Source organism: Hydractinia symbiolongicarpus, chromosome 10 (genome assembly GCF_029227915.1).
Source record: "Hydractinia symbiolongicarpus strain clone_291-10 chromosome 10, HSymV2.1, whole genome shotgun sequence".
Lineage (NCBI taxonomy): Eukaryota > Metazoa > Cnidaria > Hydrozoa > Anthoathecata > Hydractiniidae > Hydractinia > Hydractinia symbiolongicarpus.
Genome location: NC_079884.1, coordinates 19,840,629 through 20,128,986, shown reverse-complemented (window position 1 = coordinate 20,128,986; position 288,358 = coordinate 19,840,629). Strand labels below are relative to the sequence as shown.

Here is a 288,358-nt window from a genome sequence, read left to right as displayed (position 1 = left end):
TATAGCTAGCCAAAATCGGAAAATTGGTTTGTTTAAGATTTAGAATTGGCTATAAAACGTGGTGATGTATTCATCTTAACATGTAAAAACATACAGAAAAGAAATATTTTTATGGATACAAGTAATTAAAAGAAAAAAAGATGTCGATTTACGGATCTGACACCATCACTTCGTGAGCTTTTTTTCGGGTTCTGCCATGATTCAGAAATTTAGCTTCAAGCAATAAGCAATTCTTGTTTGATAGACCAAGTAATGTTGACATTAACTCTCTGTGTTTCTGACGTAGTGAGTTTTCATAGGGTTCTAAGATAAACACTGATGCTTTACCGCAACCAAACCATACTGAACATGCCGGATAAGAACGAAGCTTTGGTATCAGTAAGGTCGTAAAAAAGGGCGCCATTAGAAGCAAATGTTTTTGTGAAAATAGCGCGCTATTTATTGTGGCACGGCTTTGTGCGTTCTGTTTTAAACACTGTCATGGTCAACATCGGAAAATCCTTTGTTTTGAGCGCGAATGGCTTTACTCACACGAATAAATGTGATTAATTCTTGTTTTATTAAAATCTGCAGGCTTTGTGCTCATTGGTTAATTGTAATTCAGTGTTTTCTATAAGGCAGATTGGAAATTTAGAGATTTGCCCTGACATTTGTTTTGCTTCCAAGCTTTCGTTTGAAAGAAACCGAATTTGATACCCCCGAAGAAATTGTAGTTAAACAACCCTTCCTGGTAGAAATTTTGTCTAGTGGAGATACTATCCTCGTCCCAAAGGCTTCTTAGGATTTTCTTAATAAGAATAACAACCCTAAGGGACAAGGTTGGTGGAAACACGGCTTTATTCGAAAATTGTCGCGCATTTGCGTAAAAAGGTTCGTTAAAGCGCAAAATTTAGCACAGAAATTACGATTAATAATTTATGCGCAAAAAAATAAATTATTACGAATGTGGTAGTTTTCATGGTTTAATATAGATTTTTTGTTAGGGATGAAGCCATGTTTAAAATTGAGAAAATGTGTAGGAACGTCAGCTGTATCAAGTTACAACTTAAAATTTATTTAAAATATATAAATGAACATGTTGCAAGTTAACTGCAAGAATAAGCACACCATGCCGATGTTAGGGCTGTGTCTTCCTGCCGTCCACATTGTTGACGAGAGTTGATCTCAGCTAATTTTTAAGAACGACGAGAAATAGTTTATGATAATTTTCAATTCAAGTGTACATTTTGAAGATCCTGATCATTTTCTTTTGAGCAGATAAACATCTATATTTTTGTTCTCTTTAAATCTATAAATTCTGTTGTCTGTCTGTGAAAGTATCAATTCCGCAAGTTATGTAATAACCGAAATTCCTCTTTTAATCGAAGCACCATTATATTGCTACTTTGGCAGCCTTTCCACAAACATGGCGATGTTAGTTCAAAGTGACGCATTAAGGTTACTGTAAAGGAAACAATTTTTTTTTTAGGTTTTTTGCAAAAATTCATGACATACAGAAAAAAAAAATTCTCTTTCCAATGACATATTTTATATTCTATGAAAATATTTGGAACATCCCTTTTTTCTGGAAAAAGCCTTTTTAGAGGTGTTATATCCTTCACACCTTTGAAAAAATATGTGCAAAATGAGTTGAGCATATTTTTTGTAAACATTATGCATAATATGGAACTCCCGTATAAAAATATGCATAATAATATTTTTTAGATAGTTTACTTTCACTATCGAATTAAAAAAAATCAAAGTTAAGGAATATGCATATGAGCTGTCTCCTGTAAACCTGACTTTTGTCTATTAATAATTCTGAGCGCGTTCACGCATATTCAGCATAAAGAAAAAGTTCGCACTTCTATCATCTTTCTGCATACTCAGTTCACACATTTTTATAACACCTACGAAAATCTTTAAAAACAAATATCTCGTTAGTAAATTTTCGCCTACATGCCTTTCGTTTGTGGTCTCTTTTTCCGAAAGCTTCCCATTGGGTCATTGAAATTTTCGGTAATGAAAAGGTGAATAAATTATGCACAAAAGGTTCCCGGATTTTTTTGTATAAATTACTGATTAGCGAATTATGACGACAGAAAGAAAAAAATATGCATTTTTTTGAATGGTTATATATAGTTACAAATAATTTCATAACAACGTTATTAGAAAAAAAAACCCGGGAACCTTTTTGAAGTTAATTCGTGCTGAATATAATAGTGCGAAAACGAGAAGTCTGCGACCACGCGTTCGGAAAAAAAAGCGTACGGTGAAAAAAAATCGGTGTGTGTTTATTTCATTATATTTTCTTTTTGGAAAATTACCATCTCACGAAAATAACATCATCAAAAAAGTCTTTCATCAAGCATTCAGAAACAAAAAAACATAAAAAAAAACATAACAGTATTGATAAATTATAAGGGTTTTTCTGAGACTACTTATCAAGTGAGTTTTTTCCTTTACAGTAACCTTAAGCCACGACATTTATATGTCTTCTTTTAGCTCTTTCTACATATTTTAGGCTGACATGAATACTTACCAAGTTAATAGCAACGCTAAAATCTTCAATATATGTCCTTTGTACCCGTTTGTTAGTCAGCCAAATAAATGTTATGAGAATGTTAGTATATTAAACCAATCACGTTTAAGCCTAGTTTTTAAGGCTTACGGGATTCCTGCGTCCCAAACACAATTTATTGTAGCCACTTAATTTCACGAGTAAATTGCAAAAAACACTTTTCAATATATGTTGTTAAGTTACCAGATAACAAACCCAAATTCTTGTTGATTTTCGTCCGCCATTACAGCAGCGCAAAGGGTCTGTACTGGTCGTGAATTACGGCAACCATTACTACGAGAGCTTAGCATTATCCGATAGCTTTGATGGCAGTTACAAGTCAATAAATTATTCAGACTTGGATTCCAACGGCATAAAATACGAAGGGAAGTTATCACAATATAATATCCACATTAGTGAAAATAATGCGAATGATAACTAATATCAATTTAGAAGCCCATTGCAATCGAACTAGTGAACAATGAAAAAAAACACTTAGGTGAATTGTGCGTATTACCAGAAATAGGTGAGTAATTTTGGGTGACATCATAACTGACGCTACATGATGTGAGTGTTTATATTAACGTTGCTTAATTACTGTCAGGATCAACAAGAGAAAGTTTTGTATCTGATGTCAGCAGTATTGTTATTGAAGTATCAAACGATACTGATTATCAGCCTGGGGATGAAGATGTGGACGATGAGGAATGGGATAGTGACAAATACAATACATATGATTAACATATTAACAGAAAACAGTGTTTTTTAGAATACGGAGACCAATTGCTCTTACTACTTCAACATTGTATGAAATTGGTGCGCGCGTTTTAAAATTGCGAGCAAGGAATACGTTCATTTTGGGGCCCTATAATAGCTTCAAGCTACTTGAAAAGAAGTAGGTCTAAAAATGTGATTGTCTATAGAAGTAATTTGAAACAATTTATACTCTAAGCCTTTCCTAAGAGCACATTGCAACAACCAATTTCAGCTGTCAGTTTCAAACAGTTAAGTGACAGTGGGACAAATATTCTGCTCTTTTGCTCTGTTACCGTTAAAAAACATGCCAAACACACTATATTCATTTGCTGTAAATGTCTAATTATATTGGGCCGTAATTGGTGATATAAATTTCTTTTTTTCAATTTTTGGCCTTATTATAAGGTTCATTTTAAAGCAATATAATAGAATTACTACAAATGCGTAGTCAACGTAGTTAACAATTTTCATGCGATTGCAACAAAAAAATTGTTTTTTTGCAATCGCATGAAAATGTTTCACTGTGTCCCCACCTCATTCAGCAACATTTTTCGCTCAAAATTTTTGTTGCTGCAACAAAATTTTCATGCTGCAAATGAGGATCAGGAAAAATTCCTCGTGTCCCCCGCACTTTAAGGAGAATTTTTGCAACATTTTTTATTTTAACCAATCAAGTTCGTTAAAAACTCAAGACAAATCAAAACAAAAGTTTTTCAATCACAACAAATTAGACAAGACTAGACTTCAAACTAAACTACATAAGACTTCAACATGGCGGAAGACCAAGCGAAGAAAAACCATTCGGAAGAAGAAAAAAGTGAACTTATTAAATTTTATAACAAAAATAAGTCACTGTGGTCTTCCGAAGTCAATTTTCGGAATGAAGAAGAGAAATCGAAGGTCAAGGAACAACTAACAAAAGTTCTTGATGGAAAATATACCGAAGCTTTCCTTGATAAGAACTTTCATGCTTTCCGTACTGCTTTCATACGTTTTTCGGAGGTCAAACCTTTCTGAGGGTATGGTTTCATCATAAAAGTAGAGAAAGGAAAATTATCGTCACCTGTACATAGATATGGTACTTTTCTAAGACGACCAAGAAGTGCTGATGGTTCTGGCAAATTAAGTGCACCAAACTGTATTGGTCCCAAAGGGACTTGGGGACCAATTTTTGCCATCTGAATTTCTGCCATTCATCCCTACATCAGCAAAAAGGAATTCGTATTCTGGTCCAATTATTCCCATGAAAATGCTACTATCACTCCCTTTGTAATTTCTATAATGCGAGCCAGAGTTTTTTGGTTGCTGTATAGCAATGTGTTTTTCGTCGACACCACCTAATCCATTTGGAAAATTCCATCGATGATAAAACTTTTTTGCAATTTCCATCCATTCTTTTGTTGCTTCCGGTGTTTTAAAGTTATTTTTTCCCAAAGCTTCAGCGATAGCACTACACACCTCCTAAACTATATAAGATATTGCTTTCTTACTGATCCGGAACGTCCATCCTTACATATCCTTTGAATCCTTCTAGATCTTCTTCCTTTAATTCTTTGAACAAGGTGTGATAGGCTCCATCGACCTTCCTACGTTGTAACCATGTCCTTGTCCAAATAAATCCTTTGAATTTTTTTTCTTTGTTTCTTCTTCATCAAGAAGAAGTGCAATAGAAGCAATTATTATACTTCGATCAACTGCGACGGCCATATCACTGTCACACATGCTTTGGTTTCATTTTCAAAGATTTTGTTTCATGTGCTGGAACTCATGCGACGCAAAAATAACTTTGCGATCGCAACAATTATTTTTGTTCAAGTACTTGATTTTTTTCCTCGTGTTGCGTGGGATTTGTTTTCTTCATTTCGGAAGTGGGCGTCTGAGGACCAGAGTGGTTCGTGTTCTTTATAAAAATTGATAAAGTTTGATAGAGTTTTGCTTTGGTTTCACGTTTTGACTTTCCGCCATCTTGCTTGTATGTTATTAAATGTTTTGCTTTGTCTGATTTGTATGAACGAATTTGATTGGTTAAACAAAAATGTTGCAAAAGTTTTACTCAAGATGCGGGGAAACGACAGGTTTTTACTTTCGAATTATGTCTCTACTTTTTAAATGTAAAAATTTTGTTGCTGAAACAAACAAACAAACAAAAAATTCAAATCGATTTGAATTTTTTTGTCTCAACAACAAAAACTTTCAGAAAGAAATGCTGCAAATTCTAGTAATTTGCCAAGGGGACACACGGAAACATTTTCATGTGTTTGCAACAAATCGTATTTTTGTTTCAATCGCATGAAAATTTGTTTCCGTGTCCCCGAAGCTTTATGTGGGAATTATTCACCATAATTCATATATACTACCCGTTAACCAGTGAAAAAGTCGAATTCCCACTATGTCGTGCATTCTTTTTAGTACGAATTAATGAATTATCCTGCGATAAGTTCTTAGGCAAAGCTGCGGTGCAATATCTTCCAACACATAGACAGATTGCAGTTATAATAATAAAGACTAGCTAAGTCTCCTGATGTTGAATGCCAGGTTGAGTGTCCAAGTACAGGTGCACCGTGCCGCACTCCTGAGAGGAACGCTTATTATCAGTTTGCTTTATTATCATTTAAAGAATTCTTTTGCAGCAGCGGTTTAGATAACACGTGATGCTACCTGTTGTAACCCCATTTTGTTTAATAATTTCCCGTGAAATTTCAAAATTAAACCTAGGAGAATAAAAAAACAAAATACAATTTTCTATTGTTAAAAATGCAACAGAAACATATGCGTATGACTCAGTCACTCGGTTCTTTTGCGTAAAATCTGATGTAATGTAACTTTATGGCAACCAAAAAATAATTCACCACCTGGTGAAGTATCCAAATTACAAGCACTTTGTTCCGCTATTTGAACTGTAAACAAACGTAATAACGCTTGGATATGAGTTTTGCAAAAAAGTCTATTAAATACGTATGATACAGCATAAGATAAAATATGATGTCTTTTCATTTTTATTTGAACGAATTTAAGACAACAACTTAATTATTGGTTTTTTATTAGGGTAGTTTTTGCCAAAACACTGACCACATATTTTAAATTTGCATAAACTATATTGACGGAGCGCAACAACAACATTGCTTGAGATTATTTTGTTTTTTACTGTGTTGTTTTCCTGTCATCTTTTTTTTATTACCATAGATAATATTTATATTTTTTATGGAGGAGGTTAAATTGTGTTTCTTGATAACTGCCCAGGCTATATATACGGAAAATACGTTTTTCCAAACCTAGCTACAATCTTGTTCATAATATGTTGACCCAAGACGGCTAATTTCATAATTTGCCGCCACAAGTAATTGCGTGGGATATTTTTATATTATATTTACGCATTTTGAACGTGTTTACTTGTCGATGTTCAGAGTTGCCTTAAGATTATTTGGAAAGTTCAATTTCTTAAAATGTGCTAATTGTTGCTGCCGTCAGCATGGTCATTTTTTACTAATTTCGGGGCTTTCGTGAACCCTGACGTGGATCATTTCGGTGTGCCAGGCTTACGTGTGTGCAAATGCATTGACTTTTTGACACTTGTCCATATCTTGGAGGAAAGAATACGGAAGGAGAAACAACTTCATTTCTGTACGCTTTAAATGTATTGAATTTTCTATTGTTTTTAATTTCAAAAGAATCAGTGCGTGAGGTGCTCAACCGAGTCTTTTTTGCAAAAAAATGATCAAATTCCATATTCTCCTTTAATAGGGGCTAACTTTTTCTATTGAAATCTGACTGTAACACGCTGCAGGCATATTTGTATGGAAAGTGTGCCTAATATAAGTCGGTAAACATTGCTGTTAAAAACTTCAACAATACGTTTGGAAATAAGCGTTTAACCATGATATTAACCTATTTTTGCAGGCTTGAGTATACCACTTTGATCATGAAAAACATTATAGATAGATATGCACCGGACGAGTGCCGACAAAATGTGTGCTGGATTAATGCTTATTCTAACTAAAGAAATAACTTCTCATAACAGAACGTCGTTTTAAAACGAGATATAAACTTTTTCTTTTTGTTTACAAAAGTGTCGAGCATGTGCTTCTTCGCTGATTATGTTAACATAAGAACAAAAGAAATTTTACCGATTTATGTCTTCTTGTTTTGATAATATTATTAAATTCATCATCAAATTATCTAATTGTTTTTATAACCAAATAGTTGCGAATTGATATTCACGAATAATTTAGTCACACAACAGCCAAAATTTCAAATTAAGTTTCTATACAGACACCTGCTAGAACCTCACGCAGTGTTTCAATAGAATTAAAAGAGTTATTTCTCCTTCCGTATTCTTTCCTCCAAGTCCATGTTAAGAACACTGAATACAGCCTTTCTTAATATTGTTATTTATACATTAGGAATAGAACAGCTGCATTAAAAATCGAACGTTAATTAACCCTTGAAGCACAAAAAATTGTTTTCTGTTGTTTAAAACTAACTCAGTTTTCAAGATCTCTAATACCCTATTCACACCTAACAAAACTGGTTTAAGTTATATAAACTGGTTTATTCTCATTAAAACTCGGGTTTTTACACATTTGCCACTATCAAGAATAAAATTTAGTATGCTCAGTATTCTGACTTGAAGCATTTTTGAAAAGAGTACAAAACATTCTCTGGTCAGAACCATGAATAAAGTTTGTCAAGAATCTATCTGGTAGCTAGGTTAGCTACATCATAATAATGTTTCTTGAAAATTTATTTAACTTAAAGTTTGCAAGCGGACCACAACAATAATCGTCTTTTCACTTTTAAAACTTCTCCTTCAGCTTAATAACAAAGTCTCTTCAACTATACAGCCTCATGTTTACTTTGCATTTTGGAATCCCCTTTTCAATATGAATGTGTAGCTAGCTACTGCTACTGATGTGCATAATCACTATAATAGTTCGACCGCGTATAATACACCAAAAAAGTTTTGTTCTGAATGAAAACTTAATTGGAATATGAGTTCAGCTGCATTTAAGGTCGGTTCTCACTGGTGGTTTAACAACGTTTATGAGCACATATTCAGCATTTTATGTAGACGTTCTCACTGTAACTTGAAGAAGTTACAAACTTAAGCTACTCTGTTGGAAAAATGGACGAAGAAGACGTGGATTACTTATTAGTAGCAGTTTTGTTGAGAAGAAGGAGACGAAGACGTTATGTAGAAAATAGAACGAAGAGGTTTTGGGCTCGTGAAATATATCAGAAACGAAGTACACATGGCTTATTTCATTCCCTGGTTCAAGAATTACGGTTGGCAGACCGCGAGTATTATTTCAGGTTAGATGCTCTGTCATATATTTTGACTTACAAATAATTCATAATAAATTCTTAATAAATTTTTGTTCATGTCCTTTTTACTGTAGGTATTTTCGCATGTCACCAGAAAGATTGGAGCATCTTCTAAGTTTAGTTGGACCCTTGATAAAAAAGCAGGACATTCAGATGCGGAAGTCAATCAGTGCACAAGAGCGTCTTGTTCTGACATTACGATTTTTAGCTTCAGGAGAATCCCAACAATCGCTCAGCTTTTCATTCCGCATGGGGAAATGCACAGTCAGTAATATAATTTCAGAAACGTGCTCTACAATATATAAAAGCTTGAAAGATGAATACATACGCACACCAAAATCTGAGAACGACTGGTGGAAAATTTCAGCTGAATTTGAAAATACATGGAATCATTGTATTGGATCCTTAGATGGCAAACACATCCGAATTGAATGTCCACGAATGAGTGGAACCTTATACTATAATTATAAAGGTTTCTTTAGTATAGTATTGTTGGCTATTTATATTGTTCGTAGAACATCAAGAGTTACAAACAACTGAGTATGATTTTTTCACTCATAACGTTGTATTTTTATAACTGATAAAAAATCTGTCCGTCGTTTGTCGGTGTCAAGTCTTGTCTATGTTGCATGTTAGCTGCCTGTGCATGTCCATGCATGGGAGTTAACGATACAGGCCATATGCTGTCATTTTGTATTTGAAGACTATATCTTATATCTCATCTTGTGCCATGCACCTAGTTTGAGGCGGCAATGCTGCAGGTTCTTTTGCAATTTGTTTTCCAAACAGCTCCTCGATCGATTCTTCGCGGCGATTTTCTATTCTGGAATTAATTTTCTTCAATAAAGAAGGTTCTTTATCAGCAGATACAGAGGTGTTGTGGGATATCACTCTTTTTTTCTTAAGCAAAGGATTTGAAACACGACCAGGAAAAACGTTGCTGGCAAGAGACTCGGTTTCATTGTCAGCACTGTCATCAACTTCAACAGAATTCTGTTGGGGACTCCCAGTATCCTCTGCCAAAACAGGTTCCTCTAGTGACACTATGTTGGTTTTTTCGTCTCGCGGATTCTGACAAAATTGTCTAACCATTTTAAAAACATAAACGGTTGGAAATCTTTTTCCGTTTTTTTCAACAGCCTCTCGCGAAGTTCCTCAATGTTGTGATTTTTTTCAAATCAATTTTCGTTTTTAGGCAACGTTTCTTCAGATTACTGAAGGCAGACTTGCCACGATCAACTAAATATAATATGTAATAATATGAATACATGTTTTGTGAAATCAAAACACAAAAAATATCAGAAAATTTCACCATCTTCTAAAAAATTCAATTGCCCAACAACGTCATTCCTAGCGTTAATAATAACATCACGTTCCTTATACTCCTTGCATGCCTTGTTATATGAACAAGGGTAGTTCAGGGGCGGATCTAGCGTACGTCAGAACCGGCAAGCGACTGACATTTTTTCAAACCTTAAAAATGTAGATAAGTGAAAATTAAAACAAAACGCCGGTCAACCAGCAACCGATATTACGGCATTGTGTTCGGCGCCGGGCCTGACGTGTAGCGTTTTATCGAATTTACGTGGTCTGTGTACTAGGTTGTGGATGGCGTATTTGTCTTCTGCCTTTCGACGTTTCTGCCGATGTAAGTCAAAACGTGACTGGAATTCGTATATTTTTTGTTGATTTGATGGGTCAAAACGGTTGATTTGGCTGTTTTGATTGGTTGTTGGGTTTTGACTGACATTCCTAATTTCAAGGTCAGCCAAAAGCACTATTACTTCTGCGCGAGTATCAAATTGTGTAAGCATAGAAAAACGGATACCGGTTTTGTTATCTTGCGGACCCGTCAGTGGCCAAGAACTCTCCCACCCCGGATTAAGGTTATATGTTCGCCCTTGATTTTATTCTTTTTGTTCAAACATGGCTGCCGAGAGCATGTTTGAGCTGGTCCCTTGTCATCTTGTCAGCTAATATTTTATAAGAAGATTTGCTAAATTAAACTAAACTCAAATGTAAACAAACTTCAGTCACTCTTCATCACACATCACAGTGCTTGCAGCCTTTGATTTGTCATAAAAAATAAAAGTTTAAAGTTGGCAGCTATAGCTTTGACAAAGCTCTTGAACAAGACTTATGTTTTTATTTAGCTCTGAAAGTACTGGAAATTGCTTGTACGCTTCCATCCTGCTTGTTGGTGACAATTCGTTGGTTGAGGTTCTCAGAATTTTAACGTCATTGGAGCTGTTTCTGTGTTCTGAATATTACAGTAGGCACCCTGTTTTGTTGTCGTTATTTGAAGAACGCAAAGGTAAGATATTTAAATCTGTTGATAGCGTTTTGCGAATGGTAGCATCTTTCAAAACTCTTGATGCTTCAGGTTCTTCGTGCTCTAATAAGTTGGTAAAAAATGAAGACATTGGTAACTGTAAAAATCAAAAGTGGTGTAGCTTACTTTGCATATTTGCTTTGTCGTCAGTGTCATTGGCCAACATTAATACATATTTTCCGGATTGTGGTGACTCAAGGGATAAAATTTTGTTTAATTGTATAATCAGTCCAATAAATCCCACTCCTTTTCTTTAAGGACATTGAAATTTCTATTTTGTTTACAAATTTTTAATGTTGACTTAAGTATCACCTTTAAGCCTAATCATTTTTTCCCCATAATTTTTCTGCCTAACGGTACAAAGCGAAAGGTACCGCACATCACAAATAGTACCCGGTTTATTGGAGCGCTAGCTGACTGTACTTGTCTGGCACACTAAATAATATATAATGTTATTGAATGTTGCCTAGGCAAGCTGATGAGCCCTGATATTGGGCGAAACAGTCTGATAATACATAATTCCTACCGTTGTTTTTAATATCCTCTAACTTTATACAACAAATACATTTTTTCCAAAATTAACGCAAAAGAGTGGTTTTACACGTTAACGAGTAAGAGGAGATTGGACTTTAATTTAGCCTGTTAACGCTTTAGAATGCCGTAAAAAGCAAAAACTTCCCGAGCTTCGCCCCTACCCCATTTGGGGGGCTTACAGCGCCCCCTAAAGCCCCCAGCTGTTTTGGTGTGCAGCGGTTTGCTACGCAAAATTTGTGACTTACATAAAAAAATTCTATATTCGCCCCTGTAGTTCCTGATTACTTCAGCCAGCATGTTGTCTTCTTCTAGAGATAAACAACGCTGTTTGTTTGCTGCCATTTTGAAAACAAAGTTTGAAATGTTCTATTTTCTCTTTTTCAGCATGATAATTATCGGAAGTCTTTGAAGTAACCGTTTATCATTTTAAAACGCTGGATTTATAAGCGTTTATCGATGTTTTAATTAAGATTAACAGGTACCAAAGTGATTCTCATAAGGGTTTAAATTTGAGTGCTTAAATATTAACGGTCATAAACGCTGTTAAACCACCAGTGAGAATCGACCTTTAATACTTTAATTCCCGTGCTGCACGAGCACGCCAGCGATCCGCCATTTTTGTTTATGTTTAAACATGGTTTTCGATAAAACACGAATAATACAACTTCGACAGGTTGTTTTATTAACTAGGTTAAACTGGCTTCATTAAAACAGGTTTTACTGTGGTATGAACCGGTATATATTAGACATGGCTTTGTGAATGAGGTATGTAATGTCGTAAAGACATCGCCGATGGAGAGGACTTGGACAGAAGAAGAGGAACGATTTTGATTACAAAAGAGTTATGATAGTGAATAGAGAGGAGGAGATAAACAGAGATATATTGTAAACACGTGTTCTTATTTAACCTATTTTCCCGATATTAAACTGGCGACAAGGAGAAGGGAATAACAGACGAAGATTAAATTCGACAAGATTAAATTCGACAAGATTTAATTCTTATTATTTGTAAAGTTATTTTAAAATTTTATCCAGTTGCGATGGCTGTTCGAAATGTTAATCTGCCATCCTTTCCAAAGTTTTCCACAGAAGATGTGTCCACACTGGCACTGGAAGAAGTATAAACAAAGATTTGAACTTTTGTATCACGCTATTGGTGTCACACATGAGTGTCAAAAACTAGCTATGTTGACCTACGTTGGCGATATCACATATAAAATTTATAAAAATGTTAAGCCTGAACGCGAAGGTGTAACATATCCGAATGTCATCGCGGCGTTAGAAAAACACTTCAAATCACAAGTAAATAAAAGCTACGAAACATATTTATTTCGCAATAGGATACAGCAAGGAGATGAAACGATACATCAGTATTTTATACGATTAAAAGAACAAACAGTAAAATGTGACTTTCACGATAAAAATTTGGAAATCAAAAGACAGGTTGAACTTTTTACTACTAACATCAAGTTACGTTTATATAGCTTCAGAAATCCTGATAAAACCTTGGAAGAAATACTGGTGACAGGAAATACTTTAGAAAGCGGTGTGAGTAGTAAACCCTGCTTAGCGTATTTTGATGAAAACAAAGAGACATTTATGTTTACAGACGCTAGCCACTATGGTATATCCGCCGTATTGTTGCAGAAAAGCAAGGGTAAAGATGATGTTAAGGTTATATAATATTCATCCAAATCCCTCACAGAAACTGAAATGAAATATGCGCAAATCGAAAGAGAATGTTTAAGCATAGTTTACGGATGCGAAAAAAATCGCTTGTACTTAATCGGTAGAGAGTTCATCCTATATTCAACGACCATAAAGCATTAGTCAATCTCTTAAGTAACCCAAAATCCACGATACATCTGCGAATCGAGCGACTAACATTTCAACTTCAAGGTTACAGCTTCACGATAAAACATGTAAAAAGTGCAGAAAACATATCAGAATACGCTAGCAGACAACCTCACACCCTTCAGCGACGACAAAAAGAGCAACAGTATAGAAGAATATGTAAACTTTACAGCCACATATGCATATTATTATTATTATTATTATGAATGTTTATACAGGATGGATATAATTCAGTTTTTAAAAAACTGCTCTTAATATATGTCCTGTGAAAAATAAAATAATAAAACATTATTATATAACAGTTAAAAAACATGAGTTAAAAATACTAGCTTTACAATAAGGCATAAAATAATTTATTACAGGTTAAAATAGCTTTTAGTTTTTCTTACGAAACTTGGTAATGTATCCGATTTTCGAATTTCGATTGGCAAGTCATTATAAATCTTTGATCCCATAAATTTAAAACCAGATCTATTTACTTCAAGTCTCACTCTAGGTATTGTCAGTAAGTAATTGTTGTTTCGGGTGTTTCTACTGTGCGATCTTATCTCGAAGAAATCTTCAAAATTGCTACACACCGCTTTTTCCAAGCATTTTCTGACGAGCATGACAGCATGTTTCTTTATTTCATTCATAATTGGTACTTGACGTTTCTCTGTCACCTTCGCAATTCTTCTATCAAGCGATTGAAGCTTATTTTGCTGGCCGTTGGTAAGATTCAGGTTTGTAGTGCAGCAGTAAAGAAGCGTTGGCAGCAGCATTCTGATATTTTGGTGATGGCATTTTTCGTTAAGTTGGATTTCAATGAGAGTAGTAAACGAAGCTTGGCAGACATTTTCTTGTAAAGACTTATAAAGTGATGGTTCATAGACAAAGTCTGGTCGAGAACAGTCCCAAGATATCGATATTTGGTGGTTGCGTTAATTAGCTTTCCGTTGATTTCCAAGTTCAAGGTTGATCCGTTTTTATTCAAATTTTTGAGAGTGCCGAATATCATCAATTCGGTTTTTCCAGCCTTCAGATTTAATACAAGTTCGTTTTCAATGAAGTACCTGTCTACGTTTTTCAATTCAGCGTTGAAAGCGATCTCAAGTTGCTGGCTTGTTTTTCGTCCAATGTATAACACGGTATCGTCCGCAAAGTTTAGTACTCTAGAATGTTTTAAACAATTTTCGAAATCATTGAAGTAGATTAAAAAGAGACAGGGTCAAGAATGGACCCCTGTGGTACACCACAAACAATGGGGTTGGGCTTAGACCATTGACCATTTACTTCACAAATCTGGGCGCGGTTAAACAAGTAGTCTGCGAACCAGTTTAGTGACAAACCTTTGACTCCATAACTTCTTAGTTTTGACAGGAGAATGGAGTGGCTTAAAGTATCGAAAGCCTTCAACAGGTCAACGTAAAGCACACCTGTTAAATTCCCTTTGTCCATCTCCTTCCTGATTTCCTCTGGCAGATAGAGTGTGGCTAATTCGGTAGATTGTTTCTTCCTGTATACGTATTGGTTGGGTGTTAAAATTTCATTTTCTTCAAGATAGTTCACAAGTTGAACATAAACAGCTCTCTCCATTATTTTAGATATGACCGGTAGGATGGAGATCGGTCGATAGTTTGACATTTCGTCCATTTTCCCACCCTTGTGGAGTGGGATGACTTTCGCCAACTTCCATTCAGTTGGTATGGTGGCTGTTTTTAGCGACAAGTTGATGATGAACGATAAGGGACTTGATAACGCTGTGGCTCCGTCTTTCAAAAGTCCTGATGGTATTTGGTCATAACCTGTAGCTTTCTTGCGCTGCAACTTCTTCAGCTGACTTTCAACAAATACATTTGAAACGTAAGTGAACGCAAAAACAGAATTCGTATTTTCATTCACTTGACTTGGCTTACTCCATATAAATTCCTTCATTGGCAGTGCAAGAGATTTAAGTTTATTTGCACATGTGGAAAAATATGTCAGTCAATGTGTACAAATGCTTCCAATTTTGTTTATTTAAATTCTTTTAAAAAATCATCATGGTTGTAGTTGGTATAATTACGACAAGTAATTACTTTTGGTGAAAGTTTTTGACCAGTGTGTCTTCGAACGCAAGCGACGCAATCGTGATCGCCAATACTCAAGGGTATAACTTTTGTGGAACGAATTAGCGAGTGATTGTTTGTATAAATCAAATCTATAAGGGTGCTTGATTTTCTTGTTGTTCTCGTAACCGCTGTTACCAACTGTTTAAATCCCTGGACAGCCATTAGCTCTTTAAATTCTGAATGATCATTTTTATTTTTATAGTTAACATTAAAGTCGCCCATAATGATAACTTCTAGCGATAGGTCGTTAACGGTCTCAAGCGTGTATTGAAAATATTCTTTCCACTTCTTGTGTAAGTGAAGTGAATTGTCCGGGGGTCGGTACATACAGCAAATTAGATAATGTTTCGCTTTTTCCGGGCATATTTCGATCCAAATGTTTTCTAAAAATTCTTCTCGTCGTTTCCAGTTTATATTCTCCGATACGTATATAGCAACACCTCCTCCTAGGCCAGTTTTTCGTCTCTTTTCTACAAACTGGAACCCCGGAATACAAAACAAGTTATCGCTTTCGTGTACAATATGTGTCTCTGAGAGAGATAAAATTGAGTTTTTCGTTTGACGATATTAAAACAAAAACTTCACAAGATAAAATATGTCAACATCTAGCCAATATTATAGAAAAGAACAACTGGCACCTACTAGACAAACCGACTAACTACCCTGATTTAAGTAGCAAAGAACTAGACGAACCGAAGCATTACTGCAAGTTCAAAAACGAACTCGCCGTATCGAACAACAAAGACATTGTCTTAAAACAAAGACGCATTATCTTACCAAAATGCTACCATAACATTGCTGTTACATTAGCTCATCAAGTACACCAAGGTGTTCAGAAAACAAAAGAGTTACTCAGATCGAAAGTTTATTTTCAAGAAATAGAGGATATGGTTGAAAAGAAAATTTAAAATTGCATTCCATACCAAGCTGTGACACCAACAAGAACAGATGCGCCTATCAGAATAATGGATATACCAGAACAAGTTTGGGAAACTTTGAACTTTGATTTTCTTGGACCATTTCCCACAGGATTTGTCGTGATCGACCAAAGATCTAAGTTTCCAGAGGTGGAATTTCTCAAGAGTACCAAAGCTGAAACACTGAGACCTTGTTCAGCACATACGGTAATCCACGCAACGTTATCTCCGATAATGGCCCACCATTCAGCTCGCCAAAAATCAAATCTTACTTCAAACAAAGGGGAATAACACACAGACGCATCACTCCACTATGGCCACAGGCAAACGCAGAAGCAGAACGATTTATGCAACTGCTTAATAAAATCGTGAGGACAGATAAGCTTGAACACGAGGATTGGAGGGAAGAAGTTTATAGATTCTCATTTGCTTACCGCTCCACACCTCATAGTACTGTTGTGCCCAATCTTGGAACGCGCCCCGTCTTAAGACTGGCCAGGCCAATCTTCCGACAGTGACAAATGGGTGGCCAGTCTTAAGACTGGACTGCCCAATCTATGGACGTACATGCCCAATCTTAGAACAATTGTGCCTCTTAATAGAAACTTTAAATTGAAACTTTTCTTGAAAAATCAAAAGGCCAAAAATTTATATATACCATGTATTTTATGTATAAAAAATTGAAACTACTTAACCATATTAGCATAGTCTATAAGGTTTTTCTTCTATAGACTATGATATTAGCTAGCTGGCTACAGCTCGCTATCTGGCTGAACATCTCATTCAATGGAATTAACAGCTAGCTAACTAATAATATGGTTGAATACGATTTTTCTAATTCTTCATAAATATAAACATTTTTTTAAAAAATTTAGCTACTACTGTACAAGCTGTATATAAATGCTAAATGTATAACACATGCTCTACCAGCTACCTAGCTAGCTAGCTACGATTTTCACTCTACTGTGTCCAAAAACTGACCGGGTCAATTCAACAGTACCGAAAATATGATGTTTTAATGTGCCTGAGAATGTTTGTTGGGACTTGGAAAAAACAGAGCTCGTGTGGTACATCCCTTCTTTAAAATCTAAAAGGCGCCAAAGATGGGCCTAACGTGGTCTTTTGCCTAATCTTGTGACGCCCTGCCCAGTCTTAAGACTGGCCGGCCAGTCTTAAGACTGGGCAATTGTATGTCCAAAGATTGGGCAGCGTCCTAAGATTAACCAGAACAGTACCACCATAGTTGCCCCTTCAGAACTTATGTTCAATTGAAAAAATAGTTATTCAATACCATCAATAGACCACAAACTAATATACGAAAACCAGGAACAAATAGCTACTGACAATGACAAAGCTGCCAAAACAAGAAACAAACAGTACGCAGATGAACGTCGACATACGAAAGAACAATCGTTATGTGAAAGAGACCGTGTCATTGTCAAGCAACCGGAGTACAATAAGCTTTCCACTCCTTGTGGAATAAAACCCTACAGAGGTACGAAAATAAAGGACACCATGGTCACCACTCAATCGGAAATTGACTCATCCAAAATCACAAAAAATATTTCTCATTTAAAGTATCCTGGCAACTGCACCTACTTATATCATCATCAAGGATGAGAACGGCATCGCCATAAAGCCTCAACGTCCAGTATCGCAACCCGTAAACAAACCTCCATTCAGAAACCTCACACCGCCCAACCAAAATCGCCAAGCTTATCCCACCAGATCAAGAAGACCAGTTAACCAGGAGGAAATACTGAACACTATCCATGTGTAAATATTACGACATTACGGTAAAAAAAGGTAGTTCAGCAGTCGAAACCCCTGACATTTTATATGAACGTTGTCTGCTGATGTTTTGTTACACTTAGATACGGACTACGTGCATATCGTCTAGCGAAGGGGAAGATGTAGTGTCATAAAGACATCGGCGATGGAGAGGACTTGGGCAGAAGAAGAGAGGCGATTTTGATTACAAGAGAGTTATGATAGTGAATAGAGAGGAGGAGATAAACATTGATATATTGTAAACACGTGTTCTTATTTAACCTATTTTCCCGATATTAAAGGGTATGATTGAGACTGTTGTTAAAATGCATAGAAATATATGCCATTGCATCAATATACTTTGGATCACGTTTATTTTACAGCAAATTATGTAGCTACGATCCTGGACAAAATTTTGTAAAAAAAAGCAGCTTTCTTCGCTGTTAAACAAATATTGGCGATAGCGTTAATCCTATTCGGTCCATGGAGAGGAGGCGAATTCCGCCCCCCCCCCCCTTGACGGTTTTTTTTAATAACTCCTTATTTCTATATTATATGGCTATGAAACTTACTGAGTTCCAATATTTATCTATTAGACACCTGCATGCCAAATTTTTTGGTCACATACCTTTTCAGAGGCTTTGATATTGGCTATTACTCGAAACTACCCCTAAAAATCTCTATGAAATCCTTATAATGGGGAAAATTTAATAACTTCTGTTAGGATTATCCTTAGAACTTGAAACTTACAACACAACTTTGTTTTATTAAGAACAGTCATTTTGCAAAATTTGGACACGTAATTAATCCGATTTCCCGATTTTGTCGATTTTACCCGAAAATCGGAAAAAACCGGATTTTCGAGCAATTTTTGGCAATTTTTTATGCGATACACGTAAAAAACGGAAAATATGTTAAATAACTTTTATTTATCTTTCAGAAACTTTAAACAGAATGCAAAAATTCGCTCTGGAACAAAAGTAATTAAACTTTAAGCAGATAGTGGCATTTTTAACAAATTTGAAGCTTCTGATGACGTCACGGAAAATGTGCTGACGCAAGCAAAAATTAATTGCTGCCATTTTGTTCCTTTTATGACGTACTATAAGCGTGCCAAGTTTGGTTCAATTTGAACGACCCTATCAAAGGTTATTGAGGCCCCCGTTCATAATATGTTCGAAAAAACCCGGACCGAATAGGGTTAAACAGTCAATAGTGCGCAAAATCCGCTTACTACGAAGTTGCTACTTTTACACATGCGTAAGCAAGGTTAACTCCCTTTACAATTTGTGGGTTTAATTTTCCAGCATGCCTGCATCACGGTATATTTCATGTCGTTGCCACAAATTCCAGACTATTCGATAAGGATGACCATCCTGACGTCAGCAAAACATTTTCAGATTATTTGACAAGTTTAAAATGCGTGAATCTAATACAGAAACAACCTACATAATTACTTATGGTGACAAAGTTTAAAATTTACGTTTAATGTACACGTATAATTGACCAAGATTTTGGCTGCCAAACTAAATTTAATATAAATTTTTAAGTTGAACAAAAATTGCTAGTTGGTTATTCATTTATTTATTAAATATGTGCAGTTGGTCAAACCAAAGTCGGTAAAAGTATATCCAATTTGCGTTTTTGGGCAAAAATATTTCATGTCATTTTAACACGAAATCAGCTAATGTGACAAACAAAGTAAAAAGTACGAACATAGAGATTAATAACGTCAATATTAAAAATAATGTTTTCATTTTTAAGTTGGGTCACTGACCCCTGTCGGAAAAATCGTTTACAATTTCACACGTCAATAAAATATTTTTATATAAAAATAATATAAATATAATATAAAAAATAACTAAATTTATCTATTCTTCATTGCTAGTTTTCGATATTGCGGTGGAGGGGTGAAAAATTTCGGTGTATCACTAAAACTTCCTGGCGTGATACACCAACAAAGGTGTTGACGTCAGCAGCTTTTCATAAAAACGACAGTTTATTGACAAATTACTTGAAAAGTCTTAAGTCGTTAGATTGGAAGTCTATATATGAAAACAATGTTCACAAAAATATCATCAGACATCTTTGAATTATTCTCATCACATTTCTACCGCACTGCACTGTTCTTTAAAGCTTACCCCCCGCGAAAGCACAAGTTGGTTCATATGAATGGGCGAGTTGTCTATGATTTTTTTTTTTGTGTGAAAAGATTTCGATGAATCTTTAAGATGTTTAAGTTTTAAAATTATGCTAATTAATTGATAACACCATGTATTTGATATAAATGAGATGCTTTTTGAAGGGTTTATTGAGCCTGGTGATTATATGTTTTCACGTTTCCAGTTTGATACTTTGAAAATATTTACATGAATATAAATACTTAGTTACCCTGATTATTATTTATTATACCAGCAAAATTTCCTCAGCATTTAACCTATGATGTCATAAATCTGCATAATTAGCTTAACTTTTGAGACCTATGTCTGGCAAACCAATAAAGATTTCCATAGAAATCTACTTGTTTGTATCGGGAAGTAAGCTCTAATAGTTTTACCTCATTCTCACCAAAATATTTCCTCTTTCAGGCCACTACTGAGTTCTGCTTTAATTTGATAGTTTTATAAAACTTTTATTTTTTGGGTTTTTTTTTCATTAAAGCGAATTTTCACTAACGCATGTGCAACCACCAAAACAAAGACAGGATTTGTTACAGTGTGATTGGCTGTTAAGCTGTTCGTTCAGCAGCGAAAAAACTTTAAACAGTTTAAACTTTCTGTTTCCGCTGAGTGTACAAATTAATTCTGAATCAAACAGAATTCTAAACTTTTGATTTAAAAATCGGATACACATATATCTAAAATATATATTAATAAATAATTTTTACGGATCACCGAATTCAACTTCAGAAAAGGTGACTCGATTAATACTTTTTCTTTTAAGTCTGACTATTAGTATAACTACAGCAACAAGTAAGCCGGTACCGAGTATAGAGACCCCAGTAATATGGAACAGCACACCGTTAAGTGAATACTTCTTCATAATTTCATAGTGGATTTCGTTCCGCTTTGATGACCAGGCATGATTAGTATTGACACTCGTCATACCAGAGCTCTTTGTCCAAGAAACAAAGGATTCAGTCCTAACTTTTACTTTCGCTCGCTGCCTCGATGATTCAGTTGCTAAAGTAGGAATCGTATGAGTATTTTTTTTAGAAAATGATTTTTTTGTCGAAGGGACCCACGGTATCCAGTCGACCGTCCTTCCCTTAAAAGCTATTTCGTTTTTGTGATTCTCGTCAAATTTAGCTTCCCTTTGAAATGAGTTTACAAAGGCGGTCTTACAATTTGTACAGTTAGCTGATGAACCTATAATATAATAAAATAAATAAATCAAACTAAATTACTCGGACGATGCTTAACCATATCTTTATTTAGGATTCAGAGTGCAAAAAAGTCCTAACTTTAGTTTCCATTCTATGTTTATTCGTGCATAACAACATGTGCATATCATGTGGGACCTCGAGCCGACCTGTAACTACAACTCAGGTGGACAATAAGCAGTTGGGGAATGCTGATTCCAACTAGAAGTAGCCAAAAGTGATACTATCCCAAATTTATTTGCACTACCATAACTGACTAAATAAGTACCTTGGCAGCTTATCAAAAATTTTATTTTAAAGATAGTGACTATTTCATCAAGGGCGCTTAATAATGCCATGACTTAATTGTAAGTTACTAGTCGTTAGCCCGTGGAAAATCAACGGATTCGCCCGTCCTTTTTATACCCCATCGCGTGCTTCTCGCTATTGCGCAGCTAAGCTACCATTTCGCGTGACAGACAGACGTATACGGGTATTATAATATAGACTAGTCGTTGCCCGTGGAAAAATCCACGGGTTCGCCCGTCCTTTATATTTACCCGCCGCAGCAAAGTGGATAAAAATATATCGCATTTGATATTCGTGTTTCCGTAACATCATTTTGTAACTCAGCGGGGGGTCCGCGCAGAGACAGACAGACGGAATACGGCTATTATTATAGAGATTTTGGTAAGCATTAATACCTTTTTTTTTCTTTTTTCGAAAATTATTTTATCGGTCTTTTTAGTTTAGGAGGATACTATCACAAGCCGCCTTGTTGTCAAAAAAAAAAACAGTATCAATTTTGTGTTGTCAAAATTTCGTTTGTTATTGAACATCGCCAGCTGTGCACTTCAAGTTGTGTATTTAAAGAAAGAAAATATTATTTCTATGACCTACACCTTAGAAAATTATGTCAATGTTTCTGTTGATGTTTTTGATTCTATTTTTGGTAATATATGTGACGTCAGTTTATCACATTTTAAACCCAGTTCAAAATTGTCGTGATTAATTATAATGAACATACAAAAGAAGGTTCATTAAAAGAATTTTCAGTACAAGAGCAAATTCCCGAGCACTGCAATATAATTCGACCACCAAATATTGTTTTTAAAGCACCTTCAAGGTGTAGTGTATGACCTTGTAATCCCCGTCGCACTTTGTAATCAGATTACTCTTTGTAATCCTATTGCACTTGGTAAGCCAATCTTGTTACACTTTGTAATCTAATCGTAATTTGTAATCCGTTTTGTCGCACTTTTTGTAATCCAAAGGCTATTAAAATTTAAAATCCTCCCGAGTCATGCTTTGTAATACCACCTTGTCACGCTTCGCAATCCCTTAAAAATGTTTAACTTTTAACTTATACTTAATTTTTATAATAGATTTGATCACCAGATACACTTGCTTCTATTCCTTCGATATGCTTGTATCTTCGTGTTTTTAAATTTACAAGAACGTTATCAAGTTTATAAAATGAACTTGCAGGGTAGTAACGTATTTTTCTGCAGATAAAACTTCGGCTTATTATACGAAATGAATAAGCTACGAACAAGTCGAACGTTGTTGAGCCGCTGAGTTTTTATAAATCGAAACCACACTGGCACATGTATGATTTCTTCATGCAACGTGTTTTTTTATATGTTCTTGTATGAAAATTTACGTAAATATTGCGACTACTACAGTACACGTTTTATAATCATCTAGTAGATAAAGCTCGTGGGGATATCCAGTAGGGCAGAAGCGCAGATCCAGAAAAAATTGCAAAATTTAGTTTATTCTATGACTGTAATGTGTATAGGTGGATACGCTGATCGAAATAATGTATAGGATCATATGTTTTCGACAGACACCTAAGAAGACATAAGGGGTTGGAAACGAGGTGGTGACGTCAATGTTTTTTCGCCGCGTGGGTAACTACGGACCACCTAGGGCAAATATGGGTCATTTTCGCCAACATGGGTCCCCAAATCCGTTTCGGAATAGACGGGTTGATGACGTCATCATAAAACCTTCAAACTCTACAACGGTTTGTCAAAAGTACATGATCCTATACATTTTCTTGATCAGCGTTTTAATATCTATACAATGAAGGCAACAGGTAAACAAATTTCTGAAAAAACATTTAAGATTTTGACGTACCATTGCTGACGTCAGCAGTTTAAGCTCTACACAGTAGAGGCAAATAGAAAACAAGATTCTAATTATTTTTTGTTGCTGGGTTGCTGACGTCATCAAAATTCAAATGACGCTTTACTTTTTTGCATTTTTATCCTGTCTAAGTGGATTTTTTCACGGGCTTTATCGACTAGTCTATATAATAATACGCCAGTTCTGTGTCTCTGTAACAGGCAAAGTGGATGTGTTCATTTTTTTTTGATGTTGCCGATAAATGCATGTCTAATATGTTACATTTTATGACGTTACGGCGCGACGTCAATAACACTACTTTAACGTCAATCTATATAATAATACGCCAGTTCCGTGTCTCTGTGACAGGCAAAGTTGATATCGCCATTTTCCTTTGATGTTGCCGAAATTCTCTTTGAAGTCGCCGAAAAAATTATGTCTTCTTTGTCGTGATAGCTGCGAGTTTTATGTGGTTTGTTAAATGAAGTTCTAGCACAAAGTAACGGAAATTGTGTTTGCAAAAAAGATGGCTGTTCTTTTTAAGCAATTTCTACTCTTTCCTTCAAAATAAATCTTTACAAAAGCATTTAAAAAGGGACATGGTATATAAATGAAGTATAGAAAGGTTTCTGTAAGGTTTGTTTATGTTTTTTTCAGTTTTGATGATATTATTGATGCGAGACATGTTTGTTAGCTAGCATCATAAAACCAACCACACCAACAACAACCTAATAGCTAGCTAGCTTGGACTTTATAAATATGTAGCCATGTTCTTTATACCTAGCTGAGTCTCCAGTTTATATTCAACTGACCAGCTATTAGCCGCTGTAGCTAGCTTATGTTTGCTTCAGTTTTATGTTGCTTTTTACATGTAGCTAAGCTAGCTACCGTAGTGTTATCTTAGGGGTCTTTGCTAAGAATGTGACTGTAACTTATTTCATTTGACATTTTAAGCTTAAATTAACAAGCCACTACAACTTTTAAAAAAGTATTACATAATATTTAAGAAGAGTTTAAGGACTGTTTTTAAGCAAATAATGTATTTTTCACATTTTGTGTATGCAAATAATGTATTTTTCACATTTTGTGTAACTAAACTTATATACATCGGTTACATGGAATATGACGAAACGATTTTTATTTAACATGTAGTAGTTCTTGTACCTTAAGTGTAGTGATTTTTGTTGTTCTAGATGTTCTGACTAAAATGTTTTTGTTTATGACATTTTGTCTTATTAAGAAAAGTTTCAACTTTTTTGAGGGAGTACAACACCGAAAAAACTTGTGTTTTTTTTTATATTTTGTATAAATTCTTATAAAAAATCTATATAATAATACGCCAGTTCCGTGTCTCTGTGACAGGCAAAGTTGATGTGTTCATTTTCCTATGATGTTACCGAAAATTCCTTTGAAGTAACCGAAAAATGCATGTCTAATATGTTAAATTTTCTGACGTTACGGCGCGACGTCAATAACACTACTTTAACGTCAATATCCTATATTAAGTTAAGGAGGCCTTTACAGTGCACTTAAAACTTTGAGGCCAAATAACTTGGAAACAAGGTGGTGACGTCAATGATTTTTCACCGCGTGGGTAACTAGGGACCACCTGGGACCAATTTGGGTAGTTTTCTAAACCTGGTTCCCCGAATCCGTTTCGGAATAGACGGGTTGATGACGTAATCAAAAACCTTTAAATCTTAATATCTTTGCAACCGTTTGTCAAAGATACATGATCCTATACATTTTCTTAATCGGCGTTTTAAGATCTATACGATGAAGGCAACAGGTATACAAATTTCTTAAAAAAAAAATTTGAGTTTTAACGGGCCAATGCTGTCGTCGGCAAACTTTTTAAACCCTTATTTCTCCTTGGGTGTTCCTTAAAAAATATATGATCCTATACATTATTTTGATCAGCGTTTCAAACTCTACACATTACAGTCAACGAATAAACTAAACTTCTCCAAATATAATTTTTTGTATCTGCACTGCTGACGTCAGCAAAAAATCTAAAACAACCTATTTTACCATTGTCCCTCGACCTAAGTGGTTTTCTCCACTGGCCTTATCGACTAGTCTATATAATAATACGCCAGTTCCGTGTCTCTGTGACAGGCAAAGTGGATGTCTTCATTTTCCTTTGATATTGCCGAAAAATGCATGTCTAATATGGTAAATATTCAGACATTACGGCGCGACGTCAATAACACTACTTTAACGTCAATATCCTATATTAAATTAATGAAGCCATTACAGTGCACCTAAAACTTTGAGGCTAAATAACTTGGAAACGAGTTGGTGACGTCAATGATTTTTCACCGCGTAGGTAACTAGGGACCACCTTGGACCAATTTGGGTAAGTTTCCCAAACCTGGGTCCCCGAATCCGTTTTGGGAATGGACGGGTTGATGACGTCATCAAAAAGTCTTTAAACCCTAATATCTCTGCAACCGTTTGTCAAAGATATATGATCCTATACATTTTCTTGATCATCGTTTCAAGGTCCATACGATGAAGGTAACAGGGATATAAATTTCTGAAAAAATATTTTTGCGTTTTAACGGGCCATTGCTGACGTCAGCAAAATTTTAAAACCCTTTTATGTCTTTTGTTGTTCGTAGAAAAGTTATGATCCTATATTATTTTGATCAGCGTTTCAACCTCTACACGTTACAGGCAACGAATAAACTAAATTTCGCCAATTTTCTTTTTTTTTTTTGGATTTGCAATGCTGACGACAGCAAACCAACATTTTCAATGTCCTATTGCCTAAGTGGATTTCTCCACGGGTCTTTATCGACTAGTATCTTATATTAAGTTAAGGAAGCTCTTACAGTGCACTTAAAATTTTAAGGCCAGATAACTGGGAAACGAGGTGGTGACGTCAATGATTTTTCACCACGTGGGTAACAAGGAACAACCTAAGACCAATTTAAGTAATTTTCCAAAACCCGGGTCCCCAAATCCGTTTCAGAATGGACGGGTTGATGACGTCATCAAAAAACCTTTAAACCCTAATATCTCCGCAACCGTTTATCAAAAGTACATGATCCTATACATTTTCTTGATCAGCCTTCCAAGATCTATACGATGAAGGCAACAGGTATACAACTTCGAAAAAAAAATTCGGTTTTGACAGGCCATTGCTGACGTCAGCAAAATCTTTAAACCCTTTTACCTTATTAACCGCTCACCAAAAGAATATGATCATATACATTTTCTTGATCAGCAGTTGAAGCTCTGCACAATAGAGGCAACGTGAAAACAAGGTTCTAATTTTTTTTGTGGATGAGTTGCTGACGTCATCATAATTCAAATCACGCTTCTTTTTTCATTTTTATCCTGCCTCAGTGGATTTTTCCACAAGTTTTATCAACTAGTTATATAAATATAAAATAAAATTGTAATGACTTCACTAATGTTAATATACTTTCCTTTGACGTCAATATTATTTAAACATCGAAGTTTGGTAAATTACACAACCATTTTATGTTTTATAGACTTTATCAAAGAAAATTGTGCAGAATATAATCCACTTTGTAAAAGTCACACACAGTCAGACAGACAGAAGCATTGTATTATTATATAGGTAAATTAACGTAGTTATGGATAAAGAGCCAGTCATTAGGTTGGGTTTACCATATATATTTATAAAAAGTGGATAAATTTAATTTTTGTATACGCTAAAAGATGGTTCTACGTAAAGAAAACCTTATGTAAAATGTTTTTATTATATACGTGTTTTATATTATTATTTTCGCTACGGTAATGTTACAGCTTGAAGCAATTAATAGCTATGTCGCCTGTTGGAATTTATTTTCACATGTGGAGTGTAAACTTGAAAGGACATGATGGCAGTTACTGAAATCTCTTTTTTCTTATTTAAAGGATAACTAACGGTTGATAACAAGTTCTGGTTAAAATGTTCATTATAGTGTGAATATGATCTGAGTATTTTTTTTTATAATAATTAAGAGATAATTAAGGTCAAAGTAGACCTACGGTCGCCGCCAAGTGTCGACGAAGCCTTTCTGTTCGGTAAATTACTAACTTATGTGACGTAATTCCGTGTGGATGTAAACAAAGACATTCTGAATGAACGAAGAGAGGGAATGCTAAACTGTACTTCCTGTGATTGTCTAGGAGTAATTTTATCCATCATGTTTTGAAATAAATATCTTTTACACAATATAATAATGTTTAACTGTAATAAATTTGGACATAGTTTATCACTTGAAAAATATAAGTATTACGTGTGTTGGAATTTATCATGAAATTTTTCTTGTGTTATTTTTGTATTAGAACATATTGAAAGACGACAGGTGCTTTAGTTTTCCAGTTTCGAAAAAAACAGCTCAAATTATTATCTGCAATAAAGTGTAGTCTAAATAATTTGCAAAACAAGAACAGTCTCAAGGTTTTATTTATTCTTTACCTGCTTTCGCACGTCAAATTCTTTGAAAATTTATTATTTTTATTAGTCTTTTTTTTAATAGAATTTAGCATGCCTTCTTTATCGCTCGAACTTTGCGATAAATTTAAATCGCTCTGGGAACACGAAGAAGTTACTGAATCTTCATCCATTATCTTACAAATCATGTTGAGTTATGTACACCGTGTGACGTCACAAATCAACAAAATATCTACGAACCAAGTTGGCTTTTTGTTCGATAATGGCGGTGACCGTTGATGTCATTATCCATTTTGTTGTCCAATTTTTGTGTGGACAAAATTTGGACACAAAAAATGAAAAAATGTAATTTTTTTAATGCGATGTTGTTTTCGTGATATGTAAGAATGTTTTAATTATACCAAACATATATAATGTAGGTTTTTTCGTTATTTCTCCTTCAACGCGTTTCAAGCAATTTTGCTGCCTCGCCAATAAGGGAGTATTCTATCTCAGAAAATGGAGGATCATAAAGTATGAAAAATTGGGTTACAAAATTGCGATTGGATTACAAGTAGCGACAACATTGGATTACAAAGTGCGACGGAATTACACAATGCGACAGAATTACAAATTGATACACAAGGCAATTATATGCTGTAAATATTTAAAGTTTAGGAACGATCATATAATTGATTGTATAAAAAAACAAAGAGGCCAACAAGGGGTGTTCATATGCAGTACAAACCTGACTAATAAAAAGTTCGACTTTTTTACTCTCAAAATACCCGATGCTGCATTACAGGGTTAGCTATCTAAAATTCTGACAAAAAAAAACCAAATTTAAAAAACATCAAAATTAATTTCAAGATATGCAATGTATAGTTTAATAAAAGATTGTAGAAATAAAACTTATTATCATTATATGGTTTGTTAGAAGTGCGCAGAGGTCGTACTCATCGGAGATGGGGAATTTTCACACATTTTATCCTCACCGTAATGTAATTAAATTCGAACGTTTGGAGAATTTCGGACAAACAGATCCAAAAGTTCTCCTGCCCGAGAATTTTGATCTATAATTCCCCAATTGCGAACCAACAATGAAACTTTTTAAAAGGCAATATTTTAAAGCTCCACTTTAAAACAAGTTCATTTTATATGTATTTTATAATTAAATATTACAAAGGGAATATCAAACTAGGTAAAATATTACGTAAAACAATGACCGTTAACATTTTTAGTATAGACGCTAAAATAACATCATACCTTTGATAGATTCGAACTTCAAAACAATAATGGCAAGCATTGTAAGTATATTTATTATGTCATAATTCATTCTTGTCTTTTTTTCCCTAAAGAAAAAGATAAATAAATAACATACTATTTTATTAAACAGACGTGATTTTCTACGTTCGAACAGCTTCTATACGTTTAGAATATCTACCAATGTAAACCTATCGTGCGACCAACTTTGTCATCGAATCTAGCATAATATAATTTTCTTTTTGTTGCATTGTTTACAATTCACAAGAATCTTTTTGTCTGATTATCCGCTGAACTTTTAAATTTCTTATTTGTCAGAGCATAGCTTACAAAATGTCACGCTCAGTTACCGCTTGACATCAGCATGCTATTGTCTGCTGTTTTTGTTCTTAGTACACGCTATTGTTCTCAGCTTCTTCACAGACAACAATGCAAAATTCAATTCCAAAAAGCTTAGCATAATTAAAACTAGTGGGAGAAATAATCGCATGCACATAATTGAACAGTAAAACAACAGATGAGCTTAAATAAACTAAAGAAAACACATTGAAGTAAAAATCAATAAAGCTGGATTCAAAACTTAACTCATTCAAGTAATCGTTTTTTTTTGATGAACACAGAGGGCTGTCTCTGTTGACTTTTCGTAGCCATCAGAATTTATTATTATTCAAGTGTATATCTCAATATGATTTATCAAGTTCCTTTAGGCGTGGTACTTTTGTTATTACTATGACACATGGAGATGTTTTATTGTAAGATGTCAACAGATCTTTATCTTCCTTGACCTTGAAGATGTAAAAATATTTTGCCATGACTTCGTGCACGTTTTTTATTACATAAAGAGAGATTTTCGAAACACATTTCCTTGAAATGCTTTTGTGAGAAACATCTGTGTATCTGTATACATGATCTATCACTACATTGGAATATGTTTAAGGCAGACAATATGTGCAAGAAAGTATCAGCACCAAACATGTGCGATAAATTTTTCTGTAATGTTTAACCTAGACGCAAGCAATCCGTTTCTAGTGTTAGCGTGGGTGAATGGGTGAGGTGGAACTGAGTAACTTTCTCATTTAAATATCAACCAGCAAATGGTCATTAATTTTCTTTCTGTTTTTCAATGTGTTTTTTTTTTTTGGTCACTAAGTGCCAAGGAATTTTAACTAGTATAAAAAACATCGCACGCAACAAAATGTTGTTGCAGTAAATTATGTTGCTCGTGAACCCGTGAACATTCTTCTATCTCCACTTTGCCACAAACTTATTGCAAAAATTCTGCAGAAGAATCAAAATTCGATTTGTATCAAAATCTATTCTATCTATGTCTGCATCATTTTACTTTTTTGAACATGCTTTGTTAAAAAGCATGAACAAACATGATTTAAAACAAGCTTAGCGTTGAAGCATGGCAATCAAGAAGTCAGCTTATTCGCGTTCTTCTCACAGAAAGTGCTAAAAACGCACAGGGCGCCACTGATAATCAAATTCAACTAATTTTTCGCTATAGCGCAAAAGGCTCACGAGCTCTTTTTGTTGGCACATGCACACTTAGACAACATTTCTAATTTTATAGCAAGAAAATAAAAATGATGGAATTATTTATTGAAATGTTTCATTTTTGTTCCTATTTAAGTCAATTGACTGTTTCGATTTAACAAATGAACTTAAACGGATAATAATTGATAACAAGAAAGAAAATACACAGCAATATTTTTTTTCTAAACAATTGTTATTGTTGTTTCTTATCTGAAACTCAATTCTAAACGGACTGACAATTAAAATTTTTGCTGACTATTACTTATTTTCGCCTAACCTAAACTCCTATTAAAGAGCCTATCCAAAGGAAATGAGAACGTATCCAATTATTTGTTTTATTGAAAAAAATACATTCTGAATAGGGAGTGAAATAATGCTAGTATAAAAATAAACACTTTGGTTTAACGTTGACAACATTACTTCTAAGTTTTACCTCAATTTATTAAAGCTTTTTCTGTAGAAATAAGAAATTGATTTGGTATTAGCAGCTAACATACATTCTGTTACCTCGAAAACAAGAACATCAATCAAATTCATGTGTCACGCAAGTAATGGCCACTTTGTATTTGCGTCCATCACGATTTTTTTAAAGCAGCTTCATTGCATGTATTAATTCCAAACAAGTTTTATGTCAATACTAAAAAAGCAGCAACACAGATAAAAACTGCATTCTTTCTTCCATTCAACACTTTCTCACTGGGTTAAAAAAAGGTTATAATCATAAAAATATTGCCACATAGCAATCACAATATTACTTTTTGACGCAGACAATTTGACATTTTAACAAAAGATAATGACAATAACTGGGTGTCAATTTACATTACTTGTTTTCTTTTAGCAACTATTATTCACTATGAGTCAAGTTTGCGGTTTAAGAACATCGCATTCTTTTGCTTGTTTGTGTTCACCATAGCTACATCACATTTGATTTATTCTACATCGGCGCGTCACTTAATCATGCATCCATAGTCTTCCGAGTAAACCCGGGGTCCCTTTACTTTTGATTGTAATTTTCAACATCCTGGTTTTGTGTAACTGCTTTAAATTTTAATGGCGGCTCTCTGATCACAAAAACAAATCTCTTCAATCCGTAAGGTTAGAGAAGAAAACCGTGTACACGTTTTTATACAAAAACCTTTTAAGCCAATCTCTCACATACTTAACTATAATTCGACTTTGATGGTATAAATAGGTAATATAAATAAAGAGTCTTTCAACTCTTAGCATAGGCTTAAGTTCTTGTAATTTACGATTTTCTTGATATTTCCTTCTGAGCCTTTGTACGCCCATACGTTAATAACACCTAAATTCTATCTGCGCGTGAGAAAAAAGTCGATTTTATCCACCAAATAGCAAATGCAACATGTACGATGGAAGAATTTCCGTATTGTCTCTATAATAGAACCCGTTATCTGTATGTCCAAAAGGGTTGTAAGCAGCTTTTTTTCGTAAAATTCAAGCAGATATTGATTTTTCGGGCTTTGCTTTGTGTGCATGCAGTTTAATTTCGGGGTCATTACAGGTCTACTTTTAACCTTTATCTCCCCTAATTACTTTGTATCTATAGGAATATTTATTTTCTGTATGTTTTTACATGTTAAGATGAATACATCATCATGATATCTAGCCATGTATAAATCTTAAACAAAATTAAGTTTAGGTTTTTGGCTACAAATCAAGATTTTAAGAGAGCATTCGAAAGCGACTAGTTCGCGAGCTAGCTAGCATAATTCCTTGCTATTCTTACAAGACTTTTATTCAGTTTAGTATAACAGCTTTTATCTTAGCCAACATTATGTATTTTAATTCGGGGTTGTGACTATTTACACCTCTGAAGGCAAAATAAAATTGCTGAGTGATTGTTATAGCTGGAAAAGGTATCGACAGGCTTTTTTCCAAGGTTTTTTTTAAATTTATTTATTGAAGTTGCGGTAAAGTTTTTTGTGAAAGTATATTAAAGAAAAGGCGAACAAAGAACTTTTTTGTGGCAGCCACAAAATAAATTTTAAGCGAGGAAGCAAAAATTAAGGAACTTCTAAATCCTAAAATCTAATAAAATAACTACTAAATAACTACTATTTACAAAGTTTTCATGGCTGCCGAATATCTATATTCCTTACAAGCAACATTTGTACAGAGTATGGCTGTTGTTGCAAGAAGAAGCAATTTTAAGATGTACTTACCAATAAACATAAAAAATAAGATCTTAACTGAAGATCACCCAAAATATTTTTGCACACAACCGTAGCGTCAGCATTTTATAACCTTCGTTAGTATTTCTTGGAACTTTATAAACATCTGTCATGGTCAATAACAACATTTTTTTCGTAATTTGGTTCGCTTTTTCACAACATACTTCCAGCTTCCAACGATGAAGTTTGTTGTGATGAGATGGCTCCAAATTCGATAAATACACAGACCGGAAACTTTCAACAACAAATCGAACGTACAACGGTTTCAGCTCTATTTACAAATCTTTTTCTTTATATTTACTCATTAGTTCAGCAATAAAAATAAAAATATTTTGGGTTTGTGACACAGTTTACGTTTTTTAATAAGCGCTCCATCGGGCATTTAACGCCGGCCACACAGTTGCCTAACCACGGCTAGTCTCTTTTATCAATAGCCGTATTTTGCTGTCTGTCCCCGAGAAAAGCGACGTGCAACGGCACACCAAATAACGTGTAACTTAAAGACAGGTGACCCTGTGGATATTTCCACGGCTTAACGACTAATCTCTATAATAATAGCCGTATTCTATTTGTCTTTGCGTAACATGCTACCACAAGTAGCAAGCGCACGGGAAATCTCCGCGGCTCTGCTGCTTTATTTCGGATTCCGGCAAACCCCATTTTTTACCGTCTTTGTTTAACCCCTCCCGCGTAATAGACCAATCACGACGCTCGATTTTCACTACTAACCAATCCAAGTTCTTCATTGCCTTAACATGCTGACGGAGGAAACGTGCTACAATTGGGCCAAGCTTACGAAGGCCATTTTGGTTTGATATTTTTCTCTTCTAAATGCTTTGTATAATCTATAGGAATATTTATTATCTGTATGTCGTTACATGTTAAGATGAATACATCATAATGTTTTCTAGCCATGTATAAATCTTAAAAACCTGTTTTAAGATATTGGATTACTGCAAACGTAGATTTCAAGGCAGCATTCTGCTTAAGCTAGTTAGCTATAGTAAGCCTTATTTATTCCTATTCCGTAAATTCATATGTTATTTTTATTTGTTTTTGGGGTTGTGGTTGTCTAGCTAGATCTTTACCTATCTGTGACTAAAAAGTAAAAGTAGTCAAATATATATAGTTTGGCAAGAACGATTGTTAATATTTTATATGCTAAATGCGGTTAGAAAGTTATATCTTTTATGACTTATTTCGCAAAGTAGTATGGTACATGGGGGTACGGAGCCGCTAAAGAGCAGAACATCATCTACACTAGTTTGTACAAAATGTGGTGTAGTTAGTGATATTCCTGTTTATATACCTTCATTCAGTGTTTTTGAACGTTGTACGTCGGAAGAAGTGCATATGCAAGAGAGATTGAAATTTTGCTGTGATTTTGAAACAGTTCCTATGTATACAAGATCAAGACGTACTCGATGACAGATAAAAACTTTATGGGACCAGATTATAATACAGACAATTTAGTATACAATTAACTTATACCACTCAGTATCCCCATACTAGAATCCATATTAAAAAGGACAAGTTGATGTCTCATAAAAATAGCATATTTTACATTTATTTTACATTAATGAATTTTTTCCACATCACAAGCACAATCTATATCATCCTTATCATCAGTATCATCCAAATAATCATCCATATGATACCGCTCCACAGAGCGCGGCCACAGTAACTAATTTAACTAGTCCATATATATTAATAGTACGGAATTTTACAAGTTATCTAGGAAAAGTTAGACACAATGGCCGAGAGTGTGAACATAAACAAGACAGACTTAGCTGGAAGAACGAGACAAGCAAGAATTGGCGAAATAGAAGCAACTGTTTTAAACAGGTCGCACAGATAAAGTTTAGAGCAGCACAATTTCTCAGTTGTTACATTGTGTAAAAACGTTAAAGGATCGGGTAGGAGAATTAGGGAAAGAGCTTAAAGAGATGCAAGTACAACCTCAATGGAGTCCAAAAGGATCAAAGCGCATGTTTAGATGTAGCAAGTGTAAAGATTAGGATATAGAGTAATTCTCCAAACATTGCTTCAAATGTTGATGAAACAACTATCCTGCGCGTAATTGTGTGAAGAAGGCGAAAGAAAAGGGGGTGGGGGCAATAGGTCCGGGATTACCTTCTGCTTTTAATCCAAAGTCAATTAGAAAGGCGTTACACCTACAGCAAAAAATGGTAAGAAAAGTGGAAAAGATGCTTAACTGTGAAATATGTGAAAGTTTGGCCTTTTACAACACAGACTGTAAAAGAAAAGTATCAATTACTATGTTGTCATCACAGTCATCCAGAATAAGAGGAGAGGAAAAGGTGTGCAAGCCTAGCATATCCAGTATTTCACTAGATGTTGGGCAACAGGCGAAGGTATATAGTTTGGTTGGTGAGCGTTGTGTAGTATCGTGTTAAAACTTTACTGGATACTGGTGCCAAGTCTCAACAATAAGTAAGGATTGGTATGTAAAAATTTTCTCTGAACTCTTGGATGCACAAGATACATTGCAGGTTCACTGGGGAAAATCATGACATTCGATATGTTGGATGGTGCAGCATTGATATGCAGTTAGGTGTGTCTGAGTTATTAATAAAGGTTCCGTTTGTGAAACTTCAAGTATACTAAGTGAGCCTATTCTTGGGTATAATGTCGTAATGCTAATAGTGAGTGAAAAAAACCCAAGATGTTTAGTAAATGATTTGAGAAATGCACTAGAAACAGTAACCAAGTGTTGAAGAAATTTGTCAATACGTTAAATGAGTCAGATAAAGTTAATTTCAATGTGAAAGGGTCAGAGGTAAGGACGTAACACTACCAGCTGGCAGGATGGCAATTGTGCCATGTAGAGCCTGTTTTAGTAATCTGCCCATAAGACAACGGTTTCTGTTTGAAAGAGCAAAATTTCCATCAAGACTACCCAAAGGTGTACAAGTAGTGAAATCGGTTGTTACGCTTAAACCTGGAACAAACAACTACTCTTATGTGAGCATTATCATCAATACTGGTCATAAAGTAGCTTTAACGAAAAACACTGAGTTACGCAGATTGGAGTAGATAAACTCAATAAACCCATTGAAACTAAAAAGGAAGGAAATATCAAGGACAGAGGAGCAAAAAAAAGTAAAACAAAGTTGCAGCTATGTACAACCTTCAGTAACGAAAAGCCAGAATGATGATATAGCCCAGGATAAATTGCGTGAGTATCAAAAAATTTAAATCAAAAAGTTAATGACTCTCTGGATTTGTCAAGCTTAGAGAAACCCAGAAAAGAAAAGCCACGGCAGATGTTCCAAGAGGAAGATCTGACGTTTTCTACAGCAGATGACAAACATAGGTGATGTAAAAGAATCTGAAATGAGAATAAATTTTAAAAACACAACTCCTGTACAACAAAACTACAACTCGATACCAAGATCACTCTACCAAGAACTCAAGTGTCATGTTGAAGACATGTTAAGCGATGAGCGGATGTCTGGTCTCAATCTGATTATTCATCGCTAGTAGTAGTAGTCTGAAATAAAGATGGGTCCTTGCGCTTGTGTGTAGACTACCGGAAGCTAAATTAGAACACCATTCCTGATAAACACCTCTTACCTAGGATCCAGAACATACTACACTTAGATGGAAATAAGTATTTCAGCTAGCTGGATCAAAGTAGAGCATACCACTAGTTATTATCTGCATCAAGATAGTCGACGGTTATTAGTATTTATCACCCCTGTGGCCTTTATGAGTCGCTACCACAATAATTTATTAATTTTTCTGGTTCATTTGACGAGCACCTTGAGCGTATGGGACTTTTGTTGAAAATGTTAAGAAAACATGGGGTAAAGATTAAAGCAGCGAAATATCAGCTCTTAAAGAGAAAATTTTTTCTACCCTGGGAGACTTGCTTCTGCTGAGAAATAGAATTAGATCCAAAAAATATGGAAGCTGTCTAAAACCTGGCAAGAACTTCCCCAAAGAATATCACAGAATGACGTCGATTGTTGATTATGGTTGGCTCCAAATTTCAAGAAAATTTTCAGTAGCTTCTTGCGTCTTTATTCTCGGGTGAATAGTCTTATTTAAAACTCCTGATCTTCTGGGGTTTAAGTGAAGAATCGCGGCTAGTAAAATTGACATTAAATCTGCTATTTTAAAAGTTGCACAGCTCAGATTTCTAAAAGATATCTTTTTGTCTTGTAAATAATTTGTATGTTTTACTATACTTCTATATGCTAATAAAAATACTATCACATCCATGTAAATCTTAGTAAAATCATTTTAATTATTTTGGTTATTACCTCCTAACGTAGTCAGTGCCAGTTGATAGCAATAGACAGACAGCTAACTATTTTGTGCTTTTCTCCCAAGTTATCTATTTAGTTTCGTATGATTTTGTGCTAGCCATCGCTATTACGTCTTGTGTTATCTTTTACCAAGCTGAAGCTAGCCACAAAGTAGTAAGGAAAGCATATATAGATCTTATAATGATGTTGCAAATTTTAGCTATGATACTCTTCTCCTTAACAAAGTGTCTTTTCATACATCGTATTTTATTGTGTTAGCTTCAAAGCAACATAGTAAAATATTTTATCGTAATGGTATAAACGGGTTCCGATGTTTACGTTTTGACGGGATTTCCACGCTTGTGTATACAATCTGAAAAATCAGCAGATAATAAAATGCAGACTACCTTATTAAATGAAGTTAACGAGTCAAGAAATTAACGCGAATTAAATTAACGCGGTCCAATAAAATTATTTTAAAAAACACATTTAATTAACGCGGTTGAGCAAGGTTGTTTTAAAAAATGCAATTAATTAACGCGAATTTGAGAATATGTGATATCACACGAAGTAAAAATTACGGCAACAGTCGAATCCACAGTAGTGAAGCGGCCCTCTCTATTTGAAGGCGGTTTGGAAATCGAAATAAAAAATTTCGTTATTTGTAAAGATAATGTTAAAAATATAAAGAAAAAGTGCATTCACTTAATTTTCCACTTGGGTCAGAGTAAGAAGATGATACAAAAGCTTTTTTTCTTCCGTTTTTTATTTGTATCTTTTGTTTGCCTGGCATATTTTACTTGAAATTTTTAGTAGCTGAGTTTCTATCTATATAAATTTGATTTAGCAAGAGAAAATTAAAATTGCGCCCTCAACAGGTAGCCAGCTACGCCCATATTTCTAAGGTCCCTTATGCAAAAATTAAACATGAAATATTTTTTTTCAAATATTAAGCGCTTTTCACAATATTTGATCAATATACTAGATTTATATTTTATTGTGTGGTGCTTACGCCTTTATTGCGCCCTCACGTATTATTTTGCGCCATGTGGGCATAATTTACGCCCATATTTTGCGGTAAATCACTTTTCATCGGTTTGGCACACCATTTTTGACTTAATTAACATTTTTAGCACATAATGCACCCTATTACATAAGTGTTGGCCTAAACCGAAGACTAAAAACCCAACATTCTAGGCTAAGAAGAAAAAAATTGTGCAATTTGATCTTTTAGAGCATTTTTGCATCTTATATACTCAAAAAAATTAAAAACCAGCAATTTTTAAAATTTTGCTGACGTCAGTAATTTATCACGTGACCAAAACTAAAAATTTTACCACCATTTTAATTATTTTATGTCAGTTAACATGTGTGCCAAAATTTTTCAAAATAAGCCAGTAGATCAGCAAATATTGGGGTAGGGCATTCTTGCCACCCCCTCCCCCCCCCCCCCCCCCTGAATAAAGTATTTACGATGCAAGCTCAAATAATTGGCATGGTGAAGACTGTAGCCTGTTTATTATTTTATTTGATCTGAAGTTACATGGTTGTTTTTGTTTAAATTGCATTTCTGAAAAGACTTCTCATTGGATGTGTATCTTGATGGTCAATGTGGCTTATTGTATTGACCGCTTGACTAGTCATTGTTTAACATTAGCTTTTTCAACCTTTATAGGGAAACAGATTAAGTAAAATAAAATATGTCGTCTGACAATTTTTCCTATAACAGACCTCTGTAAGAGTTTTACTGGATGCATTTCACACTGGTTGTGCGAAATGGTTTAACTGGACTATGTGGTCAGCCTAAATTGCAATGCTAACCTTTTGTTGCTTTAATGAATTTCTTATCTTCCATGCTTGAAAGTGTTTTCCTCATGCTGTATATACTTTATTGACATAAATTAGCTCATATGCAGGGACTTTGTTTTATTAAAACATGCCAAAGTTATACCGAAACCCAGCTTCGTTATAACTTTGGTTTCACAGCTTTATAGCTGTACAGTTATCTTGTTTTCAATTATTTTTACGTGTAAATCATGTCGTGTGCAACGAACACACGTGTGCGAAAACAATGGATTTGATTTAAAACAATAGGAAAACAAATTCGTTAAAACTCATTAAAAAATTAAAAGTTGAACATGTTTAATTTACACATACACATAGTCATTTTTCAATGTTAATGCAGTGGATTTCTCGTTCAACGTCAAAAAGGAAAAAAGAACTAAAATAAAAACAGACAAAAAACATGTTAAACAATATGTATCTCTGTAATTCGTTATCATATTACACTGATTTGTGATATCAATGCAAGTCATTATTGTGATTCTCATCCGCTGAAAAGTTATTAACCCTTGCCAAAAGCTTATAATTTATTATTTTCACCAAGTGGCAAACCCTTACCTACTTAACACTGAGCCGATGAACTTGTTTTGGCTAGTTATTTTTTTAAATTTAAAACCTACTACAAGCTAAAGCGCTATTCAAATTCTAAAGCTTTAGAATGGAGAAAATACTATTTTAAAAGCTATGTAAGTTAGCTCTTTAGGAATGTGTGTGTGGGGAACATATGCCCCACCCCTTCCGATATCGCTAGTGATACGACCTTAACTGTGAAAACACACATACAGAGAATATAGATTTAAAAAAAGGAAAAAGTATGTGAAAATCAAAATAAATTCGTGTCTTCCTGATCTAAGACTCAACAAGGAAGTGTTAGTCTATAAGGGTAGCCTGTATATAATTTTGTAACCCAACGTCTAAATCATCTTTCTAATCATCACAATTGCAGCATATACCAAAACCTCAATAATAGACAAAATCGATCCACCCAATATTAATCCCATAAAGCCTCCTGATTCGCACAATATTTGCTTGAAGTCGTAAAGTTGTAATTCGTCATGAATTTCGTATAAAGAAGGATCGCTTAGTTTAAAGCGAACGATGATTTCATTTTTACCAGCCATGTCTGCGCGAAATGGTTGAAACGTTGAGACTGAAGTGCGAAACGTCTTTTGTTCACAAGGTAGGGGACAATATTCAAAATATGTTTTTTGATGATCATCTCTTAAACAACTTTCCACTTCCATGTATGTATTGTTAGATCTGTATGTCTTATTCACGTGGTCAGGAATATACCAGTAGCAGAAATCATAAGTATCGCCACATTTTTTGAATCCTTCTACGCATTTCTTTGACGACAAACACCCAGTTTGGGAATACCCTTTTGGAAATATGTCACCTAATTTTTCTCTAGTGCAATTTGAGGGAAATGGGGGTCCCAAACGATTAACGATAATCTTCTCCAATGTTATTTCATAGTTGTTGTTGCTTGTAACCGATATTGCGTTTTGCTGTACAGGTCCAAATACATTATCATCGTGAACAATGATTTCCATCTCTCCAAAGTAGGAAAAAGCAGGGACATGGTCCAATGATACTTTAATTTCAAAGACTCCATTATCAGTATATGATTTCCCATCGTTATTCCAAGTAACACAATTGTGTGAAACAGTGGTGAACTCCTCGATATTTTCAACGGTACATGAGTGGCGGCCCGATTCGCATGTAAATTTAAAATACCCATTCATGAAAGAAGAACTGAGGCCAACTGCTTCAGCTTCGTCTTCTCTCTCCGGAGGGAAGTTGCGATAACACGGCTGAGCATTTTTGTCAATGTATTGACCTTTATGATTTTTTATCACAATATTGCAATACAGATAAGTTGGTGTTCTTTTATGACAGAATGTAATTGCAGGAAAGTAATTTTTATTTGTTGCAGTATGTCGAATGTTTATGTAGGAATCTCTTCTGTTGTATTTTCTTATCAGATCATAGAAGACGAATCCTATGATACAACAACCAGTGATAAGTATGATGAGCCACAGCATTGATTCGATTTTAGAACCAGTAAAAATTCTGGTAAATCCATGTAACGTAACACTTTGAAGATATTCATCTGCTTTCTTGTCCAGAGACTTTTTGTTGATTGTAGCTCTTCTCTTCAATGGAGTCTCTACAAATTAAAGATATGTTAATAGAGCTTTTTTGAAAACGAGGCCACTCGGTTACCTTATAAGGTCAATTCAACTGTAAAATTCCACATATGGAGCAGTTTTTACCTACCTAGAAGTACCGGTGATAGGTAGGTAAGTAGAGTCGTTCGTTCGTTCGTTCGTTCGTTCGTTCGTTCGTTCGTTCGTTCGTTCGTTCGTTCGTTCGTTCGTTCGTTCGTTCGTTCGTTCGTTCGTTCGTTCGTTCGTTCGTTCGTTCGTTCGTTCGTTCGTTCGTTCGTTCGTTCGTTCGTTCGTTCGTTCGTTCGTTCGTTCGTTCGTTCGTTCGTTCGTTCGTTCGTTCGTTCGTTCGTTCGTTCGTTCGTTCGTTCGTTCGTTCGTTCGTTCGTTCGTTCGTTCGTTCGTTCGTTCGTTCGTTCGTTCGTTCGTTCGTTCGAAGGAATAAGGGGAATTCTTTGTGTCCTTTCCTTAGTGCTCTAGGGCCGAAATACAATTTGGTCTCCTATCAGGAATAGCAAAAATAATTAATATCAAATTAAACGTCGAGTTTAAAAGAGAAAAAAGTTTTCTGAAAGGTTCTCACACATAGTACATTTACCAGTTTTTAATTTGCTAATTTGCAGACTTTTTCAACGCTTTGTGTTATCACAATTTCTTCCTCAGTTTTTGCTTCGACAATGTCGACCTCGATGTTCTCACATGCAACATTATCCATTACAGTACACCGTAATTATTTTAGCACTTAGAATGTCAAGCATTCAGAATATCAGATTTCAAATCCCCTGTTTTTTTAGAATAATAAATCAATCTTTAATTCTCGCAATTTGCAGGGTTTTTTCTAATTCTATTTAATTATTTCTTTGTAAAATGAATGCATTTTGTTTTGCCATATTTCTTACCATTGTCTTTCGTTTAATGTTTGTAAATAAGAAAAAGTAAAAAAATGTATTTTTAAAAATACATTTGTTCATTGTTAATTTCACATACTATACATATAAAAGTACTCTTATTAATAAAAGAAACAGAAAGGTCCAATTTTTATTTCCTTAAATAATAAATCAATTGCCTAGTTTCCGTTTTGCGGAAATACTAATTGAAATGCTAATAAGAAAGCCTGTATTTGCATATTTTTTATGATTTTTATAATATTATTATTCTGTCACCTGTTGTTAAATAAACGAACACTGCCTCCACACAGAAGTATTATGATCATATTATGATTTAAAAGAAAAAATTCTTTTGTGTCAATTTTATCCTTATTGTTTAAGGTTTCATGTAGCAATTGTTAACCGACTTTTTTAATTGATTCAAAAAAAACTACGTGATTTTTTATCGTTAAAAACATTCTATGGCAACGTTCCACGTTATTTCAAGGCCTCCTTAAAAAATTATTATCAACGCCTACGCATATCGCGAAACCTAATTCTCGCAAAAAAGCATTGAAATGATCATCCGCAATAGATTATTTCGCTAAAGTTCTTCCTATAGAGTTTTCTCTCCTAAAAATAGTAACATTGACTTTTAGTATTTTTTTTTTAATGTTCCTTTCTGGCGGTAAAATAAGTTATGATCTGGAAATTTTTATACATATCATTAAAATCAAAAGTTTGTTTTGACAGGAAAATAAAGTCAAAACACGAGTAGCTGCAGAGAAGATACTGTTATTCTTGCTTTACGAATGTAATTAATACCTCTAAACTAATACCTTCAAAGTGAGTACTCTTACCTCGACTAGCTTTATATGCAATAATCTTATATATTTCTATGCAAAATTTAAAAGAACCTATCTGACTAGCTAGCTAAGTTTATTTAATTAGATTGAACCCAATTTAATCGCAAGTTAAAGTGCTTACGTTAAAGACATGTAGGGAACTTTTGTAACATTTTTAGATATATGGATGTCCTCAATGCTCATAAACATATCCATACCTATTAACTTGATTTTTGTGTAAATCTCCAAGGAAAAAAAAATATACCGTTTTTTAAAAAAAAAACTGTTGGCAGGCTAGCTTCTCGTTACATCAGACTGGACACCCATGTTTGTATAGTTAAAATTCACTTGTTTAAAGAAGAGGCGAACTGCGCTGCTGCGCGACTGTTGAATAAAAGTTCATGTCTGTCTGTCTGTCTGTCTGTCTGTCTGTCTGTCTGTCTGTCTGTCTGTCTGTCTGTCTGTCTGTCTGTCTGTCTGTCTGTCTGTCTGTCTGTCTGTCTGTCTGTCTGTCTGTCTGTCTGTCTGTCTGTCTGTCTGTCTGTCTGTCTGTCTGTCTGTCTGTCTGTCTGTCTGTCTGTCTGTCTGTCTGTCTGTCTGTCTGTCTGTCTGTCTGTCTGTCTGTCTGTCTGTCTGTCTGTCTGTCTGTCTGTCTGTCTGTCTGTCTGTCTGTCTGTCTGTCTGTCTGTCTGTCTGTCTGTCTGTCTGTCTGTCTGTCTGTCTGTCTGTCTGTCTGTCTGTCTGTCTGTCTGTCTGTCTGTCTGTCTGTCTGTCTGTCTGTCTGTCTGTCTGTCTGTCTGTCTGTCTGTCTGTCTGTCTGTCTGTCTGTCTGTCTGTCTGTCTGTCTGTCTGTCTGTCTGTCTGTCTGTCTGTCTGTCTGTCTGTCTGTCTGTCTGTCTGTCTGTCTGTCTGTCTGTCTGTCTGTCTGTCTGTCTGTCTGTCTGTCTGTCTGTCTGTCTGTCTGTCTGTCTGTCTGTCTGTCTGTCTGTCTGTCTGTCTGTCTGTCTGTCTGTCTGTCTGTCTGTCTGTCTGTCTGTCTGTCTGTCTGTCTGTCTGTCTGTCTGTCTGTCTGTCTGTCTGTCTGTCTGTCTGTCTGTCTGTCTGTCTGTCTGTCTGTCTGTCTGTCTGTCTGTCTGTCTGTCTGTCTGTCTGTCTGTCTGTCTGTCTGTCTGTCTGTCTGTCTGTCTGTCTGTCTGTCTGTCTGTCTGTCTGTCTGTCTGTCTGTCTGTCTGTCTGTCTGTCTGTCTGTCTGTCTGTCTGTCTGTCTGTCTGTCTGTCTGTCTGTCTGTCTGTCTGTCTGTCTGTCTGTCTGTCTGTCTGTCTGTCTGTCTGTCTGTCTGTCTGTCTGTCTGTCTGTCTGTCTGTCTGTCTGTCTGTCTGTCTGTCTGTCTGTCTGTCTGTCTGTCTGTCTGTCTGTCTGTCTGTCTGTCTGTCTGTCTGTCTGTCTGTCTGTCTGTCTGTCTGTCTGTCTGTCTGTCTGTCTGTCTGTCTGTCTGTCTGTCTGTCTGTCTGTCTGTCTGTCTGTCTGTCTGTCTGTCTGTCTGTCTGTCTGTCTGTCTGTCTGTCTGTCTGTCTGTCTGTCTGTCTGTCTGTCTGTCTGTCTGTCTGTCTGTCTGTCTGTCTGTCTGTCTGTCTGTCTGTCTGTCTGTCTGTCTGTCTGTCTGTCTGTCTGTCTGTCTGTCTGTCTGTCTGTCTGTCTGTCTGTCTGTCTGTCTGTCTGTCTGTCTGTCTGTCTGTCTGTCTGTCTGTCTGTCTGTCTGTCTGTCTGTCTGTCTGTCTGTCTGTCTGTCTGTCTGTCTGTCTGTCTGTCTGTCTGTCTGTCTGTCTGTCTGTCTGTCTGTCTGTCTGTCTGTCTGTCTGTCTGTCTGTCTGTCTGTCTGTCTGTCTGTCTGTCTGTCTGTCTGTCTGTCTGTCTGTCTGTCTGTCTGTCTGTCTGTCAGTCAGTCAGTCAGTCAGTCAGTCAGTCAGTCAGTCAGTCAGTCAGTCAGTCAGTCAGTCAGTCAGTCAGTCAGTCAGTCAGTCAGTCAGTCAGTCAGTCAGTCAGTCAGTCAGTCAGTCAGTCAGTCAGTCACAAAATAATTTTCTTGTTAGCCTCACCTTTAAGATTTCTGCATGACTAAAGAACGTTATGAAACATTAATCTTTAAACACAAAATATAGGCATCCCAAAGTATCTCAGTAACCACCAAGTAACTTTTCTTGACGTTTTTAAAAACCCCTCCCGAAAACTCTTTAATAGCGTCAGCAATTAAGGAAATTTCTAGTTAAGGGGAAATTTTTTTGCACTGCATCAAATAAAATGTGCTATATTTTTTATAATGGACAGACGAAAAAATTAATATGTATTCTTTAAACATTTATTTTTCCTTGAAATATTTTCATCAGCTTTGCCCTTAATTTTTTTGCTATCTACCCTAATTCTCCGTGGTGATATATTTTACGAGTATATCCATTTCATACCCTGCAGCTGTAATCGTAACTTACAACTCAGGGGCGGATACAGGAACTTAAACAAGTTAGTCCATTTTTTTACAAAGTCAATAAGAAAAGGGCGGTAAAAGAACGCAAGACGTATAAGGGCATTTTTTACTTAGCGCCAATGTGAGGAAAGCCAAGCAGGAACAGGTATATTAGCCAGTTTTATACTGAGATTTAAGCCGGTTTACTTAAAATGACATGCTTTATAAAGTGACCGGTTTGCACACCGTATTGAGGTCAAAATTTCTGCACGCTTTGAAATAAATCTGGAATATTTTAACCCTCTATACAGAAGCCATTTTTTTAAGAACTACAAATTTTTGGGCATATGAGAAAAGTGGGACTCGATACCCTATGTGATACCCGATACCTGCGACCCAATACCCTAATACCGATACCCGAGACCCGATACCCTGATTTTTTTATTTATTAATTTCTTTTTGGCGATGTTTTATTTTAATGAAAATCCTGATTTTTTATCATTATTTTCTTGTTTTTTCAACTTAACATATCAGAGATAATTTGTTGGTTTATTCGAAGCAATGCGTACGTTTATCAATGGATTTGGCGATACATATGTGAGAAATGCGCTAAAAACGAAGAACAACCATTCACAGTTGGAATGAACAAGAAAAAAAACATTATAACTTGTTGTGAAATTTGCTTTCAGTTTAAAAGTTTCGAAATATGTGTGCATACTGTCTGCATTGCATGCAAGTTGAATGTGCTCAACCTTTTTTGAAGCAATGCGAAAAAAAAGAGACCTAGTATCAGAAACTGAGTAGACTTTTCTAAAGAGAAAAACGCGGGCAGCATCACCTGTGCCAACAGATAATGATTATGTCTTTGTCACATAAACTATTGACTACTGACAATCTATATTTATTTTAGAACACACGACAGTTACAACGTACGACACATATAACACAACTCCTCATCACCTTTAATGCTAACCTTTTGTATAGGTTGGGGGCTTGGTGATAAGGCTATTATAACCTTCTTCTCGCTCTTGCCATTTTTTACCTCTCTAGCTAATATTTTTAGCATATGCAATCCTATCTTTAGATTATACGATATAATAGCTTAAGATTTGTATTTTATTCTTACGGAAAACTGTAAATTCTTCAACGGCACAAGAATGTATCAACTTGCTATAGTTGTGGAGGAAATTTTGGACAATATACAAAATTTAAAGGAGTTATTTTGACCCCACAACGAAAAAACAAACATACTGTAATGAATTTAAAAAAGTCTACTATCACTTCAATCATTCATGTTTGAGCAGACAAAATAATTTTTTTAATGCTAGGTTTCATTGTAGTTCCTGGTGATATAAAACCATTGTTAAGTCCAACAGCATATTCGCATATTACGTGCTGCAACAAATATTTCCGTATAACGAATAAATATAGATATCAAAATGTGTCTTTGTTATCGTTCATATTAAATGAAAAATAATAATAATAATAATTATAATAAAAAAATCAGGGTCTCGGGTCTCGGGTCTCGGTATCAGGGCATTAGGTCTCGGGTATCGGATATCACATAGAGTATGGGGTCTCACCTTTCTCATATGCCAAATTTTTGTATACTGCATGGCTTACTTTACGCTGGAGAGCATATTTCAATAGATTTTTAGTGACCAGCCGAATAAGAGTACCGTTTTATGAAAGCGTGTGTGTGTCAAAAAAGCAGAATAAAATTTATACAAGACAACATAAAATTATATTTTATAAAATAGTAAAGGAAGTAAAAATTAACTTGACATTGGTTCGGTACTCCGAGTTTCGTGTTATACACTCATCAGCCAAATTATACAAGTGAAAAAAGTAAACAAGAAAATTCGTATCAATTTATTTGACAAGATAAATTCCTAAGAGACATCATTAAATGCGTGGTGTTATAAACATGTGAATAGATAATTGGCTAAGTAATTATCAGTCCTTAGATTTATAATTAGCCAAAAGAAACTTATTTGTGTGACGACATTTAGCAATGAGTTCACTGCGTTTGTTTAAAAGCTCACTTTTGTCTTTGTAAAAGAGGATTTCAAATTTTTCTTGAAGACAAAGAGGACAATTTCGTGAATTGTTAGTGTAGCTTTGTACTTGCTTGATGGTCGACCATTTGAGCGTCGGGGTGACATTGCTTTTCTCTTTCAAGTCCCAAACGTATGATGAGAGTGACGTGCTGTTCTTGTACTTTTTGTTGCTAAAAGACTGTTTGTGGCCATTGAATCTTGTCTTAAACGATTTCTCAGTCAGACCAATGTAGACTTTCTTTTGGTGAGCGGGTGCTGTAACTTCGCATTTGTATATGACAGACGTCACTTGGCAGTTTCCTTCCAATGGACATTCGCGTTTTCTTCTGCAATTGCAGCTTGCTGTAACTGGTGTGACGGATTTCGAGACTTTCGAATTATGCGATTTGATGATGGTGGCCATGTTTTCCATGCAGCTGTAGCTGACCTCTACGTTGTTTTTGTTGAACAGCTTCTTCAGGTGTCCGGAATGGAAGTGTTTGTTGATAAGAGATAAGAACTTCCTCGCTACGTTTGTTGATACATTTTTATTGTACGGGGGGTTAAACCATATTACATTTCTCGTACGTTTCATCTTCCTTCTTCGGGTTTTCTTTTTTATAAACGTCAGATTGATGTTCTTATATCCGCTTTTTTTTGGACCAAGAAATTGACCAGTGACTGTTTTGACGTGACTATGGGTAGTTATGATGGCGCAGAAATATGTGAACTTGTGGGACTCTTTATATTGAATAAGCTTTCATCTCTAATTAACAAATCAGACGCAGGCTTGTATAGGGATGATGGTTTAATGGTTCTACGCAATATGAAAGGGCGCAGTGTTGATAAGATGAGAAAAGACATCATAAAACTGTTCAAATCGATAGGATTCCAGATAGATATAGTCACAGGGCTCTATTCTGTAGACTTTCTTGACGTAACCTTCAACTTGAAACACGGCACATACCAACCTTACAAAAAACCAAACGACACCATGCAGTACATACACACTTCTTCAAATCATCCACAACAGATACTAAAGCAGTTGCCAATTGCAATAGCTGATCGTTTATCTAAAAACTCTTCAAATGAAGCAATTTTCGAGAAAGCGAAAGTCGACTACGAAGATTCATTGAAAAAAAGCGGATATAAGAACATCAATCTGACGTTTATAAAAAAGAAAACCCGAAGAAGGAAGATGAAACGTACGAGAAATGTAATATGGTTTAACCCCCCGTACAATAAAAATGTATCAACAAACGTAGCGAGGAAGTTCTTATCTCTTATCAACAAACACTTCCATTCCGGACACCTGAAGAAGCTGTTCAACAAAAACAACGTAAAGGTCAGCTACAGCTGCATGGAAAACATGGCCACCATCATCAAATCGCATAATTCGAAAGTCTCGAAATCCGTCACACCAGTTACAGCAAGCTGCAATTGCAGAAGAAAACGCGAATGTCCATTGGAAGGAAACTGCCAAGTGACGTCTGTCATATACAAATGCGAAGTTACAGCACCCGCTCACCAAAAGAAAGTCTACATTGGTCTGACTGAGAAATCGTTTAAGACAAGATTCAATGGCCACAAACAGTCTTTTAGCAACAAAAAGTACAAGAACAGCACGTCACTTTCATCATACGTTTGGGACTTGAAAGAGAAAAGCAATGTCACCCCGACGCTCAAATGGTCGACCATCAAGCAAGTACAAAGCTACACTAACAATTCACGAAATTGTCCTCTTTGTCTTCAAGAAAAATTTGAAATCCTCTTTTACAAAGACAAAAGTGAGCTTTTAAACAAACGCAGTGAACTCATTGCTAAATGTCGTCACACAAATAAGTTTCTTTTGGCTAATTATAAATCTAAGGACTGATAATTACTTAGCCAATTATCTATTCACATGTTTATAACACCACGCATTTAATGATGTCTCTTAGGAATTTATCTTGTCAAATAAATTGATACGAATTTTCTTGTTTACTTTTTTCACTTGTATAATTTGGCTGATGAGTGTATAACACGAAACTCGGAGTACCGAACCAATGTCAAGTTAATTTTTACTTCCTTTACTAATAAGCTCTAAACTTGTATGTTTATTGAGCACTGTTATTGGCTAACTGCACGACAGTTTTGTATTTTATAAAATATAACTTACATTTTTTATGTGAATAAGCCATTTTCCGTTTTTATATAACTAACAAAAATTTTATAGCTTAGTGACTTTTTATCTTACGAAAGTTTTTCTACACAATTTATCTGCATTCTAACTAGCTAAAAACACATTAGAAACATTACAAAATCTACTTCTACCTAAACTCCACCCATCTATAAACAAAGTTCACCAGAAAATAGTATTTTTCGAGGTCTGGTAAAGTAAACCATTCTTTTAAAGCTAAAATGGTTGATTTAAAAGGAGCAGCTTATTCCACTTCACATCTGCTTTTAATTCGAAAATTCGTAGTGCCAGGCACAACAACTTTTTTTCATACAACTTGACGTTTTTCTTTCTCGAGCTGACAAAAAAACTTTGACGAACACCACACATGCTACGGCTTCAAAGTTTCATATTCAGTTCAGCATTGAAATCTCTTCACAAGTCGGTCGCAATAAATTTAGCAGGGGGTAGTTGTATAATTTATTGTCAAATTCTTCTTTCTTTGCTGTTTTATGACCTTGATAACAAATCTTCAAAAGTAAATATGTTGTTTATTATTTTATTTTTGTTGCGAAAAACTATTGTGCGACGAAGTAAAGCATCATTTGTTTTTGTTTTTACCGGTTTTGTAACGGTATTTCAACGGTATTTCAAGGCACTATCCCTTAATGAATAATCTCGCCTTATTCGAATAATTTATGTTAAAATTACGGGGGTGGCTTATGCTTTTTACGGTCACATGTTACCATTATTTATATTTTTCACCCCCTAATACAATAAGTAAGTCGAAGTACAGCGAGATTAAATTAGGGACTATACGCTACAGTGTTTACAGTGAATTAAAGCAAATAACTGAATTTTGTGCCCCCTAATAAAACGACATGCGAAGGTACTTGCAAGATAATTAAGCAGCTTATTACGTATTACGCCATATCGTTGATGAATATGCGCTCAACTATATAATATATACTTGTGTGTATTATGTGTAGAAATTCTATAGAAATTCAACCCAGAGCATATTACGAAAGCCACCTTGAAAGATTTTTGTGCTTAAGCGAAATACCTTTTTTAAAATTGCAACAACAAGGCTTTTGACGAAAAATAAGTACGTCCACCCGACTAGCTTGACACACCCTAATGCGCCACTACTTATCGACGAATTTGAAGATTTATCCACAAATGTATTTTGATAGATGGCTATGCCGTACGTGTCACGTCCATTATATGATTAAGCTTCTTTTTTAACCTTAATGAGGGTACCAACAAAAAATAAAACTGTGAAAAACAAACTGAAAAGGTTTTTGCGTTGTTCATATGAGTTGCGTTAGTTAAGTTGGTATTAGGTTAGGTAATAACAACGGCTAATGCAATACATGACAAAGAACATCAAATGATTGGAATTATATAGCATCATCTCAAAATGAATGTCAAATAAGGTTAGTAGTTCGCCTAAAGTTTGATTAGTTTTTGTACGAAGGCATTGTTGGCTAATAATTTCTACGTAAGACGTAAGATCTAACCTATGCTGCAAGGGGTTTACTGTTTTTTCGCTCTGAAAACGAATCGGAATGTAATAGTGGCTAGGGATAATCGCGACATAATATAAACTATACATCGTGAATGTATAGTAACATGGCCTACTAACTCAAGGCAGATATTAATTCAAGAAATAAGACTGAATTCTCTGATTTGATTTTTTTTTACCCCTGTGTGTTACAAGCGGCAAGTTAGACTTTCCGTTCTTTTTGCGACGTTCTTTGCTCGTAACTCAGTGAAGAATGGGTAAAGCATTGTTGCTTTTGACTTAAATATAAGGAAAATTATCAGGGTTACAATTTTCTATCCTGAGAAGAGATTGAAGATGTCTTTAATACTTGTACACAAAAAACTGAAAAATTATACAGCCTGGTACACGGCGGTATAGTACCAGTAGCAATTTAAAGGGATACCTTGGACGAGGTTATGTGCAGTGATGTGCAGCCGACATGAGGTTATGTGCAGTGATACACAGCCGACATGAGGTTATGTGCAGTGATATACAGCCGACGTGAAGTTATGTACAGTGATATACAGCCGACATGAGGTTATGTGCAGTGATATACAGCCGACATGATAAAGTTCCAGCAACAACTTTGTTTACTACAAATCTTTAAAGACAAGGTTGTTGGCAGCCAATTACAGTTGACAATTAATGGCAGCACCTATTCCGTTCCAAAGAAGAATCCTGGAGATGAGGTTATATATATGGTATAGTGGCAAAGGCAACCTCGTTTGTAAAAAATATTATGGATAGGAAGTTGGTGGCCGATATACATAAAGGACAAATGGTTCTAGGTGTTTAGGTAAAAGTATTGATGTACCTATAGCAAACATTTTTACATGGTTAAAAGACTATCCGAATGTCTGCTTGTAAGTAACAGCAGCTGTTTTGTCATCAGGAAATATTTAAGGCTTTGCAACAGTTTTCTTGTGTTAATTTAAAAAAAAAAGAATAATGTAAACCAGACTTTACATTTTTGTAAAAAGCTTTCAAAAAGGATAAAGAAGTGGCAAGAAATCTAGATAGAGAGAATTAGGAAATTTATCTGTTAATGAGTTTTTCGAGAGTATAAAACATATTTAAATGAGATTAAAAAAAATACAACGAGTATTTCTTTACTGTGATTTCTGTTAGTAATTACCTTCTAAGCAAGCTATTGTGTTTGAATCTATAAAGTTTAACAAACATGGGACATCATTAACACAACATTATAAGGTGAAGAGATATAAAACACATAAATTAGCCGTTTAACTAAATTACATAAATTGAAGTTGATGTAACAGATTTGTTTACAATCTGTTTAATGGTTAAAAGCTTAAAATAGGCGCATTTACTTTGACTGTGTGATCAATTGAATATAAATATGACAGAAAATTGTTAGCACAAGGTACAGCCAGGATATTTTAAGGAATTGTGGATCCAGTAAGATGAAAACATTAAAAAGAAGGCTATCCACAGGAGACGTTCGAAAAGAAGATGAAAAGAAAACGCCTGCGGAGAAGAAACAAGAATTTGACGGGATGAGATCTAGAGCAAAGTCGATGGATAGCGTAGGAAAGCATCGCTGGTCTATAAAGAGTCCAAAACTGCGAAAGAAGAAAAAAGGTATATTTGAAATCTCCGACGCTGAGCTTGTTTTCTCAACTTATGTTGGAACGCAAGAAAGTTTAAATACGTTGCAGCGTAAACAAAAGGATCAACTAAAAGATATACTCGAAAAACGAGACGACGAAAGTGATTTACAGAACTGTGAATGGGACGACAAAGAAAATACTTTACCAAACATGAAAAACACAAGGAACCAAGAGGTTATTGAAGACAATATGTCCAAACCTATTCAGCAGCATAATGTTAATACAGAGGATATGAGCGCACTGGCAGAGTTATTGCTCAACATTGAAGGTAATAATTAGAATTTTTGAATGCTTGTAAGGTGGATACATTGCCCACACAACAGATAAATGAATAAGTTCAGTTACTTCAAGTAAGTTTTTTTAACATGGAACTCATATTTACACTGTTGTCAAAAGTCTTTCAAAGCTGTTCTTTGATGTAAGAAAACTAATTTAATTACGCTTTATAACTCCAACGGCGAGATTTATTTTGCGTTTGGTATAGTTTATTAGTTTTCATAGCAACGGCCTAAATGTTATGCAGTAATAGAGGGGATTGTTTGTAGGTATGTTAGGAATCCATTATCTTGAATATGGAAATCAATATCAGTTTATATCAATCAGTTCTCTTTAACTTTTATTTTCAACGGGATTACCTCGCATAATAGACGACAAAACTATTGTGCATCACGAACTCGCACAGTCAGTGTAAAGGTGTTTATATAACTCGCTTATTCAAAAACTAGTGTGAACACAATAAGTCAATTTCAATTAATTGCTGGCTTGACTTTTATATTCATTTTCAATTCAATTTTAAATTTATCTTCAATTGACTTTAGATTTGACTTTTCTTTGTTTTGTGAATTTCTTTATTCATTTATTCGTTACTGTTGTTTATCCAGGATATCCTATTAGGTTTCTATTGGTACAGGGTGGGTCTTCTGAAGGGAGTCCTAGTATATAAGTTTAAGCCACGGGAGCCGTACAAGTACAGCAACCGATCAACAAGAACCCGCTTATCCACTTATGATAATCTTTGATTAATATACTTTTAGGTTTATGCAAAGCGTATTTGTCAATTTTTTCTATTTTTAATTTTATGTCATGTTTACCACTTTATTGAAAACCTTATATAGGGCGAAACATTTCTATGGAGTAAAACGAGAAGGCCTTTCAAAACTAGTCTTTTCTATAGCTCATACCAGTCTGAAAGTAAAAAATAATATTTCTCGTACTTTTGTTGTAGCCATCTAAATTTTATTAAAAAAAGGACTTAAAATTTTTCGTTTGACACAAAATTGTCGAGTTTAACAAATTTTACAACTAGAATTCAATTTATCCGTACCTTTTTTATCTGTTATAAAAAATTGTAATAAGAGTGGTATAACAGAAAAAAATATGGATTATTGTCTGAAAATGTCTCTGTAACTAATTGTTTAAAAAAAAACGTTTTGTGAATATTAAAAAGCTTACTGCCACCTAAATCTCAATTTTGCTTGGTGGCCTTCTTAATGTTTGGTCTCTGTCATGACTTGGCAGATGTCTTGTACAGTACAATTAAAAAAACATTAATAAGTGAAAATTTTATTCGATTTCTGCAAATTACCCAAGAAATATCTAGTAAAAGCTTTGTCTTGAAAGACAATTATTATGTGTTTAGTCAAAGAGGTTGATGTTGCTGAGTTTGTAGCCATGTTAATTAGGTTCATTTTTATGCCAATTCAGTCAGGCTGGAATATGTAGGAAATTAAATGTCATCTTAAATTACAGCACATTACTAATTAAAGAATTGTGTCAGAAATTCTTTCTCTTATTAGATGGAAACAACCTCGCGAGGGAAAACACAATAACATTGAAATTCCCATCACCCCCCTCATCTAATTCATCACCTAAAATAAAAACGCCCACAACAACACCACAGGGAATACAAACTCCCAATGAAATCCCACAATGGCAACAAGACGCCATGGGGCAAAATGTCGCATCCGATGTCCGCCTGAACGTGGTTATAAATGGTGGAAACAGAAAAAGTGGAATCTCGGATAAAGAGTTATTCAAAAAGTTAGAAGCTGTACAGAATGAATCTTTGAACCAAGACTCGTGCAACCACGACGAAGCAGCGAAAATAACTGAGACTGAGGAGGCCACTATTCAAGTCGTAGCAGATGTGCACATGCAATATAGCGTTGGCATGGAAGGCGATGAAGGAGGGAACAATGGAGTAAAAGGACACGAAGGAACGATCAATGAGATGGCGGGAGATGAAGCTGCGACCAAAGTGGAAATGCTTTCCACTGCAAGCTTTGAGAAAGATAAAGAAAATATCTTCTCGATATCCCAACCTGAGACAAGTGTTGCGTCTACAAATAGAAATTCTCTCGCAAATGTTGCCAATAGCAACTCTTTTGAAAACATTATAATTAACAAAAAACACAGATTAGCGCCTGTTGACCTTTCTATTGTCGATGTGCAAGGACTGAATCCAGAAATGAAATTTTCTGACGAAGTCTTGGGTTCAGAAAAGTTAGTTCGGTTAGGCAGAAAAGATGTAGAGGAAAATGACAGCAATGCTACTACGACACAAGACATCTTTTTATCAGCGTCTCAAAACAGATATTTGCAGAACGATAACAAAAAGATTGACATAATATTCGATCAAAATGTTGATAACATTATTCAAGTAAAAAATAGTAAGAACATTAAGGGTCAACGTGATTCACAGACTAACATTGTTATTCATGAAAACTTTTCCGAGTGCATCGCAGAATGTGTGAACAATGCTCCAGAGGCTCGTCTGAATCTATTGGAAGAAAATGACGTCGACCTGCCTACACAGATAAATAGTTTACAACATAATTACAATAATATAATACAAAAGACGAAAGAGATAGATGACAACAATAATATTGGCGATATGAACTTTGACATAAAAATGGTGAATGATAACAACTGCGCCAATGACGATGCACCAACCGCTATTCGTGATGGGCAGACCGTGTTGGACTGTGATGTAAAAAAACGCAAATTTGATGACGTCATCTTGGCGAAGCAATTCGGCAATAACAAGATAACAGAGGATCACCTACTCGAAAGGGGAGTGCAAAAAGCATATGTAAATGAAAGCTGCGATAACGAAGATGATTTTGAAAACATAAGTACGCCAGTTAAAAAAGAAAGAAAGGATTCTATCTTACTGGAGATGGATAATTTTACATCAAAACATATGGCACCAGAAGCTATGGCAAGCGAATTAAAACAATATATCGTGAAAGTTGAAAATAAGAAGGCTATAAAGGACGTGCGTATTGAAAATTCGAAAACAATATCACTCACCATAAAAAGCAGTAATACTGAATCATCAGAAAATGATAATACTGAGGATGATTATATCTTCGAGTCACCTGTGTTGAAGATAGTACCGGCTGAAGCTAAAAGAACATGCTTGACAGTCTCACCTTCTCCTTACAACGAAATTCTTAGGCCTTGTTACACTTTAGATGTTATTAATACTGATAAATCACCAGCAAGTCAGAAAAATAATGACACAAGTAAAAAAGGATTATGTTCCGCTGATATCAAAACGGGAAACAATCCTGATGAAGATCAAGAATACGATATAATTCAAAAATCAATTCAGCATGATGATGTAGACGTCAATTTGAATAAAATTAATGATGGTGTCATTTTACCGGAAAAGATCTCTGCTACGCAGTCACATCAAATCGAAAGCTGGCGCATTATAAAAGACTGCGAGACTACTGAGACAAGTAAAGACATGAACCAGCAGTATCAAGTAACTACAAAAACAGCAGAGAACAATTTTCCAAAAAGTAAAGTAAGTTCTAGAGATGTTGAATCTTCACAATCTTCTCGTATTATTGTTCTCATGAAAACAGTACAAGAAGACCTTCATGCAGAAGATCAAGTAGTGCTGGTCGAAAGTGTACCAGAAATTGAATATGGACATTGCCTTCTGCAATATGAGGCAGAGGTGCCAGTTGAAGATCGCAAACTTAACCCTGGTGTAGAAGATTCTACTTCTTACTCTTCCCTTGTCATACTTGATGTTGAAGAAGACTTGATAGAAGATAAAGCTTTTACAGACATAGCTCAAAAAATTAAAAATAATCCTACAGTTGAGGAGAAAATCGTAGTTGAAGATAAAATAATCTTAAAAAACCCACCAAGAATACCTGTGGGGGAGAACATGACACGTCAAATAACTATAAAGGAAAATTTAAGAGGAGATTGCGAAGGATTTTCTTTACAAATTGAAAATGGTGAAAGTGATGAAGAAAAGATAGATGAAACGGAAGGTGATTCTAACAAGTGCCAACAGGACTTTAAAATTTATGTCCACACTAATGAAGTTGAGCCAATTGAGACTTCTATAAATAGTAACATGACAAGCGTACATGATTCTGAAAAACTGGGTAATTTTTTTTCACAGATGGTTGAAGAGCAGAGTCATTCTATTGACGAAGAGGAAACTACTGAGATTTTCTATAAAGATAAAATGGTAACAAAGAAAGAAGTAATTGAAAACATTATTAGTCAAACCGAGGATGTGAATGAAGCAGTAAACGATTTCATTGAACCATTGCATGAAAATTCCTCTAACAAATTACATAATCCCTCGTTAATGCGAGTTAAGTCAGGAGTGAAAGCACCCCGGGAGAAAAAACGGATTAGTGTGACAGTTCTCCTAGAACAACTAGATCAAATGTCCCAACATTCCGATGAAGGTTTAGCACGATTGACTCTTTATGCAATCAGTCTCTCATCCGATATTATACAAGAAGCTTTTCTTGCAATACAACATGGAAGATTTATGTCAGAAATCCAATCAGTTGTTGCAACAACAGTCGAACAAAACATGAAAGAAAAAAATAGCCCCGAGATCGTGAAAATAATCAAGCAAGAAGTTGCAAAGGAACCTGAAGTAAGCGAGGGAAGGATTGAAAGTAGGGACGAGATTTTGTTTGAGACTGAACCGTCCGTCGATATTGGTTCAGGAATTGAAGTCAAAGATACAACTACTGAGCTGATTAGTACAAATGTGTACAAAACAAGTTACGCTAAAGACAAAGTTCTTACGAGTGCACATCTAATAAATAGAAGAGATGATATGAGATATGATAATCTAATAGCTGAGGACGATAAAATTGACGATGAAAAAGTAATTGAACATGAAGAGAGCATAAACCATGCAAGCAACCAAGATTACTCTAGTGCATGTCACGAGATTAACAAGACAATCGACAAAGAAATTTCTAAAAGAGATGAACTTATTAGAAAATTAATCTTGAAAATTGCTAAAGCAAAATCATATCCATCATTTAAAGAGAAAAAGGATTTAACTGAGAAGGAATTACGAAAGTCGCATCGAGATGAAGGTATAAACAAGGAAGAAACATCGAAAAAGCCGTGCCAAGATGAAAGCGTAAACGAAAAAGAACAAGAAGAAGAACAAGAAGAAGAAGAAGAAGAAGAAGAAGAAAAAGAAGAAGAAGAAAAAGAAGAGGGAGAGGAAGATGATGAAAAATATGCTAACCCTCAATCACGAAGAATATCAGAAATCGCATTTGTCATCATGAAGCAGTACCGGTCAATGGAAGTTGTTAGCGAAGATGAAAATACCATTGAGCAAGATGATCAAGAGGAAGAAAGTAGTAAGTTCACTCAAGCAAAACAAATCGGACTACGGGATACACGAAAAGAAGGTGAAATGTTAGAGAACACCAACGAGAAAAGCCTGAAAAAACAACAGCAATTACCGCATCAAAGACAACATGAAACTCCAGATACTGAAGCACCTGGAAGAGAGGATACAATCTGTTGCAAGCCATATCCTCGACCAATGAAGTTACAGATTGCAAAAGTAGAAACAAGGCCTATACCAGCACCAAGAATAAAATTCATACCTAGGAGCCCTTTAGAAAAGCCAGTACCAAAGCCACGACGTTCGTTGCAAAAATATAACAAGATCATAGGTGACTGTAGTTTGACACATATAATTGATGATGAGGAAGTTCATCAAGTTGCTTTACCAGTAGTGAAATCAGAATTTCATTTTGATTGGATGTTAGATGAAACGGAAGAGCTTCCACTCATTATGGACGAAAAGCCACTGACCAATACGAAAGGGCTCAAAAAACTTTTGAAAAATCAGAACGTAGTAATTCAAAACGGGGTCATGACAATCTTGGATGACACTAAAAGTGACGATATTACAACTTCTGATTTTAAAAATAAGGAAAGCAACACGTATACGAGCAATAAAGATATCGTTCCTGAAAATATCAAAACAATTAAAAGTAATTTTGACATTTCGATATCTGATGAACTAGACACAGGTAATACAAAGGACCATCACTCCAGTGAAGTTGTTTCTAATGAACAAGCAGAACTTATAGCAGACAACGACATTCCTGGAAAAGCAGTTTTAAATGACCAATCCAGTGTCAGTAAAATTATTGATATTAATTTTGAATTGTCTTCGCTTGAAAAAGGCAATCTGACCTCGACTGTAGCGCAAGATGCACATTCATGTAAAAGAGATTCTGAAAACAAGAATTTCATTGGAGAAGATACAAAGCCGAAATTGATAAAACGACCAAGACTCAGTGTGGAGTCGAATCCTGATGATCTAAGTGAGAAAATAAGAAGATCTATTCACGAGGAAAGTAACGTTCAACGAATTTCACTTGTTGAAGTGGAGGATGGAGAAATACCATTATGGATGGAAACAAAAGACGAAAAAGAAAGTATGTCCAGGTTGAAGGAAGCCCATTTCGTTAAGAATTTAGAGAAAACTTCTGATTGTTCTCAACAAAGTCAAACTCAATTCTTGGAAGAAATTGTGAATACAAGCTCAGTTAAATTTGACCTTTCTGCTGATGACATGATAAATATTGCAACATTATCTGAGCGGGCAAGTCGAAATTTAACAGAATTGAAAGCAACGAGACGTGACAATTGGCAATGTACTAACAAAGAAGCAGATAAGATAATACAGCTAAAAACTTTAGATGAGAAAGCCGACAACAGAACTGTGTCAAATATTACGGACGACACCCAGACGGCAGAAACGACGCTAAGTAACGACGACTACGCCGATCAATTAAAAATGTTTACATATATAAATGCACAAATTGAGAAAGTAGAATCGACACATGAAGAATATTCTTCCCCAATTGGTTTCGGATCACAAGCCGAAGCTGTCATTGAAAATAAAAATAATAAGCGGGATAATACAAAAGAAAATGATGTATACTCGTCCTCTAAATATGTTAAATCAAGAATTGTAAAAGGTAAAATACAAAAGTCAGAGGATAACGTGGTTTGTCAAGACATTAAGTTACAAGAAGAAAATACGGAGAAACCAGATTCACCTAATCATGAAGCAGAAACAGAGGTTGGGCTTGGTATTCGTGAGAAAACTGAGGACATAAGAAGAAATGACGCCAAATATAATAAAATTTCATCTGTTGACCATGTAAAGGAAAATGATTCTTATGCAGCTATAGACGTAGGTTGTCTTAGAAAAGATATGGAGAGTACAGATTTCGTCGAAGAAAATCCACTTGAACAAACATTATCATCAGTTGTAGACATTCGAAGTGAAATACAGCAGTCAAATTGTAAAGCTGGTGACGGAGACAAAAAGCCAAAAAGTTACCTGTTCATTATCAGTGATAAAATTCACAAAACAAATATATCTACCTCAAGCCGAGTTAAAGAAGATTATAACAGTCCGGCAGAGCGTACAAAGTCTCCTTCAACCGGTAGCAATTCACCCGTTATGAGAGTATACAGTCAAACGTCGCTGGATACTCCTTCAAGAGTTTTAAGTCCCGTTTCTATTTCTATACCTGTAGACAAGGTAAATTCCGATGAGAGCGGGAAATGCACTTTAAATGTTGCGTCGAAACCTTCCGCAGTTTTAGTCACTGCGCTTGGTTCAACAAGAAGACGAACTAATGTCTTTGTAAGAAAGGAAAGTCTCCCTGAAGTAACATCAGACTCGGAAGAAAGCATTGTAACTCCTCATACGACACATGCTGATGAAAGCCTTCCAGCAGACAACCTGAAAATGGTTAACCTCTCTTTAAGTCAAGATGGAGATCTTGGAAGTGCCAACTTACTAACTCTATCTTCCTCATTTGATCAACCAACAAGCGTATCGTCTATGACACGAATTGCCAGCCCTCAGCTAATACAACCGCTGCAAACAACAACTGATTTTTCCAAAAGCTTACAAGAAAAAGAATATGAAAAAAAGAGTGGTTCTGTTATTTTAGAAATCAAAGGTGATCAACTCGTTGAGAAAGGAGATGCTCAGAGATACGAAGACCAAACTGTAACCAGAACAATACCAATTAAACTCAGCTCGATACAGTTGAAGAAACCACAAATGATTACTTTTGAATTGCGTTCGGCTGGTGTCATTCCAAATAATAAAATGTAAAACAAACATAGTAAACCGCGGGACAATGCGAAAAAGAATTCGAAAAAGTATCATATTCGAATCAAGACGTATCGTCATGAGCGGCTTTGCTTTTGCAAAAAATTACATCAAAAAAACATTTAATTTAGCATTCAATTTATTAATATTTACATAACTTTACTTTTAGCTGTTTTCGAAAGAGGCAATGAAAATTAATCCATGAATGTAACAATTTCAACTTTTACGATTCGGCACTTACCATTGTTTTTGCAAGTTTAAGATGGCTGCAAGTCATACAACAAAAAACATATAATCAGCAAAAGCAAGGTCAAACAAAGTTCTTAGAAAACAAGCCACATATGGTCACATTTTACACAATTTATATTTTGACTTAATAATGCGTCAAAAAGGAAATAAAGTAATCATATAAGTTTCCATGTAAATATATTATTTGAGATCATGTTTAATACGACCTACAATCGTGGACAAAAATATTGAGACTAAGGCAGTTTTTTACTCATTATCCAAATATTGAAAAAACAGTGAAATAGTCGATACTCTGCTGCCGGCAGGCTGCAAAGTCGCTACTTTTGCACACAAGTATGCCAGGCAGAAAGCGTTGAAAAGTTGCTAGTCACATTCTTTAGCACGCCCGCACACCGAAATAAGTTCTAAGTCCACTCGGAACATTGACAATTTAAAGATGTGTGAATCTAATATAGAATGAGCCTACGCAATTACTTGTGGTGGCGAACTTCGAAATTCGTCGTCTTGTCCCAACATATTGTGACCACGATTGTAGACACGCTTTTTTCGTTATCATTTTCTTTGCCATCTTAAGAGATTTCGAAAGGAAAAAACTGCTTAAGAATTATCGTCACTTATTTATTTTAATCAGCACGCTCGTGTAAATTTAATTAAGTTGTTATGCGTTATTCGAACAAAATTTAGAGTGGAGGACATATTGGAAAATTGGACAGAACTTAAAACAACGCCAAACTTTATCAAAGAATTGAGCCGCAAAACCAACACTAAAATTTTGTCCGTAAAACGCAAATAGTGTTTTTACATACGAAAATACTTTAATGTTATACTTTTCATAGAACTATAAAAGATTAGAAATAAATTTCTTTTTTTGTTACGTCCTAACTTTATGTGTTGTTTTGTTTGAAATGTTGTGTTACCGTATTTCCTCCAATAAGCGCCGCCCTCTATTAAGCGCCGCCCTCTAATAAGCGCCGCACCTAAAATTCGAATTTCGAAATAAGCGCCGCCCTCTAATAAGCGCCGCACCCTCAAATGCGGCGCTTATTAGAAAATCAAGAGAAAATGAGATTTCAATGCTTTTATTCGAACTCTATAGTCTTCTTATTGCAATATTCATTTACATTAAGTTCTAAATAGCTAAATTTACATTTCAGCGAAGTCATTGCATTGTTTGTTTACCTTTTGAAAAAATGGAATGCGGGAAGCTATTGTAATGCTTGATTTTGGTACGAAAAATGAAGTCGTTCTAGTGTATAATAAACAAAATATTTCTAGCGAGCGAGGTGTGTGTGTGTGCAAAATAACATGGCTCCAACCGAGAATTCACACAAAGGAGAAAAAATCAAATCCTATTCCTTGGATCTGAAGAAGGAAGTCGTGGAATATGCAATCAATTATTCAAATCGCCAAGCAGGAAGGCGATACAATGTTGACGAGAGGAGAGTTCGTGAATGGAGAGCAAAAATGGAAGACATCAAAGCCAGGGTTGCTGATAAAGGTGGACTGAAAAGAAGAAGACTTGATGGTGGGGGAAGAAAGCTCACGAACGACGACTTAGAAGAAGAAGTACTCATCTGGATAATGGATCGTAGATCAGCAATGCTTAGAGTTTCTCGAAAATTAATAATGAAGAAAGCAAAGATTATCCATGACAAAAGCACCGATGACCCTGCTGTAAAAGAGAGCTTTGTAGCCAGTCGTGGATGGTTGGAAAAATTTATGAAAAGAAACGGACTTTCTTTAAGGAGAAGAACAACTACCGCTCAAAAGAATCCTAGTTGTATGGTCGACAAACTTGTCATGTATGTTTTACAGTGCCGACGATTACAAAGAAAATTTAAATACTCCGCTGGTTCAATCATTGCGATGGATGAAACTGCAATTTGGTCTGACATGCTCTCAGGGACAACTGTAGAAAGCAAAGGAAAGAAAGACATTCCTTTAAAGACCACTGGCCATGAGAAAGTCAGAGTTTCTGTGTGCCTTACAGCAAAGGCTGATGGAACACGGCTCAAACCATTCATCGTTTTTGGGGGTGCAAAGCGGGAATGTAATGCTCTAAACGAAGAATACAAATCTAAATGTATTATCGCTTCATCTTCAAATGCTTGGATGAATGAGGAATTGACATTAGAATACATTAAAACAGTTATTGGTAAATTTTCTTTTCAAAAGCGATTGTTAGCTTGGGATTCCTTTGAATGCCACATGATGCAAACAATCAAGCAACGTTTGAAAAGTTTCAATGTTGATTCAGTTATCGTCCCCGGTGGTTGTACTCCGTATATTCAAGCCCCCGATGTTTCGTGGAATAAGCCATTCAAAGCTCATGTTACCGAAGCTTACGATACATGGCTTAGTGAAGGGATCCACGAATATACAAAAGCAGGTAATATGAAGCCACCTCCGCGAAGGAAAGTAATCGAGTGGATCTTAGAAGGTTGGAAAAAGCTGTCAAGTGAGCTCATCGTGAAATCTTTTAAAACATGCGGTTTAAGCCTTCCAGTCGATGGTAGTGAAGATGACAAGATCCACTGTTTTAAAAAGGAGGGAGCTTGTCCTGATGGGGCATCACGGCTAAGAGAATCCCTGAATATCTTGCAAGAGGAAGAGAGTCAAATAAATCCTTTTGAGAACATAACAGATTCGGATGTTGAGGATGCATGCGGGCCGTTTCATTTGATTGACTCTGATCAAGAAAGCGACGAAGAAATTGATGTTTGAAATTATCTTTGTTATATTTGATAGAAAGAGAACAGGAAAAGACACGATAATTCACCCGTTATTTCTTTCTCGTACGTTACTTACCCCTCTATAGAACCCCAAATCTATCAAAAAAAACTTTTACTAAGGATAGCATTCAACCAACGGATTGAATTTGAAGAATAGGCAAAAACTTCAGAAACTTGAAATCTGAAATTTCGAAATAAGCGCCGCCCTCTATTAAGCGCCGCCCTCTAATAAGCGCCGCACCTAAAATCACAAAAATTAAATAAGCGCCGCGGCGCTTATTAGAGGAAATACGGTATTCTTCAAATTCAATCCGTTGAATCCCTGAATATCTTGCAAGAGGAAGAGAGTCAAATAAATCCTTTTGAGAACATAACAGATTCGGATGTTGAGGATGCATGCGGGCCGTTTCATTTGATTGACTCTGATCAAGAAAGCGACGAAGAAATTGATGTTTGAAATTATCTTTGTTATATTTGATAGAAAGAGAACAGGAAAAGACACGATAATTCACCCGTTATTTCTTTCTCGTACGTTACTTACCCCTCTATAGAACCCCAAATCTATCAAAAAAACTTTTACTAAGGATAGCATTCAACCAACGGATTGAATTTGAAGAATAGGCAAAAACTTCAGAAACTTGAAATCTGAAATTTCGAAATAAGCGCCGCCCTCTATTAAGCGCCGCCCTCTAATAAGCGCCGCACCTAAAATCACAAAAATTAAATAAGCGCCGCGGCGCTTATTAGAGGAAATACGGTAATTGTATTCGTAGGGAAACGTAGCACTATTTTTAACAACATAATTTAAAGTTGAATGTTTCGAAACTTGTTTAGACCTTGCTCTATTTCAATCATGAAAACAGATTTTAATTTTCTTGCACCTTATATTTATCAAAATTAATAAGCTATCAGAAACAGTTTATCGGCATCTCCGAAAAAGGCTAAATTCAGGAACTCAGGAATTACGTAAATAGTGAAAGAGATTTTCGACTTCCTTTCGGCAAACCGGTCTAAATATATATCAAAACGTCACAATTGTTACTGAAGTTATGGGACTTTTCACTGAAATGAAAAGTACGAAATGCCTTTGTTTCTTAGGCCATCCCTTTGCCCACGCAACATCCCTTTCTCTACATAAGATGCTCTGAAAGCCATTAAATGCCCGTGGGGAAAAGGGTATGACAAAGGCAACATCATCTTGCTACAAAACACTGCACAAATATTTGCTAGCACATTGCAGGAAAATTTGGACAAAAAGATCTGGATGACATCATTCAGTTTAAAATGACGTGTTCATATATTTTTTAATTTAAAGTAATTCAAGAAGGAAAAGAGTTGCAGTTTTAGATTTGTAAAATTTTTTGGTAAAAGCATAATAGGCTAAAATGACTTTGAAACTGTTAATAAGGAAATTTGAAGAAAATATTCAAAATCTGCAGATATTTGATTATACTGCGCCCTTTAATAAAGCAGTGGCGCTTATGTAAAAATATTTCTTAGTCTTTCACAACAATATGGATCTTTTGATTAACAACACAACAAGAGTTTTCATTTGATTGGTTAATATTTCCCCCTAATATTTTTCTCTTTAACGGCACAAAGTTTCGCGGATAAATTTACGATTTTTTTTCGCCAATTGTTTAACCCCTTTATCTTTAATCCTTTTGCACCCTTAAATCTGACAAACTTAAAACCTCGTCCACAGGGCATTTTGCCTTTTCAATTAATCGGAAAACGACTGCTCCGTGATGACGGCTCAGAGGTCAAGACACACTTGGGACGAGGATGACACAAAGGTGGACGGTCTCGTGAGCTATCTTTTAGACAAAGATGCATAGAAATAAATAAGAAATTTTTGTAGTAAACATTTTTATTAAAAATCAGAACAGAAGTATAAATGAATCAATCAATCAATATTTATTTATGTATTTATTTATAAATTAATCAGTAAAAAATATTAACCGCGGAGACGAAAAAACCTGTCACCACTGATAAAACTTCTTCAAAAATTCAATCAAATAATAAACTGAGTTTTAATTTTTTACAGTGCGCATGCGTCATTTATCAAAAGCACTTATATTCGATCATGGACAGACGAGTATGTATTAGATGAATTTTCAAAACTATATTTATAAGCGCAACCAATAAAATACTAGAATTTATGACACATCCGATCAGAACCAAATAAAGAAAAACAAACTGCGGAGGAAAAAAAGTCCTGGTATGCTACTTTTATTTAGCAGTTGTGTAGTTACAATTTCCCTTTTTGTTCCAAAAATCACTTCAAAAATTACATAAGAAATTTAAATGAAAATCAACGCAAGACTGTTTTCTATGCGTTACAAAAATGCGATTGTAAAAAGAACTAAATCAAATATTTTCGACGAATGGAAACCATCTTGATATTGCAAGAAAAGAAACGTAGCAATTGAATAAATAATAGAGTAAACTGCCTGACAAACCATATTTAAGTATACATGTTCCAAAATCAAACTTGAAATATGTAAACTTGACTCGTGTTTTTGTGTAATGTATTTTAAACGAAGCACTGGCCTAATCCATCGACGAAACCGAGATGTATAAACATATTCTGATGATTTTTTAAGTAATTAAAGCTATATATTTTATATTTTTTATATATATTTATATAGAAATATATCTAAATATAATTTTTCTTTAGTAGCTACAAACACACTATGATAAACGTGAAAATCTTTGAAAATATATCTCTCTAAAAATTGCCCTACATAGAAAGCTTTCATAAATTTATTTGAAAATATATATAATATACATAATTAAAAAAATATTTACAAGGAAGTAGTTTTCAGCGATGTCGTCGTCAGCTGCGTCCTAATGTCGTCAAATGTGTAAATGTGTTCAGACGCGTCATCGTCATGGTTACCTGTCGGTTCCTTCTCATCTTCATTGCTGTCGCGTCTTCGGGTGCTGTTAACATGAGTTGACTCACCAAGTAGAAAATTTTTTACACTAGACGAGGATTCATCATTCGATCTGAACTTTCCTCTGCTAATTAACGCATAATGAATTTTGTTGCAGTATTTACGAAACTTTTTTGTGGAACCTATTGAAATGAGAATACAAAATATACCTCAAACACTGACTCATGACAAAACTAGTTCTTTTTCGATACCTGAAATAAAATCTATCAAAATTATAACGAAGTGAAACTTCTACTTGAAAGGTTAGGGAAAAATAGGACATTATGAAAGCTCAACCCGAAGAATTAAAACCCTTGTTGAGTATCTTCGACAATGTTTAAAACTGAAACATTCACAACTTGAAAATAAACTCTCGGTGAACGGTCAAACAGAAATAAACTCTCGATAAACGGGAAAACAGAAATAAACTCTCGATAAACGGGAAAACAGAAATAAACTCTAGGTGAACAGGTAAACAGAAAAAAACTCTCGGTAAACGGTTACACAGAAATACACCCTCGATGAACAGGTAAACAGAAATAAACTTAACGGTCAAACAGAAATAAAATCTCGGTGAACGGTTAAACAAAAATTATCTATCGGTGAACGGTTACACAGAAATAAACTCTCGGTAAATGGTCAAACAAAAATAGACTTTCGGTGAAAAGATAAACAGAAAAAAACTCTCGGTGAACGGTCAAACGGAAATAAACTCTCTGTGGACGGTCAAACAGAAATAAACTCTTGGTGAACGGTTATAGTATCGTCTGTAGCACAAACCTGATATGTAGCTGATGGTTATTTTCAACGTTGGCATTGATTGTTCATCATTATCAGTTTCTCTCATTTCTTTAATGTTCACCTCCATCGTGGTTACCGCTTGTTGTGGTGAAGGCCGAAGAAACTTTTTGCCTGAAAGTAAACAAACCTGAACGAATATATCATCTGACATTACTAATAGTATTATAAAATTACCGTTTTATAACACTGCGCGTAGAGCACTTTTACAATTTAGTCCTTATCACTCAAGATACATAAATACAGAACAAAGGCCTGAAAACTTTATTCGCAGGAACACTAGTGTTTGCTCAATATTACAGTCTAATTATTTGGGAGTTCGAATCCTTTTTATGAGCTACTGTCAGGTCATATGGACAACACTGCATGAATAGACCTATAATAACACAAAAATCTGTAAGTACCTTTGTTCTTACGGTATTCTAACTTATACTTTGTATTTGTTAGTGGAATGTGCATCACTTTCGGCATCTAAATAATAGACAAAAAAATTAATACTAGGTTTACACTTGAGCACTTATTCAAAGAAAGTATCTGGGTTTGAACTAAAAGGAAGTTTTCAAACGGAATTTTTTATTCGTTTTTATTGTGTACACTGTGAATTATGGCCTTCGTATTATACCAAAGTTATTTAGATATACGCGTGTTTGTCAGTTTAAATAAAAAATTCATACAAATTCAATCAACACCCCATTTTCCATATCCATTTTGTCGTAAATCAAAACGAGGCCGTATTTTTTAAAACGAGGCAAGTATTGAGCATTTTATTTGGGATGCACGGAAATAAGAAAAGATTGCGAACGCCAACTTGTTAACAATATTCTTTAACCTAGTCGATAAGGCCCGTGGAGAAATCCACTTAGGCAGAAGGACAATGGGAAAATGGGTTCTTTTAGATGTTTTTCTGACGTCAGCAGTGCATATACAAAAAAATGTTCTTAAAATCTTACATAAAATGTCAAATATCAAATCGCATTAAATCCTCCACACAAATCTTACACAAAATAAAAAAGAACAGCTTGCAAGGTGTAAAATCTAGTTGATAAAAAGTTACAACAACGACACTCAAACATCGACACTCACAACACTAAACTCACAAAACCGACAGTAAGAAGACCGACAGTCACAACACCAACAGTCACAACACGGATAATAACAATGTCAGAAATAACGCATCTCAAATATGTATATACATCTTATAAGTGATTATGTTGAAAACCCTCAGTATTTTATTCTGAAGTGTCAAAAAGGAGGCCTCCAAGAGTTAGCACAAATCAACAAAAATAACTTTTTTACACAGTTTAAATATTGTTTTTCCCTTACGCTTATACAAAAATATGAAAAAGCCATAGTTTGGAAAACATCAAATTTAAATCTAGAAAAATCAGTCATTTCAGTTGCATACCATCCTCTCCCACAAAAATTTACACAAAATGTAAAAATCAACCAGTTAAGAACACAAAAATTTTCTCTTTTAGTTCCGTACTGCCCTTTACCAACAATTTTAACCATAAATGTCAAAAAATCAATGAGCAAAGGATAAACTTGAATCAACAAAGATTATGTGTAGAGCTTGAAACACTAATCAAAATAATGTATAGAATCAAGTACAACACTTACAATAATACAGTAACAAAGTCAGAAATAAGACATCTCAAATATTTACTTCGTTGAAAACCTTTAATATTTCAATCAGAAGTGTCAAAAAACTTCAAATTTATATCTGGAAAATCATTTATTCGATTACAAACTATCCTGTTTCCCAAAAATATATATGCACAAATTGTAAAAATTAACAGGTTAAGAACACAAAAAAATTTTCCTTAGTATGATGATCTGTAGTTACCTTTACCAACCATTTTAAACGTGAATGTCAAAAATAAATAAGGAGTAAATTTGAATCAACAAAGATATTAATTTTGGAAAACAAAGTGCATATACGGTCCCTCCTCACAAAAGTTAACACAAAATGTAAAACAGATCGGTTTTTGAGGAGCACATCCAAATCAACAAAAATCAGTTCATTTAGCATGTTCTATATTGCTATTGTCCATAAATCTTCTACAAAGAGATTATGAAACACATCAAATTATAGAAAAATCAGGCATTTCATAAAATATAAAGAACAAAAAAGTTTTTTCATCATCACCAAACACAGTTATATATTACCACAATTATAAAAATCTTAATAAAAACGTGAAACCATGGAATTTTCTTCCAGCAAAAATGACATCACATACAGTTTAATTCTCCCCAACAAAAGTTTATAATACGAACTATGAAAAAGCCATTAGCTTACACAACAGCCTTCAGTGGAGGCCAATTCTACAAAATTTGTGCTTTCAGTATATTTGCATGTGGTCTTTTTTCCACAAAAAAAAGAAAATTTTAAAAAACAGCAGTTTGCAACACAAACAAAAACACGAACAACCTTCCTGAACCGAACGACCATCCTCTCATAAATTAAAATAAAGTCAAAAACCCATGTAAATTTCCAATCAAATGTCTACACCCCCCTGTAAAAATAACCTGGCATTTTACATGTAGGCTGACGAAAGTTAAACAGGATGTCAGAAAAAAAACAATAAAAAAAAATAAACACGCACGCTTTAAATTCTGGAAAAAAAAAATTCCACTTGTCATATTGCACGTGGTCCCTTTGTAAAGTTTACAGGAAATGCAAAAAGAAATATAAAATACATCTGCAAAAGTTCAAGTCTTTAAAGATTTTGTATCGTGCTCATAAAAGAAAAGAAGTTAAGAAAACTAAGGTAGCTAGCTATAGATAATTAAAAAAAAGGAATAACAATATAAGTCATAGGTTAGAGCTTGCCATGGGATGAGAGGAGCAGGCATTGGAGGCCAACATTAGCTCTAGCTAACAGTAGCTAAGACCCCCAGTTAAATATACTTAACCTGGGAACACTTAGCTAAAACTAAAGCTAGCTATTTATGCTTAGTAAAACACATATAAAGAGAAACAATAGTAATGTAAAAATAATAACATAACGGTGAGCAGTAAGTTCAACAAACCAAAGTTTTCCGTTTGTTAGTCAGCTAACAGCTTTATGTAGCATTTTGAATTTTAGGACAAACACATTAGTTACGCACCAGGGAATACATTAATTATGCAACAAAAACATAAACAAATATGGCGGCTAGGTTTGTTTTTAAAAAAGCGCTAAAATATAAAACTTCAAGAATTTGAGGCTTTTCTTGGAAAATGCGAGTCTGTGCTCCAGTGACATAAAAACTAAACGTCTAAAAACATCAAATTTCTTACTATTATTGATTTTAAATCCCCTTCAAACTCTAGCCTTTATTTTCTATTTCTAACTTTACTACTTTACTTCTAGCTCTAGCTACCACTTCTTACTTCACTTCTTGGACTTTTCTTTCTCTGAATTACTTTTTGCACTTTTTTCAAGACGAAGGGACCGTTCTTTTTTTGTTGTCGTTTTCGGTGTCGAGGGACACCATTTTTGTACAGAAAGCCGTTAAATTTATTTCAGCAAATCAAGTTGATCTATTTTGATCACGTGATGTAAACAAAGTAAACCTGCTAGCAAAATGGATATAACTTTTTCGGAGACTTGAAAGGAAATTTCGGCTACATCAAAGGAAAATGAACACATCCACTTTGCCTGTCACAGACAGACGGACACACTTAGCGTATTATTATAAGAGATTCACTGATGTCCTTCTTTTAGGTTGTATGTGTTTTTTGCTGACGAGGACATAAATTTCTGGTACACTATAAATCAATACTTAAACGAGGCCCTGTGGGAGCTTATTTCTCACAAATGTTTTTTTGTTGTTGCGAATTGGAGCTTTTTGAAAGGGAGGGCCACCTCCTTCCCTTCTTCCAGCTTACTGGAAGGAGGGAAGCTTAATCGAGTATTCATGTACTTATCCTTTAACGTACATAGATATATACGGTGTTTATTAAACATCAGTATAACTGATTACAATTATTTTTGAAAACCTTTGGCTAACTATAAAAACTGTAAGAGAATATACTAACTAGGAATAATCAAGAGTCAATAATATAATCCTCCACCAGTCAACAGTTGAGACTGACCAAGGTTGACAAAGTTGAATTCTCTAGTATGAGAGAACTGTTAACTGACTAAATACATTTTAAATATTTTTCCCCCGCAATTCCCTCACTGAACTTTATAGCAGGCTAGTTACTGATACATATGACTATGCCAGCTTAACTATTGAAGCACTTGTGATTGGTTTTTAGACATTGTTCAACCTTACCAATATCAAAAAATTTAAAGTACAAAACTGCAAAAATCTGGAAATGTGCACATCTCCAGCGAGCCACAAAAAATAATAAGTTTGGAGGTTTGAATCTACCCTTGGTATTAGATGTGTCTACCATATTAGCTCAAAATAACTTGTTTCAACACTAAAGCAATTTTAAAAGACCATATCGTAAAACACTATCAACTTAACTGTCCATAAATAATTCCAAATTCAACTTGAACAAGAGATACTGCTTCACTTCACTTCAAACAGGAGATACTGCTTCACTGCAAGCGCCTATTGGGTTACAAAATGCTAAACACTTGCCTGATTTTTAAAAAAATACGGCCTCGTTTTCATTTACGGGAAATAGACATGAAAATAGGTATGTTATAACGGATTTAGACTAATCCGGGACAAAAAATTCGGGAACTTCTCCGTTTTCATCTTTTATGATTTGCATGCAGAATCCGTATAAATTTGCATGCAGAATCCGTATAAATTTGCAAAATCAAGTGTAAAGACAATTCGTGTAAATCTTTAAAGTTGACTAATGAATCCGGATAAATTTGTTCAAGTGCAAACCCAGTATAAACCTTCCATTTGAATGAGAGACAATTTAAGTCAGAAAACTTGACGTGTGATTTACAAATTAAAAGTTGAATGTTCTTACCGTCAAGACTGAGTGGATCAAATCGGCTTTTAGACTGGAGAAGGTTCGATCATGAAGTTCAATGTTAAAAGGCTGAATATTAAATAAGCATCATGTTCTTTTGAACAGGTTTTCAAAACATAACATTAACATTACGAGCTCCTAAAAAATTAGGCGGCGAGAAATTGCCATTGCCATTCACGGATTAACTAGTCATTAATCCGTGGAAAATTAAGAGCTCTGCGGGGGATCCGGAGTGAAGCTGCGAGCAGTCACTTTAAACACACATATGGCTATTATTAAATAGACTAGCCGGGTCCAAAGTAACTGCAATTCCGCGTTAGGTTGAGGACTTATAAAAGCCGTAAACTGTGCCATACATCCGAAAAAGCGCCTTACCACAGGTTTACAGCATTTGGTAAATCGATTGCAGCGAACACATTGTTTCAAGTGTAATATATTTCTCAAAAAATAACTTCCTCGCAATTGTAGTCACAAGTACACACAGTTTAACAACCTGTTGTTACCACGTCATAGCAAAAACAGTCGGAATATGTTCCCATGAAGTTCAAAAATTAATCTTGAGATCTGGATAAGCGCTTAGTACAGGTAGTAGGCCAGAGGTAGCTAACAGCAGCCACAACCTTAGGTGCAGCTGATTAAAAATCAGATTGGTGAAGACAACGCAAAAATAAATTATGTTGGCTGAGATGAAAAGCTCTCATATCAAACTGATAAAAACCCTTAGGAATAGGAATGGATAAGGCTAGCTAGCTTGCTGCGTTTAAGATGCTCCCTCAACATTTACGTTTGTAGTCAAAATCCTAAAATTAGTTTGTTGAAGATTTATATATGGCTAGAAAACGTGACAATATATTTATCTTAACTTGTAAAAACATATAAAAACCAAACAAAACAAATACAAAGCTTTTAGAAGACAAAAAGGTCGAAAAAGTATTTACAAAAAAGGCTACAACTTTGTTAGACCGTCCATGCTGACATCGTTGGATCGTCACGTTGTACTCTCAAACGGAACGAATTACAAAGCGTGTGGGGGGGGGGGGGGGGTCAAAAATCGAACCCTCGCTTTTTTAATGACTGTGACGCAACATCAAAGAAGCCACTGCAGCTCTAGTCTACCATATCGCAAACAAACAGACAGAGTAAGGGTATTAGTTTTACCTCGTGTGCGTTATCAACGTGAAAAAGTGAGCCAGGGAACCAAGACCTTTTAACGCTATGACTAAAAAAAGAAATTAAAAGCATTACCGAAAGCAGAAAATAAATAAATAAATAAATAAATATTAAAGCTAATTAGTTGTTTATTAATTATTAGTTCATTCGGTCACTTACTCTGATGATGCTGGAGAAGGTGCTTTATCTTCAAGTGATTGTGTCTCTATAGAAGAAAATGGAAAAGGGTTCAGCATGCTTGTTTTTAGTTGGGACTCTCAATCAACCAAATAATTGGTTCCATTTATCCACTGTCTCAATTAACAGTATGACTTTGACAAGAGGTTAAAATGTTCCACTAATCGAAAGTTTTTAGATAAATTCAGATACATATCGTGAGTGAGATTAGTAACAAACGAAGATAGATTTTCATATCTTTAACCATATGTGTTCTATTTTTCTATTAACAACACCTTTAACCATGCGCGTTTTTATTTTTCTTTCAATGCAACGTATATAAATTCTAACTGTTCTCCTATTTCATCTCGCGAATCATTTTATTGAAATCCCACTCCGGCAAATTTTGGGTTGGTGGGACCGAAAAAAAAGTCGATCGGGTTGAGCAAAAGTCCCACTTTTAACGCAGGTATACTGTACATCAAGATGTTGTGAAATAATAAAAGTATATAATTACTTGCGAGCTTTAGACACAATTCAAACATCTTTAAATATCAGAAGTAATAAATTTGTTGCTTCGAATGTCTGCATTAAAAGATGATCAAAACTTACCCCCGTTTTTATTGAATATACTTTTTGTAATAGTATAAAACCTGTCTCTCCAGGGACTGCCAGGAGGAGTGATCACAACGGAGGAAGGACGCACAGCAGGACTTCTAAAAAGAATAATCCTACTTCATAACAGAGCACAAGAAAGCAATGACCAACATTGATGACAATCTTACTTTGCTGTCTCCAAGTTACTTCCCAATGTTGTGGCAGCACGTGGTCTCCGTGGCATTGTGTTCGATAATGCATTGTTCTCATACAAATTCTGAGTTCTAAATGAATTTCATAACGTATATAGAAATATGCAAAGAGACTATATTTTGAAAAATCCTATTTAGCTATCCTAAAATAGCTATTTCTTACATTAATTGTAAAGACAAACGTCAAGTTATGCTACAAACACTATTTCGTAAAAGTTTATTTTATTTTATAACTGTATTATTACAGAGATAACTACGATCTACAAGCTGAAGGAGATTTTATTAATCCTTAGGGATAAACCAGCTTTGAATAGAAATATCGCATCTATTCCATTATTCTTATTTGTTGATTAATATCGTACGATAATTGTGTTGTACTATCGTAATGTATATAAAATAAAATCTTTTACGAAATGGTGTTTGTAGCAGGAGTTGATAATGGCCGTATACGGCCGAAACGTCGTTAAATATATTCAAATGAGGAACGATGTTTTTTTTTTACATTTAATTATATCCACACACCAACATCTACAACATTAATTTCTTACATTATTTCCAAAATAATAGCATAGTTTGATCAAAACAAATCATTTAATGAGAACAAACACATACTACAATTAACCCCCAACTCCACAGCCAATGCTAGAGCCAAGAAGTGGTTGGAGTTGAAGATTGTAGCCGTTAATCAGTGAAAACAAACAACCAAATAGTCACAGAGATGGTAAAAGCTTGTCTCAAAGCAGCGCAGCAACCAGCAATACACTTACGCTTTGCGTATAGCCATGGGTGAATCGACGCGTTTTTTCGGTGCATCTACAAAAACAAGTTACAAAAGGTTGATCAGGTTAGAATGGCATAGACTCAAACGCTTTATATATGAAATAATCTACAAAAAATTCATAATTAATGTCTTTATATTGGGCTAATGTTTGAGGCACATGATTTTAGTTTTGAATTTAATGCAACACCCACTAAAAATGATGTTGAATTTTGTCGCATGGTTTTGAAGAACATTTTTACTTAACCTGTATTTGTTTATTGAAAAATGAAGTGCAGGTAGCCATGTGAATGAGTGCAGGAGGTAGTGATTACGCTTTTTTATGCTCACAAAAAAGAATGGAGAAAGGACAATTATACTAAAACCTGATTAAAAAACTAATAATTGCAAACTATAAAGAAGAATTCGACGTGAGCAGAAAAAAGTTAAATCTTCACAAACTAGGTTATTCGTGGATTATGCTGCGAGGACAGTCAAATTTTTTCTAATTATTCTATATTACGGTTTTCTTCATACAGTTAATCATTTGGGAAAGAGAAGTGAAGAAAACAAGAACTAGTGTGAACAAACAAATATGCTTCTCATAAATACTTTTGATTGTGATTTGCAAAATCAATCAAGTAGAATCAAACTAAAATAGCAGCCTTGTTGTTTTTAAAGCATTGTTTTAAAAAGGAAATAATGTGCTAGCATGGAGTTTAGACAATAGATACTTGAAAGCACTTATAAAAAAATGGATTGAGCAATACATAAAGTAACAATATTATATGTACAAAAAGCAAAGATTTATTCTTGTTAATAAAATAAATGTTTACAATTGAACGATTCAATTTTTATTCTGTTGTAAATTTTATGCTTTCTAAATTAAAAATATATATATTATAAGTTTCCCACTTCAAAGATAACGTGAAAACGCTCTATGATTTTATTTCAAGTTTGTAAGGGACGTATATTAAACCATTATTCGAAATTAGTCAAACGGATAAGATTTGGAGTCGAGAGAGAAAATAAAGAAATTAGTTGATTATAAATCAATGCATTTTTCAATGAAACTTTTCTTAACAGAAAATTACTATGAATTCTGTTAAAGGATAAAGTTCAAGTTATTTGAAAAAAAAATCCTCTGTGAAGCAAATTATTAAAAGAAAAAGCTCGAAAATAAGTAACTATCCTACCTGAACGTAATTCCATTAAAATAATTATCGTTCACAGAAGTATGATATATTAAAAGCAGAATAATAATTTGAGTCCAAATCAATAAAGCGATTCTCCAATGCAACCGTAACTTTCTGCAACAAGCCAAAGTCACATTCGCCGCAGTATTTAACAAAATAAAAAACAAACTCTTGCCTGGATTGTGAACGAATAAGAGGGAGCTTTCGTCATCTTCTCGAGCCGGTTTCCGTAATTTTCGATTCAACAACAAAAAATAAACAACTTTTTCCGTGTTTTTGTCACTAAAAAAGAATAACAACTTTCTAACGAAGCTACATATTATGCTATACTTAACAAACTGTTTTTACTTTACTATTGCTTATTGGTAGTTACTTTTTAGTTGAGAATGTAATATCATGCTTCGATTTTTTCATTACAATGTCACATCAGAAATTCAAATGCAACTTAATAAATTAACAAGTTTTAGATAGAAAGGATGATAAGAAACACCTACTCGGTTTTTAGTAACTTCTTTATCAAATTTGATTGATCTTTGAAACAACCCAATGACGTCATACTATTAATGACGTCAACATCAAGTTCATCTTCATATTGCAAATGCTTTATCTAAAGAAAAATAACTGCAAAAGACGAATTTACATCACAAAAACCTTAACTTTTGAGAGTTTGTCGTCCTAGACTGGTTATAATTAAGTCCTAGTAAACGTGGTGAAAAACAGGCAGAATAAGAATGACCCACTGGGTACATAAACAAACAACTAATTAAGAATATAAATAAACTTACAGAAACAACAGGACAAAGAGGAGGTTCTGGTGGCATATTTTCCGAATCTCTAAAACAAAAATCATTTACGTTGGATGATTGTCTTATTATTGCAGTGTAACTTAAACACGAGGTAGATAAAAAACATTAACAAATCTCACTTTGAAAAAAATGAATGTCTCTTTACATCAGTCAACTAAAAAAAAGTCCATAAATAACGACTAAAAAACGTCATCAAAAACATTCAGGTTGCTTATCTACTCTACTTCTTTTGTAGTATAACAAATAAATACTCTATGTGTTCGAGAGATGTTAACACGACAAAATCAGCCAAACGTAAGTATGAAAATCAATTGCATTCCTGGCTTCTATCATAATTTTCTGTATTTTATATCCTATTTTTCCTTTCTTATTTTTAAAATGAAAATGTAAATAACGGATAGTGAGTGAACATGATGTACACAACTTACAGAAAAACGCTGTTGTGGATCGACTCGAATCATTCTGTGTAACAGATCAACACAATCCTTGGGAACAAATGCTGGAATAACAAAACGTCCACTCTTTACCTGCAAAAAAATAGTTACTAAGTTGATTATTTAAAAATCAAGGTTGATTTCTATCCAAAAACCATATTCACTATCCAAAAACCATATTCACTATCCAAAAACCATAATTCAAGATATAGGAAGCAGTCAACTCCAAAAGTTGTAGTCATCTGCAATAATTCTTGAAAGACTCGAAGAAAAGGCGTTTTTTTTTACATGTTCAATTATTGAGAATATAAAAATGCTGAAAATCATACTTTTTCTAATAAGATTCTTAAATTGTCATCGTCAAATGGAAGACAGCCCTAAAACAGACAATTGAATTAATAATACTAATATCAGCATAGCAACAAAATCTTTTGTTGTATATATTTTTAGGGGTACTAAAATATTGAAATAACACAAAAGAAGTATTTTTACTGGCGACGAATTAATTCATCGACGCATTACTGACTTGGCTACAACTTAAAGCTGAATTTTGAAACTGCAACAAGTTTGAATTTAATGGTATTAATACACACATTGAAATCATTAGATGCACACCCTGGTGGTACATTGAAACATTTCAAAGAATATGTTGAGGAGATGTCACTAGTTTTCGAATTAGTCTTTTGAAAAGGAGATGGAACTGCGTATAATCCTACTGATACAGAGAAAAAAGCCCTTCTACTCTTGAAAGAAGGGAAAGATATGACAAACGTTTTCCAACATGTTGGAAAAGTACTTGAAACTGATTTGTACGATGATGCTGTGTCGAAAATGTCAACGGCACTTTCAGCTACAGGACTCAAAGAAGAAACAACAAAAGATTATTTTGACTGGAAGAACTGAGCCAAAGCAAAAAATATCAAGATCGGGGATAAAGTAGATCAAGCAAATTTTACAACTCAACCACCATTTGATTCAAAACCATAGATGGAAACAGAATCACTGCAACTCACGGAGATGGTACCGAGAGAACTCGAGATGCTAAAAAATTCAAAAAAGTTCATCTCCGACCAGCTACTGTAGAACTGTCTCAGCCAACAATTCTTGCCAAATATAACTGACATGATATTGAAGGCTTATTCGACATCGATAATGAGACAAATGTGCATCTACAACAACTACTAGATTAGGCTGAGCAACCGTCAAGAAGGCCTTAGAGATACCACAGATACGGCGTATGCGAGAACAACAAAAAGCAGCAGCATAAACCTTGAATAAAACTAACAATTGAACGCCGCACCCCTAGTATCACAGAATACCAGTGGATCTGGGAGAGACCATAACACCCACACCAAACTTGTATACATATTTTTGTATAACACACACAGGCTAAAAATAGAAAAGAAAGAAAGTAGTAACAAACTGTTTTGTTGTATATATTTTTAGGCGTAACATATTGAACTAACACAAAAGAAGTATTTTTATTAGCATCAAATAGGTTCTGTTAAAAGTTTTGCAGCATATAGCCACTAACATAAGCCGAAATCACAAAGTGGATCAAGTATACGACACTCTCAATAACTATCTAGACGCAATTTTTAATCAGAGAAATACATGGTCTTTGTCTAGCTGTCAAGAGAATCAGGCAATAAAGCAATTACTGTCTGTTCAATCTGATACTGGAGTACTATGTGGAATATGATCTTACCACTACTAGCGCATACAAAATTACACCACAGCTCCAAGCATCAGCTTTACGTCCATCATATCGGATACCCTATGTCAAAAAAATAGTAAACAAAACTAAAAACCAGCCAATAATAAAATTAACAAAGGATTCTTATTTGGTTAAAATTCTGATGCTTTATGAAAAAAAAAACGCAAGGACAATTGATATCTGCAAAAGAAAAGAAATCAAATTTTAAAATCTCCCAGAAAGCATCCACTGTGAAAATAAATAAAAAATAAATAAATGATTTTTTGTTCATGTTTCTTCTGAAGGCTTCATTCACTTACTTCACAATCCTCCTGACCGGTGACAAAATAGTTAACAATGGATGTAAATTAATTTTGTAATCAGTCCTTTAGTAACATTTTTGAAAATCACCCTTACCCTTACAACTTCTGGACATGCGTAGTGTGGCGAGCTGAAAAGAAATTAATTGCAGTTTCGAAGAGAGTAAAAATAGAGTTAGCAATATCAGATATCATAGAGAGATGGATTAGGTAAGTATAAAGTATAAAGTCTTTTGGTATGCTTATAGGCTAATTTCTGCTTAAGTGCATTATTCAGGGAAGCTTTTTTTCAAATTGGAAAAAGTTAGAATATCTTTTTCACTTGTTAAACTTAAAAGAAAAGAAAAGTTATTTAATTCTCTTGAATTTTGCACTACTTAAATATTCATAAGGTGGATACGCAAATGAACATTAGGGATATTAAGAGTAATAAACATGTTGAATATTACAACAGACTTAGTTTGCAGTACGGTTATAAGTACTAGTTATCGCACAGTGTCAAAAAAAATATAGGAATTATTTTTTTGTGTTTTTTAGGTTTTCGTTTACACATTCCACGAGCCTTTAGACCAGTGAAATATACGGGAACTAAAAAACAAAAAAAATTTTTTTTGAGAACAAGTGCGATAACTAGTTTATTATATAAACCAAGCATAAATCACTGTAATTTGAATTACTCGCCAAATGATTGTTCAATTTTAATCACGGTTTATAAGATTCAACAGCGAAAAAGGGGGGAGGGTGGAATAACTTTCCATAGGCTTGTTGAAATTGAATCAAACTTGGCACAGTTATAGTACGTCACAAATGGAACAAAATGGCGGCAATAAATTTTTGCTTGCATTAGAACATTTTCTGTGACGTCATCAAAAGCTTGAATTTGTTTAAAATTCAATTACTTTAGTTTTAGAACAAATTTTTACGTTCTCTTCGCAGTTTCTGAAAGCTACATAAAAGTTATTTAACACATTTTCCCAGTTTTTACATAGATCGCATGAAAAAATGCCAAAAATTGCCCGAAAATATGGTTTTTGGGTTAAATCGAATTAATCACCTGTCCAAAATATGAAAAATGATTATTCTGGACAAAACAAAGTTGTGTTGTAAGTTTCAAGCTCTAAGGATAATCCTAACAAAAGTATTATATTTTATAAGGGTTTCATAGACATTTTTAGGGGTAGTTTCGAGTAATAGCCAATATCAAAGCCTCTGAAAGGCATGGGACCTAAAAATTTGGCGTGCAGGTGTCTAATAGATAAATATTGAAACTCAGTAAGTATCATAGGTCCAAATAGGGTTAAACAATCGAATTAAACACAAAACTCCTTCAATGCGCTATACATATAACCTCACTAACCTAAAGTCACAGTCAAACTTAAAATTTGTACAGTGGAGAGCACACGTCTCCTTAATGACCATGTTGAAACAGACGGATAATTGAACTGTGAATATTTATGATTGATTGTTAGTTTGTTTTGTAAAAATAATCCTTCATGAGGAGAAAATTTTGGAATAAATTAAAGGCAAGTTCTGGTTTTTCAAGAAAGCAATAACTTTACTAAGTAAGTTTTTAACAAATCAGGAAAAAATATCAGCTTTTTGCATGCTATTTCAGCCAATCAGAGAAAAAATATCAGCTAAAATCACTGTCAAATTAAAAATAAGTAAAAATTGCACTCGTTTCTCGGTAGAAAACAAAAATATAGCACATATTTTGTGTAGATTAGCCAATCACAGTGCCAGAAAAACTCTAGCCATAATATAACCTTATCTATCCACTTAGACTTATTATAAAAAACAGACTCACCCACAACTTGTTTCAAGGAAGTCATTTTCAACCTAACAATAAAAACCAAAAAAATGATTTATCCTAACTTCCCTATTCTTTTTCTCTGTATGGAAATGTCGTACAGTTTGTTTTTAGTCTGAGATCATTTTCTTTTAAAAACATGTAACATGCAACAAGCCTTACTTGAACTGATGCCATACCGAAATCTGCTATTTTTATATTTTTCTTTTCATCGAGCAATAGGTTCTCGGGCTTTAAGTCTCTGTGACTAAAAAATAAATAAAAAGTATCTCCAACATACAAATACACAGGAACTCTGTCAAGAGCTGAATTAAATAGGTTTCAAATTATGCAGTGGTGCCTCGAGAAATAATATGAAGTAGTTGGTAGTTAGTGGATAAATTCACGGTTTCATCTGTTCCTTTTTATACATTGCATTTCATGTGTTCATGGCACGGCTATAAAATCATGTAGAAACAATACTGGTATTAATAAAACAAAAAAAAATCCTGGGTCGTTCCTGAATGATTTTATCATCTGGGTCCTTTCTGTATGATTTTATGTCCTGCTTCCTTTTGAATGATTTAATGTTTATCTGCAGTAGACTCTCGATATAACGAACCCCCAAGGGGAATGGAAAAAAGTTCATTATATCGAGGGTTCGTTATATCGAGGGTTCGTTATATCGAGAGATCAGAAAAATGGAAATACTTCCCCAGTTTTCCCAAAACTGCTTAAAGTTTTGTCCATTAGAAGAACTTTTCAAATAAAACATTTTTGTGTTTGTTTACATAAAATCATTTGGTTGTTTGTTGCGTAGACACGCATTTCAAGAAAAAATTGCCTATTATTGTGACAGTCAAAATTTCACTTAAGACAAATATAAAAGGACATCATGTTTATAAATACATATGATCGCCATAATTGGGTAAAAACTTACAAGTCCAATGCAAGCCTCAAATTCCAGTGGACATATGATATACTGTTTGTGTCAAAACAGAAGATGATAAATTATTGGACATTTGAAAAGGGGAAGATCAGGACGTTTTGCAAAGACTATATTTTACTTTTTACAACGTCATGCGGATTTAAACTTGGAGATGGAGAGGGTTTGCAAGTACCCTGCATTTTGTATTTTGTTGGAGAGAAAAAATCTGTAGATATTTTAAAAGTACAATTCAAGCAAATGAATGAAACATAATTTGTGGGTTTTTAATTTTTCTTTTTGAGTTCTTTAGTATATAGGTAACTAAAGATTGTTTACAAAGCTATCTAACCTGCTAAGAACAAACCAACACTCAGAACATTTTTAACAGTAAGACTTCACAAAAATCAAGACCAATTCACAAATTTCGAAATTACTGTCAATAAGATTTAAATTTAAGAACAAAGAGACTTGGATTTTGTAACTTGTTACTATAGCGTACTGTAACGTTTTCCTAAGAACAAAACAAGAACATTTCTGCTTAAAATTATACAAAAAAGTTAAGAACAGCCAGCCTCAGGTTGCATTTTACTGGTTCTTCTAAAATAAGCGTGTAGTTCAAACATTTTATTTCGTAAAAAAGTCTGTAATCAGAGATTGTTGTTTTTTCTTTAACAACCAATTTCATACATCTTTTAAACCTCACTGGTTTTTTCTCTTGGAAAAGACAGCATTGTTGAAGGGTTTCGATAGCTCGACGGACTTCTTCTTTGTTTGGTGGTTCGATGATTCACTGGTTCTGATCAATTTCTTCAATGTCGTTTTCTTTGTCATTCTCACTTTTAATTGATCGAACCCGGTCAATGACTTCTTGGTCAGTTTTGGAATTGATTTTAGAAGTTTGGAAATCTTCATCTGCGTCAACATCATTTTTTTACAGGAATATTTGAGTAGGTGTGCGATGATTCGCACGTGTAAATCAAGTAACGCATGTGCAAAGAATGTTACGCCTGCAATACGGGCTCCGAGGTTATTTTTGTTGTGCATTTATTTTGCGGTAGAAAAGTGAGGGACGTTTTAAATCGTGAACCCCAAACACGATGATCGAGCGTCTACTGGTATAGCGACTCTCTCAATCTTAACTTCCTTTTCTACATGTCCGAAATAGTATGCATGACTATACTGTCATTTTTATATTTATTGTTTATTTTTCAGGTCATCACAAGCAAATAATATTTATTACTTAATATATATTACTTAATATAATACTTTGTTTTCAAATTAAAAAAAATCTTTATCCACGTGGCTTAAATAAAACTTCAAAATTCATTTAGAAAGTTCAGCTACACTTTAACAAAATTTTTACAGAAAAAATTTATACCGCCCGTGGGTTTCGTTTTTACAGGCATAAAGAAAAAATCCATTAAATTTGGACCTGCTATGGTTTCCAATTATTTTGTCAAATGAAGAAACTATCTACAATTAAATTCATGATAAAATGTCTATTCCGCATGTAAGTGCAGTTTTGCAGACTTGCTTCATCCGTGCTTCGTCGGCGTTCACCTCCGCATTAGTTAATAACCGCATGGCTGGATTTCTTGTGTAAGACCTGGTTACCAATGACGAGGGGGGCAGGCGAAAGAGATTTATGTCTACGTAGTTCTTTTAACTAACTCAGGAGTCGGTGAATTAGCTAGGATGGTCAGGTTGGCTATGAATAGGCTTGTTCGTGGATTAAAAGAACCAGGACTATTTAATAATTTCTGAAGCCAAAAAGTGTTCACCAAGACGAAAATCTATCGGACGTTTTGTCTGACGACTCTCCAAAAATTATTTCGAGGGCTGCCATTGCACGCTACAAAATGGATTTTATAGGTTGATTTTGAAAACTCAATATTTATTTTTCAGGCGTGCGATTAATCACACGCCTGAAACGATTTAGGCGTGTGCCAAGGCGTGCGCGTGCGATTGCACACCTCTCCTGAAAAAGACTGCAACATAAGTGCTGACTGTGAAGTCAATTGAAGATTCATCGTCATCTTCAAAGCTGTTTCGGAAATCCTTCGTCTGAGCAGCAAGTAGTTTGAATGGGTCATCTTCATCTGATTGGCTGTGAATTTTAAATTCACATAATATGCTCCTTGACTTATGCCAGCTTTCTTGAAACAGTTAACCAGCGTTTCTGGTGTAACACACTTCCAAGCTGCAACGATTAAAGTCAATGCTTCTAGAATGTTGACCTTTTCGGGTGAAATTCCCTCGTCAACACTCGTTATAAATTGCTTTTAATGAGTGAGTGACGATAATAAGCTTTCAAACTTCTGATCACACCCACTCAATAACTCGGGATCTGCAACTTGGTTTGCAATCAAATTTGGTGGATAAGCTTGTATAAGCCATATATGTTTACTCACAAAATTTGATTGCAAACCGACATGCAGATCCCAAGTTATAAGTTCCTCAGCAAAAAATTAAGAGGCCTGGGACAAGCAAACAGGTGTCATTTGGGCAAAAAAATTGTTAATCAATTAACCTTTATAATATCTATGCATTGATAAAGTTTGAATGCACACCCCTTAACAGGCCTAAAATTACTGATGAAAGAAAATGTCTAAATTTGCTATTAATGAAATATGACATCATAATTCATGCAGCATAATTAAATCTGAAATTCTTTAAATGTGAATATTTTGAGAACGAAAAGAGCTTTTTAAAAAAATTAAAAAGACTTGTTAGCTAACTTTTTACTCTCTATAATATAAGTCCAACATCAATTTATACCTCGGGTTCCCTTTAAGGCAAAATCCAAGGGGAACGAACTTTGGTTCTTTAAATCGAGGTGTTCGTTATATCGAGGGTTTGTTATATCGAGAGTCTACTGTATGACTTAAAACCTCAAAATACTATCTTTGTGAAACTGAAGATAAAGATTTTTGTTGAAAGAACTGTTGGTTTGATCAATATTTCTTTCAAAAGGCAAAGTAATAATTTATAAAGCTGAGATTAGCTTCACATACAACAAAAACCTATCTTGGGATGAAATTGATCAGGTAACAAAAATTCTGTGTAACAAATTCTGAAAGGCCTGTCTGAATTGTAATGTATTTTATTGTAAAATTAGATTTGCATCACCGCCATCTGAAAATGGACAAGCATTTTATATGACGAATAAACATTCACAACAAATTCTTCTACTATTAACAGTTGATTTTGCACACTAAATGTTGCTGTGTTGTGTTCCAAACCACATAGGTAAAAGTAAACAGCACAAACTTGTAAGCAAAAACTAATAAAAATCAAGCCTAATTAAGCATATAACTTTCTATAAAGAACACACCAGGAGCTGTGCTTTAATCCTGAAATAAAATGTATTGTACTGTAATTTTTACTGTTGGACTCTGTAGCTCCTTTTTTCACTTGGTAGAAAATGAAATACTTACCATATAAGATGCTCGTGACAATAATGAACTGCTGATACTATCTGTCGAAAAAATGTTTTGGCCTATGGCAAAATTAGGTTAAAAAATAAAATGGAAAACAGTGGAAAACTACATAAAAATATACATAGATCATCACAACAGAATGGTTTTTAGTGCAACTAATGGATGCATATTCTGCAAGTTTGTAAGATTCTAGAACACAAGAGTAAAGAATTGTAATATCCAATATAAGTCTTAAATTCCAATTATAAGCTCACAAAATTCCTTATGTTACATTTTTCATGTTTATAGTGTTTTTATATTTTGCAACTGAACTTTAAATCTCTTTCTTTGTTTCATCCTTCCTCTATTAAACTATTTTACATAGGGTTCTATGCTTAAGAAATAAACATTTTGAGGAAATTTCAAATGGTTTATTGTTTTGCATTTAAAACTAACTGCACTTCACATTCTTGCTTAGTGTACTAGGACCCTAATAGATGATAATAGATGTATAATATTTAAATATTTTAGTACCTCAATTACGGACAGTCGTCCTCTTCCTACTAAGTATTCAAACAGCTCTCCACCACCCACAAACTCAAGCACTAAAAATCTGAAATTTTTCAAAAATTTAACCACCTTTGTTTAAAACACACAAAAAATCAGCAGTAAGCTAATCTAGAAATAAAAGTATAAAGTAAAAACTAACTGCTAATAAAAAATCTAGTTAATAAAAAAATAAAAAAATATGCTTACAAGTTTTTTTTACTCTCATAAACATCATATAATTGCAAAACATTATGATGCTCAATAAGCTTCATTATTGTTATTTCTCGCTCAACCTAAGCATAAAAATTACAGTGTGACAGTGAAACAATTTAATTCAATACTCCACTTTCTACAATCTCAGTTGTGTATAAAAGTTGGAAACATGTATCTTAAACAATTTTTTAATTTTAGTTTTTGTCATTTTTAAAGTGAGAATTATACCAATGTAAATTTAGTTTTAGTTTTCTTTTTTGAAGTGAGAATTATACCAGTGTAAATATATTCCACCTGCTCAGGCTTACATGGTTAATAGATCAGAGCTAATTAAAACAACTATAACAATGCTGCAACCTTGATGGTTAAACCATCGTTATAATTCGTTTTTTTTAGGTTTTTAGGTTTTAGATCTAACAAAACCTATTTAATTGATATAATACGTTCTTCTGAATTCTTTCTTCTAAGAATAATCTGTGGTGTGGCTACAGATTTCAAATCATTTGATACAGTATGGTTTATCAGCATTGTGAAGGAGGATAATCAACTAAGAGGCTTGTTAATGATTATGGGACCTTACATCTCACCAAAACAAATTAAAGTGAAAATAAGGCAAAGTGAATGACCATGTGCAGTTATATCGTATGGTCAGCATAAAACATAACTGCAAAATTGTATTTCACTTTGGGCGAAGTGGAACGCCATGCAACACAACAACAATTTATTTCAGCTTTAGATTTAGCATGACTTTGGATAAAGTAAAACTTTCATGTAAACGCTTCATGAGCATCATCATTATGGATGGACATGAGAAAAGTACCTTTGCTAGTACACTTGGCTGTATTTTACATTTGTCCACAATTTTGATGGCAACTTTCTTTCCAGTTGTGCTGTGTATACCCATTTTTACAATTCCTAAACAAAAAATTGTAGTATATCAGCAAAATTGTATATAAGATCATACCAACATGTCAAAACTGAAAAAGTAAATATTTTGATGAATTCCCAAGCCATTTCGTAAGTTTTTTAAAAAAATTAAATTTTCCAGTAAGAACGAAATTCCTTCATTCCTGTACACCACACAGAGGCTATTGTCTTGGCATGGAGAACATACAAAAATCAAGTTCCATCAAAGTTCACTGCTGGTAACTTAAACTCATGCAAGATAAATTGTGAGTGAAGTCATTAATTAAACTATAACAAACGATATTTCATGTATTAAATTAGCATTTTATTTTAATGGAAAAATAGGTGGTTTTAGATTTTTTGCTGACGTCAGCAGTGCAATTAAAATTTTTTTCGGCGAAATTTAGTTCGTTCGTTGCCTGTACTGTGCATAGCTTAAAACGCTGATCAAGAAAATGCATATGATCATGTGCTTTTGATGAGCGGTTAATGAGATATAAGGGTTTCAAAATTTTGCTGATGTCAGCAAAGACCCGCGAAAACACACAAAATTATTTTTTGGAAATTTGTATACCTGTTGCCTTCAACGTATAGGTCTTTGAACGCTGATCAAGAAAATGTATAGGATATTGTACTTTTGATAAACGGTTGCAGAGATATTAGGGTACGTCATCAACCCGTCTATTCTGAAACGGATTTGGAGACCCAGATTTGGGAAAATTACCCAAATTGGTCCTAGGTGGTCCCTAGTTACCCAGTGAAAAATCATTGACGTCACCACCTCATTTCCAAGTTATTTGGCCTCAAAGTTTTAAGTGCACTGTAATGGCTTCATTAATTTAATATGGGGTTGACGTTAAAGTAGTGTTATTGACGGCGTGCCGTAACGTCATAAAATTTAACATTTAAGACATAATTTTTTTGGCGACTTCAAAGGAAATTTCGGCGACATCAAAGGAAAATGACGATATCCACTATGACCGTCACATACACTCCGTATTATTATATAAGATACAGGTGAAATTTAAGACTTCACATTATGTAGATTTGTAACAGCCCTTAAACTTAATAAATTAACCTAAACACATAATTGTAAAATAAAACCCCATCAGCAATTGTAATAATTTTAAGGGCTCATTTTTGCAATGGCTGAATGATCCCCGGAGAACTATCCATGGGTTAATAACTAGTTTTGTGATATCTTCCATGTTGACAACAAGCGAAAATATTTAAAAGTATATATGTGAAATCCTGGACTAAAAATATAAATACTGAGTGTCTGAACAAGTGATTGTCTCAGCTCATAACATCAATATTGTTTTCATTTTACTCTGTACTTTTCTATTATATTTTGCAGAATGAAACTAGATATGGAATAATGTATAGGCTGTATAATGCACATTAAGTGAAACTTAATTAGATAATTAAAATTGTTGTTTTGTTTTCTGATTCCTATGTAAATCATGTGTGAAAACATGTCCAGTATTTGATGACGGTTGCAAAACATGTCCAGTATTTGATAAGGGTTGCAAATTTCTTGATTCCTGAACATCTTTAATATTTAAAATTTCCTAATGTGTAATTACATTTTTTGTTCGCACACCCTTACTAATAATAATGTCAGTTGAAAGTATTTAAAAATGATCTACAATAACACAACACATGTCAACCTCTGTTATGTTGATATAATCCTCAGGCTCTTATGTAAACACTACCCCTTTTTATTCCCATAACCATGTCATTAACAATTTACAGAATTCTTTTATTATCTTTACATAATATAAAAAGGATTCACATTTTCTATTGTAGTCCTGGTGTGGTAGTTACAAAGCAAACAAACTTTGGACAAGAAAATTATGGAAATCCATAGCAGTTTAAAGAGCAGAAACATTCACATTTCTCTCAACAACTTAAATTGTGATATATATTGATAGTTTTAATCTTTGAGCAGTTGAATATGTTTCCATAAAAAAAAACTGAAAATAAAATACTCTTTTCAAAACTAAGAAGGAGATCATATATGTAATTTATTTTTGTGATTTGAATACTAGTACCAAAATTGTAAAAAGCTTAAATAATTATGTATTTGTATGAAACTATCTAGCAATACTTCATTTGAAAATTATGTAGATGGGTCAGCTAACATATATGAACATATGTGAGCCTATCTATACATGAGAACAACTTTGACTTGCGACTTAAACAAATGAAATTGGAGAGATTAATTTTATCCACAATGTTATATTTCTTATCATCTTTTTTAAAAATAAAATTTTAAAACAGAACTAAAAAAAATTTAATCAAAAAACCTGATCAAAGGGACATTGTAAAATTTGAATAATAGCAACCATGACTTTTTTCCTAGCAACAAGAAAACTGGCTGTTGGTGCCACTATTTGTGAAAGTGTTTTTGATATTATATAACAGTTAATGCATAAGTGACTTACCAGTTTGTCCCTTTCCAAGAACATTTTGAAGTAGATAGGGGCCAACACCACGTACATCTGCCATCTTGAATTCAAAATTATCATTTAGAGTGATTTTTGTATACCAAAATCCTTGTAAAGCTGTTCTGGTATGATACTATTCATAATGACCTATATGCGTATTAGATAAAAATAGCACAAAGCACATTTTTTTGGAGGGTTTATACTAAAGATTTGAATTATATATAAGTTTTTTTTTCTTTTATAAAACTTTAAACTCAGCTGATCAAACTTATTGCAATCATGTTCTATATATACTTGCATTCAATGGCAATGGATAATACAGAACATGTGGCATGGTTCTAAGAAGAACTGCTATTCCACTCCAAAAGTTAATTGTTTTCAAGTTAAAAAACAGTGTAAACCCTATTAGGTCCAGGGGGGGGGGCAGTTCATGCATTATATATATAAGCTGTTAGCCCATGGAAAAATCCAGAGGTTCGCCTGTTTTCTTCAGAGGGCATTGCGTGCGTCTTGCTATACTTGCGCAGCTAAGCTGCCATTTTGCGTGACAAACAGACGTATACAGGTATTAAAATATAGATGTAAAAACCAGAAAATATGTTAAGTATATTATATATATATTTACTAACTATCGAAAACTTCAAACAAAATTTGAAAATTCACTTCATAACTAGAATAATTAAATTTTAAGCAAAAAGTTGTAATGTGAAGAAATTTCAATGTCGTGATGATGCCACAGAAAAAGTGCAGACATAAGCACAAAATTTATTGCTGCCACATGTTGTGTTGTAATTGTAGAGTGTAGCTTCAAACTAAAAAAGCTGCAACATTTATAACAAGCATACTATTCATCAAAATTCAATGAAATGAAATCATAATGCACAAAAAACTTAGTGAGATAATAAAATTATAACTTCCAAAACTTGTGTCACAAGTCGATAAGGCCCGTGGAAACATCCACTGAGGCAGGATAAAAATTTTGATGACGTCAGCAACCTATCCATTAAAAATTTAGAATTTTGTTTTCACGTTGCATCTATTGTGTACAGATTAAAGCGCTGATCAAGAAAATGTATATGATCATGTGCTTTTGATATGAGCGGTTAATGAGATGTAAGGAAGGGTTTAAAAATTTTGCTGACGTCAGCAATGGCCCCATCAAGACCAAAAATTTATAATACAATAAGTTTTATAATACATTGCGCGAGAATGTATTGTTGATTTAATTACTTAAAAAGATTCCAGCGCGTTTAATTTAAGAAACATACGAGAATCATTGTTCACAACTATTAAATGTTGCTTTTTGTTTATAAACTTTTAAAATGGGATCTTAAAAAACATTTCTATCACCACTCTTTGATTTTAAACTTTTAAAATGTGATCTAAAAAAACATTTCTATTGCCGCTTTTCGTTTTTAAACTTTTAAAATGCGATTTAAAAAAGCATTTCTATTGCCGCTTTTCGATTTTAAACTTTTAAAATGCGATTTAAAAAAACATATCTATCGCCGCTATTCGTTTTTAAACTTTTAAAATGCGATTTAAAAAAACATTTCTATCGCCGCTTTTCATTTATAAACTTTTAAAATGCGATTTAAAAAAACGCTAAATAATAATAATTAAAAATTTCAAAAGAGTTCGCGCAAAATAGATTGCTAAAATTGATCTTGCAACATATTTTGAGTAAACATTCAACCGCATGGGGTCATTGTTATTAGCGAGGCAATTATTTTCTTAAAAAAACAAAAGCTCTCGCAATGTTATTGTTCTGTGTAACTATTAAGGTAGCGGTATGGTAAATAATTACTTTTTTTTACATTTTTTTTTTTTTAAGGAACATTTTACTATTAAAACTGCTCTTTCCAATGAACTAATTTTTATTCCAAAATGTTTCCTCAAAATTGAAGGATTTAGCGTTAAAAAATATTCCACTCCATATGTCTTTGTTCTGGCGATCAAATATTTCTGTGCACGAAGTGAGTTATGACTCACGTTTACTAAAAATAATGTGACTTCAGCATTGAGAACTTTCTGTTTACGCTATATTTATGCATAAGGTGTGAGACATAAGCGAGACAAAAATACAAATCAGGGGCTTTTCAGTCAAACTGTTCAACAAGAGGGCGTGGCTCGAAACAAAAAAAGAAATAATTGCGTTTATGTATTTTATATTTTTCATGTTTGAAAAGTAACCTATTTTTTATATATATTTTTTTTATATTTCATACTGTTATTAGGGGAAGTTCTAAAGAATCGCAGAATTCTGTCATTGAAACTTTGTATGCGTTCTAAAAGAAAAATAGAAATTCTTTTATATAAAACAGTGATACTTCAATTTCATAGTTTTAGCTTCATTTTACTAACCTCTCTAAATTCGCCTACTATATCTCCTGGACAGAGGGATCGAAGATAGGATAGTATCGAGGGTGGAAATGAATACTCGGGATTTTCCGGCCCTACTTCTTTTCTCTGAAATGAACAATAACATTATTATTATAATCTTTTTAAAGATGATAATAAAAATGTAATCAAATCATTTTTTTTACCAAGAGGTTTCTAGCCCAATAGCAATAAAAAGAAAATCGAATTTTTCTTGGTGTTTTCGATCTTTTCTTTCTAATTTTTACGGCATCTTTTAGTGCAGAAATGAACAGGCTGCCATCGTATCTAGATAAAATAAAAATTGAATTATTTGAAAGAATGTAAACAAGGTGGAAGCTTGTTTATTGAACAAATCAAAACTGCTTACCCTGCATCTCTCATGTTTTTTCCAACTTCTTCTTCCAACGAAAAAACATTGCCTGGGTTTCCCTCGCTGTTTTTTTTCTGCAGTGTTTTATTTGCTTTTGGCATTTTTATATTCTTATTGTAACAAATATTTTCACAAAACAAAAATGAAAGTTGAACAGAATCGTATTCTCGATTATTACATTTCCTGTTTTTGAACATTTATATTCATATTTTACCCTCAAACCCCCTGACGTGAGAAAAAATATCATCATATTAGAAACAAATGCTTTGAGAATTATTAATTTTGCTTTATTATGACGGGGGCATTCTTATGCAAAAAAAATGTTGAATAAGAGTTCCGCAAGTTCACTTTAAATAACTAATGAATAATTAAATATTCTCTTTTCAATTTCTTGTAAACAATCACAGGTCGAAAGAAAAAACTTCGTTAACGAATATCTCTGAATAATTTTTTCGTAAAATTTTCGGTTGCGTACTCTTCTTAAAAGGGATCTGTCTCAAAAATACATTAGATGACGTCATGAAACTTTCGTTTTCGGCTTCACGAGTGTTTGATCTCTACTCGCGTGTCTCATTTTAATTTTTGGTCAGCGGATTTGGATGCAAAAGTGATTGAAAGAAAAAGGAAAAAAAATTGAGTGTTATTTTTATGATCTTATAGATGTTTTACGGCATATTTTTAAAACGATTAAAGTTAAGAAAAAAATGAGACACGCGATTTAAATTCAGACTATGCTGAACATGTGGACATATTTTTTTTTCTGAAAACTTGTATACTTTTGAGACAAATCCCTTCACAGTTGGCCACACCCACTTTTTAAGACTTTCGACTATATTTTTTTTCTGTTACAACATTTTAATTTTTTTTTTCATAATATTGTAGAACAAACTTTTGTTAACAAGTACATATATACTTTTATAATGTTTTTTTAAAAGGAAAGTTGGAAAAAAATGCTTTATACAGAAGAGGTGTAATTTACCATACCGCTACCTTAATGTGAGGTTGCGTCCGCGGTAGATTACATTCAGACTGTACTGTATATCTTAAAACGCTGATGAAGAATCAACTCGTCCATTCCGAAACGGATTAGGGGGCCCAGGTTTGGGACACTTACCCAAATTCGTCCCTGGTAGTCCCTAGTTACCCACGCATATATATATATTTTCTGGGTACAGTATACATATTATAGAACAGTAGTAGAACAGTACAATTTATAGAACAGTAGAAGAACAACAGTAGTAGCATACAGTACAAGGCTATATACATTATACAATTTTCAGAAGTGGAGGTGATCTCTATTGGCGAAAGTGGAAACTTGGACCGAGCGGGATTTGAACCAGCGACCATTGGGTTAGCGCCCCCTGCTCTGCCAACTGAGCTATTGGTCCGATAGTGAGACCAATTTGCAATTGCCTTTTCTCTCACTACAGGATCGAGCACAGTTGGTGGTTCAAGCCCACCAGCACAAGCCTTCCCTTCCGCCAATCACGGCCACCTACCAAGCCGCGTGTTTCGGTAACATTACCATTTACCTATGTGCCAGCAGTATATTTTGGTCAGCAGTCTTGCTAGTATTTAAGCTGCAGTTGCCTCATGGTTTTCCTTTTCAGTTCTAGCAGTTTTTCTTCCTCCTCCCTCCCTGCTGCTATTATATATACCTTTATGTTTTCACATATTTTACATTGTGAGCTATGCTATGTATATATATATTTTTTTCACGCTTATTAATATTATATAGAGATGTGTTATTATCTTGGCTTTGTTGTTGCTTATATTATATATGTGTTCTACTTTCATTTCATGCTTGTATATATTTTCAGGTATTACTATATATAAATGTTTTGTAACTTTTGTCCTATCTAGCTACAGCAATAGAACTGTACTCTACAACGATGAGTTTTTATGTGTGAGTTTAAATGCATAATAATTTCTTCAAAAAGTGATATATTCATATTGCCTTATTAAATACACTTTTTTACTAGCAAGTAAGCCTTAAAGGGATGGGAGATTAGGAAATAAAAGGTTTAGATATATAATGAAGAAAAGAACTACAACAACCTAGACCAACCTACCAAACAACCCAGGGTTTTGTGACTTATTACAAAATGTGTTTTTGGAGGGTGAAGAAGAATCAACAAGACCTGGATAAAGGGTTTTGGGGAGTCCGAACACTCCGCACCCCCTTGGCTTTAACCCCATTGTACGCTTGAGCCGTAGCGCTCAGCTCTGAGCATGCGCTATTATTGCGTTATATTCTTTGGTCATTGAAAAAGTAGAAACATTTTCTACTTTTTTTCAACTGGGGGTGAACAATTATGTCATTGGATATTTCAAGCCAATGGAAATGTTTTGCATCTACTCAGCAAGTACGATATTTTCATACGCAGCAAAGTCCTTTTTTACAAGTTTACAGACTCTTTACGACAGAATTCTTTTAATAATCAACAACGGCAAAAAGAACAGGAATCGAAGAGGAAAAAGAAGCAGCGCAACCCCAACTATTCACTGAGCAGTCATCATTCCCAGTTCATGATCATGTAGACTGTGTTCACACATTGCGGGTAGATGTCGTACCGAAATGATTTTTGTTGCGGGTAGGCCTCGCGTTCACGATATGTGAAACTGGATGATTCCGCTCCTCTGTTTTTCAAAAAACATGTTCACACCAACCTCGTCTCCAGGGCATCTCGTATCTTTTCTAACATCGGACGGCGATAGCCGTCCCGAGACAAAAAAGAGACAACGGGCACTGGGAACGAAGTTGATGTTTACACCTCGTTCCGGAACAAAACGATTCCAAAATGAAACCTATCCGCAATGTGTGAACATAGTCGTATAGTCGTAGAAGTGAGGCCAGGTTACGTAACTAAGCGGGAAAAAACATCTTACTGCTTTTGTTTTGAAGTTCCCTGGAAAAAACAAAACGAAAATAAACACAAAAACTCACCTAGCTAGCTCTCGCAGTGGGATTGAATGAACGTGCTCGACAACCAAAGATTTTTAAGCCAAGATGTTTTTAAAGCATTGAGTGCAGGGCGCTCTTTAAAAAATGTTTAGAATGCATTTCACTTATTTTCTAAAAAATTAAAGACCTGACAGAGATCCTATTTTCTGAAAAAAAATATAGCCGCCACAAACCATGAAAACAGTTGGCAAAACTTTGCAGAGTTTGTGGAGAATTTTTAACCAAAAATGCCTTTACTTTTAAAGTAAAGACATTGCAAAACAGAATACACTTAAAAATATTGAAAATAGAAATACAACAACACAGTTAAAACCTAAAAATTGGTCTCCCGATAAAGATGTTTGCTCTGTATGTGAAAATGTTCAAGGTACGAAAAAAGAAGACAGACAACCATAAAGAAAGAAGAAGAAATCAGCCAAGTATTTTTAAGTCCTTAACTAAAACTTGAAACTCTCCACTGCTTTCTCTTTGCGTATAAATTTTTCTTACCCAAATTTTTTTTTTATTTTATTTTATTTTTTTTTTTTTTTTACTTTCTCTCCACTTTTCGTTTTTTCCATAAATACAGCAGAGTTAAAACAGAAGTTGTTTACTCATGGGTTTTTTTATTTAGTCTTTCAATCGCTTGTCAAAATTTGAGCAAATGGAGATTGAGCGCACACTAATTTGTGCTGCGCGCTTTGCAATTGCGCGCTTAAAATCGCTACAAAGAGATTCGGCTTTACAGTACGTTATGAAAAAAAGAAGCACAATGGCAACAATAATTTTTTTTCTTTTTCAGCACTTTTTCTTTGGCGAAATCGGAAGCTTGAAATTTCTCCAAAATACCCCATCTGTTAAAAATTCAATTACTTTAGTTCTAGAGCAAATTTTCACATTCTGTTTAAGGTTTTTGATAGTTAAATCTAAGATATTTAACATATTTTCCGTTTTTTACATAGTTCTCATAAAAAAATGCCAAAAATTCCCCGAAAACCCTATTTTTGGTTTAAAATTAAAAAAATCGGAAAATCGGATTAATTACGTGTTCAAAATTTACAGAATAAAGTCGTGATGAACTTCAAAGTATAATATCCTCTCCTATTCCGTCCAAAAAATAATCTAGTAACAAATCTTACTGAATTATTATTTTCCTGTTTAGGAAGAAAAACAAAAAATAAGACATCCTTGTACCTTAATGACAGTTCATCATAAGGCAAAGTACCCTGAGAGTTATACTAGCAGCCCTAAGGTCGAGGTTACCCACAGTACAAAACAACATTTTTTCTTAAAGTAGTCTGCCCTATGATTGACTTAAAAAATTTTGCAGTGGAAAAGAAATGAATGCTAAAATTTTTAATGTGATAACGTTGCTCTTATAGCAGAGACAGTAGCCCTGAATTTTTTTCTGTTTACATGCGGACTTGCATCTACCAAGTCATTTTCTTTCAACTGCCTTTCCAAGCTCGAAATTTCGTTGGCGATTTCATCGTATGCTTTGTTGGCTTTTTTTATTTTTTCGCTTTCTTCACTATCGCAAAACTTCTTCAATTTTTGTTTCATTTCTGTAATGGCTTCATCATATTTTTTTATTTTTGCCTTTTCCATTGCTATTAGCTGGTTTGATGTTTCCAATTTCTTTTGTTCCTCTTCCAAACCTTTTAGCAAATTTGACTTTACTTCGTTTTTCTCATTTAATTTAAATTCTGCTTCCTTTTTATTTGTTTCCGCTTTCTGCAGACTTAACCTCTTTTTTTCCAGGGCTAGCTCAAACTTTTTGCGTTGCAGGAGCCTTTCTTGTTCCACGTACCTAGCCTCTTGTTCCCTCAAAACCTTTTTAGCGTCTACGATATTATTGCCGATCATTAACACCTTGATTTCTTTTCCGACATCCTTTTCATTTTTTTTTAATCACGTCTGCTACTTCGTCAAAGCCATTTCTTTTTGCATACCCAAATGCTGTTTCAAAACTATTCATTGACTGAATTGACTTATCAACGCCCATGAGAACCAAAAGATTGGCGGCTTCTGACTTATTCTGATGAGCAGCCCAATGAAGAGCAGTCTCTCCGTATGTGTTACGAGCATTTATATCAGCTCCTTCTTGAAGCAATGCCCGGATTGTGTTCACGCTGTTATAAAAAGCAGCGTGGTGGAGAGGCGTGTTTCCTCCTGATTGCTTATGATTAACTTTGGAGCCAAACTTACAAAGGATAAGTATGTTTTCATACTTATCGTTCATGCATGCATAATGCAAGGGTATATGCTTAGTTTTATCCAAAACGTTAACATCGATTCCTTTTTGAACAAGATATGTAACAATTTCCACAGTACCTTCTCTTGCTGCTAGATGCAACCAAGATTTCTCGTTATGACTTTCATAACTCAGCAAGTTCGGGTAGTCTTCAAAAATTAACTTAAGTTTCTTCAAGTCGTTGTCTTTGATTGCAACTTCTATGTTATGCGCAATATTAGCTTGCTGCGTTTGTGTAATGAGATTCGTTTTGCGTCTTTGGCTCATCTTTCCGGCGAAAGTTTGCTTCAAACAGTTAATGCAGATTTCACTAATATTTCTTGATCGTGCGAGAGATTATCCTTCTCCTTCCACTGTTAAACCAGTCTTCTCAGTTTATTGTCCCGAAATTTACTTTTTCATTGGTTAATGTAAAATGCTTCCTACAAAGTCGCATGTCATAGTTAATTGGAGGATCCATTTTCATTGAATAAAGCCATAATTTTTTATTGATGAACTGAAATTTTACTGTTTTTTGCTGAATAATTTTTTTTGCTGAATAATTTAAAAAAGTTCTAAGAACACAAATTTTGTTACAATGTAACATGAATAATTCACAAGGGTCACGTACCATACACGAGCGGCTAGAAATTTGTTTAGGGTACTTAAATCTCGAAGTTCTCTTTCCTCTCCTTATTAATGTTGCGCCAATTGAAAATCGTATCTAAATAATTTGTCGTTAAAACGCCCTCTTTACTGTTGCTATGTAGTAAAACACAGCAAATTAGGTGAAACAGGATAGGTTTTAAAAGGGAAGCATGAAAACGATGTTATTATTTCGTATTTTTTAAAATTTTTATCTTTAAAAGATTTTATCTAATTTTTTTTAATTAAATCGATGTAGCAGGCACGTACTATATTTCCATTGGAGAGGTTTTTTAATATTTCTTGGCCGTTCACCGGTATTATGGATAATCAAAAAATCAAAATCGTCTGAGAACGAGGTTGAACAATAATACAGTTTTCACGTCCACCATGGACGTGAAAACTGTATTATTGATACTTATTATTATCGAAAATGTTCACCCAAGATAAACTCTTCAGTTCTTATTGGTACTGCAATCAACTCGGCCAGGGTTTTGAACCCAAAACTTTACGCACTGGAAGCGAAAACATGTTACACACAAGCTAGTCACATATAATCACACAGATTTAGTATATGTCGCAAATTAAAATACACTTGTTAACACCTGCAGTATTAAAACTTTACTTTTTTTGTCCGGACCCAAGCTCGAACCCAGCACCTTTTACCGTGGCGTCGAAAAGGCGCTGGCACAGGCTGGTCACGTGGGCATCAAATGAACCAGATTCTGGTTCATTTTTAATTTATGCAAATTCTGCATATTTATGATTTTGGCGATGGGCTGGAAAGATGTGGTACGTGTTTTCAAGCGGCTGAATAATGTTTTTGAAAAGTATGAAAAGTTGCCCTCGTTTATTTTAAAACCAAAACAAGTTCAATGTTTCGAGTATTTAGGAGAAGGACACCACGCTATAGCTGTTTTGCCTACAGGGTTTGGTAAATCGTTAATTTATCAACTTTTACCCGACTTTGTTCCAGAACGAAAGGCAGAGGCGATATTGTACTTGTTGTATCTCTTTTAACATCAATTATTCAAGATTAGCTAGTATATTTAACTAAAGTAGGCATTGAATGTGGTTTCTTACAACTCGATGACCAAGCTAATAGTCAGAAGTACGAACCCTTGTTTGAAGAAGATTTGAATGATGCATCAAATTCTATTTTCAAAATTTCAAAAAGCATTGTTGCAGGCAAATGTAAAATTTTATTTGCACATCCAGAGTCCCTGTTATCAGATCAGGGAAGGAAAATATTAAGATCAAAAATTGAGGAAAATGTTGTGGCTTGTGTGATAGGCAAGGCGCATTGTGTGGAATTATGGCAAGTATAGCTAGCTAGCTAGCTAGCTAGCTTTCTTTGTAAACATAACGTATCAAAAATCTAGCTACATACATAGCTATTATATATAAAAATAATATGCCTTAAATATAGCAACTAAATATATATAAACAAACTAATATATATTATATATCCATTTGAAAAAGTTTCACAAACAAAATATGTGTTTATGTATAGCTATAATAATTGAATAATATAAATTTATCACATAATACAGTTAAGCTAAAAAATTGATGAATTACTGTATGTTATACCTAGGGGTGGAGAATTTCGTACAGAATTTCAATACTTATCAGTTTTCCAAGCATTCTTCCCTCACAGTATCATGTTAGCTTTGACTGCAACTGCTTTACCCACAAAATTACGTAATTTTAAAAAAGCTTTGAAAATAGAAAATTGCACAGTGGTTATGTTCTGCCCAGATTGCGAAAACGGCCTGTTTACAACCGGGACAGCCAGATTATGTACGCATGGTCCGAATATGTTTTTTTTTGCACTGGTTATGTCTTGATGACCGGATTATGAACGCTGATATAATGGCTGGCCAGGCAGGCTGTGATTGGCATTTTCTTCGAACTTTTGTGAATTAAACATTCTCTGGAAGATAGAACACCCCTAAAAACTAGACATGGCGAAAGAAATAAGTCTCGACTCGACTTCTTAGTATAAAGTACTCTTATAGAAAATACATTTCAACATAATATACATACTTTGAACCAACTAAATTTCACGGAACCTAAATTATTCTTTCTGCGGGAATTAAGTTTGGAGAAAAGTTATTAAACTTGCGAATCCCCAAATTTAGTATTTGCCACGAAATTTCGTTTTATTTGAGAACAACAACAACTTTGCCACCAGGGCTATTTGCTTGTCAGCAGTGATGACGAATGATATAAAAGCGGTCGGCCCGATTATATTTGTTCTATAAGTCTCGAATAATATTTGACTGTCATACATAAGCCGACCGTACTTAATCAGGTCAATGTTCATTATCCGGGCAGAACAGTTACTGCAAATCCAAATCGTAAAAGCATTTTCTTAAAAAACGAAATAAGAATGAGTAATTGCAAAGGTTTAGCAGGATTTGAGGATATATTACTACCTATCGCAACAGAGTTAAAGCACAAAAAACAAAACTACCCCTATGACAATTATTTATTTAAATTTAATAAATTTGCAATAAAAATATAGAATATAAAGCATAATAATTTTATTAAACAACTATTTAACAATTTCTATAACTAACCAAAGGATGTTTATTTGAGAGGAATTTAACCATGGTGTGAAGTTTTTTTGTATTTATTGTTTTTAATTGATTTTTAAAGTTTGTACGACTTATGTTATTTAATCAATAAATGTATTTTTTACCTGTTTGCTGCAGGCACCTTCAATAACAAGTACTGTATTTATTCTTTGCATTAAGGACAATTCATGCCATCTGTGCTGCATTGAAATTGAGTAAATAAAACACAATTTTATCTGTAGATCATGCTCAATATGTTTTCTGCCTGCTACAGCTGTCAAAACGACAATTTCTCAATATCCTAACTTAACATCTACTGACTGATTGAGACCAATCCACGAGCAATACTTTATGCTTTGATTTATTCCTTCTGCTCTACTTAGTCTCAATTTTTGTTCATTTGCTCGATTGTTTTTATTTCTTAAGCCCGTCGATTAATAAATATATTTAATATATGTATATATATTTTTTTTTTTTTTTTTTTTTTTTTTTTTTTATTATATATTTTGGTGTATAATTTTCATTTTCATATGTTCTGGTCTTATTCTCCGTCAGAATCTATTATATCGATGTCTTTCAATTCTTCGCCACTTTGAACTCTGCTAATCTTGTCTACAGTTTTACAGTGTCTTTTTTTATAGAATAACTTATTTCTTTATTTAAATATTATTATTATTTTAATAGGACGAATAGCCATTGTAAAATATGGAAGTGCCTGAAAGACAGTTAATAAAAAAAAAAAAAAATATGTCTATTAAAAATGGATTATATTGTGTGACTTCTGACCATAAATTACCATCTTTAAAAAACATCATTTCGTTACAACTCTTCAAACAAGTCAAACAAGACAGAGCCACCACTTTTCTTGCACAAGTTTTTGCATGCGGTGCTTATTTCATCTGTAACAAGTTGCTTAATGGCATCAATTAATTTAGGGCAATTATTTTTTATGGTAGTAATGATAATATCAATTCTCCTTGTTTGTAATGCAGTAATAATTTTATTTTCTTGATCTTCAGTAATGAAGTCGCTTTGAGGTTGTTTTGTTTTGCCAAGTTCTTTAGGAAGTATTTTTGTGTTTGCCTTTATGTCTGTTTCATTTGTTATGTTCAGTAAAGGCGTAAATTGTAGAGATTTTTTTGACTGGAAACAGTTTTTTTGGGCAGGATAATTTTCATTCTTAATGTTGATTTTTTTTGGTTTTGACTGCTGGTTTGGTGAAAAAGCTGCACATCTTTTTACAAGCAAATAGTCCTAGGGACGAGGTTGCTTTGTGGCCAAAAAAATTCAGTCCAAGTTCAGTCCAAATTAGCGCCAAGAGGACATAGTTCAAATACCTAAATTCTTAAACCAAAAACACGGAGGACGGAAAGAAGCAATTATGTAGATAAATCCTTTTTGTAATCTTTTCTATAAATAATTTTTTGCAACGTGTATGCCTTTCGCACTTGCTAAAAAACGAATGCGTTTATAAAAGATTTAAGATTTTTAATATGCACCTCCACTCTTATTGTAAAGAGAAACCCTGGATATCAACTATAACCAAAAAGTCAGAAAATTAATGCTAATCAATAATCACAATAGAAGAACATGTTGTAAATAAACATATAGAAAGATATGAAACTAAATGTTGAATCTAATGGGTATATTTTGTCGCGGAATAAAACACATTTTTTAATGAAACATTGTACTGTCTTTATCTCCCATGCATTGTAGTGTATTCTTTTTGCTATTCTCGGAGTTTTAAACGTTTCATAGAACACTATAATGAATTTTTCAAATAAATGGCAGAAGAAAACTGATAGAAGTATTCTCTATCCTGAATGACGATAGCTACTTTTAAAAATCCTGGAAGCAATTAGTATGAGAACATTAGATACCACACCAAAAGCTGTTACAAAACATACATATTAAAATCAGAAAGATTTGCAAATCGAAAGCAACAAGTGAGTTCAGTGAAACGAAGAGGACGTCGAGATTAGAACGAAAAACATGTAATTTTTTCAGTTGTTACATTTTCTAGGCACTGGCATATTATAAATACGTAAAAAGAAAAATGTGTACTTTCTAATACAGTAAAGTAAAATATGCGCTATGTTAACTTTTTCAGGTATTCATCTTGTAAACAAAGCAATGTACCATTTAAGTGTTTACCTGACTCTTCAATGAAGTTTGAAGAGCTGTTTCAAAATTTACAGAACTACCATCATTTATGTTCACGCCAAGATACCAAGCAATCTGATAAAATTCGCGAGACATGGGATATTTGCAAAAAGTTTGTCAAAGAATATATGACATTTAAATTCTGAAAAAAAATATGGCATTTACATTCTGGAGCATCTTCGGTGCTTCCAGATTTGACCATATCATTTAGAGAGGGAGATTGGTTCTTGTGTATGGCAGCAATTCGAAAAGCATTTCCAATATTTTTTAAGATTGATCAAACGATTTTTTTACGTAGGACTCCACTCTACTTCGATTATTGCATCAAACTGGAAAAAACATTCCCATTACTGTACTAAAATTTTATGGAGGAAAATTTTAATGTACAGCACACTATAGAAAAGTGCAGTGCCGATCGACCAAGCCCTAGAGAAAGAATGTAACAAGGTATTCAAGAGTGGCGATTAGGATTTACTAAACAGAAAGCAACTGTGACGTAGTGAAATTTGATCAAACACGAAAAGACAGTTCTTCAAGAACCTCAAAGTTATGTGGATTAACACAATACACGTTGTTTTTTTATAAAAAAGTTTTTTTAAAAAATTAAGCCTCGAAAACCTCAAAATCTTAAGATCCAATTCTTCGATATTTTTTTATATCCAAATTTTAGAGACCTTGATATTTACATTTACAGTTACAAAATCACCATAATTTTAAAACACAACAAAATCAAGTTTCTTTTTTTTCACTCAAATATACATCCTAACTTTTTCTTCAATAAAAATAAAAATGTCTTAAATAAATCGTAGTTACAGTTGCCGCTTGATATGTGGAACCCCGGATAAGTGGAACTTTTACTAAGTGGAACCATTTCCACGGGTCCCTTGGATTTGCCTTATCAAATTCTCTTAATTTCTTTGGATAAGTGGAACCCCGGATAAGTAACCATTTTTTTTAGTCTATGTGCCAAATTACACCCTCGTAACTAAAACTTTTGTACGATGATTAAACAAATTCCGGAATTCCTACGTTCGAACGTGTTTTTACATTCGAATCAATGATTTTTTGAAACTAATACGTGCGTGGTGACAACATAAAACAAACAAACAAAATAAAGAAAGAAAGAAAAATTAAGAAAAAATTTAAGCTTATATTCTGGCATTTTGCTAAGAAAATCGAGGCTCAGGTAAAAGATGGTTGTCTTGTAAAAAAAACAAAAAAAACAACGTGTATAATGAATATTTTTGTAACGTTATCAGTAGTACTGTTATTACTGAATCAATCATTCAACATCGCCGCGACTGCATTGATATAGGATGAGCAGATTATATTGAGTTCGTTAAAGAATGAAAAAACAAAAAAAAGTCGGCTCACAAAAGAAACACCGTCCTTCCTAAAGCAAACAAGCCTTAATGGAGAAAATGTTAGATCCGAAGAAGGAATCTGTTACTGAAATACAATGACTATGCCAGATTGCGGAATTATAATCTTCGACAACTTTTAAGTTACGAAGTAACCACATAAGAGTGAACTGTCTCAACTACTTAAAACGAAACTTGAAAATAAAAGCCCTTTAAAGTTGGTGGAGAAGATATCGCTCCCGTGTTTTTAGTTAACTTTATAGCATATGCTCGTAAAGTACCAATCAAGAAAGAGAAATTGTCTTTCTTTGGTGATTTTGTGAGGCTTCTCTTCCGATATTTATTCAAAGATGATGAAAAGGTTTATATTGTTTTAACATATATACGCAGTAAAACACAAAGTCAAGCCGGCGAAGTAGTAGGAAGAGAACAGAAGCTATTGATTTATTCATACTACATGAAAACTAACCTTTGCCTGTATGCATGAATAGCTTTTGGCCATCACCATTGAACAAGGAGCGACTGCAGCAATTCTTTATATCTTGAGTTGTAAATTCATACAATGGAATCAAAGTTTTGTACCTTACTTAGAAAGTGCTTGCCAGGAGATCTTACGGGTTGCGTCAAAATTGAATCAGGATCATCAACTACAGTTTCATCACTGAAATGTGACCATGAAGAGGCTGACGATCAAATAATGTACCATATTAATGATGGCATTAAATATGATTACTATAAGAAAATTATTATCGCTCAGCTGACACAGATGTATTTGTTTGTGCTTTATTCCATTTTACACAGTGGTTTTACTTTGATCTTCACGATCTTCACGATCTTTGGATGTTATCTGGTCAAGAAGAATGTAGTAGAGCAGTACCAATCCATGATGTAGCAAAAGCATGAGGTTTTGAAATCATAGACATAATTCCGGCTATACATTCACTCACTAATTGCAATGGAAGCAGCTGGAAAATTTTTAGATTTGTTATGCCATTTCGTTAAAGCACTTGACATGCTGGCACATGCTGAACAATGCTTTGTCTCTTGTTGTGCTCCAAAGTCGTAGTGCAAAATTTTTTGACGATTTACGTTATAAAAATTACCACAAAAAGAGGTCACCAACCTCAAAAACATTTCCTAACCATATTAAACGTTCTTATATTCAGTGCGCGAATACAGGTACATTTTAGATGATGACCGTTTGACACCTCTATTTAGGACAAAAGCTTTTCCTGGCGATTTCCCTTTGCCTTGTGCATGTTTAAAATGTGCAAGAGAGAATGTCTGGATCGCGTGATGTGTTTGTTGCAAATGTGGAACTATTAACAGTGTTTAATTTGACGTTTCGATTAGCTATATTAATTGCTGATAGAGGCGCAATATTCATCTAACTTCTTAAAAAAAATTGTTCTTCCTTGGCTTATGCACTAACTTTGGAGCATTTTTTTTTTAAATTCTAAAACTTGGTGAATGTGCAGTAGCTTTGAGTTCAGTTCAGCATCGAGTTTCAATCCTTGTTTTGTTTGTAATTTTGTATTTACTACATTCCAATTTTGGCTTTGTGATTATTGATCAAATTTAAATTTCTGGCAAATTGATATATGATACGACATTTTTTACAAAATATGCTCAGTCAGCACTTTTTGCATAATGGCGGCCAACCTGACCACCTCTAGACGATGTCATCTACACGACATCAAAGAAAATAGTAGACAATTTTTTTATCAATAACAACGACTCGAATCCAGTGTGATCCTGAAGACCGCCGCCGCCGCGACGAATCTGTAAACCAAATATCACACTACTCCGTACGTGTGATTTAATAATTTTAGCAGGACTTTAATTTGAATGACATACAACACTGGTATTAAGAATGATCTTCTAAGCATCTTTTTTACGTTTTACGTATTTAATAAGAGCACAAGTAATAGAGTTACAAATTCGTAAGTTGGGAAGTTACTTTATTTCAAAATATGCAATATATATGTTTGAAAAATATTTGGATACTGTAAAATCTTTACGAAAGTTTCAGTAACTAGGCCAATTTTAAAGATTCTCATAAAAAACGACATATATACATAATACTCATATGCATAAGTTAACATGACATGTTCATTAGTTTGCAGTCTGTAACAGAACGTTCTTTAACATGAAATTCTTGTTGCGATCTGTATTGTTTTAAGCAAAAATCTTTTCCATCAGTACAACTTATTTTGATTGAATTTTTTTCACCTTCTTAGTTCCTCTTATATAACACAACTTTGTGGATTATACCAGATATATATCCATTGTTTACAGTTTTTTCTGGGTTCTTTACTTGATGGTGATTTATTTTGTCAGAAGAATAATCATCATAGGTACCAGGCTGACATCAAAATATCTTATCCTAAAACAACTTATGTACGTTGTATTGCTCAACAAGAGAATAAGGAATATTATTCAACAAACTCGAACTATTCTTAGATTAGGTATTGCTTCATTCCTTTGTTTTTAGCAATTTTTGCAATAGCAATTAAAAGCAGCATGGGAAAGTAAAAGATCTCCTGTTCTTAAATGTTTTAAAATGAGCGGTGGGGTCGTTGTATATAAAATCCACAAACATCGATTTCTTAGAGAAAAGAAAGTATTTTGAACTTGTTGTTGTCTACCTGCCTAACAGGAGCACATGTCCGAGTGCTTATGACTGAAACCATTCAAATATTACCTTTTTTGATTTTGATGTTTAGGGCAGGGAAAGGGGATCTACATATCTATTAACATTTAGCATACACTTTTGCGTTCATGAAAGAGCTGTTCCTTAGTTATCTTACAAGAAATTTTTCTCTCTCACATAGACACAAAGATACACAGTTGCATAAAACGCTACACGAAGCCTGTGACCTTCAGTTAATAAACAAAAAAAATTAATACACATGCAGCTAGCTAGCAATACTCTATACCAAACTTAACATACACATCAAAACATCTTTTGACCGCAAAGACAGTGTTTACATAAATTGCCTCAGTTATCTCGTTTAGCATTGGGCTTAAACAAACAATCCATTTGATCGAGGTTAAGTTAAAACCTTTTGTTTTTTGATAAGAAAGAGATTTAAATCACACGTTTTGAGCCTGTGAAGAAAAAAAGAACCTGTGGTGGTTTATCACTTTCAAGAATGGTTCTAGACACAAAAGTGCCTAAAATCCAACAGCAGCAAAGACTAAATTATTTCCAGTATTACGTATTACTTACTTCAAAGCAATGAATTTATTGATTTCCGCCGACTGCTACGGGAGGCAGAATCTTTAAAATCGCCTCAACAAATAAAATAATAAATAATAAATAAAATAAAAAATAGCATCAGCAGAGAAGCACCTCTGCACAACGTCAAGATTGTTTGCCCGACTATTGCATGTTATATCATCAATTGCTATAGATTTCATGCGGGGCTTTTCATCATTGGAGGTAAAGAAATAAGATCCGAGGACGGTACTACGCAGGGTGATCCTCTAAGATTGGCAATATACGCAATTGGTCTGACACCCCTACTGAATCTGATGGCTGATGGGATATTTGAGACTATTGTTGCTGCTTTCGCTGATGATGTTAGTGCAGTTGGAAAATGTAGAAACTTGAAAGTTCGGTGGGATAGATTGAAGCAAATAATTGGACCATTATTCGGTTGCAATCCACAACCTCACAAATTCTGGCTAATTGTAAAACCAGAACACAAACAACTGGCGAAAACGACTTTTGAGGGCACGAATATCCAAATATGTACTGACGAAAGTGAGAGCTTCAGAAAGGAGTACTGTGAAAAAATGGTAACGAACTGGGTGAAGGAGATATCTGGACTTTTAGATATTGCGCTATCACAGCCACAAGCTGCTTATGCCTGTTATACAAGTGGTTATCAACACAAATTTTCATTCTTCCCCAGAACAATACCTGGGATTGAGAAGTATCTGAATCCACTTGAAGAAATCATACGACATCGATTGCTACCTGTTATTACTGGCGGACACATTGTGAACGATGCTGAACGCACACTCATGTCTTTGCCTCCTCGACTTGGTGGTTTTGGAATTATCAATCCATTGAACGAGCGCCCACAGAGCTACGAAACTCAGAAAGCATAACTGCTTCTTTGAAGAACGTAATTCTTCGTAAAAATATTGTTGATGAAGAAAAAGTATCATTGATTGGTAGTGAAAAACAACCGGCCACAACAGAATCTAGGTTGAAAAATGTACAATCACGTATGACAGCTGCATGTTTAAACGAGTCAAATATGGAAAGTGAAGTATCAAATTGACTTACAACTTTACCAATTATAGAGCTGAACTACTATCTAAAAAAGGGAGAGTTTTTTTGACGCACTACGTTTGTGATCCGATTGGACAATCCCGAAACTTCCATCAGAATGCATGTGTGAAAGCAAATTTTGCTGTTACGGTGAAAGAATCCATTTAAGCCGTGAAAGAATCCATCAAAATGGTATTTTATCACATGAAGCACGATTAGACGTCAACGCAGTCGGTTTTTGGACCCCTGGTCAACGCGTATGTTCAGATGTACCGCGTTTTTGACCTCAACGCTCTGAGATACAAGGGTCTTTCTCTTGACAAATGCTTCAAGAAAAACGAAGAAGAGAAGAAGAGGGGATACAACGAAAGATTTATGCAAGTAGAAAATGGAACATTAACTCCCCTTGTTTTTGCAACAAACGGTAATATGGGAAGAGAATGTAAACGATTTTATCAGAGACTGTCTGAAATGATTTCAGAAAAACGAAACATCAGTGTCGCAGAAGCCACGATGTTTATTAGAACTTAAATTTCCTTTAGTCTCTGCGATCGACACTACTTTGCCTGAGAGGTTGCCGATCCTTCGCTCGGAACCACCAGCTGACAGATATGGAACTCGGAAATGTTGTGTCACTCATTCGATCCTGAATAATCAAGCTTTGTTAATTATTAAGTGAAACTATGTTGAACTGTTAAATCGTTAATAATTATTTTATTTTGGTGTTGTTTTAAGTTTATTTATTTATTTGTGGCAAATATATGTAATGTTTCCATTATAAAAAAAAAAAAGAAAAAAAAAGAAAAAGAAAAAAAAAATCTTTAAAATCGCCTTGAGGGATACAGAGAGAGACCGTGCAGCTAGGCTGAACATACAGGGACATTGGTCATTGTTATTTTTTGATTTTCTTTGTTATAAAGCCAATGGAAAAGCTTTGTTTCTTCTTCAACTACTACGACCTTCTAGTAGACGCTTTGGACTATGACCAAAAGCACTTTGAATTCTAGTTGAACTGAATCGTCCTTTGGTTGTTCTGCCCGGATTGCGAAAACGGCCTGTTTATAAACAGGACGGCCGGATTATGTACGCGTGGCCTGATTATGTTTTTTTTTTGCCCTGATTATATTGTGGTGACCGGATTATCAACAGGATATAATGGCTGGCCAGAGGCTGAGATTGGCATTTTCTTTGAACTTTCGTGAATGAAACATTGGCGAATTATTGTCACATGCCATTTTTCTCTGCAAGATAACACACCTTTGAAAACTCGGCAGAGCGACGTAATTTTTCTCTGCATGATAAAACATCATTCAAAACTGTGATGTTGTGGACTCTTCGATGGAGAGTTATTTGTAAATAGAATATGTTACGGAACCTATTTTGTTAGAATATATGTGATAGAAAACAAAACAGACGTGTTTACAAAAACTAACTAGATTTTGCGGATGGGTGGGTTCATTTTTATTTTTCGCAGGAATTGAATTCTGGGGATGACCTAAATTATTCGTTTTGCGGGAATTAAGTTTGGTGAAAAGTTATTAAACTTGCGAATCCTAAAATTTAGTTTCCACGAAATTTCGTTTCATTTGAGAACATTAACAACCTTGCCACCCGGGTATTTACTTATCACGAATGATATAAAAGCCAGTCGGCCCCGATTATGTTCGTTCTATAATAAGTGAGGAATAGTATAAAAATGTTGTACATAAGCCGGCCGCCCCGATTATGTTCGTTCTATAAGTCACAAATAATATTAGACTGTTGTACATAATTCTGCCTGCCCCGATTATGTTTCTTTTATAAGTGCTTAATAATAGTTTTTAACTGTCGTACATAATAAGCCGGCCTATCCTGATTATGTTGCCCTGATTATGTATTTTCTGCCCTGTTTTAACCGGGGCAAGCTGCCGTACATAATCAGGGCAGCCTTTATTATCCGGGCAAAACAGTGTTTGGCTGTGGGAAATTTTTTTAGGCTTGTTCGTGGGAATTTCAGAGTAGTTTATATTATAGTATACTTAATATGATGTTATCTGTTCAAAATCGTGTAGTTTGACCACCGAGAAGTATTAGGCAAGAATTCCTGTTTTTTGATTAGCTGGTGTATTTTAGTTGATCTTCTGCATATGTCTTTGTATTGTCTAGTCACCATAAGCTATAGAACAGTTAGAGCTACCAGAAAAGCAAGGTTTTTAGTTGGGTTAATAGTTAGCCAACTGGACGTGCGTACCCCTTTTTAATTAGTTTATCTGAAAGCTTAGGCACTTTGTCAAACCTGCCTGGTAAATTCCCTAACCCACCAGAAGCATTCACAAAATATTTTTCCAGGCTTCAGTTGGATACGTTTAGCATTTCTAATTCACGTCCACACTCTGCAATTGGCCGATGGGGAACGCCGAGGTGTTAACAAAAATTCTTCATTCACGTCGGCATGTATTCGCTGACATGGTTTTTATTGCAGTTACATATGACTTTAGATTACAACAGTTTTGTTCTCATTTTCTCATAAATTTCTCTCTAAATTTAACTGGTATTTATGTATGGCAGCATACGATCACAAACAAAATATAAATTGCCGACGTGAAACACAAGTTTGCCAACTTAGAGCAGGCATTTAGTCGTTCATGTTGGCAATTTTTTGCTGACAGGAAATAAATTGAATTAGAAACGCTGACATTTGACTTTAAATAATTAGGGTTTATTTGGGTACACGCTTTTTATGATGTTTCCAAAAATTAAGAACGTATTAAGAACGTACTCAACCTGAATACCTTCATAAGAATAAAATAATGAATCTTTAATTACAAGCTCGTGAGCTTGTATTAAAACGCAAATGTGTCCTACAAGAATGGAAATTTTTGCCTCTCTGAGCACCGACACGGGAGTAGTCGTGTGTTCCAATCTCATCTTGGTAACTATTTTTACTTTTTTTTTCTTTTTACTAACTCGTAACTAACTATGTCCGAAATAATCAATTGCAACGTCACAGATTTAAATTTCGTACCTAAACTCTCTAAGTACTTGGAAGTCATCTAAATGACGTTTCAGGCCAAATTTGGTATTTGTTTTCGACAAAACTTGGCACAGTTAACAAAAAAAGTATGCTTAACATAATAGTGACACCATAATTTTGATTTTTGTCACTTAACGTCATTTTAGGCCAAATTGGTCCAAAAATTAAAACTATTTTAGACAAAACTTGGCAAAGTTAACAAAAAAAGTATGCCGAACATGGTGACATTAAAATTTTGATTTTTTGTCACCTAAATGTCATTTTAGGCGAAAATTGGTTCGAAAATTAAAATACTTTATTTTCGACAAAATTTGGCACAGTTAACAAAAAAGTATGCTGAATATGATAGTGACATCAAAATTTTGATTTTTGTCACCTAAATGGAGTTTAAGCTCATAAACGTTTCAATCGCGCGACTTTCAACCATGAGTGATAGGCTGTATTTTTTGTTGAAATTGTAAAATTGGGTTGCATTGTGGATGTTTCATAGTTGTGCATTTTCAATAGAGAGATAGTTTATGCAGCGCCTGCATATTGTTTATTTTTTAAAAAGATAAGATTAGTGTTCACAAGCTTTATTTAACTAACTGGTAAAGTAAAGGTGTTTCTACCAAAGTTTTCAAAAGTGAATATAGGCAGAATTAAGGTCTCCCCAAATGCCTGGAAAGTAGTTTGCGAAAAATAAAATTCCCACAACAATACGTAAGAGAAAAACGAAGACGCTCCACCATATATAAATAATTACGAGAACGAAATTCTTTTTGTAGCGAAAAGATTTTCTCGTTCTCGCTTTCTTCTTTCTGTCAGTCGGTTTACCCCAGACTGACCCAACGAAAATTGAAATTTCGAGGAATTTTCCGTTCAAGAAGATCTCACAAATCAATTTCGAAAAATAACTGCGTAGTCCACAAGAAATGTTATTGCCCATCTGAATAGCAAAATATGTCGTGTCTAACTTCGTAACAGAAATCACAATTTAATAGACAGCTTTTTGTAAACTTTATTCGCGAGGTTGTTTACGTATATCATACGTCTTGTTGCATATATAATACAATTAAAGAACACTTGAGGCTGAAAAGAGTAAAAAAAAAGAACATCCAGCCTATTAAGATGAAAGTTGGTTCACTTGGAAGAAAGTATTTTTTTTATCTTTCTGGTAACATTTCACTGATGTTGTATTTGAAGGAGTATAACTAAATGAAATCGAATATTTTCATAAGTACTCATAATTTTGTATTAGTCTTTCGTACATGTGAAATATGTTGTAAACATCATGATAAATAAAATCGTAATCATGATATATACTTTACCTTTCTCGTATATACGTTTTCTGTCCTGATGGTTTTAAATTGGATGAAAAATAAATGAGGGATAAATATGTTGTGTTTAAACAAACTTACCATGAGAAAAATTCAATTTTTTTTGAAAACACTAATTTTCCACTTTCATGGGAAAGTTTCGGTACTTCTCCGACACGAGAAATACCGAACCGAATTGTCGAAATTAATTTGGAGATTAAAAGACGACGGAACAGACTTTGAAATCTCATGGAGTATTGAAAAAGGCGCAATGCCGTATAGGACAGGAGCACGCACGTGTGACTTGTGCCTAACAGAAAAAATAGCAATTGTAAGAGCTGAACCGAAGGAACTGTTAAATAAAAGAACAGAACTTATCAACAAATGTCGCCATCGCAACAAAATTTACTTTGAAATGGTTGAAATGAACTGTAACGAACAATGTATTTATTTGTATTTATTTGTTTTATTACGTTTTATCACGTAATTAAAAGGTTTATACTTTAGTTAGTACCAACTTGTATAATTTGTATCATTTGCCTGAAGATTGCTAAGAAGCATGAAACTTTAAGTAGCAAAATTAATGTAGTTTTTTTCTTGAAAACAAAACATAAAAATAATATAACTGCTCTGTTATACATAGACCACTCTGTTTGTAATTGTGTTAAAAATTACTTCGTGTTTATAAAAGCTCCTGTTTTTGTTGAGCACTCTGAACACTTTGCACACCACTGTTTACAAGATTTTACACTATTGTTTTATGGTCATGGAAAGGAGAAATCTTGGTTACTCGCCAAAGAATATCCCGATACCACCGAAGTATACATACTTAAAATATTTAATGGACAAAGTAGAAAGCCTTATCAAACGAATACGATGGAAGGCATACTTCTTTGATAAAAATAACGAAAACGACGAAGAGCACGGACATGTATCTTTTGGTTTCAAAACGACTGCAACTCCACCTGTTAACCCGAACCTTGCAAGTTTCGAAAGCGACCTTTACGATCTCATCCGAAAAATCGAATTCCGCAATGTTGACAATCCGTTCTTAAACAAAATGAAAACAGACGTTAAGAACATCCAAAATTCCGAAAATATATTTGCTTTCGCCGACAAAACTAACAACCTATACGAACTTCCGAAAAATGATTACACCAAACTCGTTACAGAAAACATCACAAAATCGTATGAAAAATGTAGCACTTCTTTGAAAACCAACATCAATAAAGAGGCCAAAACAATCGCACAATCGCTGGATTTGGACGCCAAAATGCAATGCTACTCAGAAAAACAGGCCTACATTACAATCAAAGACCACAAACTCCAATGACGTTCTTGTCCTCAAACTATTGACTCTAAACATTTGACTTGTTATGGTCAGAAAAATTTAGGCCCTCTAAAGATCTCTGAATTCTCTCCAACATTACTAAAGTAGCCCATCCTTCCATCTGTTATTTTTGCAGATGGTGTAAATTATTCTATAATATTTATAAGCGCTGTAGTTTGTTCTAGCTGCAAAAACTCAGCAAAACAGTTTACAAATTCACCCAACTAAAACACCATCTTTGATCCACGCGTCACGCATGCATTACTTTTCTCTGCATGCTTATTTTTCGGCGAATTTCAGTCTGTTGTACCAGGGCCTTGTACGCGTTTCATCTTCATATCAAAAAACGCTTTTGCTATGTTTTCTTATTAAGATTTCAGATTACATCCGAGATCTTATTAAAACGGGCAGTCTTTTTCTTCTTCTTCGACCGATTTTTTAACCGATTGCCGTAACGTCACAGCTTTTGAAGACCAATCTGACCCCACGACTTTGCGCTACGCCGGCTTTGTGCGTATGTTGATAATCGTAAAGAATGAAGACTGCGCTACGAATTTGATCACAAATATTGTTGTAAACTGTTATTTTATTATTATTTGATAAGCTATGCTAGATACTCCTTTAAATTTTCGTTTCCAGATGTTTTTAACCAGGCGGATTTTGTTCAACTAAACGGAGCTCTAAGGGTTAAGGCACGGGTCGTTCCTTTCGAGGGACCGAGTTCAAGCAAAGCGAAGAGAAATATTTGGTTGGGTTAGTATAATTATTTAACTGCCTGAATTTCAGTTCTATGAACGTTTAAGATATTCTCTTTATTGTGTCTGTGTTTTCACATATTAAGATGATAAATATCATTACGTATTCTAGCCATGTGTAAATCTTAAAGAAATCAATTTTGAGATTTTAGCTAGCTACAAACGTAGCTAGATTTCAAGTCGGCGTCCTGCTTGAGCTGTACCTAGCCTTATATATTCCTATTCTTTTAAAGCTTGGTATATTATTATTTATTTTTATGTTGAGGTTGTGACTAGCTAGCTCTTTAGCTACCTGGGTGAAGAGTAAAAGTAGCCAAATGCAGTTTGGCTTGCTAGCTAGCTACAACAAAATTTTTAATCAATATTTCTTACAAATGCAGTTTAGCTAGCAACACCTTTTATTACTGTTATAAAAACTTACTCAACAATATAAAATTGCTGAAGGATTTTTTTAGCTAGAAATAGCTAGAGGGCGTAATGACAGGCTGTTGCCTGTTTATTAATTAAACCGAAGCTGCAATAATTTTTTTTTGGATAAGGGTATTGCAACATGTGCAATACCGTTTACCTTGTACTAAGCGCACAGCCCGTTCTTAGCACAGGAAATATCCTGTTGTTAAATTTCCGCGCCCGAAGGAGTAGGAAATTCTTTAAAACCGTCGTTTTTTTCTTTCGAAGCATTTTTTGAGAAAAAAACGACCCTGGGATTTCATGTTCCTCTGAGAGGAGGATAGTATTGGTATAACTGGCTAACTAACTAACCCTATTCCAAATGGTCAATTGCAACGTCACAGATTTAAACTTTGTACCCAAGCTCCCTAAGTACTTGGAAGACATCTAAATGACGTTTCAGGCCAAAATTAGTATTTGTTTTCGACAAAATTTGGCACAGTTAACAAAAGAAGTATGCTGAACATAATAGTGACATCCAACCTCGTCCCCAGGGCATCTTGTATCTTTTCTGACCCCGGGACGGCGATACGAACATGTTCGTATCGCCGTCCCGGGGTCAGAAAAGATACAAGATGCCCTGGGGACGAGGTTGAGTGACATCATAATTTTGATTCTTCTCACCTAAATGTCATTTTAGGTCAAAAATGGTGCAAAAATTAAAACTACTTTATTTTCGACAAAACTTGACACAGTTAACAAATAAAGTATGCTGAACATGATGGTGACATCAAAATTTTGATTTCTTGTTACCTAAATGTCGTTTTAGGCCAAAATTGGTCCAAAAATTAAAACTACTTTAATTTTGACAAAAATTGGCACAGTTAATAAAGAAGTATGCTGAAAATGATGGTCACATCAAAATTTTGATTTTTTATCAACTAAATGCCGTTTAAGACCATAAACGTTTCAATCGCTTTAACCATAAATGATAGGCTGTATTTTTTGTTAGCAATTTCTTTTTAAATGTGAGTTAATTATGACACGTTTCGTTTTGTTTGCGTTCGCTGTAAGATATAATGTCACTTGTGTGCTTTATCTTCAGAGCTTCATGCACCAAACCTCTTCGAAAGTTTGGCATTATAACACAACGAACTAGCAGGTTGTCATCAAATATTTTGGTAGCGAGCGGAAATTCTTAGAGCCCCCAGGGCTTCTTGTTTTGTTTAAATTGAAGCTGTGATAAGTTTTTTCAAGGGGTTTGGTGCCCATATGGATATGCAACACAGTTTACCTGTATTAGCCAAGTGTTAACAGTGTGTATCCTGTGTTATTATGTAAACCGAAGTTACATCAAATGTTTTTTTATAAAGGGTATTGCGCCTAAACGCATTGATGACACAGTTTACCTGTACTAAGCGCTCAGTCCAATGTTAATGATGGTTGTTTCCTGTGTTTCTGTTTAACCGAAGTTACAATAAAGTTTTTTTAAAAAAAGGGTATATATTATACCTATGCGACATTGTTTGCCTGTACTAATCACTCATCCCGGAGTAATATTTATGTTTGAACTTTTAGCGGGAACGTTCTCTGATATAATATAGGTTGGCAGACGGAAACACAATGTACTGCGCCTTACTCAATTTATGACATACTATACTAAAGCGCTCCACCTAAATGTGTGGCACAGTTTACACTTCTTATTAATCCCTCTTCCAGGTATCAACGCAGGGTAACACAGTTACTTGTGGCTTAACCCGGCGTTTCAACACCGGGTCCCCGGCTAGTCTAAATATCAATACCACGGAGTTGCATTTTGGATTTAGTCTCTTTTGTTAATTCTAAACGGATGAACGTAGTCATAACCTTTTTGTTCTTTTTGCCTACTTCCATTGTTTTTTTGTTTTTAAACTTGTAGGATCCAACTTTATGGTCAAATCTTAGTTATCTTAGTCGTATAATATTTAATAAATTGATATGCCAAAACGTCTTTGTTTCTTTTGTATGAATTTTAAGTATTGTTTTACAGTATTAATTTTCACAGGTTAACTTTTTACAAGCATCTGATTCTATGTCTGATCGGCTAGCGTTTTTTTACTGCTTTGGGCATCTTAAACTTATGACCCTTGCTTTGCCCACTAACTTTGTCCCAACTTTTGTCTATTTTTAAGAAACAATTATACAATGTCACAGTCAGTTAAAACATGTCAAAAATGTGCCTTTCAACATCAGCAACTGCTGCATTTTCTGCAGTTCAACAGAACTTGCTGGGTCTGCAGTACTGTCAACAGAATTTTCTGGGTTGCTTACAACATTTTCGGTCAACTTTTTTTTCTATTATTAAAAAATTACACACGACGAACAAGAAAGGGCAAGGGCTTTTCATTAAAATGAACACAATGATTAATGAGCTATTGTTTAAAATAAAGATTTAAACATATTTTTTCAATTTCTAATCCTAACCGCTTTTTTTCTTTCAACATTTACCCTGCTGCTGCTATAACAATACCCGCAACAGAATATTTATGTGTTTTTCTTTGGTATTCAATGTGAAAAGAGTTTTTTAAAAAAACTTATACATTTTATCTTAACGTGTAGAAAGGTATATTACCTGCAACGAAACTTATAAGTTTTTTTCATACAACTAAATGATCCGTTTAAACTTACCGTGTATTTTAGCCTTCATAAATGCTTCACAATGATTGGATAGCAACCTAGTGCTCAAAAAATTGAGCGAGAAAGAAGAATAACGCCTAAATACTGAAACACTTAATGAACTTGTTCAATTTTACATAAAAGGATTCATAGAATTTCCAAAATTTTTTAGACCAATTTCACATCGAGTTAAAGATTTTTTTTTTACTATATGTTAAATATTTTATTTTTTTGTTAATATATAGACATTCTTTTTTCTAAGAACATTGAGTTGAAAAAAGCGTAGCAATGTTTTTAACGTTTTTGTAATGCAGCCTATAAATGTTCTTTGGATGTTCTTAATTTACCGTAAATGACGAATAAGCGCCCGGGCAGGAAAGCTTATTTAATTTCAGCCATTAGAGGGGCCGCTTAATTAAGCAGGCGTGCTTATCCAACAAGGGACGGTTATTCTGTAATTTACGGTATTACCGTAATTCGGTGATAATTGCTACAGAGTGTAGCACTAGAATTGTTATATTATATTATATTTTTATTTAAAGAAAAATCGTAGTTAAGCTTCACAAAGACTTATGTTCTTACATACTTTATCTTGGGTGGGCTAAAAAGGCGTTTTCAACGTAACAAATGTCGTCCACTTGTTCGGTGGTTAAGAAAAATTCACACTGAAAACGAAGTTTCCTGCGGAGCGGCGCTTCACCGCCTGATACTTGCGTTTTTTCTCCACATTGATTTTCGCCACATGATTTCAGAATATCTATATCCATACAAATGTTCTAAGCACCTTTGACGTCGAGACCCTCGTTAATATGGGTATTTCAGTGATCATGACGCAGTCAGGGTTAAACTTTCTCTAACATAGATGTTTACAAAACCTTCTAGAAGGGCTACTTCAAATCAATTTTGTCCTCAAACGAAAGATATTTAGGCTGGGCTTACTTTATTGTTTTTGTTTGGTTTTTAAGCTTGTTAAACTCTTAGCTTAGAGATAACATGCATCGCGTCTTTTTTCTGAGGATAGTGTGACACTATATGACATAATTTACTACCATACTTATTATCTCTGCCGATGGCGGAAATCTTCAAACCATAGGGCTTCCTGTTGTCTCTTGCAGAGGCATGATGAAGGTTTGGTTTAACACAACATGGCACACGTGGAAAAAAACTTCCCTCCAGCATTTCCAATCCTTTCAATGTCTGAAAGGGTTGCCAAATTCAAATTTCATTTAACATATCTAGCATACAATTGCTTTGATTTATTCTAGCCATTTGAAGTGCTCCCTGCAATTGGACCTGACCCAGGTAAACCATGTTGAAAAAGAAACATCCACTTGTCGTCAATGTAAATATACCCGTGGTCGATTTAGGCGTTTTAACTTAAAAACCCACGGACGTTTGAAAACCCGCGGACGTTTTAGGCATTTTCTCTCCATCTGCGACTTTCATTCATTCGGAACTTTAAAACCCGCGGAGGTTTTAGGCGAATCGACATTTTGCCGTGTGGTTCGCTTAAAATATCAATGAAAAAATAGGTAAAACACCGCATTGTCATAAAGTGAAAACCGGGGGATGACAAAACCAATAGATTACTCTATTTATGGAATTTTTTTTGCCCTGGCCACAAGATTAGGTCTAGACAAATGCCTAGACTGCCTAACCCTATATCCACCCCTCAACCCACCAATTCCGTTAAATTTTCTCTCCATTAGATTTCTTCACGAATGTTGAATAAGAGTTGTGGAATCCGATTAATCCGTTTTATTTCTATAAAACGTAGAAAAGCCACGGTCACGAAAAAAAATGAATTCAAGAAATACATATCAAAATAAAAATAATTTCACTATTCATCCTTATCCACAATATTTCTTTTCCGAATAAATCGTTTTTTTTCTTTCTTGCGGGGAACAAATATTTTCGTTGAAACGTCATTAATTGTGCTTTCCACCTCATCTAAAACTTCATCTTTTTCTTCCGTCTGAAAGTCCAAAGTTATAGAGTTACATGATGATTCTGTAACAATAGACGACAGGTGCACCTGTGCTTTAACTTTCGCCGGTTTACGACCAAATTCAAAAGTGTTCATTACGCGTGCTTTGCCACCATGGACAGAGCCGAACAAAGCAGTCTTTGATAAAATATCCACGTGTTCTGTTTTTACCGGTCGATTAAACGTTACTCTATCGTTATTATCCTGTTTGACTTCTGAGACACAGTCTAGTTTTTTTCGTTGTTTTAAATCGTCGATAAATTCCAGTGCTATCTTTTTATTTATTTGGTCAGCTGAAAGACCTTTTGATAGAGATCGTGAGCCATCGTCCATCAGACTTGTAATAAAAACATGTTATATTATATAAGGCTCATAAAACTCATAAAACAAAACTTTAAAACTCTTCCATAAGATATAAAATTCCTTTTTCCTTCATCAATTCTACCCAACTTTGTCTGATCAAAGTATACTAGTAAAAAAAAGAGGTTTTGTAGGAAACACATTTCGACACACCAGACGTAAAAAAGCAACTTATGACTTCAGAAAACAATTAAACATCTTAAAATTTATGACTTTTTATTTACCAGATCGTATTTAATTATTCGCTGACTAAATTTGCTAAAGCTCCCTGACTTCAACTAGTCAGTGGAACGCCTTCTTCATTACAAATGACAAATGAATGAACAAATACTCATTTTAAAACGTTTGCGACGAATTAAAAATGTAAAGCAAAAATTAGAAAGGAGGGCAGAATGCAAATTCTCAGTTTTTAACTAATAAGTTTAGATTACCTATATTTTCTCCAGTTTTTGGGATTTAAAACATGGTCTGGAACTTGCCTGGGTAGTCTTCGCTTACTGCGTTGATATTTTTGTTGATTAACCCTTTCTCTCCCATCTTCTCTCTTCTCTTGTTGAAGCTCTTTCACTTGCTCACAATGCTTTTTTTCAAGGGAGTCCAAGCAACCAAATATTGAATCAGCTCTATTTTTAAATTGCTCATTAGAAGTAGCATTTTGAAGTTTATAGGGAGCGTCTTCTGACATGTTTATAATTTTCTAAATGTTAAGTGCAAGAACAAATAATTATAAAAAAAAAATAATACATACATCACCACCACACCATCATCATCATCGGCTTAACGTTCGTTTTTCATGCTAGACTCTTTCTGCATTTCAAGATGATGTTACAAATCCACCTAACTATTTTCATATCATTTCTCTCTAAACTTGAATCCCTAGCAAAATTCTAAGAAAAGATTTTTAACAAACTTTCAATGAATAATCATTTTATTAACTATTCTTTGCTGACTAAGCTTCTTTGCCGAAATGGCATTCCCTTTAAAATGCGTCAAAATAAGAGGATGCAAAAACGATGGAAATTTTTAGTGTACGTAAGGTATTTTCACACTAATCATCTAGCTAGAACTACCTGGATGAAAAATTTCTAATAATAGAAAATCACAAAACCTATATATAATTACTGTATTTTCCGTCCAACCAATGCTAGCATGGAAAACGGACGTTAAGCCGAGAATGATGATGATGATGTATTGTTTCCACTTGATCCGTGCAGATCTGACGTGCAGATCTTAAAAAGACTTGTTAACCAACTTTTTAAGCTCTATAATATAAGTTCAACATTATTTTATACCTTGGGTTTCCTTTAAGTTAACTAAGGTTATTTAAAGATTGCGAGAAAACTGGAGATTACTCAAGATTTACGAGAAACAAAAACGTGTTTTAGACTTTAGCACGTAGGATGTACGGAATACTGCCCAACTATGTTAATTTTTTTGAGAATTATCAATTACTTATCAATTACATATGCCCAGACCCTAACAGCCAACCTCATGGCTTAGTAGTAAGCACGTGCAGCACAAAAACAGTAACAAGCAATGAAAGTACTGCCTGTACTGCTTGTAAGTTGTTATGTCTTCCTTTTTCACTGTTAATATTTATTTAAATTTTACCTAATTCTTGCTTAATACGTGAGTTTTTTTACTTGAAAAGTTTTACACAAAATCGCAACACACAGATAAGCAACCTCATTCCCAGTGGCTTTTCCTTTTTTGACATCAAGGCTGTTTTTGACATTGTTATGCCCCACTTTGTAATAATTTCCCCACTTTGTAATATCTGCTCTACTTTTTAATTATCTTGCACCACTTTGTAATACCTGCCCCACTTTGTTATAACTTTTGCCCCACTTTGTAATTCATCGTTGGCCCACTTTGTAATTTTCGGAGCTGCTCCACTTTGTAATAATGTCTTGCCGCACTTTGTAATTTTCGATTTTTCGCATGCTGACCAATATGCAATTTTTATGACGTCATCTTTTTTGATGTTATCGGTGTTCGGGATGCTCTGTCTTGTTATTTGCAATGAAACGCGTGTCACACGTTAGTAGAATGATTACTTTTAATTTTTTTATAAACAAGCGTTGTAACATTACATGCACTGACTTTCTTTTTGTGAAAAATGTACTAGCTAAAGTGCGTTTATACCATAACATAACAGAAATATATTACAAACAGTAGGTAATGTGTTTTTTGAATAACATAACATAACATAAGAAATAAACTTGTAGCAATCTTAACATATAACATGCAGACTAATCAGTTCGAGGATTTCGACGTGGCCTGTTTTACAGCAAGCAACGTGACAAAATGCTTAGTGGTAATCACCTCGGATAATTATACCAAAAGTTAAGTTGAATGAACTCAAAATTGAATTTTAAAATATGGAAAATAAGACTATTTACTATATTCTTTTTACTTTATAGGTAAGACGCAGTGACTGATAAGATTTTATTAAACATATAAAAGGGTTTCGATACTTTCTTACCTAAAGTAACAGTTTCGTTCCCTCCTTCGCTACCTTCATCTGCCTCATTTTCCTCTTCCCTGTTTGTTAATGCTTCATTAACCTCTTCTCTCCTTTCAAATGTTTCATTATCCTCTTCGCTACCTTCAACTTTCTCTTTTTCATTTTCACCCAAGACAACATAGTGTTCTCCACATTCTTCGGCAAAATGTCCTGATGTTATTCTATTAAAAAGGCAAAAGTCTGTTGGTGTTATGGCAACTTGAGCTTCAGGTTGAGATAAGCGTTATTTCGATTTTATATAGCTCAGAGGCAGTTTTTAACGTTAGCTCATCACCATATGTCCCATTGAAAACATTCTGTTTAAATATTCGCTAAACGGCATCTCAACTTACACGTCGAGTGGCTACCCTTCATTATCATAGGTATTTTCTTCTAAAAACCTCGTAATTTCGGGTCTAACTGTTTGGGCAGATCTGAAAATTCCATATTGAGACAGCGCATGTGCTATAGCACTAAATTGGCAATTTCCATCACCAAGGGGGTCGTATGAAACGGAATACCCTTGATCTTGAAAAACATCAAATCGATCTTGCTTTGCAAGTGGTACTAACAAATTCTTTTGATATAATCTTCGTTGTTCCTTATGAAGTTGCTTCAGACTTTTTCCATTTTTCTTCCGTTTATGACATTTCTTGAAATCAGTCAGTCTTTGGTGATTTAAATTCCACAAAATACCTATTTTTGTCCACTATTTTTCCCACCTTCAACACTTTTCCATGCAGAACTAATCAATGCTTTTTTACTTTTTCATTTTTCTCCATGTCTGACCAATACTTCATCGCCGATTTACACTCTGAACACTTATTTCTTTTACGAAAGTAAGCTACAGTTCTATCAGCAATTCTCTTGTTGATTGCTTTCACCTTATCACTCGTTTTAGAATTTAATTTAAAGTGGGTGGTGACACAATTCGAATAACTTGTTTGGCCTGACCCTCAACAGGAATTCTACAATTAACTAATTCATTTGACTTCCGTCCATAATATACCTCGAATGCTGACTTCCATCTAAGTTCCCCTCGCTTGTTGTTATATAAGCATTTCCCATATTTTGAAAGGTTTTCTACCCAGTTTACACCAACACGTCCTTGAGTTATAAGATCGTATGATATCTTTTTTCCTAAAGTTCTATACGATCTTTATACTTTTCCTTGTGATTGAGGGTGGTAAGGTCTGCTTAATCATTTTTATTTTTTTCCTCTGACAATATTTTGAACTGATCCATAAAACTCTTTACCCCGGTCACCTTGTAAAATACTAGGGGTCCCATGTAAATTGTAAATTTTCTCAAACTCCATTCTAACCTTGCATGTTTTGAAGTCAGTTGTACTAACCAGTGAAAGCGAGAAAGACATCGAGTAAGGACAGTACATAACAATACGCTTTTATTTGATATTCAACTTGCATATTTCCCATGTCGACCAGATCGATTTGATGGATATGATGAACATGGAAAGCAAACAATACTTTCTTTAAATTGTCTCATTATTTAGCGTAATTAACACAAGTCAACTGTCGATAACAAAAAGGTGATACAAAAATACAAAATAACGTCATTTCACAAATCAATTTAACTACTTTGATCGCAAATAAACTAGAGGTCGAGGTTTTCTTCCCCATGTCTTTACATTTAATTTAAAATAATCACATTATGAGTAGAACCTACCTCATTTGCAGTGACCGGTTTAGAAAATGCTTTGTTGTTCAATTTCGCAGTGAATTTTTTAAACTCGGCATCATTTGACGTTATACTGATAATTTTTCTGCCACTGATTCCCGCATATCCGTCCACAGTTCTGTTCCTTAGTTTTTTTACATCCAGCAGATTTACTTTTTTTGAATGTTTTTACTACCACTTTATTTAATTCACTTTTTTATAAAACTTGCTTACCTTGAACAAAATTAATGCATTCAAATCTATTTTTAAATCGTTTTTTAATCTCCAGTATTTGATGTACGCGCTTCTGTGAGTGGCAGTCCTGTCTTTCCCTGGAATTTTTTTATTGTCCAATGTTCATTATCAAATCCGCTATTATCTCATAGCTACTCGTCTTCTCGCATTGGATGAATGTAACTTAACAATACCAGTCTTAATTTCCATAACAAAATCAAAATAAGATATTTGCGAAACATGTCCGGTCCAAAAACTATTCCCAAAATCAAAATCCATTAAAGTGAGTATATGCCGATGTCCCAAATCTTATCCTAGTCTCGTCCAAAAAACCAAGTGTATTTAATGAAAGTAATAAATTATCTTTTATGCTAATGTGCTATAAACCTCTCTATAACCTGCTACAACCCAACTAACTTTATCAAAACTCACAACAGTTTGATGATTATCATTCAGAAGTATAACAGGGTTTTGACACCTTGATAATAATAGTGACGCGTGTTGCTGCAGAACTCATGGGAGAATACTAGCTGGTGATGATAAAATTTTCAAAAATACAAATGCGAATAAATTACAAAGTGGGGCAGCTCCGAAATTACAAAGTGGGGCAAAGGTTATTACAAAGTGGGGCAGGTTTTACAAAGTGGGGCCACCTCTCAATCAATCTCAAGATAACTACAAACTAAAGATATAATTATCACAGCAATATATTATTTTAAGATAACTTGAGTTACTTATAATCAAGACATTAATGTGACTATTCACGCAAAGGTTACCTCCTGCGAAAAATGAAGTTAATCACATATGAAAGAGCTTGAAAGATTGTCTAGGCATTTGAATATTTTTTTTAAAATTCTTGATTGGTTCTTTAGAATTTGGACTAAGAAGATTCACTAATTATGCATGATGTCACCAGTATGCTCTGCAAGGGAGTTAATTTAACAGTTTTGACAAGCTATATAGAGTTAAAAATGTTTTCTGGCTGTTCACTATGACGTGTTTTGAACATTTTACATAATTATAATATTTAGTTACCATAATTATGCTTACTGCATACTCATGACGTCATAATCCGCATAATTATGGCAACTTTTAAGACAAATATCTCAAGAACAGATAAAGATTTTTTTTAAAAATAAAAAGATTTCTAGAGAACTTTCAAAGATCTTTTATATGAGCTTAACTTGATTTTTCGCGAGAGAGATAACCTTTAAGATAACTGTATTAATGTGACTTTGGAGTGGCATACAAAGTGACATACACAGTAGCCTAGTTAAGTAAGCTTTTTTCGAGAATATCAAATGTCATTTTCACTCATACAAAGGCGTTGATAGTTGGGCCGTCCAATCGTCTAACGTTGTGATCCAACAACAGGTCAGCCTAAATTTTCCTCTTCAAGCTATATATATATATATGGGTACTTTTTTTCTTGCTCAATACTGATCATGGAAGAAAAGTTTTCCCCATCATAGACTTTTTGTTCTCCGATTTTCTTGGAGGGGCCATGAACGTTAGGCTGGCCAGGCTATGATGATATTTAGGCCGACATTAAAGAAAAATGGGTCATAACATCTATATGGGAGCACCCTGTTTACAAACAGGACAGTCAAGCGTTGAAAGTGTAGCCTGACCAGCCTGACTTTTTCTCTCCTGGCTATAAAGGTATATATGTATTTTTTTTACTGCTTCAATAGTAATCATGAAAGAAAAGTTCTGCCTACTCGCTTATTGCTCTTGTTGTTTTCTTGGAGGGTTCCCGAATATCATCAGGCTATGATAGTTAGGCCGACATTGAAGAATGATGGGACAGAACATATATATAGCTAGCTGAACCTGTGGAAAATCAATTGGGGGGTCTATATAAGACTCTCCTTAATTTGAACACTTTTGCTGGCACTGTGAAAATTTTATAATAAACTCTCAAAAATCACTCTCTATATATTACTCAAACCTCCATAACTTGAACACCTCATTAATTTGAACAATTATTTTTGTCCTGTGAGCATTTTTTTCTAACTCAAACTTTATAAAATGTATATAACTAGCTATCTGGAGCTTTAGCTATCGAAAGCAGCAATCTAAAAAATGATGTAATTCAAATGATATAAATTATTTAAATGTCAATCAGAAAAACTTGTGGACAGGTTAAGTAAAGCTAGCCGTACCTAACAGCCGCACCTTAGCCGTACCTTAGCCGTACTTAAGAAAATTCTTAATTAGCAGCTCTGTGTAAGACCACTTGCTTCTAAGCTTAAAATTAGTAGTTAATGTATATCAAAGTTAAATTGTCTAACTTTTATTTCGTCTTTTAGGTAAATATCTATGCCGATAAAAATGATGCAAAATGGAGCACTCCATCGTCGAGCCCCAGTAACCCCCAGGGAATCCTCAATGATGAAATACCGATAATAATATATCTTACATGTATTATAATTTTTATAAAATGATTTTAATACAAATACAAAAGAGATTTTTAAAATTGAATGTATGAAAAACATTAGTAAAGTAAGATTGAACATTATTACGCTGGGGACAATATTAGAGCTAGCGCTAAAAGTGACTACAGCTGGCTAAATTTAAATACGGTTGCCAAAATAAGGTACGGCTAGATAATATTAAGGTACGGCTGGGTCTTATCATATAAGAAACAATTTCAAATGCTAAAAACGTTCAATAAAAACGAAATTATGTTAGGTACGGCTAGCCAAAATAAGGTACGGCTGGACCATATTAAGGTACGGCTGGGTCCTATCATATAAGAAACAACTTCAAATACTACAAATGTTCAATAAAAACGAAATTATGTTAGGTCCGGCTAGCCAAAATAAGGTACGGCTGGACCATATTAAGGTACGGCTGGGTCCTATCATATAAGAAACATCTTCAAATGCTACAAATGTTCCATAAAAACGAAATTAAGTTAGGTACGGCTAGCTAAAATAAGGTACGGCTGGACCATATTAAGGTAAGGCTGGATTTTATTATATAAGAAACAACTTCAAATGCTAAAAAAAAATTAATATAAACGAAAAACAATAAGTACGTAGAAGAAGTAGAGTTTACTGGAAAGTAAAGTGCGGGCGAGGTTAAGAAAAAAATTGTATGCAATATGCTCTACTAGGTTGGCTCCACATTGTTTTCTGCACAAGAAAATAAAAAAATGCTACTTTGAAAGTAATGCGGTAAATCTTCTGTCTAACTGAGGTATAGACAGTGAATGTCTGAATAAGGAGTAGAATTAACATTTTCGCCAGTTGAAGGACACGCGCGTTTTTATTCGTTGGATGTTATAGTTAATGGAAGAGATGTAAACTTTTTATATAAAACAAAAGAACTTTTAAAAAATTTTAATATTCGTTGTTGTTTATGAGTGCACGTTATTTTAATGACGGAAAACGATAAGAAAAAGGAAGAACCTAATAAAGCCGCGAAACAATGTGTGAGTAAAGGTTTTTGATTTTTAATTTTGATTGTGTTAACTGTGTCCCGATTTAATTCAGCATATACACTTTTTATAAAAACAATTTTTTATAAGAACAATAAGGTTAAAAATTATTGACAAATAAGAACGAAATAACAACTATACTCAAGGGCAAAATTTTACTGATTTTTCTAAAAACAACAACAAACATAAAGAAATATTTCTTGACAGAATTAAAATGAGAATGCGCTAACACATTAACAAATAAGATGAAAAATAATAACCAAGAGAATCCAAGTCTAGGTGGTTTTTACAAAAATAACTGTCACTTCATTCCTCACACACTCTTTTTTTCTATTACAAGAGCAAAATATACACTACTATTTTCTATTTTCAACACCTAAAAAATATTTTATGCTCAGATGAAGTACACTTCTTGGCATACTAGTTTAAAGATGCAAAATCACGCCTGGTATTTTCGGTATGTTGTCAAATGGTTCATTCATTTTACCACCCAGACCGATAGCAAAGAAATATTGTCGCGACTAGCACTCTCCCTCTCATCAGAAGTCGACAATATCGAAGTAATATGGAGAGAATGTCATTAGCAGCGTCAAGGAAGGAAGCCCTGGCCAAGTTCTTACCCAGTATTTTTTTGAATTGTTTGGCAATTGGGTTAAGAGTCACACTGACTGACTTTAAACAGAACTGGCCTGTATCTATCCCAGCTACCTCTAAATCACTCTTTACGACCTTTGATTTTATCGACATCTTTCTTTTACAGTTGTTAGCGTTTCGATATATTGCATCAAGATCGGATAGATCTGTTACAGATTTGGTCCTAGAAATGGAAACGTTAGAGAATGTAAGCAATCAATCTGACACTGATATTTATTAAAATATAATTATATATTATCGTGTTCGTATTTGTTAAAACATTTTGTTTCTTAGGTAATATTTTTTATATTTTCAGCTATACAATTTATTTTACTTTAAATAGATGTGCAGCCGTACTTTAATTTTGATCAATGGTAGCCGTACCTAACCTAATTTCGTTTTTATGGAACATTTGTAGCATTTGAAGATGTTTCTTATACGATAGGACTCAGCCGTACCTTAATATTTTCCAGCCGTGCCTTATTTTAGCTAGCCGTACCTAACTTAATTTCGTTTTTATTGTACATATTTTAGCATTTGAAGATGTTTCTTATACGATAGGACCTAGCCGTACCTTAATATTTTCCAGCCGTACCTTATTTTAGCTAGCCGTACCTAACCTAATTTCGTTTTTATGGAACATTTGTAGCATTTGAAGATGTTTCTTATACGATAGGACCCAGCCGTACCTTAATATTTTCCAGCCGTACCTTATTTTAGCTAGCCGTACCTAACCTAATTTCGTTTTTATGGAACAATTTTAGCATTTGAAGATGTTTCTTATACGATAGGACCTAGCCGTACCTTAATATGGTCCAGCCGTACCTTATTTTAGCTAGCCGTACTTAACTTAATTTCGTTTTTATGGAACAATTTTAGCATTTGAAGATGTTTCTTATACGATAGGACCTAGCCGTACCTTAATATGGTCCAGCCGTACCTTATTTTAGCTAGCCGTACTTAACTTAATTTCGTTTTATTGTACATATTTTAGCCTTTAAAGTTGTTTCTTATATGATAGGACCCAATCGTAAAATATATGTTGTCTTATAATTTTCATATTTTTCCTCTCTTTTCCTTACCTATCCCCTTTATTTTACTTTACTTGATAAGTCGCATTGAAGTTCACCGCTTGTACTAACCACCTTTTTATTGCCAGCCGTACTTAATTTGTCGATTTGGGAATCACCTTCCCGCGATCTCCCCCGTTTGGTTTCTATAAGAGCAAGATGTTTCGTTAACATTTTTCGTATTTTGCGGGTTCATTGGCGATGGAGAAACAGAAATTCAGTGACACAACAAATTTACCACTACGATTAGCTTAGTTTTTTCCATTAAAATACATTACCTCACCTTAAAAAGAAAAGTGTAGTTACGTACGGCTAAACTTGAACACCTCATTAATTTGAACAATTATTTTTGTCCTGTGAGCATTTTTTTCTAACTCAAACTTTATAAAATGTATATAACTAGCTATCTGGAGCTTTAGCTATCGAAAGCAGCAATCTAAAAAATGATGTAATTCAAATGATATAAATTATTTAAATGTCAATCAGAAAAACTTGTGGACATTATAGTAAATGATACACAAATATATAATGTGTTTTGAATTATTCAATTTATTAATGTTACACACAAAATTTAGTAACTGTAAAATAATTTCAAATGCACTTTTAAATAATCCAACCTTTTACAACTTGAACGATTTTTAATTCCAAGTGCAAATTTGAGTTATACAGAGTCTACACTGGTGTAACTAGCTAGTTAATAAAATATTTAACTAGTTGAAGTGGCTAATATAGCCCAGGAAATTTTACAAAACTTATTTTAATTTGAATCATAACTTCTGGGAGTGAAAGTTGCCACTAGAACTGTAGTCCATCAACATAACAACACGCATGATTATGAAGACCCACTACTTGCCTACCATTTATCGCAGAGCAGTTGAGCTTCGAGGGTAAAGCGGAAGACAACGAACATCGTAAACATATTGCAGTTATATGGAGTGTGGGAACATTAGTTTGATTGCAAAAAAAGGATTATTGCATACAGATTGTGAGATACCGAGAGTATGTTATGCAGAATTCGCTATGGGGAGTATGCAAAATTTGATATAAGGAGTATGCCATACGGAGTATTCTATACGGAGTATGGCATACGTACTGTGACATGCTTCATATACGAAGTATGCTATACGGAGTGTGACATGCTTACTATACTGAGTGTGCCATGCTAAGTATGCGGAGTGTGACATTTGGTAGGAACAGAATTCGATGTATTGTTAATGAGTTAAGGTTTACAATGGCTGGTAAAAGTACACAGTTTTAAAGTTACATAATAAAAAGTCATTGATTGTATGGTTAGTTTTATTGCATACAGAAACATACAAAACAAAGTTATAAAGCTTAGAATGAATATAATGGAAGCCATAAAAATAAACTTCATACAAAACGCAAATAGTAAACCACATCATACAGTTGGACCGTCGGTAACTCGAACACCGGTTAACTCGAACTTTTATTAGCTGGAACTGTAATTGGTATTTTAGACTTTTTTCTTCCTATACAAATTATTTGCTTGTTTTAGGCACGATTTTCTAAACTGGAATAGCTCAGAGTAAATTTTTAATAAAAATGCTTAGTTTAGACTTCGATGCTCATGCTGCATTCGCTAATGTCTAGCCAAACCAGTCTCAGCATTATACTCTCAAGCTGTCTGCGCCGCTCGCGACTTTGAGATATTTAAATATTTCCGTCTATACGGAGTAAACATGTCGCTATACGAAGTTATACTCCGTATACGCATGCCTATACGGAGCAGTACCCCGTATAGCTGCACACTCCGAATGGAAGATATACACCTTTTCACAGTTGAGTAAAATAACATACCCTTATTTTATCCAACTCGAGTTATCTGTACAACTAGTTGCACCGTACTCTCATCTTAAAACCAAATTAGAAGACAAAACTTCCATATTAAAACTGAAAACGAACTTTTCTTTTTACGTGTTTGTTGTTGTTTTCTTCAGTTTCTGCGCAGTAGATTTTTCTCATAGCCGCGTTTCTGATACTGATCTCTCCTTTCAAATGTTTCATTATCCTCTTCGCTACCTTCAACTTTCTATTTTTCATTTTCACACCCAAGACAACATAGTGTTCTCCACATTCTTCGACAAAATGTCCTGATACTTGTCGATAAAGCCCTTGGAAAAATCCACTAAGGCGGGATAAAAATGAAAAATTTGAATTTTGATGACGTCAGCAACCGTTCCTTAAAAAAAAATTAGAATCTCGTTTTCACGTTGCCCGCATTATGCAAAGCTTAAACTACTACTGATCAAGAAAATGTATATGATCATGTGCTTTTGATGGTTAGTTAATGAGATAAAACATTTATTTTAAGAAGTTTGTATACCTGTTGCCTTCATCGCATAGATCTTGAAGCGCTGATCAAGAAAATGTATAGGATTATGTTCTTTTGACAAATGGTTGCAGAGATATTAGGGTTTCAAGTTTTTTGATGACGTCATCAACCTGTCCATTCCGAAACGGATTTGGGGACCCAGGTTGGGGAAAATTACCCAAATTGGTCCTAGGTGGTCCCTAGTTACCAACGCGGTGAAAAATCATTGACGTCACCACCTTGTTTCCAAGTTATTTGGCCTCAAAGTTTAAGGTGCACTGTAATGGCTTCATTAATTTAATATAGGATATTGACGTTAAAGTGGTTTTATTTTCGTCGCGCTGTGTAACGTCAGAAAATTTAACATGTGAGACATGCATTCTTCGGCAACATGAAAGGAAAATGAAGACATCTACTTTGCCTGTTACAAACAGAAAGACAGTCTCTGTATTATTATAGAGACTAGTCGAGAAAGGCCCGTAAAGAAATCCACTTAGGCAAAAGAACAATGAAAAAATATGTTTTTTTTTAGATTTTTGCTCACGTCAGCAGTGCGTGTCCAAAAAAATTGGCGAAATTTAGTTTATGCGTTTCCTGTGTATGTAATATGCAAACATTAAAAAACTGATAGGAAAAATGTATATTATCATGTGCTATTGACAAACGGTTAAGAAGATATAAAGGTTTAAAAATTTTGTTGACGTCAGCAAAGACCTGCGAAAAGATAAAAATTATTTTTTTAGAAATTTGTATACCGGTTGCGTTTATCGTATAAATCTTAAAATGCTGATCAAGAAAATGTATAGGATCATGTTCTTTTGACAAATGGTTGCAGAGATATTAGGGTTTCAAGGTTTTTTGACGACGTCATCAACCCGTCCATTCCGAAACGGATCCCGGCATCCAGGTTTGGGAGATTTACCCAAATTGGTCCTAGCTGGTCCCTAGTTACCAACGCAGTGAAAAATCTTTGATGTCACCATCTCGTTTCCAAGATATTTGACCTTAAAGTTTTAGGTGCACGGTATTGGCTTCATTGATTTAATATAGAATATTGACGTTAAAGTAGTGTTATTGACGTTGCGCCATAACTTCAGAAAATTTAACATATTAGACATAGGATTGACTATCCCCATTTTACAATTACAAAACCGAACGAAATACACCAGTTTGATCTCTTGTACATGCCACATGACAAGCCGTATGGCAACACATACAAGTAAGCTCTAACGGGCATCGATGTCGCCTCAAGATATAAGGTGGCACAACTTTTAAAAACGAAAAAGGCCAGCGAGGTTGCAGACATGATTAAGGATATTTATAAGGCGGGTTCCCTGCACTATCCCGAAACTTTCCAGTGCGATAATGGGTCAGAATTTAAATAAGACGTCGCAAAACTTTTGGAAGATAAAGGGGTGGAGATTAAACGAGCTACCATCAAGTTTCATCATACCTTCGCGGAAAGACTTTTCAAGCCCCAGGATGCACAAGAGTTGGTCACTGAGAAGCCCCAGGATGCACAAGAGTTGGTCACTGAGAAGACTAGTAGTACATGGGTTAAATACACCATAGTGAAGAATTTAAATAACATCAAGATTGCCATGATCGGTATGCAACCGTCAAGGACTATGAAGTGGGATGATGTACCACTTGTGAAAAGCGAAGAATATGCGGAGGAAAAACCACTCCCAGATGGTGGGTTGTATTTATGTTTGTTGCAACCTGGAGAAGAACAAGGTGATCAGAAAAGACATGCAACTGATGCTTTTTGGAGCAAAAATATGTTTAGGCTATATCGCATTATAGCAGAATCAAATAGTCGGGTCCTGTATTATTAGAAAGACGGGCCCGACCGTAGTTTCGTCGCGGAAGAATTAATGTTAATCCCTATGATGTCGAAGTACCTCCAAAGCATGTGAAAGAATTGTAGATTTTTAATTATTTTTATGACCCACAAAGAGTCACAAAATTATCTTATTACATTATGTCGATGCCAAACAGCCCTTCGAAAAATTCCCTATCTTTATCGTCAGGCAGTGTGAAGTGGTTCTTGTAAAAATTGTTGGTACCAAGGATATTTTTTTGAAGTGACACCAGACTTGAACAGCCGTAGGATCGTCATAATCTGGCTCCCTTACGATACGCCCAACGGGGTCGCAAATGGGGAAATGTCGTCTTTGTTTTTTGTGTTCGCAAATACTACCACCTTCACACTCTTTGCATGTTGATCTTACCATATTATGCTCGCATGTACTTGAATCTCCACAAGATTTGTATCTATGTCTATATGTACGTTCTTTTGATGCCTTGTTAGTATCTAAACAAGATAAAAAGTGATTACATTTTGAGCATCTAATATCTTCCATGTTGTTTTGTGTTTGCCTATATGACAAACACAAATTTCGCTGGACACTAATATTCAACACTATGAAACCTACCATTTAACAGGCTCAACTGCGCGTCACTGAGCAAATAGATATAACAGCGAATATTTCTAGTTCCATCCGCTTTCTTAGTTTTATGCAGAGTTATACCATCACTCAAGCGTGTCTCCCGGAACCGTGCAGAGTATGATCAGGAGATGATCGAAAATCAACGAACAGTGCATATCTCTCAGTCATGAACTGACCTATAGTAAAATCAGAATCATGATTGCCGAAAAGATTCACAATTTGTTTAAAATGGGCTTTTGGAAGCATCGCGTGTGAATACAACTCATTGGGTTCACCCTCGACAGTGATTGATATTATTTCAATATTGGGGTTGTAGAAGACTTCGTTAGCGCCGGAGTATGGCTTAACTTTTGATGGGCATGGGTAACTTTTGAGGATTATCGATTTGTAAATTATAACTAGTATCCTCTTTTTTCATGATAATGACCATGCTGCGCACTGCTCTTTTAAAAGGGAGAACAAATTGACTATACCGTGATGCCATAGCGCCTGCAAAGCCCTCGTTATTTACTTTATCATATTCCAGTGCAATAGTAGTGATTTTAGATTTTAGCTGTAGTAGACCCTGACGCTGCTGTATCCCCATTCTTAATGAAATCCCCATACGGTGCAAAATGGAGAACGAATTGTAATCTGTCGTGTAGGGCAGGTTGATAGAAGGGGAGGTCTCTGACTAGTTCAAACATTTTTCTGAGGGGTATACAAAATATATTACCATAAGCTGCGTCGATCGCTTTTTCTTCAATATTACCTGCATGATCAGTAGCTTTTACCTTCAACGCGCGGATCGTACCATCACTTGGATGATCCCTTCCTGGATTAGGGTGTTTTCACGTTCAAATTTTGATAGCCAGAGATCGTGATAGACAGCGAACACTTTGTAATCGTTAATGCTTTAAATTTCATGACCATTGAGTACAATTATCAGGTTCTATACCAGACTTTTGCCGATATTGTTCACGATAGTACGTTGTGTATTGGTGCCAGTTAGTTCCAGATCAAATAATAGTCGAAGACTTTCGGGGAATATCACATCGTTTTGTCCCATATTAGCAATATCCACATAGAGGTCCTCGTTTTGATTGATTGTCGATGGAATATGACTCACCCTCACATTTTGTTGTTTGCCTTTCATGGCAAACATTGCTTTGGTTTCAGCGTATGGATCGAGTGTTTTCCGAATATATTACTCATTACTAGTTTATTATTAGATGATTTTTTGTTAAAATAAAATGCCTGTTAATCCAATATATGAAGATGATGGCGGTTTTACACGTGAGGGCGATATTGATTATGATGATGATAGATTTAGCAGGCCTGAGGACCTTCCTGCTCAGCCTGGCGCCAGTACAACGCCAGCACCGGAAGAATGACAGATGCAGGGGGAGGGCACCAAGCTAAGTCAGAGAGAACAGCTTAGAAGGTCTAAGATCGACGATCCTTACAAACATCTTGAGGAGACACTAGGGCAGCCAATTGTAAGACATTATAATGATTTTGTGGTAGGAGGGAATCAACTTCTTTAGGATGGTATAGAGATTACAAAAAAGAACAGCGGGTTGCGATCTTCTTGGACGATAATAACGAAGTTAGGCGCAAATCGTCTGCGAGCCATGGGGTTCACAAAAATATTAAGGAAACATTAATGAAAATCGCTGGGGACGACACATCACTCGCCGGAAAACTTAAAAGTTTATTCAAGGAGCAAGGGATTACTATAGCGAGTATAGTTTGTGTTGTTGGCTTGCTCATATCCACCATTGTGCTTGCAGTGACAGGAGGTGGAGGAGCAGCAGGTGCTGCAGCGGCAGGAAGCGCTGGAGGTGCTAGGCTTTATACAAAAACAGCTGCACAGACTTGGAAAATTTTTAAAATACTTATCAGGGAAAGCAGGTGCGGCTCTTCTTGGAATCATTGACACAATTGTATCCTTCTTATTCAGAGTGGCCGCAAAGGAAGTTGAGTTTGTGGCCAAGCATTGCTGCCGCTGTTGCTCGTTGTAGGCTACATGGGTAGTAGTAGGAAAGGGAAAAAATCGTAAAATATTGGTCTAATTTGTTGATCAATCCCACTAGACTACATTCTTACTTACCTAAGCCAAATGTAAAGAAAAATAACACCTATTCTGGTGTTATTATCAGTTGTTATTATTTGGCATAATCTCCATCAACTTGGGGCCACCATGAACCGTTGATTATTGAAGAACCTATTGCTTTAAGTTTATACAGACCATGGGGATCTGCACCGTATTCGCGACATGCCTGTGCAAATCCAGATGTTGAATAAGGATTTTTGTACTGACTAAACCCATCGTCAAAGGGCATGGGCACTTTCATTCTGCCCAATATACGGCGCATATGATAGCATACATGAAATCTAAAGATCGAGTTGACAAGGGGCACAGATCCTGTCATATGTTTAGCAGATATGCCTAGTGCTGTAGCTGCACAATGAGCTGCAAAATTAACCTGAATGTTCCTGTAATCCAATGCTTGCCCATCCCAGCCAACCCGAACGGGATCATTAAGATAAGTCGTTGGAATTCGCATGGGATATTTACTAAACTCGGGGAATACTACAGGAATTTGAGATTCTGTCAAAACATATAGATCCTTATGTTCCAAATTCGTGATACACAGAGGCCATTCCCCCTGTTTGATTTGTATTATGCTTTAGGGTTGTACGAGTAAATATTCATCGTTTCTTCTAAAATAAAACATGAAACAATTGTACATCACTGATATCAGAAACCCTACAATTTTTGATGATTACCTGGATCAGTACACGAGGATCGCTTTAAAATCCATCCGTATTCGAGGCGGCTGGCTTATTCTTTGGAATGATAATGATTTCACGATAAGGAAGACAGTGTCCAATGATAACGTTGCTCGGATCATGACCGTAAAAGGTTTGTACAAAATAGAGGATATTGCGAGTATAAAGTTGTCTTTACAATAATTGCCACACCAACATCTACTAAGAGTCAGGACATCTAGTTGCTTTTTATGCAGAAACTTCTAACCAACAAAAAATACATAAATCAACACTACATTATTACAAAACACACTTGAGTTGAACTTATTCTAATCTAGAAGCAAACGCAAAAAAGAGAACCGTCTTCGTTTCGTGTTGACGAGGTTTGTTTCGCAGTTCCGGAACTTTCTTTAAACAGCCTCGTATCCATAACTAAAACCTCATTGTACTATTATTGGGACGCTGCCAGTTCTTGGGACTTGGGTTCGCTATTGTGACTATGGATTGTTAGGCGTCAATGTTATTACTACGGGCGTTGGAATTGGGGCACCTCTGTGCATTGCTATGGGAGGTATTGCATTGGCTATGGGAATTGGTCAGGCTGGCCTGAGGAATGCTTCAAAAAAATTAGGTGTCAAATCACAGAAACATGAGAGTATTAGATTACTAGCCGAAACAAAATTGAATTCCGTCGTTGGTTTTTTATCAAAGGCAATTGAAAACGGGGTTATTAGTGACTATGAATTCAGTTAATGATGCAAGAAAAACAGCGATATATGGTGTATAGTCTGGTATAAGTTTTATAGGAAATATATTCCTACAAAACCACATGCTGCGTGTATAATCGATCTCACTACCAATCACAACACCAGTATCAGCATTAATCCGTTGATTTCCATCATGTACTAAACGTCGCGATTTTTTTGCGAGATCTTGCAAATATTTTTCAAGATTTTTTTCATATGCAATTTCAGCACAAGATTTACAATAAGGACCGTCAGTTTGCGTTGAAATATCCTTGAACCTCTTTATATTTGCATTCTTCCAAATAAGTTTGAATGTAATAGTTGTATCCGTGTTTCTAATACTTCCTATTTTAATAATGGCCGTATACTGACACGATATCTCGAGGATCCTTTTTTATGAAAATTATATTTAATTTTATCCTCCCATTCCTTCAATTTCGGATTACTATATCGTTCTTTCTTCACACCTGGATAGGTGAAATAAGCCCGCTTTGCCATTCAACCTTTTTCGAAACTTTTTTCGTATTTTTCCAACCATTCAGGAATAGTATACAACAACACATGATACACCAAGATCGAATGACATGGTGAACGCTGAATTTTGATTATAGTGAGAGACACCCTGAGAAAAGGTGTTGTTGGAGTTTTTATTAGTAACGGGGATATGTTGCCGTTTTGATCATGATAACCAATCATAAACCCTTCATCTTTACCTTTGTTTGCCGGAATAGACTCACTCACCACTAGATTGTGAAGGTTCACATCTTCGACATTTAGGGGTGTGATATTACTGTGAAATTCTTTTGATTTAATAATTTGATCTCCAAATTTAAACATGGTCATTTATTTATAAAATAAAAATTTGATTAATACATTTTTTTTTGGTCAAGCACTTACAAAAACCACCGTTATACAATGGATATTCATGATAACAATGCCAACATAATATTTTACCTTGCACCATAAATTTTCTCCCACATTTGCATCTATCATAGGCATCAAGCACACATTCACAATCATCGCACTGTTCTTTTATCGTTTACGATACATAAAATCCTGCTCTATTCTAAATCACGAACCCGATCCTTAAAATCTTCAATTGATCGTTCATTCTCATTCTCCTTCGACGCTTCTTACACTAGTGCCATAGCCATAAGTGGTAGAGAGATACCAACACCGGCCATAAATATCATGACTACTGCATTTTCGAGCATTTCGAATTTTGATTTACGGTTGATACACATTTATTTATTCAATTTTTTTCTGGAATCGATCCGGAACATACTCAAGCATATGAGGATCCCTTTCAACTGCTTTATTACACATTGCCTGTGTTTTGTAATCATCTGGAACATATTCCAGTGCACCCGGATAAATCGCAGTCGACCTATTGTGCAGCCTCTTTGTCTTGAGCCGATCCGGAACATAATGGAGCATATGGTAATACCCCGGTTGCTTTATTACACATTTCTCGCGTCTTGAATCGATCGGAAACGTACCTGAGCGCAGAGGGATATAACTCAACTGCTTTATTACACATTTTCTGGGTCTTGAACCGACATTTGATCTGCCTGAATAAACCATGATCCGCTTTAACTCTTGAGTTTTATAAGCTTCTTGGACATGGTGGAACAGACTGGGATCCTCCTTAATTACCTCATTACACATTTCTTGGGTCTTGAACAGCCTTGGGACATGTGCGATCATATAGAAGTCATTTTCAACAACAACATTACACATGTCCTTCGTCCGGGATCCTCTTCAATGGCTCTTGTCCACATGTCTTGGCTCATGAGATGATCTGGAACACATGCGATATTAAAGGGATATTCTTCAACGGCTCTGGTGTACATGTCCTGCGTCTTGAAATGCTCCAGAATATACTCGAGTAGATCCGGTTCCTCTTCAACGGCTCTCGTGCACATGTCCTGAATCATGAGATGCTCTGGAACATACTCGATCAACTCGAGGTCGTATTCAACTGCCCTGCTACACATTTTCTGAGTCATGAGATGCTCCGGAACATCCTCGATCAATCAAGGATACTCTTCAACTGCCTCGTTGCACATTTCCTGTGTTTTTAGATCCTCTGGAACATCCTTGAACATCCAGAGATACTCTTCAACTACCTTGCTGCACATTTCCTGGGTCTTGAATCAGTCGAACGCCTCTGGATCTGCCTCAATTGCTTCATTACACAGTTCCTGTGTCTTGAAGCGATCCGAAACATGTTTGAGTTGAAGAGGATGTGTCTCGATTAATTGTGCAAGTATATTTCTGAACCAACTACCCATGTTTATTGTCTTTTGTTAAAATTCTGGATTAGGATCCTCAAACAAACGGACAAAAAAAGCTCTACCGAAAACTTTCTTTAAGTTTTTTGTCGATTTACGAACAAAACCTGGCCTTGCAGTAAACGGTACTTAGCTAGTCAATGCACATAAAAAAGTTTTAAAACGTTAGTTCAGGGAAAAAAATATGCTAAGAACTTCACGTATGAACGCATAAGAGCTGGCTCCGCGAAACAGATTCACCGTAACAGATTTGAGTTTGATTACTTTGTTGTATTTTCATTAGACAACCCTAACAACATTAAACTACCCTGCGTCTTTTGACTTTTGAAAGTTATCGATCAATACAGTAAAAATGGCATTCTATTATTTTGTTTGCTAAACTAGTTAAATTACAAAAAAAAATTATTTTATCAGCAAGCATATTTAAAGTTCTTTACAATATTTGTTAAAGAATATTTCTATACTAAAACTATCCCCCATCGTTTTAAAGGTACTGGTTGAGTAATCTAAAATTTGGAAGTTTTTTGGAAAAATTCGTTAGCTAGCTATACAAAAGATAAATTAAAAGAGAATTGGTTCTTTACCTAACAAAGTTAAAATAATATCGTTACAAACCTAAGTTCATTTCTTCTTTTTCTCTTTTTAAAGCACCACCACCAAGGAGCCATCATAAAACACGCAAAGAAAGATAAACTTTATTAATATCCTTTTATTTCCCTCTGCTAACATAACAAAACTACAGCAGTAGTTTATATTGTTTGCGTTTTCTTCCTCTTCCCTTATTTTTGAACGTCGCGATCAATTTCTAATTTTGATTTGCACATTTTGCGCCGAAAAATTATTTCATACCAGTACGCAAAAAATATCCTCTTTGAAATACGAAACCCCACTAGTGGTATGTCCTTAAGAAACGCTTGATGTTCCTTATTAAAACTTAAAAGTATATGAATTTTATGCAATATCCTACTTAAGCATCGAAAGGCGGGATGGTAAGTTATATTAGGCGTGATTTTGTTGTTTTTATCCGCTTTCTCCGCCCAAAAGTTCAACCCTACTTATTTTTCTAGCATCTAGAACCTTATTTCTTACCATTTTTTCGCCATAGCCACGTTTCATGAGTCAGAATTCAAGTTCATTACATCTTCTGTCAAATGACGATGTTTCAGAACAAATTCTGTTAAGACGTAATGCTTGGCTATAAGGAATAGAAGTTTTACAATGTGCTGGATGACATGATGAAAAATCGAGATATTGGTGGGTGTCAGTTGATTTTACAAAAAGGTCCGTCACAAGTTTATTTCCCTTCCTTCTAACCTCCACGTCAAGAAAATTAACCTTATCTCTGGAATATTCAGCAGTAAACTTAATGGTGGGATGTGCCTCATTAGTGTACTTGAGGAAATCCTTCAAAGTGTCCTCTCCATATTCCCATATTAAAAATATGTCATCTATATACCTCCACCAGACCATGGGTTTCAATGGAGAAGATTCTAGAAGCCTTTCCTCAAGCAACGACATAAAAAGTATAGCATATGGAGGAGCCGTTTTGATACCTATAGCAGTTCCCTGCTTCTGTTTAAATGTTTCCGCATTATGTTCAAAACGTTGTTTTCCAAAACATTCTGAGTCAATTCTAACAAGCTTTCAGTGGAAACTGTCTTATTTTTCTTAGCCTCTAAGGCACCTCTAAGGGCTTCCAGACCATCCTTATGGGGAATGTTAGGGTATAAACCTACGACGTCAACAGTACATAACAAAGCATCCTTAGGTAGACTATCTATACCAGAGAGCTTTCTTAAAAAATCATTGGTGTCTTTGATAAAAGACTTGACCTGTCTTGCCAAAGGTTGTAAGTGAAAATCAAGAAATGATGAAATATTCTCGGTATAAAATGTAGAGTTAGAAATAACCGGTTTACCTTGAACGCTATACAGACGCTTATGTATTTTAGGCAAAAGATAAAAGCGACCAAGTTTAGGATTCTTAGTTAAGAAATAATCAAGTGTCTCCTTAGGAATATCACCTCAGCGTTCGATCTTGTGAAGACAAGATTTTATAACCTTTATCAAAGGGCTTACTACGTCTCCCTGTAACCGTTCACATGTCATTACCCAACTGTGACTCACCTGCTTTTAAGTAATCTTCCCTATCCCAGATAACAATCCCTGAACCTTTATCAGCCTCTTTGATAATAATTGAAGTGTCATTCCTAAGGGACTTTATAGCGTTCCTTTCCTCTCTTAAATTATGATGTCTTACTCTAGAATCAAGTTGAAATATTTCCTCTTCCAGCCTACTTAAATACATTTCTGTAGCAACATTCTTACCTTTGGGATTGAAATCTGGCTTCTTTCTAAACGGATTAGCTTGGAACAGTTTGTTATCTTTTCGAAAAAACCAAGCTAATCGTAATCTCCTGCCAAACGCTTCCAAGTCATTTTTGATTGAAGCTTGGTCAAAATTAAAAGGAGTAGAAACAAACTTCAATCTCTTAGATAGTAAACTAATTTCCGTCTTACTCAATAATCTTTTAGACAAGTTCAAAATATTATCACTCACATAAATCCCTTTTAACCGACCATCCTTTTCTTCCGCTACTACAGACTCACAAATTGTAGATTCTTCTTGAATAATTTGCTGTTCTTCTTCTTGAGGGAAACTTTTATCCAGATTATTTACATGAACAAGCGAAACCAAACAAATTAAGTTGTCCATATCCAGTGAGAGTTCTCTTCCATACTGACTGTGTAGTATATGTAAAGCTAGCTAACTATAGCTAAAAAATCTGTCTCAAAGAATTTTTCTATGCTAGCTATTTTGCTGATTTTATGCCAGCAAAAATAGCTAATTTTATGCTAGCAACATTGATAGTTTTATGCCAGCCGTGATTTACGTGTATGGCCTTTATCAGGCCGTAGAAGGTCATATAACAGCCTTTAGAGGCCTCTACGCGTAGTTGACGGTGTTATAAGGCCATGGCACAATGGAAAACGACTTGGGACGTCGTAGTCAAATAAAAGTGGAAGGACTAGACCAATAGTAACCTGCGCAGACACATGGAACCACGTGATTTACGTGTTAAGCCTTTACTAGGCGGCAAAAGGCCATATTTCAGTCCTTATAGACCTATACGCGTAGTTGACAGTGTTATTAGGCCATGGCGTAATGAAGTACGACTTGGGACGTGGTAGTCCATTGAGACTGAAAGGACTAAACCAATGGTAACCTGTGCAGACACGTGGAAACATGTGATTTAGGTGTAAGGCCTTTATTAGGCAGCAAAAGGTCATATTAGTCTTTAGCAGCCTGTACGCGTAGTTGATGATGGTATAAGGCCATGATTTGGACATCGTAGTCCATTGAAAGTGGAAGGAGATTTCTCTTTGTCTTACAAAAAAAATCAAAATATTCGAGTTCGACAGAGATTAAAATTACGAAAATAAAAACATTCGAAAGCGTTAATGGTATATTTACACTTAAAAATTCGGATTATAGAGAGAATTTAGCCGAAGGGACCTGAAAATTAGTTCGGATTGTAGAGGTTTTCGCATTACAGAGATTCGGATAGTGAAAAGTAAATTATGAGAGTCTCCTAAGAAAAATTGACGGTGACTTTTAATTTGTTGGGATTAAAGAAAGAATCGGATAATAGAGATTCGGCTTAGAAAGAGTCAACTGTATATTATTTCCGCGTCATACAGACCAGTCAAGTTTGGCTTTTCTTCCTCATCATCCGATTGTTCAACAAACGCTAATATATCTTTTATGACTTCATCTGAACTGAACACTATTTTTCTTTTAAGTGAAACATTATTTTATCTATATATACGCAGCTAAAATGACACAAATGGAAATGTGTTTACCTAAAATGTGCACACTCGGGTAAAACATTTTCAAATATCCGGGAATTGCATATTACACAGGTGAAGAAGAAAAACATAAAGTATTTTGGTATGTATATACACATCTAATATGCTTACTAATATGCTAACTTACAGTCATTACTATTCAAACTAATAGGACGATTCCTCCTATTAGTTTGAATAGTAATGATGCTTTTTTATTTGTCACCAATCGGCAGACTTTAAACACCGTAAAAAATTTTTTTTAAAAAAAAAATATTAGTCGCCATCGTTCGAAAAGGCACCACAGTGATAAAAACATATCGCCATGGTTAATTTTCTAAATTTCATCAAATTTCAGACCGAACGGGTAAATTTCAACATTCATGGTTCAGCATTTTTTAAATGCAGGTGGGTGGATTTTACCCGCCCCTGCATCAATAGGGTTAGCGATGAAATTAACTTTCTAATCAAATTACAAGTAACCAACAACCTAGGGGTTTATATTGTCCCTCCATATGAAAGGGGCGGCAGCATGGTTAGAGCGTCTGACCGTACAACGGCCATTCACAGGGGAAAGGACTGTGTGGACTATGATTGATGCATGTTGTATTTTCGGCATATCCGCTCTTCGGCCCTCCAAATCGCAGGACCACCACTGCACCTACCTCGATCAATGGCTAATGTGTAGTAGCTTTAACCACATAAGCAATATGGGTTATCGTGTGCAAACAAATTCAGCGATTTTTTTTACCGGAAAATTTGGCTGTTGTGTTCATTGGCGTCAGCCAATGAAGAATTTTTTAGTACTTTCTAGGTACTTGGATTGGTCGTTGACATTAGGCTTTTCAATCTTCTATACTCCTTTATATCAGTCGTTTTTTTACTACTTTTCATTACAAAAAAATTTTAAAAAAGATTTTTATAGATAGCTATAGCTAGCTAGCTAGCTATGTCGATTGTTTTTCTTTCCTTCTTTTTTTATTATGCTACATAATTTACTAGAAACAATTAGGCCTACTTGTACCTACTTCCAGGCCCATTTCCGATACACATGACAATATGAATGTGAACATCCTCACTGTAAGGAATGCGGGTACCAGTAAGCCGCAAACAACCCCGCCCGCACCAGTACTATTTCAAAATTGCTTATTTAAACTGTTAGAAGCAAAATCTTTCAAAATTTACACAAGTTTTCCCTGACCGGTTCTTAGACATCACTATATTTCAACAAACTTTTGACAAAGTTTGTTTGCCTTAAAACTGCTAGCTATTATGATTTCTGTTACAGTGGTAGGAACAATGGAATAGCAGCTCTTGTTAATGAACAAAGAAACTTTGATATAAATTCTACACATTTTTTTAATCACTTTCAATGTTTAGACTGAGTTGTGATTTTCCTGAATTTATAACTGAGGATCTAAAACCTACCCGAACTGGTAGTAATGGTATATATTATACTTAATATTTCAAATTTATTATTGTTTTTTTTAACTCTGTTTCTTTAATCAGTTTAATCAGTGTCTAAGAAGTAGGCTCTCACAAAATAATTATGTTAAGTGTGGCGATTAAGCAGTCAGCCTTTTACTTCGAGACATAGTTTAGTAGAATTGCCAGCATAAAATCAATACATCAGGGAAAAACAATAAGGTAAAACAATTCACTAATCTCAATAGGTTAAGTTTGTCTAAGCATCTTAATGATCATTTCAAATATATACGGATTAATACAGGCCGTTCCTTGAGACAAGTGCCATCACGCGCACTTGCTCTCACACTCTAAAAAAATTTACGAGTGCTTTTTATTGCACTCATGATTTTTTTAACCTAAAATATTTTATTATTCTTATTATTCCGCCAAAAAAAATATTTACAATATTAAAATATTTACAATATTTACAATTATTTTATTCAATATTTACAATATTTTTTTTGCGGCAACAACGTAAAAATTATCACGTTATTATGATATAAAGACAATCATATATCAATATATGATTGTCTATATATCATAGCGATGTACCGAACATTCTTTTCCAATGTTTATATAATTTTATCCATTTATATCCCACCAATCACAGTGTGCATGATAAATTTCTATTTTTTTTATATTTTCAGTGGCCACCTGTTGCTTAAAAATAGCAAAGATAGAAAAAGAAAATTATCATCTATATATACCTTTAATTTTAACATTATTTAATATTTTTAACAGGAATTAATAATTAAGTCCTGGGCACTAGGTTGTGAAATACATGTCAATTAAACCTAAAAATGATACCTGTGCTCTATTACCAGAAGCAAATCATTTCAATGTGCTTAATGTGATTGCAAAGATATAAATAGATTACATTCAACACAAAAGAACAATGATCTCCAGAATTGTGTTTCAGAGGAAGCTCGTAATATTAGCAAGCAATGGAAAGTTAAGCAATTTCACAACATTTTTTTAAATAGCAGGAAAAAATTTTGCTTACGAGTGTGATTTTACGCACACCATAGCACTTGTAATTTTTTAGCTGGTGTTTTTTGTAGCTCTAGCATAGTTCTATTCAAGAAATGGCCTGATTAATACGATCATGATCATTTTGAATGATATCATCAAATTGTTTACAGATTGTTTCATGAAACGAACTACTGTGTCTTGTTTTCTTCTCCATATTAATTAATGTAGGTACAAATTATATCGGGAGGGCAAGCCGAGTAAGGGCGAGTCAAGAAATAACTTTTAAAACCAGCAATTTTTTTTAAATTTTAGTGGATAAACTTTCGCGAATCGACAATTTCGAAAGTTTGTACTGAATAAACTTTCGCGAATGGCTATTTTTGAAAATTTCGAGAGACAAAGTTTTGTGAGACAAAGTTTCGCGAAAAAGGCCAAAAAACACGAAATTCGCGAAAGTTTCTCTTGCGAAACTTTCTCCGAACAAATCATGTCTTTTTACTATCTTTGGTTGTTATTGACCTTAAATATCTTCAATATTTAACAGGTTGGTCTATTTTGTTTAGTTTATAGAACTAGTTTCTCTGAATAAAGTGCACAAATATATTTCACCCACCAGTTATAATCTAACAATAAAGAAATAAACAACATAATGATTAACACTAACACGCTCCTCCCTTTCTCTTTTTGTCTGTACAATGTCCATTATATATGTTAGAAATGTCTAAAAAGAAGGTACACTATATCTGTACACAATTAAATTTTATAATTCTCGATTTGGAAATGTCACAGAATAAGGTCTGACAACTTATATGTTTTGTTAGGCAATTAGCCAGTTGTATCCATACCACTGTATCAATTTCTTTACAAATCAGCATTTACATTATTGCAGCAATATCAATACAGTCTAGTTGTTATAGTCAGTCAGTATAATGGTTTTGTTGAAAATATAAGTGAATGTAGAGATTTATTACCAGTTTTGGCACTTATTGAGATTTCCTTAACATCATTTCTGAGCAATTCTGCAAGTAACCCAGATAGGTATAATGCAAAACATCGAAACCGACATCAGTTCGCTTGACCAATTAAACTCTGTAAACTGGCAACTTCAGTAGAATTAAGTTTCTCAAACTTGTTTGCTTGTCGCTTTGGAGATAAGAGATTGAGTCAATCAAATCATTTTAAGAGACTTCTGTATTACCATCCAATGTTGTATATTTAAACCAACATATTTGAAGTAACTTTCTTCAATTCTCCCAATTCGAAATACATCTTATCCCACAAAAAACCTTTTTATTGCAGAATGTTGTTCCAGAGTGAATGAAATTGTCGACATGGATAACGAAAAGCTCTTCTAGGATTTCTCATGTTTCCAGTAGAAAATGTAGCTGGATCAAACTATAACTGTACACACCCAGGCTTTCCAAGCTCTTTTTCACAGTAAAAAGCAGTGTTGTGCTGCACCATTCAATCATCACAACTCATATCCCTGAAGCTTTTAAATCTTTCTATTTAAATTGTAATTTTTCTCCTTAATAATAAAATATAGTCTTGTAAATTCTGTGCACCAACAAAAAGGTTTCTTACTTCTTACTTACCAGGAATAATACTTCCTGTTGCATCTCTCGAAATGTCTATAAATGTCTATCTTCACCTATCTGCTAGTAGTGAATATTTTTCTTTGGCATGCTAGTGACATTTATATGGTTCTTGTATATATCAATCAGCCCATGAAATTAGAATTTTTTTACATCGGCAGTAAAACTTCCGACGTGACATGCATTTTAACTGATTTGCGTCGGCAATTTTTTTTAGTAAAATTTTTTAGCTGCAAATAAATTTCGTCATTCACGTTTTATTAGAGGTAGTCCTCTTATAATTTTGATACATTGATCTCCTAAGACAGTGAAAACGGGAATTGGCATAACTTCCGGATGTTGAACTAACTGGCTTTTTTTGTTTTGAGATAAATTCATTAGGTTGTAATCGCAGAAGTGACATGCTTCAAAAATGCTTGTCACCGGCACAGTTTAACATGAAACAAAACGGTACAGGAGACTCAATTGTTAGAGTCGTCGCAGAAAATCTTTTCTCACAAAACCGAGGGCAGGGGTGACTTATTGCCTGCTGTGTTGTTTGTGAGAAAGAACTTCTGGACTTCTTTTTAATACGATATAAAATTTTTTCGATTATTATTACTAAACATATTTGATTTCTCTTTCCCCTTTTAAAAGGGTTTTTTAAACTTTATTCAACTTTTTTTTTTCTTTGGCATTACATTACGAGAACATTTGTCCGAATGCTGTATTAAGGTACACAACACCTAACCTCTCCCATGTTCTGGTTATATTTAACTTGCATGGGTGCGCACTCTTCTCGCAGTATTCTCTATGACGATGAAGGTCGGACTGACTTGTGGCATGGTTCCAAATGGTCTTCCGTCTTTCGTTCGAGTCTCAGTGTAACACACCAGCCGAGCATAAGAGTGTCAGCATGAAGGAAAGGGCCGCGATTTTAATGTTCTCTATACCTTACGTTCTTCATAATAACATCAACCATTTTTAATTTTGGCATTCATAAGCTTTTTTATTTTGGTGACGCTTTAGTTCAGCCTAATGGCCTAACTTACTGAAAATCGAATTTAATTATTTTGTAGTCGCATTGAGTGAAAGAAGCTCGAACAAAACTAAAATTATTTTTATTTAAAAATTTCACAACAAAAATTACGTCGGCAATTTTTTTGTCGACGCAACAGCGGTATCTTCGTATTTTACGTCGGCAATTACGTCGGCAGTGCCAAATGCTGACGCTAATTTTAAGGGCTGTCAATATCATTGACTGAATAACCGAGTGTAGCTCTCTTTGCTACAGGCACTTACTAAAACATGTGTTATTCTTCTTTTCCAGTTTCCACTTGTGTACTGCCAGGTAGACAGTACAACATTGTCATCCAAGGTGAAACACAGACTTATGAGGCATGCACTATATGCTGATTATTATGGAACAAACCTTAGCTCTTAGAAAAATGACAGAAATTCATACCCGTGACTACTTGTAGCTGCCACATTTGGTGCACAAACAGTATATAGTTGTTTGTACTGAAAGTATTTAATAAAATGGAAAAAGAAATCTAAACAGTGACATGTGTTCCTTTGTTTACCGAGGGTGCAGTATGTTTTCTGTAGGAGTAATATAACAGCACATTCTAGCTCTGTTAAGCTTCAGTTGAAGTGGTTTTTTGTGTACCAGATACCACATGATGGGACATTATTATGTTATATAGTGTTAAATGTTTATTTCCTGGTAACCATATTTGACGAGGTTATACACAATAAAACTAATTAAATTCATTAATAACACATATCATTACTCTTTTCACCTTGCTCAGTATTGATGCCAATACTATATTTATTTTGAAGACTACACATACTTATTTAGTAGAAATGTTTTAATATGTTATGGTTCTGGTGGGTAAACCATGTCCTTTGGTTCTGCTTTTTCTATTTCACTCACTGACAAACTTATTCAAAGAAATTTTATTTTTATTTGTTAGCATAAGCTTTAACAGCCTGCCAATATAATTAAACTTGTTTTCAAAATTTTTGTTGTTGCTGATGAAATCATCTCAAATTTTTCAAACCCCTGAACAGTTTGACGAAAGCTTGTTATTATATTTGTGAGTATTTCAAGCTCTGTACAATGGAAGGAAGATGTTGCACTTTGCTCCTGTCAAAAAAATGCAGAATGCATGTTTTTTATGTAATAAAAACCTACTTACATTATTTTTTTTATGTCCAAATTTTATACACAAAAAGTGATAATTACATTAAAGGTCATTGCTATTATCGAACAAAATCCATTTTTTTATAGGGTAAAAACATTGCAGTAATAAGATTAATCAATAAATATAACCACCAATGTAAAATTTTGATAATATATTTTGAAATTAAATTTAATCTTCAGGTCTAAAATAAATCAATATAAACAGTTAAAACTGATAAGAAATAAAAAAATATCAACACACATATCATACAGTATTTACACTACATTCTTATAAGGTTACTTAAACATAAAAAGTTAAGCTATAATCATAAAGTCCTTAAGGTATATCAAACTATAAAATGATCAAGCAGACTGATGGTTAATGTGTGGCTTTTGTATTCCTTTTTGTATTCAAATCTGGTTTAATGTCTTTAATCCAAATGATACAAGGAATTAAAAACTTGCTTGGTATACATTGTAAACTTGTTTGTGCAACCCAACATAGAGATTTTTTTTAATTCAAACAAGATGGTGCTAAAAACAACATAATTTTTTTATTGTCATAGCAAAAATAACCCCCAAGAATTTAGTAGCGAAAATGGGTAAAGACATATACTATATTTCAAAAATAACAAAACTTTTTGTTTTTAAAAAATCACTTCCAGCATTTTTTTTTCAAATCAACATATTTCATTGGGTATAATTTATTTTACCTTTTGTTTTTGTGGCAAAATAACTTCACACAAATTAGTAATTTATTAAACAGGAAGTCCTTTTCGACACTGTGATGGTGGAGACCATAGTAGCACTTTGTCCTTAAAAACCAAGCTCACAAATATAAAAAAATTTGCGCAGTTCTTATTTACACTATAACAAACATTTTAAGCCCACATCTTATCAATCATTAGTTCTCCTTACATTAAACTTTTTACACTTTAGAAAAAAAAAATTTTGGCCTAGTCTTACTAAAAATAGTTTAGACTTTTTAACAATGAGTTTATATTTTGCTTCCTTTACAGGGTCTTTTACTTTAGTTTCTTTATTGTTTCCAGGTTAAAGGGACTTAAATTGACATTTGTACAGTATTCTGAATTAAGTATTAATCTCATCATGGATATACGGTTGTGATATTTAAAAAATACTTAACCACTTTATCAAAGAGTTGATATAGAAGTCCTGCAAGAGTGAATAATCCAAAATGTTGGACATGTTTTGATAGTAATGTGTATATTTAAATAATAATTTCAATGATTCAGGATTTATAGGAAATGTTTGTTTGCATTTAATTTTATGGCATTAAACAAATTATTCTTGTTAAACTATTATACAGTAGTGTTTAGCTTTTAATAAAAAATGTGTATATATCCTGTTTCAGGTCAAAGGGACAGTTTTACCAGCATGAGCTGTTGAACTCCTTTGAAGACTATTAATTATATCAGCCTCAGTAATAGTCATTCTTTTTATATGCAATAACTAAAGAATAATGCTTTTCTATTTCCTTGACTTTGATTGTTATCAAGTTTTATTTTAATTTTTTTTCCTGAAGTTGAAAGGGATGGCAGCTGAAATTTTTTCTTATTTCTTTGTATACCAACTGTGGTTTTTGCTATATATCTTTTAATATTAATATTTTTGATGTTAAATTATTTTTTGTGTTTTAAAAATATCTGAAATAAATAGATTTGCTTTTTCCCTACGTGGTTGTTTGGTTTGTTTGGTTTGTTATGTTTTCTTAGTTTTTTTTTTTTTTAATTGTATAAACCAAATTAAAAAGATGATGAAAACGGTGTGTACACAAATTTTTCGCAGTCAGGTGTTTCACAAATAATTAATAAAACGTTCAGTGAATGTATTTGAACTGATGGTGTTTTATACACAATAATTAAAGAAGTCAAGAGTAAATCCATTGATAATAAGATGTTTTGGTAGTTCTGAATTTTAAAAAAAATTACCATTAATTGTCTATGTATAGGATATAACAAAATTGGAAAGATTTCAATTTTTAGCATGCACACATGCAATATTTAAGGTTAAAAACAGACAAGACATTTGCTTTGAATTGATACTAGCCTTTTTTAATGATGTTTTAACATAAAAAAATTAGTTATCATACAGAATAACTTTATTCCTTCTGTCTTATGTCTTCTCATCTATATATATACTTTTTTCTTTTATTTTTGATTTCTTTTTCATTTTGTTACTAAATATTTTTTAATAATGATTATTATTTTTTTCTGCATTATACTAAAAATTATTTTTTTTACTAATCAAATCAAACATGTTTATTTACTTATGGAATGTTTGTAAAATAAGTGAGAACTATGCTCATTAGTTATTCTGATTAAAACTTCCACAAAAAGCTTTAAAAAGAATTTAAATTGTGATAACTTAATTTTCGCTAGCACACATTGTATCGAAATGCTATTAAGTAGTTTGTATTCAACTGCAACAATATTATATTTGATTTTTATTTCTTGCAAATAAGGTAAAATGTGAGTTTTTTCTAAACTAACATTAATTTAAAAAGTTAGTATTTTTTCTCTTTTCTTTCTTTTTAGAAAAGCAAAACAGAAGATTTGCTTATTGTTGATTAAATATTAAGTATTAACAACTTTTTGATATCATTTGCCATGTAATGCACCTGCGTTTCAGCTTGGTTTTTTTATTCTAGTTTTATGCGTAAATAAATTTAATAATTTGTAAAAATGTTTTTTATTGGATAAATGATGTAGGTGGAGTAGCTTTTTGTTTATATAAACGTACGAAATATATAGATAATATTTTTCTTCAAATGTTTTTCAGGTTCAATATAATTATATACCACAACAAATAAATTATTCTTTATGACTATTATAAGCTAGTTTGCTTTTTTATGTTAGATGTACTGATTAAGTTAATTTTTTTTAAAAAAATACGTTTCTATAAGGATGGGTAAAAATGATTAATAAGACATCTAATATAACCCTAGTTTATTTTGCTGTGAATTACTTTTGTTTTAGTCCATAATATTTGTTTATAAAAAGACATGTAAAAGATAAATCAAAAAGTCAAATGAATTAAACAGCCCAGGTTTTGAAATTTAATGGGTGACTGAAAAAAACCATGAACTTTATGAAGGGTATGGGGAAACCAACACAATATGAAACTGTAGAGGATAGGAAAGATTTACGGATACCTGTGCAAAGTGAAGAAGCATTCGAACATGGAATATCTTTTAAGTGCAAGGTAAAATTTCCTCTTTTTGACAGAAATAGTCTTATTATATCATGATAACGACAGTTCTAAAGATAAATTTAGCCTGAATCAAATTGATTTATTGTGGATGTTTCTATTTTCCAAAGCTTTCCGCTATATGTCAGGTTTGTATGTATGCATGCATGTTATAATCAGTATAAAAATGGTGGCATTTTTTATAAATTTTATAAATGTTATAAAATTGAATATACTGCACAATTAAATTGGCAAGTGACACAGTGATTTCATTCGAGTAGCTGAAAATATCATGCCGAAATATGAACTTTTATTACACTCAACACATTAGTCTGTCTTGCTATGGCAACCATATAGCGTAATTCTCAAAAAGTAATGTGCTGCTGAGAGAATTGTTAAACATTACAATTACATTATCTCAATTACTATATTACAGTTGTCAGGGAAGAATAGTTTTTAATGTTATTTTATTGGTACAACTTATGTTACTTTGCTATAGTATGTTGGTACAGAAGAGATACCAAGACCAAATAGCAGAGTAGAGATTGTTGCTGCTATGAGGAGAATACGGGTAGGTTTTTCGAGATATTCACAGCTTTTGTTGTTGATAGTAGGTTTATTAAATATTCCATGTTTTTGTGTTGATTTCTAAAATCAAGTTTTTTATATTCAGCTGACTTGCATGGATAGATCAAAGCATAGTAAAATGTTTTGTGAACATTTTGTCCCTATTGATCTGTGTGATGTACCAGTTGTAATGTGAGGTAGTGTAATTTGAAGCTAGAGAGAATTAATAAGTTCAGTTCTGATGTGTTGAAAAGTTAATAAACCTAATATTTAATGATAATTGAGGCAATAATGTAGTTGAAATTACAAAACTAAAATTGGGCATATTTGGAATTATTAACACACCTAATTATGTTTAGTATGAACACAAATATCGGAATATCAAGAAGCGCAAAGTTTTCATGGATATTTCTGCTGATGGTATAAAGGTTATATTAAGAAAAAAGAAGAAAAAGGTAGTTCCTGTTTATGTAAAACACCTTATTTTCATATTTTTCCTTTTCTCTCATCTGTTCATTTTATATTTCCGCTCATATTTTCTCTGAAAGTTACCTCAGAACCTAGGAATCCTTAAAGAAAGTTATGTTTTTATAAGGTAATTGGAAAAAAGGGGTGGGTGTGTGTGGAAGGGAGGGACGGACGAACGGAGTGAGAGGGTGTTGTTAAAGCATAGAACATTCTTAAAAAGGCCAAGGGTTTTTAAATGAATAGTCAAGGACAAATCTTGAAAAAAAATCTAATAAAATTTTATGTCTGAAGGTCTACTGTTTTTTTTATGGAAGGACATCATAGCATATTTTGAGAGGTATCTCAAAATAGCTACAAAGGGAGGTCATTTTATCATGTCAAATTAAATGTAGCAAGTTAACTTCTCACAGTTCTAACTGGGTTTCTTTTGTCGTTGTGGGTCTTGTTCTTAGAGCTACTCAAATGTTGTGTCATGGAAGTACTGGAGTGAAAACACTTTACTTTTAAAGTTTCTACTATTATTTCTGTAAAGTATTGTTCTTCCATAAAGTAAATTTGATTTCGGATTATTTATCTACTCTTTTAACTTGAAATTTGACTACATTAATCTTCATGGTTACCAATGTGTGTGACGTAGCTCAGTTATAGTAAAATTAGTAATTGTCACGGAACAACACTGTCATGGAATTATCAAAATTCCTATTTTTCAATCGCTTTTAATATCTTGTGGAAAAGTTCATCAATATACAAAGTAAATCTTCATGATATTGTTTAATAGTTCCAAGTTTATAGCATAAAAAGTAGCGTATTCTTCACATTCAAGAGTTTGTAGTTTGTATATGCTAAATGGTTTCTCCAAACACCAGACTCCAACATGAAGGTTTTTCTTATTAACAAACTTCTCCATGAAACTTAAAATTCTGTAAATAATAGCCATTTACAATAAAGTATTTTATTTTTTGTAAATTTTAGAAAGTTAGTCATAAAAATTGACAAGACAGATTTATTGTCATATCATATCAAATGTAGAAAGCACATTTTACTGCATATTTTATTTTACTGCATATTTTATTTTACTGCATATTTATTTTACTGCATATTTATTTTACTGCATATTTATTTTACTGCATATTTATTTTACTGCATATTTATTTTACTGCATATTTATTTTACTGCACGTTTTTTTACTGCATATTTATTTTACGGCATATTTATTTTACTGCATATTTATTTTACTGCATATTTATTTTACTGCATATTTTATTTTACTGCATATTTTATTTTACTGCATATTTATTTTACTGCATATTTTATTTTACTGCATATTTTATTTTACTGCATATTTATTTTACTGCATATTTATTTTACTGCATATTTATTTTACTGCATATTTATTTTACTGCATATTTATTTTACTGCATATTTATTTTACTGCATATTTATTTTACTGCACGTTTTTTTACTGCATATTTATTTTACGGCATATTTATTTTACTGCATATTTATTTTACTGCATATTTATTTTACTGCATATTTTATTTTACTGCATATTTTATTTTACTGCATATTTATTTTACTGCATATTTTATTTTACTGCATATTTTATTTTACTGCATATTTATTTTACTGCATATTTATTTTACTGTATATTTTTTTTACTGCATATTTATTTTACGGCATATTTATTTTACGGCATATTTTATTTTACTGCATATTTATTTTACTGCATATTTATTTTACTGCATATTTATTTTACTGTATATTTTTTTTACTGCATATTTATTTTACGGCATATTTTATTTTACTGCATTTTTATTTTACTGCATAATTATTTACTGCATATTTATTATACTGCATATTTTTTACTGCATATTTATTTAGAATAATCCAATAAACTACGACGAAAGTAGTTTATTTATCATGCATTACCCGATCAATAGGTATGTTGTCCAATGGACTCTTTTTTGCATCGTTCTGCAGAAACCTTGTTTTGCTAGCCTAAGACAGGTGCATTTTACAATGTTGTTAAGTTTGCATGTACTTGATGAAGTAGGTAAAAATGTGATTTTTTATACAAGTAAAACCTAACTTGTGGATAAGTGTTTTGGTTGTGTAGCTGATTTAACTGATTGTTCTTTTTTTATTTCTTCTTGTAGGGTGTTTTACGTGTCTCATGACTCGCAGGATTTAAAAATTTTGAGTTACATAGCCAGAGGTGAAGATGGCGTTTTTCGTTGCAGTGTCTTTAAAGCATTGAAAAAGGTGAGATAAGACAAAAGTAAGCTTTGGAATTATGTGTGTGTAGACTCCTATTTATACAGTACAAGCAGTGTGCAAACATGTGCAGCAGGCGCAGTAAAAGAGGTTGATAAGTTATTCCTAGTGTTGTTTCTTACTTTCTCCAACTGCAATTTTTGTACAGTTGAATCATCACAGAAAAGGGTATTGGTATTAGTCGGGTTTTTTCTGATGTTTTACGTCTGACAAAAAATGAATAGTTTTTGTCTACCAGCGTATTAAAAAAATAGCGATTTTGGAGCGATGCTATGAAAGTTTTATATTGCATTAAGTTAAAAGTTTTTTCCGTTACATTAACGTTTAGATATATATGTGTTTTTTTAAATTATTGCTATACATTACTCCCTTTTGCAATTATGTAAATAGATGTTAAACATAATTTATTTTTCCCAATGATGGGAGAAGGATCTCCCGAATATCGCCTATAATTTTTGACAGGGTTTTCATCGATTTTGAAGAGGCTTCACTGTATTAAAAAACGTTTTCACTATATTAACACCAGCTTTTGTCGACCGAACGTCTAAAATCATAATTTCTTAAAACCACGAAGACTATAATCTTCGACGAGGTTTTTTTCTTTAAAAAAATCCACCGAAGATAAAAAATTGCATGGTAATCTTTATTTTTAGTCTGAAGCTATGCACGTGGTTAGAACTATTGGACAGGCTTTTGAAGTGTGTCATAAAATCAATCTTGGAAAGGAGAAAATCACGAATGTTGAGGAGAGCAAGAAAACAGCGGATACTGTTACAATTGACGATGAAAAGAGTATTTTCTTTTATTTTGTGTATTTTTCAATTTTTATGTACTGTTTTATATAGGCAATGTATACAAAAATTAAAATACAGTCAAGAAACAAAAACTTAGTATAAAACCCAAAAATATGCATATTTTAAAACCTTAAAAAATACTTATCCGGCATAGCTAAAACAAAAATTTTGAAGGTGTAAAATACAATGGAATATCCCAATGAAAGAGATATTGATAAGCATACCTTAGTAAAGCAATAAATTATTGTGGAAAAAGTGACTGCGACATAATTTATTGTGAAAAAAATGACTGCGACATAAGTTATTGTAAAAAAAATGATCAGGCATAAATTATTTAAAAAAAAAGACTGCAACATAAATTATTGTAAAAAAAATGACTGCGACATATATTATTGTAAAAAAAATGACTGCGACATAAATTATTGTGAAAAAAATGACTGCGACATGAATTGTTGTAAAAAAAATGACTGCGACATAAATTATTGTGAGAAAAATGACTGCGACATAAATTATTGTAAAAAAAAGACTGCCACATAAATTATTGTAAAAAAAATGACTGCGACATAAATTATTGTGAAAAAAATGACTGCAACATGAATTGTTGTAAGAAAATAACTGCAACATAAATTATTGTAAAAAAAATGACTGCGACATAAATTATTGTGAAAAAATTGACTGTGACATAAATTATTGTGAAAAAAATGACTGCGACATGAATTGTTGTAAAAAATTACTGCGACATAAATTATTGTAAAAAAAATGACTGCGACATAAATTATTGTAAAAAAATGACTGCGACATAAATTATTGTAAAAAAAATGACTGCGACATAAATTATTGTAAAAAAAATGACTGCGACATAAATTATTGTGAAAAAATGACTGCGACATGAATTGTTGTAAGAAAATGACTGCGACATAAATTATTGTAAAAAAAATGACTGCAACATAAATTATTGTGAAAAAATGACTGCGACATGAATTGTTGTAAGAAAATGACTGCGACATAAATTATTGTGAAAAAATGACTGCGACATAAATTATTGTAAAAAAAATGACTGTGACATAAATTATTGTAAAAAAAATGACTGCGACATAAATTGTGAAAAAAATGACTGCCACATGAATTGTTGTAAGAAAATGACTGCGACATAAATTATTGTAAAAAAAATGACTGTGACATAAATTATTGTGAAAAAAATGACTGCGACATGAATTGTTGTAAAAAATTACTGCGACATAAATTATTGTAAAAAAAATGACTGCGACATAAATTATTGTGAAAAAATGACTGCGACATAAATTATTGTGAAAAAATGACTGCGACATAAATTATTGTAAAAAAAATGACTGCGACATAAATTATTGTGAAAAAATGACTGCGACATGAATTGTTGTAAGAAAATGACTGCGACATAAATTATTGTAAAGAAAATGACTGCAACATAAATTATTGTGAAAAAATGACTGCGACATGAATTGTTGTAAGAAAATGACTGCGACATAAATTATTGTGAAAAAAATGACTGCGACATGAATTGTTGTAAAAAATTACTGCGACATAAATTATTGTGAAAAAATGACTGCGACATAAATTATTGTAAAAAAAATGACTGCGACATAAATTATTGTAAAAAAAATGACTGCGACATAAATTATTGTGAAAAAATGACTGCGACATGAATTGTTGTAAGAAAATGACTGCGACATAAATTATTGTAAAAAAAATGACTGCAACATAAATTATTGTGAAAAAATGACTGCGACATGAATTGTTGTAAGAAAATGACTGCGACATAAATTATTGTGAAAAAATGACTGCGACATAAATTATTGTAAAAAAAATGACTGTGACATAAATTATTGTAAAAAAAATGACTGCGACATAAATTATTGTGAAAAAAATGACTGCAACATGAATTGTTGTAAGAAAATGACTGCGACATAAATTATTGTAAAAAAAAATGACTGCGACATAAATTACTGTGAAAAAAATGACTCTGACATAAATTATTGTGAAAAAAATGACTGCGACATGAATTGTTGTAAAAAATTACTGCGACATAAATTATTGTAAAAAAAATGACTGCGACATAAATTATTGTGAAAAAATGACTGCGACATAAATTATTGTGAAAAAATGACTGCGACATAAATTATTGTAAAAAAAATGACTGCGACATAAATTATTGTGAAAAAATGACTGCGACATGAATTGTTGTAAGAAAATGACTGCGACATAAATTATTGTGAAAAAATGACTGCGACATAAATTATTGTAAAAAAAATGACTGCGACATAAATTATTGTGAAAAAATGACTGCGACATAAATTATTGTGAAAAAATGACTGCGACATAAATTATTGTGAAAAAATGACTGCGACATAAATTATTGTGAAAAAAATGACTGCAACACAAATTATTGTAAAAAAAAAAGACTGTGACAAAATTATTGTGAAAAGTGTGGTATGTTTTCTCCCTCTTCTTCCAGGACACCATGCCTTCCGAATTCCAATACAGTATGTATCACTCTTCCTCATCAGTCTTTTACAAACCGTTAATTCCATTATTCACACTAAAGTAACGACTGCCAGTCAGGCAATTTGTTTGGAAGAAAGTGCTACGAATCCTGAAGATAAGAAAAAGCAATACTAAACGACTTTTTAAAAAGCTTTACACCAAGTTTTTATTGGCCTGTTTTGATTTTTTGCTACTTCCTGACATAACTGTTACAGAAGTTTTTCTGTGTTAGGTCCTGACGAAACAGACATAGATGAGGTTGAAGAATCAGATATCGATTCTCCGATAAAAGGTCCAGAGATTGTTCAACTTCAAAGGCCGGTATCCACTTTGGTAACAGATTTGGACAGCGTAAGAGATTTAAAAGATCTCCCTCCTCCGTTGATATTACCGCCATCTTCAACAGGGCAGGTTAGTGTTTATTTTCGACGTTTTATGTTGATTCTAAATCATAAAACGTTAGAAAGTAAGGGCAGTTTAATTCCTGGATATAAAAAATACCTTTGGGAAAAGTGGTAGATCAATATTAATTATTTTGCAACAACTTGATGTTGAAAGCTTTCTTGCAAGACCGCAAATATGACAGTAATATTTTGAAAGAAAAAATGGGGTAAAATGAAACTGGAGTCCAACAACTGTGTCTTGTCACTGCAAAATTTTGTCCCAAGTGACAGGATCCTCAAATTAATACCCTATATTTGTTTCTTGTTCAATGAAACACATCAGTTGCCATTTAAAGTATCCAACACAGGAGAACGTTTAAAGTGTGTTTTTGTTTCATTTTATGTGTTTCAACCTGCACTTTAGGATTTGGTCTACCTTTTTGATCTTAGTGATCGTATTTGACTACTTTTTGTGGAGACATAATTGTTGATTTGTTTTTTTCTAGCCTGGACTACCAATGCTAGTAAATGGCGAACTGGGCAGTGAAAAGCATGGTCCGTTCACTTTGCACCAACTCCAACAGCTTTATCATCAACAACTGCTTCATCAAATGCAAGAAGCTGAAAACAGTCGAAACGAACTTTCCACGATACGAAATCAACTCAAAGTAGAAATGGACTCAAGGATGCAGGCTCAAGTAACATTTTTATTCTTTTTTATTCTTTTTTTTCGTTTCTCTACTTTTTTTTTCAATCTCAACCACCTCTTTTAGCATCAAGTGCATCGTTTACTAGCTCAAAATAGGGAACTTGTCGTCATCGTGCAGAAACTGATGTCTCAAGTGCAAGACAAGCACAATAAAGACTCCTCAGAACCGTATAACGAAACGTGGATGTTATCGCAGTTATCATCAAATGCTACCATATTTAGTAGCTCGTCGCTCTTCCCAAACTCCACTTCTGGAATGGGAACTTCAAACAACATTGACTTTGATTCACATGTTTTTGATAATTCAAATACAGGACCAAGTCCCCGTCACCCAGCCGTGAGCATGTCGACTCCGAGAAAAGATATCACGTTCGAAGATTTGGTTGGACGAAATATACCTTCGAATTCCCACCACGTTAATAGTCATGCAGCAAATACGTCAGTCGATACCAACGTCAAGACGAACAATTCTAGTCAAAACCCGTTCGGTATAGACGATATGTACAAATTTGCTTTCAACAGCACAGTCAATACCACAGCTTCGTCTGAGATGAACATAAAAAACGACACTTCAGTTGTGAATTCTGGTGGCACTTGAAACATACCAAAGATGTTAATATTTCCTTTTTAAGAATGTCATAAGATCAAATTGCTATTGGCGGAGATAATGAGCCACGTACCTAATACCCGTTCAAGTTCAGTTCTCACAAGTAAATAATAATGAAGAAGAATCCAAATATTGAAAATAATAGAAATAGTTGCGTGTATACGAATTTTTTTAAACTAGCTGAGAATGTTTTTTTCACGACAAGTTCTTTTGAATAGAAAACCTGTTTGTGCTGTTAACAAAAAAATCGAGACAATTCGAATATTTTTTTTTCGCCTGTCTGTTTGTTCGTTGTTTCGTTTTGTCGTTGTTTTAGTTTATACTTACTTAGTATCAGTTTAGGTAAAACATTTCTATAAATACAGATTTTTTTTATATGCATGACTGCGCGTGTTATTTTGTTAATTTGTTCATATTATATATATTTTACATTTATTACTTACCGCATAATTCCTTGTTTGCTACACCTCTTTGCCAAAATGATAGAGTAACTATCTCCACATCAACGATTTTAAAAACGAGGCTATAATTAGCGCTATAATTTGTTAAAAATTTGATGTTGAAGTGACGCAAAACTCTCCTGTTTTCTCTACCTTCATGTTTTCAAAGTTTTTTTGCATCTGTTTTGTCGAGCATTATTTTTTTTACTAATTTACCCAACGGACAATCTTAACGAACAATGAACCATTCCTATTTTTCAATCGAAGGAGCTGCGAGGAGGGTAAAATTGTTGATTTGGCCTGAAAATAAAAAGAAAGCTTCTAAAACTGTTCGTAGATCCTTAATGAATCGGATACATAAAGGTGTTGCCGGCAAGAGCGAGCGACATCGAACAAGTGTAAGACGTCTGTTTGCAGTTCAATGTATTTCAAAGTGTTTATCATATGTTTTGTAGTAAGTTATATTTCAACATGAATAAATGAATGAATTTTTTTATACAATTGTTTAACGATGTGTAGTTTACCCTCCACACGAAGCATCTTAGAAATCCTGTAGCAGGTAATGATGGTAACGGCGACGTAGATTGGTTGTTTAATATACACATACCTTTTCCATATTACGCCTGCCAAAAAGCTGAAAAGTGATCACGCTAAAATCAGGTTCACACTAATGCAAATAATGTGATTGTTAATGCTAGTTATTTGTGTTATTCGTACGAATAAGATAAGAATTAGCATGCGAATAATATCGAAACATTTTGATGTTTCCATGTGAATAATCTTTCCTAGGTTAACACATAACTTTAGAAACGTTCCATATTTTCATTTCCGGGATTTCTTATTCGCATGTATAGGGATTTGCTTTTTACATAAGGTTAAAATAAGGATAGAAATTAACGTTATTTCAACACAGAGAAATTTGATACGACAATGCTTGAACAACATGAAATGCCTTTACCCAATAAAGTGGCACGAGAGAAAACTAACCGAGTAGAAAGTAATACATTTCATTGATTAAATAACTTTACAATTATTTAAATTCTAAACATAGAAAAAATAGATTATGGAAAAATAGAGGAAAAACGAAGTAAGGAAAGAAAATGGTGTAAGAAATTCTAAAAACGTTCGTTTTCAAGAATTAGTTATAGTATATAGTGGGTTATGCCTTATTTTCATAATTTCGTTCGTTTTTAAGAAGATACCAGAAATATTAAAAAAAAATTAAGCCTAAAAGACAAAGTACGAACGTAACGGGAAACTTAATTTTGCGATTGAAAAGCCTAAAATTATTTTATGTCGAACATATTATGGCAATGTGGCTAAATGCTGAATTATTGTTTGCGTTGGAAATTCTTTATAACAAATAAGGCAAAAATGATGGTGTAAAGAATTTTGCGAAAGCTTGCAATTTGGACTTAGAATTCAATTCTGCGAATAGAGAGCAATATTGCAAAAATAAATTCAAATATAAGATATAACAACTTCTTTACGTTAAAAGAAATCATTCGAAGGATAATTTAAAAAACCTGCATAAATTGAGAAAACGAAACAATACAGAACAAACAGTCTGTCCTAAATATATCTAAGTAAAATCTAAACTCTAGAAGAATAAATAAGTCGTATTGCAAAGTTCTACAAAACGTTTGTTCAATAATACAATAATGAATAAAATAAAGCAAATTAATCAAACGTTTTAAAAGAAAAGCAGTAAAAGAAAAGCAGTAATTTTCACAGATTTTGCATACTTATTTGTATAAATATGCAAAGTATTATTTCGTGTTATCCCAAAAAATTTAGCAACTAAGCTATTTGAAAGTTATAGTGAAGGGGGAGTCGAAAAACATGGATTTGAGTTGTCGAAACTAAAGTTTTTTAACAGACTTTACAAACAAATTTCTTAGTGACCGACTTTGTTTTCTACGTACTCCCCCAAACAAGAAATCAGCCAACAATTTGATTTCACATTTTATCTAGTCGAAATGCGCCTCTGATGAAAAAAAAACTATGTAGATACAAGAATTAAAAATAAAACAAAAAATTGACACAAGGAGTTAACTTGTTTTGCGACAGTTTTTTAGCAATTTAGAAGTGTTGAGGTTATCGCAGATTCGAAGTTTAAAAACGAATTTAAATTTACTTCTTTTGGAAAATTTTAACAGGCAAACATTTCAAAAAAAGTGCTACGAGTTGTATATAATATATAAAATAGGTTATAACTTAAAACAAAAATGGAAAGTATCCTTCGCTTTGTGCATACCGTCAGTGTAAACTTTCTACTCCTATAGGTTTGAAATTAACTCGCGTAGTCACTGGCAGCCACTTATAAAAATTGAGCTAATATTTATGCTTCTCGCAGTACCCGGTACAAAATATAACTTGATGCGTTTAACGACAGAATTAGGAAGCTTAATAGACTTCCTTCACAGGATATGCAGTTCTATATAGGTTCAACATAATTGGCCGGATAGAGCCCTTCTTGTCCGTTGAAATTTCCGCGACACCAACCTTGCTCATCCTCTTCGGTTAATTTGGTCAGAATATCTCCCGCGTTAAAACTTAATTCATCATCCTCAACTTTGTTGTAGTCATACAGGGCACGTACAGGCACACCCCCTCCTGCAAGTGGAGGTGGTTCATCCCAATCATCATCATCGCTGAAACAAAGAAACTAAATCATAAAAAACATCCATTTGAGAGTAAGGAGTTTATACTCTGCTCACGTGTTAGTGTGATTTCAACTAAGACAACTCATCCCTCTACCATTATTAAAACCTATTTCACATGGAACTAAATTCCAAACTGTGTTATCGTGATTTATAAAAATAAATTAATATTTTTTCACTCCTTTCATTGTAATGTGTTTTATGTTTGTGTCAAAAATTTTATGTCTAATGTAATCGTACACCGTAACTATAACTCACACATGCCTCTTACAAAATAAGAAGTAAACAAGAATTTTGACATACTTCTCTAAACACACATAATAATCTGTTTTAATGCTCTGACGACAAGTGTTAGAACAATGTCCTACAGCTCTCAAGCAAGAAAGAATGAACATTTTAGCAGGATTTTTTTACATTAAGGTAAAAAGGGTTAAATAAAGGGTGTTGTAAAATGTATTACCTGATCCTACCCATTGTTTATAGTACTGGTCTAGTGTGTTGAACTCGTATTAATTGGGGTGGATAGAAAGCATGGTTGTCACTACAATGACTACTTGAATACACGCAAAAAAGTAAATGTTTTGTTACGAGAATTCATAAAATTTTCCATCAAACTTCTAGTTAAATCTTATATTAAATTAGGGATAATTTGCATGCAAAGTTGTCCCATAACAATATTTAGTTTCCAGCATCTGATGCCTCTTACCGCTATTCATAATTTATATTTTTGTCTCTATCGTTTTAGAAGTAAAAAAAAAATTAATTAATTTGAAAGTAACAAATTAAAAAGTAACAAATTAAACTGTTAAATACGTTTAAAATAATCAGTTTATTTAAAACCGCTTTACTAAAAAATAATCAACATAATTTCTAAGTAAACTATATCGACACTATGATATTCAGCTTCGAACCAAGACTACTTATTTTCAGATTCAACAATAAGATCGCAAGATGATATTCGTCATTGTTAAAAAAACATGCGAGGTACAAACTAAAACGCAACTTTCATCAGCTAACATTCAATAGTTAATGTTTCCTTGATTCACACTAGCACAATAAAAGTGTACAAACAAGAAGATTTAAAGCCACATACCCATCTTTGTCATCCCCATTTACAAACGGATTAGCTGCAGGATCAGGTTCCGGCTGATAAGATGATGGTTGGTAGGGTTCTGGTTGGTAGGGTTCTGGTTGGTAGGGTGCTGGTTGGAATGATTGTTGCTGCTGTTGCATTTTTTCATGATTCACTTGTTGGTAAGAAGATTGAGTTTGATATGCATGCGATGGTGGTGGTTCAACAGCAGACACAGGTGGCGGAAGCTCGGGCAAGTCACCTAACTCCTGAAATAAATAGTCAATATAGGTTTATATGTAAGTTTTGATGCAACTAACACCATGGAATTTTGAAATCCTAAGTAACGATCAACATTATATACATGCAAACAAAAATAACTCATTCAAACATTGCATAATTAATAGATATTTATATTAATAGATTTTACTATGCTATTAATAGATTAATAGCATAGTAAAAGGACTATCTATTTCTACCAATATACATGACTAACATCTGGAAAATGCAGTGACTCATAAACAAATCTTTCTGTTGATTCCACTAAAAGTCTAAAATAATAGGTAAGTTTAACGAAAAGGACCTTCTTCTTTCCTTAGCATACGCTACACGGAAATTAGTTTTGTTAGAAAAAGTGGAATCTAATACTCTGTGTTTCTTAGAAGTAATAGCCATTTTTTCTTTAATACCCCTTTTGCTAAACTTAGGTAATTGTTGAACTAATTAGGCCATTTTTATCGAATCAACTGAAGAGAGAATCGTATGGTAAACTTCTTCTTCAAAGTGAATGGGTAAACCTAAGAGAGCGAAAAGGAAATGGCTTGCCATTAGAGGTGTTGAATTGTTTACAATTTTGCTCCTTTAGGTTTACGCAACACTATGCTATTATATAATTGTAATGTTGATGCTATATACCCTATGCTTTGTTGAATATGGATGAGTTCTAGGTCTAGTTGTATATCTTCGAAACTGTTTTTTCTGACTACTCGATATACTATTAACGCTCCAATTGAAACAATCTAAGGATGAGTAAACCTAAAGGTAGATGAAAGAATCTTACCGTAATAAAACTGTTAAGTAACATTGTGAACAAGATAAGTTGCTATCCACACTTACTTCAAATTTAGGCCAATTTCTAGGCATATCTGCACCAAAGTTTTCTGACCACCATTTTACATCATACTGACTTTTTCCACTGTATGCAACATTGAGCTGGTTATCAAAACATTCTTTTAACCTGAAACAAGATAAAAGAAGTAAAGGTACTTTTAAGACTACTCAAATTGATAAATGATTATTTGGAGAATGAAAAGAAATTATAAACTTATGTTCTTAATTCTTTTATTTTTTATTCAAGCATGCTTTATCATCCAACTCAATAGCATCTGCCAGAAATATAAACTAGGGGACTTGTTACCCACAGCTAAGGGGCTTTGGAGTTCTATCTGAGACGATCTTGATGTTTAAACTATAGATGTTTAAATTAATATCTAATATACTGAAAGTGAAAGACTCTATAGTGCTTTTTGTATTTCCAAAACTCCCTTTCATAAAATTCGAATTTTCGAATTAAATAAGTATTTTACTTTTTAATATGTTAGAACTTTTCATGAAAAGTCATGTTTGTAAATATATATAAGGATTGGCAGACATGAAATATGGCTGGTATTTTGAATCAAGAGTATAAAATATTTCAAGGGCAGAGACTCTAAATATGCATGCAGTATCCAAACAAACAAAAAACCTACCTGTTATCACTGCATATATTAACAGCTTTATGATAATCAACTAATGTTCTTTGAAGAAAATCTTTTCGTCTTTCTTCATCCTTTGCCCATCGGCTATAAACTTTTCTCATTTCATCTTCATAACTTTGGTTAAGTGGTTCAATTCGAGATAACTTTTCTTCGTATTTTCTCTTTGCGGCTTCTACATTTTTTTCACACTTTTGCACAGCTTCTTCAAATTTCTTGATCTATAGAGATATGTTAATAGAAAATGATTCAAATTAACATCACATATTTCTGAAAGTACTGTAAATACTAATAAATGTAATTTCTTCTAACCTATTGAAAACTCTACAAAGATTTTCACTTGTTTAACATCATAGTTTGTGCATCCTTAGCACAAAGTAGCCATTTACCAAACATTTTAAACAGAATAAAGGTATCAATGTAAAAGAAGTAATTTTTTTGTTAGAAATGGTCATGTTTACTGTTGATGCTTTTTTTGTTACATGCACAAAAAAATTAGTATACCAAAAAATTTAACAAGCTTGACCAGATTAAAATCACAGAAATTTTATGAAGGCTTTTAGTAACACTCTTAGCTTCTATTTTCAAAATAATACCTATTTTGTTAAATGGAAGCTAAAGATTTTTTTTAATGGTTTTGTTTTTCTCATGTCAAAAAACAATTAATAAGGAAAAGTATTGCTCAGTCAATTCCTCAAGGTAACTAAACACTGACTTGTTCCTTACAAGCTATAACATGAAACAACAAATGAAACAACTAATTTAATGTTATTATATATTACCACATTATAGTTTTTAAAAAAATGTAATATGTAATACCTCGAAATGATGGAATTGCAATAATTTTTTAAATAATATTTAAATATACAAGTGCTCTTATAGAAAAGACCAGGTGGTTCAGGCTACCCATGCATACAGAACTATTATATACTAGTCGATAAAGCCCATGGAAAAATCCACTGAGACAGGATAAAAATGAAGAAGCATCATTTGAATTTTAATGACGTCAGCAATCCATCCACAAAAAAAAATTAGAACTTTGTTTTCACATTGCCTCTTTTGCTGACGTCAGCAATGGTCCGTCAAAACCCAAAAAATTTTTTTTAGAAATTTGTATACATGTTGCATTCATCGTATAGATCCTGAAACAGTGATTAAGAAAATGTATAGGATTATGTACTTTTGACAAACGGTTGCAGAGTTTTTGGGGTTTAAAGGTTTCCTGATGACGTCATTAACCCACCCAAGAACGTTAATTTGGAAACGTATCTAAGGACCCAGGTTTGGGGAACTTACCCAAATTGGTACCAGGTGGTCCCTAGTTTACCCACGCGGTGAAAAATCATTAACGTCACCACCTCGTTTCCAAGTTATTCGGCCTCAAAACTTTAGGTGCACTGTAATGGCTTCATTAATTTAATATAGGATATTGACGTTAAAGAAGTGCTATTGACGTCGCACCGTAACGTCATAAAAAAGTAGTAATAAAGTAGATATATAGCTAGCTAGATGAATTTGTGTGGTAAACTTACTTTTTCTAGAGGGGTTTCACTATCGTTGTTGGCAACACTTAGGTTTTGTTTGGAAGTTTCCAGTTGCTTGCATGCAGAATGGTAATTTTTCTTTGCCCGTTGAACTTTAGTATATGCAGCTGCCCATGGCTTTTGAGATTTCGAGAACTCTTCTTCGTAATCCCTTGCTTCCTTTATTCCCAACAATGGTTTATGGTGGTAATGAGATTCCTTATGTCTTTTAATAGTTTCTACTACTTGATCATGGAGTTTAGACCAACATTCCATGTGTATTTTAGATCTGTCTTCAGCTTCTTTCAGCGAGCCTAAAGCTGCAGTTTTCATTGTTGCATACATGGGGGACGCCTCTAAAATCTTTGTCCAGCGGGCATGCCAATCTGTTAATTTTTTGCTATATTTCGTCTCTATATCTGCCCTGTCTGCGAACATCTTTATTAAAGTATCGTTGAATGCACAACTATCATTAATACGTTTGACTGCTCTGCTGTAATTTCCAATATCCCAGAAGTTTCCTGGGGTAATGTTGTAAGCCGCCATATCGGAACCTTCTTTTCTTCGTAATGATTTACTGTTACGATTTGCCATATAAGTTATTATAAACAAAGGTTATTTACTTTTTCAAGTTAAAATGTTTATTTTTACTTCAAGGTATTCTATAAATCATGTTCAGCCATTACGCCAAGCCTACAAGTGACAAATGCATAATATTGGAAACCCGATGTACTTTTTTACGCTTCGGAGCCTTTAATCAAATCCCTTTATTTGACGGAATTGTAAAGTATTATTAGTCATTACCTAAAATAACAATTTTCTTAAGCAACCAGGGGGGTAAGTACTGGTAGCAAATGTAAGAAACAAAACAAACAAACAAAGGACATGGGCTCTAACATTAATAATTTTAGAAAAATTAATTTATTCAAATTTTTAAATTGGATAAATCTAAACTTCGTCAGAAAAGAATTTCATTGCGGAAGATATAGTTGATTTTTATAACTCCTGGTTATTTCGAAATGAATTAGAAACACATTCGAAGAATTCCCGCCGAAATTCTAATATGTTCGATTTTTTTACAATATTTGTTAACGCCGCAACAATGCCGTCGGACAGAAAAAAAACAAAACAAACAAAAAACTCCTTTGAATTTATCGAGGAAAAGGAAGTAGGAATACCAGCAGATGGTTTGTATTCACATAATATCCTGTATATCTTGTCTCCTTGTCTTGCATATAAGAAATTCCAATTTTCTTTTCAGCCTGGAGGAAAAATTGGATTCTGAGTCTCAAAGTTGCTAAGTAATTGCTAACAGGGGAACTTTAGGAAATTTTGCTATGCATACAAATTATTTCTGAGAATTTCCCCAGACAACACTGATATTTTTTCCTTTTTGATGGCTCATTATCTCCCTTCAAAAAACACCTTGTCCACAAAAAAATTCACTGAAAATCCACGCTTGTTAAGGACTATATTGAGTGCAATGTTTTGTCTTAAATTTCGTTTGTTTGTCTATTCCCTCAGTTTGTCAGTAAGTTGCTTAGGTACAACTTTCCTGTCAGCCTAAAATTTTGGGGCCAAATTTAAGGCCAAGACCTTAGCAACTCGGTTGCTTAAAAAAACGTGTATAGGTACAAAATTAAAAACAGTGCTTAATACAAGTAAATAGTTGAGCTAGCTAGCTAATGATAAATATTAATGTTTTTCAATAAATATTTGTTAACATGACGACACGTGGAAACTCTTTCAGATCTATTATTTAAAATTTTCAAGTTTGATGTATTAATATGGTATTTCTAAACGAGGCAAAGATTGTACGTCTTTCCACCGTTGTTAAAAGGGGCAGCATGATCAATGATTGCTTATTTTTTTTCTAAATAATGTTTCAAGTGAGTGTAGGAGATGAAAAAAAGATCCAAGAAGAGAGGAACAGAGCAAAAGTTGAGGTTTAAAGCAAAGAAAATGTTCAAATGAAAGAAAAAGAGAAAACAATCATTAAAATTAAATGATAGTTTTTAGTCCTCTTGTTGAAGTGTATATTGAAAAAAAGACTTGAACATTTAAACTTTTGTGGTCATTTTTGATCTGAAAATTAGCCGGCAGTGACTAAATTAGGTCAAAGTGAATTAATTTTTTGCTTACTTTTTTACCGATAAGGTATATTAAAATAAATCTATTTACATTATGTTCAATTGAACATGCCTGTTTTGGATAAGCCTATACATGCACATCCTTTACATTTGTCCTTTCAGCGCCGGCATCTTATACTAGAGAAGCTGGAAATACTAAGTATTTGAGTTAAATATTGGTAGCTAGTTCCTTGATTATACCGGAAAACTTCTTTATCCTGGAAATTTTTGCACTGGTGTTTCAATGACTATTATAATTTCCTAAATTGAATAGATTGGTCAGTAAATTCTAGTTGCCAGTTATCAAAAATTAACTAGTATGTTAAAGGGATTCATATCAGAAAAAAACATTACCTGTATAAAATAAATGTAAACAGGGAAAACAAATCAGGCTGATTTAAACAAAAAAATATTGTTAAATAGAAACTTGCCGTCATTAAAAAAAATGATAAAACTTGCAATTAATAAAATAATTGGAAAAGGAAACATTATGGCACAAAAGCAACCTTTTAAAAAAGCACATCACTTAAACTGAAATAAGAAATTAAGGTGCTATAAATTTAGATAAATTTTTGTACTTTAATAATTTCTAATCTTAAAAAAAATTGATTTGCAGGTAGTTAAAACGAGGTTTATTAAGCTCAGCTTAATAAACCTTACTCGACTACTTTACTTTTTAAGTTTATAATCTGGTTTCGACATGAATCTTAACCTCAGCAATAATAACTCGGTTGCTTGTTAAAAACTTGTATTTTTACATGAAGAAACATTTTATAAAATTAACTTTGTTACCTTATAGAGGCTGCTCCATCTTCAAAATCAAGAAAAAGACCTCTTATTTCTAACCCTACGTATTCTGATGACGAGAGCGATTGCGAAGATATCAAGGCACAAGAGTATAGATACAGTTTTTTAAAAAAAGTCTTTTTTGTATTAAGCTGTTGCTAATTATCATTTGATATCATAACCGTCATACTCCTTAATAATTTCAGACCATCTTGTGCAGAAACAGAGATGACGTCGTTACTGAATAGTTTTGGAGGTAGGAAAATTTTAAACATAACCTTCAAGCGTATTAAAATAAAAAGAAAGACAAATATAAACAATATAAGCAGAAGCTTTTTGTTTCATAATAAAAACATCGTCGGTGCTATATGTAGCTATTAGTAAAATATGTTAAAAGTTTTTAATTATAAGTTACAATATCCTTGAGAAATCGCAGCAATTATTAGGAGGATAATTGCTGTCTTTTTGTTTAAAAACTAAAGTTACTCCACGTTTCTCACGTGCATGAAATGGTGCAGATGAAACAATTTTCCATGTAAATTTGTGATTACCATTCTGTTGCACGTGCTTCGCTGTTTCTGAATTTCCCTTTAAGGATTCATGTTCAGCTCATCCCACTTCTACGTTTCTGACTGTTTCACCTACTATGACAGATGTGGAATTGCGCTCTTCAACTTAAATAAACGGGGGAACTTTTTCGTTGCTAACGATCGTGAAATTAAATTGATCTGTATAGAAATTTCTTGAATAGGTTCAAGTCACGAAGTGTCGTATCAGACGCAATTTTGTAAACACCTTGTTCGATATCATCATTTATCATTTCCTGAAAGCTATTAGCGTGTTTACACAGAACCTTTGACAATGAAGAATGGATATGCAACAGTCCGACCCGTAAAAATTTCCTTGGGCTTAAAAATCAATAGGAATTAAGTTGAAGGAATATAACCTTTTTATAATAAATAATGTAATTTAGTGCCAGTCCTTCCGATATTTAATGATCCTTCACAGGTGCAGCTAGGAATTTTCAACAATAAGAAATTATCTTTTTATACAATGTTTTAAAAAAATTCACTACAAATCGGGGATCTGGGTAAACTTCATCCTGGACCTTCCGCCATCTTCTAACTGTACACCACTGTACCTTAGAATCGCAAATATCTATTTATACAATCACTGGCGAATGAGAAGAGAAATAATTAGAAATATATAATAAGGGAATAAATTTTTGCGAGAACTAAAATTTTGGGAAAACAATTTCGCGAATTTTGCTGGTCCATATATTTCTTTTAGGTTTGTACCATCTACAGTGTCTTCTGTGAGAAACAAATAAATTCACATAGCTATTACAGAAGTGTTAAGTAAATTAGAAAGAAATAAGGCCAAATTTCCAAAAATTATTTCCCGCGAAAACTAATTCTCTTAAGGTACCCTTATGGTACTAATTTTGTGGGTATTTTCGCGGTGTTACAGAGCTTACAAAGTGAATAAACTCCGTTGATCATCTGCAAAATACGGAAAATTTAATCCCTGAAAAAAGCCATTACAGCGGCTTAAAAATACAAAAAATGATAATCTATTTGCGTGTGTCGATTTTATGTTAGTGATGTACAAAATAGCACTGTTTTAATTACCAGTTGCAATTGAAACTATAAATGAAAAATAATTGTGTTCACCGACCTTAAAAAAAAAATTAAACAATTTATAAAAAAACGACTTTCGTTTCTTATTACGTATATACCGTAGCCGACATCTCGAAAACACTCTCTGCAAAAAGAAAACGACTGACTACATTTACATCTTCTTCACTCAAAACAAGCAACCGGAAATATGAGGAACTATTCTCGACGCAACAAACAGAGAGGTAAGTTAATTATAACTGCAACCTTTTCTTAATCTCATCAAAAATTCTCAGTTTAGTAATCGTCTTGGCTAATAGGATAGCAGTCAGGTTCAACCAGAATATAAACAAGTCAAACGAATTGAGGACTTTCCCTCCAATCACTGTTTCATCAATAATATATTCCCTTTCTACTACCTTGTTTGTAATGTTTTTGAATCATGTTTGCTTTCGTGCAACCGACTCGAAGTGCAATTTCACAAGCGCAACAAGCATCGAGTATACTTTCGTACCTGTTTTCACGCAATTTTTGCGCAAACCTTTTCTTATGATTTTTTTTTATGCACTATCTTCAACAAAATAAAGAAAAAAGATCTTTATGGCTATAGTATAGCTCTGATTTTGGCGGGATTCGTAGATTAATTAGATTTTTGTGCAAAAATCGAAAATTAGTATATGCTAAATTACTACAAATAAGGTATATTGAATGTAAACCTTTTTGTCTATTATCTATTAATCTCTACAAAATAGCCGTCGTCTGTCTGTTTGTCTGTCTGTCTGGGTGTCTGTCACGGAAACACGAAATTCGATATAAGAAGGACGGGAGACCCCGTGGATTTTTTTACGGGTTGACGACTATTCTATATATTTCTTAGTTTAATTTTATTCCTTTATTCTATTTGGTGGATCGTTTAAGTGTGACATCAGCTGGCCTTTCTAATTCAAATTTAAAAAGACTGGTATTGTCCTACTTTTGGTAACCAGATAACTAGGTGAAACGGAAAATACCCACTAAATTTTTCAACACTTTCCCACATGAAAAGAGATTTAGAAAGCCCATCTACCCTAATTATTCAAAGAATTTTCAGCAGAATTTGAAAATAAAAGACGCAAGAAATAATCTAATTTTCTCACAAAGAAATCAGAATTAATTACAGGCATACCCTCTAAAATACCCCTAGTTATTGTTGTTGATCTCCTATATCAATCCTTCCACACCAAAATCTACGCACTTCAATTTATTTACACACTCCCAACTATCGATTTTTTAAAAAAAATACTAACTTTCCCTGCTAAATAAGCCCCTCCATAATAAAGTTACAAGAGCATTTAAAAAAGTAGCATTGCTTCGTTTAATGAAAATCCTGGGTGGTGTGGAGTACTTTATGCAGAAACATTTATATTTGCAAATGAACCATATTAAAACTTTCGCAGATTGCTGCTCTGGAAAATCTTTGCGAATTTATCCAAAATTTGTAGTTAGAGTAATTACATGTTTTTGAGCCGACGATTTAATAATTTTAGAGACAAAATGAATGAAGAGTTTTGCAAGCAGATTGGAGGAGTTTTCTCGCAATGGGAAAGTGATGTTCACAAATCGAAAGATTCTGAGGAAAAATTAGAGGCATGGTTTACATATATCTTAATAGTTTCTTCTTAATTAAGCGTGATTTTATTACACTGCATTGATTTGCAACGACAACAAAATCGAAATGTGTTTAAATAAAAATTCAAAGAATATATCTAATTTAACATCAGACATTTTCACGAAACGCGCCATTTGCGAAATTCCGAGAGTAAATTTCTTCTTTTATAAATGTCGTTGTATGTCGTAATTAAATGTTTTTACAGACAATTATGAAACAGCTTCAAAAAACGTTACAACAGCAGAGAGTAGTGCAAAGTCAAAGACTGAAATCAATAAAAACGCTTCATGATCAATACATGAAGGGAATTAGTGAGCTAGTGAAAGTGCACAAAGATCAACAAACAAATATTCATGGAGAATTACGAAAGGAATTGTCAACACTACAAAAGAAAATGATGGACGATGCGGTAAAAGCTTAGTTATTACTTAGTAATAAGAACTGTGCATCTGTTAAACCACTATATAATTTTTTTATTTACTTCAGCGACAGGAAGAAATCTCCAATGTTCGAAAATCCTTGCAAAGTATGTTATCACAGGTTTAAAACTGCTACTAGTGAAGAAGCGTGGAAATTAAGAGTGATGACATTATTTTCTCTTTGATTTGTCAGAATAGAAAGTGTCGCATTTTAATATGTGCAAAATTTGTTCCTCCCTCCACCTCCCTGCAAGTTGAAAAAATGTACTCTTGGGTGTTTAATACAAAGGGGGGTCGAAATTTATTAGACGGGTGTGTCAGAATGTTTACTGAGGGAAGAGATACATGTGTGATACAAAGTAGGTACAAATACAGTGCGTAACAATCAATAAATGTAGTCCTAGCTTGCGTCAATGATGGTAAGTAAATACCAGCAAACACACAGAATGTATGAACGTTCTAAACAAAAACAAATTTCCAAAAAAAATTTGGGCTATCAGGAGGACGAAATTACTAAGCGGGGGAAGGGGGAGTCTTAATAAGGTGGGTGGGAAAAAAATCTGAAAATTAATAAGCCCCCCCCCCTTGTATTAAACACCCGGGAGTACAAACAATGTTTTTATTTCGCCTTCCTTGAAAAAACATTTTTCCTGAAATACTGTTTGGAATAATATTAGAGAAATGCTGGTATTTAAAGTTACTTCATTTTTTAGCTAAGCAAAGTCGATTTTATGTCTTGTTTAATATTCTTTATTGGAAGTGAAAGTTTTATTTAAAAGAAACGCAAAGATGTTCTGTTGTAGCAGTTAAATAAAATTTGTAGTTATAATTATTACCTAATTTACTTTTTAATATAAAATATATGCTGTAGCTATATGCTAGTTTGTTGATAATAATTTTTATAATCAATCTCTCCCTGGCAAATCAAACATGTACACTCAACTATTTTTTAAATGTTTAGCTTAAAATAGTTCTTATATTTTAAACATTTTTAAAATTATTTTGAATTACATTTGCACTAGTTATAAAACATACAGTAATTACATGGGTCTTGATTGACTAACTGGGTGATCCGGCGTGGACCGCTAACTTGAACAATTAATTTAGGTGAACCACAGAGCGCTTACAGCAGCATTGCACTCTTGTGGGTGTTATGTCGTTTAAAAATAACTTTTATGTCACTTTGTTTTAATCCTATCCCTACCAACAATGAGCTTTTGAAGCTCGTAATGAATTGTACATATAATACCTAAATCGTTCTTTTTTGTCAATTTTTTTATTTTTTTATATCATTCGAAAGCTTATAATCATAGAATATTTATTTGAAAGACTATGTATACAGGGAGTGGAAAATAGGCTGACATCAGCAGCAAAAATCCAAAAATCATGAAGAAGAACCACATTTTTTTGTATTACCAAGAGTTTCGCGGCGTTGTCCATCGTATTGGTGAGCGCTGAAACTTTTAAAACGACACAACTGAACTTTACGGTTGGCTAAGAAACCATGCCTTGGAACTGGAGACAATGCAAAGAAATCCCATAAGTAGTGCAATTGACAGAAGCGGAAGTTCTGAACAATTCTTTTAATTGGATTTAAGGATTTTGAGGCACCCCACAATGAGATACAGTGGAGTCCCCTTAAAAGCGTACACCGTCTAAAGCGGACATTTCCTGGTTTAAACTCTTATAGAAAAATATCAAATGCGGACGATCTTAAAGCGGACATTCGATAAAGCGGACAAATTTCTCTGCCCTTAATGAATTTTTCACTATAAAAATACTTTCTAAAAAGCGGACACTGTAAAAATAAAATATAAAATACTGACAAAAAATTTCCTTTTTTTCTTCTTCTTTTTTACACATTTATTGACTTTTTTTTAATGTTATCAAAAACTTTTTTATGTTCCTTTCTGCCCTTTTAACTGCTTTTTCAGCACCAAAAAGAGGGGGGGGGGGATCTTCGATTTCTAAAAAAAAATATCCTCGGTGTTAGTTAATTACACAATTTTGTTCAAAACATCCACCCCCGTAACAAAAGACCCCCCCAACCCCCAAACTATGTAAACAGAGCAAGGAAAACAATGTATATATCTTGTAGTAATACATCCTGAAGCAATAGCATATCAGAAAATAGGAAATATATTTCGATCTTCGTCATTGTCCTCGCTATGCTCCGGCCCATCGTTGTTTTGTAGGGAAGAGTATATAGCTACTTTACATCCGATGGTACAATTTGGAATCTATAAATTGATGGAATATTTTACACAAGATTTTAGGAATGTGCCTAACTATTCGTTTTTTCAACAGATTAGCAATCGCAAACTTGTCATGCTGATTTCCTTTCTCTAACTTCAAACAAACATTTTATACCGAAAAACACCACCTCCAGGCTGAAACCACTGGATGCTGTAATCATCAGAAATTTTAAGGACAAATACCGAAAGAGGCTGATTAAGTATGTGCTCTCAAGAATCCAGGAGAATGCATCTGCATCACAAATTGTCAAAGGTGTGGATGTTCTTGTGGCTATTCGATGGCAAGAAGTAACTAACTATCAAAAATTGTTATAAGAAATGTGGCATTAAGAGAGACGATTAACTGGTAGAACACGAAGAAGATAATGACTTGGACTTTGAAGCTCTTCTGAAAAAATTTACTACGGATATATCTGCAGCAGAATTGGACGAAAATGTACAAGCGTCTGCGCCAGAAATTGCAAGTGAGATCACTTGCACTTTCTCGATTCCAAATCGCATGGTCGAAGAGTTTTCCGATAACGACGAGAGTAATGAAGAGAATAATGACGAGTTGGAACAAAAAAGCAATGTTCGCGCAAAATTCTAACAATGCGCCAAAATTTATGTCATTATTACCCACAAATGGTATGTGCGCCAAAAATAGTAGGCGCGAAACCGCGATTTTTTTTTCTTTGAAAATCATATATTTTTCTCTCTCAGAGTTAAAAAAAATAAAACTCAGTCAATCATAATGGTGCTTGATCGCGCTACTCTTTCGTCATTTTGGCGAACTATTCTTTAGAACAATGTTCTAATGTCTTTTTGACTTGACTTTCTTCTTTCCACTATCGCTTTGCTTCTTCGCAGGCCGCTTTTTGGGGTTTGATGATGTAGCTGAAGTTAAAGGTCGAGAGTTTGATTGGTTTACAAGTAGCTGCTTGTTAATAGATATTGAAGAACCGAAAGTTCCGGTGACTATGACTTTTTCCGGCTCCTTATAAATTTCTTTAAAAAAATCTAGATACTTTTCTTTCAGCTCGTTGCTCTTGAGCATCCCTGGCATCCGAATTATTAAAGAGCAAGGCATCTCAAGACCTCCTTGGACCAAGTGAGATGTGTTTCGGTTAATTTTGCGTCAATTCTTGCGCCTCTATCAAGCAAAAATGTGGTTATTCGGGATATTTCCATAGGCAGATGAGAAACAATCTGACCATTTTCTTGACACATTTTTATTGCAAACAGATCATGCGGATTGTTTTATTTATACTCACATGACAATACTTCTGAATCGATTGGTTTCCAGATTAACTTATAAAAGTGGAAGCCTCTAACGGCAGCCTGTACATAAACGATCTTTTCGAATGACATCATGCAGCAGTATTCCGGTCAAACCCCAAGGTAGACCTTCCATGTTGGGTGCCATCGATAAGAAAATCAAGGACTTTTTACTTGCATTACGACACCGTGGGGGCATTGTTAGCAGTGCCATCGCTATTGTCGTAGCAAACGCATTTATCAACGAATCGCTTGATCCATCTTTAAAGAACGTTAAATTTGGAAGACTGTGGACACAAAGTCCATTTGGGAGAATTAGTTTCGTTCGTAGACTGACAACCATAGCCAAGGTTCCGATAAGGCTAGGAAGGAAATCGAAGTCGTCTTTATGCATAAGATTGTCCAAAAGGTGGAGAAAATTCTCATTCTTTACTTTGTTATCATCAACGCTGATCAAACTCTAATGAAGTATGTTTCTGTTGGCCGCTCAACAATGGCTAGACAGAATTTACTCAAACATTAGATGACCACTTTTTACCCATTTAACTCATTTAAAAGGGCAAAACAGAGAGATCTATTAATTGATTTTCCAGATGGTTTCAGTCTCAGCGCAAACGAAAAGCATTTTAGCAATACAAATGAATGAATATAATACTTCGAAGAAATTATCATTCCCTACCTTTAGAAAAAAAGAAAGGAATTGGCTCAAACGAATCAAATCGTGCTTTTGATTTTGGAATGTTTTTCGTGGACAAAAAACAGAACCTGTTTTAGAACTTTTAACATTTAACATGTTTAAACTTACCGTGTATTTTAGCCTTTAGAGGAATTTCACTGTATACAGGAAAGATCCCCCTCAAATGTTTATTTGCGTTAAGCAGGTGTGCTAATCGATGTTAATTTTTTAACGGACCGTTTAAATGTAAGATAAAAAACTTATCGTGTAAACAGGAAAGATGTACAACTTTTTTCGGTTTTATAAGTTTTTTTAAATTTGGAAATGTTCAACTTTTGCTAAGTTTTTTCTATTGAAATTAACAGAATCATTAATGAGCTATTGTTTAAACTGATTGAGTATATCATGTGTGCAATCACGGTCCTGGGATCACCACTGTTTCTTTTTTCTTTTAATACGCCTTATGAAAATCAATCTTAAAATGTCCTCCTCTATGTTATTAGATTGCAATGGAAACCAATCTTAATAGAGGTGGTTGAAAATTTTCCATCCTAAAACATTTCTTTCAAATCTAAAAATTTTCTAAGCAAGAATTTTGTCAAAACCTCAATTGAGGTTTTATTTATCTTGCGAGAATTTCGTTTAATTTAGTACTAATAAATGCTAGCTTAACCTTAAATGTAGCTATAGGGTAACCTCCAGAGATATATATTTTTGTGCAAAGTGTTAACCCCTCAAAGAAAATCGTTGATATCGATGAAGTTTCACCTCCCCAGTATTCCTTCGACACTCTCCCCCCGTTGTTCATGTCCTTGAACGAGTGTTACCCTCAAATTCAAATCGTTAGCATTGGTGACTCCCCACATCTAGCATAATCCTTTGATATGTTTCTGCGCATGCGCCAGGAAAATCGGAAAATCCGATAAATTCGATGGTCTCCAACATAATCTGACGGCACCCGACGATCTCCGACAGCATCCGCGCCTGTGCTAAAAAAAAGTCAGATGGTATCCGAGAGAGTGTGATTGATCAATAAAATGTTAATAAGTAAAATGACCTCGCCAGATTTGTCCAGAGAAATAAAAAATCAAACCCTAAATTCTATGATAAAGATGAATACAAGAACCGTTAAAGAATTATGTGAAATGGCAAAGAGCTGTGGATTAACTCGTTACTCTGAGGCTGATATGATCTCGTAATTGGAAACACCACAGAGACTGCGAAGATCACCAAGATAAAAAAACTAGTCAGGCCTGTGACGATTTTACTCACACCCAAGGCCATGGATATTTTTGAAAAACAGAAGATGTTGAAGAATCGATCGGTAGTAAAAAGTAAGATGCAAGGATGGTACGATTGGTTAATCAACGCTGTACCGAAACCTATAAATGATCATGTAAATAATGCTTACAAGAGGTTCAAGAGCAAAATTACGAAGTTGTACAACAAGGCAAAAAACATCGTTGCAAAACCTACGCTTTATGATGAAGTTGAAGAAGAGGCTGAGAAAGACTACATCGATGGTAGTCTCCATAATCTCTTCGAAGAGGGTAAAGAATCCGATCCTGACCTCACTCCTCGGGAGCATAAACATGCACTCCACAAGACATTTCGAAGTTTTCGAATACCCGGTGTTAAAAAAGCTGACGTTGATAGTTATATAGCACTGGTGAGACCGCATGTGGAACATTTGATTGTTGAACAGGTGGAAGATATGGGATCTGCCAAAGTGCAGCTGTCAATGTAGATCATATGGAAAAATAAGATCATGCTTGCTGTTCAACCTGATGCAGAAGATTTCTATGGAGCTGAAGATTTACACAATATGTATGCAAACATTGATACATACGCAAGAGTTGAAAAGCCATTTAACAGCAGGCTCATGCAGGTATTTCAAGGGAGTGATGTAAATTAGTTGCTGGAAGAGTTGCTGTTTGCACAAACAAGGGTTCATGTGGAAAATCCAGCGCTACCGCAGAGTGCGTTTACAATCGATCGAATCGTGCACCTGGATATCGACTTTCATAAATTGCAGCTTACACTAGGTTTCTTATATATAAAATTACCATCTTGGATAAGTGCAAAAAAGGCTATCATCAACCCAAAAAATGAAGATGAAGAGTGCTTTAAATGGAGTGTTATTGCGGCACTGCATTATGAAGAGATTAGGAAACATGTTCAAAGAATGCTTAAATTACAACAATATGCAGATCTCTACCACTGGGAAGGGTTAGAATTTCCACCAGACTTTAAGAAAATAATAAAATTTAAAAATAACAACCCCAATCTTGCGGTCATGTTTTTGCGTTTTGTATCCCTCGAGGACTAGCAGCCTCAATATTTTGCGTAAGTCAGATTACAATGCATCACGCGAAAAACAGATGAATCTGCTGCTCATCACAGATAATGAAAAGACACACTACACCTGCATCAAAAATCTCTCAAGGCTGTTTGGCAGAGGGAAATCTAAAAACAAAAAAGAGATGCATTTCTGCCTAAATTGCCTGCAGGCCTTTAATTGTGTAGAATCCAGGGACAAGCACTGCAGCTATTGCAAAGACCACAAGGCGGTTAAAAATACGATGCCAAAAGAAAGTTAAAAATGGTTGAAATATCAGGATGGTCATATGTAATTCAAGGTACCGTTTGCGATTTATGCTGATTTTGAATCCCTTTTGATCCCAGTAGAAGATCGTAGGGAAAGTAAGACTGTGAAGCTGAACAAGCATGTGTCATCAGGCGGATGCACATATAGCACATTTGCTTATGGCGATGTACCAGATCCATTGAAAACATACTGTGGCAAGGATTGCGTGGACAAATTTGTAAACCACTTGGAAGATGAGGTGAAGAGGTTATATGATACGTTTCCACAGCAGCCTATGACGGAGCTTAAAATAAAGAGCACATCGAGGCAACAGAATGTTATATCTTTATGAAACCATTCAACGATCCTACGCACAATCGTAAGGTTCAAGATCACTGTCGTTATACAGGTCTCTACCAAGGTGCAGGCCATAACAATTGCAACCTAGTGCATAAGATTCCAAAACACATCCCAATCATCTTCCACAACCTCAGTGGGTACGACGCGCATCTTTGCATTAAAGAGCTTTGTAAAAAATTCAACGCGCAAGGTATTGGGTGCATTGCGGAAAACAAGGAGAAATATATCAGTTTTAATATAAAAATCATGGTGCCATTAGCAGGCGTTACCAATTCGAATAGAGAGCAGGTATTGAAAAAAATAGAGCTTAGATTCATCGATAGTTTTCGATTTATGGCATCGAGTCTCGATAAATTATCAAGTAATCTTATTGGAACAAACGCATGTGGAATGAAGTGTAAAAACTGTGCACAGGACTGCTAAGAATTTAAGGGTATATCATCTGAATATATCGCTAAATTTTATTGTGGAAATTGTATAAGCAATTAATAAAAGAAGAATTAAAGTCAAATTTACCCTCGATGGCACGGCAGTTTAATGATGATGATATATTTAGAATTTTCCTTATATGGATTGTTGGAAGAGATTTAAAAAATCAGAGCTACCGCCAAAGGAATCATTTTAAAGTAACCTGAATATGAAAGGCATCTCTAATATAGAGTATAAATATGTTTAAAGGTTGTGGAATTACATCGTACCAAAGGGAGATTATGTTACGCTCGGTGACTACCCTGATGTATACCTTGGAATGGATGTTTTACTACCAGCAGATGTCATTGAAAATTTTCGGGGTGTGTGTCTTCTAAATTATAAGTTGGATCCAGCACACTTTTACAGCGGTCTTGGAAGGCCTCATTAAAATGCACTGGGATAGAATTAGAGCTCCTCACGGATCCTGACATGTTTGAAAAGGGTATTCGAGGTGGCATTGTGCAAGCTGTTTATCGCTATGAGGCCAACAACAAATACATGGGCGATCAATATAATCCTGACGAAGAATCGTCGTACTTAAAATACCTCGATGCCAACAATCTATACGGTTGGACCATGCGCGAGGGTTTACCAACCCATGATTTTAAATGGGTCAGTAATGTCGACGTTTTTACGCCCAAAAGGATCGCTGGTGAAACTGGTAAAGAAAAATAAGCACGGCTACCTATTGGAAGTCAATGTGGATTACCCTAAGGAGCTGCATAAAAAACATAACGAGCTGCCATATTTTCCGGAGAGGATGACAATTGCAAAAGTGGAAAAATTGGTACCAAACCTTCGAACAAGAAGAAGTATGCCGTGCATATCAGAGCACTCAACGAAGCCATAAAGCATTGCCTAATTCTGAAAACAGTGCACCGAGCCATCCAGTTCAAGCAGAGTCCGTGGCTTAGGCCTTACATTGATATGAATACCAAATTGAGGACTGCTGCTAAGAACGATTTTGAAAAGGACTTTTTTAAATTGATGAACCTGTCCGTGTTTGGAAAAACGATGGAAAATATCCGCAACCATCGCGATATAAAACTTCTGACAAGCGAAAAAGCATATTAAAAGTATGTGATGAAGCCCAATTTTTAAGATGGTCATGCATTTAGGAAAAACTTAATGGGTGTTGAAATGGGTAAAACGGAGATAAAAATGACTAAACCGGTATATCTTGGACAGGCCATATTAGATTTGAGCAAACTTGCCGTGTATGAATTTCATTATGATTACATTCAACCAAAATATGAGAGTAAAATCCAAGTCTGCTGTATGATTACTGATAGTTTCGTGTATTACATCAAGACCGAAGATTTTTACCGGAATATCGCGGGCGACGACGAGAAACGCTTCGATACAAGCGCTTATACAAAGGAAGATGGTAGACCACTTCCTATTGGAATGAATAAAAAGGTTGTGAGCTTGATGAAAGATGAATTAGGAGGTAAAATCATGACGGAATTTACTGCCTTGCGAGCAAAATTGTATGCATTAAAAACATTGGAAAAGAAGACAAACGATTCAAGGGTGTTAAAAAATCAATCACCTTTGATGATTATAAAAAATGTTTAGATGAAGGTATGAATCTTTATAAAAGTCAGGTCCTTATCCAGAATAAAATCATCAACTTTACACTGTAACAAGCACCAAAATTGTCCTTAATCGTGACGATGATAAAAGGCTCGTGCAAAAAGATATGATCACAACATTAGCCCGTGGGTACATCGGGGAAAATGAGATTCACCCCTCATCAGTATAAGGCGGTAAATACAAGATCAAATCTCATTTACCTCATCTATTCATAAACGTTTTAAACATTTTTGAATAATCAAGGGTTTTTCTGCATGATGCGCAAATGAGCTTGCCGGGGATGCGCGGTTTGCCACACGGGCAATACTCAAGGTGATACTGCAAGAGTATATACGAAGTTTGGATTATAGCAAAATTGTGATAGCAGGCTTTGTCCTGGCGGAAGGATAAGGGTGCTCTGGCGCGATCACGCCTTAGCTCGGAGCGGCCGTCTCGCCCCTGTTTCTACCACACTGTGCCATGTTGGGAAAATAGTGCCACGACGGCAAAAATTGTGCTAACTTAAAAAAAGGTGAGTGCACAGACATTCAGAAAAACCCTCCGGGTTTGAAACAATAACAACAACAACAAACAGGAATAAAAAAACCCCGAGCGTTTTGTTTTTAAAAAATGTTTAAGATGTCCAAAACTTTTGTGAGGTTATACTTCACAAAACAACAAAAAACACATGGAAGAGACAAAGGCAATGCACAGCTTGTAAGCACACTTTACCACTAGACAACTTCAGGGTGAACCCAGGTAATGGACAGCTGACACAAAAGTGCATTAAATGCCTCGATGTAAAGAAGGCATTAAAAGAATGTAACAAATGCCCACACAAAAAAGAAAAAGGGCAGTGCTCCATATGTGATTGCCCTGAGTATCTCTATAAGCTAATTCTAGCCAGAATGCGCGCTGCCCTAAGTTATGTTACGGAGATATCTTCCCAAGAATATCTGGGATGTGATATTGTAACATTCATGAAGCACATCCAGGATATATAGTCTAGTGTGTTTGATCAAACAAACCAGACAAATAAATGGAAGGCCTAGATGTATATCTATCTGTTGCGATAATTATACCCTATATGATGGTACTAATATATTTTACGTTTTCGACGTATAATAAACAGAATGTCTCAACTTGCTGAACTATTTGATGTTGTTGATACTCCCGCAAAATCCTTGCAACAACCTGAAAAAGTAGTAGATAAACGTCAAGTTTTGAAGGATGCTCCGCGTAAAGGCAAAGGGCATCTTCTACCAAAAAAGTGTACTGAGGGCTTCGTAGAAAAGGCGCCAGACGACGCGATCGAAAAGGCCTACTCTGAATAGGTTCAACGTGAAATCCATGATAAAGGAGAAAAACGGCCAAGGCACTGTCTTCTCATGCGATTAGTATGTACACCAATGTTGTAGGTAATGTTGTTCAACTCGATAGTGCTGAGGAATTAAAGCGAGATATCGAGGATGATCCGATTATCAAGGATAATATGGCTGATTTGGGAATCCTCGTGTACTCTGCGTTTGATAAATTTCTAGCACCAATTTTAGTTTTGTCCAAACAAACAAAACACCGAAGAAGAAAAAGAAGACAATGGGGAACAACATGTCAAAAATGGCTGTAGGCTTATATGAAAACTTGTACTTAAGGTTAAACATGGATGGAATCCAAGCTTTGATGCATGGCTCAGCCATGGTTATGATATGAGGCGAAAAATTGTACTCACTCTACCCGCAAGTAGGTTTTCAGCCCATGCCTGTGAGTTAGAGTTAGGTGCACATAATTGGAAATATGTTGATGAGAACTGAGCGCGAATTGTATTCAAATTTTTTATAGAAGTCATCCTCTATAAAACAATGCTAATAATAAAATGACTGAGGACAAGCAAGAACTAAAACAAGTTATTACAAAGAAAAACCAAAGTTCGTGTTGCTTCTGGCAAGAGACTTGCAGAATGGAATCGTAAGAACATGGAGGACTTGAATAAGAACAAGATTGAAAGTGGTCAAGTAACTGAGGCAAGTGCCTCAGTAAGTACTTCGGTAAGTACTTCGTCAATGCTGGGAGCTGCAACGGTAACAGTTATTGCGATAGGAGGCGTCGGTGTTTGGTTCAAGTTTTTTAAAAACCAGCAGCAGCAGCAACCCGGCAACAAATCACCGGAGCAGCCCGTTGAGAAAAAGTTCATATAATAATAAATGAATTCAAACATATCACCGCAACAGAAAGAAGTCATTCCCTATGGGAAGCTGCTCGCTTGATGTCGTACACTATACTTCTAGCACTGGGGGCAAAAAAGGCGTTTCTAGACCTGGAGCCAAGATGGACCTGAAGGATGGTCTGAAGCTTGGTGGATATATGACGGGAGCAATATTATTTGATTATTACGTAATAAAACAAGGATATTACTGTGGAAAGTTTATCATTTCTTGAACATGATAGTTTAGTAGGCGACGTTTCGGGAGATCCTTCTCCCATCATCGGGCAAAGTAAAAAGATGTTGCGCAAAGGCAATCAAAAATGGTGTTACAGCGATATATGGTGCTAAAAGAGCAAATACGCCAACGAGTTAAGCGTATCGTCAATAATTTCAATGAGCGAGAGCGCGCCTAGTTAATTGCAAAAGGTCGACAGGAAGGTAAGGACGAATTTTTAAAAAAAATTCAATCTGTACAGTATACCGGCGGTACTTAGATTCCCCGCCCGCGTATTCGATATTGAGTATAAGTTTTATAGGAAATATTTTCCTATAAAAACTACATGCGTGTATAATCAATATCGCAACCGTTTACAGCACCAGTATCAGCATCGATCAGTAGATCCCCATCATGTACTATACGTCGTGAGTTCTTGCAAATATTCTTCAAGATTTTTTTCATATGCAATTTCAACGCAAGGTTTGCAATAAGGACCGTCTGTTTGGGTTGTACTTTTTTGCGGATTGCCCCAACCAGATCGGGTTTGTTCAGTGTAGAATAACGAGGAACATGCAGTTTTGTAGCTTCTTTTCGAAGTGCGTTTATTTATTACATGCTATAACACACTAAAACTCTCGTCGTCATCATCGAGATCATCCTTAGACTCACTTAAATAATTAGCACCATACCGTTCAACCTCTTTATATTTGCATTCTTCCAAATAAGTTTGGATGTAATAGTTGCATCCTTGTTTATAAATACTTCCTATTTTAAAGATTGCCGTACACTCACAAGATTCCTCGGGTATCTTTTTTTATGAAAATTGGTTCTAATTTTACCTTCCCATTCCTTGAGTTTAGGGTTAATATAACAATCTTTCTTCACACCTAGGTTGGTGAAGTAAGCCCCACTTTCCCACTCCCCTTTTTTTAAGATCTCGTCGTATTTAGTCAGGATAATCACCAAGATCAAACGACATGGTGAACGCTGAATCCTGACTATAATGAGAGACACCCTGAGAGTAGATTTTTAAGGGGCTTTTATTAGTAGCGGGGATATGTTGCCGTCTTGGTCAGGATATCCAATCACAAAGCGTTCATCTTTGCCTTTGTTTGCTGGTATGAAATCACTCACCACCAGGTTTTCAAGTTTCACATCTTCGATATTGTACGGTGTGACATTACTGTAAAATTCTTTTGATTTAATCATTTGGTCTCCAAACTTCAACATGCTCTTTTATTTTATATGAAAAAAATTGATCAATACATTTTTTTTCACATGCATCAAGCACATATTCACAATCATCGCATTGTTCTTTCATCGTTTCATTTTATGTTTTCACAAAGAACCATAAAATACACTGAATTATTCTAAATCAAAGATCGAACTCTTTTGTTTCTATTGAAATCATCCGTGATACGATCGGTTGCAAATCTATTCATATTGTCATTTTAAATTCTAGCGCGTGTCAGTTTTTTTAAACTTCATTGGTCGAGAAAACAACTGAATGTTAATAAGCCATAACATTACGTAACTGATTAGCAGATCAAACAATAGTTCATTTCAAAATGGCTGATATGTGTTTTGTGTATCAGCAGAATCAAAGAAATGGAAATAGGTCTAATGAAAATTTTAATATCTTTCGAATATATTAATTGTGGCGCCGCCCCTGACAATTCACTCTTCCCCTGAAGAATAAAAACAACACAACATCTCCAGAGTAGTAGTGCTTTGCCTGAAAATCACGTTTTTTTTAATGTAAACAAACGGCGTGCTAAAGGATTACGTAATGTTTTTTTGGTAAAATCCAGTGAAATGCACATCACGTATGGATATCAAAGGGATGGCGAAACAATGGCAATTTGAATAGAATTTTAATGCGCACTAAGTGAGTTCAATCTACCTCCATGTTTAGAAAAAATTACAGTTATTAATACTTACACAGTGCTTTTAGAATTATGTGATGTTAATTTGAATCAGCACTGCTATATCTTTTGATTAACATAATAAGCAGCAGAAAAAGTTTATGCAGCGATGATTGAACCACTTCTCCTCAGGGGCGGATCTAGCGTTGGTGCCATGGTGCCATGGCACCATTTAAAATTTCCAAAATGACCTCCTTGTGGACAAAGAGACCAAATAGCTTTCCTTAAATTATATGTTTAAAGGAGCAGTCTGGTGAGTGGTAAACACATTACTCTGTGCGTTTTTATATATTTTTTTCTGGCACAGACTGGTCACATGATACGAAAAGAGCGAACAAGATGCAAATTCACCGTTCGCCTTCTAAAGCAAAATTTACAGATGGCAGAAGGAAAAAGACACGAAATTAAAACAACTTTTATATGTAAATAAAAGCAAAATTAGCATATTATATTATAAATTGCTTAATATTGGCAAAAGGCATTTTATTTGGAAAAGGTACTGAAATTTTGTTGTTATTATTTCATGAGCTGTTGTTTTATTTTATCAAATCCAGTTGTACAATTTCCTTGGTTTTACCGTAGCTGAGACAAACTATTTTTTGCAGATTAATTGCAGATTTTGCAAGACATTATTTTTTGGAAGGCACAACATTTGATATCATGTAACAGTTTTTGTACATATGTACATGCCGGGTATTAATTGTAAAACCGATATTTATACTTGTTCACGGTGTATGAAAATATGCCGACGGATTATTATCAATCGCCGGCCTAGAATGTAATAATAGGACCCTTTTCAAGTTTTATTAGTGTGTACATTTGCCACAGAAAAATTAATTTGTTAAAAAAACCTTACTTGTTACTTCTTATTTAGTCCAGATTTAGATGTTTTATTACAAATTTTTTATGGGATTCATTTAAAATGCTTTTTTGAAACTCAGAAAGTATAGCTAATACAATATTATACTTTATGTTAATTTATTTAAATTGATCTAAAAACACTTTATGACAAATTTAAAGTCAGTAACTCTTTCTTCATTTAAGTTAGTATATTTTTTGTTTTTCATGAGAGGGATGTGAGACCAGGAAATGGCTAGCAAGGTTAAAGCAATTGACTATTAATATCAGCCTTTTATTTAGTTGCAAGAAAATATTGGATATCTGCAGTCAATCCAAAATTATAATATGCCAAAAAAAAACACATTCAAGTATGACAATGTTAAAGTATGCGATATTTCGGTAAATAACATTTCAGACATTTCGTGGAAAAGGCAATTACACAAGAAAATTTTACAGAACATTTTAAACATTTCATCTCTAAGTGCTACATTCGACAAACGTTTGATTCCCCAGGGCTAAATCCTTAAACTGTATAGGTAATATAAAAATATTATGCTCATTTTAAAACCACCCCATAACAACTTTCATGTAAAGAATTTTTTTTATAGTTATTTTATATTGATAAGCCAGATCTAGGAGAAAATGGCTACTACGGATTATCACTTGTATTTTCAGTTCATCTTTTAAATGCTTTTAAAGGATTCAAATTTGTGATATGACGAATTTGTGAGAACTTTTTTCATTAAATTGTACTGGAGTTTATTTTTTAGTGCTACACTCCATGGCCCTGGCCACCTTAAGGGAATTTATTTTCGAAGGAATTAGAGTTTTTGTCAATTTCGTGAAAATTAGTTCCCACAAAAATTATTAAAAAAGTCGCTATTTTTGAAAAGTATTTCCCGCGAATTTTAGGTTTTTTTTCCATTTTGAAAATTGATTTACAAAAATTTTCTTCTTTTGAATACCTAGAACTACATATAATATTTAAGTGAATTTCATCTTCAACAGTCTGTAGTTAACGTCTTCTACGTCCTTGAAAACGGTATAAATTGAGAAATATTCTCGTGAAGTATTAGGACTTGCCAACTTCGCGAAAATTAGTTCTTTATTTTAAAATTTTATTTTCTTGCGAAAATTAATTGTTTAACCAACAAAATATTTCTTAGAAATGTGATGGATAATTTAATTAGCCCACTAAAAAAAGGTTTGAAGAGAACACAGCCAGCTTGACACCAAAATCTTGATGAAAAGAAGTAGAATAGCATTGCCGTAACCACCAGGGGGCAGGGGGGCACAGGCCCCGCCCAATAATTTTCCTACTGAAAAAAAAAAGAGAGAAAGAAATAAAAGAAAGGAAGAGAGTCAGAGAAAGAGAGAGACAGAGAAAAATGAAAAACATGGAACAGATGTTCTACTCATGGTCAAAATCACTGAATGTTTTAAGCGGGGTGGCAACACAAGTCCAAATGTGATGTAAAAGTGCCGGGACCGTTAAAAATTCTGGTGTTCTTATCATTTTTTATATTATTGTAGTCGTGTAATGAAATACGTCTCTCTTTCTATCTTTTGGTTTCTGATGGAAGTTTTTATCTAAATATTGATACCAATACCAATTAAACAATGCAGCTTTTCTAAATTACAAAAATACCGAAACATTTATCGCGTTTTTTAACATTTGAGATCGTTGACGTCTGGAAGGGCATTTTCCGCCAATCTAGAGATGTAAATTTTAAAACTTTCCCACTCGCCGCCCACCATGGGGGCGCCCCCCCCCCCCCCAAATATTAAAATTGTGGTTACGGCAATAAATAGTTAATTTCAACAACAATCATCGACATATTTTGCAAACACACCAAATATGGTGGTAATGGCAAGGATGACACAAAAAGAAAGAATAAAGTAACAAAATTGCGCAACATCTACCAGTGCGCATGCCCCGTCTGAAAAAAGTAATTCGCCTCGTGAAGATCAGGCTTATAGCATACTGCTTGTATGCTATAACACTGTCATACACACTGCCATACACAGCTAAAACATCGAAGTCGGCCGCACTAAAACTACTTCATCGACACATTCTAAATAAATATTCTTGGATAAAAATATACAAGTCAAACAGAATATATTAGGCTATGTAGACTAAAACTTATATTAACCGTTCATATCACAAAATAACTCTTACGGTCATCTCAGAAAGTAAATTGTTGAAATTTTACAATCTTTCGTTAATTATAGCAGCAATATGTAAAGTAAAATGTTCTTAAATTAACTTCTTCCAGTGGAATCTTCTTTGGCGCTTTTTTTAGTCCTTTGGTTAGTTGTACCTTTTTCATTTAAAAAATGATCATTTAAATAACGACCCTTTCAAAAAAACGCCTACGAATAACATACAGGGCTATTAAATGGTCATTTATGGTAAGTAATTATATACGCTGGACTGTGAAACAAGCAAAAACAAAGAAGTTCTAATTGAAAAGTTTCGCAAATAACGGGTAGCAAATCAGTTGAGTGTAAATCTTCCAGAAAAAGATCCACGTGTTTAAAATTGGTATACAAAACTAAAAACACCTCCATGATTCATTGTTCACGAATAAACAAACAGCTTGGTAGCATCTAGTAACTGATGTACACAGTCAATAAAAACAACAGATGTATCTCGTAATCTTTCTTTAGCTTTATCACTTGCACCATCGCGTAGCATGTGATATAAATCTGGATGCATCTAATCAACAGACAATACGCAAAAACAATTTTAAAGATAACTGACGGAAAACGGCCGCAGGTCTCTTTTGCAAATTGAATAATTAAAGCAGCCGTAAAAACCTAAACTAACAATTTATTTTACCTGTGATTCAGGATAGACATCAGTAGAAAAGTCTTCACAAAACTCGACAGTTTTAAGCTTGCAACAGATTCTGGTGGAAGCCATGTATAAATGATAAGAGTCCTTAAATAAGAGTTTGAAGTTAGAAAAATGCGGAAACAGATTTTTCGCGTATGGAAATGTTTGGTTTCTGACATGTTTAATTGTAATAACAGCAACCCTCCCCTTAAAAAAAGCTTGAGTTTTACTACAGTTTTCCTGTTATTTCTAGAAAACTTAAACTTGTCGAAAAGTAATATGCGCTAAATACGTTCATATTGAAATACGTTCATATTGAAATACGTTCATATTTTATTTTTATTTTATTTTAAACAATTTTTATAAAGGATAAGTATTTCAATGCTATTAATAACACCCTGTTAAAATATTAAAAATTTAAAAAGTACTAAAAGAAAGATAAAAATTCACAACTATAGTAGTATATTAACACTTTAGACTCTCAAAAAAAAAGACTTTAAAAACTTAATCTAGATAAAATTAAAATGTAATTATATAAATTAAAAACTTTCCTTTTGAAATCATTAAAATTCTCTATTTTCCGAATTTTAATCGGAAGTTCATTATTGTGTTTGGTATCCATACAGAAAAAATCAGACTTGGCATACGGCAATTTCGTTGATAGAATTTTCAGCATGCAACCATTATTTCTTGTTCCCCGATCGTAGGAAATCATGTTAAAATAGCTATTGAAATTTTCACAAACTTTATTTTTTTAAGCACATTCGAACAAGCAAAACAGAACGCTTTTTAATCTCTTTCGCGACTGGTGTTTGATTGGTACCGGTTAACTTGGTCTCTGCAACTGTGTTCGACGAAAGATCTTATTCATTGTTGGTTTGTCGAGATAATTGCACAAAGTAAAAAGCATACGTAATTTTGACATGGTTTTTTTTGTACATTTTATTAAAGTTGGTGGACATTGATAGAGAACTATCTAAAGTACTTAGGAACTATTCCTAAGTACTTGTACGATTCTGTATTCTGTATTTCTTCACCATTGTACTGCAACAAGAGATCTTTTCCACATTTAGTCAACCTTTTAGCCGTACCAAAGATCATCGCTTCCGTTTTTCCCTTTTTCAGATTGATCACTAATTCGTTAAGTAAATACGATGCAATACACTGTAGATCTTCATTTAATTGATCTTTAATCAAGTGTTTGTTTTTACCTTCCACATAAATTACTGTATCGTCAGTCAAATTCAAAGATTTCGAATTAACTAAACAATGTTCAAAGTCATTAAAATATAACAAAAATAGTAAGGGCCCCAAAATCGACTCTTGGGGCACCCCACAAACGATATTCACACAATCAGATTTGGATTCCTCAACCATCCAAAATTGTTTCCTATTGAATAGATGACCTGAAAACCAATCAAGAGTAGTATCATTTATGCCCACATTTCTTAGTTTGTGTAGAAGAATTGAATGACTCAAAGTGTTAAAAGCTTTTGACCAATCAATATAAAGCACTCCAACAACTTTTGATTTATCTACAGCCTTGCGGATGTTGTCAGTCAACAGGACGGTTGCTAATTCGGTTGATCTTTGAGGTCGATATCCGAACTGGTGTTTTGATAATGTATTATTTCGTTCGAGATAGGTGGTAAGTTGCGTGTGTACTGTTTTCTCGAGGATTTTTTAACAAAGAATCTACTAACATTGTCGAATTCAAAAGCATGGTTGGAAGGACTTCGTGGTAACGGTCCTCCCCATGCGGATGTTTTCAATTTAATAGTCTTTGTCTTCAAGGATTGTGCCACATTTGTGAAAAAACTGCAAAGTGAGTTTGCTGCCAAATAGCTTTTGGAATTTTCATTAGTGGGTGTTGCCGATACGGGCATGATTCCTTTGTTGGGAAGATTTCCTTAATACATTTTCAGAATTTATTAGGGTTTCTACTATTTTCGAACACAAGATCTTCATGCCTTTATGTATTTCTGCCTCACCTGTTTCACTTTATTATTATATGAATTTATTTTTCAGCCGTTTGTAAGTTGACCAATCGTATTCTGTATTTGTTTTTCTCGCCTTTCGAAGCATTTTGTCTCTTGCGTTCATTGAACACTTGAGCTCATATGATAACCGTGCACATCTTCTACCTTTGATGCACTTTGATATAATTGGTGCGTGCCTGTCAATTATTGATTTAGGAGCTTTCTTAATAAAACTCCATACAAAGTTCACATTGTTCGATACATAAACTAAATTCCAATCATATTCTCCAACTTCGCAAGCGAAAACTGTGTGGTCGTATTTTGAGTAATCTCTACACTTCATTGTTCGTGGTTGTCCTTTATGATGGTTCAAATTACGCGTGCACGCAACTCAATCATGGTCACTAACACTCAATGGAATATTTTCGTGGAGTGCACGTGGGAGCGATTATTTGTATAGATAACATCGATTAGTGTTTTTGTTTCCTTTGTTATACGTGTTGGTGATTTAACGATTTGATCAAAACCATCTGAAATAAATAGATCTTTTATTTCATTGTGATTCGATTTTGTAAGATAATTTACGTTCATATCTGCCAAGAGGTGTATTTTCATGGAAATTTCGTTAAGATTTGTCAGTGTATCGTTCAAATAATTATTAAAATCCTTTTTCAAGTAATTTGATGTATCAGGGGTCTATATATGCAACCAATAAGAAACTTTTCCCTTAAAAAATTTCAATTTCTATTCAAATACACTTGATTTCTTCATTTTCAAGATCAAACCTTCTTTTCCACTTTATGTCGTCGGATAAGTACATTGCGACTCCATTTTGTCTGTCTTTGTGGATTAGAGTTTGTTGACGGTTGATGTGTGTTTCTGAAAAAGTTATAATAACTTTCGTGTTTTCATTTGTAAACAATGTTTGTAACATGTCTCTCTTCCAAAATAATCCCATGATAATTTGATGATTTATTTTAATTCCTTTCCCCTTCAGCAAATAAAGAAAATCATTTTGGGGGGGTGAGTGGTCCAAGACAGGTTTCGATGTCCCTACATAAAATCTTTAACATAAAAAACAAACTTTTTTTAGGTAACTTTGATACTTTCAAACGATGCAACCATAAACCTTTAGTACTAAGTAACGATACAACAAAATTTCTAGACAGCATATGTTTTCCATTTCCATTTCTGTCGCTTCTTGAATTAAAGACAAATTACAAAAACAGCCAAAATCGAGAGCATGATCGTTCACGCCGCCATATTTCTGTAGTATTGAAATATGTTGATATTGAAATACGTTCACATTGAAATACGTTCATATTGAAATAGGTTCACATTGAAATACGTTCACATTGAAATACGCTCATATTAAAATACGTTCATATTGAAATACGTTCACATTGAAATACGTTCACATTGAAATACGTTCATATTGAAATACGTTCATATTGAAATACATTCATATTAAAATACGCTCGTATTGAAATACGTTCATATTAAAATACGTTCATATTGAAATACGTTCACATTGAAATACGTTCATATTGAAATACGTTCACATTGAAATACGTTCGTATTGAAATACGCTCATATTGAAATACGTTCATATTGAAATACGTTCACATTGAAATACGTTCATATTGAAATACGCTCATATTGAAATACGTTCATATTGCTATTAAGCGACAATTAATTCGCGTGAAGTAGATATTTTTTCGCTGTGTAAAAATAGTTATGCGCTAAAATTATTACGAATAAAGTCCTTTCTACTGGATCGTATGTTTGTATTAGCAGTAATAAGTATTTTAGAGAGGTAAGTCAGCATGCTGATCATATGTTGCACTAAATCATATTGAAATAATTACTGTGAGGTGAAATCAATAAAACAAACATCTTTAACATTTTGAGAAAGAAAGGCCTTCTAAAATCTGGACTAATTTTTATGTTATTTAGTGTTTTGTCATCCTTTTTAAGTTAAATTTTTCTCACGTCGGCAATTTTATGCCATTTTTCTGCTTTTCTTGTTCACTTTAGCAATTCTCGAGTTCCGAAAAGAATAAAAAAGGCTGCTTTCCTACATTATAACCACATAACATTTTAAATTTTTCCAAAACTATAAAATTTTAAAGCGATGACTACCATGTCATTGTGAAATAGCCACGCATTTTTAAAGATTCCAGGTTTTTTAAATACGTGGAAGTTCATGACAAAAATAGTCGACACAGACTGCGCCCTTTGTTACTTACACACCTTTACGCCGTAAGACCGTTAAGATTCTTTTAACAGACGCCCTTTTGTGGTCTTTAACTTTTTTTGTAGTTCTTGTGTTCTGTATTGTAAACTTAGTAGATCCTATTGTTTCTTCGCAAGCAAAATACGTTTCAAATAAACGGTACATTTCATTAATGGTGGCGTTGTGTCGTAACATATAAACCAACACCAGAGAAGTTACGTTGGTATGATATTTTGGTCACAACATGGCCTGGTGTATTTACCTCGTCAGGTGGTGACGTCTGCACCCATTCAGTAGCCTGCACTACCACCTTCTCTTCACCAATGTCACTGTTCCATTTACTCCATGCATACGAGAAAGCAGACGCAGATAGAGCCATTTGTTCATGAAGGGGTCCAACAAGTCCCTCTACCTATAACGAAAAAATTGTTTATATTGGCAAGGGTAGACAAAGTTTTTATCAAGGAAATCAACTTGACTGGCTTAGACTAGTTCATATTTTAAAAGATTAAACTCTGTTGAGTGGGTTAAATAAGTCGAAATACAAACATGAAAACAGACATTAAAAATCTAACCTTTTTACATACGCTTACGTATTTTTCGCCATCTTCGTAAGGAAAAAGATTTACGCCGGATGAACGCAACATCTGAAATACGAGAATTATTTCATTCGCAGCTTATCGAAAAGCCCTGTTTTATTTTTGGGCTGCAACCTTTCTTGTGTTAATACTTGAGTTTACAGAAAAAACAAGCAAGATTTCGCAAATTTTATATTTGGCGTAACCAAGCAACTGAAAAAGCACCTTGTCGGCAAATCGCAGTTTATACAAGATTAAAAAACAAAACTTTTGTGAAAAATCTTGTGAATTATACAGCGTTGCAGTGTTTTGATTGTGTTAACTTTTGTCGTGTCGTAAGCAATTTTAGATGCACTCTCGAAAACTATGGTAACATTCGTGGTATCGCAAACAATTTTAGATGCAATCTCTAAAACCTACTTTTAAAAGTTCTTTCGGAGCCATCCATTTTTTAGTTAAATACTTCAGCTGTTGCATTTCTGTTGGAAACGTAACACAGCACAATCCCTCCTAAAAACAAATTCAAAATGTATTTAAACGGAAAAAAACTTTGTAAATCGATATTCCCATAAAACAAAATAATACAAGATCAGTGTATTGTAATGTAGTTGTGAATGTAAAATAACGTACAGGCACAAGATGGAAACAAACACGATCCTCGCTACTTGAGAAATAGCTAAATCTCACTAGCTAGCTATATCCTTCGAAATTTTGTATAGAAACATATAAGTTTATTGTACATAAGCCAGTCTAAGCAACAACAATTGACTTTAAAATCTTTTTATAGAGGTATTAATTACATTCTTAAAGCTAGATAAAGCATGATTTAACAAATACAGATCCTCGTGTTGTCTCTGTTCCCTCGTGAAAACAAACTTTCGATTTACTGATTTTTAATATATTTTACAGACCGCAGCTTACTTTACTGCCAAAAAGAATACTGAAGGAAAATTTTTCTTTTTATAGAAAATAAAAATAAAAAATAGCAAATTCATCATAAAAAAAGTAATTATTCAAAAACAGGCTGTCTAGACGTCTATAGGGCTTTGTGTATAATTCTTTGCACCTTGACATTTTGAGTGGTCTGTTTATCACACGCCATTCTTGGGAATGTGCGGGAATTAGGATTTTTGTTTCGTAGCCACTTTAAGTTGTTTGATAGTGGGAGGTGAGCTTTAAGTGCAGCAAAAAAAGGTTATACCTTTCAAACGATTTTCAGCATTTTATTTATTTGAAATTTTTGGAAGCCCCGGGTAACTTTAGGGGTTAGTAATGGGAGGTCAGAACGCCAGGAATGGTTTGAAATTCGACCTTGGTCTTACGGAGCATTATTTCAAAATTTACCATGGAGATCTACCTCCATTTTACCTTGATTACAATGTCAACTTCCGTTTCACCGCCAATAATATTTAAAACGCACTCATTTAATGAAGTAGGTCGAAGTTGCCACGATTGAAATGGCATGTTGAGATAGATATCCTAAAAACATATACAACAACATCTTAATTAACCCGTTTATTAACAGTTTTTTCCATTTTGATTAGGCCGAAGCCTATTTAAAATGAAAAAAAAACTGTTATAAAGATTCCTTTGAAAATTGGATACACAAACATCTCTATTATAATAGCCGTATTTTGTCTGTGTGTTCAAAAGGGTTACCGCGTCCTGTTACGGAAAGACGAAATGTGATATATAAAGGATGGGCGTCCCCGTGGATTTTTCCACTGGTTATCTCTTTAATAATAGACGTATTTCGTCTGTCTGTTTGTGCGCGAGAAAAACGTCGTGTTACGGAAACACGAAATGCATAATACAAACAGGACCACCCGCTGAGTTAGAAAATCGTGCTACGGAAACACGAATATCAAATATGATAAATTTTTATCCACTTTGTTGCGGCGGGTAAATTTAAAGGATGGACGAACCCGTTGATTTCTCCACGGGCTAACGACAAGTCTATATTATAATACCCGTATACGTCTGTCTGTCACGCAAAATGTTACCGCAAGTAGCGAGACGCCTGCAATGCAGTGTAAAAAGGACGGACGAATGCGTGGAATTTTCCACGGGCTACCAACTAGTTTAAAAAAAAAACAAAAAGAAAAAACAACTTGGAACAACAGTTTGGGACTTAAACATATTGTGAAACTTAGAATGAATATTACCTGCATCAGAGCAAATGAACCAAAAAAAGCAGTTCTAAAAAACACCATTCTTTCATCTATAATTAGAAAATTATAAGAAGTCATTAAAGCGGCCACCAAAAATTAAGCAAAAAAAAAAAACACAATACGAGTATTCGTCTTTTCACAACAATAAGAACGAAACATTAAAGCAGTTTCCAGGATATAAAAGCATTTCGGAAACGCAATTTTCAACATTTTTGATCAGAGTAACTAGATTCTCAATACTTACCGGTTTCATATCTGAAATCAGTAATTCCACTAGTTCTCCAATGTTGGGACGTCTCATCCCATCTTGCTATTTGTGGTGGTTCGTGAAAAACAACATTATCATCCACACTAACAAAGCGAAAAAATACGGAATAAGCAAAAAATTATGTTATAAATAATGCAGAATTTTTTCTAAAAAAAGCGCAAAATGTGTTTATCTTAAAATTTACTACTATGTATTCCAACAAAATTTTTATCTAACTCGTAGAGGCTAGATATTAATAAGGAGCTGAGGTACCTGTCCCACAATAGGATTTTTCACTGATTTTGAGGGCCTGCAGTGTTTGATGTAGGTTCGAACCCCAGTCAAAGGAATCTCGTAGCCTAGCTTTGTGATCAAACACAACTGAACTACACTTAACTTCAAAACGCAAAGAAATAATCCGTCTAATTGTAAATAGGGAAGAGTAAAAAGAGTCTGGCCAGGTGCTTGCATAGAAAGGTCCGTATAAAAATATGGGAAAAAATGCTACATGATCGGTTTTGATCTCGGGACCATCAACCTCCAAAGCGGGAACGTTACCACTTAGCTTATTATACACATGGTGGTAAAACTATTGAGCCAGATTTCATATCTGCGAGACTTGCAGTCCTAAAGTCTCAGCGTGACATTCATAAGCAGTTTTAAAGTTACGTTCAAATCCTTAAACTACGCACTTTCTAAGAATAGCCTCGTTTTAAACCAAATCAATTTCTTAAATGGCAATAAAATCAGTATAAAACATCCTTAAAACTCAAAACTTTCAGGTTTTACTCATTTTTCCTGGATCTATTTAAAAATGTGAATAAGAAGTGTTTTGTGCTTTTAAATGTTTTAATGACGTCATGCAATTTGGGTGAGGTGTATTTGAAACCAAAGTGAACAAGAAGCCCTGCAGCTTAAAAATTTCCGCCATTAGCAATAATCTGAAAAGTACTGAACTTTGAAGAGGACTGAGTAATATGGGGGAACAAAATCATTGAATATTCTAAAATTTTAAAATTCAATTTTTGATTATTATTGTAACTGTAAATCATAGCTAATTTAACTTACATAAACTTCATTTCTCTATAAGAACAATTTTAAAAGAAGAAAAATAATAAACCTGAAAATTGATGAACAATGAAAACAAAATAAGAACAACGGCAAGGCTGAAAATTTATCTATTTTCTCTTTTTCTGTGAAAAACAACTTTGAAATTATCTTTAACGGTGGCAGCAAATCTTTTTTACATAATCAGTTACGAGAGGCTATTTTCAGACTACATATTCTGAATTTTTTTTTTATAACACACTTGTCACGATTTTATAGCTATAAAACATTATCTTTCACCAGAAATATTCAGCCTCAACAATTCCTCCTTAAATTGAACAATGAATAATTAATTAGTTCTGCTGGATATAGCTTAAGTCTACGTGCTTGCAAAATTGTACAGAATGAAGTGACGTAATTAATAAAGGGAAACGTTAATAACATCAAAGATGGCGCATTATAAGACGATCTTAATTATGCTACACTGCACGAGCTTAACTTTCGATAGCAAATAAAGTATTGTTCATTGGCTAATAAAACAATTTGTTGCACTGTTAGGAATCTTATTGGCTTAAAATTCATTTTAGCCTCGTTCTCAGAAAAAAATCTGTCAAAACGAGGATTTAGGTTTTAGCCTGGATAAGTTTCAAGCGTCCAGCCTAGCTGCGCTGTCTCATTTATCTCTCTCTCTATCTCCTCAGGCGATTTTAAGGATTCCGCCTTTGTTGGCGGAAATCAAAAATGTTTTGATTTGTATGAAGTTTGTAACACTGATCAAAAAGGACATGTTGAACATGCTGGTTTTGGAATTTTGACACCTGAAGTACACTAATTTCATTAAAACTGATTATGACATTCAACGTCTGTTTTTTGCGAGCTATAGTTTACGTATATCATACGTCTTGTGTGCCCAATTTGTTTTTACTGATAAAGTAATTGTAAAAAAATTTGCTAATTTACCGAACTGAAATAGCAATGGGTAATTTATATCCAATAGACGGTGTTATGTCAATTTTGTCGGGGATCGCACTCACAGAGGAATGGTGCAGTGACGAAGAAGAATTCTGTTGGTCGTTGTTTCCATATGGTATTCTTTGTAAGGTTTTGCTATGCACTGAAAATTACAAAACTGCGTTATCATTGAAACAGAATCATATAACTTAAAAAATACTAAGAAAACATCATGGTATCTGTGCTTTTTACAATTTATGTAAACTGCGGAAAGGCTAACAAGCAAAAAACTATTCGTACAAACCTTTTTGTATTACCCAGTCATTCACCTCTTTTGCTTGCGGAGGAAGTTGTATCAATTCAATCATGATCAAACTTCCGATTGGAGAAAACGATCTTAAATCTATCACATCCTCTTCAATATAGTCTTCTTCATCTAACGAATCCGTAGGCTTCAAACATTTTATCGCATCTTGGTCTTCAACAGGTGGTTCATCTGTCTCTACTGATAAATACCGTAATGGTACTAATTCTTATTTTGCTGATATTAATTTTTGCGGATGAATTTTAAAAAAGCTTTCTCAAGTATTCATTTTCGCTAATGATGTAAAAATATTATCGAATATTTCGGAAAGATAAGCCTTTCCTTAATAAAACATTCATTCAGGTACACTTTTATTGATACTTGCAATAATAATTTAGGCGACAACGCTTTTCCTTCTTTGTGCGAATGAAATTGTGCTTTTCACTCAAAGATAAAATTACAGGCATTTTTTTATATTCCCGCAGATATGACTTTTTTGCCAAATTTTAGCGGATTTGACCAATCCTGCAAAAATAAATTAATAAATCCAAAAATTTAGAAGTTAAATTTTGCTATTATAACCTTAACTTAAAATAGGGTCTAAATAGATGTTGTTTTTCAGGATCTTATGAAAAGTGCAATTAGTTTACAACACACTTCGTTGTGTACCTTTAAAAAATAGCCCTTGTGGCCAATTATGTTCTTAAAAAAAGAGAATTCGACTTTCCAAAGCTTACCGGCGAAGAAAATATACAGTCACCCGCGCTACATTTAAAACCTATTTTTTTTGTAGTCATTGTTTTCTTTTAATAAACCGTGACTAATTTTCGAATTTGATTCTTGAGAGAAGAAAACAATTTCATTTTGGACGACACCGTCAACTGTAACAGCAACAGTAGCGTCGTGGAGTGGACGAACAGGTTTGATGAAATTACCGATTTTCTAAGGTAAACGTTTATATGGAAGTTGTTTTGTTGTAGCTGATGAGATAGATGTGCATATTTTACATGGCTAGCCTCAAAAATATCGTGGGATATACCCTGTCTATTATTTCCAGGAGGGGCCATGGCTTTGATGGGGATTCCTGGAGTATTTAATGCTCTCTTTGAGCTACGCAAACTCAACTAGGGTTACCGCTCTGCCAAACAACTCCCTGCAACATCCAACGGCCCACACAGTGCGCCATCTCCCCAATTTCCCTCACTTGGGTTGGGTTAACCCAGGGCTATAGTAATATTCAATTGCCCATATTGAATCACCGCCAACAGGAATCAAACCCCAGTCTCCCGCACAAAGTACAAGAGTGATAACCATTAAACTACGGCGCCATGAGCACAAAGTAAGAGAGTGATAACCATTAAACTACGCCGCCATAGCTGTTTACAGATTGTCGCCTTAAACTTCAGGAAAAACCATCAGTAGCTACCTATACTTTCTAGTTAGGGGAAAGCTTGGTTATTGAGCAGCCACGCATAGAGCTTTTCCAACAATTAAAAAAGATGATAAAGTCATAAAATTATCACCAAATACTTAGAAGTCAGAGTAAACCGATAATTAAACAATCAAATTAGACGACACAGTCCAGTTTCTAAGCACATACGGCTTGGTTACCGTTTGCAGTTCTCCTGCAACGTCTTTGCGCATTAGAATTTAACGCTATTATTTTCTTCTTATATATGTAAAAGACACTAACAAACAAGCTAAGACTAGAGTGATTTCAATGGCTGAAATATATTTTTGCAGAAACCGAATTAGTAATTCGTACTAGTTGAGGAGGTATGTATTTTTGACTGTTCGCAACTCAATTATGAAGTTCTGTGATATTTTATCGTAAATGATAAAACGTTCAAAAAAGACAGTTCATTATGTAATTTTCTGACGAATTTTGCCTTAATTAAGGTGATAAACTCACCTTAAATAAGGTCTATTACCAGAGAGTAACGCTTTCTGCTAAAATTGCTAAAAAACCCTGTTGTGGTAACACATACCTCTTCTTGCACTCGTTGTGCTAGCTGAGATACTAGTCCTGCTCTCACTGCGTATGCTTTCTTTCACACCAAGTAAATTCTAAAACGATAAAACACACGATAATAGAATGTAAACAAAAAATATATTATTGATGAATTGTTGTTGTTATATTGTAAAAAGGTTTTTAGACACGGAATATTGTAAGCAGATATACTTTTGTCGAGGGAGCTAATGAAGAAGTTGTTTTTTGGTTTTCTTCTTTACCATCGCCATCATCGATTTTATCTACAGAGGTAGCCTAAAAAAATTTCAGTGGACAAACAATTAAAATATCCAATTTTTCAGTTTTTAGTATGTTGAATTAACTCGAAGTAGTCCATTTTTAACTTTACATTTAATTGAACATGTAGGGTCCATGTCACTTGTCAGAAAGACGTTATGTTTAGATGTGGACATGATTATCTTTAAAATAGATTACCTGATCAATGTTTTCAATTATTTGTATGTTCCCAATTTCCTTCTTTTTGCTCTTCTTGATTTTCAATGCATAGGTACTGCAACGTGGTGAAAGAAAATCAAAGTTTATATACAAGACACGAACAGCAATATCAGCCAATGCTATTTGTTTGGGCAATTCCATCGTAAAAGGTCTGTCTTTGAATTCAACTTGCTTTATTCTATAACGAAACTATGTAATGTCACAATGTTTTGGGGGATGCAGAAAGTGACCAGCTACGTCTTTAGTTAAGATCACTTAAGATAACTCTAAAGGGTAATAAAGGGGAATTTTTGTCAAGGTTTAGTGAAAAATATATCTGCTACTTTATATTTTGCAATTTCTGCACTCTTGCTCATGGCAATTCATATCACAGTGACAAATTAATGCATGATAAATTGTAAATGGTTTAAATTTTTGCGAAAATTAGACTTTTCTATTGCACGTTAAATTATTATGAAGGTTTTGCTTAATTATTTATTTTTAGAAACTTTTTGTGTGCATTCTCTTAGAAATCATTTACTTTTAACATTTCAACATGTCTCTGTGTTGACATTTGTCAGTTTGTCATTTTGTTCACCATACACACCCTTTTTACCATTTCATATTAAATTTGTTGCGATGTTGCAAAAATAAACTTGGCATGGATGCGAGTGGCTTTACACAATGGGGGATCATTTTTTACTAGTGTACATTTTATGGACCCTTGACCATCCATTTAAACTATAATTTATCCAAAAACATCACTTCAAAGGTGATATTGTTAAGGGCTTATTACATATGCTCCTAATATTATGATTTGCACAAAGATTTTTTTCTTCACGAAGAAGTAATTTCTCTTCTTCAGTCCGCTGAAGTGTTAAATCTGTTTTCTACTTCTAAACGAAGAAATAAATAACCAGTAATGATTACCGCCATTACTAAGGCGTACCAAGAGCAGTTGACCTGCAGTAAAACTTTTCCTTAGCAAGGGAAGTGACAGTAAAGATAAAATACTACTGTTGATCTTTAAAAAGTGCTTTTTTAAACTTGGTGGTGCGTGGTGCTCACCAGAGGTTACACAAATCAACATAGCAGTACAAACAAAAATATTTGTTTCTTATGCTGCATAACAAACCTTGGGTTTTTAGCAGCATTTCCCCACAGACACAACTTGATGTGTGCACTTTTCGCATCATCAAATATATTTAACGTGTCAACATCAATTTTTCCATGTGGTGATATCAAAACAGTTAAAGTTGCAGCGTCTATTTTTTCCCTCATTAAAGATTGAAGGTTTGCCGTGGACTGAAAAAGAAATTAAAAAAGTTCTTTAATGCGTTTATGCCATTTGAATGCATGGACACTCCTCATTATTTGAGTTTTTAAACTGGTTGTTTATGAAACATGAACTCAATAGAAATCCATACTGTTTTTTCACAGATTGTGCTAAACTATGTTGGGATGCGTGACATGGCTAAGCTAGTTGTGTCACTCCTCTCAGTCTGGCATAAAAACTTCATGCTTAGCCCAAAACAAACCAATGCCCATAATATCATTGCATTTGTCTCGCCTCAGTATAGATTTCTTTACCTACTACAGGTGCTTTTTTATAAAGATACTTCATCACGTAATGTTTTTATGAAACACAAATAAAAAGGTATTTTCTACTTTCAAAAATGTCTGGGCATACTGCATGCAATCAATATTGAAAAACTTATTTACAAATTCTACCTCTTTGTAACTTTCTAGACTAGTATGACCAGGTCTTTGTTCATGATCTTTTTCTCCATCATCAGTATATTCAGTGGGAACGGACAAATTTTCAATATTGTTTTTCAACTCTTTTAGAAGCTACAAAAAAAAATTTAAAAAAATTCTTTTAACAATGTAAAAATTTTTTTTGCTAGAATTATGCTTATTCAATTAAAAATAAGTTATAAATAATAATTTTTACTCTAAAGTGAATATACTCGTTTGATAACCAGCTACTACTCAATGTTTATCTTTATGACAATGTTCATCTTTATAAAATATTCTGAAATTTTCTGTAGTCCAAAAACTATTTTTAAAACGTATAATCAAATAATTTGAGAAAGAGATGAGCTAAGAAATTGGGTACTTAACAGAAGTCGTCCATTACACAAACGTATTTAAAAATCTTTTGTTAAAGTATATTCTAAGGCAGTACCATTTTGAAATCGATGGGTGCTTAGTTGGCTGCTTTGGAAAAAACTTCAATAGTCAAAGGTCTCAAACTGTCATTCAATCCAGTAAACAGTTTGGAAAACCCTGGTTCAAAATCGCATGCTATAAACAAACTAATAAATTCAATGGGCCAACAGTTTACGAGAAAAACCGACATGACTGCCTCAAAATTATGACAAGCGCATACAAAAGTGCAGAGAAAGGTGACAGGCATTGCTTGTAAAAGACAATAATAGTACCAAAAGAGAGAGCTAGTCAATCTTTGTGTTGAATGTGCATTACAAAGTCAGAGTACCAGTGAATCTGGACGTGTCTAGTTTTTTAAAACTTTTGATTACGACTGAATAAGCACTCATAGGCATATTTTTTCTATATTTAAAACAACTGCCTTGGTATTTTGTGCACTTTTTATACTCAACTAAAACAGTTTCGCTCTGCAAAATAAAGTCTGGATTCTACTGTTGACATTTATGGAAATATATTAGCATGATAGCTAAGGTTTACGTTTTCACGCAAAAAATGTCTATATATGTCTTCTAAACGAAATTGATTTGGACTCAATGACTTTTCCTATTGATTTTTTGTACATGTTTTGGTTTTATTTAATAAAACTTATTTTGGATCCCTTTAATGTATTTTTTCAAAAATACTTTAAAAACTATAGAGACTGGCATCAAAATAATGGCTTATATGGACTGAAGCAAAAAAAAATATTGTATACTTAAAACCCCACAATATTTACCTCCAAAACTAATTCTGACTTCTTTAAAACCCTATTCAGTTCAAGATCTTCATTGTTTTCTCTCCATAAACTAATAAAAGTATTTATATCCTTTTTATCTGTAGGATCTGGTCTTCCATTGCAAAGCAGGTAGCGGTTCCACTACAAAACAAACAAACAGTAAAAAATTAACTAACCAGGCTAGACGTCAATGCATGTACTATCACACTTTTGATAATTCATGCTAAAATCTCTATATAAGATGAACTGGAATAACCATAATTAAACTTTTCACAAACTTTTCATAATATTTACCGAATTTTCAAGCCTGATTGAGACACACACGCAAATAATTTTACGCGAGCGATTTATTGCGACTAATGTCATCAAAATTTTCAAACATATAAAAAAACCCTGCACAATTTAAAATGTGGCCCATGACGAATAATAATGTTTTTGCTGGGATTTAACTACGGAACCCTAAACACCAGAGGCTCTTAAGCCTGCACTTTTGACTTAAATCCTTTTTTCCCCTTAGATCCACAGTATACGACTTTTCCCCTTAGATCCACAGTATATGACTGTACATTGAAAATGGTAGAAGTTCTACCGAAAGCTCTGAATAAAGAATGTGATGATGAACCTTGTCAGGTTTTTTTAGTATTATAATATATTTTTTTGCATATTCTTTAGGTTTGACACGTTTTCATATCGATTTCCAATTTGTGGTTTTTGAATCACTGTGTCATTCGAAAATTATTTTTGAGTTGTAGCCACACTCAAATTAATCATTGTTCATAAAATATGGCGTAATAAGTTTTGTACAATCCTGTTTTTGATGATGCTATAGCAAAGTATGGAGATATATAATTGGAACTTAAAATTTTAAAGGCTGGTAGTGTACTTTTTGTTGCGCAGTTTTATGTGCTTGGGCTTCACGATTTTAAACACGTAAGATAACAGACTTGTAAGATAACAGTTCTGTCTTAACAATGTCGAAAATAAGTTTTACTTACAGTATCTATTTTTTTGATAATTTAAACACTGACACCATAAAATTTTGCTGTCATGTTTTTAACTTTTAATTAACCACCGAAGATGTGTTTGAAGTAGTGCAGAATTTTTTAAATTTTTAAACAATATCTGGCTAACATGCTAGTAAATAGTTAAAAGATATCTTTAACTGTAAATAAACCAGAGTAGATTTTAAGAAAACAAAAAATGCTGCACATGCGGCAATATAATTAAAGCACATAAATTCTATTCATACCTTATTTCTTTCCTCTATTGTTTTTCTCAAATTTACAAGGTACTGTTTATTTTCTTTTAATTGTGTGTTCAGTTCATCTATTTCTGCTTGGTGGCGGACTCTTTCCTACAGATATAAAAAAACAAACATAGTTCACAGTTTTAGAAGTGATGGTATATAAACTGCATTATTTGAAAGGTACAATCGTCACAACAAAAAGATAGAAAATACTTTTTCCAAAATTACAGCAGCAATGAAAATATCAATTTTCATTTTAAACATTTTCCCGACATGTTACCTCATCACCCCCCAATTAAGAACTAATTTACAGCCAGGCCAAAGTCATGAAAAATTATGTAAACACATAAGATGAAAAACATGAAAATAACTCCTGTTTACCTTCCACCTAAGTGAGTTTGCATTGAAATGACATCATTAAGTGCACTGATTTTAGAAGTGCTTCAGAAGATAAACATTAAACATGCAGACTCACTTATCCTCTACAACATCTCTGTCACTTTCTTAAAATAATTGCTCAATGTTGCACTGAGCTTATGAAATGATAGATTTTAGGTGAAATTGGAAGCTTACATTCCCAAGAAAACATTATATGTAACTTCTTGGTAGGATGTAAGAAACTCAGATAGATACGTTCTAAACCTCTAGGAAAGCCTGGAATAATATTTACCTGTTCCTCAAGAAGTCTTCTTTCTTCTCTTTCCTGACGTTCTCTCTCTTCACGCTTTCTATCTTCTTCCTCAGCTTTGATTCTTGCTTCCTCTAGTGAAAAACTTGAAAGACAGCCATATTTTTCCATTCAGAAAAGGTTAGAAATTATTTTTTTAAACTTTAGTCACACATATAACAGGGGCATCTCCTAAAATTACCATCAAATGCAAATGCTTAAAATTTTTATATTGCTTTTTTTCTGTTCCATCTCAATATGCACATATTCTACTCTTTGCACACTCCTTATAAGTTATGCATAAAACAAAGCTTCAAGACCACATCAGACTATATTAAATCTATTATAATATCAGAATCTAACAGAATTGAACTAATTTCCTAAAGCTGGGTCATCCAACCCAATTCAAAACAGAGGGGTTGGTGACATATGAAAAACATTTAAATATTAATATCTTTTCAACAGTTGGTGAAAGCACATGATCCTATATATTTTCTTGTTTCAAACTCTATACAATAGAGGCAACAGGTAAACAACTGTCTAAAAATGTCTTTGTGTGTCAATGGGTCATTAAAATTCGAATGGCGGTTCTTTCCCATTGTTATTCGGTTTTATGAGTAAATTTGTGTGGTAAGTATTTCTACAAAAAATCTCGTTTTTCGTTTTTTCAATTTCGTGCAATTGCAAACAATTAGGGTTTCAACAGAAAAGTGTGTCAGGCATCAAAACTAACAGGGTTATCAGGATTATTTTTTTAAAATAAAGATGAAGCTAAGGCATAGGCAAAACAGCAAGAATTAATTTAGGTGTGTGCAGAGTCGCAAGACCTGCATTTGCTTTTTAGTGCATATATAAAGTGTGTTTGTAAGTGTCATAAATATTATGTAAAATATTATATACCTTCTTCTTGAGCTTTGCGTTCTGCTTCTTCCTTCTTTAGCTTTTCTTTTTCAGCCTTAGATAATTTTTTTCCTTTTTTTTTATTACCTTTAGCAACCTAAGATACAGCATGAATTAAAAATTACTTATATATATGCAATTTACTTACCTTGTAAAGAAGCATAACATAATATAATAAAAATCAATACCATTTTGAAAACCAATTCACTTTTGACATTCACTTGACAAATCAATATATATTTTCTAAATATGAAAGTAATAAAATCACACTGTAAATTATTTTTTTCTGCCAAAATGTTGATCCCACCAAAATTTTTTTGATACATTCTGAGATTGTTTTTTTCGGTATGCTGACTTAACTGTCACCCTTTCTAAAATTAATCTTCAACCTGACTATCATAAATTAAAATTAAGCCCTTGTCTCAACATTTACCTGGTTTCCATGTTCACTATTGTTACACTTGTTAGAACGTACTTGAAAATCTGCAGTGATTTGCCAAATTTATCTTATTAATTGTAACTGAGGTTCAAGATTGGAATCTGGAAAGAAGGCAAACAATCAAATTGTTCTTCCTCAAGATTCTTCCTCAAAAAATTACAAAAAGGATACGGAATACTCATGAATAGAGAAAGAATTAACTTTCTTAAATTTATGCGCAACAAAACAACCAAATTTAGTTGAAACCTAAAGTCAACTAGGACATTGAAAAATACTCACTATCCAGTCCCTGATTATAAGTTTCAGGAAAAAGTAGGATGTCAAGAAGAATGATGACCCCTTTTTAGGTAGTAATCAGAATGATATTGAAGAATGGAAAAGAACCTTGTACTAAACCTTGTACTGGATTTCACCCATTAGCTGTCGAAATCCTTTATTGCATGGAAACAAGGGTACGAAAGGTTGTAAGCTAGGTGCTAAAAGTACAGATTTTCGCCCTAAAATGTGCTCTGACTCTACAATTAAAAGACAGTGTTTTAACAAGAGATGTTTTCATTGGTGCACTTAAAAGGGACCATACATGGAAGACCTAAACTGCTAGGAAATAGAACTAATGAGTCGAATAATTTAATAGTAAAATTTTAAATCAAGAAAGAAATAATCCTTGTGATTTTTTATAGCTTATCGAAAGGGACATATTAAAAGTTATGGATTAGGAATAAAAGAAACTTTGGTAACTCATCACAATATCCACAGACCTCCCAAAACTCCAGGCAACTTTATGTAGCCAGTTTATGCACCATTGCAACAGCTACAAATGCTCAGTTATCTATAACAGGTACCAACGCAGAAGCTTGTGAAGTTGACCCATGCCCTATTGCAACAGCTAAAAAGGTTCATCCATCCACAAAAGGCACTAAAGCATTGACCAATTCCTCAAACTCAAAATGACCAGGACTAGCTTTCAATCAGTTGGTAATGAACATTTGGAAACCACCAAAGGGCAATTCTATTGTGACAGACTTACCAATCAGACAACTAAAAAAGCTGTAGGGAACAACTAACTTAAACTTGGGATATGTTCTACCCTTCTCTGATAAGTACAAAGTGGATAGATGTTCAAAAGAAACATAGTAATTATTAAAGCTTCACATGTTGTTTCAATTTATGACTAAAGTGCTGTGATGTATTCAGAAAATCTAAAAAATATCAACCACCATAACAAATATGACAAAGCCTGAAGTTTATAAGCATTATGTTACGATTTTTTTTTTTTTTTTATACCAGGATGGTCTATTTTTGAAGAATAGGAATCATTTTTGAGAATTAGGATTATATAGCTGAAAAAAGAGGTGAAAGATGTATTTCTTATGTGTGATGGATGTACCGTTGCAAATTGGGAAAACGGAATATATAAAAACAAGTACAATGTAATTGACTGGTCAATTGAAAATCTTATAACTTTAATGGAAGTGAATTTTACAAGTAAATAGATTGCAAAATGTATAATTTAACAAGTTTGGAAATAAGAACTGTCCTTGTGTGCCGACTATACTGGTTAATCAAGTTTCTTTACAATATTTTTGTGCAGATAGAAAATTTTATTGTCCTGAGTAGGTCACTTCAGAAAAGATATTCCAGAACGGTGCATGGCCATAACTTAAAACTCATTCTCAATAACAGCTATCACATATATCACAGTAACATTCTGGCATCTTCCCATAGCGACTGCAGCATATGATTGAGCATCTACAGGGGCAATGTTTATTAGCTAAGACGTTCCTCCATACAGATCGCTTTATCGTTTCCAGCACCTTTGTTATAAGAGGTTGCAAAAAAATTCCAAAGCATTTGAACTGAAAATTCATTTTCCCATTCAGAAATATTATAGAAAAGGTATCTTTGTTTAAACAGGGATCTTGCACCATCACTGTATATGTTGATTACCCTGATGGATATGTATCTGTGCAACATTTTCTTGAAGAGGCAAGATATAAATGTGTACACTGCTTCTTTGGTGTGAGTCAAGTTGTCTGAATTAATTCCAAAGCTCCCCTTCACTTCTTTGTTAATCAATGCATATGCTGTGAGTATAGTAACCTGCTGGTGAGAGCAACGAGCAGTTTGAATCTCATCTCTCTAAATAATTGGTCCATTTTCAGAAAAATCAACTTGTAGAACAACAGAAATGTTTCTGCTGTTTCTGTTTGATATACTTGTGAATGAGAAAAGTAGGCAGTTGATTTTTTAGGTCTTCAAAGATATCATTTACAATAACAGTTATTGTCACTTTTTCAGTAGGTTTATCTTGTGTTTGCCACTGCTGATATTTTAGTGAGAATTTCTCAAACTTCTGGAACTGGTTTGAAGACTTCTAACAGTTTTTCACACTTCTACAATTGTCACATCTATGATACATACAGTTTTGTCTTTGTCATCACGGTTCACTTGGGTAGAAAAACCTTCCTGAGTTTGATGATAAATCCGTATGATACTCACAAACACAGACATATATAGGTCTCCTGCCACAGAATTTTAGGAGACATACACAAATTTCAGTATACTCTTTTTTAAAAAGTGTATTAGCCTCTTTTAATGCTATCAACATATATATTTCTTGCAAAATCTTTTTTGAGTCTCTCCATTCACAACTGTACGAACAATGACTTGGTCCTTCCAGCCTGGTGCTTGCCAAGAAACTGCATCTTATTGAAAAAACTGCTTAATGGTGACGCAATGTTCTTCACTTAATCTGTTATTACTATTGGTTTGAAATCCTTTAACCTGTAGCCCAACTTCCTTTGCCATTTTAGCAGTGACAATTTTTTTCATTGGTGAATTAGATAATAATCTTGCAACATATTTTAGTGCCTTTCCTGTTGACTGCTTTTTGTTATAACTGTGACTCCTTTATAAGATCTTTGGCAACTGAATTATGTTCATTTTGCCTCTTTTATGATATGATATCTTTGCACTCTTGCTCTTTCAGAAGCCTTAAAAGCATCTTGCTCATTTTTAGCTTTTTTCTGTCCTGTTGTCTTTCGATTTGTTCCCCATTCTATCTTTTCTTAGGGCTACTGTAAACGAAATGTACTAAAAATATAAAAAAACAAAAGAAATTATTTCTGATTTTTGTCAAAGAAAAGTCAATTTTTTATGGTTAAACTATTTTTACACTTTTCCAGCTGTAAATGTGATTTTTAAAAGATAATGATTATATATTTAATTTATATTGATTTCTGTCGATTGATCTTTCACTTTTTTTGAAATGTTAGTTATTAAAAAAATACATCACTCTCTTGATTATAATAACTTACTTGAAATATATAACAATTGTTTTTCTTTTTTTCCATCTGCTTAAGAATTTCTTAATAATTTTTCATTTCTAAAAGAGTACACATGTCATCACAATCCATTTCTTGCAACAAAAAAAAAGAAAGAAGAAAAGAGTTTATCATCTTCAGTTGAATAAAGAGAAAAATCACTAATCAAAAGAAAAAATAAACGATTTTTTTTCTATTCCTCTATAATATTGTAAACATGTGCTAAATAGTCATAATTTTTTTAAAAAAATGAAGACTTTTTCACAGAGTTTTTTGGGCACTGTCCTGTACATACTGAATCGTATTTTCAAAACTATAAAAGCTCTGGTGAGATAACTTATATGCGCAAGCCTATAGGTTTATCTAGGAAGGTTTTTTTCCATTTATTAGCTAGTTGAATTATGCTCAAGTTATTACATCATGAAGTCAAAGTTTGAAGTAAAGAAACACACTTTGTAAAAAAAGTAATGTAATAGTGGCAAATTCTCAGGGTGTTTCTTTGTGGTGATTTCATTTTACAATTTCTTATAAGTTAAATGAAGATTAAAAAATGGTTATGTTATGGGGGATTTTCCTGTGAAGAAGCTGTATTAGTCTTCTACAGAACTGACATTATGATTACTTAAGGTTATAGTTATACAAAAATAGATTGTTTTAAAGCAAGATATGAAAATGAACGATGCATTATTGTGTGTTTGAAATTTAAGTATATTGAAGAAAAAATATCCTTTAAGATGAAAAATAAACTTTTTTAATAGTAGAGTACAGTGGAGTTTATTTTTTTTTTAATTTCTGTTGTTTACAAATTCTATAGACTACACACTGAAAGTATTATCAACAATGTTACACACAGGTTTTCCGATCTTTTTATTTCCTTGTGATGTAATTATTTTCTCTAATGGTCTATTATGAAAGTAATTATTTATGCGAGTTGTGCGTATGTGGAATCTCAGAATTGGACTGTACTATACAAACTTAACTCCATCGCCTGGGACACCATGTTGAAAGATATGAACCCCAAACAACAACTACGTAATATTATATATATAAAATTTTACTTCTGTCTGAATAAATAGTTCCTAAAAGAAAAATGTGTGCAAGTGCAAGGAAACAAGATTAACACTGTATACCAGCGATGTGCTAGGCAGCATTGTAAGCTTATCAAGTTACTGTTCAAAGTGTTTACAAGCAAACCAGTAAAAGAAATAAAAGAATAATTAGGCAACATTGAATATTGACATCATATAAAGCAAGCAAAAGAAAGCCATTTCTTCAATAAAACAAAACAAAAAAATATTATTATTTCTATGCACAGAAGCATAGTAAAGAAAAGTCCATAATTAACTTCAAACTAAATATACCAACATACAGCCTTTGGAATTAGCTTACAAAAACGTCTGCAAAAAATTGCAGACCAGAGAAGGATTGCAACGTCAATCAGTCGGCAATAATTTGCCAATGTAAAGAAGTTGATCATCAGCAGTTCTACATATTACACTTTAGGAAGCTGAACCTTGTGAGTAGCCTTCATAACTATAGCTCTGCTTTATATTTATGTTCTTGTAAATAATGGACTGTTGTCACTTCACTGATTTTGCAACTTTACTCAGAAATAAATAATAATGGCCACCGCACATATTTTGAAGAATGAAAAAAAGAAAGTGATAAATGAAAAAAAAATAGGGAAAATTTGTTAGCAACAACACCCTTTGAATTTTTTCAGAATATGTTGTAATAATTATGTAAAACGGAAAGAATGAATGAAACTTTAAAAGAGTTCCAAAAAAAAAAATATATATATATGCAGAACAAAATGGAAAAATGAAGGAAATAAACTTCCAACAAGATCAAAAAATAAAACGAAATAGAACAATAATTTTTTTCTTTGATCTCAGTCACGTAATATTGTAATGGTAACAATTGTTTTTGTTGTTCATGGTTCTCACGCTTCGAATCTGTGAAGAGCATCGACCTGGAAACTGATTAAGATAAACAATTAAATTTACACTTCAGCAAATTTAATTGACACCAGCATTTACAACAAACACTCAACACATACCTAGTCGACTAATCACTATTGGCTGACCATCTAAACATCTTCCATTTCACTAAATGATTTCGATCCCAGGAATTATTGTCTTGTAAAAAAGAGCATGGTGGATTGCACCAAGCCATTTTATAATTGTAAACTTGTTGCTTTATAACTTAAATATTGGCAATAAAAATATAAAATATATTTTATATACAGTAAATACTTTATTCGAAGAAACTTTCGCGACTCCAAAAACCCGCAAAATTGTTTGGATAAATTTTCGCGAATCTAGAAATTGAAAACTTTTGCGAAATCCCAAATTGGAAAGTTTTGGCAAGATAAACTTTTGCGATTTGTGATTATGAACTTATTTTTTGTTCTTATAAAAAACGCCGCCTATATTTCTTATGATAGAAAAAAGAAGAAGTGTTTTTTAATGATGTAATTTTCTTTCTAATGGTATGTAAAAACGTTTTTTTACAAATTGGGTTCATTGTCAAAATTACAAAACAGATAAAACACATTTCTAGGCTCGTCTTCTTCCGGCTCCTACACATCGTTGTCATTGTCTTCTTCGCCAGTAACTTGATTATAAGCATTCCGCTCCTCTTCATCAATTCTGAAAACCGTGTCCAGATTAATAGCTAATTAGGTAGGGTCCTGATCGACCAAGGGATCAATATCATGGAAAGGATCTATCGTTGGTAGCTTACTTAATCCAAATGGCGTCGTATATTCCAGCGGCTTTTCATCAATTAATGATGATATCTTTACCATTGGATGATGTTATGTTGTTGTAGAAGGCAATCACCCAACCAGCATGCAAAGGATTCAATGTTGTCTCTTTTATATTGGGAGGGCGAGCCAAGTGAGGGAGAGTCAAGACATAACTTTCAAAAACAGCAAATTTTTTTAAAATTTTAGTGACAAACTTACGCGAATCGACAATTTAGAAAGTTTGTACAGAATAAACTTTCTTAAATGGCTATTTTTGAAAGTTTTGTGAGACAAAGTTTCCTGAAAAAGGCCAAAAAATGCGTTTCTCCCGCAAAAGTTTTTCTGAATAAAGTATATAATATATCCAGCCCTCAAAATTAGCATCAGCAATGGGCAATTGCCGTCGCAATTGCTGGCGCTGTTTCATTTCAAGACGGCAAAAAACTGCCAAGGCTTATCTTCGTTGCGCTTTCATTTTGCGGTAGAAAAGTGGGGGATGTTGTGAACCCCAAACACGATGTCGGTAAATTATTTCCGAGGAATTGGCGCTGCAAACGACTATGTCGTCGGCAATTCATTTTCGACGGGCTTTTGGGCTAATTTCGAGGGCAGATATCATTATTATGTTAAATTTTCCCTGTGTTAAAACTTTGTCTTAAAGTTGTGTGATATACAACAAAATAAGAAACTTGAAATGTTTTATCAATGGTATTCGAAAATAATGTTAGCTACATGCACAAAACTAGTAGCAAGAGAAAGAGTCTCAATTACACAAACATTATCCATAGAAAATCGTTATACCATAGACTTTTGAGATTTCTGCATTAGAATATACATGCTAACAACTTTTGTGGGATATTTTGTGTAGAAAAATTGAACATTGTAAATTCAAAAATAATGATGGAAGCAGAAACCTAAAAGCTTTATATTGACTTTGCTCAGTTTGTTACAGCAAATTATGGGCCCAAAAAATACAAATACTAGAGAAAAGGTTAAAAAGTTCAATATGTTGTATTTTACTTTTATATCGCTAAACACGAAATTGACTTACATAGCTAAATCTTTATTATGGCACAAACATATTTTTCCTTCCCAACAGAGAATGTTTCACCATGATTGGACCTTGGATCATGACTGGTGAGTATAACCTGCAAGCAGGTTTTGATCTTCGATGGGAGCTGCAGATGAACCCACAACACTATGTGCAGCAATATGTTAGTGATGAACACAGATAGTTTATCCCAATGGTGTGTATCCATAGGTGAATCTTTATCATGATGATAAAGATTCACCTTTTGGGAGATTGCACATTTGTGTAAATATGAACCAGTATGCATACACTATGGGGAATATCTCAAAATTGCTGATGAGAACGCAGACACGTATCCAAAGTGCCTCGATTGCAATCTTAGCAAGTAAAAGTAACTTAATTTTATTTTATTTTTTTTGAAGGAAAACTACAAAAAAAAGTATTTCCTTCAAAATAGGGTTTGGTTTGATATAAAAAATATTTCATATATTAACAGTTCAGGAGTTGAGACGTAAATGGAAACCACTACCCATCTGGGAAACGGTTTCCCATTCAGAAATCTTCACGGTTTCTCTTTTGGGTAACCGTTACCCTAAATGGGCAAGAAATACGGCAATGGTTTCCCAATCGGGAAACCACCACGGAATCTGCTTAAGAGCTGGTTAAGAAGCGCACTACAAATTTTTAACCAATAGAAAGGGAATATTTTCTGCAAATTTTTACTGAGGGAAAAAAAAATTATCGTAGCCCTCTTTCTGCAATTCTGTAAAACGGTCTTGAGAATGGGTAGCTAACGGTTCCCCAAAAGGGAAACCCAAATTAAAATCAAAAAAATTAGTTTAGGAAACGGTTTCCTATATGGGAAACCATTTGCCCTATATGACATGGGAATTTTCCTATACAACATGGGAAACCGTTTCCCTTTCAGTGTTATCTCATGCAATGATTAATATTTATAATATAACTAGCTAGCTATAGCTACTACTTTTTGTCTTACTCCTGATTTATTATATATATTCCTATATAATTTTTGCTAATAAATCGAAATAAGCCATTCATTTTCGCAAAAGTTTCGTTTTAACATAGCTACACAAAAAATGGTGTATGTATGCCATTGGTATTTTTCCTAGCTACACGCGCGCCCTGTTTGTTTGGAATAGTCTCGATTACACCAACATATAAAAAAAATTGAAGCAATGGTCGAGTGCGCTTAAAGAATACCCCTGCTAAAAACCTTAACCAAGCAAAAGACAAAACAAAAATTTAATTTTATATTGTTCTTAGATAACTGTGGCTAACACAGTGAATGCAGTTAAGGGGCCACAAATTACCCCCCCCCCCCACCCATCATGGCTAAAAAAGCGTGTCTCTGTTTCTTATGTACGATGGCCCCTATGGCTCACTTCTCTTCCATTTTAAAAACACTTCTCTTCTGTGATCCAAACAGTTCTCTTCCGTATTCTCACACTTCTCTTCTACATTTTGACAATTCTCTTCTGTAATTAACACTTCTCTGCATGTGGCCTCAAACTTTCTTTTCGCAACTAAAATTTAAAATCTGGTCCGTAGTTTTACATCTATGGTTTGTATATTTTTTCCATTTTTCGCAAGAAGTATACTTGGCTATCACGTACTCACTTTACGGACAGCTTATTGTAGCAGGTCCCAAAATATGTGCATGAATAAAGTAATATCACTAATCAATTCAGATTAGTAGCAGAGTAATTAATTTTATTCATCAATAGACACAATAAATGAAAAAATAAATTGCTGCCCAGAGTCCTCAAAGTCATGGTAGTGCCAACCAAGCAAATCACATTTTTTTCTTAACTATAATGAATATGCTTAAATATTAGGCTAGGATTTTAGGTTAAAAACAATAGTTCTTTTGTTAAGAACAATAGAATGATAAGAATACTGACCAGCCTGGTTAGAATTTAGTGGGTGTATTAAAAAAGGTAAAGATTTTTGGAGGGTTATTAATTACTAAGAACGTTTGATCTTTTTTATGGCCGGGAGCCAGTATGTCATTTATTCATCCTTGTCTCCAGGGATTTTCGTGGTCAACCATTATGTTTCGAAAAGGCAAAATTGCCTGGGGACGAGGGTTACCATTTATTCAAAAACTTGAGTTATCAAAATCCAGCTCAATCAATATTCCGGACTAGAATTAGGTCTGGGAATTTTTTGAGTTCGTGGAAGAGAAGTGCTTCTCAATTTGGAAGAGAAGTGTTTCGATCGGAAGAGAAGATTTCCGAGGAAAGAAGAGAAGTGTTTTTATTAAGAAGAAAAGTGTTTTTATTAAGAAGAGAAGCCATAATCTAATAATAATCCATCGTACTTATGACTATGGTCTAAATAATGCGTGGTACTAGAATGCGTGTTACTAGAAGGCGACACCTAAAAAATAAAAATAGTGGCTGCAAAATGAATTGAAACGAAATTATAATATACAAGCACAGCATCAGGTAATCGAGTCACAAAAATATGCCACATATAGTGGCATATTTTCATCACGTGGACCAGACAGGTCCAGAGCTACTTTTGAGGTTTTAATCTTAAAGAGCTCTGGGGACGAGAATGTGTAATGGCTTCATTAATTTAATATAAGATATTGACGTTAAAGTAGTATTATTGACGTCGCGCCGTAACGTCATAAAATTTAACATTTGAGACTTACTTTTGTCGGCAACTTTAAAAGAAAATTTCGGCGACTTCAAAAGAAAATGAACACATCCACTATGACCGTGACATACACTTCGTATTATTACAAAGAAACTAGTCGTTAACCCGTGGAAGAATCCACGGGGTCGCCCGTCCTTTGTATATCGCATTTCGTGTTTCCGTAACAAAAAGACAAACAGACGCACGAACAGACAGACGGAATACGGCTATTACCAGCCATAGTTACCACAAATGCGCCCCGAATTGCTAGTAACGATTTAAGAAATAACTAATTTAGAACGGGATCGAAATTGGAAAATGGTGGATGTTTCATGTAACTGCGTGATAACGGGTATGATAACAGAAATGCAGAACCGAATCGAATAGAGACTGTGGAAAGCTTACTGCCCAGGGGGAAATTATAAATAAGAAGCCCTGCGGCTTAAAGATTTCCGTCATTAGTCTGGAAGATTCCGAAATTTGAAGTATAGCCTTTTAAAAAGGAGAACAATGGGGTAAACAAATCATAAGTATCCTAATTCTCAATTATTATTGTCACTAACCTAAAATACATCGTAATAAATAAAAAATAAGAGATATTTTTTTTACATATATGTAGTGTATATATATTCTAAAAACTTTAACTATATATTTTTATAACTGGTCTGAAAAATTCTTCACCTTCTAGGATACAGATTGTTATTTATGAACTTGACGATTCGACTATAATAACTTCTGAACAAGTTCAATTTCAATGATGGATTACTTAATAATTTACCAATAAAATCCTTTAAAATTTACTCTCGTTGAAGATTTTCCGAAATGCTGATGATGCATCTGAAGAAAAAGTATTTAAAATATTTAAAAATAAGAAACAAGAAAACAATTTTACCAGGAACTGAATTAATACCAGGCTGTGTAATTATTGTCTCCCTCTTTGATTTAAAGTGAGAATTTATTAAAAAGATACAAACCAATGCCATGTTATAAAAGGTATAATATATATATGTATAAATTTAGGCAAGCTGGCTTTCGATATCATTGTTAAACAAGTAACATTTTAAGCAGGCGATACATGATTTTCAAACCTGTGGACAATACAGGATATATTTTGTCGAAATCGATTTACTGAATTGAACAAATTTGATTGTTTATTATCCTTTTTTGATTTTGAGGAAATTTATTGGTCATTGTTTGACAAATTCAAAAAGTTGAACATATCTAACTTTTGAAATTTCGAATTGAATTCAACAAGTTGAAACAAAAAAAAGGGTAAACACACAATTATTAAAGGGTAAACACACAATTATTATCTTTTCATGAGATTTTTAAAATCAAGTCTTTTCTAAGAAATCTTAGAAAAATATATTGTGATACTTTAGGTAAGGTCAAGAATATTTTTCAAGCAAATAAGGGTCCATTTTTTTCAACAAAATATCTGGCTTAGGCACCCAAGGAGATCTGATAATTAGCCAGTAACAGAATGGTTAGCCGATGCAGAATAATTATATATATGGTGCAGTACAGCTAATTATACGATATAAATTTTTTGGTTGTGTCATAGGTTGTGTTATATCAGAGCGGATTGGAAAATTTTTTTCTGCCATACAACACAAACACTATATACCCGCGGTCCACTAAATGTGCGCCCTTTCGACGGGGCACAATTAAATAGATTTTCGCAAAAATTCCGCCTCTCTTCTCTCGAACTGGCGTCGCGGCCCATGCGGTCAAAATGGTTTGGAGCCAAGGTTGCAAAAGTTATTTTTAAAGCTTAGCGATGGAGTGTACACAAAAGTAAGGACCAACTCATGTCGAGTATTATCGTATCTGTGAGCTTCTCGACTCATTAGTCAACGAGGCGGCCAGAGGACGTTTATTTTCCTAATTACACTCCGGCTTGTATTGAGATATTTTGTAGCAAAAAGTCGTTTGTTTAAAAAAATTAAGAGCCATGAGCAGTTCAGAGGAAGTATCATGGATCTCATGGTTTTGTGGGCTACGTGGAAACGAGTTTTTTTGTGAGGTAAGACGAAATTCTTAAGCGAGGGAATTGAAAATCGTTTTTTATTATTTGTAAGAAGTTTAGTTAAGTCTTTAACAACTAATTATAACAGATGTACATGAAAAGGACTCCCTAGTTACTTGTTCAGCAGTAGAAAACAACACAAAATATGATAAATTAAATCGTTTTCTAATTATTATTAAAAAAATGATGACCAACATTTTGAATTCAGCATCAAAATTTATGGAAGCATGCAAATTGTCATGTTTCAACACTAAGTATAACAACCTCTATTAGTAGCCAAACATTTAATGTTTTATGGAGAAATTACGACATAAATAAACTGCAGTAAAAAAGTTTCACTGCAGTTGAATATTATAGTCATACTCTATAAAATCTATAAACTTTGAATTACAATAAATCTTGTTCAAATAATCATATGGTATATATTCATATACAGGATATATAAATATCCATGACAACTTTAAAAATAAAAAATAGGGAGGATCTCAAATCATTAAATACTATTTGTTGGAGAAAATATGAATTGCATCGCTCCAGATACCTTGAAGATACACCAGACATTGCTTCAACTTTTATTTCCTCTTTTTTTTGTTCTTGTGAGCAGCTGTGAGTTTATCATGTTGAATTAATGGGTTTTACCAAATTTATGGTACCGATTTATGTTGACCACAAGGAATGAAAAGTTGCTAATGTTAAACAGTCATTATTTTAGACATTTTTAAATAAAATTTTAGGTTTTTTTCATTTGGGAGGATAAGAAACACTAATTATTTAGGACACATTACAAAAGAGTTAAAATAAAATAGGGAGAGTCAGCACGTCTGCTAGCTTTTTTTGGATACAGGTTAGCGTCATTAAATTTTAAAAGAGAAAACAAAAAACTTTTGGGGAAAATAAGTGACATTTGGATTTATCACCAAAAATTATATAAGACTAAATTAGATGACTTGTGATACTGTAAATGTCTTATGAAAAAAGGACAAAGGACTTGAATCACTCCTGGAAATATCCTTGGGTTACATCATCCGATAGACGATGGAGATTTGAAAAAATGCTTGGCTATTCTGGTCAAAATCAGAAAGTTTGCCAACCACTTTCACTCTTCTTGTTTTATAAAACGTTGCTGCCATCTTTAGAATCGCTAAAAACAGATAGCCTGTTTGCCATGCATGCACATTAACATCCCTTTTTGTTACAAACTTTGGGTGTGTTGTTCTTGCATAGCTTCAACATAATAATGTATAACTGTATGTGGAAGGGGTTTTTTGCTTCTTTTTATCAGTGAACAATCAAAATGATAGAAGATTCCCAGTTCTTGAACCTCTCCTTTTCCTAATATATAAACGACTTGTTTCATGCTATTACAGATTTGGTGAGATCCATTGTTTTGCAGACAAAACTAACTTGTTTCATGTTAGTAAAAGTATTAAACACCTGCAAAATATATGCCAGTCTGATATCAAGCAATTTTGTAACCAGCTCAATGCCAATAAATTTCAATGAACACATCTAAAACTGAATATATTATATTTAAACCTAAATATTTTTATACCCAAAATAGCTTATTTTAACCCTGTGATGTTAATTGCTGAAACTTTGTTGCATTACTGTTGTTCTGTTGATTAGTGGTTATAGCTCTCGTACTCTGTGCGGGCGACCGGGGTTCGATTCCTCTTGACGGCGATTCAACATGGGCGAGTGAATGTTACCATAGCCCCGGGTTAACCCAAGCCATGTGAGGGAAATTGGGGAGATGGCACACTATGTGGGCCGTTGGATGTTGCCGGGAGTTGTCTAGTAGAGCGCGGGTCCTAATTGGGTCTGCATAGCTCAAAATGAGCATTAAATACTCTAGGACTCTCCATCTAAGCCATGGCCCCTCCTGGAAATAATAGACAGGGTATATCCCTCGATATTTGTGAGGCTAGCCATGTAAAATATGCACATCTATCTATCTATCATTACTGTTGTTCTGGGGTGTGTTTTTGTGTGTGTTCATTTGTTTTTAGTTCTGTTTTTTTTGTTTTTTAATTACCTATAGTTGATGCACCTTATTTTTTACATACATCTCTAAATTGTCACTGGTCATAGTATGGTGTTTTAAAGGTGGCCTAATATTCTTCTACCTCTGTCTTTTTACCTCTATTCAGTCAATTTAAAAAAACCCTGCTTTTTTAGTTGAATGGGTCAAATTTTCCCAACCATGCCTGTCTCTGTGGTTAAATGATAACTTTAGAACCTTATCCACTTTGGTGTACCAAGATAAGCAGTTTATGTATGCAGAGCTTTCTTTATTCCTTTTTTTCTTAATTTTAAAAACAACAACAAGTTAAACTGCTTATATCAAAGATAAAGTTACATTTAGTAACTTCCCTTCTTAAATTTAATGCCTCCCACTAATTAAATTCCCCACCAAAACAGACTTTTGTTGGAACTGATTGACCTTTTTTATACTATTGACATTTTCAATATAATGAAAATCCTTGTTTTATAATGACCACTTTTAATTAACGATTTGTTTGGTCTTTATATGTTTTTGCAGTCAAAGCTTTCACCTCAGTTGGATTCTGTTTGTGAATTTAATTCTTTGTTTTCATGTGAATAAGATTCAGTTTCTTAACTACAATGTTTAAATGTTTGTCACAAGAACAATTTTTGTTCATGTACTTTTGTTTTGGGCTTAAAAAAGGATTTATGAACATGAAAACAAAAGTAAAACAATGAGATATGCTGAGATTTCTAATGGTGTCGGTTTTTATTTGTTAAAGGTGAATTTTTCAGATATTGAATTGTGAAAAGTAAGTTCTTGATGTAAATTGAATAGTAAACATTTCAAAGCAAAACTAAGTACCTAAATGTAGTAGATTTAAAAAGAGAAGCTTAAGTAATAAGTGTTAAATTCCCATACTTTTTAGGCTAGAGAATTAGCAGTTCGAAAGAGGTGTTTGATAATTTATTACGACTTTCCAATATATACTTATATATTGGGAAGGGAAATTATACTCAACATTGTAATTAAAGTTTCTATTGCCTTTATGCATTCCCTTGTAGGTTGATGAAGACTACATTCAAGATAAGTTTAATTTAACCAGCTTAAATGAACAAGTCCCACACTACAGACAAGCTCTTGACATGATCTTAGACTTAGAACCAGGTATTTAGCCTATATATATGCTACATGCAGGTCTTATCTTTCTTGGTATTATATGAAGTATCTTGTGAATTACCTACAGGGATGTGTTTTTATTATTGATTGATATAAATTCTGATTTTATGTTTTTACAGATGATGAATTAGAAGACAATCCAAACCAGAGCGATCTATTTGAACAAGCAGCAGAGATGCTATATGGTTTAATACATGCAAGATATATTTTGACCAACAGGGGGATAGCCCAGATGGTAATATTGGCACAAATTTTTTGATAATAAAAATTAATAAATTACGTTTTGAGGGTAGTTATTGTATTCCTATGGACGCGCAAGAACGTTGCTTATAAAAATATTTGATTAAATGATTTTTGTGTTGTAGCTTGAAAAATGGCAAAACGGCGATTTTGGTCATTGTCCCCGTGTATATTGTGAAAATCAACCAGTTATGCCAATAGGTATGAAATCATTGAGTTCTTTTTTTCAAATTTATAACAAGAAGATTACCTACCGTAAGTTGATGTACTCTACGTATTCAAATTGAAGACCAGCTGCAATATCACATATTTTTATGATAATATGGCAAAATAAGGTTTTACCTTTGTGTCAAAATAACCTTTTGAAAAAATTGTGTGCTAGAGTTTGATCAGCAGAGTGATTTTCATTGTCACCAATTCTTACCTTACTTGAATATTAATAGTAGTATCGTATTGTTTTAGTGCCTGGGGTCCTATTTAGTTGTCGAAACTCTTGATTGAATATTTTGCTTTAGGTTTGTCAGATGTTCCAGGTGAAGCTATGGTGAAACTGTACTGTCCAAAATGTATGGATGTTTACAACCCGAAGTCTTCACGTCATCACCACACTGACGGCGCTTACTTTGGCACAGGTTTCCCGCATATGCTATTTATGGTCCACCCAGAATATAGACCGAAAAGAAGTCCAAACCAATTTGTACCTAGGTTAGTGTTTTTCTAAAGTTATTCCTTTGTATGGTGCAAGAAAATCTTTAAAATATATTAATGCACAAATGAAAAACTTTTTTAGTACTTTATAATATTCAGCTTGTTCGTTGTGCTAAGTTGTGTAACTTGGCCAATATTTGTTAAAGAATCATTTAATTTTTAAAAGCGCTACGACCAGCATTAACTGAGCATGTTTTAACAATCGAATTGTTTTCTCGCAATAGGTTGTTCGGTTTTAAAATTCATCCGATGTCATATCAGCTCCAAGCACAAGCTGCTGCAAACGCTCGAAGTAGAAGCGCATCGGCGCGGCCAAGGCCGATTAAAACGGGACATTACAAATAGATATTTTAGCGTTTGTTTGCACTTACACGTTTTTGTGACACGATACAAAAACGCACCAACACGCTCAAGTAGAATGGAATTTGATAGTTTTGTTTTTTACTTGGCATGTAAAAAAAATAAAGTCGAGAATTCGAGACCTCAGATAAAAAATTCAACATGAATTAGCCTAAAAAACTAGTTGAACAATATTACAGTCTTAATTTTATTTACAGCTTGCTTTGAAACTTACTATAAATATTTATTATAATTTGACCTTTTTTCACAGTGCGGTAACATGTTCATATTTATGTGCAGGCTAGATGAGAAAATACATTTTTTGTGTTTACAATAAATAATATTTGTTATACATTTGTACTGTTTACTGTAAGCTTATTAGACAGTTTAGCATTTGGAAATAACTTTGTCCCCAGAAGAGGATACATCTTCTTTACAGGATTAACAGAACCACTTTTGCATAAGCTAGACGAAAGATGTGACTCGAACGATTGTAAATCGGCGTTTTCATAACTATCTTTGATTTTCACTCATTCGCGCGAAAACCTGAAAACAAAATTGCTAATAGTCCAGCAAGTCAGAGTTCGAAATAAAACTAATACACGTTTCCAAAATTACGTGTTTTTAAAGTTATTCAACATTTTTGAATTGGTTTATGCATAAATTTTTAACCTAATCCGACATTACCTGTACCAATATAAAATGGAAATATCTTTCTGTACAAATTTAGAATAATTGTACGGCTTCCTGTTTTCTCCTGTTAAACCAGGATAATAACCTGTAGCTAAATCCAATGTTAGAAATAGGACATTCTCACGCAAAAAAATGTTCTCCTTTTCTGTTTCTAAGGACACTACAATCCCCTCCATGGAGTCTGCACATTTGTTTACCATTACTGTTTACCATTACTGTTTACCAAATTCTGAATTTCCAAATTCCGTCTATCCCGCTGGGCAATGAAGTCGTATTTTCGGATTAATGTGAAAAAGCGATTCGTTTTACTTTTTCCCTCAAAATTGCATGACCTGATTTTTGATGCCGATTTCTCCTTGATACTAAAATGACAACACAGGGAAAAACTTGCGGGAATAGAGAACTATTTCAAATGGTTCTTTTAAGTTTTCCAAACCGTTTGCAAGAATAACCCTGAGTTTTTTTCTGGGCTCCTTTATTGATTTTCCCGAGTTTTTCTCAAAATTATGTGCAGTATCAATCACGATGTGGATAGTTTTCGTACCAGTGATGGAGATTATCTTTCTATATCGTTAAAACACTGACCAGGTTAAAACTGTTTTCGATAGAAACTAAAATTTAAACTATAAACGAAAAACTCCATGGATACTGTAGCATAATAATACACACAAGGATAAATATTAAATTTATGAAATATATATTATTTACAACAATTTACATGTAAAAATATTTTTTAATTCAAATAGTTTATAAATACACTTCTTCGCAGAGATTCAAATAAGAAAGGAACACTTTTTGGCATTATGTTTGAGTGTATGCTTCTAGAATATTCGAACACAGGCAGCAAGTTGCACTTTTTAAATAGCTTGGTTACTTGTCATTCGTAAGAAGGATTTCTCTGGGATAGAGAATATTTTGTTATTAAATCACTAACACGGAGTGCCATCTTCAATAGAAACAGTTCTTTTCCATAAATAATAAAATATACCATATGCAGCTACTGAAATAATTTCCCCTTCATATATAAAAATTGCAAAAAAATAAAAGAAGTTAAACAACTCTGCAATAAAATAACAAAAACTTTTTTTTTCTCCTCGAAATTTCTGCGTAAAAGTCACAACATCATTCGCCACAATTCTGTAACTTTAAAAAATATCCACTATTTTATGTACATAACAGAACTGAACTTCGTATATACGAAATACATGGATTTAAGACCGGAAGGTTTCTTTTTTTATCTAGTGTAGGATGGCGTATTTGTTTACAGCTGTATTCTTATGAGCTTTCAAAAATGTTTTGTGTTCAACAGCGTGACATCACCTCGGACTATTGAAAGACCTCCAACTAGATTCCATCTTCCCGTCAGGTGAGCTTTCGAAGGGTTTAGCGCGCCTTTTCGACATATTTAGGATGTCTAATTCATCGTTAGCTCGCTGTATCAAGTTATCGAAACTTTCTTCGATATTTCTGGAGTGTCTAAGTTCGTTATTAATCTGATTAAAGGAGGAAGATTGTTCGTTGTGAGTTCCAACAAGTGATGAGTGATTTGATCTCTCTGTGAGAGAGACAGGTGAGCTGACGACTGACGTCGTTGCCAAAGAAGCGTTAGGGCTACTTTCCGGAGTTTTCCACGAAGAGTGTCCATCGCTTAGTTTTAGCTTCGAATAGTCAGAGTGAATTCGATTCGACAGTGAAGCTCGTTCGTAGCTCGAAAGGCGGGCAGAATAGCGTGCAGCCTGCAAAAACAAGCAAACAAACGCAGTTTTCATACAACTGAAAAAGAGCTTGAAAAACCCTTATGACCGATTGACCTAGACGATAATGCAAAGTTTTTTCACGTCATTGATGAAGCTTTCATAAAAATTTCTCTTTAATACCACCTTAAAAACTTAAAAATTTAATTAATGCCCAGTAGTTTAAACTGCTATGATTAAAAATGAATTTATACCGATTTATAAAAAAACAGATTGCCATGTCAAGAAAAGTGTAAGAATTTACGGACATTCATCCTATGTATTCATGGTGAAATGCCGGTATTTAAACAAAGACAGTTGTTTTTAGAAAAGCATGATTCAACGAAATAGGCAGCCTTTCTCATTCACGCCTGCATTCAGTCATATTGTTGACGTATCATCGAAACAGACAGGCAAATAACAAAAATTTAACTTCGGCACTGTTTTTAATAACGTTGAAAAAATTGAATTACAAAGTCTGATTGAACAAAGGATTACCTTAGCCTCGCAAATAACGACCGCGTCTGCCAACTCTTTGGATTTCTGTTGCTCCAACTGCAGCTGTTTTGTTAGACAAGTTACATCTTCTTCTAGCTCTCTCACGCGGACATTACTGCGCTCCAGATCGTGTTTGCAAAGCTGATTTTTATCGTTAACACACTGAAGAGTGAGTTTGAGCTTCATAATTTCCTGTTGGTGCAATGTGACGATATCTTCTTGTCTGCTACGCATCATTTCCACCTGTGCAAACAAAAATCATCACGGAGGCGTTAATTTATTAATTCAGCGTACGATATATATTGTTTAAAACAATTCAAAAGTCTATGTCCCTTTTCAAAAAAATTCAATCTTAAATTTAACTTCCACACTTCCTCTTTTAAAAACGTTCCTTATCATAATAAAAATCTCGGATAAATCTGACTGAGACAACTCGTGCTCCGTTGATGTACATGATCCTTTATTCACACAAGAGAATCGCTACTTTTACTGAGAACAACAGGTTCAATAAGTCGTAAATTTTGACGTTTTCTACAAAAGTTTCACAAATTTCGCGAAATTAATCCCCCTGAGACTCGACCAGCATAATTATTTTCGTAGAAGCAGGAAAAACTTGCTAGGCAATTTGCTTTGTGTGAAGTATCAACTTTTATCAGGGAAAACCTTTTGCCAAAATAGAGTAAATCACGAAAGTATACTACGCTGTTTGAACTTTTTTCGAACTGTTAAGACAGAGGTACTTAGCTAAAAACTAATATATAGAACGTTTTCAGTTTATAGTTTTGTAATGATAGTACTAATATATTTGTATTTCTAGTTAATGTTGATAATAATTATGTGATTTATGAAATATTTCAATTTTTAATGGATCCGTCTGTCTGACAGGAAAAAGAAAGACTCAAGCCCCACCTAAAACTTCAGTAATTCAGTAGACCCTAAAGAAATAACGGGGTATAATAAAGGTACTTGGAAAAAAAAAAGAAAAATATAGCAATAGGTTAAATAACCATTACCAGATCTGTCACAAACAGTAAAATTCATTAAGAAAGAGTTCTACGCACATTTATGTGGTGGTGACAAATAACAAAAAGAGAATCGGAAAATTTCCGTTGTTTCGGAGTGTATATATAGTCTTTGCAAAACAATTTTTCGATTAATTCAGGTTCCCCATCTGGTGACGATACACATCAGAGGGCCGATTTTGTGAAAGCTAATCGGTCCGTGAAGGAAGATATTTTTTTTAAAAAAAGAAAAAGATGTACTTATTGCTTATAGATTTCTGCGATTATTTTGTTTGAATTATACACTAATCAGCTAATCACTATAATTATTACACGCTCAACCTCCTCCTATATGTTGATATACGAATTAACTTGAGTATGCGTCCCGTGTTTTAAGAGGCCTGTACAAGTTCTTTCCATACACCTAATATTTCTTAAATAAGATTTTTTCTGAATTTAGTACATCCCACACCTACGAACAGAAATAAAATCTAATACTAATACTCCAGCCACCAAGAATTAACTTGAGTATGCGTCCCGTGTTTTAAGAGGCCTGTACAAGTTCTTTCCATACACCTAATATTTCTTAAATAAGATTTTTTCTGAATTTAGTACATCCCACACCTACGAACAGAAATAAAATCTAATACTAATACTCCAGCCACCAAGAATTAACTTGAGTATGCGTCCCGTGTTTTAAGAGGCCTGTACAAGTTCTTTCCATACACCTAATATTTCTTAAATAAGATTTTTTCTGAATTTAGTACATCCCACACCTACGAACAGAAATAAAATCTAATACTAATACTCCAGCCACCAAGAATTAACTTGAGTATGCGTCCCGTGTTTTAAGAGGCCTGTACAAGTTCTTTCCATACACCTAATATTTCTTAAATAAGATTTTTTCTGAATTTAGTACATCCCACACCTACGAACAGAAATAAAATCTAATACTAATACTCCAGCCACCAAGAATTAACTTGAGTATGCGTCCCGTGTTTTAAGAGGCCTGTACAAGTTCTTTCCATACACCTAATATTTCTTAAATAAGATTTTTTCTGAATTTAGTACATCCCACACCTACGAACAGAAATAAAATCTAATACTAATACTCCAGCCACCAAGAATTAACTTGAGTATGCGTCCCGTGTTTTAAGAGGCCTGTACAAGTTCTTTCCATACACCTAATATTTCTCGAATAAGATTTTTTCTGAATTTAGTACATCCCACACCTACGAACAGAAATAAAATCTAATACTAATACTCCAGCCACCAAGAATTAACTTGAGTATGCGTCCCGTGTTTTAAGAGGCCTGTACAAGTTCTTTCCATACACCTAATATTTCTCGAATAAGATTTTTTCTGAATTTAGTACATCCCACACCTACGAACAGAAATAAAATCTAATACTCCAGCCACCAAGAGCAAAGAAATTTAATTATTATTTCTCTTTTCGCCTACATCTACGTCACGCACAATTTCCCGATATATAATCCGATTTTTGGAAAAGGTTCACTCTTGATAAACTATGGTGGAAACACTTTTACTTTACCAGTTAAATAATGCTATTGAAAAACAGCAAAGAAAGTTATAATAAAGTAAAAATAGAGCAAGTTACTACGATGAGAACCGAACACACGACTTTTCGTTCGGTGCTCAGAAAGACAAAATCTCCATTCTCGTGTGATACTGACAGAATTCTACATCTTCTTAGAAGTTATATTATATAAATTTTTGAAATAATCAAAAGATCACGCCTGATGAAATAAAGATTTCCGCATTGTAGAACAATCAACGTTACGGCCCACGGAGGTCAGAAAAACTGGACCGTGCTGACGTCATTAAATTTTAAACAAGATTGTCTTTCTTTAATCGTTTACTGTTAGATCTGGTCAATGATTATTCTTGGAAAGATTACTGTCGATATATCGGTTCGGTTTTTGAGGTGTTAAGTGCAAAAGCGTGTACAGGAAACTTTATAGATTAAAGGAATAATTTTCGCAAACTTTCGTGAAATTAGACAAAATTAATTTTTGAGACATTTAGTTTCTTTTTCTTTTTGAGAAACGATTTACGCTATTATTTTTCCTTTAAATTTACTTAGCACATAAAACATGAATTGCAACTTCAGTCAACAGCCTTTTATCTCCGCATAAAAAACGTTTTTTTTTTTAGTAAAATATTAGGACGTACTAACTTCGCGAAAATTAATTTCCTTACGGGTTTAATAAAAAGGTTTTTTACCTCTTCGTATTTTTGCGAGAATCTGAATTCCTTTTCTTGAACGACTTTCCTCAATTCTTGATTTAACCGTGCTTTCTCTTGCGCCTCTCTTACTTGACCTACCCCCAGTTCTCTTACCAGTCGTGTACAATCCGCTTCTTTTAAGGACAACATGGAATGAAGTTCGTCCAACTCTTTTGTTAGGTCAAGGACGGTTTGTTGCGATGTCATTAACTGTGTTTCAACGCTTTGAAAGTCTTTTATCTTAAAAAAAATACATATTTGTGAAATTAAAAAAAAATCCGCGATAGCACAAATTGATTTCCGCTTTTTTATCAAAAGCATTATAAACTCACCATTTTGATAAAATTGGAAAATCAGTGAAGTATTATTCGTTTACCAAGTAAAAAAGCACATCCACTGTAATATTATTTTATAACAATTTGATCGGTTGATATTCGAAAGTTTGCGCGAAATAAAAGTTGAAAAACTTTCAATCATTTTTTTTTTGCAAAAAAAAAAGTGCACACGCAGTTACAAATTGTTAATTTGTGATGTCTTTCAATCTGTGTTCCACTTAAACAATTTGCAAAACTCAGTGAAAATCACCTTACGCAGCACACTTAAAGGAAACATCGCATTTAAGCTTTACTTCCAAAACAGGGATCACATTGGAGAAAGTTATTCAACAGCGTGTCTACTATAACAAAAACATACCGTTTTCTCTAGTTGATTACGTAGACCTAAGATTTCGTCCTCCATTTCGATTTGATGGCGGACTTTAGTTTGAAAGCTTTGAAGCTCCTTAAAAAAACAAATTTAGCATCATAATACATGGATAGCCTTTGAATTGAGAGAGAGCGTAAAATTCAAAATGAGAAATATCTGAATAAAACGGACCAAAAGTCAAACCTGTTTTAGCGACTGAACTTGTAAAGACGTTGACTGATTTCCCTCTTTTTGTATTTTAAATTTTCTCTCATATTCCTCGCAAATACTATTTTTCTCGTTCAATGATGTTTTCAGAACGTTATACTGGCTGCTCAACTCTTGAAACTGAAATTATAAATGCAAGCTTAAAGTTCTTTCTGTTTCCAAAACCTGGATTGTCAAATACAAAAATACAAGCAGTAATAAAAACAACAAAAATACGACAACGATAACGATAACGACAAAAAAGGAGATTCGCCGACGTCGCAAATAACAACAAAAATAACGACAACGACAAGAAAAACAAAAATACGATAACAAAACGAGCGATGACCGCAACAATAAGAGCGTTTATTATAATATTAACTAATATTACTAGTTAACAAATTTACTAAATAAAGTAACGGTGGACATGTTATAATGCATGCATAAAAACAAGAAAATAAATGCTTGCATTATTTTACGAAATTAACGAAACACAAAATTAATGAAACACAGAATTAATGAAACACAGAATTAACGAAACACAAAATTAACACGAAGGAAATAATTTAATTAACTTACAAAAAATCATTTAAATAACGTGTATCATGAAATATCTTAATTTTGAGAATGGGTCCAGTTTTAGAACGTTTACTATATCAGCTGTCTTGCAGCTTGCCGTCCACAATTGACGACTAACCCCTATCAGAACAATACTAACATTTTCGCGTCCATCAAACAGAAGGAGCACGAAGTATACGTGTGTGGTAGCTTTGTATTGCGATTGCTAGAAAAAAACATTTTTAACTACAGGTTTTAACTTTCTTAAAGTCCTAAATATTTACCTTTCACTTTAATGAGAGGTATTTTATTAATTTTGGAAATCTGGGTTAATTTTGTGCTTCGTTAATTTCCTTGAATAAGGCTGCTATTTAGTCGCATTGTAGTCTGATAAAAAACACACTCACTTGTACATTTCTTTGTGATAAAGAATGCTTCAACTCAGACACTTCACTTTCGAGTTGTATGATCCGTTTCTCCAATTCACTTTTGTCATTTTTAAAACTCATTTCCGTTTGAGTAAACTAAACAAAGGGGATAAATTTCTGCTAACACAAATTAAAGTTGAAATCAATTAACAAAGCCTTCTATCATCACTTTATAAGCACAATGATATTTACCGTAAAAAATATTAGAATACAGATGGCATCGTATGTGTTTTGTTTTATCACACAATATTATCAGCTACTTTTTAAAAAAAATTATTAAATTCAGCCTAATGTCTGAGCTTAGTATGTCCAAATAAAGCAACGAAAACATAAATTCAAAGTATGGGAGTTGCAATTTTGAAATTCAAAAATGAAAACGGTTAGCTTTTTCCTTGGGTGTAGCATATGTGACATAAATCTCCTTTCTAATGCAGGGATCCTTTTAACCTGGTTGAAAAAGTGGTAAAAGTACAAGTTTAATGGTATTTGAACTCGGTATCTCATTGTTAAAGCAGATAGTCACTTTGTGATTTTCTTACTAATTTAAACTTATTGAAAACAGCCATAAAAGCTTTAAATGTTTGTAATAAAACTTTGTACTGATTGTGGTTTAAACGTTTTGCACTTCTACTACTACAATCAAAAATATAATGAAACAGGACGGCTAGTTTCGAGTTTTTCCGACACAGGTGATTACATTGGTTGTTTCCATTTTGGAGTCGCGCATTTTGACCTCGTCAAAGTCCTTTTTTCAATGATCACAGCGGACTTGGACTTTACGTTAAACCCATACTCCTGAAACATGCTAATTGTTGCTAACGTCAGCGCGATTATTTTCTCGAATTTTGTGGACGCCTACGTGGATTATTTCGTTGTGCGCACGCTGGAGAATGCCACTAACAAATTCTAAACGCTCTTTACCTGGCGTATGTGTACGCAAGAAGCGACATTGCAGCCTGGCGGCAGAGTATTTACCATTTCCTTTGTTTCATTATTTTTTATTCACGATTGTAGTTACTTATTTGGATTTGCTAAAGAGATTTTTCAAAACAAGATCCTCTATCAACAGGTTTCCAAGATTATTTACAAAGAGTTTCGTTTTACCTGAGCTGATTTCTGTTTTAATAGTAACTGCTGTTCGTTTACTAGGGCTTCGAGTTCATCGACTTGTATCGACCTTTCTTTCAACTCCACCTCTTTTATATTCACCTCATCTTGACTAATAGCAAGCATCCTTAAAAAAAAAACTCATTGAATTAGGTGCATTTTTTTTCAATTAATCCCAGAAGGGTTCTGCATTCCAATTTTTAAGCTACAAGCCTACCAAGGGAAGTTTTAAATTGGTGTTTTCTATAGTCATCTATATGGAACTTAAGTTGTCAGAACGACAACGACACATAGCAAAGAGTGTTACAAACGTGTACCCTTCTACTTTAGATATATTCTCATCTTTGCCATTACTTTCTTTGATTAAATATTCGACTTGCTTCTCCACGTTTGTGAGTTTTTTAAAATAGGTTTCTGCATCATCTTTCGCCAGGAGCAACTAAAAGAAAACAAACCAACACGTCATCGCATCTGCAGGAAACGTAATATGGTTAGGATTTAACAATGCAATAAATAAAACTTCCTTTTACATTACCGTGTAAAGGCTTGTACTTTCAAAGAATCAAACTTCTGCACACTACCGTACATGAAAGATTAATTGCACTATGCGTTTATTTAAATTTCCTAGGCAATATCTCAACGTGGAAGTTTATTAGCTTTAAAAGCGGATTTTATTAACATCTTTTTCGGTTTACTTTCTGCATTTATTTTAGACATGGTCGTTTATCCAGTCACTTACAGAATGTGACATCAAAGTGTGTGTTTCAAAGTTACATGCTTTTCAAAAATCAGTTTCCGTTACCAGTTTAATAACAACAGGTTTTTACTATCATCTTTTTAAATTCAAATGTAAAATTCAGAATGTGAAAATTTAATAAAACAAATAGAACTAACAGAGTTACAAAGACACATATCACTAGTAACACATACTTGGCTTTTCAGCTTGTTTTCATTTTCCCAACAATCAGCCAAATTTTGTTCTCTTTCTATTGCTTGTGCTTTCATTGCTTCAATCTCTTCTCGATGTTCTTTCAAATCTTTTTCCACTTTAGAATTCAGTTTGTTTAGCGTATCTATGGTGATTATTTTCTCGAGAATAATATCAGATTGTTCTAAGAGCTTCTCGTCCTTCATTTTTAAACTATCCCCTAATTCGATAAACTTCGTCTTCGCCTCTCCCAGGCCATTGTTCATTTCACTTATCTGCTGCTGATACAATTTAATTTGCTTATTCGCTTCTGCCAAACTTTGCGTCAATTTCAAAACTTCTGTTCCAGACTCGCTTTTTTCTTGAGCTGTACTCTGCTTAAAGCTTGAGAGTTCTTCTTCGTATTCGTTTTGAGTCTCTTCAAGTTCAGTTATGCGCTTCTGGCTTTGTTCAAGCATTTCCAAACTTTGATTGTATGACTGCTCTAAATCCTCAATAAATTTGTTTTTTAATTCCAAATCGCCTCGTAACTGTTGCATTCTTTGTTCTAAATCTTTGACTTGGGAGATTTTAGTTTCAGTGATTTCATGACCTTGATTGAGGTGTTTCATTGTTTTACTCAGCTCATCCCTGCATTCTTTGAGACTGTTTTTAAGATCTTCGACATGGCTTGTCTCCACTCTAAGTTTATTTTCAAGGATCTAAAAGCAAAATATTTTAAATTGATAAGAAGGTGACAGTATAATTGATGTAAAATACAATGCTGTTCCGTAAATATACATTACAATCATGCAAATACTCAAAACTAGAGTTAGCAGTCTTAAAGAAAAAAATAACTGCTGTATTATTACTGGCTTGCTTTTTTTATTACTGGCTTGCTTTTTTTATTACTGGCTTGTTTGTTTTATTACTGGCTTGTTTGTTTTATTACTGGCTTGTTTGTTTCATTACTGGCTTGCTTTTTTTATTACTGGCTTGTTTGTTTCATTACTGGCTTGTTTGTTTTATTACTGGCGTGTTTGTTTTATTACTGGCTTGCTTTTTTTATTACTGGCTTGTTTGTTTTATTACTGGCGTGTTTGTTTTATTACTGGCTTGTTTGTTTTATTACTGGCTTGTTTGTTTTATTACTGACTTGTTTGTTTTATTACTGGCTTGATTGACTATCGTTGTTGGTTGATCACCATTTTTGTTGTTTGGTTACGGGCTTGTTTGACCATCGTTATCATCATTGTGGATATTTAAGTCTCCTACATAGTCCCACATTAACACATTCTCTTCGTACTTTTAGTCTGTTTCAAGAAGAATAACACAAAAAAATCAACAAAAAAGGCCAAATTTTCCATGATGGAAAGTTCAATATTGTCATAATGACAGACTTCTGTGCTGTGAAGAAAATCTTTCTTTAAAATCCTAATTATTATATATTATTTGTAAGGTAATACCTAATGTTTCTAAACTTTAATAAGAACCATAGGATTAGAATGTCCTCAATGTAAGTGACGTCACAAAGGTAGGTCACAAAATGATATCCCACCTTGTTGAACGTAAATTTACTGCCCTTTCATTTTATAGACAAGAACAGAGACTATAAATGTATCAAAAACATCTATATAATAATACGCTAAGTGTGTCTGTGCGTATGTCTATAACAGGCAGAGTGGATATCTTCATTTTACTTTGATGTCTCCGAAAATATTACATGTTTTGAGAATAATCAAAATTCTCCCAAGGCTGGTCATTAATTCTAATTTTCTATGTTTTCCAAGTCTTACATTCTTATAAAGCATATTCTAAAAACAAAAACAAAAACGTTCGTGTCTTTTTTGCTGAGAAATGCCGCGAGTTTTTGTTTGTTTATATTTTGAATCATGTGATCGACATAAAACAACTTAATTTGCTGAAAAAAGTCACCTGATCAAAGTAAAGTAATTCTATTTGTGGGAAAATCCAAGTTTCCCTTGACGACCAAAGCAGGAAGGTGAGGGAAAGAAGTAGGTTACTTGCAATATACATTTAATATCAAAGAAAAACATAATTTATATGTTGTAACACTTTTTTTTGTTTAAGCGCGAAAGAAGTTTTAAAAGGAAGCTAGAAGGTTTTCTGCAGTCAAAGAAAGATAGTCAATCAAGAAGATAATCAAGTATATAGCAAGCTAGCTAGCTTAACATTTTTAAAAGTAGTTTTACGTAACATATTTTTTTACTACAATTAGATTTCCTATAATTTTTTAATATAGCTGGTTAACTAAGTTTATAATTTCAAATTTTATTTGTATTTTTTGTCAAGTGTTAAAGACGAAACGAGCAAGGTTAGTGGTGAGGATACATTACAGTGTAAGAAGTAAGCAATTCAAACTTATTTTCAGCTAAGCTTTTAAAACTTTTTCAGTAACATATTCGTAATAGCTACTCCGTAAATTTTAACTGTTTTTTTTTTTTTTTTTAGAAATTGTGGTAAATAGCTACTAGGTTGTATTGTTAAGGTTTTATTTTTCTCCAAAAATGGCAAACCCATTAGAGAATAGTAATAACAATAAACCAGCCGTTTCGGCAGAAAGTTCTACGGCGTATTACTGATTTATAGTCCTCTACGGCGGAGTATTTGCTTTAGTTAATTGAGCAGAAAAAATGTTCACATTATTAATAATTAAATATTTCAACTAGCACAGCAAAAGAGAATAAAAAATATAAAATTAGTAGAAAAATGACTTCAAATTTGTAAACACTGCTTTTATGAAACCTAAATGAAACTTAAAAATGAAAATAAAAAACTATTTATGATTTATTTTGTTTTTTAAAACAAATTTTAGCCTGTTGAAACTCGTTGTACGAAATACAAATCTAGCTTCGGTAAATTTCAGATCACTTAAAATATAACAAACGACCGTTGCAGTTGGTACAAGCGAAACCCACTGAACATAAAATAATAATGCAAAATGATTAATTTGTAAACATAATAGGTTTTTGCAGCTTGTGCAACAAAGTAGTCTGTTATAACACTCAAAAACTAATAATTCAACCGCTACACTAGACTGGTATCCTGCGGTGCTTCACTAGTCTCGGTAGCAAAAACGGCGACAGAAAAAGGAGCCCATTTTAAAGAGCCGTTGAACAATAACAACCATGTACGTTGTTTTAGGCTTTGTAATAATGCTGGCAGGTTTGTCTTGCAACGCCCAGGAAATAATCAAAGGTTAGTAGGTGTTATTATGGGCAAAATTCCAGATATTCCTCAACATGTCGAATTGCCACACGAAGTGCATGTAAATGTCATACCACGTGCATCAATTAATGAAGATGTGTCTTTAGCTAGACATAGACTTGCACAACGTGCTGCATCTTTGCATTGTACTGAAACTATTGACCAAGTCAGCAGCAGGCATCAAAATAATGCTATAAGGCAGGCAGCAATTCGTTATGCTAAAAGTAATGAGCCAGCTGCCAATAGACGTGCTCAAAATGCTGAAAGGAAAGCTGCTGCACGTCGTTTAGAAAATCCTGATCAGGCTGCCAATAGACGTGCTCGAGATGCTGAAAGGCAAGCTGTTGCTCGACAAAGGCAAAATGTTGGGCAAGTTGCAAATAGAAGACGAGCAAATGCACAACGAAATGTTGTGTATTGTAAAGTTTGAAAGTTTGAAAATGAAAATTGTTTTAAATGTTATCATACTGGTAAAGTTGCATTAGTTAATCTGTCTCCTTACCCTCTGCAGCTTAGGGATTTATTAACAAATACAGATACTGTTCAGGCAAAACAATTTCAAGCAAATATACGTAAGTATAAAAGTGCCGTTGCATTTGCTTCTTTTGGAACAAACCTTCGCCCCCTACCTGGCCGTGGACCACTATGCTTTCGTATCTGTAGTCAAATATGGCATCGTGTTGGGGGCTTTCACCCTCCTGAAGGACAAACCTCTGTTTTTAACCAACTTTATATTTATGAAGCAGGTAGGGCACTTAACGAAAGAATGGCACGCCAAGAAAATAATGGCTGCCGTGAAGATGTGATGCAAACTGTTCAGGATGTCATGGACCGAGTAAGTCCGTTTGCTGCTGTCTATAGGTACACGGCTGAATTTGAAGCTGAAGAATTAAATCAGGCAGCAGCACAAAGCCGTGCTCCATCTGAAGTATGTATGTGCCTGAGAGTTGACAATGACCGAAGGCGCTACAACTTACCACATCATGATGAAGTTGCGGCAGTATTTGTTGGGCAAGATGGAGCACCTCCTGGAAACAGGGATGTTGTTATCTATCCGCGTAGAGGTGATTTACATAATATTTCCACAATGTCTGCAAACTTGGAGCCAATGGTGTATCCTCTTTTTTTCCCAAGGGGTGAACCAGGTTGGCATAATAGGATATGTTCCTGTATGTGCAACGGGTACTCGCAGCACTACTACAATGTTGCAGTATTATACTTACCGTTTAGCTGCTCGGGAATATTTCAGCCCAATTCATTATGGTAAGAAATTGTTTCAGCAGTATTGTGTTGATTTTTATGTTAAAGTTGAAGGTAATAAGCAAATCAAACCAACCTTCGTGTTGATAATTATGAAGGTTTACCTGACTATTTGAATGCACGAGCTGAAGAGCGAGGCCTTCAGCCAGGTCGTATTGTTGTTCTTCCTTCGAGTTTTCAAGGAAGTCCACGTGCCATGGCTTAAAACTATCCCGATGGCATGGCCGTCATTGTTAAGTTTGGAAAACCTGATTTTTTTCTGACTCTTACGTGCAATCCAAAATGGCGTAAAATTACAGAAAATTTGTTGGCAGGCCAAATTTAGCTTTTCGAGTTTTTAAACTGAAACTAAATAAACTTCTTAAAGATGTTACTGAAATGGGAGTTCTAGGTAAAACTATAGCACACGGGTATGTTATAGAATTTCAAAAGAGGGGTTTGCCTCATTGTCATTTGTTAATTCATTTAGATCCCAATGACAAACTTAGGGATGCAGATGACATAGGCTGTGTTATTACAGCAGAAATTCCTAATCAACAGGAACATCCTGAGCTGTTTAAAATTGTACGATCGTGTATGATTCAAGGACTATGTGGACATCTGAATCCTAATTTCAGATGTATGGAAGATGGTGTTTGCACTAAAAGTTTTCCAAAGAAATTTTTAGCATCTACCGTAGCTGAATATAGACGTGGTGATAATGTTATACATATCAATGTCAATAATGTTGACATTGATATGTATACGTATATGTATACATATTTGTAATCGCTGTATTGTTCCATAAAATCCATGGCTTTCTAAGAAATACAATGCCCATATAAACTTAGAGGCGTGCATGTCGGTTAAATCTGTTAAATACCTCTATAAATATATTTATAAAGGTCACGATTGTGCCAACATTGAGACCAATGAACGTATTGATCATGATGAGGTGCAGACATTTTTAGATGCGCGGTATGTCAGTGCACCGGACGCAGTATGGCGTATATTGAATTTAACATGCACCAACAATCTCATGTTGTCCATAGATTGCCAGTGCACTTGCCAAAAAACCATATTATTTATTTTCAGCAAGGACAGGCTGAAGAGGCTTTGGACAGAGCTGCAGATCAGGCTACAAAAATTAACAGCTTGGTTTGTGTTAAATGCAAAGAATCATGATTCTCGCCAATATATGTATCCAGATATTCCTCTTTATTTTGTTTTTAATAAAAACAAAGTTCGGAAACAAAGACAACGTGGTCATGGTAAAAATGTATCCAGAATGTAGTGTAAGTCCTCGCGCAGGTGAGCTTTTTTTGTGTGTGTTGCTATTGCATACACCTGGTGCAACTTCTTTTGAAGATTTACGAACTGTCAATGGCAATGTTGCTAAAAAATTCCGTGACGCCTGTTTATTGCGTGGACTCATGCAAGATGATACTGAATGGAACAATACTTTACAGGAAGCTGTTAACTTTTAGATGCCTCGACAATTGAGGCAACTGTTTGCGGTGATACTTACTCACTGTGAACCTTCTGATCCTTTTACTTTGTGGACAAGGTACAAGGATGCAATGTATGAAGATTATATACGCCAAATGAATGAGGAGCAGGCATAGTACAGGATGCTTCTGTACTTATTCTGTACTTGGGCAATTTGGTAAATCTCTTACTGATTATAATCTTCCTCAGTTAGATGAATTACTCCTAACTGAAAACATTGATGTAGCTATGGAGGCTGAAAGAGCTTCTAAACTAAGGGCTCAACTTACTGACGAACAGACTGCGCTGGCTAATGCAGTCATAGAAGCTGTTGTAAATGTTGCTAACAATGCAGCCCAAACAACCGTCTGTTTTATTTAGAAGGTGCTGGTGGTAGTGGTAAAACCTTTACTTATAATTACCTTATTTCTGAACTTACAAGTAGAGGTTTCCAAGTTGGAACTGCTGCGTTTACTGGCATAGCAGCAACACTTTTGAAAAAGGGTACCACTATTCATAGACTATTCCGATTAACTGTTTCCATTGTAGAGAACAGTACATGGAGCATAACCCGGTTTCTACTTATGCTGCAGAATTACGACAAAAGAGTCTCTTTTTACTTGACGAAGCTTCCATGATTCCTAAGCATGCTTTTCATGCAATAGATCGTCTTCTACAAGATATTTGTAATAATGAGCTTCGATTTGGAGGTAAAGTTGTTCTTTTAGGTGGTGATTTTTTACAGTTACTGCCTGTTGTCAGAAAAGGTAAACAAACTGAAATTGTGGACATGTGTTTAAAAAGTTCTCCGTTATGGCACTTAGTTATAGAATTTCGATTACATCGAAACATGAGAACAAGGCCAGGACAACAATTTGCTGCATGGCTTCTGCAACTTGGAAAAGGTGTATTACCTGTTCGGGAGCAAGAACCTTTTTAAGGTGCAATTGAAGTGCCATCCCAATGTATGATACAAAATGAATGTATTGTTGATACTTTGTTTAGGGATCTTTCACCAGAAATTACGACATCATCTGTGGTACTAACACCCACAAATGATGACTGACTTATTATTAGCGATCAGGTGTTGGCGCTGGTGAAGAAAAAGTTTATTTCAGTGCAGATGATGTTGCGTGTGACGATGAGGAGGAACGGAATCAATATCCAGTAGAATTTTTAAATAGTATCACACCTTCAGGTATGCCTCCTCATTGTCTTAAATTAAAAACTGGTACCATTGTTATGTTATTAAGAAACACAAACACAAATAATGCTTTATGTAATGGCACTTGGTTAATTATAAGACGTCTTTATGACAACTGTGTCGATGCTGAAGTACTCACTGGCAATGCCATTGGAGATAGGGTACTTATTCCAAGGGTGGAACTTGCACCTTTGGATACAGGTATGACTTTTGTTTTACGTCGAAGACAGCTTAAACTAAGGCTGCCTTATACTATGACAATAAACAAGGCACAAGGTCAAACCATTGAAAAGGTTGGAATATTGTTGCGCAGGCCATGTTTTTCTCATGGTCAGCTGTATGTTGGTTTTTCTAGAGCAAGAGCATTTGGTATCCAGGCAAGGGTTTTTTAATAGGGAATGTTATACTCAAAATGTGGTTTACCGTCAGGTTCTTACATAATTTATTGAACAATTGTGTTGCAGTATATAATGCAAATTTAAAATAAACAAAATAGATAATTTGCTCTTTATATCTTTCCGTTGTGTTGTGCGAAATGTACTGCCACATGAGAGTAGCGTGCGCTGTTGATGGGGGTAAATGTTCCTATTCGGCGCACCCTTGTCTTTTACATTTATAAGGCTCATCAGAGTAATTAGGGTTCGGCAGTATCCTAAAGTCAGAGGAGAGTTTTGATAAGGAAAGTCTTGGAAAATGAAATAGTAATATCTTTTGACTGTACTGAACAGGATAGTAATTTCGTATTTACATTTAAAAACAGTGAATTTAGGAAAAGTGCTACAACCCTTATAAAAAGCTGATGATACTACTCTTTTGCGGACATTTATTTTGGTATTGTATGGCAAAACTATGTTGTGAATTCTAAAAGTACAGTATTGATGCATTTTATTTATTTCTTAAGTCCGCTTTCTCATACATTTTGCAACATCAATTACTGCGGTTTAAGGCTGTGCAAAATCTTGTGCAGTATTTTTTATTAAACTAGCTATAAATCTTTATATATCAGTACAAACAAAAATTTTTGTTCGTGTAAGTGCTTACAAACACTTGTTTTGTAAAAATATTTTTTGTTTCTATTTTTGTCCCCTGCACCATTGTTCCACCCTGTACGATAATTATTGATCACTGTATACTCTACTTTTATCAATTTCATCCATGTGCTATTATTCAGTTTTTTGGTAATCGATACCTCAGAGGTTCGTTTTTTTGTTTGTCTGTTAAGTGGTTTATTTTATTAATAATTTATTTTTATTATAGTAATTATAATAGTTATATAATTTTGTAAACAAAAAAATTAACTTAACCAATGTTTTATAGTGCATCTTTTTTATAAGAACAATGAACTTAAACGATGCCTTTCAACTTTTCAAAATGTTCTTTAGTTGATCGTATTTTCCTCTGATTTCCTCATTTTTTTGTAAGTGTAAAGGAATATTTCAGTACTTTATGATATTGTCAAGACTAAATGTTCTTAACATGCTCCAAACTTTTGGGCCTCTGAAGCCATATGTTCAAATATATTTTGTTCTTATAAAAAACTGTTAATGTTATCTATATTATGTATTCAAAACATTAAAATACATTTAGTTCACTTCAACATTCACTGGTATTGGGGGCTCACAAGCTACTGGAATTGGTCATATTGCCAAAAACTTTTAACTCTCTTTAGTACAAAAACACATTATGTACTTTTATTTTGACAATATTTTGTTCTTAGATTTAAATAACAATTCTTTTTTAGGTTGAAGCGCAAGGCCCCGTGACTTGCCTTCCCGTGGCGCGCTTCGTTAAGTGGATTATTTTCTTTTTAAGGAGATAATTCATGAACTAAAAGTCAGGGCATGCCATGTTAAAATTGCATCACATATTTGTGGTATTGAAAAGACTCAAGAAGCATCAACTGCATGGAACTTACTTACCAATATATTAATATTATACGGTCTGTATGTAACCATTGAATTATCTTTTTACAGGAAACAAAAAAGGGAAGTATTATCATCATAATTTCTTTTTATTTTTTAGGTTTATGGAGGTTTATGAAAAACAAAATCCCAAGTTTTCTTTTTCGTAATATTATCGTTTTCGTAAGTTATCCTTATTTTTACTGTTTTTTTTTTACTGCTTTTTTGTTATTTTTCCACGGGCCTTTTCAACTGTTAAAAACACATTCAATTTTTATGTAGATGAACAGGGCACTGCTGACATCATCAAAATTCCTAAAATCGTCTAATTTTCATGTGGATTTTTCCACGGGCCTAATCGACTAGACTATATGATAATACGCAAAGTGTGTCGTGTGTATGTCTGTAACAGGCAAAGTTGATATGCTTATTTTCCTTTGATGTAGCTGAAAAATGCATGTCCAATATGTTAAATTTTCGGACGTTACGGCACGACGACGCTACTTTAATGTCAATATCCTATATTAAATTAATGAAGCCATTACAGTGAACCTAAAACTTTGAGGCCAAATAACTTGGAAACGAGGTGGTGACGTCAATGATTTAATGAGGTAACTAGGGACCACCTAGGACCAATTTGGGTAATCTTCCCAAGCCTGGGTCCCCAAATCCGTTTCGTAATGGACGGGTTGATGACGTCATCAAAAAACATGTAAATCCTAATATCTCTGCAACCGTTTGTCAAAAGTACACGATCCTATACATTTTCTTGATCAGCGTTTTAAGATCTATACAATGTAGGCAACGGGTATACAAATTTCTAAAAAAAAAAATTTGGTTTTGACAGGCCATTGCTGACGTCGGTAAAACTTTTAAACCCTTATATCTCATTAACCATTCATCAAAATCAAATATATTTTTTTGATCAGCCGTTTAAGCACTACACAATAGAGGCAACGTGAAACCAAGGTTCTAATTTTTTTGGTGGATGGGTTGCTGACGTCATCAAAATTAAAATGATGCTTCTTTTTTCATTTTTATCCTGCCTCAGTGGATTTCTCCACGGGCTTTATCGACTAGTATGTATATAATAGCCTTAAGTACGTCTAATTATAACATATCTAATTGAAAGGGGTAATTACAACTGATATACAACTGAAGGTCAATGTCCTAAAAACATCAAACGAAAATGTAACCCACACTTTTTAAGAATACTACTAAAAAATTGAATGAAACTTGTCAAACTATTTTTGACCAGAACTAAAGCTGATTGTGACAAAATATTTTCAACAAGTTTGAATTCGTGCAAAATTTGACAGTCATAGGCCACAGATCCCGGAACTGAGCAAAATAATACTATAATTTGATTCGCTCTGGAAGTTTATTATTCTTTTGTTTTGATACTGGTCAGATTTTAAAATGATTTTAATTTTTACTAAGAACCACAACAACAAAGCCGAACTATCAAGATTTCAGAAATCACAGCTTTCTGTTCCTTTGCCAACTGAAAATCACACAAAAATTAAATTACACTGCGAAATCATATAACATGTTTAGGCTCTAAGTGATATACTACATAAAGGGAATTTCGTGTACATTTCAGATATTGCAAAAACAAAATACACCTCACATTGGATTAAACAGCTTATTGTTAATTGTAGCTTTACAAATTGTTTACTTACTTGCAGTTTTTTCTCATGGTTTTCTATAACTTTCTTTTTCTCTGCTAACAGCTCTTCCAATTTCTTAACATAGGTTCTCATGTCATCGACAGAAAGACCCTTCATCTGGTTATCCTTTGAAATATCTTTCAACTTATTCTCAAGTTTGACAATCTGCACTGCTTTCTCTTCTATATGCTGTTCCAGTTTTCCAATATTATGCTCAAGTTCCCGACAATGTTCAGCATGCAAAGATTTGATTTTGTCAACGAGGAAATCAGTAGCTTTCGTTTCCTCATTATGAGCTTGTAGCGCAAGTTCTAGTTGGGTGAGTTTACCGCTATATACTTCATTAAGCAAGTATACCTCTTTTAACTTCTCTTCTTTCTCATGCAATGACGAAGTTCTCCTAGCAAGCTCTGAATTAAGCTGTGAGACAGATTGATTAAGCTATAAAGTAAGAATTACTATTATGAGTTCTATTTTGACAAAACAACACAAAGAATATATTATTTAAGTGGAGCATTTTGTCTAAAATGTTAAAATTAACTTTGAAGTTAAATTTACACAATATAACTGTGTGGTAAGGTAACAAACTTAAAAATACTACAGATCTGATGATATCTGATTTATTAGCTGTACCAGGGGACGATCTAAGTAGTGGTGACGTTTTTCCAGAATATTCCTTCTAAATTCTTGATACCCTTAACTTGGTGCATGGCGGAACACAACAACCAACATACCAAATGCAATGGACTCTGTCACTGCGCATTCCGACCACACAGGGTGTATTTAGGTTCTCTTCATAAAAACTTATTTTAAGCTAATCATCTTGCAAAATAATTAACACTACCAGTTCGCCGGCAAAATGTGATATAGCACTTGTAGAAATTGTAGTAAAGCTTTCAAAGCGCAACACCTTCTTTTACTTTTCGTAATGATAGAGTAGTTGTGCATTTTATTATTAGTATGTTCTTGTCAGCAAAAACGATGGCACTTAACATCATATTTCCATGAAGACAATCCGTTTTAGAGAGGATTGAGCAGGTGGAATAAAAGTAACAATAAAAGCAACATTAAAAAGCCAATTTAAAGCTACACCTGCAATGAACTCACAGCAGTTGGAGATAGGGTGGAAGTCTTCTTTAACAAAATCTTAGGTGTAGGAGCTTAAATGGAAAAGGGACTTAAATGATCCAACAAAATCCCTTAAAATGACAAAACCAATGTACTTTGTCAATGCTACAAGTCTGTGCACAGCTAAAGGACAGTATTTTGCTTGCAAAACGTTCCTTTTTTTAAAAAAATTCGTCCGTCTTGCTTCGTAAATAGTCAATATTATCAGTGACTGCTCTTTGTAAAAATTTGTTTGATAAAACACACCTGCTTAATCCCGTTTGACAACAGTTCCTAACAGAACTGGTAGTACCATAAGAGATCATGTAAATAATAATTTATTCTCTCATTGGAATAATGCACAACCTGTTTCATTTATATCGAGCTGGCTTGCAAGACTTTTTATTTTTTTCTAGCCAGAAATATTTGCGCAAAGGATTAATATAATGAAAGGAAGTCAGATGGAATTTACCCAAGCTGTTTAACACACAGTTTCTTATCAACATCCATAAGTTTACAACAGAATGCCATTCCCCAGTAAGGATATAACAGATTTTTTTCTGTGCAGATAATTCACAAACATCTAAATTCAAAAAGAAACAGAAATGTCTTTTAAAAAAAAATTCAAATAATTAAAAAGAAATTTGGCATAGAACGTGAACCTACAAAGGATACTATCACTATACGATTCATTTTTCAGAAATTTGTTTGACAGTTTCCAGGGTCGGATAGAGGTATAAGCAAGATAAACGCGCGCTTACTTCCAAAAACGTAGAGAAAAAGCCAGCGCGCGTCTCGTGTGTAGTTTTCCTTGTATTATTTAGGAAGTCTGGTAAGGAAGTTGTGTTTTTGCTTATTGCGCTTATTCAGTTTCCTAAACAAAGTAGAAAGATACTTCTCTGAGCAAGCGAAACAAAAAGCAACTTTGCTTTCTCCCTTATTAAAAAATAAGCAAGTGAGCGTATCAAAGTTGATATATTTGCTATTTTGCGTGGAGAGAATGCGGAACTACTTTGCTATCGCGTATAAGCAAATAAGCAAAAAAAAGGCAAGGTAGACAGAATTTCTCAACCGTAACAAGATGAATGCAAACAGTCCACTTTGCTCGTGTTTATAAGCAATCAACCAAAGATGGACGGCAGAGGTAGTGTGATACTCTGAGGTTTCTGGATGTCTTTTTCTCTATTTCTTATAAATTTCAAGTACCCAGTGTGTAGTAGTATGTAGTTTATTCCCTAACCTAAAATATCAGGGTTTTTTTGGCTCGAGAAGATTATTTTAAAGTAGCTAGCTAGGTTTCTCTCTGCAAAAATATCTATATATAGTGAATGAGATACTTATTTATTATTCACTATAGTAGTTGAGAATGTGTGTACACTAAGTTTTTTAACTGGTCCTGTTTTACATGAAACTTCTGGTGCTATATTTTTTTCAACAAAATGAGTTTGTAGCTACTGCTTTGTCTTGTGTTATTTTTTATACTCAAATCTCCCCACCACACAAATAAATAAATCAAAAGAAAAATACACTCAAAATAATTCTAAAGTGTTCATGTGGTGCTTCATTTGTTATTTTATACCTTATAGCAAGATACACTAGTGGTTGGATTTTGAGAGAATATTGAGCCAGTATGATGAGTGAAAACCAAAGGTGTATTAAGGATGGAAAATGTATCCATCAATTTTCAAGCCAAGTCATCGTAGTGGTTCCCTCCGTCAAGACTACTTGACATATGTTACATAGCTATAACAATATGGATAGAAAAAATCTTACTAATCTTACTAATATTTTTTATTTCCTAACTACCTATCTGATGTATTTTTTTGTTATGCCGTGTCAGTGGAAATGGTAACTCTCTTTACAGATTTATTTCTGTGTTGCTGATTTGTGATGAAACCTTGACTTTTGAAAATTTTGATCAACCGCCTCACAATATTTTTGTGCACAGTTTATCGGATGGTTGTGATGTGTATACAAAGACCAAGTGAAGAGAAGAGGCCATAATTGAGTAAGCAAAATCCTTCATTTGGTCAGCATTTATGTGCGTTTTATCAAATTTTAATGTTATTGGACATAATGAGTTTTGTAAATGTCTAAACTCCTGTGATCAAGTGGTATGTTATTTATGATACAATTTCGTAAAAGGTTCAGGTTCGATTCCTGACAGGAGTAAACTATATGTGATGCAGGCAGTACCTTTAAAATTTGTGTCACTTTATATATTTTTTAATTTTGTAGCATCCTATTAAAACCACCTATCAAAGCTTATGATATAAACAAATGGGCAATTTATTCAACACAATTTTTGAGCCCAGGAACGTGTTTTGGTTTAACTGGAAGGTTAAGTTTTAAGAATTCCTGCGATTGTTTGCGAGTGATATTTCGGCCCATAGTAACATATGCCCAGTTGGATATGTGGGGGATATTTTGGAAAACTATCGAGGTGCTCTACCAACAGATATCACCTCTTTCTTTAAACCACAAATAGGTACACATTTCCATCAATCCGTGAAGTTTTGAGAATTTTGGCTAAAATTTGTGTAACCTAATGCACTTGTGAGAGAATTATCTCTGGGCTAAGGCGCTTAAAGACTCAGATGCGAAACACAATGTCGGAGGAAAGGTTAAGCAGTCTAGCAGTTATCATGTTTAACAGGTCAATCACAGTGATCTCTGATAAAGTAATAGATGAGTTTGCTGAACAGAATAAGAGATAAAGGGTTTTTTAAATATATATACTTGCTGATTGATTTATACTGATTGAGTTTATTGGTTTATTCATACATAGTTTACATGTTTTGTATATTTTAGCTGTATATTTTTTATGTATATTGTTAATTATTGTACTTTTTAACGTTGGAAAAAGCCTGAACAAGGTAATAAATTTTGTTACTATAAGGCCCGCCCATTTGGCTTATTTTAACACCCATTCTGGGCGGTAATCTCCCAAAAAATATTCTTGCTTAGTTACATAAAAATTCTGGATCCGACCCTGGATTGGGATTTTAAGATTTTCTGAAAAAGTATTAAAAACGGGTGGATTGACCAAGCTTAAAAAATTGGCCAATTTTTTTGGCCTCAAAGATAAGAACAATGCAATATTTTCAGTAATCTTATTAAACACGTTGACTTCAGTCTAATGCATTAACGTCGTGCTGTAACATCGGAAATGTTGCATAAACATAGCAGGCAAGCTAGCTATAGCTCGCTAGGATGCTCTTCACGACTTATGTTCGTAGCGAAAATCTTGTTTAAGATTTATACATGCAAAAAACCGTGATAAAATATTTACTTTGAAGTTTATAATACACAAAACTCAGTAATCCTTAAATTCAACGTACAGAGAGACAGAGAGACAGACAGACAGACAGACAGACAGACAGACAGACAGACAGACAGACAGACAGACAGACAGACAGACAGACAGACAGACAGACAGACAACAGCATCTATTTTTCAAGAAAAAAAAATCAGCCAGAATTCATTTTTTTATTTTTTATACATGAGTCACGTTTAAAATACCTGCATGAAACTTAAATCCGAACGCTATTATCAGGGATTTCTTTGTGCAAAGCAGCAAAATTCTTGTAACAGCAGGAGGTTAAAAGGACAGACTTGATACAGAGGAAATTGAGTTTAGATCTAACACAGTCTAGATCAGATTGGAAGAGGGTCATTAATATACCCCGTCCAACCCATGCTAGTAGGAAAACGGACGTTAGGCCGAGAATGATGAATGATGATGATCAGATTGCTTTCTACAACAAAACTGACTAAATTTTCCTGATTCAATCATATTTGATGTTACATTTAAAAGTGTGGCTACCACTGCTAATCCAAATATTTTAAACAATCCAGATGGTATTGCATATATCATTTTATATCCAGTATATGATGTGGGATTAAACGAAAAGTCACTCAAAACAACAGTAGTCAATGTTATGACTGCAAAATAAATGCCATCAATAAATTTAAGGTGTTCAAACATTTCTAATGTCGTACAGTAGGCAAATAAAACTGTAAGAATAACAACAAACAAGCCATTAGAAAAAACATTTAATATGTTGAGAATCCACTTTGTCGTGCTTAACAAGTTTTAACTCAATAAAAAAAGTAATTTCAATATGATTTTGTAAATAGATTCGATACAGCAGATAACAAAGCTAGTGCTAAGGGATTACCAAATATTACGTAAAAGATTGTAAATATCTTCCCGCTGTTGTTGGCACAATGTTACCATAACCAATGGTAAAGTGAACAACTATACAGAAGCTGTACCATTTCACAAAATTATGCACACTCCATTGAATACATGTCTTATTTAAACTTTTACATTTCTTTAGAAGTAAGTCTAGATCTCTTGAAAGCTCACTTGTGCTTGCACATGTAACATTCTGCAAATTGATTAAGCCAGAACACAAGGAAGCAGTTCTAGTTGAACTGAAACATCTTTTTCACCATTTTTTTCACAGTTTTCTTCTATAAACATGTAAAAAGAGATCCAATGCAGCAATAAAACACCAGACTTAATAACGGTGCCACAAACTTCCAAAAATAATGGCACACCATGCTTTCTGTCAATCAAGAATTTTGTTAAAGACTGCCCTTCTTTGTAGTAAGCTTTCAAAAATTATTTTCTTTGAAACACTCAACTTAACATAGCTTCAAAATCCCCCCATGTTCTATCTGCAGGTCCAAATTTTACCATATATTACGATTACATAAAACAAAATTATAGTTTTGAATAATGTTGCATTGTTTTTTGCCAATAAAATAAATTTTGATAATACCATTAAAGAAGAAGTTTAGGTTTATTGTCTTCTTTTGTTTTTTCATCATTTATGGTTTGTCCAGTTTTGTTTTGTTGGCTTCTTTTGAACATTATTAAAAAACTTTCAAATAATGGTGTGGTTGCTTTACTTCTTTATCACATTCACATAATTAACATATTTTACAAATTCTTTAGTTTAACGAACAGCTTCTTAGTTCTGAACAAGTTTTATATGAATAAAATTACGAGATTTTTATTTTTTTGTTTTTAAAAGATAACCAGATGTTTTAATTGGCTTATTCATCTCAGGTACATCTTTGTACCTGAGATGAATATCCTGCAAAAACTAGGCACCATGGTTTTACATCTCTGTTTGGGACTGAACATACAAGATTAGGCAAAAATTTGTATTTCCAAAAGGTTTTTTTTTTTACAAAACTTGAATAAGTCTCACTTGTTAATCATTATAATCTAAAATTAGTGTAGTCATTGTTAAGTCAAAAAACGATGGAAACAGATAGTAATAACTGACACAACTCCCGCAGGGGTAATTATGGGTCACCTGGGACCAAATTGGACCAATTCTTGAATTTTGGAATTACACCCATTTTAAAATCGATAGGTTGATGACATCATCAAAACTTTCATCATGTCCTTATTTGTTCATTGAAAATTTATGACCCCTTATGATCAGTCTACACAATACAAGCAACACATAATAAAAACTGATCTCTTTCTTTGTTCTTCTGCCAGAGTGGATTTTTCATTGGCCAAACAACTAGTAAAAAAAATTCAAATTTACATGGCTAATAGAATTTCCAAATGATCTTTCTTATACTTTTGTTTATATTACATAACCAGAATTTTTTTAAACATTTAACGTGATTCGTCTAAAAAACACAAAAAAAACCACAAGATAGACAAACATTCGAGAATACACAGAACAAAAAAGATGCACATCCTTAAATAGTAATACTTTTCAACCAAAAAGTACCAGAGGTTAATTCAAAATTTCCTATAACATATTTTACGGGGCACCTTGCACCTTACCTCTTTAATTGTTTTACCATCCTCCTCAGTCTTGTTTTTTACCTCTTGTTTGAGCATTGTCATTTGATTATTTTTCTGCAGCAGCTTAGTTTCAAGTGTTAAAATCAAGCTCTGTTTTTTTAACACATGCTCTTCTAGCTCAACTATTTGTGAGGTTTTTCCAGACAGTTCAGTTTCTAATCTTGTGATATTTTGCTCTAGTTCAGCACATTTTTTAACAGAACATAGCTCTGACCGTAAGCTTTGAATATTGCTTCCTTCAGAAACATAGTCTAAAAAAAGCAAGATAACCTTTCCCCACTAACTGTACTTTTAGCAGGATAGAAAAGAAATTACTACAAATTTTTTGTTAAAAGAAATCTTGGATAAAATATTTTTCATTCTAACAGTTCTGAGGCTCACAAGATTAACCAGCAAAAACCTTAGCATAAGAAATATGCAAACACATTTTTGATAAACATGGTAAAACATTTTTTCTAGTGTGAGAAGTCTAGGTTTCCCAGCAAAGTCATGTGAAAGATTATAAAAGCGTAAGAAAAAGGTCTAAGTGGATGATTATTTGGGCAGTCGAGGGGAAACAAAGTTTAATAAAATTTTGAAAAAAGTAAAGTTGCTTCGACATTAAAGTAATCTAATTTAAAAACTAAACTTTAAAACAACTTCTTTAATGATTTCATTCAATTATGCTGACTACATTCTGCATTATGCAATCTTTAAGATTGGGTTTTACTTGCCGTTTTATAAATCAGTGGTAAGTATTTTGTGAGATGACTTTAGCATCAAAATACTAAAGTTTGGTACAACTTGGGTTAAAGTAAAAGGAAATACAAGTATATTAAATGAAATTTAAAGTATGTAACTATTCTGTTTAGGAGTACAACAGAGAAAACCTGTTATAAATTTGTTAAAATCAATAAAAAGATACAAAATTTAATTGACTGGTAAAATTACAATGTATATTTTAGTAATAATTATGGAAATTATAAAATTAGATAGTGGAGGTCTAACAGATTCCAAAATTTTGAAATAAAGTGACAAAAAAAAGTCCTACCATTCTTTAACTTGTGCATACTTAATGTTCTTGAGGCCATAAGTGCCTGCAGTTTCTGAAGTTCTGCATCCTTTACAGCAAGTTGTGATTTCAAGTCAGCAATTATTATACAAGATGATGCTGCATCATCTAAACTGTCATGTTTACTTTTATAATCAATGTTTGAAGCAGTGAAAATTCCATCATCAAGCCTCTATAAAGAATGTATTACAAGCGATAATATTATGCAAGGTAGTGACTTCAAGTCAACTTTCTATAAAATTTAATTGATAAAAGCATCATATCTTTTTGTTCTCTTTAAATCTTGCCAGTGCCCTTGAGTGCCTTAACAATGAATATTAAGAAACAAAAAACAAAAAACATTAATTCTCACATAATTGCCTGCAAAGAACTATGAAAAACTACCCAGATTGATAATACAATCCTGTTAATATGTAACAACTTACTGGATTTAGCTTATTTTCTTGTATCTTCTGTATGAGTATTTCCAATCGCATCATGTGCTCTCTTGTTTTCTCAACTTCACCTTCGTAATCTGAAACCTTTTTTGCTTGTTCTTCAACAATGGCTTTCAAATCAATATTCTCCACAGATAAGGCCTCCAGTTTTGAAGATTTGTCCTGGAGTTCAAGAAGATTAGCTTTAAGTTCTGCTGTTTGGTCTTGTAACTTTATGCAATCTGTTTTGGTTTTGTTGTGATCCTCTCTAAACACAAACAAGCTTCTTGTGATCTAACATAATCAAAAACATATCTAAATGATTCTTTTTCTTACTATCTTATCATGTTCCCTTTCAATAGTCAGGTTAGACTTGGTTATGGCCAGTAGCCAAAGGTGAGCACTGTTTACTTAGACACGAGTTTAGAAAGTATGACCATTTATTTGTATGTAAAGACATTATAATTTAGTGGTTGAAAACTGGCACTGAAGCAGAATAATAAAATTTGCTGTTAATTTTTTTTTAGTAGACTGTCAAGATAAGAATGTACATTGAAAAAAAAAACAGTTTGATAAATAAAATTTATTCAATAACACAGACTATTACATACTTGATTGCAGTATTATGTTTCATTACGTTTCCTAATTCCTTTTTTAATTCTTCATTCAATTCCTCTAAGTCGGAGTTCTAAAACAAGGGGTCAATATCTATATTTAAATATAATTACAACTTCCCTGCATACTTTGAGCAGTGCATTCTTTGCCGTTGATGGAGTGTTTGTGTTTGTGGTGAAATTGAACGAGTAATTGTTGAAATTAACCAGAAATAAAGAAGGGAAATGTAGAGAGATCATATTAAACTTGTTTTATTTCAGAGATAGTACGGCAGTGGTGTTTAGTAGAACTTAAGATGTGAGATTTTTAGAAACGGTGAGTGTTGCTAGCTGTTTTGTAGCTTTTGAGAAGATTTTTTAAACCAAACTTTTTAAAGGTATTGCTTCCATATTTCGTAGCATACTTCGTTTTCAGAGACTGTTGGTCCAGTAAAAAATGACTTATTTCATCGTACTCTCAAAAGCTTAAATCAATTAGTTCAAAACCTGGATCTTATTTAATGCATCAACACAGACTTTTGTAAAAATAATAAAATTTTTAGTTAAAAAGAAAAATGGTATTGGCCTTTATTTCTTTTATGACAATTAATTTTGGAAAATAACTTCGAATGAACTTAACTTTATTTTAAAATCCACATGCAAAATAGTTTAAAAATTAACTAATTATCATTGTTTTATCAGAAACAACACTAGATTTAAGGATACGGTAACCTTTCATAACTTGTGTTCAGTATAGTTTAGCCTTCCTAATTTAAATTATTTAGCATTGCCAAAAAATGTCGACGTGAAATGTCATTTGTTTGCTTCACATCAGCAAACTTGTATTTTATGTGGATAAAGAATTTGTTTCCAAGCCATTTCCATTTGCAAACTCCTCAATAGCAAGAAAAAAAAATCTGGACTGATATGATAAGTTGAGAAATCATAAACTGAAACCAAAAGCGAAGTATGTTGTATCACAGAGAAAATAATAGTTATGGAGTATTTAGTTTAAAAATGTCACCTTTTGAGACTGCATTTCACACGAGTGCTGTAGAAAGGCACATCTTTCTGATAATTCATTAATTGTTTGCATGCTCTGTGACAATTCTTCTTCAAATCTAAAAATATATACTAACACCTATTAGTGTTTAAAAATATGCCACCATAGTCTTAAACATTCAAACTTAAACATTTCAACAGATGCCCCTCTTTGCATGCAAAGCCCCCCTTATATTATTTACAGAATGCTGCTACCCTGTTGCTACAGATAATTTTTAAGGTTAAGAAAACAACTAAATAAGTGACGTGCAGAAACACAGTTAAAAAATGTATTAACAGCAATCCACCACAATAAATTTAACGGAAAGAATACAAAGATATCTAAGATGTAGATTATATTTTCAAAAAAATAATAATGACAACCTTTTCCTTTTTTCCTCTTCTTCTTCTCTGATCTCTTTTACATGGTCACGAAGTTCATCAACAGCAGTCTCTAATTCACTGAAAAATTCAAAAATTACAGAAATTACTTAAAAGAGAAGTAAATATTCAAAATATGATATATCACCAGATTTAAAATATCCTTTTAAAAACCTGGGTTTTAATAAAAATAAAACCTTGCTTCTGTCATCAGTTTAAGATTTTTTCCAAAATTATAATACCTGATAGCATAACTTTTGTGATAAATTTGTTCCTCCAGCTTACTAATTGTCCCAATATTTTCGCTGTTTTTAAGCTGTTCATTTTCGCTAATCAATGCATTGATCTGTTTTATCTATAAAAAACAAAAAAAAGAAAAAATTTAAACAGAATAAAACCCCAAGATTAAAATGCTAAGAAACCTCAGTGTGTTTGAAATTTTAATTATGAGCAAAAATTAAGGTTTTCAATTTTCCAAAATAGTCCAGACACCTCAAAAAGAGATAAAATTTTTCACGTTTTTTCTGAGGTCCCAGAATCGGAATGGTTTTTTAAAAATGTAGGTGGTAGTGCAATATTTTGCATATCAGAAGATGTGAAAATCAACTCCTTTTACAAGTTAAACTTTGAAAGTCACTCTATAAAAAAAAATCCCAACATTTAGGACAGTTTTTTGACATATGACAATCTATAACTCTGTAATGCTAGAAGTAAACGTGACATAACCTAACACTTTTTTTTATTCTCTCAACAAGCTTTGTACAAACAATTTTTTAAAAAATCTTGTACTTCCCACATGGAGCAATTTCAATCCTAGGATGGATGAATCGATTATCAAACCTTGCTATAGACTTTTTTCAATAAAGAAAAAATATAGTGGGCATTCTGAGGAGGAAAATTTGTTTTTCAAATAATTTTTATTCGAAAATTTATTTTATGAAATGTTTTGTACAATGTTTTGTACAATGTTTTGTATAGTGTTTTTAAATAATAATTACAAAAATAAATCACAAAGTAATATAAAACAAGAACATTATATTACTTCTAAAATATTCTTTACCATGTTCACTATTTTAAAATTTTGTTTGCACCTTACTTATTTCAAAGTTAAAGAGAAACTTTAACTTTTGAAATAGATTATACACATGCAATTAATTAAAGTTTTATATGTCAATGTGGTTTTTTAGGGCATTTTTGAAGGACGAAGAAAAAATTTATAAAATGTTTTTTTTATGAAGTATTTTTTTGTCTTAGCTTGGAATTTTTTTGGTAACTCCTTTTCATTTTGTTGAAACATGACACAATAAACACTGAGGTGTTGCTTATTCCCATACCTAGAAGATTTTGCTTTTTCTAATGCTTAAAACGAGTCTTTAGCGAGGTATGGCGAGACATATTTTTAAAAATAAATTTTAGCTATGATTTGGAGATATTTTAGATATACTCAGTGTGTTTAAAAAGGTGTGGCCATATTCTTAAGATTTTAATGGTATGTCTTATTAAGTAGCATTTTTTCTGTTTAAGAACAAATAAAATTCAAAAAATAAAGTACACTGGTCATAAAAACATGGTTTAAATTTTAAAAAAGGTTGCCAAGATTAACGACCTAGTGTAAAAAAGCCATAAATAAATTAAATTGTCATTTAGGCAAAACAATCAATACATGGTGGATGCACAAAAAGGCATGTTTCTAAAACCTATTCAATCAATGTCAGAAAAATATCATGAAGGTGCTAAAGTGTACTAATTTTATAAATTTTGTTTGCATACATCAAATTTAATCCCGTTTCCAGCTACCTTTTATAATGTCATACTTAATAAGGTAGTATGCCAAACACCAGATATTTTACTAACAAGATAATTAGGCAAAAATGACACAATAAATTAAATTAAAAAACAGATCCTCGCTCAGATCCGATAATTTCGGAAAGGTGTGGTCTAAACGCAAGTTTGTTAAAATTCAGCCGCTTTTTACGTCAGGATCTGCAATTACAATTTACTACTGTTCTGATCGAGGCGGTGGACAGGGATAGTTTTATTTTTGTAAAAATTATTTTTGTGCCATAGTTGAAAAAATTCTGAGCTGAAGAAATGGATGCATTGAAATTATGCTGCTAAGTCAGCACTAAAAAAATCGTTGTACCTGACAAAATAAACGCTGTTTGGTCTGCGATCAAACCCTTTATAATAGAGAAAAAATCATTAAGTAGTCAAAGCCTTAAAAAAGGTATTTAAGTTTTTAAGAAAAACCTAAATTAATAGAGACTATGACAGGTAATGCTGTAAAAACTCAACCATTTTGATGGTACTTAAGGTCTTGCAGTCAATTGTTATGTAAGGATGTGTAAAAGAAGTTTACGTAAGGTTATAAAGGAAAAAGTTAGGCCAATCACAAGTGAGTACAAATATGACAACTTTTTTCTTCGCACATCCAAAATAAAATAATTTACATGACGACTAATTTTATGATGTTTTAAGGAATTATTCCCCATATTTTCGATAAACTAGAAAAACTATTTGATTCTAATGGATCTGGTTGGATAATGTCAGGGATTGTAGGTATGGATGTGGAAATAGATGTATATAAACTATTAAGAGAGGATCAACTTAAATCAAACCTACAAAAACTAAAGGCAACTAAAGCCGTAATAAACGTTAAAAGTAATGACAACAAATGTTTTATGGACTGGTTACTGGTTACTATATCCACAAAAAGATGAACAAGGACAATACAGAAACTACCTAAACGACCTCAACTTTCCAGTAGCCATCAAAGACATAACTAAGACATAACTAAGTTTGAGCAACAGAACAATTTAAAAATTAACGTGTTGGGTTATGAAAAAAAATCTACCCATATGACTTATACCACGATCAACCTTCTAATACTTTCCGATGAACAAATCAGTCTTTATTGTTAGATAAAAGAACTTTTGAAAACTAGTATCATTATTATTATTATTTTTATTATTATTATTTACGAATATTTACAGAGGATAAACATTCAAAAATAAGTACAATATTTACAAAAAATATGTACAAATTTCCGTTTTCCAATGGGTCCTCCCCCTTCCCCCATTTTTAAGAAGTAAGTAAATAAAATAAAAAAGAATAACACACCACTTTTAAAGTAAAATACCAAGCATAGACGGTAAAAAATCAAAAGATTAAAATATGAGAAATATATTCCTCATATTTTAATCTTTTGATTATATATATATATATGCATATATATATATATATTACCGTCTATGCTTGGTATTTTAAGTTAAGTACACAAAAACTCACCCGAAAAACAAACAAAATAATGAATAAACAAAATGTTTTTACATATTTAAATAATTATCAAGTAAATTCACAAATTCGTTTTAGGTTTTTGCACTACCGAAGTAGAAACTTCTGCCGGAAGATTCTAACCTGATATTTTGTAACTTTAATAGGCTGTCCATATTTCTCGTTTTGTTAGATGTTATTTTAAAATAATTTTCAAAGTTACTGCAGACGTTTACAGATATGCAATCATACAGTATATACATATACATCTCTTCCCAAGTAAACTGATGGTTGGAATATTTTTTTGCTGGTATTTTCCAATTTGAATAACATGAGCAGCCCGTTTTTCAAATTTTCGATTTTCGTGGTGTTTTTAAAAGCCAGATAGAGCAATACGTAAAAAGTGGAATTATCATAGTCTTGTAGATTTTAACAGCTGCTTCAATGGCGAGATCTGCTCTTATCCTTTTTAATAGATACAATCTATCGACCTTTTTTTATATGTTGATGTGAAGTGCTGCTGAAGGTTTAAAGAAGGATCCAATTTAATTCCAAGGTAAATTGTAATCAATTGGTGCCAGTACGTCGAGCTGCTTTATTCTTTTAGTTGTCCCGGATAGCATGCCCTTTGTTTTTCCTCTCCTCATGTTTATAATTAAGTCAGTTTATCTCAATTTCATCCTTTAATTTGCCTGGTACGTAGACTACTGTATCAAATGAAATTTCTCCGGCATATTTGAATATAATAAGAAAAAAGAGGGATCCAAGAATGGACCCTTGGGGGACACCACAGTTGACTGGCTGTGGCTGGGAAAGTACTTTGTTGTAACGCACACTTTGCCTTCGATTTAAAAAATAATCAGTCAATAGTTCTTTTTCAGTTCCATTAATGCCATAGCTTTGAAGGCTGTTAATAATATGATCCATGGCTCAGCGAATCAAAGGCCTTACTCAGGTCATTAAATATCACATTTTTCCATATTTTTTCTTATCGTATCCATAAAAAGAGTTGCTGCAATCTCTGTGTTTCTGGTTTTTCTAAATCCAATTAAAAAATCGACAGCAATTGGTTAACCTCAAGGGAGCCTGAAATTTGTTCACATACGCATTTTCAAAAATTTCTAAACAGGCAGAAAGGACAGTAAAAGGTCTATAGTTGTCCATCTCATTTTTTGAACCAGTTTTAAACACTGGGGTGATTAAACAGTGCTTGCAATCCGTTGGTACGCGGCCATATTTTAACAAAAGGTTGACAACATAACAAAACAGAGTTAATCCCCTTTTGTAGAGATGATGCTGCAGTGGTCTTCATCAGAACTCTGGAGAAACTAGCAAAAAGAATATGCCAACACCATCAAAACCTAAAAACCACTAGAAATGATCAAGGATGGTTGGAAAAGATATTGGAGTGAATACTGTCACATTTGCAAGAAATTAATGTGCCAATGCGTTCCATTTAAGGGTCAGCCATCTATTTATAACCAATGACGACAGTGTATTATGTAAAGATGCACACACCTTAACAATAGATTGGAAGGAATACTACACCACACAAAACTTCTATATATGTAACAAATCAGTAAACAATCCAAGAGTAAAGGATCAGAACCACACCAAGGGAAAGTTTAGAGGTCCAGCACTTAACAATTGCAATCTAAACTGTAAAATACCATCATTCATACCAGTAATAATCCACAACTTACAAAGATATGACTTCCAGCTATTCTTAAAACAATTGGGAGAAATAGAAGGACACATGAATTGCATCCCAATAAATGAAGAAAAGTAAATCTCATTTTCAAAAAAGATACCTATTAACAACAACAAAATACATTTAACTAAAATTCATAGAAAGTTTCAAGTTTATGACATCATCCCTGGACAAACTACCTGAAAGAACTGTTTACCTGAAACCTCCAAAAGAAGCTGATAATGGAAATTCTTTATGGAAGCTTAAGAAATGCATTTATGGTTTGGTGGATGCTTCTCGCTGTTGGTATTTGCGTGTAAAAGAAGAGCTCATAAATCTTAATGTCTCGGTGAGCAAGAGTGATCCTGCAATATTTTACTGGCATCATGGTCAACAATTATCAGGAGTAATGGCCACACATGTTGATGATTTTTGTTGGGGCGGGAATGAGGATTTCATCGAAAATGTTATAGAACCTTTACGGAGAGTGTTTCTTGTTGGATCTGAATGTTCAACTGTATTTCGTTATCTTGGATTAAGCTTGAACCAGCACAGTGATTTTACCATTTAAACCACCCTCAGCTATCAGTGTTAAAAGGTGAAATATGTGACTAACCTGATAATCGTTGTAGCTCTGACTTGGGTTTAACACAACAATCATTAAACACAACAGCAACACAACAGCAACGCAACGTTGTACCAATGTATCAGATCTGCACCAAACTGACAGAAACCCCATCCAACACTATTGTAATTAATTATACTGTCTCAACACGAACAGTAGGTTAACACTACCTAGCAACCTCACAAAATACAAAATAATTTTATGTCACTATGAAGGACTACATGACCTTCACGATAATTATCCACTGACCCAACAAAAAATAAAAGGAAACAAGATAGAAAGTTAATCCCAAATATGCGATGAAAATGAAATACATACTACACTAAGGACAAAAACCTGGTACTGGTATTCAGTAAAATAAAGGAAAACATTAGAAACCGAGTAAACATAATACTATCGAACAACCATGACAAAACAGTAAAGCTCTGTTTAAAACCTAACTACACCAATCGGACAATATACAGCGAAAATCTAGTTGCTATTCACAACAAACTTTCAACAAGCCTGTATTTTGGAGTGTCCTAGACATATCCAAATAATTGATGTACAATTTTTAACTACGTGATAAAGAAGAAATACAATAATAGAGCAAAGCTATTATTCACAGACACTGATTTCCTCTGCTACAAAATCCAAACAGACAACATTGTGTTAAGAAAATTTAGGGACGAGTGTGGTTGAAAAGTCAAAAATAGGTTTGTCGGTCTAAGATCTAAGTTATAAGCATTTGAGGTTGATGAAAATGAAACTAAAAAAGCAAAGGGGAAAACAATGCGTATAAAGACTGTCTGTTTAAAGTACATACAAACTATAGTACATACAAACTATAACCATCCCAACTTTAACACTCCTAACCACCTAAATATAAGCCTATATGCGGTAAGTATTGGTATACCACTTGATACATGTTTGTTAGACGAAAAAAAACATGGACTTTATACCCTCCCAGCTAAAAGTTAAACAGTTCTTTTTCCATCGTAAGCATATCCTTTATTTTTACTTATGTCCGGTATGTTAACTGTTATGTTAGTGCCAACCAATCTTTAAAATCATAAAAACATCATACCTTACTTATATCTCAAAACCATTTTTCTGTGATATAAGTCCAGACATGTTATTATCAAAAAGCCAAAAAGGACCTTTCCTTCCATTCTTCCTTGATATACTTCTGTTTCAATTTCTCATAATCAAAGGGGACATCATGGTGAAACACAACATAAAATCACCTTTGTTTAAATTATAAAAGGGGAGTTCCATTATACAATACCTTAATGTCTACTTGGGTTCTATCGCTAGCAAAAGAAGGCTTTGGAATATCAAAATGTATCAAGTGTTTCTCTATATCCTTGTCATACTCCTTCCCAATAATTAGAAAAATCAATCCTAGCTTCAAAATCTATATATTTGTTTATATCATGCACATTGATATACTGTAACACGATAGATTTATCAAAAAGCTAACATCTTCCTTACTTATCCTACAATCCTTAACAGCCTCAGTGCTTGGGTCTCTATTCATGGTAGCCTCAATAAGTTTATAATTAGGGTCTCTGGGATTCTCCTCAACAATCCTTAACACAACTTTGGTATCTATAGGAGTTGGGTTATCAGAAATAATCTTCTTGATCCTACTTTCATCCATCTCAATCTTGCTATACACCTTCCCAACTGACTCCTCGCCAATACCATGTTCATAATCAACAGCCATACGACTAGAAAAAGCAACATTTTATTACCTAAATATTTACAGGAATAATCTTCTGCTTGACAAGAAAAACCTTTGTAAACACGGACGCACCAACAATCCCACCCAACTTTACGGAATCACTGAAATCCACTTTACCTAAAATCAGTGCAGGGACCTTAAAAAGACTCTTCTTCTTAAGTTCTTTAAATTCACTTATTAACATAGGTTGTATGATTTTTTCTGTACAGACTCTCGCACCACAACAGGTTTCATCACCTCTACAGCATGACTTTTCCTAAAATACCAAACACCTCCACGCAATGTTTCTTATATTTATCCTTGTTGACCTCAAATCACTGCAGCACCTGTTTAAGATAAACCAACATTAAAGGTTGCTTGCTTTTCTTTCGATGGAGCAGATGGAATTTTTCGACAAATATCTTTGACTCCCATTTAGTTTCTTAGAAAAGAAGCGATAGATAAATCCTATAAACATGCAGGAGCCAGGAAACTTTTTTTACTGATCCTAAGCTGATTGATCCTGAGGAGACTGATAATGATGAAAGTCTGTTGCAACTGACCAGAGTGGGGAGAACTAAGGTAGATGATGTTTATAAAAGTATCAAAAAATGAGCTATTCATCCTTATTCATCCGTTGCCATTGTTAAACGTTATATTTTAAGAAATAAGGAAATAAGTTGTTTTATTAGCTTAGTGATATCGTGAAGTTGACAGATAAAGGTGGAGCTTTAAAGGCTAGGAGAAGATATCTGAAAGAGGCGACTAGAAACTCTTGGCTTTAAATACGATAATATTGATAAGGGTTTTAAATCAAGACAGAACTTGTTGGAAGAATTAAGATGGAGGAAATAGTGAATAAGATACCTGATCCTAGTGAAATAGAGAAGTAGGGAGTTGATTAGGGAGGTGCAGAAGATTGTTGGGCAGGTTAAAACTGCAAGAAATATTGGGGTGGATGGACAGGTGTTTGAGTTTAGGAAGTATTTGAGGAGATATTGGGTCTCCATAAGACATATATTAGGTGTGTGTTAAAGACTGCTATAGCAAAAATTGTTATGGGAAAGGTTCATTTGGATCTGGAGTGTAAGAAACAGAAAGATTTAATTCCCGGAGAGAGTAATGAGTTAAGTGATGATTATATGGAGTTGAAAAAGAGGGTTGAGGAGATGATTGTAAAGTTGAAGCATGACTTGGGTGTGCACAAGGAGGAAATTTTGGTTTTAAAGGGTAATTTCCCTGGTGAGGTTGGGAAGGTTATTGAATATTGATGAATACTAAAGTGTCCTTAAGGGACCATTGCCTCTATACTTAAAGCCATGGGCATGACAATTAGTACTTTTGTGTTGGTAGTGTGGAGGGTGTTAGTAGTGGTGGTGGTGGTGGTAATACTGGTGGTTAAGTCTTTGAGTAAAGTTGGGGAGAAGGCTATTGATGCACTTCATGGTCTTACTGAGTCTGTTGTGGCATGGTTGTTTAATGCTGCTAAGTATGCTGCTGTGAAGTTTGTTGCTAATCATTTATGGATGACATTTGCTGGTGTAGAAGAAATAGTAATATTATATCTTACAAGGAAATGAATACTTAAGTATAAGCTGGGCGTAAGTTATCCAATTGGGAAAGGAAGGGATTATAGAATTGGCAGTTATCTGTTAAGGGTGAGGGACATAAATATCAGACATATCCGACGTCAAAAGGCTTTTTTGATTTAGAGTTTCACAGGTATTATTAAAAATAGGGAGGATAGGGTGTGGTGGAGTGATAAGTATTTTGGTTACTGGCCTGTTCAGCTTGGATTTGCTATTTATTGTGTTTAGGTGCTTCTACTGAACATTTAAAGAAAGGTACTGGGATATTCAAATCTCTTTATAAGTTTCACATTTATTATCATGTCAGGAGGATATTACCCACTTTTCAGGTGAAATTAATTAGTGAAAACGGGTTTTCTCAATATTATATTGTTTGGTTGGGTGAAAGTTATAATAGTGATGAATATGGTGCTGATAGGAAGGTGAAATATGACCATGAGAAGTCATTTATGTGTTGGGATAAGAATGGTTAGGGTGATTGGTTGGAGAATTATATGTACTTGAGGTGGATAATTGATAAAAATAGAGGTTTGAAGAGGAATGCATTGCCTTGAATTACTGAAAGTGTGAGGGAATATTTTTATTTGTTGATCCTTAGTCAGGTGGGTGCAAAGTGAAGTATTTATCATCTGGACGCCAGGAGGGGATATCTTCAAAAACTTGAGGTTATTTGCAAGAGATTATTGATGTTGATGGTGATGGTGATAGTAGGAGGTATGAGCGTTTGTTGAAATATGCTAGGAGTAAAGTTGATTTACCTATAGCTTATGGAGTCAATATGTTGCTGTTGGATATGTTGGTCAGGCTTGGCGTTGTTCAAGGTTATAATTATAGTGCTAAGCTTGTGGGGGTTACTAATATTGAGGTTAAAAGTGATCATGTGTCTCAAAATAACGTTTTTAAGATGAGTCATGTTCATGTGAGTTATAATGTTATGCGAGTGGAAAAGCAATGATGGTTGGTTTTGCTGTGGTTAATGCTGTTGCTTTTAGTGATGGTGTGCTTGCGAGAATTCTTGGGGAGAGACTTACGAAGGCCAGGGATATATTTAATGGGGAGAGGGCTAAGAGGATTGATAATAAATAATTTATTACATTAGAAGACTTTAAGGGGGAAGAGGGAGGCTAGGAATGATTTTAGTGAGTATGAAGGTGCTATGGGGGAGTATTTCAGACTACTAGGGTAAGGTTGCCAAATTTGAGCAGCCAAGATGGAGTGATTGTTATATGCTGAGCCAGGAACAGAGGATTGGGGAGATTATGTTTAATTTAGGTCGTTTGGATTAGAAGAGTTGAATAGTTGTGATAATTTAGTCAATGGTGTAAGGTGTAAGGATTTATATACTGGGCATGCAAGTGGGGGAGAGATTTGGTATAAAAGCACTGTGAATGTGGAACCTAGGAATATTTTGTATAAGAAGTTGGGATGGTTGTGTATTCACTCTTTGCATGTTAGTATTATTTGGAAATAAAAACGTTATAATTTAAGATAGGAAATAAGTTGTTTATTAGCTTGGTGATGATATTGTGGAGTTGATAGTTAAAGGTGGAGCTTTACAGGCTAGGAAAAGATTGCTGAAGGTATTGCGCAGGAGGCAAATAAAAACTCTTAGCTTTGAATCCGATACTATTGATAGGGGTTTTAAACGGAGGCCAAACTTGTTGGAAGAAATTGAGATGGAGGAGAAAAAAATTAGTTTTGACTATCCTATCGAGGCTGTTTTACATTATGAAAAAAATCTGGGTGAATGGAAAATGTATGGGAATAAGTTACTACCTATAAAAAGTCTCAGGAGGCTGCACACACAAGAAGTAATAATTTAGGTAAAAGTGAAATAGGTATATCAAAGTCATCATTTATCATTATAGTCTTTAAGTGAACATTCTGTGAGATCTCAGGGTCAATGAGGAAGGTGCTGTCGTTCCTGCATCCAGTAGTATGATTCTAAATCTATGTGTTGTGTGTTGTTAGGTGCGTGGCGTGGGTAGAACATGGCCAACCACAAAAAAACTCTCTGTACCTCAGAGTTGCGTATAATTGGTCATGATCCTTTGAGGTGCAGAGAGATTTTTCCACAAAACTGAGCAAAAATATAGCAACAGAAGCAAGAGCTCTCGTAGGAGTTTTGCAGGTTTTTATTTTCTTCCTCGCTTAATATCATTTGTCCCTTGCAGGCCTAAGTTTGAAAATATCTCAAGCAACGTCTACATATATATTTCCTGCTGCCAAGACTGTTTATTTGAGAGGAGACAAGTCTTGTAGGTTTTTAATCCAGCAATAATGTCCAGATATGTATAGTAGATCAATTGCGTCCTTGTTCCTGTGAACCTTATTATTTTTATAACTTCAACAATTCCGAATACGTTTACTTTGATGTCATTGTTTTTTCAAATTTTAGTATGTCCTATATGTTTACAGGAAAGTATATACTGTAAAAAAGTTTATATTCTCATTATTTTTCTTGTATTTTGATGAAAATTACTGCTGAATGCAGCGCTGATAGTGTTGCGTACTAAAACAATAATTTTTGTGGTAGATCGAAATAAGTTGATCCTCTTGCATCTATTTCTTTAGCTTAAAATTTTTCTAAACTCTGGTGCAAATACTATTATTTAAAAAAATATCATTTTCTGCACCACCTGGATTAGAACATAAGTAGATAGTCATGGCAGATCCTGGTGTAAAAAGCACCTGAATTCTTGGGTTTATACCACACCTTGGAAAAAATTCCATCCGATAGTTTCAGAATTTTATCCAAAGTGTGCTAGAAATGCAAGTGTGCTAGAATCAGCTGCTCTTTGCACTGGGTTCTGCCATTCCTATCTTCTAAAACGGATTTGTAAACAAAAAATCAGGCAATACAGTAATAAATATGTGTATTGTGTGTGTAATCAGCTACAGGAATATTTTGGTGTATTGAGAAAGGACGGATTAATTTCATTGAGTCCAAAAATGCAACAACTTTGAGAAAATAACATTATATATCAGTTGGAAATATGTCATTTTAGTGCTTTTATAGCAATCTGATGAAAAAATATTTTTGTATTAACTATAGGCCTTGCCATTAGAGGCATGCCCAAAAACACACATACATCTAAGGCGATTAAGGTCATTAAGTACACACACAAAATTGTATAAAATGTATAGCTACCATAATTTCTTTGTTTATCTTGAATTTATTACTTTTTAATGTTAATATTAAGCCCACTATGAAAAGGGAATTTGCATACAGAAAATAAGTTTAGAACAGGGTAAATAAGTTTAAAACAATCAATTCAGGGTAGCTAGTCAATTCTCGCTTTGATATTTCCTTAATACTGCTGTTGTGTTTCCCACTAAATTCTAGACTTTATGCTTTTTGTAACACCCTCCTTCGTTACAATAATTCTAAATAAAATTGCAAAATATATTGACTATGAGAAACCCATTCTTGCTAAATAGAATTGGGCATATTTTTTTATGTCCGTATGTTTGTTGTAACACCCTCCTCCATTATGCTGATTCAAATAAATATATGCACATGAATTTAATTTTGATTTTAACCTTTACAAGTAGTAATGCTGAAGGGTATTTTCAAATACCTAAAAGAAGAAAAAAACAATTTATCCAAACATTTAAGCTGGAAATGAAAAAAAAATTATGCTCATAATTTTTTTCTTTTTACAAAGATATAAATAATTTGTATTTAATTTTTAAAGCCACAAGCAGATAGAAAGTTTAATAGTAACAGCAACAAAAACTTAAAAAAGAACGGATCACTATCATCCAGGGTAATGAGTCAATGCTTATTTGTGTAGCGTTTGGGGTTTTGCTCATGGAGCTTACTCTTGTAAATGTCACCCACCCCTTAAAATAGCTGTAGCTTTGTTTGTTGCACAAAGTGATTAAAGTACTTTTAGCATAGAATTAAAAATCATTAATTTTTTATTAATATTTACGCAAGCGGCTTAATGCTCGGGCAACAAACATTTACAGCCAGGCCTGAAGAAGCAAAGAAAGATGGAAAAAAAATAGTAGATTTACATGCTTTAAAACAATGGCGCGTGCCTTCTGGGCTGCAACTTGTCACACTTGCAACAAAAACTCACATCAAGGCCTATGTCCTAAGTTTCAGATTTTAGGCATTTTTTAAGATGCCGAGGATATTTAAAAAAAAAAATGCAAATTTAGACCATAAATTGAACAAAAATTTTGCAGAAAGATTCTTGAAAAAAATATTATGCAAAAAAAATTCAGACAAAAACATTATAGGAAACCTATTCTTAAAACACAGAATTATATTACAAAAATGATACTAGCTAGTTATAAATCAAGTATTAACTCCTATACAGATTATAAAATGTTTTTTGCCAATCTGATGTTAGGGAAAAGGTGTAAACCCTGTGACGTTTAAATATTTCATATCATGAAACATCGATTTTTCAGAGAATAACAAAAATGATAAGCATCATGCTTCATCATCATGCTTCCCTGGAAGTTAAAACACCCAACTGGACTGTTTTCTCAACTTTTACACTAAAGGGCTGACAGGTATTTGCAGTAGCGAATTAATGGTGATATAGGAGTGTCTGAGTGCTTGTGATGTCATTTTTATCAAAATTTAAATACATGCATAAAAGCTAAGATGATAAAAGTTTGAAAAACAAACTAAAGGTAATCTTGGTTTTTAGTTTTGTATTGGAAATCACAACAAAGCAAAAAGTCAATTTTGTCTAAATAAAATCAGTTACATACTTCTTTTTTGCTTTGCTGAAGTTCAAAACTTGCGTTTTCTAGCTGTGTCAATAATTTATTATTCTGAAGAAATAATGCTGAATTTTCTTCGCGTAACAAAGATAACTTCTTTCGCAAGTTTGAATCACTGAGATCATTGTTATAGAGTGATGCAATAGACTTTGATTTCTAAAATTATACCATTTTAAAATTCCTTAAACTTTATTGTTCATTTTATAAAGTTTCATTATTACATTTGGAGTCAAGATATTTCTGAACACATTCATTTCTTGTGCAACTTAAAACTGAAAGAGGACATTTGTCATTGAAAATGGTGGTACTGTGGAAGCAGGATAGTAACTTGGATAAACATGATTGCATAAAAAAAAATATTAACACTAAAACTTCACCTGTTTTCTTCTTTTTTCTTTAGCTCTGTCATCTTGAAGTGAAGAATACATGTGGCATAAGTGACCAGAACGCAACAAAGTCAGACTTTCATTCATGCTTCCTGTTTCGCTTGGTGCTGGTGTCAAATCTGCAAGAGTTAATATTGGTGCTTTTTCTGACTGTGGACTTGTTTGTTGCTTTTTTGAATAGATTCTGAAATAATGAATACATTCTGTAATAAAAAGCAGTAAGTGTTTGATGGACTCAATTCGTCTCAATTAAATCCCTATTTTTTGAATTTTTTTTCTTTTAGCTAATTTTGACCCATTACTTTTATTAAAGTGTCAAGAAAACCTAATGCTACATAATGTATTAATTCTACATTATTAAACCAGAAACTTCCAATTAAAATTTAACAAGAGTGTCTAGACCATGGTGACATCTGTAGGGGTACATTTTTTAACTTTGTATTCTAAGATGCCCGAAAACTGCTTGTCACGCGATAAGTCATTATTGTAGCTTCCTTTATTATCTACGAATTTTTAAGCCTTTGAACGTAAACATAGTTAACGTTACACTAGTTTTTTAAAGGAATATTGCATAATAAAAAGTAAAGCAATAACTTTTTTTATTTTGGTAAATTCATGTGGGGTTTATAGGCACATAACAAAGTTATTAATGTTTTTTTTTGATATATTGAATAACGTTTTTAAATACTTTGTATAACATAACAGATTTAATTTGTCCTTTTCTTAACTCACACATTTATTTAAAGAGCTTGATTTGTTTTGTCCATTCTTTTTATTCAAAGGGAACCTGAGGTATAAAATGTTGTTGGACTTATATATTATAGAGCTTAAAAAGTTGGTTAATAAGGCTTTAAATTTTTTTTGAAAAGCTCTTTTTCGTTCTAAAGATATTCACATTTACAGAATTTCAGAATCAATTATGCTGCATAAATATGATGTCATATTTAATCAATAGCAAATTTCTAATTTTTTGTCAGTGCCAATACCATTTGTTTGTACCTGTAAGATAAACTTTTATATGCTTTATTGTAGCCTGTCAATCGTGTGCTCCTGGGACACACTGGGGTAACTTGATATTCCCCATAAACCTCTGATGCATCCTACTGAAAATTAATAGCTAATAGACGATAGTGAAATAATTTCCATAAAGCAACGGGAAGGCTTCTGCAGAAAAAAAAACACAACAGAAATCTTTTAACAAATGTTTTAGACAAAGAGCAAATTTATTGTTGCCACAGCCTACCTATTAGCTAGCGGGACAGCATGTTTAAGCAGATACTTTAAACCTCTTTTCTCTCAAGAATTAACATTAGTTGTATTCATACAAAAAAAAATCAACATACTAATTTCTGGAAGGTACTTGATAGTAGCAGCAAGTATATTTGAAGAACCAGTATTTGATTTGGATAGGCTTTTAACAAGTTCATTGATCAGAATTATTCCAACATAATGCTCAGAAATGTAATTATTATGTGTGAATGTAGTATTACATCACAGTGGCGGCAAAAATATGCTTAAAAATGTCATCTCAATAATTTTTAGATTCCCATGGCTGTACTTAGAGAAAGAATAGGCATAAAATACAATTTGGTTTTGTTCATATGCAATATTATTACCGAGACTGCTTCAGCACAAAAAGGATTTGGAATAAAGAAAAGACCTCTATTTTTGTCATTGTAGCTTTAGAGAAGCTTTTAAAAGAGTGACACAAAGTTATTTGTGTGGCTCTGAGAAAATTAGGTGTAGATGAGTGGCTAGTTAAAATGGTACAGTCTATGCGCAAAAATGTTAGAAGTCCTGTCAGGATTAATGATACATTTAATGGTGAATTTAGTATAAACGTTGGCGTAAATCAGGGTTCTGTACTTAGTCCTTCTTTGTTTGTTTTAGTCCTAGAGGTGCTGTTGATGGACTTTAAAACAGGGTGTCCATGTAAATTATAGTATGCTGATGATTTGGTCCTCATGGCATAGTTGATAGTAGAATTAGTTTAAACGTTTAAGAAGTAGAAGAAAGGTCTAAGAGAGAAAGGTTTGAGAGTGAATGCAGCAAAGTCTACAGTCATGATTAATGACATGTGTGACCGTGTAGTTAGAAAGTGGCAGTAGGTACTTAATCTTAAGAGGAAGATAAAGTTCAGATGAGATAAGAAGCGGGGTAATTATTCGTTGCATTAGAGATGTTATATTTAGAATCTAGGAAAGAATGGAGGAGAATAAATTGGTAGGAAAGTGCAGAAACTTGATAGTTCCTGGGACAAAGGTAAGAGGTAGACCGAGAAAAGCTTGTCAGGAAGTAATAAAGGCAGACTTGATGTAGGAATTCGAGTTTAAAACTAACACAGTCTAAATCTTACTAGAAGAAGGTCATTATACCCTGTTTAACATACCTAGCATGAAAAAAGGATGTGATGTCATGATGATGCCTGCCTAGCCAACAAAGTAACAAACACTAATAGATTTGTAATAATAATATTGAAATAATCAATGATTATGAAAGTTCCTCTGTCAGCATTATTAGGAAAAGGGAAATTTTAATCTCAGCACTTGACACTCCTACAGCCTCTGTCTTGATCTACATAGCTGACCTGTCTACTGCATAATCATCAGGCAAATTATCTTTATCCTAAATAAACTCAGTGTTAAAAGCAAACTCTGATAATTACTCTTTCAAGCTAGCTTTTTCTCATAATAGCCAAGACACCTTAGTCATTACATAATCACTTCTCACCTACAACATTTTGATTGGTTTTCTTATTTGGCTTGCTATCCTAAGCACCCCAATATGCTGGTCTTCCCCTCTCAACACTCCTGCAAATCTGTTTCTCTTCTGACTTAGCCTTTACAGTGCTGTGCTTATAGACACTTATACACCACTGTGCTTTAAGTAGATATAACTACCACCTGATATCTACTCTTTCCAAAGCTTCCTCATTTTCTATACACTGGTCAACCTCATATTCCACACATCAATATAATTGAGAGAAAGAACATTGAAATGTTATTTATTTGTAAGAAGGTCTTTGTGACATGCAGATCCCACATGAAAAGTGATTTCCCTGCAGTAAAGCACTGTCCATCTAAATACTCCAGGCTTCGAATCAGCCTTTAATTCATTTCTGCACTCTGAAATTCCTGAGGTAAATGCCAATGTGTAAATAAAGCAGGCATGCAAATAACATATCACGTCAACAATTTTTTGCTCATGCGAACAAATCTGAATTAAAAAGGCTGGTAATGCCCCATATATTTACAGAACTCATCCCAACTATTGGGTAGAACACAAAACACTGCATGTGCTTTTGATGCACAGTTCAGAAGATATCGAAGTTTAAAGATTGGTGATGATATCATCAAGGTTTAAGTAATGAATGTATTTATAGCTTATATTGCATCTACCAGAAATTGTGACTTTCAAAAGACTTCCTTGTTCCTGAAAAAAATATTTAAATGTCAGTCTGGGAGTCATAGTCAAGTTATACACTTTTTGCAAGGTTTGATCCCCTAGTTTATATGTATTTTCATTCAGATTAAAATGGTGTGGTTTTATGTGTCTAAAATGCTTCGGTAAGTCACAGTTTTGGTTCATACTACAAAATAAAGTTCCTGACATTTGTTCTATTGTGTGCCACGAAATTGGAGCAAAGTTCTATGTTCCCTATTTTGTGACTTTTAAAACATCACACAATTTTTCACTGCAATCATTATTATATAAGACGAAACATTAAGGTGATTAAAGAGGCTTTTAAAAAAGATATGACATAGTAAAATTGTAAACCCACCTTAAACTATCTGATGGTGATTTTGGGGAAGCAATGTTAAGCTTTTGAAGCGATTTTTCTGTTTCAATCAGTTGTTGTTGCAATTCAAAACAATCTCTTATTAATGGATTATCAATATCTTCTTTATTAGATTTAACCAAACTGTTTTTACCCCCAGCAGGTTTTTTAGTATTGTATAAATCCATTCTAAAGTATAACACATATAATATAATCGAAATAACATACTTTTATATGCTGTACCATCATTCTGCATACTTGCTTCTTGACAGTTCGTTGTATATGTATAAAAGAAATTTGGCTATAACATTTTATTTGAAATTACAATTTATATTTTTCAGAAGAACTACTAAAACTATATGTGATGCTCTCTAGAAAAATCTATCATTTCTATTTCGAAAACATATTTTTAAAACAACAGAATTGCATATTTCGTACTTTCAAAAATACGAATACTCTAATATTAAAATACAAATGCTGATTTCTAAAAAATACGAAATATGAATTTTGGATTTTTTTCTAAAAATAACAAAGAAAAATTTGGATATATATTTTTGTTCAATGTACAGTTTTAGTGATTTACGAACGCAATACATCGATGTTTACCATTCACAGGAGCGTGTTGCATTTTAGAATAGAATACGGCGATTTTTAAATTTCGCAGGGTTATTTTCTCATCATTTTAAAGAATAAAATACGATGATTTTTTTAACTTTGCAGGGTCATTTTCTTGTCATTTAAGAACAAAATACGGAGATTTTTAAGCTTAGCAGGTGATTTTCTCAGCATTTTAGAATAGAATACGGTGATTTCTGAGCTTTCGCAGGATCCTTTTCTTCTCATTTTAGAATAGAATACAGAGATTTTTAAATTTCGCAGGGTTATTTTCTCATCATTTTAAAGGATGATTTTTTTAATTTTGCAGGGTAATTTTCTTGTCATTTAAGAACAAAATACAGAGATTTTTAAGCTTAGCAGGGTGATTTTCTCAGCATTTTAGAATAGAATACGGCGATTTCTGAGCTTTTGCAGGGTCGTTTTCTCCTCATTTTAGAATAGAATGCAGAGATTTTTAAATTTTGCAGGGTTATTTTCTCATCAATTTAAAGAATAGAATACAATGATTTTAAGCTTCGCAGAGCCATTTTCACATCAATTACAAATGAAATATGGCGACATGTAAATCAAAATGCGATGATGTTTTAGCGTCATAAAGTCTTATGTTTGTCGCTTTAGAATAAATTACGCCAACTATAAAGCTTTGTGTTAAACCATTTTCATAGCTTTGCAATTAATTCTTACATAATCTAACAAACAAATCGTTCTCTTCATATTTGTCTGTTTTGTTGAACAGTTTTGTCTTTTTTGAATTGCTTCATACCCCAACGAGGTAATGGAAATATTACAAACGTTTATGAAATTCGAATTTCTATTTTTTAAAACACAAAAAACAAAATTTGTATTTCTACAAATAGAAATACAAATTTTGTATTTTTTAAAATATGCGTATTTCGTATTTTAAAAATATTTTAAAAATACGAATACTGAAGTTGTCGATTTTTCTAGAGTGCATCACATATTCAGTCCCTAAGATAATTTAGCTGCAAAAACATATTAGATTGTGAAGCACCTTAAACAAAAATCACATAACCAAGTCTGGCATACAGCAGGAAATTATGTTTTTAAAGAAATGCTTTTGTAAAGTCAAATTTATAAAAGCTGTTGCAATATCTTACCTTTTTATTCTTTGTGATGGTTGAAACATGTGGTATCATATCAAGTTTTTTTGTCGTAAAATTAGAAGGGAAACATAGCTAGCTGATAACACAACAAATAAATTAAAGCTTGGTTATATATATGTTAAAGAAAGATTTCTGCAAGCAATTTTATTTTCTGCTGTCCAAATTTACAACATATATCAGGCCTATAAATTAGGGTAGAACAATTGCTGTTGCTCATGCAAAAGCTCGCCCAATACTGAGAAATAAGAAACTAGCTGAGCCATTAATTGCTTCCCCAATTCCAAAAAAACACATGGAAATCAATGTTTTTTCTTATAAATTACAGTAAAAAAGAACCAAAATATATAAAAAAGATAAAATAAAATAGATAAAAAAGACTGATAAAATATGAGTTTATAAACTTATTCTATTTATTCATACTGCTTGAAAAGGTTAAATTAATGTAACCTTGGGGGAGCAATTTATTTCTCAGGAGATACTTTCTTATTGATAGGCCTGCTTTATTAACCCCTGAACTGTGCCTACTTTCATCACTTAGCATACACGTACAGTCAAACCTGCATATAGTGGAAATCTACTGTTCTGAAAAAAGTGTCAGCTATGTACATGTCTGCAAGGTAGAGGTTTTCATAGCAAATGATGATTTACGTTGCATAACACGAATTTCACTCCACCCCATTCACCCTATGCCCATTGCAGAAACTATCTGTCCCTCCAAAGACATGTCGGTCGTCAACTGTCCCTTACATTGGATTTCAAGTGATTAAATAGGATTAAATAATAGAAATTTGTACTTAAGGATTGGTAAAATACTGTATATGTAATATATATAAAACACACAAAAAAGGTTTACAACCAAAATATAAGGCCTGTAAATCAAAATAACCTGGTAAACTTAAAAAGCTGTTGTGCAATGCTTAGTGACTACTACTGCCCTGTGGGACAGCTACCTATTATAATAATACAAAGAATGTTTCTGTCTGCAACAGGCAAAGTGAATGTGTTTGTTTTTCTGTCATGTTGTCAAAAAACTTATGTCTCAAATGTTAATCGTCAAATTAACCGTTACAACGTCAATAACTTAATTCAAATTGCAAAGTACATATGTGACGGTATTGGGGAGTAAAGAGTGACCTGATTCATCATCATCATCATTATCATTTTGTCTTAACATCCTTTTTCCATGCTAGCATGGGTTGGATGGGGTATATAAATGACCCCCCTTCCATCTGATCTAGACTGTGTAAGATCAAATTTTTCTCCATCAAGTCTGTCCTTATTTTCTCTTGCCAAATCTTTCTTGGAGGTGATAAGTTCCCTGGGCTTTGGTCCAGGAACTATCAAGTCTCTCCACTTTCTTAGCCAATTATCTTCCTTTATTCATTGCAAGTGTCCCAACCAACTCAATCTCCTTATCTGGATAACATCTTTAATACTACGGATACCTATAGCCTGCTTCTTAGCTCATCTGAACTCTTTCTGTCTCTCAGAGTGGCCTTGTACATAACCATTCTCATAGCATTCCTTTACAAACCATTAAGATCTTCATGCTTCTCACTACTGTACAGCATAACACTTCTTACACAGGTCTCATACAACCTACCTATTACCTCAATTGACAAGACCCTGCTAGTCAACAAAAGAAATAACTCTATGGACTTTTTCCAAGCAGAACCTATCATGCAAGTAACACTTCTTTCCACACCACCTTCACTACCCAACATATCACCTGAGTAACAGAAGTTCTCAACTATCTCTAACGAGCCACTGTTGTACATCATTAAAGATGGAAATATTTCATTGTTTATAATCTTAACTTTTCTTCAATACCACTGCACTTCTTATGTACCCAATGCTTACAAGTCTAACAAAAAATTGAGTCACTACCAACCCCTTTTCTGCAACTCCACAAGGCCACTTTCCCACTACAAGGTCATAGTTGGCTTAATGCTACTAATCATGACTTAGACTTTGCTGCATTCACTCTTACCCTTTTCTTCTAGTATTTCCTTCCACTTCTCAAACTTTTCAACTAACTCTTCCATCGACTCCGCCATGGGAAACAGTGTTCTCTTTTTCAGCCATCTGTTGATGGCTGAAAAAGAGAACACTGTTAAAAAACCGCTTTCGAATAGAGAAGACCGCTTTACAACCGTGGATTCGATTGTTGCCGTAATTTTTGCTTCGTGGGATATTGCATATTCTAAAATTCGCGTTAACTAAATGCATTTTTGAAAACAACCTTGCTCAACAGCGTTAATTTAATGTCTTTTTCCAAGTAATTTCATTAAACTGCGTTAATTTCATGACCATTAATTTAATTTTCGGTAATTTCTTGACTCATTAATTTCATGGAATTAGGTAACTTATCAATCACTCTTTCAATAACTTTCATTACTTGGTCAACCAACTTCAACCCTCTATAGTTATTCCTTTTTAATGTTGCCCCTACAACAATTCACTATTACACTCGAATGCCAGTCAATCTGTATAACACATCCCTTAAAATCTGTTTCGGAAGATTTTGAATTAGTTCAACTACAGTATATTCAGATACTTTACCAACTCTGCAACAACACTTGATACTCCTGCAGCCTTGCCAATCTTCATTTTCCTAATAGCCTCCACTACTCATTCTGTCTTGATCTGTATAGCTGGTCCTTCTACAACGTCATCAGGCAAATTATCCTCATCTCAATCAAACTCAGTGTTAAGCAACCTCTGATAATGACTCTTCCAAGCTAGCTTTTTCTCCTTCTATGTGCTAGCCAAGACACTTTCATGGTTACATATACACTTCTCACTTACAACATCTTGATTAGTCTTCTTCATTTGCTTTGCTATCTTGAACACTTTATTGGGCTGGTCATCCCTTCCTAACACATCTGCAAAATCTGTTTTTCTTTGCTTCTGATTTTGCCTTAACTCTGCTGTACAAGCATGATGGTTAGCTTCTAAGTAAATATTCTTACTATGACCTGACTTCCACCTTTCCGAAGTATCCTCTTTTCCTTTATACACTGGTGAACATCATAATTCCACCACCAGGTCTTTGACTAGCTGGTCCTTTGGTCCACCCACAGGTATTATCAGAAGCTTCTGGAAGGCAATTTTTCAAAGTAGTCCAAGTACTTTCCACATTTTCATTATCACATTTGACCATTGGCCATTGCCAAGCTTTTACATTGAATTGTCTTGCTACAATCTCTTCCTTCAGCTTTCAGATTCTACGACGGGGCCTGTACTTTCTCTTGGCTTCTTTAACACTCTTCAAGATAATATCTCAAATCATCAACCTATGCTGGGAAACACACTTTCCCCTGATAACTTTCAGATCCTTCACCACTGTCTGACTCTCTAACAAGAAAGTAGTCCATCTTTTTCTGACAACCACCTGACTTCAGCCTACTCTGTCTCTTACTGAATAATGTGTTGCAAACCACAATGTCCATTGTCATTCCAAACTCAATCAATCCCTTCCCTTCCTTATTTCTGCTTCCAAATCTGTAGCCTCCATGCACAACCCTAAAACCTTCAGATGACTTTCCAACATGACCATTAAAGTCGTCTCCACCGTGACAAGTTCACTGTCTCTGAACCTTAATTTGACTGCTATTAACTTATCATAAAACTTACTTTATCTTCCTCACTGAGTCCACACTGTGGAGCATAAACTGACATAAAAGTGACAATTCTATTACCTATCAAAAACTCTATCACTATAATACAACTACTAACACGCATAACATCCATTACTTTTTCTACCCACGTCTCTGTGACGAATATGCCAACCCCTTGATATCTATCACTATTACCAATCCAAAAAAATTATACCTTGCCCTTCCACCTTCGTCAAATCTCACTGAAGCTCCTCTCCACCTGACTTCCTGAACACAACACATATCAACAGATTATGCTCTAACATCTCAACTACCTCACCTGCTCTACCTCTCAGTGTACCAACATTAACACATCCTCAACCTAGTGTTATCTATCCTGATTGGTTAAAAATTATCAAAAAAAAGTTTCTATTATTGCAATCTTTTCTTTCTGTATTAAAATTACTTGTTTGTTTGGATTCACACTTGTTTGCATTTAACGTGAGAAAACAAATTATTTTATTTGATAAATTTTCTATTTAGTCTATGCTGAAGCATCATCAGATCATAATAATAATTAAAAAGTTTTCTTACAACATCTAAAATACTGTTAAAATTTTATTTATTCACATGAGGCCACTATAAAATTTCAAGTGCCCTTATGTACTCAAGAACCAAAGCTCACAAATATTAAAAAATTAGCACAGTTCATATTCACACTATAATGAACAATTTAAGCATAACTATCAATTATTAGTTCCCCTTTAAACCTCGAAAAGCCATGTATTTTTTTTCATTTTAAAATAAATAATGGAAATTTTAAAGCTTCATAAAGCCGAGTTCTTGGAACTTCATAACGTAAACACAACGATTTTAAGCTTAGGATTGTTAAGTTTTCGTAACATTAAATCGAGATACGGGAATTTTGTGCTTCAAATGGCCAGGTTCAGTCATTTCAGAAGGAAACACTTAAGTATTAAAGCTTTGTACGGACTTCCTATCAACATTGTCGAAAAGACGAAGACATTTTAGCTACATGGGTTCAATTTTTTCTTCATAACCTTATGATGAATTTTTAGACTTCATATTTTCAAAACTATAGTTTTCTGTATTTCGTATTTTTAAATAAGCAATTCGTATTTTTAAAAATGCAATTCGTATTTTTAAATATGCAATTCATATTTCTAAAAATACACATTTCTAAAAATATGTTGCAATTTTTTTGAGGTGCCTATTTTATTGTAAAATTGAAAGATATACATGAGAAAACATTATCCTGAAAATTTTATTGAAAACTGACAACCAGAACATGTTCAAATGTGTCATAGAAATATCAAACTCACCCCAATTTCTCTTTACCTACAGAACCGCCATTGCCATTGCACGAATCATGCGATAATAAATGCACAGCAAAATCAATATATATATATCAAAAAATAATTTTTGCGTGTAGTTCCCCTTTAGCTTTAATTTCTGTAATTTGAACTTAAGTTCTTATAAAAGAGTGTGCATTTGTGACTTAATTAGAATTCAAGCAGTTTTTTATTTAATGCTTTTGAACTTCTAATTAATTACTTCTAATTAATTAATTTAATTCTTGTTAGGACAAGTAGTCAAGTATATTGTAGATTCCTTCTACCTTATGTTTTTGTACTTAGGATTCGTTATCATTGTAATGGCACTGGACTTGAAATTGAATTGAAAAATAACTAAACAAAGTGAGGCCACAAGAATGTTAATGTGTTGTTCCTACTGTTAAAAACAAAACAAGATTGTTTATTAGTAAATTCGTTGAAACAAAAACGACATTGGGAACGGAATTGTTAATGTGTTTTTCCTGCCATTAAAAACCAAACGAGATAGTAAATTTGTTGGAACAAAAAGGACATTGGGAGCGAGATTGTTAATGTGTTGTTCCTGCCATTAAAACGAAACGAGATTGTTTATTACTAAATTTGTTGCTAGGAATGAGATCCTTAACACTTATTTTATTTAGGCTGGAAAATATTTAATTTGTTAATTAATTAAAAAAACACAATGAAAAATATGGCGCGCTTTTTAAGGAATTTATAAATCATTTTTTTCTGATAGAAATTTGATCAAAATATTAGTTGTATATTTTAAACAAGGTAATTTAAATGAGTGTAATGTAAATATGAAATTAAGAAAACATAGCAGTCTTGGTCATGAATATTTGCACCCACATGTGGTGGTACGTACGCCTACACTAACACAGGCGTGCGATCAGTATCGCACACCTAGCTTATGATTTTGGCGTGCAATTATTACATTCAGGAGAGCGGCAGCGCAGAGTTTTAGAAGTATTGTTTTTTACTTTTTATTTGCTTCTTTTTTGTTTGTTAATTTATTTATTTCAGTAACAAGATGTTTACAAACCATGTTCACAATAAGCTGCCATATTGAATGAAGCATGTGAAAAGTGTATAACCAAATTTGATGCAGACTCCAAACAACCCAGTAGTAAATGGCCTCTGCGCTTAGGAAATAATGGTTTTCGCCTGGTGGGAGACGAGTTAAAAAATATAATATAAATGTTGAACATTAAATATGGCACTTCAGTAATCGTTAATTATGACAGCTATACGTTCGATTGCACCGTAACACTTGTGGTTGGACTGGTATACTTTTCAACACGACTTAAATATATGGTAAACACAATATCTAAACACAACGGGCAATGTCGTAAGGCAATGTCTATATCGTATACATGCAACGCTAAACACCACAATTAACATGACACAGTATTTGGAACACAATAGTAACACAACATGTTTCTTTGTAAATCTATAGCCGGAACGGCAAACACAATTTCTCTGGAATGCAACTGCAACACAGTGACAGTTTCTACTTTTAAACACAGCTCATTGAATCACATATCACAATAAACACCAACACCGGACATCCACATTTTATTTGTCCTTCAATAAAACAAGAGATTAACAATCTCCTATTTTTCTTTTGTTGTTGAGATGATGGTGTGCGGTTCTTTGTATGTTTTTGTTCGTGTTTGTCAGTTGCGTGCTAACGGTGTTCCTTTTGCTTTATATACATTGCTTATTTACATTTATTTACACATTATCATCTTGTTGCTTTGTTTACAAGGACAGGTGATCCTTGCTTTGTAGCACTTTAATCAATTTTGAGTTCGATGCCCCGGATTTCGTAAAACAGTCGGCTAGCTGAGATTTTGTCTCAACCCATCGTATCGAGTGCACTTCTCCTTTGGCAAACATCTCCCTTACAAGGCAGATGTCGACTTTTAACCTCTTTTCACTTAAGGTTTTTGTCGAATATACTGCATCTATTAGCGACTTGTTATCTGTGACGCATTCTATCGGGAATCTTTCATTTTCTTTCTTTACAGCCAATATTTCACACAGGATTTTTCTCAGAATGAAAAAATGTCTCCATTTCTTCTTCAAGAGCTAGTGTCTCCGCCAACAATGTACTTTTCACAACACGCTTTAATTTCTTAGACTTTCAGCTGATCGGGGAGTACTGACCATCTTTTCCGACAATAAAATACTATGAAGCCACCCTGCGACCCGCCGTGCTTAAGGTTTGCGAACAATGCATCTGTATGGCACACTATTCGTGCTGTATCCAAGCAGATCTTTTGTATGTGAATCCACACCTTCTCCGACTTTAGTTTCTTTATATGCTTGCTGGCTTGAACAAGATCTCTGACAGTTGGCTCCTTTATCGAACAGCTTGTCTCACAGGCGCTATGTCAGGTCTCGTTTCGCTGTTTACCCAGTTGAGTTTTCCTGCAATTCCTCTTAGTTGCGGAGTCTCTTCCTTAGTTAGAGGTGAGTCCTGGTTCTCCTTTCTTTCTTTCTTTTTTTTATGCTCACTTCAGCTAGTTCCTTTATGCACTTATCTTGTTGGATTACTGCTCCTTTACTATTTTTTTGAATGTTCAGTCCCAGGTATGTGAATGTGTCTTTCTCCTCTTTACTTGTTTTGAACTCCTGTCTCAGTTTTTCTATGAACTCTCTCTCAAATCTCGCTGTACCTCTCCCAAAAAAATCATCCACATGACAGCAGATTATTCCTCAAAGTTTCTCTTCTCGTCTCCAGCAGAACACGGCATCATCAAACTTGCTTTCCTGGAGATTACACTTATACAAAGTCTTGCTATGTATTTTTAATGAACTTAAAGACTATTTATACATCGCAGTCTGTTTCATAACATCACTACTCTCTTTACTCTCTTCGTTGTTGCTGTTGCGTGTATCGTGATCCATACCCGGACTAGAACAGGTGTCTCCATGCTGACAAACCTCTTCTTTTGCATGTATGAATCGACTGCGCTGTTCAAAATTTCTTTTTCTCTCCATCACTCCACAGGGAGTTATTCCCAGCAATTAACAATGACCCCTCTATCGTGTTGTGTTTCATTCAGAGTCGACGATCCAACAATAAAATCGTAAGTGTACTAAACACACGCTACACGGATGAATTCGAGCCGGAAAGACATAGCACCAGTTCGACGACGAGTAGAATGTTGGGAAATTCCCGTTTCTTGTACACCATCATTTTTTCCCAAACTGTCGATGCCCTCACATTTTTGTAAAAATTATTGATGGTGAATCGCAGCCCTTTCCACTCTTGAAAGACTTTACTTACATCAAAGCCAGCTGCCGATAGAGGTTCACAGAAGTGAGCCATCAACTGCGTTATGGCGTTCTTTTCATCCTCTCTAAGAGTTGGTCCAATACTGTGGATCTAGCCATTTCATATTACTAAAAATGTTTTCTTCAAAAGAAGAAAACTTCTCCCGAATCAAGAGAATACAGATTTCTGCACCTTGTCTCCTCGTTTCCATTTTTGCTTCAATGGATCCATGATTCAAATTTGTGATGTGATCGAGCTCAATGTCTATATACTCGCGATTTTGAACTACTTTTAGTTCATGACCAGCTTTTGGATATGTTGATACCAGAGTAACTAATTTGAGATTTGAATCAATGATATAATCAATTTCTTCCTGTGTCTGTCTGCTATCCAATAAACAAGCAGCCTTATGCATCTGCCCTTCCAAGTGACGATCTACCTAGAGTGTAACATAGTTCAAGGCGTTCAGCAGTTGCACCGTTGGAAAATTATTCATTTTTTGGTTTTTAGAATCAGAAAAAAACTCTGGAGACAGCCGATTATTAAACTATGTTCTTATAAAAAATAAGAACAAAACAAGAACAAAAAAAAAGTACTAAATGTGCCTGATGTTTCGTGACCACATTTGTGCCTTCCGTAAACGCTTTTAAAAAACTCACAGTGCAGCCTTATTTACTGGATTAGCTAGAAGTTGCTCTTTACATTTGGTGCACATCTTACACCA

The 288,358-nt window shown here is 33.8% G+C and overlaps 12 protein-coding genes and 2 long non-coding RNA genes across 24 annotated transcripts; 6 read left to right on the top strand and 8 right to left on the bottom strand.

Annotated features, from left to right (window-relative positions):
- Window positions 1–19,831: 19,831 nt before the first annotated feature.
- Window positions 19,832–31,674, bottom strand: LOC130612193 (uncharacterized). Of its 3 annotated transcripts, none has more exons than XM_057433492.1 (3): window positions 31,234–31,674; window positions 29,265–29,350; window positions 19,832–21,482 (listed from the first exon to the last, which is right to left on the bottom strand). In XM_057433492.1, the coding sequence occupies exons 1-3, from the start codon at window positions 31,335–31,337 to the stop codon at window positions 20,998–21,000; spliced, it is 675 nt and encodes a 224-aa protein (XP_057289475.1). In that variant the 5' UTR covers window positions 31,338–31,674; the 3' UTR covers window positions 19,832–20,997. The 3 variants fall into 3 exon arrangements, with proteins under 3 accessions (XP_057289475.1, XP_057289478.1, XP_057289477.1); XM_057433495.1 differs by having other exon boundaries at window positions 31,298–31,672; XM_057433494.1 differs by having other exon boundaries at window positions 31,308–31,672.
- Window positions 25,098–28,437, top strand: LOC130612194 (uncharacterized). Of its 2 annotated transcripts, none has more exons than XR_008975408.1 (2): window positions 25,098–27,930; window positions 28,105–28,437. It is a non-coding gene; the product is annotated as an uncharacterized LOC130612194 (long non-coding RNA). The 2 variants fall into 2 exon arrangements; XR_008975407.1 differs by having other exon boundaries at window positions 25,098–28,025.
- Window positions 31,675–51,484: 19,810 nt separating the features above from the next.
- LOC130662701 (reticulocyte-binding protein homolog 2a-like) lies at window positions 51,485–62,394 on the top strand. Its single transcript, XM_057461608.1, has 2 exons — window positions 51,485–53,085; window positions 54,614–62,394. The coding sequence occupies exons 1-2, from the start codon at window positions 52,611–52,613 to the stop codon at window positions 61,264–61,266; spliced, it is 7,128 nt and encodes a 2,375-aa protein (XP_057317591.1). The 5' UTR covers window positions 51,485–52,610; the 3' UTR covers window positions 61,267–62,394.
- A 3,760-nt stretch (window positions 62,395–66,154) lies between these two features.
- Window positions 66,155–90,679, bottom strand: LOC130662332 (serine/threonine-protein kinase BRSK2-like). 4 transcript variants are annotated; one of them, XM_057461171.1, is made up of 24 exons: window positions 90,507–90,679; window positions 87,974–88,068; window positions 87,148–87,233; window positions 86,926–87,004; window positions 86,410–86,471; window positions 82,228–82,312; window positions 82,063–82,094; window positions 80,353–80,386; window positions 79,948–80,016; window positions 78,569–78,616; window positions 78,234–78,332; window positions 77,925–77,959; window positions 77,785–77,833; window positions 77,494–77,606; window positions 77,175–77,281; window positions 75,814–75,859; window positions 75,023–75,118; window positions 74,850–74,953; window positions 74,241–74,286; window positions 74,070–74,130; window positions 72,909–72,980; window positions 68,386–68,452; window positions 67,964–68,095; window positions 66,155–67,326 (listed from the first exon to the last, which is right to left on the bottom strand). In XM_057461171.1, the coding sequence occupies exons 1-24, from the start codon at window positions 90,568–90,570 to the stop codon at window positions 67,052–67,054; spliced, it is 1,956 nt and encodes a 651-aa protein (XP_057317154.1). In that variant the 5' UTR covers window positions 90,571–90,679; the 3' UTR covers window positions 66,155–67,051. The 4 variants fall into 4 exon arrangements, 2 of the variants coding, with proteins under 2 accessions (XP_057317154.1, XP_057317155.1); XR_008988981.1 differs by having other exon boundaries at window positions 67,185–67,326; window positions 67,964–68,111; XM_057461172.1 differs by lacking the exon at window positions 72,909–72,980.
- A 135-nt stretch (window positions 90,680–90,814) lies between these two features.
- LOC130662334 (uncharacterized) lies at window positions 90,815–95,706 on the bottom strand. The gene is made up of 4 exons (XM_057461173.1): window positions 93,259–95,706; window positions 93,056–93,176; window positions 92,874–92,978; window positions 90,815–92,797 (listed from the first exon to the last, which is right to left on the bottom strand). The coding sequence occupies exons 1-4, from the start codon at window positions 93,456–93,458 to the stop codon at window positions 92,732–92,734; spliced, it is 492 nt and encodes a 163-aa protein (XP_057317156.1). The 5' UTR covers window positions 93,459–95,706; the 3' UTR covers window positions 90,815–92,731.
- A 2,361-nt stretch (window positions 95,707–98,067) lies between these two features.
- LOC130612484 (ankyrin repeat domain-containing protein 39 homolog) lies at window positions 98,068–99,412 on the bottom strand. Its single transcript, XM_057433804.1, has one exon. It carries the CDS (start codon window positions 98,724–98,726, stop codon window positions 98,103–98,105), a length of 624 nt encoding a protein of 207 aa, XP_057289787.1. The 5' UTR covers window positions 98,727–99,412; the 3' UTR covers window positions 98,068–98,102.
- A 21,243-nt stretch (window positions 99,413–120,655) lies between these two features.
- LOC130612103 (protein TSSC4-like) lies at window positions 120,656–121,996 on the bottom strand. Its single transcript, XM_057433393.1, has 2 exons — window positions 121,691–121,996; window positions 120,656–121,236 (listed from the first exon to the last, which is right to left on the bottom strand). Exons 1-2 carry the CDS (start codon window positions 121,942–121,944, stop codon window positions 120,753–120,755), a joined length of 738 nt encoding a protein of 245 aa, XP_057289376.1. The 5' UTR covers window positions 121,945–121,996; the 3' UTR covers window positions 120,656–120,752.
- Window positions 121,997–154,418: 32,422 nt separating this feature from the next.
- LOC130662345 (carboxyl-terminal PDZ ligand of neuronal nitric oxide synthase protein-like) lies at window positions 154,419–163,919 on the top strand. Its single transcript, XM_057461191.1, has 9 exons — window positions 154,419–154,671; window positions 155,156–155,227; window positions 155,583–155,678; window positions 157,573–157,631; window positions 157,848–157,953; window positions 158,619–158,757; window positions 161,512–161,690; window positions 162,169–162,360; window positions 162,436–163,919. The coding sequence occupies exons 1-9, from the start codon at window positions 154,549–154,551 to the stop codon at window positions 162,967–162,969; spliced, it is 1,500 nt and encodes a 499-aa protein (XP_057317174.1). The 5' UTR covers window positions 154,419–154,548; the 3' UTR covers window positions 162,970–163,919.
- A 490-nt stretch (window positions 163,920–164,409) lies between these two features.
- On the bottom strand, window positions 164,410–171,160 carry LOC130662347 (protein kinase C and casein kinase substrate in neurons protein 1-like). The gene is made up of 5 exons (XM_057461192.1): window positions 170,440–171,160; window positions 168,902–169,128; window positions 168,270–168,390; window positions 167,175–167,422; window positions 164,410–166,072 (listed from the first exon to the last, which is right to left on the bottom strand). Exons 1-5 carry the CDS (start codon window positions 171,022–171,024, stop codon window positions 165,856–165,858), a joined length of 1,398 nt encoding a protein of 465 aa, XP_057317175.1. The 5' UTR covers window positions 171,025–171,160; the 3' UTR covers window positions 164,410–165,855.
- Window positions 171,068–177,203, top strand: LOC130612950 (synaptonemal complex protein 3-like). The gene is made up of 9 exons (XM_057434283.1): window positions 171,068–171,087; window positions 171,257–171,267; window positions 171,393–171,617; window positions 173,359–173,455; window positions 173,552–173,601; window positions 175,089–175,206; window positions 176,488–176,587; window positions 176,815–177,018; window positions 177,096–177,203. The coding sequence occupies exons 1-9, from the start codon at window positions 171,068–171,070 to the stop codon at window positions 177,153–177,155; spliced, it is 885 nt and encodes a 294-aa protein (XP_057290266.1). The 3' UTR covers window positions 177,156–177,203.
- Window positions 177,204–193,461: 16,258 nt separating this feature from the next.
- Window positions 193,462–216,122, bottom strand: LOC130662713 (dynein axonemal intermediate chain 7-like). 3 transcript variants are annotated; one of them, XM_057461622.1, is made up of 21 exons: window positions 215,709–216,122; window positions 212,141–215,484; window positions 211,953–212,049; window positions 211,056–211,147; window positions 210,389–210,493; window positions 209,140–209,280; window positions 207,924–208,043; window positions 207,328–207,497; window positions 206,193–206,391; window positions 205,929–206,012; window positions 205,735–205,813; window positions 203,747–203,944; window positions 203,452–203,605; window positions 201,442–201,548; window positions 201,192–201,247; window positions 200,395–200,505; window positions 199,447–199,536; window positions 199,024–199,095; window positions 198,711–198,860; window positions 194,237–194,338; window positions 193,462–194,113 (listed from the first exon to the last, which is right to left on the bottom strand). In XM_057461622.1, exons 2-21 carry the CDS (start codon window positions 212,276–212,278, stop codon window positions 193,976–193,978), a joined length of 2,403 nt encoding a protein of 800 aa, XP_057317605.1. In that variant the 5' UTR covers window positions 212,279–215,484; window positions 215,709–216,122; the 3' UTR covers window positions 193,462–193,975. The 3 variants fall into 3 exon arrangements, with proteins under 3 accessions (XP_057317605.1, XP_057317603.1, XP_057317604.1); XM_057461620.1 differs by having other exon boundaries at window positions 203,747–203,947; window positions 215,709–216,119; XM_057461621.1 differs by lacking the exon at window positions 215,709–216,122 and having other exon boundaries at window positions 203,747–203,947; window positions 212,141–215,537.
- Window positions 216,123–223,973: 7,851 nt separating this feature from the next.
- Window positions 223,974–229,057, top strand: LOC130612302 (casein kinase II subunit beta). The gene is made up of 6 exons (XM_057433614.1): window positions 223,974–224,183; window positions 227,238–227,340; window positions 227,472–227,587; window positions 227,718–227,793; window positions 228,108–228,297; window positions 228,525–229,057. Exons 1-6 carry the CDS (start codon window positions 224,112–224,114, stop codon window positions 228,643–228,645), a joined length of 678 nt encoding a protein of 225 aa, XP_057289597.1. The 5' UTR covers window positions 223,974–224,111; the 3' UTR covers window positions 228,646–229,057.
- Window positions 229,058–230,006: 949 nt separating this feature from the next.
- Window positions 230,007–284,077, bottom strand: LOC130612300 (coiled-coil domain-containing protein 18-like). Of its 3 annotated transcripts, XM_057433610.1 has the most exons (21): window positions 279,392–284,077; window positions 277,659–277,844; window positions 273,869–274,061; window positions 273,480–273,647; window positions 260,106–260,218; window positions 259,867–259,944; window positions 259,466–259,562; window positions 258,460–258,536; window positions 257,858–258,116; window positions 257,412–257,604; window positions 256,361–256,632; window positions 249,445–249,873; window positions 238,726–239,424; window positions 238,113–238,234; window positions 237,793–237,922; window positions 236,668–236,784; window positions 235,700–235,843; window positions 235,505–235,591; window positions 234,809–235,051; window positions 231,564–231,806; window positions 230,007–231,068 (listed from the first exon to the last, which is right to left on the bottom strand). In XM_057433610.1, exons 1-21 carry the CDS (start codon window positions 279,418–279,420, stop codon window positions 230,649–230,651), a joined length of 4,299 nt encoding a protein of 1,432 aa, XP_057289593.1. In that variant the 5' UTR covers window positions 279,421–284,077; the 3' UTR covers window positions 230,007–230,648. The 3 variants fall into 3 exon arrangements, with proteins under 3 accessions (XP_057289593.1, XP_057289595.1, XP_057289594.1); XM_057433612.1 differs by lacking the exon at window positions 249,445–249,873 and having other exon boundaries at window positions 279,392–284,075; XM_057433611.1 differs by lacking the exon at window positions 273,480–273,647 and having other exon boundaries at window positions 279,392–284,075.
- LOC130612305 (uncharacterized) lies at window positions 247,487–274,864 on the top strand. The gene is made up of 3 exons (XR_008975431.1): window positions 247,487–247,800; window positions 247,884–247,945; window positions 273,892–274,864. It is a non-coding gene; the product is annotated as an uncharacterized LOC130612305 (long non-coding RNA).
- Window positions 284,078–288,358: the final 4,281 nt, after the last annotated feature.

What these genes read in the sequence shown, in the direction of transcription:
- LOC130612193 (XM_057433492.1), bottom strand. Translation starts at nt 31,337, where the DNA reads ATGAATTTGATTGATGTTCTTGTTTTCGAGGTAACAGAATGTATGTTA. An exon ending in AAAAGCTTTAATAAATTGAG is followed by an intron (nt 29,351 to 31,233) that starts GTAAAACTTAGA and finishes CTTTTTCTTTAG; the next exon opens with GGAAAAAAAGACAAGAATGA. An exon ending in GAAGTTCGAATCTATCAAAG is followed by an intron (nt 21,483 to 29,264) that starts GTATGATGTTAT and finishes ATTATATTATAG; the next exon opens with GTTCATCAGCTAACTGTACA.
- LOC130662701 (XM_057461608.1), top strand. Translation starts at nt 52,611, where the DNA reads ATGAAAACATTAAAAAGAAGGCTATCCACAGGAGACGTTCGAAAAGAA. An exon ending in GTTATTGCTCAACATTGAAG is followed by an intron (nt 53,086 to 54,613) that starts GTAATAATTAGA and finishes TTCTCTTATTAG; the next exon opens with ATGGAAACAACCTCGCGAGG.
- LOC130662332 (XM_057461171.1), bottom strand. Translation starts at nt 90,570, where the DNA reads ATGGCAGATGTACGTGGTGTTGGCCCCTATCTACTTCAAAATGTTCTT. An exon ending in TCGGTATGGCATCAGTTCAA is followed by an intron (nt 82,095 to 82,227) that starts GTAAGGCTTGTT and finishes TTTTATTGTTAG; the next exon opens with GTTGAAAATGACTTCCTTGA. An exon ending in CTTATTCGTTCACAATCCAG is followed by an intron (nt 75,860 to 77,174) that starts GCAAGAGTTTGT and finishes TTGTTTTTGTAG; the next exon opens with ATGCACCGAAAAAACGCGTC.
- LOC130662334 (XM_057461173.1), bottom strand. Translation starts at nt 93,458, where the DNA reads ATGTTCAAAAACAGGAAATGTAATAATCGAGAATACGATTCTGTTCAA. An exon ending in AAAAACATGAGAGATGCAGG is followed by an intron (nt 93,177 to 93,258) that starts GTAAGCAGTTTT and finishes TATTTTATCTAG; the next exon opens with ATACGATGGCAGCCTGTTCA. An exon ending in ATTGGGCTAGAAACCTCTTG is followed by an intron (nt 92,979 to 93,055) that starts GTAAAAAAAATG and finishes TGTTCATTTCAG; the next exon opens with AGAAAAGAAGTAGGGCCGGA.
- LOC130612484 (XM_057433804.1), bottom strand. Translation starts at nt 98,726, where the DNA reads ATGAGCCAAAGACGCAAAACGAATCTCATTACACAAACGCAGCAAGCT.
- LOC130612103 (XM_057433393.1), bottom strand. Translation starts at nt 121,944, where the DNA reads ATGTCAGAAGACGCTCCCTATAAACTTCAAAATGCTACTTCTAATGAG. An exon ending in AAAAACTGGAGAAAATATAG is followed by an intron (nt 121,237 to 121,690) that starts GTAATCTAAACT and finishes TTTTATTACAAG; the next exon opens with TCTGATGGACGATGGCTCAC.
- LOC130662345 (XM_057461191.1), top strand. Translation starts at nt 154,549, where the DNA reads ATGAACTTTATGAAGGGTATGGGGAAACCAACACAATATGAAACTGTA. An exon ending in TAAGAAAAAAGAAGAAAAAG is followed by an intron (nt 155,679 to 157,572) that starts GTAGTTCCTGTT and finishes ATATTTATTTAG; the next exon opens with AATAATCCAATAAACTACGA. An exon ending in ATGCATTACCCGATCAATAG is followed by an intron (nt 157,632 to 157,847) that starts GTATGTTGTCCA and finishes TTCTTCTTGTAG; the next exon opens with GGTGTTTTACGTGTCTCATG.
- LOC130662347 (XM_057461192.1), bottom strand. Translation starts at nt 171,024, where the DNA reads ATGGCAAATCGTAACAGTAAATCATTACGAAGAAAAGAAGGTTCCGAT. An exon ending in GTGAAACCCCTCTAGAAAAA is followed by an intron (nt 169,129 to 170,439) that starts GTAAGTTTACCA and finishes ATATCTCTATAG; the next exon opens with ATCAAGAAATTTGAAGAAGC. An exon ending in GAAATTGGCCTAAATTTGAA is followed by an intron (nt 167,423 to 168,269) that starts GTAAGTGTGGAT and finishes TATTTATTTCAG; the next exon opens with GAGTTAGGTGACTTGCCCGA.
- LOC130612950 (XM_057434283.1), top strand. Translation starts at nt 171,068, where the DNA reads ATGTTTATTTTTACTTCAAG. An exon ending in GTTACTGAATAGTTTTGGAG is followed by an intron (nt 173,602 to 175,088) that starts GTAGGAAAATTT and finishes TATATACCGTAG; the next exon opens with CCGACATCTCGAAAACACTC. An exon ending in ATTCTGAGGAAAAATTAGAG is followed by an intron (nt 176,588 to 176,814) that starts GCATGGTTTACA and finishes ATGTTTTTACAG; the next exon opens with ACAATTATGAAACAGCTTCA.
- LOC130662713 (XM_057461620.1), bottom strand. Translation starts at nt 212,278, where the DNA reads ATGTATCAAAAAAATTTTGGTGGGATCAACATTTTGGCAGAAAAAAAT. An exon ending in TAATTGAAAACATTGATCAG is followed by an intron (nt 206,013 to 206,192) that starts GTAATCTATTTT and finishes AAATTTTTTTAG; the next exon opens with GCTACCTCTGTAGATAAAAT. An exon ending in ACGTAAGCGTATGTAAAAAG is followed by an intron (nt 198,861 to 199,023) that starts GTTAGATTTTTA and finishes TTTTCGTTATAG; the next exon opens with GTAGAGGGACTTGTTGGACC.
- LOC130612302 (XM_057433614.1), top strand. Translation starts at nt 224,112, where the DNA reads ATGAGCAGTTCAGAGGAAGTATCATGGATCTCATGGTTTTGTGGGCTA. An exon ending in GAAACGAGTTTTTTTGTGAG is followed by an intron (nt 224,184 to 227,237) that starts GTAAGACGAAAT and finishes ATTCCCTTGTAG; the next exon opens with GTTGATGAAGACTACATTCA. An exon ending in ACAGGGGGATAGCCCAGATG is followed by an intron (nt 227,588 to 227,717) that starts GTAATATTGGCA and finishes TTTGTGTTGTAG; the next exon opens with CTTGAAAAATGGCAAAACGG.
- LOC130612300 (XM_057433610.1), bottom strand. Translation starts at nt 279,420, where the DNA reads ATGTTTCAACCATCACAAAGAATAAAAAG. An exon ending in AAGAAAAAAGAAGAAAACAG is followed by an intron (nt 273,648 to 273,868) that starts GTGAAGTTTTAG and finishes GTATAATTTTAG; the next exon opens with AAATCAAAGTCTATTGCATC. An exon ending in TAAAACAGAAATCAGCTCAG is followed by an intron (nt 236,785 to 237,792) that starts GTAAAACGAAAC and finishes CCCTTTGTTTAG; the next exon opens with TTTACTCAAACGGAAATGAG.